Source organism: Bufo gargarizans, chromosome 3 (assembly GCF_014858855.1).
Source record: "Bufo gargarizans isolate SCDJY-AF-19 chromosome 3, ASM1485885v1, whole genome shotgun sequence".
NCBI classification, from domain to species: domain Eukaryota; kingdom Metazoa; phylum Chordata; class Amphibia; order Anura; family Bufonidae; genus Bufo; species Bufo gargarizans.
The window spans coordinates 490,392,574-490,646,492 of NC_058082.1; the positions used below are offsets into that span (position 1 = coordinate 490,392,574).

General features: G+C 43.2%; 3 protein-coding genes across 7 annotated transcripts; 2 read left to right on the plus strand and 1 right to left on the minus strand.

Moving 5' to 3' along the window:
* Window positions 1-6,900: 6,900 nt before the first annotated feature.
* On the plus strand, window positions 6,901-15,091 carry LOC122932714 (exonuclease V-like). The gene is made up of 6 exons (XM_044287291.1): window positions 6,901-7,106; window positions 9,026-9,092; window positions 9,428-9,690; window positions 12,086-12,190; window positions 13,391-13,563; window positions 14,269-15,091. Exons 1-6 carry the CDS (start codon window positions 6,935-6,937, stop codon window positions 14,734-14,736), a joined length of 1,248 nt encoding a protein of 415 aa, XP_044143226.1. The 5' UTR covers window positions 6,901-6,934; the 3' UTR covers window positions 14,737-15,091.
* An 11,021-nt stretch (window positions 15,092-26,112) lies between these two features.
* LOC122932860 (tapasin-related protein-like) lies at window positions 26,113-59,057 on the plus strand. 4 transcript variants are annotated; one of them, XM_044287501.1, is made up of 10 exons: window positions 26,113-26,217; window positions 33,479-33,658; window positions 38,245-38,490; window positions 41,075-41,416; window positions 45,111-45,449; window positions 49,993-50,070; window positions 54,232-54,341; window positions 57,506-57,522; window positions 57,865-57,902; window positions 58,890-59,057. In XM_044287501.1, the coding sequence occupies exons 1-9, from the start codon at window positions 26,166-26,168 to the stop codon at window positions 57,899-57,901; spliced, it is 1,401 nt and encodes a 466-aa protein (XP_044143436.1). In that variant the 5' UTR covers window positions 26,113-26,165; the 3' UTR covers window position 57,902; window positions 58,890-59,057. The 4 variants fall into 4 exon arrangements, with proteins under 4 accessions (XP_044143436.1, XP_044143438.1, XP_044143437.1 ...); XM_044287503.1 differs by having other exon boundaries at window positions 54,232-54,285; XM_044287502.1 differs by having other exon boundaries at window positions 54,232-54,281.
* A 49,303-nt stretch (window positions 59,058-108,360) lies between these two features.
* LOC122930430 (rap1 GTPase-activating protein 2-like) lies at window positions 108,361-243,422 on the minus strand. 2 transcript variants are annotated; one of them, XM_044283833.1, is made up of 21 exons: window positions 243,391-243,422; window positions 237,529-237,573; window positions 212,234-212,266; window positions 208,252-208,461; window positions 201,673-201,776; window positions 199,942-200,020; window positions 198,926-198,979; window positions 192,580-192,663; window positions 178,773-178,873; window positions 176,559-176,688; window positions 168,943-169,098; window positions 151,554-151,625; window positions 142,219-142,305; window positions 141,955-142,089; window positions 128,512-128,649; window positions 126,773-126,885; window positions 125,273-125,386; window positions 123,477-123,594; window positions 119,942-120,059; window positions 116,695-116,777; window positions 108,361-110,834 (listed from the first exon to the last, which is right to left on the minus strand). In XM_044283833.1, exons 1-21 carry the CDS (start codon window positions 243,406-243,408, stop codon window positions 110,832-110,834), a joined length of 1,995 nt encoding a protein of 664 aa, XP_044139768.1. In that variant the 5' UTR covers window positions 243,409-243,422; the 3' UTR covers window positions 108,361-110,831. The 2 variants fall into 2 exon arrangements, with proteins under 2 accessions (XP_044139768.1, XP_044139769.1); XM_044283834.1 differs by lacking the exon at window positions 116,695-116,777.
* Window positions 243,423-253,919: the final 10,497 nt, after the last annotated feature.

Genomic DNA, 253,919 nt, shown 5'->3' on the forward strand with positions numbered 1-253,919 from the left:
AGGCTCATGGGCCCTGGTGCAAGAGTTAGGCTTGGGGCCCCCTTCCCTCAGTGCTTTGTGTGTCTTCTTATGCAGCACAAGGGTCTTTGGGCCCCCTCAGGCTCCTGGACCCGGTAGCGACTGCTACCTCTGCACCCCCTATAGCTACGCCCCTGGACGTGCGGGCTGGTGGCATACAGAGCACATTAAGTGAAGCTGCCAGCCCGCCCGTAGTGCGGACTTAAGGAAGCACAGGCTGGTGGCGGAAACCTTCAGTGAAGCCGTCAGCCCGCCCAACAGTTTAATGGCAGGCTCAGGAGCTGTTAGTGAGAGCTCCTGAGCCACCTACGGTAGTAATTGTGTTCGTTTTATAAGTCACAGTGACTTTTTCCCCCCTTCTTTGGAGGGAAAAAAGTGTGTCTAAGGCCTCATGCACACGACCGTTGTGTGCATCCGTGGCCGTTGTGCCGTTTTCCGTTTTTTTTTGCGGACCCATTGACTTTCAATGGGTCCGTGGAAAAATCGGAAAATGCACCGTTTGGCAGCCGCATCCGTGATCCGTGTTTCCTGGCCGTGAAAAAAATAAGACCTGTCCTATTTTTTTCACGGCCAACGGTTCACGGACCCATTCAAGTCAATGGGTCCGTGAAAAATCACGGATGCACACAAGATTGTCATCCGTGTCCGTGATCCGTGTCCGTTTTTTCCTATCATTTCAATGGTAAACTTGACTTAGTTTTTTTTTTCATTTTTCATGTCCGTGGATCCTCCAAAAATCAAGGAAGACCCACGGACGAAAAAACGGTCACGGATCACGGACCTACGGACCCTGTTTTTGCGGACCTTAAAAAAAAAAACGGTCGTGTGCATGAGGCCTTATACAGACGTGGACAAAATTGTTGGTACCCTTTGGTCAATGAAAGAAAAAGTCACAATGGTCACAGAAATAACTTTAATCTGACAAAAGTAATAATAAATTAAAATTCTATAAATGTTAACCAATGAAAGTCAGACATTGTTTTTCAACCATGCTTCAACAGAATTATGTAAAAAAATAAACTCATGAAACAGGCATGGACAAAAATGATGGTACCCCTAACTTAATATTTTGTTGCGCAACCTTTTGAGGCAATCACTGCAATCAAACGCTTCCTGTAACTGTCAATGAGACATCTGCACCTCTCAGCAGGTATTTTGGCCCACTCCTCATGAGCAAACTGCTCCAGTTGTGTCCGGTTTGAAGGGTGCCTTTTCCAGACTGCATGTTTCAGCTCCTTCCAAAGATGCTCAATAGGATTGAGGTCAGGGCTCATAGAAGGCCACTTTAGAATAGTCCAATTTTTTCCTCTTAGCCATTCTTGGGTGTTTTTAGCGGTGTGTTTTGGGTCATTGTCCTGTTGCAAGACCCATGACCTGCGACTGAGACCAAGCTTTCTGACACTGGCTAGTACATTTCTCTCTAGAATTCCTTGATAGTCTTGAGATTTCATTGTACCCTGCACAGATTCAAGACACCCTGTGCCAGACGCAGCAAAGCAGCCCCAGAACATAACAGAGCCTCCTCCATGTTTCACAGTAGGGACAGTGTTCTTTTCTTGATATGCTTCATTTTTTCGTCTGTGAACATACAGCTGATGTGCCTTGGCAAAAACTTCGATTTTTGTCTCATCTGTCCACAGGACATTCTCCCAGAAGCTTTGTGGCTTGTCAACATGTAGTTTGGCATATTCCAGTCTTGCTTTTTTATGATTCGTTTTCAACAATGGTGTCCTCCTTGGTCGTCTCCCATGTAGTCCACTTTGGCTCAAACAACGACGGATGGTGCGATCTGACACTGATGTTCCTTGAGCATGAAGTTCACCTTGAATCTCTTTAGAAGTCTTTCTAGGCTCTTTTGTTACCATTCGGATTATCCGTCTCTTAGATTTGTCATCAATTTTCCTCCTGCGGCCACGTCCAGGGAGGTTGGCTACAGTCCCATGGATCTTAAACTTATGAATAATATGTGCAACTGTACTCACAGGAACATCTAGTTGCTTGGAGATGGTCTTATAGCCTTTACCTTTAACATGCTTGTCTATAATTTTCTTTCTGATCTCTTGAGACAGCTCTTTCCTTTGCTTCCTCTGGTCCATGTCGAGTGTGGTACACACCATATCACCAAACAACACAGTGATTACCTGGAGCCATATATATAGGCCCAATGGCTGATTACAAGGTTGTAGACACCTGTGATGCTAATTAGTGGACACACCTTGAATTAACATGTCCCTTTGGTCACATTATGTTCTGTGTTTTCTAGGGGTACCATCATTTTTGTCCATGCCTGTTTCATGAGTTTATTTTTTTACATAATTCTGTTGAAGCATGGTTGAAAAACAATGTCTGACTTTCATTGGTTAACATTTATAGAATTTTAATTTATTATTACTTTTGTCAGATTAAAGTTATTTCTGTGACCATTGTGACTTTTTCTTTCATTGACCAAAGGGTACCAACAATTTTGTCCACGTCTGTAAAACAAAAAAATACGGTAAATCACAGATTTTTGTAATCACTAAAATCATAATATATTAGAAGTAGTCTAGAGTTACACAGCAACAGTAACAATAAATCCAAACCTGCTGGATTTTTTACGACTGCGGTGTTGCGTTAACGCGCTGGTTGTAACATGATCCCATTCACTTTCATGAGTTGCAATTCTAGCAGCACTACACCATACCGCCCAGGGAGGGACAGGAACAATATTTTACACCTAGGCCTTGTTCACACAGTTAGGGCTCATGCACATGAAACCGGAAACGTGCATTCTGCATTTTGCGGAATGGATCGTCCTACCCTCTATAGAACAGTCCTATCCTTGTTCGTAATGCGGACAAGAATAGGACATGTTCTTTCATCTTGCGGATGGCACAGAACAGACACGTTATGCTGTCTGCATCTTTTTAGGCTCCATTGAAGTTAATGGGTCCGCATCCGACCCGGCAAAAAATGTGGATCGGAATATGACAAAAAATAAGTATGTGTGCATGAGCCCTTAGAGGGTCATTTATTACGACTGGTGTTTTAGACGCCGGTCTTAATAAAGCCCCTGCTCTCTTCGCGCATCCAGCGCCGCTTCTAAATGTAAACCAACTTCCGTATTTCCATCGGTAACTGTGAGCCAAAACCAGGTGCGGACTAAACACAGAACAGCAGGGGACCTTTCCCTCAGTGTAGGATCCAATTCTGGTTTCGGCTCACAATCACTGATGGAAATCAGTGATCAACACCGACGTGCGACTAAGGACTCATGTGCATGACCGTACTTTTGGTCCGTGTCTGCACACGGACCCATTCATTTTTCTTTGGGTCCGCAAAAAAAAAAAAAAGACATTAACAAAGGCAGCAGTAGAATGATGGAGCAAGGAGTAGTGATGAGCAAACTTGTGTTTTCAAGTTCTACGTACAGGTTCAGTTTATCTTATGGATTCCGCTACCACGGACCATAATGGAATTCTATGACGGCATGTACCAAGGACCATACTGGAATTCTATGACAGCATGTACCACGGACCATACTGGAATTCTATGACGGCATGTACCAAGGACCATACTGGAATTCTATGATGACATGTACCACGGACCATAATGGAATTCTATGACAGCATGTACCACAGACCATAATGGAATTCTATGACGGCATGTACCACGGACCATAATGGAATTCTATGACAGCATGTACCACAGACCATAATGGAATTCTATGACGGCATGTACCACGGACCATAATGGAATTCTATGACAGCATGTACCACAGACCATAATGGAATTCTATAAGGGCATGTACCATGGACCATAATGGAATTCTATGACAGCATGTACCACGGACCATACTGGAATTCTATGACGGCATGTACCAAGGACCATACTGGAATTCTATGATGACATGTACCACGGACCATAATGGAATTCTATGACAGCATGTACCACAGACCATAATGGAATTCTATGACGGCATGTACCACGGACCATAATGGAATTCTATGACAGCATGTACCACGGACCATACTGGAATTCTATGACGGCATGTATCAAGGACCATACTGGAATTCTATGATGACATGTACCACAGACCATACTGGAATTCTATGACGGCATGTACCACGGACCATAATGGAATTCTATGACGGCATGTACCACGGACCATAATGGAATTCTATGACAGCATGTACCACAGACCATAATGGAATTCTATAAGGGCATGTACCATGGACCATAATGGAATTCTATGACAGCATGTACCACGGACCATAATGGAATTCTATGACGGCATGTACCATGGACCATACTGGAATTCTATGACGGCATGTACCACGGACCATACTGGAATTCTATGAGGGCATGTCCCACAGACCATACTGGAATTCTATAACAGCATGTACCACAGACCATACTGGAATTCTATGACTGCATGTACCACGGATCATACTGGAATTCTATGACGGCATGTACCACAGACCATACTGGAATTCTATGACGGCATGTACCACGGACCATAATGGAATTCTATGACGGCATGTACCACGGACCATAATGGAATTCTATGACAGCATGTACCACAGACCATAATGGAATTCTATAAGGGCATGTACCATGGACCATAATGGAATTCTATGACAGCATGTACCACGGACCATAATGGAATTCTATGACGGCATGTACCATGGACCATACTGGAATTCTATGACGGCATGTACCACGGACCATACTGGAATTCTATGAGGGCATGTCCCACGGACCATACTGGAATTCTATAACAGCATGTACCACAGACCATACTGGAATTCTATGACTGCATGTACCACGGATCATACTGGAATTCTATGACGGCATGTACCACAGACCATACTGGAATTCTATGACGGCATGTACCACGGACCATAATGGAATTCTATGACGGCATGTACCACGGACCATAATGGAATTCTATGACAGCATGTACCACAGACCATAATGGAATTCTATAAGGGCATGTACCATGGACCATAATGGAATTCTATGACAGCATGTACCACGGAAAATAATGGAATTCTATGACGGCATGTACCATGGACCATACTGGAATTCTATGACGGCATGTACCACGGACCATACTGGAATTCTATGACGGCATGTACCACGGACCATACTGGAATTCTATGAGGGCATGTCCCACGGACCATACTTGAATTCTATAACAGCATGTACCACAGACCATACTGGAATTCTATGACTGCATGTACCACGGATCATACTGGAATTCTATGACGGCATGTACCACGGACCATACTAGAATTCTATGAGGGAATGTACCACAGACCATACTGGAATTCTATGACGGCATGTACCCCGGACCATACTGGAATTCTATGACGGCATGTACCACGGAAGCCTATAGGAGGCATTCTGTCATATTAGGAGTCTATGACCAGCACAGACTTCTATTATGACCGAATGCAATACAGAATGCCTCTTATAGGCTTCCGTGGTACATGCCGCCATAGAATTCCAGTATGGTCCGTGGTAGCGGAATCCATAACGGGATTCTTCGATAACCCCAACTTAAAAACACAAGTTCGCTCATTACTAGCTAGAAGTTGACGGCTCCCTGATTCCCTATTGTGTTCAACTGTAAGGGCATCCTTAGGGGGCATTCACAAGCCTATGTATTTTTCGGTTTGCAAAAAATACAGAGGACGTCCATATTACATTTTTTTTTTTTTTTTTTTTTTTTTGCGGACCCATAGTAACATGTTTTATATTTATATGGATGGCACAAAGCGGACATATGGATGCGGTTTTTGTGGCCCTATTAGGCTAGTATCACACTAGCGGCAGGGGACTCTGGCAGGCTGTTTCGGCGGGTGAACAGCCTGTTGGATCCGTCCTGCCGCTAGTGCACGTGTGCCCCTGGACTAGTGCTCCATCCCCATTGACTGCACTAGCGGCAGGATGGATCCGACAGGATGTTCACCCGCCGGAACAGCCTGCCGGAGTCCCCTGCCGCTAGTGTGAAAGTAGCTTTAAAGTGTACCGGTCTGCATCCCATCGACAAGAAATGCGGATCGGACGCAGAACAAATATACGGTTGAGTAAATGGGGCCTTAGGGACATGCAGCAGGAAAGAGGCCAACATTCGGCATTGTCCCACTAGATCTTGGTCAGTTGAGACGCACGCTATATCGCCATCTTTGGCCGTGCCAGTGTCATCACGCAGCGACAGCCAAAAGGTGCGTTCACACTACTGTATGTATTTTGCAGTCCACAAAACACATATCCGCAAGAAAAAAAAATACAGATGACATCTGTTAACGTTCGTGTTGCATCCGTTTTTTTTTAGCGGACCCATTGCAGCAATGTTCTATCTTTTTGTGGGACTGCAGAATGGACATACAGATGATGTCCGCTTTTATTGCGGGCCTATAGAAATTAATGGGTCCGTGTCCGTAAAAAAGGCGGATCGGATGTGGAGTAGGTCTAAGGGCTCGTTCACACGACCGTGCCGTTTTTTGCGCCCGTGTGCCTTCCGGAACAGGAGGCCTATTATAGAAATGCCTATTCTTGTCAACAAAACGGACAAGAATAGGACAAGACTCATAATTTTTGCGGGGCCACGGAACGGCGGAACGGATGCGGACAGCAGAGAGAGTGCTGTTCGCATCTTTTGCGGACCCATTGAAATGAACGGTTCCGTATACGGAAGGCAAGATACGTTTGTGTGAACGAGCCCTAAAGGTAATTAGAAGGCTATGGCTCTCAGAATGTGGGAGGCAGGTGAGACTGGCGCAGACATCAAGGGGTTAAGCCATAGTCATATCACAGAGGACACTTTGTATCCACACCATCCGCATCTGAGAAGAATGTTTACGTCACGTGACTATGGCCACGCCCCCGTCGCTTCACACCAAATTGTAGCTCTGGGAGGGAGCGCATCATGACGAGCGGCCCAGGTAACTATACAGCATCCCAGGTGACAGAGGAGGACGCTGCCGCGGCGGCGGGACGGGCTGACCGGCCGCCGAGTGAGGTGAATCCAGACAATGAAGACGCCTTCTCCGACATTAGCGACTCCGAGCTCCTGCAGCTTCAAGATACGGCAGAGATGGGTGAGTGACGTCACGAGAGGGGGCGTGGTTCCCGCCGAGATAGGTCTGGACGTGCAGCTGTGTCACGTGGTCCGGTAGTTTTCACCTCAGAGGCTGTAATGCTTCCAAATGTACAGAACAGGGGTGGTCGTGGTGCTGGGACCCTGTGTGTGAGGATGTGGGGTGGTCTCGTCACAAACCTGATGCTAAACCAGGTGTGACTACAACCCTGTGCTGGTGTCACGTGCTCTGCTGTGTATTAGCATTGCCTGTCATGTGAAACCATGTGATAACATTATCATGAAAATATTTGCAAAACCAACCCTCCCCCTCCGCACACATTGCATGTAATGTTAACACACGGCAGATTTATTAAAGGGGTTATCCAAGTTCTATAATGTCGCCCCCCCCCCCCCCCCCCCCCCCACATATGCCTGAGGCCCTCACAGAGATTGTTATTACCAATCCTTACTTTGTGAAAATACCTTCCCACTCGTGACTTCCGGGGAGTGTGCGCCTCAGCGCACGGGTAAGGTAAGATTACAGGGAGCGCTGACTCACGGACGCCACGCGTGCGCCCTCAGAGGTAAGGAGATCTGACGGTCTTTTTCTCCTAACCCTCACACTACGCATGCGCGGATTAGGAAAGGATTTTTGTTAGAACACCGGCCTCATTTCATTCATGAACGAGCACGCCGTGTGAAACAGAGACGCGCATGCTCTGTTTGCAGGGCAGACTTCAGAGACTCTGTAAGGACCTTCTGACGTCACAATATCACGTGACATCCCTAGGTCACGTGGGTTGGTAGCCAGAGCGCCCTGTTATCACAGGCATCGAAATCCTTTCACAATCCGTGCGTGCGCAGTGTGAGGGTAAGGAGAAAAGACCGTCAGATCTCATTACCCCTGTGGGCGCACTCGTGGTGTCCGTGAGTCAGCGCTCCCTGTAATTTTACCTTGAGGCGCACACTAGGGATCAACCGATATTGATTTTTTTAGGGCCGATACCGATAATTTGTGAACTTTCAGGCCGATACCCAAAAATTTATACCAATATTCTGGGAATTTTCATTTTAAAAAAAATTAATTATTTCTTTTTTTTTTTTGGAAATCTTTCTTTTTCATTCATACTTAATATTTTGGTGGGGGGTTTTTTCTTGTTTTTTTTTTTACTAACTTTTAGCCCCCTTAGGGACTAGAACCCTTGTCCTATTCACCCTGATAGATCTCTATCAGGGTGAATTGGAGCTCACACTGTCCCTGCTGCCCTGGGCTCTGTGCACACAGCAGCATGGAGCTTACCATGGCAGCCAGGGCTTCAATAGCGTCCTGGCTGCCATGGTAACCAATCGGAGCCCCAGGATTACACAGCTGGGGCTCCAATCGGAGAAGCAGGGGAGAGGGGATCCTGTGGCCACTTTTTAATACTGGGGTGGGGGTCGCACTGCGCCACCAATGAAGAGAAATCTCTCATTAATTTATATACAGGAAGCGGGAGCTGGCTGCAGAATCACATAGCCGGCTCCCGACCTCTATGAGCAGTAGCTGCGATCTGCGGCACCTGAGGGGTTAACTACCGCAGATCGCAGCTACCTCTAACTTGTGACAAAAAAATAAAAAGTTCTATGAACTCACTATGCCCATCAGTGAATACCTTAGGGTGTCTACTTTCTGAAATGGGGTCATTTGTGGGGTGTTTGTACTGTCTGGGCATTGTAGAACCTCAGGAAACATGACAGGTGCTCAGAAAGTCAGAGCTGCTTCAAAAAGCGGAAATTCACATTTTTGTACCATAGTTTGTAAACGCTATAACTTTTACCCAAACATATTTTTTTTTTTAATCAAAAACATGTAGAACAATAAATTTAGCGAAACAATCTTGGAGCGTTCTGTGAGTGTGTTTCACCATGTGCTGTGTGTAATCTTCTGCTCATTTGCAGGGGACAGATCTTTACCAGAGGAAAGAAGAAAGCCAGCAGAAGACAGGATGACGCCTCTGAAATCAGGGTATGACCGCACTTTATTTCATGGAAATCACGACAGTATATATAACATACATGACCTCTTACACACACTGAGCTTTTCTCTCTTAGAAGCATTCTTTACGGAGCCACCATACGATGGCACCCAGTTCCTGTAGATCCATAATACAAACTCACAGGGAACACAGGGCTGTGTAATGGACATGAGCCTTTTTGCATGGCTTTGGGAAAAAACATTCAAATATATAGTTTTTTTTAGAAGATAGATAATTACAGATTGATTTAGGAGAATCGATATTCTTTTCTTCAGATGTTTACTTTGTGCTTTACTTTTTTTTTCATATTATTTTTTTTTTTAAGTGATTTAAATGCTCCACCTGAGGAAGGCCTCTATAAAGATGGGGCAGAAGAGAACTTATCTCAAGACATCCTGCAAAGAAAAAGAAAGACAGAAGTAGAAATTCCACTGGAGAAATATTCCCTCAGATATTTGAATGTGACGGACATTTCTTCCCAGGTCTGGTGTGAACAACAGACGATGTATAAAATGGAGCAGCCAGAACTAGTAAAGCCTGAGAGAACCGCCGCCATGAGGGAAGGATCTAGTATACATCTGGCCAGAGGTGAGCACAGTCTTGTGTTCAGAGGTTTGCGGCTCGTATTGTTCCGTCTTCTCATTTCATACATTTATCAGCCGCTCAGTTCTCGTCTATGAAAAGACCAGTTAAAGGTCTATTCCAGAAAAGCCTCCATAAGATGCAGTTATAAATGCTGCCTTGCATCTCCGTTTCAGAGATCCAGCGAAAATCCTGGCTGCCGGACATACAAAGAAAATTAGCGTGCAACAGCTTTGGCCAAAACCCGGCATTTATGCCAGAAATCAGACTGATCACTGCTGGACCTCCTTGTAATCAGACTTCTCTGAGCCGGATCTCAGAATGGAGATGTGAACGAGGCATTACTGCTCATTATTTTTGTCATTAAAGGGGTTGTTCTGACCAAAACCACCTGAAGCTACTTTCACACTGGTGTTTTGGCTTTCCGTTTCTGAGATCCGTTCAGGGCTCTCACAAGCGGTCCAAAACGGATCAGTTTTGCCCTAATGCGTTCTGAATGGAAAAGGATCCGCTCAGAATGCCTCAGTTTGCCTCCGATCAGTCTCCATTCCGCTTTGGAGGCGGACACCAAAACACTGCCTGCAGCATTTTGGTGTCCGTCTGACGAAACTGAGCCAAACGGATCCGTTCTGAGACACAATGTAAGTCAATGGGGACGGATCCTTTTGTATGACATAATCTGGCACAACAGAAAACGGATCAGTCTTGGCAATGTAAAAGATAATACAAACGGATCCGTTCATGACGGATGCAGACAGTTGTATTATCTGAACGGATCCGTCTGTGCAGATCCATGACGGATCTGCACCAAACGCGAGTGTGAAAGTAGCCTTAAGGGCCAGTAGAGTGTTTAAAGGGGTTGTCTTATCTCACTGTTACTAAGCCGGCCACCAGCCAGATGGGAAACAGTGGAGTGCACCGATGCTCTTATAGAAACAGCGTAGCAGCAAGTTATGGTGTTTCCATAGCTCTCATGCCCTGCAATGGGTGCTACTGAAATAGCGAGCTGGAGTGCTCCACTGTTTCCCCGAATGGCTGGAGGTCGGGACATTGTGTCATCTCGTCTTCGGGTACTTTCACACTTGCGTCGCTGGATTCTGGCAATCTGTATGCAAACGGAAACCATTTGTAGATGGATCCGGATGCTGATCTGTCACACAAATGGATTGCAATACCGGATCCGTCTCTCCGGTTGTTATCCGGAAAAATTGATCCGGTATTTATCTTTTTCACATCTTTAAAGTTCTGTGCATGCACAGACCGCAAAACTGGATCCGTTTTTCCGGAACACTTGGGGCCAGATCCGGCATTAATGCATATGTAAAATAAACCCGGATTCCGGCAAGTGTTCAGGAATTTTGGCCGGAGAAAAAACTGCAGCATGCTGCAGTATTTACTCCGGCCAAAAGCCGTACAGTGACTGAACTGAAGACATCCTGAACGGATTTCTCCATTCAGAATGCATTAGGATAAAACTGATCAGTTTTTTTCCGGTATTGAGCACTCAATGTGACAGAACTCAATACCGAAAAAGTTTAACGCAAGTGTGAAAGTACCCTTGGTAACAGAGAGATGAGACGCCTATTTGGAAAGAGCATTGTTCGTCCTGACTTCAGGGTTCGTGAACTACTATGACCCATACATACCCAGTGCAGTGACAGGTAGAGCACAGGGTGAAAGGATACAGCTCTCCATCCCGTTTACTGTCTGTAGAAATATGGTTGACAACCCCATTAAACACTGCAGTTGCCATTAGGGGTTGTCAGCTAGCAACTGTATAACAACTTCACACTGGATGTTGACACAGGAATCCAGTCATAAATAATTTTATTATAGGGAAAAAAGCTTGATAAAGTGAAACCAGGCACCTCTTCTGATTTTTAATATGCAGTCATTTCTTTACCTCTGGCCCGTGAATGCCCGTCTCCAAGGATTTCTATACACTATGTTCTCCTACCCCCCAGTGTTTTGTACCTTATATGTCCTTGACACCACAGGGAATATCTAAGGCTGTGTGCTTGGGGTGTATAGTGATATCACTTGGAGCTCTGCAGCTATTGTATATACACTGTACATCATACTCTTAATATTATGACGTCTCTGCTTTCCTTCAGCTTCTTTACTCTGTCTTCTTGCCCAAATGCAGAAGGAAAAAAAAAATCTTTAAAGGGATTCTCTTACTGATGGACTACCTGGAGGATAGGCCATCAATATGAAAATCACGAAAAAAAATCCCTCTAATGCCATATGATAATAAAAAAATAATAATGACCGATTGACAAATGGCTGCTTTACATTCCATTGTCTTCTAATGGACGGCCCAATGGCGTTTGATGTTATAGACGTATGTAATCAATATCTCTTCAGAGATTTTTTTTATATTTTATTTTTTTGTCTGCAGAACTAGAAGTTCATGATATCGTATCGGTGACCACACAGACCCGTGAAGACTCCTGGGCAATAAAGTGTCTGAATATTTTGGCTATGATGCCAGTTTTGCAGTCTGGTGAGTAATTCAGATGAACTTAGAAAATGATTCTTCTTCCTGGTGTAATATCCAGTAGTAATGACTCGCTTTGCTATATTATAGACCACTGTTTGTATCTGAAAGAATGAAAAAGGACAACAGTTAACAGGTCTCCTCTCCTGACATGTCTGCCATTCCTCTTTTATCCTCCTATATATTTATAAGTGACTCGACCTTGGAAAAGTTACTGTATTTTTCGCTTTATAAGACACAATAAACTATAAGACGCACCCCAGGTTTAGACAACAGAAACATATTTTCTAGGTTCTCTTTGAAGGGAATTTGGTTTACTGGTGGTTTTCTGAAGTGGAGGGATCAAGGTCAGTAACCTTGGGGTGTAGTTTCGGAGGGGGGGGGGCATAGTCTTGGTCAGCGCCTGTTACCCTTAGGGTGTTATCTGCTGACCACTGTAACAACTGGTGCAAGTGGTCACCTTAATGTACCTATCCAAATAAATCTCCCCGTCGCCCAGATCAAAACATCTGCCGAAACAGGGTGCAGCCAATAACAGCCTCAAGGAGAGATGCAGCGGTGGACGCACATTGATCCGGAGCAACGTGGGTGCCGGGGAGCAGGTAAATATAATTCATACAAGGGGCCCGGGCATTGGGGGGGGGGGGGATATTTTAGATATCGTATGACCCCTTTAAGCTGTACTTGGAGTTTTCATTTTTCTTTCGCTACAGCCATAGGACCTTCCTCCCCCTGTGCTCTCCTGTTGCTGATCATACAGATCAGTGTCGGCAGGGAGAGAGAGGTGAGTGCAGAGGCGTATCTCTCTCACTCATCGGGCAAAGAGCTCCATTTGTGCTCTGCCGGATGATGAAGAAAGCAGTCAGGGTTTGGCCATGCAGGATTTCTCTGACTGATGTTTATAAGTTTTTATTTTTCTTGCTAAAAAGTTTGTCTTATGAAGTGGAAAATATAGTAATTTGATTCAGTTTTACTAGTGGCTGGAAATGAAAAAAAAAATAAATAAAATAAAATAACCTGATCTTGTTGGCTCAAGGTTTTTGCTGTCAGTCCAGCTTCCGGGGAAGTAGCAGAAGACACAATATAATGTGAAGACATTCTTTTCCTCAATGTAAAAGAAAGTTTTTCAGAAATTGTCGACTGTTTAGTGTAGCCGTCCTGTGTATTGGTTAATTACAAAATCTGTTACTCATTTCTTGCTGATAGGAGGCCAAGTTCGAGAATTTCCAGTATTTGGGGAGCTTGATGGTATATATGTCATGGGGGTAATTGATGAATTGGGATACTCTTCGAGAGGCGAGCTAGAACTCAGGGAACTGAAAACCCGAGCGAGCCCAACACTGCCTGGATCTGCCCAGAAGAGGACTCATGAGATCCAGGTAAAGTCACGTTTCTATTGGAGATTTTGTCCACAACGTTTTTTTTTTTTTGGTTTTTTTTTTAGAAAAAAGTTTGTTTTTGTGTCAATTTTTATTGTATTTGTATATTGTATAAAGACCATAAAAGTGGCTGTAAAAAGGTGCAAGCTTCGCCACTTTTCCAAAAGGGGGTGTGGCAAGGGCAGGAAATTGCACGCCGTTCAACATTCGGTGCAGGCGTTGTGAGGGAAAGACGCTCGCAGGCTGCCAGCTTCATCACTGCGCCGGATACTGAACAGCGCAAGATTTCACCAGAGCACAGGGCCTCTAGGAGCAAGAACAACGCCCCCCCTTCTGCTCCTAGAGGCTAATTAGCATGTTATAAAAGTTAGATTTCTGGCGTAACGGGGGCATAGATAAAAGTAGGAATAGGCTAGTTAGGTTTAGCTGACATTAGCACATTGCTAATATCCACTAGCTTAATAGGGTTAAATCTGGTGACAGAATCCCTTTTAACAGACTCTTCAGCGGAGCCCCGACACCGATGTGACCCTAGCCATAGTTTGTTGCCAGAAGATTTGTGCACAGAAGAGAGGTTGTCCACACCAGACCTATTATTAAAAGTTTATGTTTTCGTTTGTTATTTTGTAGATATATCTGGCTTTACAGAATAAATAGTATTTTGTGTATAACTGCTTATGACATACATAGAATTTTGTCTTCTAGGTCTCTCTTTACAAGCTACTATTTGACGGCTTGGTAAGCGGTGTTCTCCAGCCCGATGTTTTCATGCAGCATTTGAAGCTGAGACCAGGACAAGAATTAGGACCTGAGGTGAAGAAGCACGCCACCGGGTCTGGGCTAACTGTGTCAACCTTCAGAGACTTGCTGGAGTTGACTTGTCTGAACCTCAAGTATAGTGAATTGCCTATGATTGACAGTCTGAAGCTTGAGTACTGCTTTCAGGGAGATGGTTCCCTGCTTGGATGTGATGAAGTGAGATTCGAGAAGGAAAAAGTTTTGGGGGAAGTTACCTTTTACTTATCCTATTGGAAAGGACTAAGGGAGGTCAAAGGAGTAGACATAGAAGATGCCTGGAAGTGCAGAATGTGTGAATATTCAAGCATATGTGAGTGGAGAGCACAGAAAACCAAAAGCATCGCTTTACAGATGCTCAATAAGAGGTTTAAGTGAGGACCATGACGTTTTAAATTTTTAATTCACTAATGAACTACCTAATACAGACTATTCATGCTGATTTACAGAAGTGTTCTTGTGAAAGTAATGTATCCATTACCACAGTCTTAATTTTAACTGGATTTACGTAATACATTAGAATTTTATAATTATTTTTTAGATTTATTCAAAAACATTACTTAAATTATTTTGTATGTATTTACATCGTTGTGTGCGGTATGTTAACTTCTAAGAAACTGTTGTAATAAATAGCCCAGTTCTGATAGAGAGAGAGAGAGATACACTCGCCTAAAGAATTATTAGGAACACCATACTAATACGGTGTTGGACCCTCTTTTGCCTTCACAACTGCCTTAATTCTACGTGGCCTTGATTCAACAAGGTGCTGATAGCATTCTTTAGAAATGTTGGCCCATATTGATAGGATAGCATCTTGCAGTTGATGGAGATTTGAGGGATGCACATCCATGGCACGAAGCTCCCGTTCCACCACATCCCAAAGATGCTCTATTGGGTTGAGATCTGGTGACTGTGTCGGCCATTTTAGTACAGTGAACTCATTGTCATGTTCAAGAAACCAATTTGAAATGATTCGAGCTTTTTGACATGGTGCATTATCCTGCTGGAAGTAGCCATCATAGGTACATGGTGGTCATGAAGGGATGGACATGGTCAGAAACAATGCTCAGGTAGCCCGTGGCATTTAAACGATGGCCAATTGGCACTAAGGGGCCTAAAGTGTGCCCAGAAAACATCCCCCACACCATTACACCACCACCAGCAGCCTGCACAGTGGTAACAAGGCATGATGGATACATGTTCTCATTCTGTTTACGCCAAATTCGGACTCTACCATTTGAATGTCTCAACAGAAATCGAGACTCATCAGACCAGGCAACATTTTCCCAGTCTTCAACAGGCCAATTTTGGTGAGCTTGTGCAAATTGTAGCCTCTTTTTCCTATTTGTAGTGGAGATGAGTGGTACCCGGTGGGGTCTTCTGCTGTTGTAGCCCATCCGCCTCAAGGTTGTGCGTGTTGTGGCTTCACAAATGCTTTGCTGCATACCTCGGTTGTAACGAGTGGTTATTTCAGTCAACGTTGCTCTTCTATCAGCTTGAATCAGTCGGCCCATTCTCCTCTGACCTCTAGCATCAACAAGGCATTTTCGCCCACAGGACTGCCGCATACTGGATGTTTTTCCCTTTTCACACCATTCTTTGTAAACCCTAGAAATGGTTGTGCGTGAAAATCCCAGTAACTGAGCAGATTGTGAAATACTTAGACCGGCCCGTCTGGCACCAACAACCATGCCACGCTCAAAATTGCTTAAATCACCGGTCTTGACCAGGACCACAACCCTACATGCATTGAAGCAACTGCCATGTGATTGGTTGACTAGATAATCGCATTAATGAGAAATAGAACAGATGTTCCTAATAATTCTTTAGGTGAGTGTGTGTGTGTGTGTGTGTGTGTGTGTGTGTATATATATATATATATATATATATATATATACATACATACACACACACACACATATTGTACACTAGCTGAAGCACCCGGCTTCGCACGGTTTCATTTAATGTTTGTGTGTGTTGTTAACCCCTTAAGGACCCTGCCATTTCTCACCTTTAAGGCCCCTTTCACACGGGCGAGTATTCCGCGCGGATGCGATGCGTGAGTTGAACGCATTGCACCCGCACTGAATCCCGACCTATTCATTTCTATGGGGCTGTTCACATGAGCGGTGATTTTCACGCATCACTTGTGCATTGCGGGAAAATCCCAGCATGCTCTATATTCTGCGTTTTTCACGTAACGCAGGCCCCATAGAAATGAATGGGGTTGCGTGAAAATCGCAAGCATCCGCAAGCAAGTGCGGATGCGGTGTGCGATTTTTCACGCACGGTTGCTAGGAGACTATCGGGGTGGAGACCCGATCATTATTATTTTCCCTTATAACATGGTTATAAGGAAAAATAATAGCATTCTGAATACAGAATGCATAGTAAAATAGCGCTGGAGGGGTTAAAAAAAAAAATAATAATAATTTAACTCACCTTAATCCACTTGATCGCGCAGCCGGGATCTCCTTCTGTCTTTATCTTAGCTGTGTGCAGTAACAGGACCTGTGGTGAGTCACTCCGGTCATCACATGATCCATCACATGATCTTTTACCATGGTGATGACCGGAGTGACGTCACCACAGGTCTTGTTACTGCACACAACTAAGATGAAGACAGAAGGAGATGCCGGCTGCGCGATCAAGTGGATTAAGGTGAGTTAAATTATTTTTTTATTTTATTTTTAACCCCTCCAGCGCTATTGTACTATGCATTCTGTATTCAGAATGCTATTATTTTCCCTTATAACCATGTTAATAGGGATAATAATACAATCTACAGAACACCGATCCCAAGCCCGAACTTCTGTGAAGAAGTTCGGGCTTTGGTACAAAACATGCGCGATTTTTCTCACGCGAGTGCAAAACGCATTACAATGTTTTGCACTCGCGCGGAAAAATTGCGCGTGTTCCCGCAACGCACCCGCACATTTTCCAGCAACGCCCGTGTGAAACCAGCCTAAGGACCAGGCCATTTTTAGCAAATCTGACGTGTCACTTTATGTGGTAATAACTTAAAGAGGACCTTTCACTAGTTTAAAAACTAACTATATCAGTGGGCAGAGCGGCGCCCAGGGGTCCCCCTGCACTTACTAATATGTCTGGGCGCCGCTCCGTTCGCTCGATATAGGCTCCGGTGTCTGCAGCTCCCTCTGTTGTACTGGGCGGAGTTTTTGTATTAGGGTTGTCCCTTGCTGCAGCGCTGGCCAATCGCAGCGCACAGCTCATACCCTGGGAGTCCCAGGAGCGGCGCCCAGACATAATAGTAAGTACAGGGGGACCCCTGAGCGCCGCTCTGCCCACTGATATAGTTAGTTTTTAATCTAGTGAAAGGTCCTCTTTAAAAACGCTTTTACATATTCAGCCCATTCTGAGATTGTTTTCTCGTCACATATTGTACTTCAAGACAGTGGTAAAATGGAGTAAAAAAACTTCATTTTTATTTATAAAAAAATACCAAATTTACTCCAAAAATTTCCCTTTTTTTATAATACATAGTAATACCTTCAAAAATAGTAATTACTTTACATTCCCCATATGTCTACTTCATGTTTGAATCATTTTGAAAATGACATTTTATTTTTATGGGACGTTAGAAGGCTTAGAAGTTTAGGGCTTGTTCACACGACCGTGTAAAGCCCGTGCCCGTGCTGTGGACCGCAAATTGCGGTCCGCTAAGCATGGGCAACTGACGTGTGGCAGCCGCATAGGGATCACAGCCCCATACACTTTAATGGGTCCGCGATCCCTCCGTTCCGCAAAAAGTTAGAGCAAACTCTATATCTTTTTGCGGTGTGGAAGCACGGAACGGAACATCAGAAAGCACTCCGTAGTGCTTCCGTAGTGTTCCATTCCGCATCTATGGATTTGTGGACCCGTTGAAATGAGTGATGCGGAATGGCCACGGAACGGGACCCGTGTATTGCAGATCCGCAACGGTCATGTAAACAAGCCCTTTAGAAGCAAATTTTTTTCATGACCAGTTCAGTTATGAAGTCACTTTCTGGGGCTTACATATTAGAAACCACCCATAAATCGACCCATTTTAGAAACTACACCCTTCAAGCTATTCAAAACTGATTTTACAAACTTTTTTTAACCCTTTAGGTGCCCCACGAGAGTTAAATGAAAATGAAAATAAAATTTTCAAAATTTCACATTTTTTTATATTTTTTTTAGCAGATTTTTCATTTGAATCTATTTTTTCTTCAACGCATTAATGGTTAACAGCCAAACAAAACTCAAAATCTGTTACCCTGAATCTGGAGTTTTCAAAAACACCCCATGTGTGCTCAAAAACTGATGTATGGGCACACAGCAGGCTTCAGAGTGGAAGCAGCACCATATGGCTTTTGGAGAGCGGATTTAGCTGGAATGGTAATTGGGAGCTATGTCGCATATGAAGACATCCTGAGGTGGCCCTACAGTGGAAACCCAAACAAAGTGACCCCATTCTCGAAACTACACCCCTCAAGGAATATTTCATGTTGTGTAGTGAGCACTTTGACCTGTCGGGCATTTCACAGAATTAGAAAACGCTTGGCTGTGAAAATGAAAAATCTAAATTTTTTTCCCGAAAAAGTTGATTTAGGCCTCATGCACACAACCGTTGTGTGAATCCGTGGCCGTTGGGCCTTTTTCAGTTTTGTTTTTTTTCCGCGGACCTATTGACATTCAATGGGTCCGTGGAAAAATCGGAAAATGCACCGTTTGGCAGCCGCAGCCGTGATCCGTGTTTCCTGGCCGTGAAAAAAAATAGGACCTGTCCTATTTTTTTCACGGCCAACAGTTCACGGACCCATTCAAGTCAATGGGTCCGTGAAAAATCACGGATGCACACAAGATTGTCATCCGCGTCCGTGATCCGTGTCAGTTTTTTCCTATCATTTCAATGGCAAACTTGACTTAGATTTTTTTTTTTCATTTTTCATGTCCATGGATCCTCCAAAAATCAAGGAAGACCCACGGTCGTGTGCATGAGGCCTTACACACACATTTTTCACTTTCACAGGACAAATGCACTACACATTTTGTTACCGATTTCCCCCCGAATACGCCAACACCCCTCAAGGAATATTTCAAGGTGTGTAGTGAGCATTTTGACCCATCAGGCATTTCACAGAATTAGGAAACGCTTGGCTGTGAAAAAAAACAATGTCATTTTTCACTTTCCCCTTGGGAAAGTGAAAAATGTGGGTGTAAAGCAATTTTTTCTGGATAAAATTGTCATTGTTTTTTTCACAGCCAAGCGTTTCCTAATTCTGTGAAAAGCACCCCACATTTTGTTACCCATTTCCCCCCGAATACGCCAACACCCCATATGTGCTCAAAAAATGATGTATGGTCGCACGGCAGGCTTTAGAGTGGAAGGAGCACCATATGGCGGTTAGGAGAGAGTATTTAGCTGGAATGGTAATTGGGAGCTATGTCGCATATGAAGACACCCTGAGGTGGCCCTAGAGTGGAGACCCCCCCAAAAAGGGACCCCATTCCGGAAACTACCTCCCTCAAGGAATTTTGACCCATCAGGCATTTCACAGAATTAGGAAACGCTTGGCTGTGAAAATAAAAAATGACAATTTTATCCAGAAAAAGTTGCTTTACACCCACATTTTTCACTTTCACAAGGGGTAACAGGACAATATGCACCCCACATTTTGTTACCCATTTCCCCCCAAATACGCCAACACCCCATCTGTGCTCAAAAAATGATTACTGGCCGCACGGCAGGCTTCAGAGTGGAAGGAGCACCATATGGCGGTTAGGAGAGAGGATTTAGCTGGAATGGTAATTGGGAGCTATGTCGCATATGAAGACACCCTGAGGTGGCCCTACAGGGGAAACCCCCAAAAGTGACCCCATTCCAGAAACTGCACCCCCATACGAACATTTTAAGTGGTGGTGTTTTGGCGCACAGCAGGCCTCTACAGGCAAAGTGCAAAATATGGTTTTTGCAGGCCTGAATTGGCAAACATGGATTTTAGCTGCCATGTTGCATTAAAAACATTTCCTGAGGTCCCCAGAAAGGAAAAACCCCAAGAAGTGACCCCATTTCGGAAACGGCACCCCCATACGAACATTTTAAGTTTTGGAAAGGGTACTTTTTAGCAAACAGGTGTCTCACAGAAGGCAGAAATTCTAGAGAGGATTTCAAAGCATACATTTGTAAAAATGAAAAATTACTAGCAGACCCTCATTTTTCACTTTCACAAGGGGTTAAAGGAGAAAATGCACCTCAGTGTATGTTTTCCATTTTCTCCCCATTTTGCGAACACCCCATATTTGCTCGTAGCCTGCTGTTTTAGCGCCCAGTGAACCCATTTTGGAAACAGCACCCCCATATGAACATTTTAAGTGGTGGAAAGGGTACTTTTTACCAAACAGGTGTCTCACAGAAAAGATTATGTAGTGGTTGTTGGAAAGTATTCAAGCGAGGTGGACTAAATCAGATATAAAGTGGAAATATTTCAGGGAGCACAGACCAGGTTTTTCAGAGCAGGTTTCGCATTGGTAAATGGTGTCTTTCCTTATCCCTCTTTTGTGACACACCCTGCATCTTTTTTGGGTCCCTCCCTTCCTTACTGTCTGGGCACCATGACTTCCTGAAGTACTGGGACCCTCCCCGGCCTGGGCTTGTAAAATTAGGGCCTTGATTACCACCTCTTGGAACTGAAGGAAAGTTCCTCTGTGGCCTGAAGATTGAAATAGCCTGTACGCATTGCACATTGCCATCTGTACAATGTGTATGGCCAGCTTTTTGTACCACACTTTTTGTTTTTCGTGTGACACTGTAGGGCTTCATAGGTTGATCTGCAAGATCCACCCCTCCTATGTGCCTGTTGTAATCAAGGATGCAGTCTGGTTTGGGGACAGTGGTAGTGGTCCCCTGTACAGCAGCAGGGGAGCTGGCGTTAGTGTGAATGGTGGTCAGTACAAGGACGTCCCTCTTGTCTTTGTACTTAACCACCAGCATATTCTTATTGCGGAGAGCCCTATTTTCACCCATTCTCAGTGGTTGCCCTACCAGGGATCTAAGAACGCCTTTTTGATTTTTGCGTACTGTTCCGCAAGCCACAGTACCACTGGCAGTTGGGGACCTGAATAGGGGGATACTGGTATAATCGTTATCCACATAGAGGTAGTAACCCTTATCCAGTAGTGGGTGCAGTAATTCCCACACAATCTTTCCACTAACTCCTAGGAAGGGGGGGGGGGAATTCTGGGGGTTCTATACTGGAATATTTCCCTTCGTAAATGCAAAATTTGTGGGTGTACCCGGATCTACTCTCAGAGTTTGTATATTTTTATGCCATACCTTGCCCGTTTGCTGGGCAAGTATTGGCAGAATCTAATCCTCCCTTTGAACAATAATAGGGACTCATCTGCACTGACATTTTTTCTCTGGGTTGTACACCTCAGCAAACTTGTTGCTGAAGAGGTCAATGACTGGCCTAACCTTGAAGAATCGGTCAAATGTGGGGTCGTTTTGGGGTGGGCACTGTGTATTGTCATTGTAGTGTAGGAATTTTCGGATTGATTCAAATCGCTTCCAGATCATGGTCTGACTGTAAATTAGAGTCTGGGAGAAAATGTCAGAACTCCAATATTGCCTAACCTTTGACTTCTTTACTACGCTCATATGCAGCACGAGTCCCCAATACTTCTCCATCTCTGCTGCATCTAATGGAGTCCAACCTAGGGGTCTAGCGTATGGCGAACTAGGGTTCTGAGCAATGAATTGTTGGGTGTACAAATTGGTTTGGGCCACCATTAGATTGACAAAATCTTCAGAGAAAAAGATTTTGAAAAAAATCTAGCTCAGTGAAGTCCGCACAATTTATCAGAATTCCTGAGTTGCCCACGAACTCAGAAATTTGGGGCTGATAAACGTCGGGGTGGGGTCCATGTGGGCTCATTTTGAGGGACTGCCTCCGCTGCTACCCTGGGGCGCCTTCTAGAGGGTCCCTCATCAGCGGATGATGATGATGAGGGAGGGGGTAGAGGAATAGAGGAAAGTGGCATCCTCTTCTCCCTCACTGGCAGACTCAGTATCTGAGGCAAGGATGGCGTATGCCTCTTCAGCTGAGTACTCTCAGGGTGAATGGGACATTTTTCATTTTATTTAGGTGTGATGTGTGAAACGTGTAAACCTTTATTTAGTGTGGGGTGTGTATGTAGTGTTTCTTACACATGAAGGATCTTGTAATACATTTTAAATAAAATTATGAAGAAAAGTTGTAAAAAATAAAAAGTCTTCTGCAGAAAAAAATAATTGCAGCGCAAACTGAGCAGACGCGATCAGTAATGGACTAGGGCTGAAACGATTATTCGAATAACTCGATTAAATCGAGTCAAAAAATTCATCGATGCAGTTTCCCTGCATCGAGGAATCGTTCAGATCACGTGATCATGGAGCGGGAGTGAAATTAAGCGTCTCACTCACCGCTTCCGTGTCCTCCGGAGGCCAGAGAGGCAGGACTGAGCGGCCGGCACAGCTGAGGGAGGAGGAGGGAGTCTCTCCCTCCCCACTGTGCGCGGCTGCCGCTGAAGACCAAGTAGGAGGAGGAGGGGAGGGACTGAGTAGGAGGAGGAGGGGAGGGGAGGGACTGTGGCCACTGCGCTACCAAGCCCTATACTTAGGGGAGTGTTTCCGGAAGTACCACACACAGGTACACAGGACAGGCGTCACACGGGACAGGCACACAGGGCTCTTAGGGCCCTTTCACCTGGGACAAAGTGCATAATGTACTTCGTCACATCTCTGGGTGATTTGCACATTGGCCCATGGGGAAGGAGAGGTTTGTCCTATAAAGGTAAAAAAAAAAGCAAAACAAAAAAAAAAATCAACGGTAAGCAAAAAAGTTAATGTTCTGTTCCAAAAGTTCAATAATGTTTATAAAAGTTAATGTTAATAAATTTATTGCGTTGCGGCCTGTTTTTTTTTTTCTGAAGTCTGGAATCCAAATGTCTAAAAATGCCCTCCTAAAAGGAATTTGGGCCCCTTTGCACACCTAGGCTGCAAAAAAGTGTCACACATGTGGTATCGCCGTACTCAGGAGAAGTATGGCAATGTGTTTTGTGGTGTCTTTTTACATATACCCATGCTGGGTGAGAGAAATATCTCTCTAAAATGACAACTTTGTATAAAAAAAAGGGAAAAGTTGACTTTTAGAGATATTTCTCTCACCCAGCATGGGTATATGTAAAAAGACACCCCAAAACACATTGCCCAACTTCTCCTGAGTACGGCGATACCACATGTGTGACACTTTTTTGCAGCCTAGGTGGACAAAGGGGCCCAAGTTCTAAAGAGCACCTTTAGGATTTCACAGGGCATTTTTTACACATTTGGATTTCAAACTACTTCTCACGCATTAGGGCCCCTAAAATGCCAGGGCAGTATAAATACCCAACAAGTGACCCCATTTTGGAAAGAAGACACCCCAAGGTATTTCGTGATGGGCATAGTGAGTTTATGGAAGTTTTTATTTTTTGTCACAAGTTAGTGGAATATAAGACTTCTTAAGAAAAAAAAAAATATCATTTTCCGCTAATTTGTGCCCCCCAAAAAAAAAAATCTAGGAACTCGCCATGCCCCTCACGGAATACTTTGGGTGTCTTCTTTCCAAAATGGGGTCACTTGTGGGGTATTTATACTGCCCTGGCATTTTAGGGGCCCAGATGCGTGAGAAGTAGTTTGAAATCCAAATGTGTAAAAAAATGCCCTGTGAAATCCTAAAGGTGCTCTTTAGAATTTGGGCCCCTTTGCCCACCTAGGCTGCAGAAAAGTGTCACACATGTGATATCGCCGTACTCAGGAGAAGTTGGGCAATGTGTTTTGGGGTGTCTTTTTACATATACCCATGCTGGGTGAGAGAAATATCTCTCTAAAATGAAAGTGAAAAATTTAAATTTTTTGCAAAAAAATCTGTAAATTTCGATTAATAACAAAAAAAGTAAAAATGTCAGCAGCAATCAAATACCACCAAATGAAAGCTCTATTAGTGAGAAGAAAAGGAGGTAAAATTCATTTGGGTGGTAAGTTCTATGACCGAGCAATAAACCGTGAAAGTAGTGTAGTGCAGAATTGTAAAAAGTGGTCTGGTTATTAAGGGGGTTTAAGCTAGGGGAGCTGAGGTGGTTAAAGAAAAAAATAAGAAACTACAAAAGGATCCGGTGAGTGACGCATTTATTATTATTTTCTCAAAAGACACCTCACAGCACCCCGCTGCCCCTTTAATCGTGGCCTCCATAGTCCCCTCCTCCCTTAACAGTGACCTCCACCGTGCCTGCCCCTTTAACATTGACCTCCACAGCGGCCTGCCCCCTTAACAGTAACATCCACAGTGCCCTCTCCTTTAACAGTGATCTCCACAGTGGCCACCCCTTTATTAGTGACCTCCACAGTACCCACGTCTCCTTAACAGTGATTTACACAATAACTCGCCCCCTTAACTGTGACCTGCACCGTTCCCTGCCCACTGAACTGTGACCTCCACAGCACTCCGCTCCCTTTAGGCCTCTTGCACTCGACCGTGTGTCTCCCGTGGCTGTATTGCGGCCTGCATACGGCGGGTCCCCAATACACCGGACACCGGCAGTGTGCCTTCACTTGACTGGGTCCACAAGTCCGGAGATGCGGTGGGGAACAGAACGGAAGCACTACAGAGTGCTTTCGTGGGGTTCCGTTCCGCAAAAAAATATAGAACTTGTTCTATCTTTTTGCGTAACGGACAGATCAGGGTCCTGATCCGCATGCGGCTTGCCCACGGTCGGTGCCCGTGCATTGCGGACCGCAATTTGTGGTCCGCAACACGGGCATGGGCAGCACATGTTCATGTGCAAGAGGCCTAACAGTGTCCTCCACAGCACTCTGCCCCTTTAAAGGAAATATGTCACCAGGATAATCGCTATTAAAGTAAAGCCATAGCCTAACAGCACTTAGTACCTTATTTCTAGATGTGCCTTTGTTCCAGCAATAGATGTTTTCTATCTTCTGAAAATCTGGTTTATTTGGTTTGCAAATGAGCCAGTGAGGTTCCCAGAGGGGCGTCACTCTTGCAGGACGGAGCCCAGGCACGCCCTTATGCTGGGAGCAGGGAAAAGGGGTGCAGAGTTATGGCTTAAATGTGATGTAGGAGGGGTAGGTGGACACATTGTGGCAGGGGGTGACTCCCCTCTGGGCACCTCACTGGCTCATTTGCATACCAAATAAACAGGCTTTTCAGAGGATAAAAAACATCTATTGCTGGAACAAAGGCACATCTGGAAATAAGGTACTAAGTGCTATTAGGCCATGGCTTTACTTCAATAGTGATTATCCTGGTGACAGATTTCCTTTAAAGCTCTCCTACAGAAAATGTTGACAATATAACTAATGATATTAGACTTGTACACGACTAAGAGTACTTTCACACTTGAGTTTTTCTTTTCCGGCATAGAGTTCCGTCCTAGGGGCTCTATACCGGAAAAGAACTGATCAGCTTTATCCCAATGCATTCTGAATTTTTATATGATGTATGTGTTATTGTATTAGTATTTTTATATGATTGATGTATGTGTTATTGTATTTGTATTTTTATATGATGTACTGTATGTGTAACATTAATGTACAGCACCATGAAATTAATGGCACTTTCAAATAAATAATAATGTCTCCAAGTGTCTCCGTACTTGGCTGCTCTGCTGCTCAGAGACGTAGTAGCTGAGCTCTTCCAGGACGCGCCCCTTCTCTGCATGTAAAGAAACGAAAGTAAAAGCAGTTTAACAAGGGAGGGATTGAAACTGCATTGACAACTAGAATGGAGTCTAACTGTCCCATCTCGCTCATACTATGTGTGCTGTTCATAGGCGGTAAGAATCTGTGCATTTACTGTATTCAGTCAAGCTTGTAGACACAGCAGTAGATCTATGGGACTTCTCATGGTAATCTGCCAGGCTGCAGTTATAACTCCACTGTAAGACCACTGAACTGAGCTGTCTGTAGTAAGAGCTCCATAGTGGGCAAGACATCTGGTAATAGAAGTGTACTAAGAAATTATTAAAAGACCTAAAGGGGTTCTCCAGAACTACTAAAAGATGGTTTCCTTCCCCAAAAAAACAGCACCGCACCCATCCACAGGTTGTGTGTGGCATTACCACTCAGCCCATTTCACATCAGCAGAGCTGAGTTGCAATACCAGACACAAACCATGGACAGGTGTGGTGATGTTTTTGGGAGAAGGCAGCCATCATTTTGTAGTCCCCCTTAAGATGGCCATACACATTAGAGAGAAGTTGATTGAAGGTTGAATAGCAGTTTTCGGCTACTTGCACACAAACATAGTTTGTTTTCGTGTCTGTTCCATTGTTTTTGCGGATAGGATGCGGACCCATTCATTTCAATGGGTCCGCAAAAAATGCGGACAGCATACCGTGAACTATCCGCATTAGTATGTCTGTTCCATTGCCCCGCAAAAAAATGAGTACATGTCCTATTTTTTTTCTAGTTTGCGGACAAGGATAGGCATCATTACAATGGATCCGCAAAAATAAACGGATGCCATACGGAACGTCATCTGATTTTCGTGTGCATGTAGCCGAACAAACACAGACATGGCCTAAAAACATTTTAGTCCATATTGACCGTCACAGTTGTTCAAACTGCCCATACAAGTTCAATAAAACCAGGGATCTTTCTGGGAACGTTCTTTCAAAGCAACATCTTTTGTTCACAGACTTTCTTTCTTTGAATGAAAGATCTTTTGTCTGACTATTGGACGCAAATATTAAAGAAGCACTCCAACAAAAATGTTTATTCTCTGACCTGTTAGAAAGGTACAAGATGTAATCTGTAGTAAATGTGATCTTACCAGTGACTGTATTTGTGAGTTATAGGGTTGGGCGATATGAAAAATATTCCCACGATAACAATATATAGAAAGTTATTGTGATAACGATATATATCGTAATAAATGCCTATTAAGGGGGGAAAAAAACACTCAAAACATGTACCACGTGTTTCCTTGTTGCCCCCATACATTATAATGTCTTCTTGATGCCCCCATGCAGTAATATCTCTTAGTTGCCCACCAAGAATGGGGACACGGTTTCCCCCCAAATCTGATGGGGCGGCCGTGCCCCCTGCTGCTCCATTCATTCTCTATGGGAGTGCTGGAGATAGCAGCGATCAGCCATCTTCACTGCTTCCATAGAAAATGGGACATCCTAGCAGAAACCCCTGATAAGTGGGTTGTTCGGAGTGTGCCCATTATAGGTGCACATTATCAGGAAGGGCACCTTGTCATCATAAAGATGCCTTTCAGTCAACTAAAACACTGGGGGTCATTTACTAAAGACTGGAGCTTCCCATATGGGTCTTAGTCCCTACACACTACAGCCATATTACCGCAGCCCCCAGAGCGCAAGTGACTGTTCTCAGCCCCGGCCTGTCTGTGCAGCAGCCCCCACAGTGCAGTAACTGTTATCCAGCGCCGGTCTCTCTGTGCAGCAGCCCCCAGAGTGTAGCGACTGTTCTCAGCCCCGGCCTGTCTGTGCAGCAGCCCCCAGAGTGCAGCAACTGTTCTCAGCCGCGGCCTGTCTGTGCAGCAGCCCCTAGAGAGCAGCAACTGTTATCCACCGCTGGTCTCTCAGTGCAGCATCCCCCAGGGCGCAGTGACTGTTCTTAGCCCCGGCCTGTCTGTGCAGCAGCCCCCAGAGTGCAGCGACTGTTATCCAGCGCCGGTCTCCTGGCTCTGGGGGTTTACAGCTACTAGATGCCATTTCTTTGTGACCTAAAGGACTTATACCCCCAGTGACTAGGGTTGTCACAATACCCAAATTTTTATTCAATTTTGGTCCCATAAAAAGTAATGCAATACTTGATACCATGGAAGAGAAAAATTTAATGCCCCAAAAAGTGTGCATTCCGCAATTTATGCATTGTGCGGCCCATAGTAGAACAGTCCTATCCTATTTTTTTTTTTAGGGGAGAAGGAGACCAAAAAAATGGAGAATTGTGTATTTTTTACATTTTTTTTTCTGTTACGGCGTTCACCACATAGATATTTTTCAATACTTTAATAGTTTCGACTTTTTCGGACATGGCGATACCTAATTTTTTTATTGTTTATATTTTGTTTAATGTAAATTAGGAAAGGGCGTGATTTTAATTTTTTTTTTTTTTTTTTTTTACTTTTTTATTTAATAACTATTAGCCCCCTTATGGGGCTAGAACATGGGATCTTTTCATCCCTTGTCCTATTCACCCTAATGGAGATCTATTAGGGGTGCATAGGATCTCACACTTGCCCTGTGCTTTGTGCACACGGCAGCAGGGAGATTACCATGGCAGCCATGGATGGCTTCAGTAACATCCTGGCTGCCATGGTAACCGATCGGAGCCCTGAGAATTCACTGCTGGGCCTCTGATCAGAAGCTGCCACTGCACCACCAATGAAGAGGGGAGGGGACCCTGTGGCCACTGCCACCAATGATTATAATACTGGGGGGGCTTGGGTGCACTGCGCCACCAATGATTATAATTTATAATACTGGGGTATGGGAGGGGGCGCACTGCGCCACCAATGAATGTAATTAACCTCATATTACACAGTCGGCACTCGACCTCAATGACAGGGATCCTGCCGAACCGTACCAATTAGCCCCTCAGGTGCCGCATTTGAGGGGTAAATTGCCTCGGTTCGCAAGATCACCGCTTCCTGTCATTGAGATATGGCCGGCACCCGCAGTCTATTTGAATTTAGGGTAATTCTCATTGGTGGCGCAGCGGCCACAGCCCCTCCTCCTCACTATTACCTTCCCATCGATGGCTCAGCGGCGGCCGGATCACAGTGGGGAGGGACTCTCTCCTTCTCCACTGTGCCGGCTGTAATGTGCGCCGGACGTTTTAGAGGCATTCAGCACTGTGACGTGCGACTGCCCCTATGACGTCACTAAAATACTGCGGTAATTAAGAAATGGCTATCGCCATTTCTTAATACCACGGTATATCATTAATACCAGTTTATTGCCTAACCCTAGTTATAACCTCCCTTCTGATCCTCAGCTGTGTCATGTCTACAACACTCTGATCTAAACTGACACAGGACAGGAAGTCAGTTACTTCTCTATTCATTCCTATGAGACTGAGAGTGAGGCTCCCATAGCAATACATAGAGAAACTGGATTCCTGTCCACTCATAAGATGCTGTGTTAAACATCACCGACTTCTTTTCAAAGGATAATGGTTCATTATCAGTCGTCTGAAACGATCATTCACTGCAGGTCAATTTGCGCTGCACATTTTTTTTATGAATCATGTGGATTTGATTTCTTAAACTTCTGGTACTGTACAACGGTGGAGATTTACCACGTGTAAATCTGCAACTGCAAATCCACGGCGTATCTGCCACGTGTGAGCCCACCCTCAAGGTGAAACTATGTACTCTCATCCTAACGTTGGAATGGCAGTGCACTAAAGCTGTATGCCTCCCTACCTTGAAGATGTACAACCTATGGGCACCAATGCTCGTAGAAGAGATGAAATAAAGGGGGCATTAATACGCCTGTGCATGAGCCCTTGTTGTATATGTTTGGTTTCGGCATCTGCTTTTTGTTACTGGTGTTTAGTGTCTTGTAGTTTATAATCCTTGTGTACTTGCTGTGACTGGGGTCAGCCCCATTTTTTTTTAATTTTTTTTGTGAGCTTATGGCAGTTGTCTGCTTCTACACATTAATAAGTTCAAAAAGGCAGAGCTGGAGTGTAAAGTATAGAGGAGGAACAGAGCTGAAGCAGCCTGAGCCTGTGCAGAGGTCGATCTCAAAGCACTTCATATTACTATTGCAGTGCACTAAAGCTGTATGCCTCCCTTCCTTGAAGATGTACAACCTATTGCAGCAGACCGGACCGCAGGGGCAGTATTTGAGTGCACGGTGGGCTGATGGGGGTAGTAGTCTTACTCGCGGTTTTGCAGCTCCCTGGTTCGGTGTGCAGTGATGGAAGTGAAGAAGACAGTGCTAAATCCTCTGGGGCGCTCTCTATTGCAGAGAACACCATCCAGATGAAAGTTGAGGTGCCCTTGATGGTAATGGGTATGCTCAGGGTGCTTTGGTGGCTGGGCCCCTGTGTTCGTGACACCAGCACCGTGAGGAGATGATGTGGAATAAGGAGACCAAGTTTCTTAACAAACTCCCCGTACTTTACTGAAGCTGATCCAAAGGTCATCAATGTATGCAAAAGTCATTTACAGCAAGGCAGCTTTTACAGTGATTCAGATTAGTTCCCAGAAGTTGCATAAGGGGCAGTTTTCTATGACAATCAATCTTTCTCCCTTGTTTTTCCAGCTAATGCAAAGGTCTCTCCACCTAATGCAAAGGAGACTAGAGCCTGATAAACGACAGTTACCTTCCTTTGCCAATATTCTCACTCCCTCCCTGAGTTGCTTGGTTCTTCTGTAATCTTTCCCTTCTTTGGGCTGGTGCATGGAACTAACTATGGAGTTTTTATAACTCTCCAAAATGGCTGCTGAGGTGCAGCTTTGTCCTCAGACATCACACACACACTGACCTTCTTCTCCTTCTCCTCTGTACTGTGTGCAGGGCGGAGTCATCCCTGGGAGGCTTGTTAGAACTATCCCCTCTATATGCAACTTTATTGGAACTCCTATACAAGCACAATTTACATGAAACACAATCCCAGTATTAAGCAGTGTGTTTCAGGACACTGCACTATAGGCGCCAATGCTTATAGGAGAGATGAAATAAAAGGGCATTAAAGGAAACCTGTCACCAGGATTTTGTGCATAGAGTTGGGGACATGGGCTGCTAGATGGCCACTGGCACATCTGCAATACCCAGGTCCCATAGCTCTCTGCACTTTTATTGTGTTAAAAAACTGTTTTAATTGATATGCAAATGACCTGATATGAGTCCTGTAGCTGGAGATGAGTCAAGCGGAAAGGAGCCCAGCACCGCCCCGCATCCTCCGAATCTACTCCTTGCTGGCTGACGTCACAGAGCTGGAGCGCCGAAATCTCGCGATGCGCGAGCTAGCGCATGCGTAGTTCATTCCCTGTGCTGATGCCAGTACAAGGAATGAACATGATGCCAACACTGTGCATGTGCTAGCTCGCGCATCACGAGATTTCGGCGTTCCACCTCTGTGACATCAGCCAGCAAGGAGGAGATTCGACTGTATGGGGGGGTGTCTTTTATTTTCTACATTGAAATACAAGTATTACAGTATGTACACAGAGCATGCACTGTGTGGGTACCTGGTGAATTCTGACCCCCTAAGCAGATATTCGCATTTGTCCAATTTGGTGCAGAAATCACTGTGACTGAAAATCTGTTTCGTTTATCTGAATGATGTTTTCTGGCCACAAGCACGTGGATTATTTCAGGTTCCATTCAGATGAATGGGAGAGTTGTCAAAAAACTTTTAGGAACCGTTTTTGGGGGATATGGATATAGGTGGAGATTTATCAATACCAGCGCTTTCTGCTCTTGTCTTGACATACTCTGCGCTGCTGCAGGACGCACTCAATTTATGACGAGCCACAGGCCTCGTTATAAATTCGGCACATCATCTGGCAGTCAGTCCGCCTAAACAGCCTAAATCTACTGCAGCAGCGTAAGAAAGCCACTTGAAGCAATTTTTTAAAGAGTTACATGTAAAAAGTAAAAAACGCACATTTTTGCAATTTTTTTAATGCCACTTTTCTGGCGCAAACTGAATAATCAGTGTTTATTTTTTGGAGGAATGCTTAAAGGCTACAGTATGTACAGCTTCGGGAGCGATTTTTTATGATTGCATTTTATTACTTTTAAAATATTCAGCTGTTCCGTCACAAAGGGTTAACTGTTCAGCTGTGTTAATGGTACTTTTACTTTGTGCCGGTTATCTAATTAACCTTATCGCTAAATTACTAAAATGTCATTAACACTTATTTAAGCCACATTCTTATCAGTTGCGCTATAATGAACTTTTAGGCGGTCAGAGATAAAGAGCTTTCAGCTGAGCTGCCTGACGGAGACCCTGGTACTAGAGAGTCTCAAGGCTGTACAGAGAAAGGGGCTCACAATTTTTTTAACAAAGGCCAATTGAAAAAATATATATGTTTAGCACAAAATGAGTGCAATGCAATAATAAAAAAAATGCCCCCAAAGGTGTACATGGCCTTTAAGATATAAGAAATGTTTTGTTGTATATGCTTGGTTTAGTTATCTGCTTTTTATCACTGGTGTTTAGTGTCTTGTAGTTTATAATCCTTGTATCCTTGCTGTGACTGGGGTCAGCCCTATGTTTTTGGTGAGCTTGTGGCAGTTTTGTGCTTCTACACACTAATGAATTCAAAAAGGCAGAGCTGGAGTGTAAAGTATAGAGGAAAAACAAAGCTGAAGCAGCCTGAGCCAGTGCAGAGGTCGGTCTCAAAGCACCTAATATTACCTGTGAGCTCTGTAGAAAGCAGAAGTCAAAGAGGGCCCTAAGAATAACCACACTTCAAGAGCTACTGCAAAAAACAGTCTCTGTCTCCAGTGACGCTCACAGTCTAATTACCCTATATCAGACACACACTAGGGCCAGTCTCATTAAAAATCATTTACCCTAACAGTATGCCTTCAATTGCTATTGGTAAATGCTCCACTTTTGTATAGGCTAGCTTCCAGAGAATGTTCTAACAATGGTCCATGAAAACCACATATCCATTGACTTTAATGTGTGTATTTACTATGGTGACACCACGGAAGCATGTCCCTTCCCGAATATTGTAGTCTCTGGGTCAGTGAAAACCACTGACAATACGGATATTCCCTGTTTGGTCGATGGTTTTCATGGACCATTAGTAGGAGATGCTCTGGTTTTCAGCCTAGCAGTGTCTGCGGAATACAGACCTGGATGTATGAAAAAGACCTTACATACAAAACCTGACAGAACTGCCGATACATTCTCATAGGGACCTGCCCATCAAGGCTTCACAACTAATCATTTGTGATTACTTAGTGGTCAATCTCTGTGACAGATTCACTTTAACGCATCTGTACTACATTTTGCTTGTGGTTCTTGTGCATTTTCATAGTAATTTTACCTATTGATAGGAAATACAACTTTTATTTTTTATTTTTATTTTTACAGGAAATTGTTCCATTGAAGAAACCACAGTCCTAAAACTACCCTGTTTATATGGAAGTCCACAGCACAATCTGCTGGATAACCAGCCTCTTACTCCAAATACAGCCTGGGTAGTGCTAGCAGGTGGACAGGACCGTAAGGTGGAGAATTTAGATTTTGAAGGCATCGTATTTATTTTAAAAGGTGAGGACCTGATATTCTTTAAGGGGTATTCCTTTTTTTTTTTTTTTTTTTAGCATGACCACTTAAGGCTGTGTTCACATATCCAAATTATCCTGCATCCTGATCAGGCAAAAATATGAGCAGAGTAGACTATTGTCCTGAGCATGCCTTATAGATATAACAGGAGAATAAAAATATATATTTCTGCTAAAATTTCCTCATGTCATTTAAGAATTCTGTAAGTTCCTCTATAGCAACATTCTTCAAACTGACATTTTGTTAGTTTGCGTCTAAGGTTCCTACAGAGTTACAGATGTGTCCACCCTTACCTTTGCTAGAATATAATACAATATTGTGACATATTAGCAAAACCCTAGGTAGGCTGCAAGTCACAACACAACCACTGGGTGGCCACACCTAGACACATAAAGCATAGACAGATTGTGACAGAGTATCGCAAAACCATGTTTTGTCTTGTTTTTTAAAATCTTGATCCACACATCTTGGGAAATATTGAGGGAATGGAAGAGAAGATATATCTATATCTTAATAAGGGGCTCTTCATGGAGCTTCCATCAGCATTTCTGTCACTTTCGATTGTATAATTAAGAGCAAATTACCGAATTTGAGATGCTAATCAGGCAAATCTCATAGGCAATGGAAGATTTACATTCCACATCATGCACTGTAGCTATTGAACATGCATAAACATACAGTATATGAAGATTATTTGGGATCTTGCGTCCATTGTGTATGCTCAGTCATTCAGATTCTAAATAATGGAAGAGCACCTGCAAGAAATATTGGTAAAATACCTTAAACTGGGGGCCCCAGAGATATCATCGGTCAAATCTGTACAGATTTATCAATTGCAGACCAACTGATGACATACAAATCCTTGTAAGTGGTGTAATATCCATGTACATCCAGCAGATGGCGACATAACACCATGCAAGAATTTTAGAATTAATTCCTATTTACAATGGTAAGGACTAGCTCTAGAGAAAATTAACCCAGGCTTGTCAGACCCCCACAGATCTGATAAGGGTAAGTCATTAATATTTGTAACCCGAAAACTCCTTTGATAATATCTAGTCTTGGGCGGGGGGGGGCGGGGGGGGGAGGGGGGATTCTGTTATGTTAATTTATGACAATGTTAATAAAAAGACAATAAAAAAATATAGTCTTCCAAATAGTGTTGATCGAGCACCAAAGTGCTCGGGAAGTCAATGGGAAAACCCGAGCATTAAACCAGGCACCCCCTGCTCTGAAGATGGGAGGGTGCCTGGTTAATAGAAAAGGTCAGAAATTGATGGAAACACCACTGAAATAGTTCGGGAACAGCATAGGGAGGATGTCTGGATGCATCTTGGACTCCCAGGTCGCTGTTGGGAACGATGTTGTCAGAGTAGTACGCCACTTTTACAGACTGACAATAATACGCACAAAACCGAAGATAAAATCAATTTTAGAGGAAAAATTGTTAGGAAACATTCTTTCCTGTATATTTACTTGTATATAAAGTGCAAGTGCTGACAAACATAACAAGGAAGAGGCACTCCGATACAACCTGTATATCCCATAATGGAGGACCTCATTCACATTGTGGTACAATTGTTCAGGTAGTGGGACTCCTACACTCATAAAGCCTATGAACTAAGTAAAAGGGCTTCCAAAAATTACAAGGAACCGGCACTCCAATACACCCTTTATTACACATAAAGAAGGGCATCATACACCCTTTAACAAATTATGATTAATGGCCTGCTGATGAGCTGACCCTCTAAAAAATTATATGTGAGGGCATGCAGGTGAGCTGACCCTGTAAAACATTATATGCGAGGGCCTGCAGGTGAGCTGACCCTGTAGAAGATTGTAGGTGAGGGCCTGCTGGTGAGCTGACCCTGTAAAAGATTTTAGTTGTGGGCCTGCTGGTGAGCCTACCCTGTAAAACATATACGAGGGCCTGCAGGTGAGCTGACCCTGTAAAAGATTTTAGGTGCGCGCCTGCTGGTGAGCTGACCCTGTAAAACATTATATGCGAGGGCCTGCAGGTGAGCTGACCCTGTAAAACATTATATGTGAGGGCCTGCAGGTGAGCTGACCCTGTAAAACATTGTATGTAAGGGCCTGCAGGTGAGATGACCATATAAAAAATTATATGCGAGGGCCTGCAGGTGAGTTGACCCTGTAAAACATTATATACGAGGGCCTGCAGGTGAGCTGAACCTGTAAAAGATTTTAGGTGAGGGCCTGCAGGTGACCTGACCCTCTAAAAAATTATATGTGAGGGCCTGCAGGTGGGCTGACCCTGTAAAATATTGTTAGTGAGGGCCTGCTGGTGAGCTGACCCTCTAAAAAATTCTATGCGAGGGCCTGCAGGTGAGCTGACCCTGTAAAACGTTATATGCGACGAATAAGCATGTTGATATGATGGAAGAGGAGGAGGAAGATGAGAAAAGGAAGATTCATATACCCTTGTTTGAGGTGGAAGGGATGCATGGGAACACAATGTGTATTCAGTACATTATAAACAACACATTTAAAGTGTCTTTATGTTCATCAGCTTTCCTCTGGTGGAGTCGAGAACTCATGGTCAATCCAGGCCTTGTTCTTTTTTTATAAGGGTCAACCTGTCAGCATTTTCAGTTGACAGGCCGATACCTTTATCTGTTATAATGCCACCAGAAGCCCTAAATACCTGCTCAGACAAAACGCTGGCGGGAGGGCAGGCCAGCACCTCCAAGGCGTAGAGCACCAGTTCGTGCCACGTGTCCAGCTTGGACACCCAGTAGTTGTAAGGCACTGAGGTATCATTGAGGACGCTGACACGGTCTGCTATGGGTCAGTGACTTCATCGTCCACCTCTTCCACTTCCTCACTCTGCTCATCCTCCTGACTTGTTGACCTAACCACAACCTCAGTGATTGACAACTGTGTATCATCCTTTTCATTCATCTCTTGAGACAGTAATTGACTTATTGGCAACTGTATCTCATCATCATCCACCTCATTAACCAGTAATTGCTGTTCCCCACCATCATCTTTTTGTGACTGTGGATGCTCAAGAGTTTGGGAATCAGGGCACAAGATCTGTCCCTCTTCAAGCGTGCTTGGTGCTGAAAAGAGCTCCTCGGAATAGCCGAGTGTGGGATCACTTGTTTGCCCAGAGTCTCCATGGTTTGTGGAAGGAGGATCAGGGTGAGTATTGTGTTCAGCAGACTCTTGGCTACTGAGACTGGACTTGGTGGAAGACAGGGTGGTGCTTAACCGACTGGAAGCATTATCTGCTGCAATCCAACCGACCACCTGGTCGCACTAGTCTGACTTCAAGAGTGGTGTCCTACGCCACCCTAAAAACTGGGACATGAAGCTAGGTATCGTGGATAATTGTTTTTCTTGTGCTCTGGCAGCAGGCACATTTTCACCGCATCCAGGGCCACGGCCTCTGCGTGCACCATCAGCATCACGGCCACTGCCCCGTCCCTTGCTGCTCGCCTTCTTCATATTAAATGTTATATATGCTTGTCAAGTGTACAGTAGCGTAGGGTTTGGAAGTGTATGCGCAAACAAATTTAAGGTATTTGTGATGTGTAAACTTCACACAGGAGATATCCCGCAGATAATGTCAATGCTGTCACCAGCGGCTAATAAACAATTACAGCGAATGTCACAGGTATTTGGGATGAGGAAACATTATACAGGAGAGGTACCACCGGTAATGTCACTGTCCGCAGCGTCTACGAAAAAAGTACACTGTATGTCACAAATTTCTTTCAGCGCACACGTTACACTGCAGATGTGGCACTAGTTATGTCACTGTCAGAAGTGGACACCGTTTATAGAAAAGCACACTGTATGTCACAGATACATTGTTTCAGTGCACACGTTACACTGCAGATGTGGCGCTGGTAATGTCACTATCAGAAGCGGACACCTTCTATTGAAAAAGTACACTGTATGTCACAGATATATTTTGGATGCGCACACTTTGCACAGGAGATGTGGCGCAGCTAATGTCACTGTCCGCAGCGGACACCGTCTACGGAAAAAGTACACTGGATGTCACAGATATTTTTTGGATGCGCACACTTTACACTGGAGATGTGGAGCTAATGTTGCTGTCTGCAGCGGCCTAACTAAAATATTTGTATATCACTCCCTACACTGTCTGTCCCTTCCTCAGCACAGCTCCCCCTGACTATGTAGCACCCGATGACGCGTTCCGGCCAGCCAATCACTGTAATGCCAGTAACCAACATGGCTATGGCATTACAGAGAGGGCAGTACCTACCTGCCTGTTTATTGGCTGCGTAGCAGCCAAGAAACGTGCGGGGAGGAGACTCGAGCATTGCGCTGGTGTCCGGCCGAGCATGCCCGATCAACACTACTTTTAATCACTGTTAATAGCTTTTAGTTCACCAGGCATATTACTTATCAGTTTACAAGAAGGAGTGGCAACAATAATAATGACATACAGTATATATAAAAAAATGATAACAGTTGAGCAGATCCTGTCCGTGGGCAATTACAATCGAGTTTATCTTTGCTTTGTATTTTGCAGTTACATTTTTCTGTAAGATTTACTACATTATTATATCTTTCAGATTCGCCAGTAAATCTGACACCGTTTTTAAAGTGGGGTTTAGAAGACATAAAATGTGATCTCACACCGTATTTCACAGCTGACACACAGATTCTATGGCCGGGCGTGACAAATACAGATAATGGAGTTGATTCTTGGTATATCTACACAGTAAAGCACAATGGTGGAAAATTTAGCGCTGCAACATTTTTCACAAAACTTTCAGAGACACCAGAGAAGAAAGAAGATGACAAACATCATGTGTTAGGTAGGTGGCAGAAATGAAATAATTTACAAAGCGACTTTTACTTATTACAACATTGTAATAGGAAATAGTCACACATATGGCGCTGCTATGATAATGGTCATGGTGTATGAAAGTTTGGGTGACCAGCCACTGGGTTTACTTTAATGTGGTTATCCAATAGTACAAATACCCCCCGACACAATGCTCTGGCCCCTCCTATAGACTATAATTACCGGTCCCCAGCACTCGTGTCTCTCCGGATCCCTGCACGGCCACTGCTGCATGTTTTGATCCGCACAATGGGGTGGGGGGAGGGGTTGGGGGAACAGCCAATAGCGTCACCCACGATGCTAGGAAGCTGGTCACCATCACAGCATGCTATTGGCTGCTCCTCCTGTCGCCAGATGTTTTTGATCCCTGTGATGGGGAGATGCAGCGGTGGGGCTGTACAGGGATCCGGAAGGAAGTGGGTGCTGGGGACTGGGTAAGTATTTTCTATAGGGGGGGGGGGGGGCCTGGCCATTGTGGGTGGTATTTGTACTATATGGCTTGTTTCGTGCACTGCTCAGACTCAAAGCTGTAAGCTGGGAATACAAATAAGAGGAAATTTTCTAAAGGCATCAGCAACATGGGCTTACAATGTTGTGTATGGCAGACAGGTGACCATCACAGGCAGTACTGGATTTCAACATGCCTGGGCCTTTGTTCCCATAGGAGATGAGACCAGATGATAGATACCTGACACTGGCTTAAAGGCTATGGACACCATCGGGGCATCTTTTTATGATTGACTTTTATTCATTTTGGTCTAAAAATCTTTTTTGGGGGTTGGTCTTTGTTAAAAATGCTCAGCGGTTTCTGAGATACAAGGGTAAAAAAAAAATCAGTCTGTTTGCAAGCTGTGACTTTGTTTTATTTCAATCCCATCAGCTGACGGCTCATGTGTAGGTCTTTTCTCTGATCTCCTGACCTCCTAAACACTCGTTATAGCTCAATTTTTTATCAAACTGATAAGAATATGGCTTAAATAAGTGTTTGTGAGGTCAAGAGATCAGAGATAAGAGCTACATATGAGCCATCCGATGATAGTTTCAAAGAAAAAACAAAGTCACAGCTTGCAAGCAAACTGATTTTGTAACCCTTATATTCAAGAAAAGGCTGAACATTTTTAATAGAAACCAATTTAAAAAAATGATTTTTAGCCCAAAATGAATTAAAATGCATTAATGAAAAAAATTACCCCAAAGGCCCATATACTTGGGCAGAATATCAGTTAAATTATCAGGAACTAATGTTTGTACAAAGGCTTGACTTGATAATTGCCCCATGTAAATGCACCACCGATGACTTGGCAAACCATCAAAAGCTTTTCAGGTGATCCGTCATTTATGTGGCTCATAAAATCAATATTTTCCAGCAGCCTGTGCAAACTAGATGTTCTTCTGACAAACAATGAATCCGTAAGGGGATGAATGATCGCAGTAGTGATCGTTTCTCCCTATACATGATTGCTGCATGTAAACATTTACAACAAGCGGGCAGTGATCGGAAAGTAACAGTTCTTTTCTGATCATTGCCCCGTGTATTATCCCATGTAAATGGGCTCTTATTCACCTCTCCCCATTAAATGAAGGAGTTGGCAGAAATAGCTGTCATCCTCATTAGTGTTGAGTGAATCAAGCTTCGGATCATCGATCTGAAGTCGATTCGGTCAAACACTTTGATTTTAATACTGTCTCCGTACAGCATTAAAATGTATTGGCTCTGTAGAGCCAAACACCAGAAGCCTCGCAAAACTTTGGTGAATTAATTTGATATTCATTTCTGCATCTTTAAAAAACATTTAAAATTAGGAATCCGAAGTCAAGTTTGGTACCAGCTGGTACCTAATAGATTTTTTTTTTAAAGATACAGAAATGAATATTGAATTAATTCACCGACGTCTTGCGAGACTTCTGGTGAAACAAAGCCAATACATTTTAATGCTGTATACAGACAGCATTAAAATTTAAGTGTTTGACCGAATCAACTTCAGATCTCTGATCCGAAGCTCAATTTACTCAAGCCTAATTCTCATGAGTATGGTTGGCTAAAGATGCATCAGTTTACTCTTAACATTGTACTGTAAATAAGCCTTTTCACTATGATGGCTAAAAAGTTCTGAAACAGAACGTGCAACTTTCTCGAATTTCTCACCAAGTGTTAACTGGGCGGGGCTTGTGTAGTATCATAGAGTCCTGACTGCTAGCATGCAGTTTCTGTCTTGATTGATGTCCCACCTGGCAGAGCTAGTGCTGATGTCAATTGCCCAGTCAGATGCCAATCAAGGCTTAATGAGGATGCCAGAATGCCATGACTGTTCTCCACACCTGAACCGCCCAGATGACTCTTGGTGAGCAATTTACACATAGTGCAGACTTTATAACATTCTATTAGGCATATTGGTTTGGGCAGTTTTATTAGAAAGTATTACCAATCACTATAACACAAATCTAGTGACAGGGTCCTTTTAAGTAATAGCAATTCTTCCTGCCAGCGGTCACCAGTAGGTGGAGCCAAATAAATTCCTGCATATGGCTCATATGGATCTTTGTATATTGTGCAGCTACTTTCATGTTAAGCACCAGGACTCCTCGTGTCTATGCAAGACTAATGGACAGTGCACTCCTGGATTGTGCATTCACTGTGGATCACCGGGCGAACGTCTCAGTGACTTGGAATTACCGAGGTAGAGGAAGTCAAGAAGGCAAAATTATTTTTTACAATGGATCCACAAAAAAACTGCAGTATAACTGGAAAGGAGTTTCCATGCAAGTAGAAGAATTAGAGAACGGATATGCCTCGCTACTTCTCAGAAATGTAGCTTTGAAAACTGAAGGACTCTTCATCTGCACTGTGTCTGTAGCTTCTCTTTTCGCAGAGCAGCAGATTCATCTTCAAATCAGAGGTATGTCATTTTACTTGTCACCTCAAGATAACATTTTGGGTACTTAGCAGATCGAGCTAAAACATGAAGAAAATGTATACTTTCTCACAGTTACAGAATGGGGCAAGGACAGTATTGGTCTTTTTGAATGTCCCTTAAGTCCATGTTCACCTGGCACATTCCTGCCATAGACAAATCCCTCATGGATTTTATTAGATAAGTCATAGTAGAAAAGTGTGTGAACATGGCCTAAGACTTTTCCTAAGAAACAATGAGAGTTATTCATACCCATACAGTGATGGTCAATTTATTCTCCATAGAGACCACTAATCAACAGCTGACTAGTGGAAATATGCGTCTAAAGTCAATAGACTTCTAACTTATAGAATGTAGTAATATGTTTTAAAAGGGTAGTCCAGCTGGGGAAAAAAAGTCAGAATAACTTAAAAAGTAAAAAAAAAAAAGAGTATTCACCTTTCTAATCCCCCACAACCCTTGTACCAACACTTCCCAGGTCCCCCTCCAGTCTCTGCTTACAAGGAAATGTGACCACGCAGCCAGTCCCTATCTGTAGCGGGTAACCACTGTGACCAATGATTAACTGATCGGTCAGATTTCCTATGAAAAGTCGGAACAGGCATGTCAGGGGATTGGTAAGGCTACTTTCACACTGGCAGCAGCAGCAGAGTCCGGCAGGCTGTTCCGGCAGGGGAACAGCCAGCTGGATCCCGCGGGGGATCGCTGCGGTTTTTGTCCAGCCGACTCTCGGCTTGTTTGCTGTGCTGCGGCCGGACCTCCGACCCGCCCAATTATAATGAGTGGGGCCGGAGCAGACTTCCAGCGGCACGGTGGGCTAGCATTAGCACGGATCCGACAGGCTGTTCCCACTATCAGAAGGATCTTGCTTTACACGGGTATATTTAATCTATTTCATTTAGTGTTTGTGTGTGTCATTAAAAGATATCGACAGTATCCCCCATAACAGTGATCTCCACAGTCCCCCACCCCCTTAACAGTAACCTCCACAGCTCACGCCCCTTTGGCAGTGACCTCCACAGCGGCCAGCCCTTTATTTGTGACCTCCACAGTACCCCATCTCGTTAACAGTGATTTCCACAATAACCCATCCCCTTAACAGTGACCTCCACAGAACTCTGTTACCTTAAAATGTGACCTCCACAACACCCCTCCCCCTTAACAGTGACCTCTACAGCACTCCGTATCTTAACACTGACCTCCATAGCGGACTGTCCTCATAACTGTGACCTCCACCGTTTCCTGCCCTCTTGACAGAGATCTCCACAGCATCCCGCCCCCTTAAGTGACCTCCACAGCGGCCTGCCCCCTTAACAGTAATGTCCACAGTGGCCTTCCCTTTAACAGTGACCTCCACAGTACCCCTCCTTAACAGTTATTTGCACAACACACACCGCTCCCTTGACAGTGGCCTCTGCAGCACCCCGCCCCTTAACACTGACCTCCATAGCTGACCGTCCCCTTTACTGTGACCTCCACAGCAGCCTGCCCCCTTAACTGTGACCTCCACAGCACTCAGCTCCCATAACAGTGTCATCCACAGTGCCCTGCCCCGTTAATGCTGACCTACAGCAGTGAAGGAAAATTGCTGGGTTGTTATGGAAACCTGGTGTAAAACGGTGTGTATGTGGAGACTAAGGACCTGCAGGCTTCTATCGGCTAATGTAGGTCATGTGATGGTGTCATATTTGCATTTTTGGGAATATCTCAGGAACGGTATGTGCTAGAGACCTGGCCTAAAACATTCCCAGACATCTGATGTACCTGTGTGCCAATTTTTGTGATTGTAAATGTGACAGTGTGGATTCCTTTAGTGGACATACACTCAGCTTTATATATTAGATATTTGTACAGTGAAGAACATACTGTATACTATATACTGTGTGTATATAACTATATACACTCACCTAAAGAATTATTAGGAACACCATACTAATACGGTGTTGGACCCCCTTTTGCCTTCAGAACTGCCTTAATTCTACTTGCATTGATTCAACAAGGTGCTGATAGCATTCTTTAGAAATGTTGGCTCATATTGATAGGATAGCATCTTGCAGTTGATGGAGATTTGAGGGATGCACATCCAGGGTACGAAGCTCTCGTTCCACCACATCCCAAAGATGCTCTATTGGGTTGAGATCTGGTGACTGTGGGGGCCATTTTACTACAGTGAACTCATTGTCATGTTCAAGAAACCATTTTTCCAGTCTTCAACAGTCCAATTTTGGTGAGCTTGTGCAAATTGTAGCCTCTTTTTCCTATTTGTAGTGGAGATGAGTGGTACCCGGTGGGGTCTTCTGCTATTGTAGCCCATCCGCCTCAAGGTTGTGCGTGTTGTGGCTTCACAAATGCTTTGCTGCATACCTCGGTTGTAACGAGTGGTTATTTCAGTCAACGTTGCTCTTCTATCAGCTTGAATCAGTCGGCCCATTCTCCTCTGACCTCTAGCATCAACAAGGCATTTTCGCCCACAGGACGGCCGCATACTGGATGTTTTTCCCTTTTCACACCATTCTTTGTAAACCCTAGAAATGGTTGTGCGTGAAAATCCCAGTAACTTAGCAGATTGTGAAATACTCAGACCAGCCCGTCTGGAACCAACAACCATGCCACGTTCAAAATTGCTTAAAGGGTTTCTGTCACCTGCTTTTAGCATTTTAAGCTGGCACCATCGCTATGTTGACTAAAGTACCTTATTTCCAGCAGTCTTCTTTTTACTTATTTTTGTTTGGTAGTTTTGATATAAAAGCGATTTTTATGTTATGCTAATTAGGGTCCAAGGTGCCCAGAGGGGCGTTTTTTTTAAATCTCCGGTGCCCAGTGACGCCCCCCTGCAGTGCCCAAGACAGCCTCCTGATCATCAAAACACCTCCCACAGCCCGGCAAACGGTTCTGCCCCCTCCCCACGTCATAATCTACCTTATAGAAATGCCCCGTCCTCCTTCCTGTCTGCGGCCAGAAAACTTGCGCAGGCACAGTACCGCCTGCGGCCTGCGCGATCATCAACGTCCTGAGGGCAACAGCGTTCAGGTCACATCACTGGGCTCGGCGCATGCCCAGTGAGACTTTTGAGCCTGTTGATCTCAGGAGGTTGATGATCGAGTTTTCTGGCCGCAGACAGGAAGGATTACGGGGCATTTCTATAAGGTAGATTATGACGTGGGGAGGGGACGGAACAGTTTGCCGGGCTGTGGGAGGTGTTTTGATGATCAGGAGGCTGTCTTGGGCACTGCAGGGGGGCGTCACTGGGCACCGGAGAAGAAAAAAAAAACGCCCCTCTGGGCACCTTGAACCCTAATTAGCATAACATAAAAATCGCTTTTTTATAAAACTACCAAACGAAAATAAGCAAAAAGAAGACTGCTGGAAATAAGGTACTTTAGTCAACATAGCGATGGTGCCAGCTTAAAATGCTAAAAGCAGGTGACAGAATCCCTTTAAATCACCTTTCTTTCCCATTCTGACATTCAGTTTGGAGTTCAGGAGCTTGTCTTGACCAGGACCACAACCCTTCATGCATTGAAGCAACTGCTATGTGATTGGTTGACTAGATAATCACATTAATCAGAAATAGAACAGGTGTTCCTAATAATTCTTTAGGTGAGTGTATATATATCAGACCTTTAGACTCTCAAGCTCAATCAGCCTCAGATCAGACGCCCCAATGTTCTTCTTACAGAAAGACCCAACGTTAAACTAAATGTGGACTCAGTAGTGACTCTGAAAGAAGGAGATGAGCGGAAGTTTCTTTGCGATGCCTCCAATTACTATCCACTGGATGTCAATATGGAATGGCTGCGTGAGCTCCCGAGTACCGGACTGTTACCATCTTTAATGTTGAATGTCATCTACAGCAGCCACAGGAAAAATCATAATGGGACTTACAGCCTTTCTGGTTCCTTCCTGTACAAAGCTTCCCTCCAAGACAATGGTGTTACATTCACTTGCCGTGTGGAACATGAAAGTCTCAAGAAACCAATCCGAAATAGTGTGACGCTTATAGTATTACCTAATGATGGTATGGTATTAATCTACTTTACAGTTTGTATTATATATAACCTTGCCTGGGGTTCACTGAGTGCACTACAGAAAATAAGATTGCTGGGACATATCCACAAAAAGTCCTTTGTTTGCAGTGCCCTGTACTAGGTCTGCCATGCAAGCGTGACATTTTGTGTGGCCTGTCAATCAAAGAACCAGGGGAAGGGATGATCAGATATTCAACAGGATACTTAATATATCTGTATACACTGAGTGGACATTTGGCTACAGCTCTGGATTTTCTTTTTTAAAGTTTATTTTACAAATTGTACAGAGCCACAATTAACTAATCTCTATAAATGTACAGATCTTTTCAGGTCAGACGAAATGTAGGGTTAAATCCCTTAAAGGGCATCTGTCAGCAGATTTGTACCTATGACACTGTCTGACCTGTTACATGTGCGCTTGGCAGCTGAAGACATCTGAGTTGGTCCCATGTTCATATGAGCCCCCATTGCTGAGAACAATGAAGTTTTAATATATGCAAATGAGCCTCTAGGAGCAATGGGGGTGATGCTATTACACCTAGAGGCTCTGCTCTCTCTGCATCTGCCATGCCCTCTTGACAACACAGATGCTTTCAGCACGCCAAGTGCACATGTAACAGGTCAGCCAGTTTCATAGGTACAAATCTGCTGATAGATGTACTTTAAAGGTTGTTTTCTGGGATTTTGATACTGATAACCTCCTCAGGATAGGTCATCAGTATCTGATCTGGGGGGGGGGTCTGACACCTGGGACCCCTGCCAATCAGCTGTTTGAGAAGGCACTGTCGCTCCTGTGAGCGCCGAGGCCTTCTCGCAGCTTGCCAAGCACAGCGCCGTACATTGTATAGCGGCTGTGCTTGGTATTACCCCAGCCCCATTCCCTTCAATGTGGCTGAGCAAGATACCAAACACAGGCGCTATGCAAGATTTGGCTATGTGCTTGGCAAGCACGGAGAAAGCCGCATCGCTCACAGGTGCCTTCTCAAACAGTTGATCGTCAGGGGTCCTGAGTGTCAGACCTCCCCAGATCAGATACTAATGACCTATCCTGAGGAGGTCATCAGTATCAAAATCAAAGAAAACCCCTCTCTAGTATTAGCCACTATCCCCTTTCCAGTTATAAGCATACACACAGAAGATGGTTCTCATTATAGTAGTTTATCATTTCTGTGTTAAAGTGTAGATCAGGGATCAGCAACCTTTGGCGCTCCAGCTGCTTTGAAACTACAACTCCCAGTATGCACACTTACTAAGTCATTCTTGTAACTCTCATAGAAGTAAAAGGAGGATTCTGGGGGTTGAAGTTTCAGAACTGCTGGAATGCCGGAGGTTGTTGATCCCAGTTGTAGAATACAGGACTACTGGTTACAATCCAACAAATGTGAAGAATTCAGAACACATAGGCTCACATATCACAAGTGGTGTAGTTTTCGCCAACTTCTTAGGCTACTTTCACATTAACGTTTTTTGTGGATCTGCAAAAACGCTTCTGTTACAATAATACAACCACATGCATCCGTCATGAATGTATCCGGTTGTATTATGTCTTCTATAGCCATGACAGATCTGTCATGAACACCATTGAAAGTTAATGGGGGACGGATCCGTTTTTTAATGTGTCAGAGAAAACTGATCCGTCCCCATTGACTTACATTGTGTGCTAGGACGGATCCGTCTTGCTCAGCACCATATCGCGGACAGAAAACGCTGCTTGCAGAATTTTTCTATCCGCGATGGGGACGCAAGCAAACTGGACGGAATGCATTTTGGTGCATTTCGTTTCGTTCAGTTCAGTTTTGTCCCCATTGACAATGAATCGGGACAAAACTGAAGCATTTTCTTCCGCTATTGAGATCCTATGATGGATCTCAATAGTGGAATTGAAAACGCAGATGTTAAAGTAGCCTTAGGGCTCTTTTACACTTGCGTTCTTCTGTTCCGGCATAGAGTTCCGTCGTCGGGGCTCTATGCCGGAAGAATCCTGATCAGGATTATCCCCATGCATTCTGAATGGAGTGAAATCCGTTCAGGATGCATCAAGATGTCTTCAGTTCCGGACCGGAACGTTTTTTGGCCGGAGAAAATACCGCAGCATGCTGCGCTTTTTGCTCCGGCCAAAAATCCTGAACACTTGCCGCAAGGCCGGATCCGGAATTAATGCCCATTGAAAGGCATTAATCCGGATCCGGCCTTAAGCTAAACGTCGTTTTGGCGCATTACCGGTTCCGACGTTTAGCTTTTTCTGAATGGTTACCATGGCTGCCGGGACGCTAAAGTCCTGGCAGCCATGGTAAAGTGTAGTGGGGAGCGGGGGAGCAGTATACTTACCGTCCGTGCGGCTCCTGGGGCGCTCCAGAGTGACGTCAGGGCGCCCCACGCGCATGGATGACGTGATCGCACGGACACGTCATCCATGCGCATGGGGCGCTCTGACGTCATTCTGGAGTGCCCCGGGAGCCGCACGGACGGTAAGTATACTGCTCCCCCGCTCCCCACTACTACTATGGCAACCAGGACTTTAATAGCGTCCTGGCTGCCATAGTAACACTGAACGCATTTTGAAGACGGACCCGTCTTCAAATGCTTTCAGTTCACTTGCGTTTTTCCGGATCCGGCGTGTAATTCCGGCAAATGGAGTACACGCCGGATCCGGACAACGCAAGTGTGAAAGAGGCCTTAGCTAAAGCTGGAGTCCTTTACTGACATTTGTGGACACATTTATGACTGTAAATTCACTTCTTTGATAAATCTGTATAAATCTGTCACAATATATCTAACACTTTTACCCCAGTCTAAAACAATGTTTTGATGTGCAGGATTTTTGATACTTTTTTGTTTAAGCAAAGTCACATTACATAAAGGCCCAGATTTACTGTTGTGTCTGGACCAAAAATTTGTCTCAAAAGTGTCACAATGCTTTTCCAAAATGGTGAAAGGGGTTGTCTCATTGCACACAGGATAGGGATACGTTTCAGATCAGCGGCGGTCTGACCACTCAGGTCCCTGCTGGTCACTAGAACTTGTTTCCCTGTTTCACCGGAGTGGTGAATGCCCATGTGTGCTACCTCTCCATTCAGCACTATGGGGCTGCTGGAGATAGCCCTGTGATTGTACTCGGCTATCTCTGGTAGTCCCAGACTCCCACAGGGTTGAATCGAACAGCAGCAAGCATGCATACCCACCAATTCATTCAAACAGGGAACACTGGCTCGTTCCAGTGATCAGCAGGGGTCCCAGCAGTCGGACACCTGCCGATCAGACACCTATCCCGCCCTGTGAATAGGGAATACATTGTTGTAATGGGACAACCCCTTTAGAAAGAATGTGTCCCAAAGCAGATAAGGCAATATTTCGGAGTAAAATGTGCAAAAATAAGGCCCAGATACATGTGAGCCGTACTGTTGTTTAATCTATCACCCACTCCATGGCAAATGCCAGTTCAAGCGCTACATGACCTATGAGCTGTGTCTCACACCGCCCTCATCATGGCCTCCTTCTCCGTGAATTTGACCGAGAAACACTTTCTTTTCCTGTTTTTAAAGTATCCACTTTTCCTTGGTACTTGTATGACCAGAGAAAAGCAAACTTTAATTCTACTTCCGCTGTGATTTGGAGGGAACTGCTGACAGACTCCCCTAAAATGTCAACCTGTCACCATGAAAATGCAGTGCAATCTGCAGGCAGCATGTTATAGAGCAGGAGGAGTGGAGCAGATTGATGTATAGTTTTATGGGAAAAGATTCTGTATAATGTGCCCTTTAGGCATTTAAATTCCTGCTCATTCTGGTCCTTAAAGTCCAGCAGGCGGTCCTATCAGTGACTGACAGCCTTCCCTCTATGACTGTGTATACAGAGACAGCTGTCAGTCACTGATAGGACCGCCTCCTGGACTTTAAGGACCAGAATGAGCAGAAATTTAAATTCATAATTTACAAGTTTTAGGGAATTTTTTCCCATAAAACTATATATCGGTCTTCTCAGCTCCTCCTGCTCAAACACCATGTTCAAGACGACAGGTTACCTTTAAAGCAACCCTCTGACAATTTTTATTATTTTGCCTATCAATACCGGGCATCTTACAAACTGCAGTATAGTGAGTTTACTCCCCTGGCGCACCCTCTATGTTGTACCATCTCCCTTCGGGTCCCTTGTTTGGCCTTGTGATCTGCAAACATACTTGCCTATCCACAGAGTGTCTGCTTTGTGGACTGGAAGTCACTTTCTCCCTACAAGTCTAGAAGACTCTCCTCCAGGCTCCGATCCAAACAGCAGATGCATTACAAAGAGGACACACCATGTGAGTAAACTCTCAACACTGCAGTTTGTATGATGACCTGTACTACCAGGTAAAAGAGAAAAAATACATTGTTGGAGTGTTTCTTTAACATCCTACAGCCCAACGTTCATTTCACACAGCTCCTGACTGCTGGGGATTGTTAGAAGACTTCTTCTATGTTCAGGTTTCAACAATCAGTGGCGGCAAAACCCATCAGTATTTGACATTTACGGTATTCCTGCTTTGCTGCTTGACAGATTCTCCTGTTTGGATGCTTGCACTAGTCGTCTTCCTGGTTCTTCTTCTTTTGTACTGCGTGAGAATATACTGTAGAGGTAACTATTCACTTTTTCTTGACTTTATAATGGCGGTGTGAAATTTACATATATTTCTTTTGTACATAAAATGACATTTTTTATTCTGTATAACTTTCAGTTATTGTTATTATTAGCAGTATAATTATTATATTAGCAGTATTATTATTGTTATAATTATCATATTCTCTGTATTCTTTTGTATCCTCCAACCCACATAGTTTCTGCTTGGTTTGGCAGCCCCAGGTGTCAGCCATGTGTGGATTAGGGTTATGAACTGCCTGTCCCTGCATATAACACCCCCTCATGTTCGGATTGTCTGCCTGCCACCTGGACTGCTTCATTGTAGTTCAGATTAGCAAAGCACAGGTAGCATAATGGAAATAAGTAGTAGGGGAAAAAATACTAAAAGTGTCCCTGTTTTGTAGTTGGGTCCAAATTGATGGAAGGCAGGACCATATTGTGGCACATTATACAACCCCAACAGAGCCAAATACCAAAGTCCATCACAAAATATTGGCAGCAAAATACATCCTCAAAAACTGCTACTGGCGGCTGTGAGGAGGGTCCAGGAGGCCTCCTGGGCATCAGCCCACCGGTAAATTTCCCTGTAAGGTCTATGGCCAATCCGCCCCTGACAGCCGGTCATCGTTGTGAACATCAGTTCAGTGAGCCATTAGTTTAATCTCCTTTAGAATAGATGGTAATCACAGTCAGATAAAATGCAGTCTCTGAACTTCAGGCTGGATACATTGATGATTCACCCATATTCTAAAATTTAACATGCTAAATGAAGAGAACATCTCTCTTAAAGTGGCCTTCTCCGTGCTTCCCAAGCACAGCGCTGCACATTTATAGAGGCTGTGCTTGGTGAGCAGGAGAAGGCCACGGCGTGTCGGACCTGCACGGATCAGATACTGATGACCTTTCCTGAGCATAGGTCATCAGTATCAAAATCCCAGAAAAATCCTTTAACTCCTTAAGGACTTAACCCCAATTCACCTTAAGGACGTGGCCATTTTTTGCAAATTTGGCCAGTGTCACTTTAAGTGCTTATAACTTTAAAACGCTTTTACTTACCAAAGCCGTTCTGAGATTGTTTTTTCATCACATATTTTACTTCATGACACTGCTAAAATTGGGTCAAAAAAGTTAATTTTTTTTCATAAAAAAATACCAAATTTACCAAAAATTTGGAAAAATTTGCAAATTTCAAAGTTTCAGTTTCTCTACTTCTGTAATACATAGTAATACCCCCAAGAATTGTGATGATTTTACATTCCCCATATGTCTACTTCATGTTTGTATCATTTTGGGAATGATAATAAATTTTTGGGGGATGTTACATAGCTTAGAAGTTTAATTTCAAAATTTTTCAGAAATTTTCCAAATCCCACTTTATATGGACCAGTTCAGGTCTGAAGTAAAATATAGGTAGAAGCAGCACTACACGGTCCTTGGTCGATGTAAACATACGATGCAACAGCCTCACCGTTGACCCACGATCCAGCAGGCCATATGATGAACGAAAAACAAGAGTGGCACCGGCAGCATCTCACATCATCCAATTTTTATTGCGACCTCAAGACAAATACAGCAACGTTTCGGCTGAAACTCAGCCTTTGTCAAGTCTAATAACATCAACATCATTACACATATACAGACGTGGACAAAATTGTTGGTACCCTTTGGTCAATGAAAGAAAAAGTCACAATGGTCACAGAAATAACTTTAATCTGACAAAAGTAATAATAAATTAAAATTCTATAAATGTTAACCAATGAAAGTCAGACATTGTTTTTCAACCATGCTTCAACAGAATTATGTAAAAAAATAAACTCATGAAACAGGCATGGACAAAAATGATGGTACCCCTAGAAAACACAGAACATAATGTGACCAAAGGGACATGTTAATTCAAGGTGTGTCCACTAATTAGCATCACAGGTGTCTACAACCTTGTAATCAGCCATTGGGCCTATATATATGGCTCCAGGTAATCACTGTGTTGTTTGGTGATATGGTGTGTACCACACTCGACATGGACCAGAGGAAGCAAAGGAAAGAGCTGTCTCAAGAGATCAGAAAGAAAATTATAGACAAGCATGTTAAAGGTAAAGGCTATAAGACCATCTCCAAGCAACTAGATGTTCCTGTGAGTACAGTTGCACATATTATTCATAAGTTTAAGATCCATGGGACTGTAGCCAACCTCCCTGGACGTGGCCGCAGGAGGAAAATTGATGACAAATCTAAGAGACGGATAATCCGAATGGTAACAAAAGAGCCTAGAAAGACTTCTAAAGAGATTCAAGGTGAACTTCATGCTCAAGGAACATCAGTGTCAGATCGCACCATCCGTCGTTGTTTGAGCCAAAGTGGACTACATGGGAGACGACCAAGGAGGACACCATTGTTGAAAACGAATCATAAAAAAGCAAGACTGGAATATGCCAAACTACATGTTGACAAGCCACAAAGCTTCTGGGAGAATGTCCTGTGGACAGATGAGACAAAAATCGAAGTTTTTGCCAAGGCACATCAGCTGTATGTTCACAGACGAAAAAATGAAGCATATCAAGAAAAGAACACTGTCCCTACTGTGAAACATGGAGGAGGCTCTGTTATGTTCTGGGGCTGCTTTGCTGCGTCTGGCACAGGGTGTCTTGAATCTGTGCAGGGTACAATGAAATCTCAAGACTATCAAGGAATTCTAGAGAGAAATGTACTAGCCAGTGTCAGAAAGCTTGGTCTCAGTCGCAGGTCATGGGTCTTGCAACAGGACAATGACCCAAAACACACCGCTAAAAACACCCAAGAATGGCTAAGAGGAAAAAATTGGACTATTCTAAAGTGGCCTTCTATGAGCCCTGACCTCAATCCTATTGAGCATCTTTGGAAGGAGCTGAAACATGCAGTCTGGAAAAGGCACCCTTCAAACCGGACACAACTGGAGCAGTTTGCTCATGAGGAGTGGGCCAAAATACCTGCTGAGAGGTGCAGATGTCTCATTGACAGTTACAGGAAGCGTTTGATTGCAGTGATTGCCTCAAAAGGTTGCGCAACAAAATATTAAGTTAGGGGTACCATCATTTTTGTCCATGCCTGTTTCATGAGTTTATTTTTTTACATAATTCTGTTGAAGCATGGTTGAAAAACAATGTCTGACTTTCATTGGTTAACATTTATAGAATTTTAATTTATTATTACTTTTGTCAGATTAAAGTTATTTCTGTGACCATTGTGACTTTTTCTTTCATTGACCAAAGGGTACCAACAATTTTGTCCACGTCTGTATATACCCCACATAAAAACACACCCCCTCTCAGTCACTAATGATAATCACTGATCATGTCATTTACCAATCGCTATTGCCCATGTGTTCACCTACTAGGTTATTACCTTCCACCTGATCATAGGCATAGTATGGCGGTGTTGGCCATGTCGGCGTTGTCCCATGCGAAGTGCGCAACTGCGCACAGCTGCACTTACTTGATAGGGTGTATCACCGTGTCCACGGCACCTGAGGGCGCTCGTTCCTACAGCCAATCGGCTGTCTCAATTCCAACATGACGCGCGCGATCACGTGACATGTCCGCTGACGTCATCAAGACGCGCACTTGTGCGTCCGATGATCGTAGCATGCGAACGGCACTCACGTACGGCGTCATTGCAGCGCAACATCCTCGGTGCCATGGTAACGGGGACGCATCCTAGATTCAAAAAAAATCATTACTATAGCTCTAGTAAGATGAACTCATTTAGATCCATCTATCTATGAATCGCATGAGGCAACTCCAATTATCACAGGCAAAAAAAAACGCATAATCTACATGGTCGTATAACAAATGATACATCAATCCATACATCGCATGGAGCAACTCTGATTATCACAGGCAAAAAGTACATGGTCATATAACATATGATACATACAATACATTATTTATATCCACGGCATTATAGAGGCCATCAATACATTGTATACACCCCCATATTCGTGGAATTTGCCACATCAGATTGATTAAAGACATATGGCCACCCCAAGGAGTAGGGGATGAATCATCAAGGATTATTTTACATATAACATTATTAAAACAAGATGTCCCAATATGATTCATAGATAGATGGATCTAAATGAGTTCATCTTACTAGAGCTATAGTAATGATTCTTTTTGAATCTAGGATGCGTCCCTGTTACCATGACACCGAGGATGTTGCGCTGCAATGACGCCGTACGTGAGTGCCGTTTGCATGCTACGATAAGTTGGTTGTTGTTTTGGGACTATTTTAGGGTAAATATGATTTTTGGTTGCTCTATATTACACTTTTTTGAGGCAAGGTAAAAAAAATTGAAATTCTAAAATTGTTTCTACATTCGCTATTTAGTTTTGTGGCACACTTAAAGGGTTAACAAAGTTTGTAAAGTAACTTTTGAATACATTGAGGGGTGTAGTTTCTTAGATGGAGGCACTTTTTTGAAGTTTCTAGTCTAGGTTACATCAGGAGGGGCTTCTAATGGGACATGGTGTAAATAAACCAATCCATCAAAATCTGCCTTCCAGAAACCATATGGCGTTCCCTTCGTTCTATGCCCTGCCGTGCGGCTATATAGCCATTTACGACCACATATGGGGTGTTTCTGCAAACTACAGAATCAGGGCAATAAATATTTAGTTTTGTTTGGCTGTTAACCCTTGCTTTATTACCGGAAAAAAAGGATTCAAATGGAAATTTTGCCCAAAAATTAGTGTTTTGGCACCGTTTTTATTTTATATTTTTAACGCTGTTCATCCGAGGGGTTTGGTCAATTGTTATTTTTATAGGGCAGATTCTTACGGACGCCGCGATACCGAATATGTCTACATTTAAAAATTTATTTAGATTTTACACTATATTATCATTTTAGGAACCCCCAAAAATTATTTTAGTATCTCCATAGCCTGGGAGCTACAGTTTTTTTTTTTTTTTTGTTGGGCGACTATCTAATGTAGGGGCTCATTTTTTGCGGGATGAGATGGCGGTTTTATTAGCACTAATTGGGGGTGCATATGACATTTTGATCGCTCGCTATTACACTTTTTGTGATGTTAGGTGATAAAAAATAGCTTTTTTTACACTTTTTTTTTTTTTTTTTTTTTAACGCTGTTCATCCGGGGGGGGGTTACATGTTATTTTTATAGAGAAGATTTTTACGGACGTGGCGATGCCCAATATGTATGGCTCTCAGACTTTGGAGACACTAAGCAGGCATCCTCAAACTGCGGCCCTCCAGATGTTGTAAAACTACAATTCCCACCATGCCCTGCTGATGGCTGTAGGTTTTCTGGGCATGCTGGGAGTTATAGTTTTACAACATCTGGAGGGCCGCAGTTTGAGGATGCCTGCACTAAAACTAATATTTTTTTGGGGAAAAATTGTTCCGTGTCTCCAAAGTCTGAGAGCCATAGTTTTTTATGTTCTCTATGGCAGTGTTTCCCAACCAATGTGTGGGTGGCAGGGGGGGTCTAGGGTCTCAAAGCTAGAAAATAATAAGTTTAGATAAAGTGCTGTCTTTTTTTTCTAACTAACTTTTCCCTTCTATCCCTGCCTAACGGTGCCTCTCCCTCACTGACCCTAATCTACCTGGAGGGTGATTGGTGGAAGAGGGTGATCGGTGCCGATGGGGGGGATCGCAGGAGCCTGATGAGGATGGTGCTGCACGGTGCAGGTGCTGAATAGGAAGAGGAGGGGAGAGAGGAGCGCTGGAAGTTTGAATCTCGCGCCTCTCTCCCTGCAGCAATCAGCACCCTGGACAGCACCCATCAGCACCACGGCCAGCACTGCCTCTCCCAAATGTTCGTACTTAGATTGGAGGTGTGTAATTACACCACCGATCACAGTCTTTTTCCGGTTCATCGGGTCACCGGAGACTCGAATGGACCGGAAACGCAGGAAACTGCAGGTCTGAATTGACCTGCGGTTTTCTGCGATCGCCGATACGGGGGGGTCACATGATCCCCCGGCGTTGTGACAGCATGCCCGCTGAATGATTTCAGCAGGCATCCTGTTCCGATTAACCCCCACTGTGCCGCAATCGCATTTTAAACCCATGACTTACTGGTACGTCATGGGTCCTTAAGGACTCGGGAAACATGCCGTACCGGTACGTCATGCGTCCCTAAAGGGTTAAAAGGAATCTTTCATCAGGAAATTCACTTCCCCAATGCCTTGTAGGGCTAACTCAGCTGAATGTAATGATACTTCCCACTTATCAATCTTTTGCTTTGTTCTGGAAAAAAAGTAACTTTAATCTACATGCAAATGAAGAGTTAAGTGCACCATGGGTGGGCCCAAGCCACTCTGTGCACCCTTGTTCCTATTGCTTCCTCTTCCAGACCTTCCCTTTCCTTCTTGATTTTGCCCTACTGCATAGACCTGTTGCCTTACTCTGCCAATCAAGAAGGAGAGGGAGGGGCTGGCAAAGGAAAAAGGAGGCGCAAGGGTGCACAGAGTGACTTAGGCCCTTCCTTGGTGCACTTAACTGCTCATTTGCTTATGGATTAGAGTTTTACAGAATGAAGCAACAGAGCCCTAAGTGAAAGGTATCATGACATTCAGATCTACCCCTACAAGGTAATGTGCCTGGTATAACAGTGAATTTCCTCTTTTGCATTATATGCTTCTTAAACTGAAGCGGGGCTCACTTTTAAGATTGTGAGACGCTCACAGATGTTTGAAGCGCCAGATCTGGGGAGGCAGATTATATTCTGGACAGTCCTTACTTTGACTGCTACAATCTTTAGTCACTTACTGTATGCTACTAAACTAATGTTCTGCTCATTTTATTGAGATTAATAAAAGGTAAATTGAGACTCTAACTCTTCCTCTGGTTGAACTTGAGAGACATGTCTTTTTTAACCATAACTATGGAACTTTCACCCAGTGTTGAGCCCAGGAATCACTATGGTCCCAATTTTTAAAAAAAAGTTTGAGATTTAATCTAAAGTATACCCATGGGTTCCATGATATATATATAAATACTATCCGCCTATAGTAATCTTACAGATTACAGAGTAGTACGTATTTGCACAATTTTTTTCCCCAATTTTAGCTGTAGATCTTTTAGTATCTATTTATTCAAGAAGAAGTGAAGCGTTCTCTCAGAGGGCTGCAGCATGGTCTCCTGCTCAGAATATAAACCTGCATGATTACAGGCTCATGCTCATCTTTCCCTCATGATCCTGTTATTTATAGTGAGGTCCCTCACAGGGCATATTATATATGTACACATGGGCATTATTACAGTGTCTACAGAAATTAGTAGAGTGCACATCTAAAGCAGAATGCACAAAAAAACATCGGTTAGAAGCTGGATTTTGTCTAAAAATATAAAAAATTAAAATGATATCTATCCATCTATCTGTCTATGTATCTATCTATAAACTTTAACAGGTGTTGTATTTTTATTTTTTTACAGAGAGAAATACAAACAAGGTAAGCTTTTATAATGGATGTTTTATACATTTTTCTTAGTTTTTATGGCTTGAGCGAATCGAGCTTTGGATCATAGACCTGAAGTTGATTTGTTCAAAACTTCAATGTTACTGCTGTTTCCGGACGGCATTAAGCTGTATTGGCTACATGGAGCCAAACGTGAGACTTCAGTGAATCACTACTGTATTCATATCTGCGTATTTAAAAACAATTTAAAATAGGGATCCAAAGTGAACTTTGGTACTGGCTGATACTTCGGTCCACTTCGGATTCCTAATTGCTAATAATGTGATGAATTATGATGGTTCAGCGACAAAGAATGTGCTTTATGTATTATTTCAGAGGAAGCCATATTAAGGAGCAGTGGAAACATAGTTAAGGTAAGTGGCTTATAACTGATCATAAGGTCCAATATGTATTGTATGTGTCTAAGTTATGGTTACAGACTAGAGACCTACACCATACATAGTCTGATCTTGCAGCGATATGGGTTATCTGCCCTTTCACAGTCTAGTTTAACTACAAGATTGCACTGATGGAGAGAAGTAACACATGACTGCAGAATCAGACTACACACAGGATTTGTTTGTAGTCTGTAACTATGGTAACACTTAGGTCTCCATAGGAGATGTATACACAAAATTATCAAGGCTGTTTCCAAAGTTGTCTCCCTTTTATTTTAGATGCATTGACACAACGCAGAAATGTTTGCATTAGGCCTCTTGCACACGACCATATGTATTTTGCGGTCCGCAAAAAACAAATGAGCAAAAGATACGGATAACGTCCGTGTGCATTCCATATTTTGCGGAACGGAACAGCTTGCCCCCTAATAGAACAGTACTATCCTTGTCAGTAATGCGGACAATAATAGGACATGTTCTAATTTTTTTTTTGCGGAACGGAAATATGGAAACTGAATGCACACGGAGTAACTTCTTTTTTTTGTGTGGACCCATTGAAATGAATGGTTCCGTATACCGTCCGCAAAAAACGGAACGGACATGGAAAGAAAATACGTTTGTGTGCATGAGGCCTTAGTGAGAATATTGTAATCTTATGAATGTATAGGACTTTGAATTCACTTCTTGTTATAATGCTTAGGCCTCATGCACAGAACTGTGTTATCTGTGGTACTGATGTGTAATGCAGTGCCCATAGTCTTCTATAAGCCAGTACTTTACCTCTGTATACTTCTGATTTTATATTTAGGTACTGTGAGGTTTGTTTCTTACAGATTCATATGAAATCAAACATGGAGACTATTGGGTATACGTGGAGGGGTTGGATTGTAGTATATTTAGAACTATCATACAGTGGTATAACATGTAGAAGTAATTCATATGATTTCTGTGTTTCATGTTCAGAGGTGTCCTCAGTAAGGAAACAAGCAAGACATGCATCTAACATCTTTTCAGAAGAAGTGGAAAGTTTTAAAAGTGGGAAAATGCATCTTGTACAGTAGGATGTTCCTAAATGAGTTTCCCTCCAGTTAGAAAAGGCACCATAACCACTACAACCCTGAAAAACATGTGCATAGGAAAATAGGGGGGGGGGGGGGGGGGGAGAATATTCTCTATACAAGGGTTGTTCAGTTTTATTTATTTTTTTCGCTAATTAATATTATGCTTTTTGCAATGGAAAGTTATGCAGTTTTCCACTGTAATACTGTATCAGTCCTTGCGATTTTCAAGATTTCTGCTTGCTCTTGTGCAACCCCTTTAATAGGGGTTGTACATGATATGTGAAAACCTGGCCAGTGCCCCTAAATGTATTAAAATACTAAAGAATATATATTCACTACTTAATCCCTGTAGGAAAGCTGCTGCAGTGGTGATGCAGCTGTAGACAGCAGGTGACTGCTGCAGCAGATCACTGGCCTCATCGGTCCCATGCCGTATACTATAGAGGCCAATCATGTGACGGTCGCGGGCCTTACATGGCAATCTGTGTCATACTGAGTATGCGAAAACAATATAAAGTTAAGATGTAAAATATGAATCCCTTAAAGGGGTTGTCCGGGTTTAGAGCTGAACCCGGATATACCCATATTTTCACCCAGGCAACCCCCCTGACTTAAGCATCGGAGCACTTCATGCTCCAATGCTCTCCTTTGCCCTGCGCTAAATCGCCAGGGCACAGGCTTTTTCAGGAGTTCCGGTGACGAACCAGGCTTTCCATGGGGCTGCCTAGCCAGTTAAATGGCTAGGGAAGCGCTAAAGCCGCCCATCAGAATTGATGACATCACCGAACACACTGCTGGGCGGAAGCTTCCACCCGGCAGTGTGTTACTGTAAATAAAAGAGCCCTTGCCCTGCACGATTTAGCGCAGGGCAAGGGAGCGCATCGGAGCAGTTCATGTCAGGGGGGCTGCCTGGGTGAAAATATGGGTATGTTCAGAGCTGAACCCGGACAACCTCTTTAATGGAATTTTAAAAATGTAACAAAAAATTAAAATATATCTGCCAAAAAAACATGATTATACAAAATATATTTTATTGTGCATTCTTTTAATAAAAAACTAAATGACCATAATAATTCATGAATTAATTTAACAAGTTACAGGTGAAACTCGAAAATTTAGAATATCGTGCAAAGTTCGTTTATTTCAGTAAAGCAACTTAAAAGGTAAAACTAACATATGAGATATACTCATTACATGTAAAGCGAGATATTTCAAGCCTTTATTTCTTATAATTTGGATGATTATGGCTTACGGCTTATGAAACCCCAAAGTCACAATTTTAAGATACCCTTTGCTCAGGGGGTATGGATTAATTAGCTGACTAGAGTGTGACACTTTGAGCCTAAAATATTCAACCTTTTCACAAAATTCCAATTTTAAGCTGCATTAATGCAATTCCTTGTAATTTGCATTACTGCAAAAAATTTACTTTTGCACGCTTTTTAAATTTTTTGAGTTTCACCTGTAATCTGTCAAAAATCACTTTTATTATATACTTGCTGAAAAAAAACTATGTAAATTACTCAGTAATTTATATCCTCTCCCAAACAAATGCTAAATAAAAAACATTTAGCTGGTTATTATGACCCAAATTGTAAAACTTTGTGAATTTTAATGACCTTACTGTTGAAGTGTAACTTGCCGTTTCCACATAATAGGTCAGCCATTAACCCTCAGAGACTTCTGTTTGAACATACAGTATTTTCATTATTGTAGATTTCTCCCAGCAACTACTGAACACTGGAACCTAAAGTGCAATATGGGGGATCATTTTAGCAAGGGCAAAGCTATAGAAACCTCCAGCAACCATTGTTTTAGTGCTGAACTTGCATAGTATTGACTTAAAGGGCTTCTGTCACCCCATTAAACCGTTTTTTATTTTTTCTTTACTAATAATCCCTACACTGCGATCTCATCATACATAAGCTAATTAATGATTTTCGTTCAGTAGAATTTGTTAAAAATCGATTTTTGAAAAATGTAAATTACCTTGCTACCAGCAAGTAGGGCGGCTACTTGCTGGTAGCAGCCGCGTCCTCCGATGGTAATGACGCCCCCTCTGCTTGTTGATTGACAGATCCCGTCCGCTGGCCCTTTCTCTGCTGGCCCTGCCTGTTTTGATTCAATATCTGGCGCCTGCGCCGCGGCCGTACCTCTCTTCAATCTGCGCAGGCGCACTGAGAGGTGGCCACTCGCTCGGCCGCTCCATCCTCAATGCGCCTGCGCCGATGACGTCACATCTACACCTGGCGCAGGCGCATTGAGGAGCGAGCGGCCGCCTCTCAGTGCGCCTGCGCAGATTGAAGAGAGGTACGGCCGCGGCGCAGGCGCCAGATATTGAATCAAAACAGGCAGGGCCAGCAGAGAAAGGGCCAGCGGACGGGATCTGTCAATCAACAAGCAGAGGGGGCGTCATTACCATCGGAGGACGCTGCTGCTACCAGCAAGTAGCCGCCCTACTTGCTGGTAGCAAGGTAATTTACATATTTCAAAAATCGATTTTTAACAAATTCTACTGAACTAAAATCATTAATTAGCTTATGTATGATGAGATCGCAGTGTAGGGATTATTAGTAAAGAAAAAAAAAAAACGGTTTAATGGGGGTGACAGAAGCCCTTTAAAGGGAACCTGCCACATTGAACAGAGTGACTGAGCTGCAGGCAGCATGTTATAGAGCAGGAGGAGCTGAGCAGATTAATATATAGTTTTATCGGAGAATATTCACTATAAGTTGTAATTTATACATTCAAATTCTTGCTCATTCTAGACTTTGAAGTCAAGGAGACGGTTCAATTAGTGATTGACAGTTATCTCGGTATACACAGTCATAGAGGGAAGGCTGTCAATCACTGATAAGACCGCCTCCCTGACTTCACAGCCCAGAATGAGCAGGAATTAAAAGGCTATGTACACCTTCTGAGGCAATTGCATGGTACAAATTTTGGCCTTTATTAAAAATATTGAGCTGTTCTGTCACAAAGGGTTAACAGTTTTTCTATCTGTGTGACTGGTACTTTCACTTTGTGCCGGTCATCTAATAAACCTTATCTTTAAACTACTGAGAGGTCATAAACACTTATTTAAGCCACATTCTTATCAGTAAGATAAGAACTGAGCTATAATGAGTGTTAATGTCAGAGAGCAGAGATAAGGAGCTCATCAGTGCCTGGTCTGATGGAAAAGACAGAAAATCCAAAGGTTGCTACTAGAGCAGCTCTATACAGAAAAAAGGGCTCCATATTTTTAATAAAGACCAATTTAAAAAATATTTTTAGCTCAAAATGAGTACAACGCAATAATAAAAAAAATGCCCCCAAAGGTGTACATAGCCTTTAAACAAAACAAAATACAAGTTTTACTGAATCTTTTCCCCGGCGCCTCCACAACGGCATTCACAGGCGGGTGTCCCCGCCTCCAGGACAGGAAACAACGAGGAAGCACAGGATTTAATGAGCCTCCTCCCCTTACCTTACCAGTCGTTGTTTCCTGTCCTCGGACGTGCGTGGAAGCCACTCCTGGTGTTATCCAGGAATTTGGATACCGCACCAGCCTGGTCCTTTCCCTGTCGTTCAGGAGGGCTAATGCAGGGATTGGGACTCCGGGGACGCATTGCCTCCCTTCCTCGATCCTGCAGAGTAAGTCCTGATCTCAGGCATCCCCGGGCTTGCGAGTCCGCCGGAACTCGCGCGGGATCAGGCGTGGTGATGTCAGCGGAGCGAGATCTCCTTGGGCAAGAGATTCTCGCGGGACGGCTCCTGCGCGCGGCGGGAAATTTAAAAAGAAGCTCGCATCCACCACCGCCGGTGATCTGCAGAGATGCCTTCCAGCGACAGAGTCGTCAAAGCGCTCCGGTGATCCCGCTGTTTCGGCCCTCAGCCCGGTAAGCCTCCTCCCGGGGGGGGAGTTATCCCTATTCTTTTATGTTTTCCACATAGGTATATAGGGTTAAGGAGTCCTGCACCTCTCCTCCCCCTGCACGCTGGGTGTCTGTAATTTTACTATACTGACCCCTCACCACCCTTACTCCGGGTCCCTCCTTTGTCCTATACAAAGTTTGTTTTATTCCTTTTAGGACAGTGAGTCCAGAAAGCTTAAAACCAAAGGGGATTCGGGGCGCAGGAAGTGTGGTGGTTGCCGTAAAGGCTTGGTGTCGGATCCGAAAAAGACCCTTTGCCCTAGATGTATTAAAAGGGTTATCCCTTCCTTCGTGGAGTCCATGCGAACCCTCATTAGAGAAGAGATTAAGGCTGCGGCTGATTCTAGACAATTGGCGCTTTCCCCTGGGCCTTCCGTTCCCTAAATCTGGAAATATCAGACCAAGTGGATCTGGATGAATGGGAGTTACTGGATGATCAGGTCTCCTTATCCTCTGAGGAGGCTGCAGGGAGGCCTATGTGCTTTCCCGAAGAAACGCAATCCCTACTGAAGGATATTAAATCTACCCTAAAATTGGAAGATGTAAAGAGACTCAGTCCCTTCACGATCAAATTTTTCAGGGGTTGGGAGAAAAAAAGAAGAGATCCTTCCCCATCCACAATAATATTAAAGCCCTTATTTCCAGGGAATGGAGGGATCCTGATAAAAGGTGGACTGTATCGGCCGCCTTTAAGCGCAAATACCCCTTTTCAGAGTCTGACTCTGATTTGTGGGATAAAACTCCCAAAATAGATGCTCCGGTGGCCCGTATTTCAAAGAAATCCTCGCTGCCCTTTGAGGATATGGGTCTCCTAAAAGACCCGATGGACAAAAAATGCGAAAATCTATTAAGGAAATCCTGGGAGACAAATACAGCGATGTTGCGCCCCAGCATAGCGTCCACTTGTACGGCCAGAACCCTCTCGGTGTGGCTAGATCAGCTAGAGAGCAATCTGTCAGGGGGTACGTCCAGAGAAGAAATCTTAAACTCCCTTCCCACCCTAAAGAGAGCATCCAATTTTCTAGCGGACGCCTCGGCCGACCTTGGTTAAACTCTCTGCAAGAAGCAGTGCTTTAGCCAATGCGACCCGTAGGGCGGTATGGCTCCAGTTCATGGACGGGGGACGCAGGCTCTAAGAACCGCCTGTGCTCCATCCCATGTGAGGGAGATAGATTTTTCGGCTCCGCTCTTGATGACATTCTGGAGAAGGCCTCCGATAGGAAAAAAGGTTTCCCCTCTGATAATCGTTACTACCAACAGAGACGTTCCTTTCAAAATCAAAAAGGTCAAGAGCAGATCAGAGTAAAAGGGACGGCTCAAAAAGATGGCAACCTTCTAGAGGTAGAGGAAGGGGATACCTTTTTAAGCCAGAAGCCTCTACCCGCCCTACCCAGTGACACTCTAACCCAGGTAGGAGGCAGACTAAAACAATTCTCCTCCGCCTGGCAAGAAATTCATGCCTCCCCTTGGGTCACTCGTACCATAAGAGAAGGCCTAAAGCTAGAATTTGTTTCCCCCACCCCCAAAACATTTTTTTATCCACCAAAGGAAGCAGCCCGACAAACAGGCATCCCTAGAGTCAGAGATAACTACATTAATCCTCAAAGGAGTCCTCATCCCTGAACCAGAAGAACAACACGGCAAAGGATTCTATTCCCCTATATTTTTGATTAAAAAAACTGCTCCTTTCGCCTAATAATAAATTTAAAGTCCTTAAACAAATCCATCATTTACAAGAGATTCAAAATGGAGACCATAAAATCTACCACACAGATCCTTCCGCAGGACTGCTTTATGGCTGCAGTCGACCTTCAGGGCGCTTACTACCACGTCCCAATATACCACAGGCATCACTGTTTTCTAAGGATTGCAATTTATTATCAAGGAAAATTGTCCCATTTTCAGTTCACAGCCCTTCCTTTCGGCCTATCCTCTGCCCCCAGAGTTTTTTCAAATAATGTCAGAAGTCACGAAATTTCTTCACCTTCAAGGGGGTACAGATCGTTCCATACCTGGACGACTTTCTGGTGTTTGCGGAGTCGCGCCAACTTCTACAATCACGCCTCAAGCAAATCCGGGACTGTCTTACAACTCTAGGGTGGATAATAAATCCAAAAAAATCAGACTTTATCCCCAATCAGGAAAAGGTGTTTTTAGGGGTGCTGTTGGACTCAAGGCATCTAATGTCTTTTCTTCCTCAAGACAAACAATCTCACTTAATCCAAACCGTGTCATTTTTCCAGCAGGGGTCGGTCCTCGATAAGAGAAATCATGGCTGTACTGGGACTGCTAACAGCCGCAATCCCGTCAGTAAGGTGGGCCCAGAGTCACACAAGAGTCGTTCAGGCCTTTCTCCTATCCTCATGGGACGGAAAGAACTCATCTCTAGACAGAAAGGTTCACGTTCCCAGACAGGTAAAACAGTCACTAACTTGGTGGAGAATAAAGGGAAACCTGAGCGTAGGGGTTCACTGGCGCCCAAGAGATGTTATGGTCATTACAACAGACGCCAGCAACTCAGGGTGGGGAGGTCATTCTTCAGGATCAGTAGTTCAGGGATCCTGGGAGAAAGACATGCAGGACGCCTCCTCAAATTTAAAAGAACTGTCAGCAGTCCACAGAGTTCTCCTTTCCCTTTACAAAACTTCCTCTCCAAAACACGTAAAAATATTGACGGACAACACTACAGTTGTGGCGTACGTAAACAAACAAGGGGGAACCAAAAGTCGCTCACTGGCGGAAGTATCAAAAAACATTTTTTGTTGGGCAGAAAGAAGCCTTCTGTCCCTTTCTGCGGTGCATATCAAGGGGGAAAAAAACGTGGTGGCCGATTATCTCAGTCGACATCTCATAAGGGAAACCGAATGGTCCTAAATCACCACGTTTTCAGCCAGATCTGCCAAATGTGGGGGACCCCAGTGTTAGATCTGTTCGCCACCAAAAGCAACAGGCAGGTCAGAAAGTTCTGTTCCCTCTCGCAAAAGGATCATCCGGTATGGCTAGACGCCCTCTCCCGGCCGTGGCCAAAACAGCTCCTTTATGCCTTCCCTCCACTCAGCCTCATTCCAAGAGTCCTGGTAAAAGCTCAGGAAGAGAGGGTCCATGTAATTATGGTGGCCCCCTTCTGGCCAAGAAGGGCTTGGTTTCCACTCCTGCTCAAACTATCAGCCGGTGTTTATTGGACACTGCCGTCAAACCCAGACCTACTCCACCAGGGACCAATAAATCATCCCAGTGTAAAGCAACTCAGTTTGACGGCCTGGAATCTGAACGCCTCCTGCTAAAACGGAAGGGCCTGTCAGATGCGGTTATTTCCACGATGCTCAAAAGCCGGAAACCCGTAACTTCCCGGATCTACCTTAGAACCTGGAATGCCTTTTTGTCCTTCTTGAGAAGTGTAGATTTTCCTGATGTTCCTCAGGTCCTCCAGTTCCCACAAGCTGGGTTGGAAAAAGGCCTCCGCCCGTCAACTCTAAAGGTACAGATCTCCGCGCTCAGCGCCTTCCTGGACGTGAAACTGGCAGATTCCCCTCTGATCAAACGTTTTTTGAAGGGGGCAGTAAGAACTTCTTCCCTCGTCCGGTGATTCCTCCCTGGGACTTGGGCCTAGTTCTTTCTGCTCTCACTACTCCTCCGTTTGAGCCAATTGATAATATCCCTCTAAGGCTCCTCACCATGAAGACTGTTTTTTTAAGTTGCCATAACCTCTGCCAGAAGAGTTGGGGAAATTCAAGCATTCTCTTGCAAGCCTCCCTATCTTACAATTCTGGATGATCGTATAATCCTCAGGCACTGTCCTGCCTTTCTCCCAAAGGTGGTATCCAGATTTCATCATGAACAGGAAGTCTCCCTACCTTCGTTTTTTCAGTCTCCATCTACTGATTCGGAGGGAACTCTCCATAATCTGGACGTCAGGAGATCAGTCCTTTCTTACCTATAAGCCGCTAAGGAAATCGGACCGCCTCTTTCTGCAATTTCAGGGCCCTAATAAGGGGCAAGCGGCTAGCAAATCAACCATAGCTAGATGGATTAGGAACGTAATATCCTCTGCCTACGTTACCAAGAACTGTCAGCCACCAGAGGTATTAAGGGCTCATTCTACAAGGGCAGTGGCCTCATCCTGGGCAGAGACGAAAGCAGTCCCTCTGGAACAAATCTGCAAAGCCGCCACATGGGCCAACCCTATGACTTTTTTCAGGCACTATAAGCTAGATGTAGTAAGGGATCAGGACTTGTCCTTTGGTCGTGAAGTTCTATCTGCTGTGGCCCCCCCCTGATATTGATTACTCTGTTAGTCCTCCTGTGAATGCCGTTGTGGAGGCGCCGGGGAAAAGGGTAAATTACTCTTACCGGTAATTGGATTTTCCAATAGCCTCCACAACGGCATTGGTTTCCCTCCCAAACTTTAAAAGTAGACGAATGACGTAATTTGTTTACTATAATATATAATTTTTTATGCATCACTTCTGTGTCCTCTCTTATTGACTGGTAAGGTAAGGGGAGGAGGCTCCTTAAATCCTGTGCTTCCTCGTTGTTTCCTGTCCTGGAGGCGGGGACACCCTCCTGTGAATGCCGTTGTGGAGGCTATTGGAAAATCCAATTACCGGTAAGAGTAATTTACCCTTTCCCCACAAAACTATATATCCTTTGGTTCAGCATCTCCTGCTCTATAACATGCTGCCTGCAGTTACATTGCATTTTTCATGGTGACAGGGGTTGTCCAACTGTTTAATATGGGAGCTGAAAATCAGTAACCTGGCATGGTGGGGGGAAGCCTTCTGCTTCTGTCTACTGTTCTGTTTCAGGTGCTAGTGGCTGCCGCAAATAGTTGATTGGTGGGTGTGCTGGGTGTTTGACCCCACCGATCTGATATTAATGACCTATCGGGAGAATAAGTCATTAATATCTAAAAGGTGGACAATCCCCTTTTAAGTTGCAGTATAAAGGCTTGTCCAGTGTTATTGTATATTTGTATAATTGTTTGGCTATGAAGATCCTTATTCATGCAATAAAATAATAATGAAATTAATGTCTGTGCCTGAGGACTTCTGATCATAGTTGCAGTTTTAGAAATATACTTGTATGTGGTATTTTATGTTTTGTAAAAAAAAATAAAAAATTCTGTAGCGCAGTTATGCTTCAATGTGAAATGAAAAAAATAAAATAAAAAAACTTGAAGAGAACACATTATAAATCTTGATTTACCCAAAATGGATATAATAGAAAAGGCTCAATTCAGCAAAATAATATCAAGAGAAGCAGCAAACTGTGCACATGCATTAAATAAAATAGGCCACATTTACTGACGTGCACGTAAAATTTGGCACAATTTGGTGCGTCTAGTTTAAGTAAATCACTGCGAAAGGAACACCACAATGATATGCAACTGACAACACTGGCCAATCCCTCAAGCTGATGTTAAGAACTGAGACTTTTGCCAATGTATTCCTGTCAGGAACACATCAGAGCCCTTTTGCACCACCGTCAAGGTCTCTCAGCGTGGCATGGGTCCTACCACTAGACTATCTACGGTGTGTGAACACGGTCTGAGAGGTGCTAAGATACAATTCACAGCCAAGCTCCCACATACCACTCAGGCAGTGGGAGAGATGATAAGGCTGTAAGCCCCACCTATAGCAGGCCATGTGACACAGGCTACCAGGTGCAACAGAATGCTACCAGCAGTACGCAATGGCACATTCTAAACATATCAAGAAAAATAACTGAAATAAAGTGGCCTAAATGGGAGGAAATGCTCAAAAAACCCCAACACTGTGGCGTTTTTATTACCAGGGGAGCAATTCCTCTGCATGTGATCCGTTACTAACGGCAATCCCCAGCAAAAATGCATACAATGGAGGATGTCGGCAGCGGACCACATGCACCACAAAAGCTGAAGTCTCAGTTCTTAACATCTGTGAAGAAGTGAGGAACCGCACTCTGTTCAAATCTTGATACCGGTGCCAATCAAGGGCTTATTAGGCCGTATCCAAGTGATGAAATATATGTATAAAAATACATATATAAATTCATATTTACAAACATGATTATATGGGTACATGCAAGGAAAACATGATTCTATCAGGATTCCATGAAAAACATAGTGTAGAATGTGGTTGCGTCGTTTATGTCCACTACACATGACGTCAACGTAGAATATGGCAATGTTTGCGGGGGTTTGCTAGTTAAAATTGCGTACATCGGACTCCATGGGTACTTGTGTAGTTGGCATAGACGATTGACCACATGCTAACAGTATTAAAGCATATTTAGGGGGGAAAAAAATCGGTTGTCATATAGGAATACACAGTTGTAGTATGTTGAAAACAAATACTAAAGCCTCATGTGGTGTATCCTGAGTACAGAAGTTGGCAGGCATGGAAATATCACATGACAATATTGTGGCCGCATAGTTGGTCAACATAATCAGAGGAGATGACATCATAATGGCAACCTATGAGAAAAGGAGTAGAAGTAGTTAGTTACCTGTGTGTGGGATATGGGTTTGCCTGGGCACTGGATGCAGAGGTGTTAATGGTCTGGGACGCTGTTTAAATATCGTGCTGGCCGGTGAACAGGGTCACATGACAGGAAGTTGCGCGCTGCGTGGAACGCACGTGTGCGTTCCATAGAGCGGAAGTGCTGGCTGATGCTGTGGGGCATGGTAATTCCCGTCACATGGCCGGAAGTCGCGTGGTCTGGAAGTGTTCATGCGTTCCATGTGATGTCATATGGGTGGAGTCAGTGTAGTTTATGCGTTCCACTGTGGATAAAGTTGAATCTATGTGCATGTACACATATGTTCTAGTTGATTGTATGTTATTGGGCTGTGTTGTAACATCCAGTTTGGGAGATAAGATCTTAGTAAAATAATTGGATATAGTGAAAGGGAAATATGGTAAGATCTGGAGGAGGAAATGGCGTAAGTCCGGGATTGGATGCAAATCAACATAATTAAAACCCAGTGAGCTACTTACCACCCCCACCCCCAAACACAACCCTCTTCAGTTTATATTTATATCTATACTTTCACCCAATACCCATAATTTGCATCCAATCCCAATGCCATCATGATGTCCCGTCAAAATGAGGAGTGCTACATGTGTACTTATTGTAGAATATTTATTCAGTACACATACAGTACAGACCAAAAGTTTGGACACACCTTCTCATTCAAAGAGTTTTCTTTATTTTCATGACTATAAAAATTGTAGATTCACACTGAATGCATCAAAACTATGAATTAACACATGTGGAATTATATACATAACAAAAAAGTGTGAAACAACTTCAAGAGGTAGTCACCTGAAATGGTCTTCCAACAGTCTTGAAGGAGTTCCCAGAGATGCTTAGCACTTGTTGGCCCTTTTGCCTTCACTCTGCGGTCCAGCTCTACCCAAACCATCTCGATTGGGTTCAGGTCCGGTGACTGTGGAGGCCAGGTCATCTGGCGCAGCACCCCATCACTCTCCTTCATGGTAAAATAACCATTACACAGCCTGGAGGTGTGTTTGGGGTCATTATCCTGTTGAAAAAGAAATGATGGTCCAACTAAACGCAAACCGGATGGAATAGCATGCCGCTGCAAGATGCTGTGGTAGCCATGCTGGTTCAGTATGCCTTCAATTTTGAATAAATCCCCAACAGTGTCACCAGCAAAGCACCCCCACACCATCACACCTCCTCCTCCATGCTTCACGGTGGGAAGCAGGCATGTAGAATCCATCCATTCACCTTTTCTGTGTCACACAAAGACACTGTGGTTGGAACCAAAGATCTCAAATTTTGACTCATCAGACCAAAACACAGATTTCCACTGGTCTAATGTCCATTCCTTGTGTTCTTTAGCCCAAACAAGTCTCTTCTGCTTGTTGCCTGTCCTTAGCAGTGGTTTCCTAGCAGATATTCTACCATGAAGGCCTGATTCACACAGTCTCCTCTTAACAGTTGTTCTAGAGATGTGTCTGCTGCTAGAACTCTGTGTGGCATTGACCTGGTCTCTAATCTGAGCTGCTGTTAACCTGCGATTTCTGAGGCTGGTGACTCGGATGAACTTATCCTCCGCAGCAGAGGCGACTCTTGGTCTTCCTTTCCTGGGGCGGTCCGCATGTGAGCCAGTTTCTTTGTAGCGCTTGATGGTTTTTGTGACTGCACTTGGGGACACTTTCAAAGTTTTCCCAATTTTTCGGACTGACTGACCTTCATTTCTTAAAGTAATGATGGCCACTCGTTTTTCTTTACTTAGCTGCTTTTTTCTTGCCATAATACAAATTCTAACAGTCTATTCAGTAGGACTTTTCCACAACGCAACTGATGGTCCCAACCCCATTTATAAGGCAAGAAATCCCACTTATTAAACCTGACAGGGCACACCTGTGAAGTGTAAACCATTTCAGGTGACTACCTCTTGAAGCTCATCAAGAGAATACCAAGAGTGTGCAAAGCAGTAATCAAAGTAAAAGGTGGCTACTAGAATATGACATATTTTCAGTTGTTTCACACTTTTTTGTTATGTATATAATTCCACATGTGTTAATTCATAGTTTTGATGCCTTCAGTGTGAATCTACAATTTTCATAGTCATGAAAATGAAGAAAACTCTTTGAATGAGAAGGTGTGTCCAAACTTTTGGTCTGTACTGTATATACACATAATATATATATATATATATATATATATATAAATAAAGATGGCGTGGGCAGCACCACTGTCAACATGTACGGTCGGAGTGCCAGCGGCTGTGGGGGCGATCCATCTCCAAAGTATAGATACAAAGAATTCCGCAGCACATCCAATTTGTAAAAATGGTGAGACTGTGGTCATGGACTAGCTCATCAATAGCACACCGCTCAAATTGTGCTATATTAGGATGTATAAATCTCCTCTTTTCATTCAACTTCAAGGTATTAATATCTTTCATTACCGCATCAATAAATAAATCAATTGCAGGAGATGACACAGGAGGAATAAAATCACTTTTGTTAAACAAATTATAATCACTCAATTTCAATTCGGTGTTAGAGCAAATATTACCAGTAATTGAATGTGTTGAGAACCAGGTTCTAAGCTTCAGTCTACGAAGACCCTTAGACCCTTTGCTAAAACATTCAATTGTACATCTGATCATCTATCCAGGCCGATCATCCGAATGCGCATTCGGATGATCGGCCTGGATAGATGATCACGTGATCGGAATAGTCAGGAAGGTCCTTCGACATGCGCAACACAATGTCAGAGACGCCGGCACCCATGTGGATTGACCCCATCGTACACTCCTGCGACCCAACTCCTCACCTACACTGAAGGTACACCTGTACACTTGGGTTTGGAAGAGGACCCACACCTGTGTTTATAATTGTCACAATTAGAGTATTTTGTATGATACATGACTATGTTGAAACTGTCATGAGAATGATTGATATCATATCACTTTATTGAGACCTGGAATAGATTGTGATTGTATCAGCACATTGATAATATTGTTTGTATGAATATTTTTTAAGATATGGTCTCTAATGAATGCACTTTATTTGATGATTGTATAATGATGTGAAGTTGCTTAAATACGCACACTGCACTGCCCACTATGTCACTGCTTGAGGAAAATCCCATTGAGAGGATTGAAACGTTGCATGCCTGGTGAATAAAGCCTTTTTTCTACTTTTTACAAATTGGATGTGCTGCGGAATTCTTTGTATCTATCTAAATATATATATATATATATATATATATATATATATATATATATATACACACCGTATTTTTCGCTTTATAAGACGCACCTGATGATGAGACGCACCTAGATTTTTGAGGAGGAAAATAAGAAAAAAATATTTTGAACCAAAAGGTGTGCTTTTGGTAGGTTTTGAACTAATGGTGGTCTGTGGATGCCGCACTGTTATGAGGGATCAGTGAATGACGCACTGTTATGGGAGGATCTGTGGATGACGCACCGTTATGGGGGATCTGTGGATGATGCACTGTTATGGGGGATCTATGGATGACGCACTGTCATGGGGGATCTGTGGATGATGCACTGTTATGGGAGGATCTGTGGATGAGACACTGTAATGGGGGGATCTGTGGATGACGCACTGTTATGGGGGTATCTGTGGATGATGCACTGTTATGGGGGATCTGTGGATTACACTGATGGGTGATCTGTGGATTACACTGATGGAGGATCTGTGGATGACACTTATGGGGCTCTGTGGATGACACTTATGTCATCCACAGATCCCCATAAGTGTCATCTACAGATCCCCCATCAGATGCATCAGTGTGGAGGGAGGAGGCGGAGACACTCATGCCTGCTTATCTCACTTTATGAATGTACAGGCAGGCGGGGAAGGCGGCACATGAGGAGGAAGTTGAGGCAGGAGGGCAAGCGGCGCATGAGGAGGGAGCTGCGGCAGGCGGGGTGGGCGGCGCATGACCGAGGGAGCTGCCGGTCTGCGCCGCCTTAATGCTATACATAAGGTACAGTAAGTACAGTACAGTAACTGCGGACCCATTTGGATTGAATGTACTTAACAGCTGTGGGGCCTGGTGTATTAGAGTAGAGTCACTGCAGCGGGCCCCGCCATGAGTGTCCCGCCTCCTCCCTCCACACTGATACTTCGCTGGCCACGCTGTGCAGCATAGTGGACAGCGAAGTATCCGCTTTATAAGACGCACGGCCATTTCCCCCCCACTTTTTTTTTTTGGGGGGGGGGGGGGGAGTGCGTCTTATAAAGCAAAAAATATGGTATATATACACAATTCGCTCGGACAGGACAAGCAGAAGCAGTATAGAGGCAAAGACCAGTTTGTAACTCAAAAAAACGTCAGTGTTTTATTCACACTTACGGCAACAAAACAGTACGACAGTCCATTTGCAGTTTTGGTGTTCATTCACACCTAGACAGTTCATACAGCAACACAGTCACCTGTTATCTTAGGTTTTAGTTCACACACGATCAACATTTGCTCAGGACAGAGCAGACCTCCCAAACTCAGGCCTCCAGCCTAGCACACGGCTCAGATCCCAATCCAGCGAGAGCCAGAGCTCCTCTGTCAAAGAGAGAGGTAATCACTCACAGCTGACACTACTGGCTAGGTTTTTTATAGGACAGTCAAGACCCGGCCTGGAACTTGGGGAGTAGTCACCCACCCAGTACTTTGACTACTCCCAGTAAGAGCCGTCCTGGATCAGCTATACAGCTATACTAAATAGCTAGGTGTCAAACAGCAATTGATGCTGACACGTGAAAACTGGCTCTTACTCCACCAAGGCCTGGAACCTCGCTGACACATAGCTTCGTCAACGACGGACCCTTGCACCTTCCTACATACCTCCCCCTTTGTTCAACCCTGAGGGGGGTGAACACTTGCCAGACAGTATACCCGGGACAGGGCATCCATGTTTCCCTTCAAGCGGCCTGCCCTGTGTTCTACTGAGAACTTGAAGTTCTGTATTGCGGCCTACTTCAGAGGCATCGGTCTGTACCACAAACTCCCCCGTGAAGTCGGGCATCACCAAAACCGGTGACCCGCACAGGACCGACTTCAACGTGGAAAAAGCATCTTCCGCCTGGTCATTTTTTTTAGCGGACCATCACGGACTTCCGTCCCTTCAAGAGCCATGCGCCTCCTGCTTAATTCATAAAGTGGGAGGAGCAGGCGCGTGACATAGTGAGTTACGCTGCCGCCGCCCGGCCTCCTGCCTGCTATGGAAGTTAGTAGTAAGTACTACAGCCTGGATTGGAGAGGAATTCTACAGTTTAACATTTTATGATTACTACAGTGAGCGGGGCCCGGTGTAATAAAATACAGTGACTGCACCGGGCCTCGCTGCCATTACAGAACAAGATGCCGACTGCCATCCCCTATATTGGGGGTCATTCACTACACAGGGACACTGTTATGGGGGGGGGGGGAATCTGTGGATGACACATATGCTATGTGTCATCCACAGAACCCCCCTCCCATAGCAATGTCATGCTATCCCCAGATGCCCTCATAAAAGTGCCATCCCCAGATGACCCCATAACAGTGCTATCCCTAGATGGCCCCATAACAGTGCCATCCCCAGATGCCCCCATAACAATGCCATCCCCAGATGCCCCCATAACAGTGCCGTCCCCAGATGCCCCCATAACAGTGCCGTCCCCAGATGCCCCCATAACAGTGCCATCCCCAGATCCCCCCATAACAGTGCCATCCCCAGATCCCCTATAATAGTATCCTCCACAGACCACCATTAGTTCAAAACCCACCAAAAGCACACATTTTGGTTAAAAACTTTTTTTTTCTAATTTCCCTCCTCTAAAACCTAGGTGCGTCTTATGGCCCAGTGCGTCTTATAGGGTGAAAAAAATACGGTACATATATATATATATATATAGTGACAGGCAGGTATTTGATGGCAGGTATTTTTCCCCCAGACAAAAAAGGAGGGGAGGGGTCAGTACATCCCAATGTGCAGGTGCACGTTGCTTGTGGCTGCAAATATATATCTGACAAACTACAAACCAAATAGAGTACAAAAGTATATTATGGTTCAATCATTATTTTATTAAAGCGTACAAATGCAAAACGCACATATATATCCAATATGTATACATGCACACTACAAAGGTCATAAACTGTTCACAGAAAAAGGTCTGAGGCAGTGGTACATACAAGGTTAGCGTTACAGAACCCTTATTGCACATAACAAGCCCGTGAAGGCTTCCAGACATAAATCCAAGAGTACACACCGCAGATGTTCTCCAAATTTCAGACCCGTAACCACATAGGACAGGGAGAGACATCACAAGACACGACAGACCAAGACAAGACATAAACAGGAGGAGGGAGGGAAGGAGAAGTGAAGAATAGAGAGGTTCTGCTTAGTATAGTATTCAAGAGCCGCTACCCGGTAAAACACCCGTCGTCAGCCAGTCATGAAACGGTGTGGAGGAGCGAAACTGGTTCCATGGGTCCCAAGTCCCCCAGAAGGCCGAAGCAGATCCCGATTCTACAGCGCCTAACTCCTCCATACGGACTAGTGAGTCCAGAGCGCTGGACCAGGTCACTCTCAAAAGACTCTCTGGGGACCTCCATTGACGGGGGATTATCTGTCTCATGGCTAATATAAAGAAGCGAAGGGCACCTTTTTTGATCTGCGAAATCCGTCCTGAGAACATGGATAAAAGAGCTAAAGCAGGAGAGGGTACAATAGTAGCTTTGTATAGGAAATTATATAAGCCAAAGATCTCCTGCCACAGGGGAGCCACACCTGGACAGTCCCACCAAATATGTGTCATTGAACCCCGTGCATTAAGACACCTCCAGCACGCATCAGGAACCTGAGGATAAAATTTGTGTAACCGCACTGGGGTCCTATACCACCTGGTAAGGATTTTATAGTTAAGTTCCTGCAAATTACATGACACAGTTAATTTATGAGTGAACATAAGTGATCTAGACCATTGGTCTGTAGAGAAGGTAGACCCCAGTTCCGATTCCCAATCAGACATGAATTTGAGTTTAGTCCCTTGAATGCCTGTGGAGGAATCCTCTTTCTCCCCAGAGTTCAACATGGCATACAGTAAAGATATAGCATGATCAGGAGCTGACCTTGCTGTGCACATCTTTTCAAATTCAGTCAATGGAGGGCATGACCGTAATCCAGGTATCAGGGATTTAATAAAGCTTCGCAACTGAAAGTAAAGGAGCCAGCGCCCAGGGCCTGCAGGTATAATGTGGGAGAGGTCATCCAAGGGGAGCAGACCATTCTGTTTAAAAACATCTATCAATTTGATCGGATGTCTATTCCGGTCGCCCAAAGCTGGGAGCTGACACAAACCTGTGGGGAGATCCGCATGGCCCGTGAGTGTCGTAAGCGGACCCGGAGAGCTTATAAGGCTGAGTTTGACCGCAAATTTAGCCCAAAGCCTAGCCAGGGTGTATAAAAGCATCGGGGATTGTGAGTTAGGTAATAAGCCCAAGGAGGTAGGGGACAACCAAAAAATTCCAGTAGCCAAATGTGGCGCCATTTCATGCTCAATATCTACCCAAAGTTTGGTAGAGCGGTTATGACACAAATCAAGCACACAATTCATGATCGTCGCTCTATAGTATGAAATAAAATTTGGTAGTCCCGTACCTCCCAAAGCTTTAGAGCGGGACATCAAACTGTAGCTAAGTCTAGCCCTGGGTGCTCTCCATACAAAAACCGATACCATTCTCCTGATCTTAGCAAAATAGGTTAAGGGGATTTTACATGGGATCGTCTGGAACAAATATAAGAGGCGCGGTAAAATGTCCATTTTAACCACATTGATCCTCCCGAACCAAGATATCTGGAGTGGAGTCCATTTATGGAAACTAGATTCAATAGCCCTAAGCAAGGGTAAATAGTTAAGTTTAAAAACATGTGCCAAGTTTGCTGGGATGTGAACTCCTAAATATTTGATGTGTTGGTGGCCCACTTAAAGGAGAAAGAGTTTTTTAAAGAGTCAACCTCCCGTTGGGGTATGTTGATATTTAAAATCTCTGATTTCTGTACATTAACTTTAAAGTTGCTAAGGCGTCCAAAGAGATCAAATTCACGGAGAATCGAAGGCAGGCCAATCCTAGGAGAAGTTAAGTAAATAAGCAGATCGTCTGCGAACAGGGATAGCTTGTGTTCCGTACTACCAAGTTTGAGACCCGAAATGGAAGGATTTGCCCGAAGAGCATTAGCAAGGGACTCCATCACAAGAGTGTATAAAAAGGGCGACAGGGGACATCCCTGACGTGTTCCATTCCGGATCTCAAAAGGGGCAGACAGAAGGCCATTGACACGAACACAGGCTGAAGGGGAGGAGTAAAGGGCTAATATCCTATAGATCATTTTGTCTCCCAAACCAATGTGGCGCAGGGTTTCCTCTAAGAACCGCCAGTTCACCCTATCAAACGCCTTCTCAGCGTCTACAGCGAGAAGGCATAGCGGAATTTTAGTGTGTTGTGCCCTCGCTATCAGACCTAACGTTTTAAGTGTATTATCCCGGGCTTCCCGTCTTGGTACAAATCCCACTTGCTCCCTGTGGATACAGCCGGGAATGTGAGGATGGATTCTCAGCGCCAAAAGTTTGGCATACATTTTGAGATCCACATTGAGCAAGGAAATAGGCCTATAATTAGAACATGAAGCTGGATCCCTGCCTGGTTTTGGGATAACCGTGATATGAGCCTGGAGGGCTTGCCTAGTAAATGGACAATCCGGTGAGATGGAATTAAAGGTTTTGACAAGTAAGGGTGTGAGATCGTCTCGAAGGATTTTATAAAATCGAGAGGTCAGCCCGTCAGGACCTGGGGATTTCCCATTCTTCAGATTCTTGATCACTGATTCTAGTTCAAATAGGGTAAAATCATCTTCCAACGTGGCCGCATCTCCGCTCGGTATGGGGGTGGGGCCAAATTGAGTTAGGTACTCACGGGTTACATCACCAAGGGATTCCCGCGGGAGAGTAGATGATGGGAGATTATATAGGGACGCATAAAAGGATTGAAATTCTGCCGTGATATCCACTGGATTATGCACGGACCCTCCTGCGCCTGTGTTAATTGAGGGGACGTGAGTCAGAGTAGTTCGGGGATGTAAGGCCCTAGCAAGCCAGCTACCACATTTATTACCATATTCAAAAAACCCGTGCCTAACTTTATCTCTAAAACAAAGAGATTTCTGGTCGAGTATCTGTAGTATTTGATGCTGAACTAAAGAAATGTCTGATTTTAGAATATCAGAAGGGGCATTCTTATTCAATTTTTCTTTCATGGCTAAATCAGATAAAAGAGACTTCAATTTGTGGGAGCGTTCTTTTTTTAATCTGGAACCATGTGAGATAAACACCCCCCGAAGCACGCATTTGAGGGCCTCCCACTTAATAGGGGGGGCTGTCAAATCCGACATATGGTCCGTGATAAAGTCAGCGATAGCTTTCCGGATGTCTGCTAAGCAGGCTGTATCCGATAGCAGATTGTCATTCAATCTCCATGATAAGGGCCGGGGGCAGGAAGGTTGGGAAGAAATAACGCCACACACCGGAGCATGATCAGACCACAGGCGAGTGTCAATAGAGCATTTAGGCCCAGAATCCAACAGTTGTTGAGATATAAAGATATGGTCGAGTCTGCCATAACTGTTATGGATTGGGGAGTGGAAGCTATAATCCCTGACACCTGGATGCAGAATGCGCCACAAGTCTACCAAGCGAAGTGCCGTGAGCTCAGATTTGAATCTGCGCAAGGAACTCGGGGAGATCGAGGACTTACCAGAGGAGGAATCCAATCGTGGGTCCATCACTAGATTAAAATCGCCTCCAAGTATGATCGGAGATCCATCTGCAAACTTGGACAATTTTTTCAAAATCTTGGATCCGTATGTCGTCTGTCCCTGGTTAGGAAAATAGACATTAGCCACAGTTATAACAGAGTGATCCACAGAGAGCTTAATGAAGAGAAACCTGCCTTTCAAATCTATCTCAGAAGACAAAACTGTATGGCTAAACGATTTGTGGAACCCTATAGAAACTCCTCCCGATCTACTGGTGGGATTAGGACCATGGAACCAAGTCTGGTAATAACGATTGGAATAGCGGGGAACGGCACCCGTTTTAAAATGAGTTTCCTGGATCATAGCAATCATAACTCTTTTCTTATGGAGGCTGTATAGGATCTGGCTACGCTTCTCGGGTTTATTGAAACCCCTAACGTTAAAAGTGCAAAACGATATGGGTGCCATTGTGAGTGACATTAGTGGAAGACCGGCATAATCTGTCAGAGCCTTTCAGTACCATCAGAAATACAGTAGTGGTAAAGGGAAGGACACATAAGGAGGGGGAGACGGAAAAGGGCACAACAAGACACAAAAAAGTAAATATACAAAACATGTAAATCTTATTCGGGAGAACCGACAACGTCAGTTCAAAAGGTGCTAGGTAACAACTGAGGTTGTCCGCAGCGAACCGCGCTGCGATCCCTAAGTGAGGTAGGGAGAAAGCAAGGACCGACCGTCTCCTTACTGGACTCCAACTTACAATAACGCAAGCATAACATTTGCTGAAAGAAACAGGACAGGTGTGAATGAAGGTCTAAAAGACCAGAAAAAAGTATGCATATAACGTCTATAACAATATAGAACAATGGAGATTACAGGAGGATGTATATCCCTCAAGAAAGTGAGCAAGAACACCCCAGCAGTCACTCATCAGGATCAGGCCCACGTCTAGGCGCTCTCTTCTGCTTGGGTGAGATCATCTGCCATCTTTCCCTCTGTGGGATCGGGATGGGTTGCCGCGTGCTAGGCCAGTCCGGCAACTCCAGAGGCGGGATATCAAAGGTTGAACAGAGGTTAGCGAGGTCTTCAGGGGATCTGAATACAGCCGACCTTCCTTCTTTAGAGGCAGATAATTGAAACGGGTACCCCCATCTGTACGGAATGTCCTTGGCTTTGAGTGCTGTCAAAAGCGGTTTCAGCGCTTTGCGTAGCTGTAAGGTGCGTCTAGCTAGATCCTGTAGAATGATGACTTCTTTGTCAGCATGCATGATCTTGCCTGCTGATCTGGCAGCTTTCAAGATGGCTTCTTTATCTTTAAAGAAGTGTATACGGCATATGACATCCCTAGGGCGGTTAGGATCACTTAATTTGGGACCAAGGGCTCTGTGGATGCGATCTATTTCAAGAGATTGCCCTGGATCTCTGGAGAGCAAAGCATTGAAGAATGAAATGGCCCATTTCTCAAGGTCTTGTGGTAAAATATCTTCAGGGAGGCCTCTAATGCGCAGGTTATTCCTCCTATTTCTATTTTCAATGTCGTCCAGATGTGTAATGATATCTTGGATCTGAGCAGAGTGTGTCTGGATGACTTGCTGATGCGAGTCTAGGACTCCCAGTACTTGGTCCTGCATGGACTCGGCCTCTTCCACCCTCTGGCCCACCTGCTTCAAGTCGTGTTGCAAGGCCTCAATGTCTCTTTTATGAGATGTTTCCAGCCTAGAAAATAAGGCATCTATTTCATGCCTGGTGGGGAGGGATTTGAGGTGGACCTTCCAGTCCCAGTCCTCATCTTCTCTTTGTGGTGACATGGATGCCCCTGTATCAAGAAGCGTGGCCTGCGAGCATCGGCTTCTAGGAGAATGTCCCTGAGGTGCTGCCGAGGGCGACCCTGTATATGGCGGGGATGAAGCCGCCGACGAGCCGGAGCTCGCTGCCGCAGCATAGGACGCCGGTGAACCGGTAGGTGTGCCCCTCATCTGCTGCTGTGACTCCGATGCCTGCGGGCCCGAGTCTTCATGTTGTAGCGGGGATGCGGCTCTAACCTTCTTAGGCGCCATCTTGGAGGAGTCGTCTCCTTCGCTGCCCGCGTCTGCCTGGCTGGAGGCGGCGAAGAAGCGGGAAATCGCTCCCGTTTTGCGGCGTGTCGGAGCGGGCGTCGATGAGGGTCTCCCCCTGCGACCTGTCATGGGATCAACACAGCGGAGGGTGTCCTGTGGGTCGGTGAAGTTGGAGTCGGTCGGGAGCCGAGGTAAAACGCGTCTTACCCGGCCATTGGTTAGCTCCGCCCCCCTACAAAAGTATATTATATTGCAAATGTTATGCTATGCTAATAATTTAGAGATGCTTAGCAAATACATTCTGTACAAAATAATTTGAGCCCGTCTGCCGCACACCAAGGTGATCTCTATAAGACGGTATCTTTACCCCAGAATCCTGTCATATGCAGCTTAAAGAGGACCTTTCGCTAGTTTAAAAACTAAAAACTAACTATATCTGTGGGCAGAGCGGCGCCCAGGGGTCCCCCTGCACTTACTAGTATGTCTGGGCGCCGCTCCGTTCGCCCGGTAAAGGTTCCGGTGTCTACAGCTCCCTCTGGCTCCCCGATTGGCCAGCGTTGCAGCAAGGGACAACCCTAATACAAAAACTCCGCCCAGTACAACAGAGGGAGCTGCAGACACCGGAGCCTATACCGGGCGAACGGAGCGGCGCCCAGACATACTAGTAAGGGCAGGGGGACCCCTGCCCACTGATATAGTTAGTTTTTAGTTTTTAAACTAGTAAAAGGTCCTCTTTAATGGGGTTGTCCGGGTTCAGAGCTGAACCCGTACATACCCTTCTTTTCACCCAGGCAGCCCCCCTGAGGCTAGCATTGGAGCATCTTGTGCAGGCATGGTCTCTTTTGTTTTCCGCCCGGCAGTGTGTTCGGTGACGTCACCAGCTCTGATGGGCGGCTTTAGCGCTGCCCTAGCCGTTTTACTGGCTACGGCAGCGCTAAATCCCGCCCATCAGTGCCGGTGACGTCACTGGGCTTCCTGGCAGCCCCATGGAGAGCCCCGGGACGTCACCGGATCTCCAAAAAATGCCTTTGCCCTGCGCGATTTAGGGCAGGGCAAACGAGAGCATCGGAGCATGAACTGCTCCGATGCTCAAGTCAGGGGGGGCTGCCGGGGGGAAAATGGAGGTATGTCCAGGTTCAGCTCTGAGCCCGGACAACCCCTTTAAGCTCCAGGGAATGCCCAGTATGTAGTGGAAAGCACAAGCTTTTCTGAGGTGTCTTTGTAGAAAAGCTGGTATAGAGCCTGGAGTTTGAATTCTTTTTAGAATATTACGAATATTCTAAAAAACTAATATATAGCATTGTAGCGAATATTATGTAATAATTATGTAGTAAGTCAGTGATAATATCTGACACTGGAAAAGCTGGGTAATAACTCAGTGTAGATCGTGAGTTATTACCCAGGTTTCCTCATTGTCAGATTTTATCACTGAGTTATTACCCAGCTTTCCCAGTGTCAGATATCATCTATCTATTCTAATCGCGAATATTCTAAGCGCACATTTTCCATGCAAAAGGCTAATAAGCTCGTCATAAGAATCAGTCTAATATTCTTGTCAGAAAACTATGAAACTAATAGAGAGCGCTATTAACCATCTCCCGACCGCCTAACGCAGGGATGCGTCCTGCGGGCGACCGGGGTATTCCTCCTTGACGCATCGGCGCGTCATCTTGCGAGAGGCGAGATTTCCTGCGAATGCGCGCGCGTTCACAGCGACGCGCAGCTAAGAAGTTGATCTACAGCCTGCCAGCAGCGATCATTCGCTGGCAGGCTGTAAATGCGATTTTTTTTTTTTAACCCCAAAGAGGAATATTTGACGCTGTTTTGTTAACAGCGTCTAATATACCTGCTACCTGGTACTCTGGTGGTCCCTTTTGCTTGGATCGACCACCAGAGGAGAAAGGCAGCTCTATAAGTAGCACCAATCACCACACTACACTACACCCCCCCCTGTCACTTATTAACCCCTGTTCACCCCATATAGACTCCCTGATCACCCCCCTGTCATTGATCACCCCCCTGTAAGGCTCCATTCAGACGTCCGTATGTGTTTTGCAGATCTACGGATCCGCGGATCTGCAAAACACGGACACCGGCAATGTGCTTTCTGCATTTTGCGGATCCGCACATTGGCAGAACTAAATAGAAAATGCCTTTTCTTGGCCGCAATTGCGGACAAGAATAGGACATGTTCTATAGGCTCTACAAAAAACGCAGTGTTCGCCCGATCAGGCCCGATCTTGTGCGCACACTTGCGTTCCGCCCCACCGCAGTGACAGAATTTTTTTGCCTGATCACTGCACAAACACCGTAAAATCTCTGCGGCGCTATAAAGATCACTTTTGAGGGGCGTGACGAGTTCATAGAAGATTTTTTTTTGGGGGGCACAAGTTAGCGGAAATTCATATTTATTTATTTTTCATACAAAGTCTCATATTCCACTAAGGCCTCTTTCACACTTGTGTTGTCCGGATCCGGTGTGTACTCCACTTGCCGGAATTACACGCCGGATCCGGAAAAACGCAAGTGTACTGAAAGCATTTGAAGACGGATCCGTCTTCAAAATGCTTTCAGTGTTACTATGGCACCCAGGACGCTATTAAAGTCCTGGTTGCCATAGTAGGAACGGGGAGCGGGGGAGCGGTATACTTATAGTCCGCGCGGCTCCCGGGGCGCTCCAGAGTGACGTCAGAGCGCCCCATGCGCATGGATGACGTGCCATGCGATCACGTGATCCATGCGCTTGGGGCGCCCTGACGTCACTCTGGAGCGCCCCGGGAGCCGCACGGACGGTAAGTATACTGCTCCCCCGCTCCCCACTACACTTTACCATGGCTGCCAGGACTTTAGCGTCCCGAAAGCCATGGTAACCATTGAGAAAAAGCTAAACGTCGCATCTGGCAATGCGCCGAAACGACGTTTAGCTTAAGGCCGGATCCGGATCAATGCCTTTCAATGGGCATTCATTCCGGATCCGGCCTTGCGGCAAGTCTTGTCATTTACAGAGATATTTCTCACACACAGTATGGGTATATGTAAAAATACACCCCAAAATACATTGCCCTACTTCTTCTGAGTACGGTGATACCACATGTGTGACACTTCTTATTGCAGCCTAGTTGCGAAAAGGGGCTCAAATTTCAATGAGTACCTTTTAGGGAGCATTTTTAGACATTTGGATTCCAGACTTCTTTTCACGCTTTAGGGCCCCTAAAATGCCAGGGCAGTATAAATACCCCACATATGACCCCATTTTTGAAAGAAGACACCCCAAGGTATTCCGTGAGGGGCATGGCGAGTTAATGTAAAATTTTATTTTTTTGTCGCAAGTTAGTGGAATATGAGACTTTGTAAGAAAAAAAAAAAAATTTTCTGCTAACTTGTGCCAAAAAAAAACAACTTCTATGAACTCGCCATGCCCCTCACAGAATACCTTGGGGTGTCTTCTTTCCAAAATGGGGTCACTTGTGGGGTATTTGTACTGCCCTGGCATTTTGGGGGCCCTAAAGCGTGAGAAGTAGTTTGGATTCCAAATGCCTAAAAATGCCCTCCTAAAAGGTACTAATTGGAATTTGGGCCCCTATGCCCACCTAGGCTGCAATAAAGTGTCACACATGTGGTAGGGCAATGTGGTTTGGGGTGTATTTTTACATATACCTATGCTGGGTGAGAGAAATATCTCTGTAAAATGACAACTTTGTATAAAAAAAATGGGAAAAGTTGTCTTTTATAGAGATATTTATCTCACCCAGCATGGGTATATTTTATACAACTTTGTATAAAAAAATGGGAAAAGTTGTCTTTTACAGAGATATTTATCTCACCCAGCATGGGTATACACCCCAAAACACATTGCCCTACTTCTTCTGAGTATGGCGATACCACATGTGTGACACATTTTTGCAGCCTAGGGCCCCTAAAATGCAAGGGCAGTATAAATACCCCAAATGTGACCCTATTTTGGAAAGAAGACACCCCAAGGTATTCCGTGAGGGGTATGGTGAGTTCATGTAAAATTTAATTTTTTTTGTCACAAGTTAGTGGAATATGAGACTTTGTAAGAAAAAAATAAAAATAATAATTTTCCGCTAACTTGTGACAAAAAAAAAAACTTCCATGAACTCACTATGCCCATCAGCGAACACCTTAGGGTGTCTACTTTCCGAAATTAGGTCATTTGTGGGGTGTTTCTACTGTCTGGGCATTGTAGAACCTCAGGAAACATGACAGGTGCTCAGAAAGTCAAAGTGCGTAAATTAATTTTTTTGCACCATAGTTTGTAAATGCTATAACTTTTACCCAAACCAATAAATATACACTTATTGCATTTTTTTTTATCAAAGACATGTAGAACAATAAATTTAGAGAAACATTTATATAGAAATGGAGTTTTATTTGAAAAATTTTCAACTGAAAGTGAAAAATTTCATTTTTTGGCCAAAATTTTGGTCAATTTTGATTAATATCAAAAAAAGTAAAAATGTCAGCAGCAATGAAATACCACCAAATGAAAGCTCTATTAGTGAGAAGAAAAGGAGGTAAAATTCATTTGGGTGGTAAGTTGTATGACCGAGCAATAAACCGTGAAAGTAGTGTAGTGCAGAATTGTAAAAAGTGGTCTGGTCATTAAGTGGGTTTAAGCTAGGGGGGCTGAGGTGGTTACGTTATGAACAGGGTCCTCTATTGGTTTCATAGTCTTCTGACAAGAATATTAGACTTGTCATAAGACTGTAAAACCAATAGAGGGTGCTGTTCATAACTCCATAGCATCATCTATTGATTTTCATAGTCTTATGACAGCTGAAACACAAGGCAGATTCTGCTCATTTGCATGTCTTTCCCATAAGCCCATGTTTATGAAAATTAGTTTTTACATGACAAAACTGTATAGAAAGGTTATTGAATATTATGTTAGGACAATCGGAAAACTTTTTTCGCCCTAATGATATTGATCTAGGTGTGCAGGTCCACCCAAGACATCCAACAGATGCCAAATAACTTTGAGGTTTACTGGTTCTCAGTCAGATGAGAGCTGGTTTGGAATATCTCATTGTGCACAAGGCTGCCATTGTAAGGTATGCTGACTGTCATCTGTCTCATGGATAGATTGGGCACATACCTGGCTTTTGGCATATAGCCTTTGTGTGGTTGTCTATTGTATGTCGTACTTAATAGGAGTCTAAGATGCATCCAGCTATCCCCGTAATCCTTTGTCAAACCATTTTGATGGGCTATCCATCAATTTTTAACCTTTTATTGTGAACGACGCCCTCTCATCTTCTGAGCAGGGGGTGCCTGGTTGTCTGCCATTGACTTCCATTATACTCGGGTGCTCGACCGAGTACACAAATATAGCAATGTGTTCGGGCTGAACACAGGAATACTTTGGTGCTTGCCCATCAGTAACACACACAAAAGTCTGAAAAAATTTACATACTTTTTTCATTTTTATATATAGTATATTTTATATATATATATATATATATATATATATATATATATGTGTCGTAAAAATCCACGGCACTCCTTAAAAGTGAAAAATTTGCTATTTATTCACACATGTCATACAGCAACGTTTCGGTTCTCTCTCAGAACCTTTTTCAAGCCACAAAATCTATCAAATCAAAAAATCTATCAAATGCCTACTGTATGTCTTCCTTCTCCACAAGCTGCTGATCTCTTATAGACACCGAAGTCATCACTGACAGGAGCAGACTGTACATGCTTTACTCATACAGGTGAGGGAGAAGAGCGTAGGCGCAGATAGACAGCACAGATGATCTGGCATGGACGAGCTTGTTGTAAAGCTCCTCCATGTCACGTGCAGCCATGGATGGATTCGGCTGCAGGGCAGAGAGAGCTCAGGGGGCGTGGCTTCAGATAATAGAAAAAACTGGCAGATTTGCTTAATTACATATATTAGGAAATTAACTTTTTCCCTGCCTCCCACACAGTAGAAGCAAATACATGAAGCGTAATACATGAAGAGTATAACTTTTTCCCTGCCTCCCACACAGTAGAAGCAAATATATGAAGAGTAGCCAACCCCTTTAACCAGTGGGTTAGCTTTGTTAAAGTAGCGAAATCCTCTGTAGTAGTACTCACTATCAAACTAGTGTAGCAGGCCGGCCAGCAGCGTAACGTCACTCACTCCGTCACGTGCCTGCTCCGCCTGCTTCATTACTAAAGTAGGAGGAGCAGGCGTGTGACAGAGTGAGTGACGTTACGCTGCCGTACGGTAGTTTGATAGTGAGTAGTGTTGGTCGAGAACCAAAGTGCTCGGGTGCTCGATTAGAACACCCCGGGATGCTTGGGTGCTCTAAGCACCCGAGCACAATGGAAGTCAATGGGAGAACCCGAGCATTAAACTAGGCACTCCTGCTCTGAAGAGGGGAGGGTGTTTAGTTCATAGGAAAAGGACAGAAATGGTTCGGAAACAGCATGGGGAGGATGTCTGGATGCATCTTGGACTCCCAGGTCGCTGCTGGGAACGATGATGTCCGAGTAGTACGCCACTTTTACCGACTGACAATAATACAAACAAAACCGAAGATAAAATAAATTTTAGAGGAAAAATTGTTAGGAAACATTCTTTCCTGTATATTTACTTGTATATAAAGTGCAAATGCTGCCAAAAATTACAAGGAAGAGGCACTCCGATACAACTTGTATATCACATAAAGGAGGGCCATTTTTCACATTGTGGTACAATTGTTCAGGTAGTGAGACTCCTACACTCATAAAGCCTATGCACTAAAGGAAAGGGCTGTCAAAAATTACAAGGAACCGGCACTCCAATACACCCTTTATTAAACATAAAGGAGGGCATCGTACACACTGTAGAAAAATTATGATTGATGACCTGCTGGTGACCCTCTAAAACATTAGGGGTTAGGGCCTGCTGCTGAGCTGACCATCTAAAAGATTTTGTCGGCAAGGGCCTGCTGCCGAACTGACCATCTAAAAGATTTTGTGGGTAAGGGCCTGCTGCTGAGCTGACCATCTAAAACATTATGGGCAAGGGCTTGCTGCCGAGCAGACTGTCTAAAAAAAAATGTGGGCGAGGTCCGGCTGCCAAGCTGACCATCTAAAAAATTTGTGGGCGAGGGCCTGCAGCCGAGCGGACCATCTAAAAAATATTGTGGGCAATGGCCTGCTACCGAGCTGACATCTAAAAAAAATTGTGGCCAAGGGCCTGCTGACGAGCTGACTATCTAAAAAAGTTTGTGGCGACGGCCTGCTGCTGAGTTGACCATCTAAAAAATGTTTTGGGGGCGAGGGCCTGCTGCTAAGCTAACCATCTAAAAAATGTTGTGGGTGAGGGCCTGCTGCCGAGCTGGCCATCTAAAAATTTAGGGGTGAGGGTCTGCTGCTGAGCTGACCCTCTAAAACATTATCCCAAAAGAAAGAAAGATGGTCCAGCTTCACTGAAAAATACTTGAGGCTTTATTCAATCCCGTGCAGATAAAAACCAACATACAGCAATGCAGAAAATCGACCGGTTTCGGATCACTGTAGATGCGGATCCTTAGTCATGATGTGCATCAATGGGAAGTGAGATCGAGACTAAATAGTGAACCACCAAACACAGGTGATCACAATCAGGTACAGGACACACCTCCTGATGACATCCTTCACAGATAAAATGCATAGTAATTACAACATGCCAAAAAACATAGAAAAATAAGATAAAATGTACAAATTGCAATGATAAAAAAGAAGAAGAGTAAACATATTAGTAATGTAGAATAGTATCATGACGCCTATTCAGTCCTGATGGTATCCGTGAGCCTAATTTGAAAATCCAAAAGCACTCACGATTGAGCAACTTTTTCTTGTGATCACCGCCTCTGTTTGGTCTGTTAGACCAAACCGGTCGATTTTCTGCATTGCTGTATGTTGGTTTTTATCTGCACGGGATTGAATAAAGCCTCAAGTATTTTTCAGTGAAGCTGGACCATCTTTCTTTCTTTTGGGATCCGTTGTGCGCCCAAGGTTCAGGGCGAGGTCCGGGCTCCTGGCTTCCTGTGGAAGAGCGCGGCATTTTCCAGTGTTGCTCTAAAACATTATGGTTGAGAGCCTGCTGGTGACCCTCAAAAACAATATGGGTGAGGGCCTGCTGGTGACCATCTAAAACATTATGGGTGAGGGCCTGCTGCTGAGCTGACCCTCTTAAACATTAGGAGCAAGGGCAGCCTAATAAGCATGTTGATATGATGGAGGAGGAGGACGAGAGAAGGGAGATTGAACCATATACCATTTTTAGTGGTGGAAGGGGTGCATGGGAATACAGTGTATTCAATACATCATAAAAACCACATTTAGAGTGCCTTTATGTTCAGCCGCTTTCCTCTGGTGGAGTAGAGAAGTCAGGGGCAATCCAGGCCTTGTTCATTTTTATAAGAGTCAACTGGTCAGCATTTTCAGTTGACAGGTGGATGGGCTTATCAGTATTATGCCCCCAGCAGCACTAAATACACGCTGGCGGCGGGGCAGGCCAGCACCTCCAAGGCATAGAGTTCCAGTTTGTACCACGTGTCTAGCTTGGACACCCAATAGTTGTAAGGCACACAGGGATCACTGAGGACGCTGACACGGTCTGCTACGTCGTACTCCTTCACCATCTTCCAAAATGTTTCCCTCCTTGTGACACTAGGCCGCACATCAGATTGAGGGTGCTGGTGGGGTGTCATAAAACTATCCCAGGCCGTGGAGAGTGTTGCCCTGCCTCTTTTGGAACTGCTGTGTGTTCCCCTCATCTCCCCTCCTCGGTTTGCCAACTATGTACTCTGCAACTGCAGCCAGCGTTGTCAGCTGGAAATTTTTGGAGAAATTTTCCCACAAGGACCTTCTGGTATTGCACCATTTTGCTTGTCCTCTCCACCACAGTAATGAGAAATGAGAAGTTCTCTTTGTAGGGGGGGGTCAAGAAGGGTGAACAACCAGTAATCGGTGTTGACCAAAATGTGTACAACTCGAGGGTCATGGGAAAGGCAGCCTAACATAAAGTCAGCCATGTGTGCCAGAGTCCCAACAGACAAGACTTCGCTGTACTCATCAGGAGGATGACTCTTAATCTCCTAATCCTCTTCCTCCTATTCTACCCATCCACGCTGAACAGATGGAATAAAACTTCCATAGGTACTGCCCTCTGTAGCGGAGGCAACCGTCTCCTGCTCCTCCTCATCATCATCCAATTCGCACTGAGAAGACGAACTGAAGGCTGACTGGCTATCACCCTGTGTACTTTCTTCCCCCATTTCCACCTCTTCCACATGCAAAGCATCCGCCTTAATTGTGAGCAACGAGCGTTTGAGTAGACACAGAAGTGGGATAGTTACGCTGAAAATAGCATTTTCGCTGCTCACCATCTGTGTTGAACCACAGCTCAGTCTGGTCTTTAATCCCCTGCCACAGCTCTGCGGCAGTGTGCTGTTTGTCCCCTAAGCATATCAGCTTCAGCTTGGCCTGTTGCTGCTTCTCCACTGCAGTGCTACACTGCTTACAGCTACCGGCTGATGGCTGACTGGTGCTGCACACGGATAATTCGGAAGTGGAAGTGGAGGAGGAGTAGTGGGGGTTGGATCCACTAATGTAGGTGCTGGCGGAAATCCTGATTGACATATGGCCTGCAATCCTTAGCGTCGGTAGCACCTGTGCCATCCCAGGGCACGACTCACTCCCGGCCTCCACAACGTTCACCCGGTGTGCCGTCAGGGAAATGTAGCACCCCTGGCCAAAAGCACTTGTCAATGTGTCAGTCGTTAAGTGGACCTTCCCAACAACTGCATTGGTTAGGGCATGGGTGATGTTACTGGACACATGCTGGTGTAAGGCTGGGACTGCACACTGAGAAAAATATTGGTGGCTGGGGACAGAGTACCGTGGGACAACCGCTGCCATCAGGCTGCGGAAAGCCTCAGTGTCTACAAGCCTAAATGGCAATATTTCCAGGGCCAGCAAATTGGAAAGGTGCGCATTTAGTGCTATGGTCTGTGTGTGGATGGCTGGGTATTTGCGCTTTCGTTAAAAGGCCTGGGGTATAGACATCTGTATGCTGCGCTGGGACACAGAAGTGGATGTGCTAACTAATGGTGCTTGCGAAGGTCCAGATGCATGGCGGGAGGCATCCGGGCCTGCGCCTTTGATATGGAATTGGCCAGCACATAACACAGGGGAAAAGGAGGCAGTGGTGCGACCTGCAGATACAGATTGTGGACCTAGGCGTTTGTCCCACATATTAGGGTGCTTTGATGCCATATGGCGGATCATGCTGGTGGTGGTGAGGTTGCTATTGTTCACACCCCTGCTCATTTTGTTATGGCACAGGTTGCAAATGACAATTCTTTTATCGACCGCACTTTTCTCAAAAAAGCGTCAAACTGCGGAACACCTACCCCTTGGCAAGGGAGATTGCCACAAGGGGGTGCACCGGGGAACAGTTGCGGGCCTGTTTGGTATGGCCCGCCTTCTCCCTTTTGCCACCCCACTGCCTCTTCCAGCCTGTTGGGGTGCTGTGGATCCCTCCCCCTCTTTACTGCTGTCCTTGCTCAGCTTGCCACCTTCCCAGGTTGGGTCAGTGACCTCATTGTCCTACACCTCCTCTTCCACTTCCTCACTCTGGTCATCCTCCTGACTTGTTGACCTAACAACCTCAGTTATTGACAACTCTGTCTCATCCTCATCATGAACCTCTTGAGACACTAATCTCGGTTGACTGTGTCTCATCATTATTCACCTTGTGAAACACTAATTGCCGTTCCCCACTGTCATCTTCTTCTGACTGTGGATGCTCCAGAGTTTGGAAATCAGGGCACAAGATCTCCTAATGTCCCTCTTCAAGCCTGCTTGGCGAGAGGCCCAAATTAAGGAATGGCGATGAAAACAGCTCCTCTGAATACCCGAGCGTTGGACAATTTGTTTGCCAAGAATCTCCATGGTGGGTGGAAGGAGTATCAGGGTGAGGATTCTGTTGACCAGACTCTTGGCTACCGCTCTGCAAACAGGGACATGAAGGTATCGTGAATGAGTGTGTTTCTTGTGCTCTGGCAGCAGGCACAGTTTCGCCACGGCCTCTGCGTGCACCATTAGCACTTCCTCGTCCCTTACTGCTCGACTCGCGCATATTAAATGGTGTATATGCTTGCAAGTATTTCACACGTACAGTAGCGCAGGTTTTCTAAGTGTATGCGCAAATAAAGTACACAGAATGTCACACATATTTTTAGGATGCGCACACGTTATACAGGAGGTATAGAGCAATTAATGTCGCTGTCACCAGCGGCTAATAAAAAATTACACTGAATTAATGTCACTGATATTTCGGGTATGCAAACATTATACAGGAGATGTCGCGTACGATTCCAGTTATTTATCGCAGGTTGCGCTAAAAATATATATTGCTGCCAGATACAACTATAGTCCTTAAAAGGACTTTTGGGTCTCTAACAAGTTTTTTATTAATTTAGTGCAGGTTGCTCTAAAAATATATATTGCTGCCACACACAACAATACAGGGAGTGCAGAATTATTAGGCAAGTTGTATTTTTGAGGATTAATTTTATTAGTGAACAACAACCATGTTCTCAATGAACCCAAAAAACTCATTAATATCAAAGCTGAATATTTTTGGAAGTAGTTTTTAGTTTGTTTTTAGTTTTAGCTATTTTAGGGGGATATCTGTGTGTGCAGGTGACTATTACTGTGCATAATTATTAGGCAACTTAACAAAAAACAAATATATACCCATTTCAATTATTTATTTTTACCAGTGAAACCAATATAACATCTCAACATTCACAAATATACATTTCTGACATTCAAAAACAAAACAAAAACAAATCAGTGACCAATATAGCCACCTTTCTTTGCAAGGACACTCAAAAGCCTGCCATCCATGGATTCTGTCAGTGTTTTGATCTGTTCACCATCAACATTGCGTGCAGCAGCAACCACAGCCTCCCAGACACTGTTCAGAGAGGTGTACTGTTTTCCCTCCTTGTAAATCTCACATTTGATGATGGACCACAGGTTCTCAATGAGGTTCAGATCAGGTGAACAAGAAGGCCATGTCATTAGATTTTCTTCTTTTATACCCTTTCTTGCCAGCCACGCTGTGGAGTACTTGGACGCGTGTGATGGAGCATTGTCCTGCATGAAAATCATGTTTTTCTTGAAGGATGCAGACTTCTTTCTGTACCACTGCTTGAAGAAGGTGTCTTCCAGAAACTGGCAGTAGGACTGGGAGTTGAGCTTGACTCCATCCTCAACCCGAAAAGGCCCCACAAGCTCATCTTTGATGATACCAGCCCAAACCAGTACTCCACCTCCACCTTGCTGGCGTCTAAGTCGGACTGGAGCTCTCTGCCCTTTACCAATCCAGCCACGGGCCCATCCATCTGGCCCATCAAGACTCACTCTCATTTCATCAGTCCATAAATCCTTAGAAAAATCAGTCTTGAGATATTTCTTGGCCCAGTCTTGACGTTTCAGCTTGTGTGTCTTGTTCAGTGGTGGTCGTCTTTCAGCCTTTCTTACCTTGGCCATGTCTCTGAGTATTGCACACCTTGTGCTTTTGGGCACTCCAGTGATGTTGCAGCTCTGAAATATGGCCAAACTGGTGGCAAGTGGCATCTTGGCAGCTGCACGCTTGACTTTTCTCAGTTCATGGGCAGTTATTTTGCACCTTTGGTTTTTCCACACGCTTCTTGCGTTGACTATTTTGAATGAAACGCTTGATTGTTCGATGATCACGCTTCAGAAGCTTTGCTGCATCCCTCTGCAAGATATCTCACTATTTTTGACTTTTCTGAGCCTGTCAAGTCCTTCTTTTGACCCATTTTGCCAAAGGAAAGGAAGTTGCCTAATAATTATGCACACCTGATATAGGGTGTTGATGTCATTAGACCACACACCTTCTCATTACAGAGATGCACATCACCTAATATGCTTAATTGGTAGTAGGTTTTCGAGCCTATACAGCTTGGAGTAAGACAACATGCATAAAGAGGATGATGTGGTCAAAATACTCATTTGCCTAATAATTCTGCACTCCCTGTAGTCCTTAAAAGGACTTTTGGGTCTATAACAAGTATAAAAAACTAAAATATTCCTATTTCACTCCCTAAAGTATCTCTCCCTACTGCTCTCCAGCTCTCCCTGACTAAGCCTGAGATGAACATGTGTCATCGGATGCTATATAGCACCCGATGACGCGTTCCAGCCAGCCAATCACTGTAATGCCAGTAGCCAACATGGCTACGGCATTACAGTGAAGGGCAGTACTTACCTGCACGTTTATTGGCTGCGTAGCAGCAAACAAACATGCGGGGAGAAGACTCGAACATCAGGCTCGAGCACACTTGGTATTCGGCCGAACACCGCGATGTGCCGAGCATAGCGATGCTCGAGCCGAACTGGTGTTCAGCCGACTATGCTCATCCAACACTAATAGTGAGTACTACTACAGAGGATTGCGCTACTGTATTGGGGGTCACTATTTACACAGGGACACTGTTATGGGGGGGGGGGATCTGTGGATGACACATATATAGCATAAGATGCTATATATGTGTCATCCACAAATCCCCCTACATAACAGTGGCATCCAGAGATCCCAAATAACAGTGTCATCCACAGATCCCCCCATAACAGTGTCATCCACAGATATCCCCATAACAGTGCATCATCCACAGATGCCCCCATAACAGTGCATCATCCACAGATGCCCCCATAACAGTGCATCATCCACAGATGCCCCCATAACAGTGCATCATCCACAGATGCCCCCATAACAGTGCTTCATCCACAGATGCCCCCATAACAGTGCATCATCCACAGATGCCCCCATAACAGTGCATCATCCACAGATGTCCCCATAACAGTGCATCATTCACAGATCCCCCATAACAGTGCGTCATCCACAGATGCCTCCATAACAGTGTGTCATCAACAGATCCCCTCCATAACAGTGTCATCCACGGATCCCCCATAATAGTGTCATCCACAGACCACTATTAGTTCAAAACCCACCAAAAGCACACCTTTTGGTTCAAAATATTTGTTTTCTTATTTTCCTCCTTAAAAACCTAGTTGCGTCTTATCATCAGGTGCGTCTTATAAAGTGAAAAATACAGTAAGTTGATTTTTAGTGTTCTTTTTTTGTATCTGCAGTAAATTTTTTATACGTCAGCTTGCATGCGTTCTGCAGCCCTGAGCACCAATAAGTACAATTTTTTTTACTGGTTGCCTTTGTGTTCAGCTTTCTTTTTTTCTTTTTTTTTTTTGGTGTAAAAAATACACTTAGTGTTAAATAAAAATCATTTGTAGGAAGTGTTAGTGTAGATTTGTGCACGCACATAATGTCTGTGTGCGTGCATCCTGCATCTCTTGAGCGCTGATCAGAAATCCATTTTTCAGATTTTTTTTTGTGTAGTTATATATATATATATATATATATATATATATATTTATAAATCTCCATATAAATATATATAGAAATCAACACACAAAGTTAGGTGTGTGTGGTTAGGTTAGTGTTAGTGTAGACTTTGTGCGTGCATCCTGCTATTTTTTTTTTAACTTTTTTTCTCTACTCCTTTTCTCTATATTTAAAATTTATTACAAGCCCCTTCACATGTGAAAACACAACATACACACCCCTTACACTAAATAAAGGTTTACACATTTCACATGTTATGCCCCACAAAAAATGGCCCCTCCGTCCCAACGAGTATACTCCATGCTTGCCTCCGATACTGAGTCTGCCAGTAAAGGAAGAAGAGGATGCCACTTTACTCTACTCCTCTACCTCCTCATTATCATCATCATCCACTGATGAGGGACCCCCGAGAAGGCGCCTTAGAACAACAGCTGAGGCAGCCCCCCAGAGTTAGCCCATATGGACCCCACCCCCTGACGATTATCAGCCCCAAAGTCCGGATTTTGAGGGCAGCTCCGGAATACAGATAGATTTTGTAAATGTAATAGTGACCCGAACCAATTTATACGCCCAACAATTCATTGATCAGAACCCTACATCGGCATACACTAGACCCCTAGGTTGGACCCCAGTAAGTGCAGCAGAGATAATGACATTTTGGGGACTCATGCTGCATATAGGCGTTGTAAAAAAGCCAAAAGTTAGACAATATTGAAGTTCAGACATTTTCTACCAGACTCCAATTTACAGTGCCCACCCCAAAATGACCCGACATTTCAAGGTTAGGCCTGTCATTGACCACTTTAACACAAGGTTTGCTGAGGTGTACAACCCAGATAAAAATGTATGTGTAGATGAGTCTCTTTTCAAAGGGAGGATTAGATTCCGCCAGTACCTGCCTAGCAAACGGAAAAGGTATGGCATAAAGATATACAAACTTTGTCAGAGTAGCTCCAGGTACACCCAAAACTTCCGCATTTACGAAGGTAAAGATTCCCGGATAGAACCCCTAGAATGCCCCCCATCCTAGGAGTTAGGATGTGGATAACTATTAGCATACCAGCATACACCTATTCATGTCCCTAACTGCCAGAGGTAGGGCAACCACTAAGAATGGGTGAAAGTAGGACTCTCCTCCATGAGAACATGCTGGTGGTTAAGTACAAGAGGGACGTCCTTGTACTGACCACCATTCACACTAATACCAGCTCCCCTGCTCCTGTACGAGGTACCACAACCACTACCCCCAAACCAGTTTGTGTCCTGGACTACAACAGGCACATTGGAGGGGTGGATCTTTCAGATCAACTTCTGAAGCCCTACAGTGCCACACGAAAAACAAAAGTGTGGTACAAAAAGCTGGCCGTACACATTGTACAGATGGCAATGTGAAATACGTACGTGGTATTTCAATCTGCAGACCACACAGGAACTTTCCTTCAGTTCCAATAGGTGGTTATCAAGGCCCTAATTTTTCTAAGCCAGGCTCAGGAGGGTCCCAGTACTTCAGGAAGTTATCGTTCCAGTGTTGTACCAGGGCAACATTTTCCAGGTCAAGTCCCCCAGACAGCAAGGAATGGAAGGACCCAAAAAAGATGCAGGGTGTGTACCAAAAGGGGGATAAGGAAAGACACCATTTTCCACTGCGAAACCTGCCCTAAAAAAAACTGGCCTGTGCATGCAGGAGTGTTTTAAAATCTACAACTTATTCATGGAGTATTTAATTTCATCCATGATGTACCCTGTAGTTTTACCACCTTATGTCTCTGATTTAGTCTGCATAGCTTGCAGATCCACTTTTCACCAACCACTACATATTCATTTTTGTGAAACACCTGTTAGGTCAAAAGTGCCCTTTCCACCCCTTAAAATGTTCGTATAGGGGTGCTCTTTACCAAATGGGGTCAGTTCTTATGGTTTTTAGTTATTGGGGACCTCAGGAATTTTTTAAATGCGACATGGCACCTAAAATCCATGTCTGCCAATTCAGGCCTGCCAGCAAAATCCATATTTTGCTGTTTGCCTGCTGTGCGCCCATACAGCGGGCTACAAGCACATATGGGGTGTTTCCTGAATGGGGAGAAAATGGGGAACACATACTGGGGTGCATTTTCTCCTTTAACCCCTTGTGAAAGTGAAAAATTGGGGTCTGCTAGTAATTTTTCAATCTCACAAATGTGTGCTTTCTGCCTTCTGTGAGACACCTGTATGCTGAAAAGTACCCTTTCCACCACTTAAAATGTTTGTATGGGGGTTCTCTTTTCAAAATGGAATCACTTATTGGAGGTTTTAATTTCTGTGGACCTCAGGAATTTTTTAAATGCGATATGGCACCTAGAATCCATGTCTGCCAATTCAGATCATTAAAATCCATATTTTGCTGTTTGCCTCTAGAGCCCTGCTGTGCGCCCATACATGAATTTTTGAGCACATATGGGGTGTTGTTGTTTTCGGGGGGAAATGTGGAACAAAATGTAGGGTGAATTTTGTCCTGTTACCATTTGGGAAAGTGGAAAATGTGGGTGTAAAGCAACTTTTAGTGAAAAAAAGCTATTTTTCATTTTTACTGCCAAGTGTTTCCTAATTCTAGGAAACACCTTTGAGGTCAAAGTGCTCACTACACACCTTGAAAGATTCCTTGAGGGGTGTAGTTTCCAAAATGGGGTCACTTTTTGGGGGTTTCCACTGTAGGGCCACCTCAGGGTGTCTTCATATGCAACATAGCTCCCAATTACTATTCCAGCTAAATCTGCTCTCCAAAAGCCATATGGTGCTCCTTCCACTCTGAAGTCTGCTGTGCGCCCATAAATAATTTTTTTAGCACATATGGGATGTTTATGTAAACTCCAGATTCAGGCTAATAGTTTGAGTTTTGTTTGGCTCTTAACCCTTCATGTGTTGCAGAAAAAATGTATAAAATAAAAGTGAAATTTTGAAATGTCATTCCCATTTTCCTTTAATTCTCGTGGGGCACCTAAAGGGTTAAAACTGTTTGTAAAATCAGTTTTGAATAGCTTGGTGGGTATAGTTTCTAAAATGGGGTAGTTTTTAATATGTAAACCCCACAAAGTGACTTCATAACTGAACTGGTCCTTAAAAGTTTTAAGAAAAATTCCAAAACCCAATTTTTTAAGATTTCTAGCCTTCTAACGCCCCAGAAAATAAAATGTAATTTTCAAAATGATCCAAACATGAAGTAGACATATGGGGAATGTAAAGTAATAATTATTTTTGGAGGTATTACTATCTATTATAAAATAGATGCTAATTTTTCAAAAATTGTTGTAAATTTGGTATTTTTTTATAAATAAAAATTAAATATTTTGAATCAAATTTACCACTGTCATGAAGTACATATGTGACGAGAAAACAATCTCAGATTGGCCTGGATAAGTAAAAGCGTTTTAAAGTTATTACCACATAAAGTGACATGTCAGATTTCCTAAAAATGGCCTGGTCCTTAAGGTGAAAAATGGCTGGGTCCTGATGGGGTTAAGTGGGTTGTCTGCTCTCAGCTGAAATTCCTGAAATGCCATACACTAATGGAATAGAATATGAAATGCTAACACAACTCCTTAAAGGGGTTTTCTGAAGAAAAATATTCTGCAGTTCTCAAACCAGAACCTGGATCTGAATACTTTTGTAAATGCATGTAACTAAAAATTTAGCATAGCCACTGAGTTTTTCAGTAAAATGTATCTGTGTAGCGCCACTTGCTGTTTGTTCTTTTTCTTATTTCTTTGTCCGGCTCACTGACATGGCCGCACATGCTCAGTTTCATTCTTCAACTGCCTCCTGAGCTGTGATAGGGAGACAGCTGCAAAAGAAAGTAAAAGAAAGAGGTCGGACCCTCATGATCTGATATTTACAGATGAGTGAAGTTTGCAAAAATTTGATTCGGCTGCTTTGCCGAATTTCACAAAGGATTTCTCTTTGTGGCTAATTACTTTGTCATGAAGTGCATTTCTTTGTACGTAGCGAGCGCCATTACGGGGAATGGCAATTGCGCTGCTCCCGTTATTGAACCCCTCAGATGCCGCGTTAATCGTTGATTGTGGCATCTGAGATGAAAAATGAAGTCTTTCAGGGGTTAATCAGTTATAAAAAAAATAATAATACTCACGTTATCCATTTGAGCACAAAGAGGACGCCACGGCCATCTTGATTGAAGATCCCGTGTGAAATCTTGAAGGGTGCGTGATGATGTCATCACGCTTGCCAGAGTGGTGATGCCATATGTCAACAGGCACAAGATTTTGCACGGGTTCTTCAATGAAGACGGCCGCGGCAGCCTCTTCGTGCTCAAATGGATGACTTTTTTTTTCTTACCCGCCATTTCAGGGAAAATTGATTCGTTACTACGAATCACAATGGTAATTCGGCTTTGTGGCAAATCACATTTTCCTAGAAAGTCGGATCGAAGTGGATACTCCAATTTGTTCAACACTACTGAGATTGATAGCCTGTCCTGTAGAACCCCCTTTAACCACATAACCTCCTCCATGGCTGATTGGGACTCGCATTGTCATTGGTATTGTCATTTTGAACAGAAAGAAGGTGACCTTGTGTGCACATAAAATAGGTCATTTATTGTGAATCTTGCAAAGACACATTTAAGCAACAAAATATACATTTGTGAACTTTAGATTTAATTCTATACATTACTAGACCAAAGCAATAAATTAAATGTACACTATTTACAGACAGAGGTCACCCTTAGACTTACAAGAAGCACCACCTATCTAAAAAGAATACAAATAGATGTACAGTATAGAGTTTCTCCTTCACTTAATTCACACACTTAAAAATTATTTCATACTTTAAAATTAGAAACTGACTCTGCTTATTTGCATTTTGTCTAGTGCTACATTTAGGTAGAAATCATATGTATTTATATCCGCATGCGATTTATTTACACGATTCTCTTTCATATTTTACCTGCAAAAAGAAGAAAAAATCTGACAATAAAATACAATTCTAGGAAACCGATCCACAATAATATCTCATTAACGGTCAGATTCTTTTCAGGGTCACCAAAGGCATTTGTACCACATGGTCAATGACAATGAGATTATCAGAACATACATACCGTATAACCCGATTTACAGAAATTTGATAAGACAATGCATTTTTAACAAAGTTGTAGAATAAACTCTGGACAGTTTTGGTCATAATAACCCATAATATAATAAATTATTTATTTCAGGAGTTATATCTTGAAAATTAAACCCCTCATGTACCCGTGTTTAAGGATATCTAGCAGCAATACCTAGCTCTGATCTTACTACAGATACGTATTCTAGGAGACAGCATTTATATGGTTATCATTTTAGTTTTGTATTCTAAATAAGATAAAGTGGCGTTGATTCATTTCATAGTATATCTTTACAGTGGTTGGTGCTCTTTTGGTGACAGAAAATTACCTTTTCAAGATGTGTATGATGACTGATAAAAAAAAAAAAAAAGACGTCTGATTAATCTTTACTTTGGGTGGCCTAGCAACACTGCAAGGAGAAACGGGTTGGACTACCATAAGACCCCCTTCACATATGTCCGACAATCCTGTTCAGTTACCCTCCGGCATGAAGTAGAAAATGCTGGAGGGGAACTGGAGCCAGATCGGATCCCATAGTTTCCTATTGGATAGTCATACATTCAGCGCATCAGTTCTGATGCCGGATGCCAAATTGCGCCGGACAGAAAAATGCTCAGTTTTTCTGTCTGACGCTATTCATGGATAGATGCCGGATCTGTGCAACTGATCAGCCTGTTTAAAAAAGACCTGTCTGTTCTCCGGACATCTGTTCTAGTAAATATTTGTATTCCCTGTGAAATCGCAATCCTGGGGCATCTTTTCGATCTCTGGATTGTGCCATTTCTCGGTTAGCCATCCTAGAAATCTACAAATAAATTGCACAACTGCGTGTTAGCATTCCCATTTGTCAAAGTGGTGTGTCCCTACAGAATCAGCACTGATTGGACAGTATCAGACCGTGTCGGGACAAACCCTCAACTGGTAACACACAATTGTCAATTAAGTCAAAAATTTCTTGTAGCATTAACAGATGGACCGCACAACACAGAGACGTTAAGCTGAAATTCCAGCTGAAAAGAATGCTTGTTTGAGCTAGCTGCCTCTCCATGTCGTATCACACTCTTCTCATCACATTTTTGCTCGAAACGTTCAAACCAACCTTTGCTGGCTCTAAACTCTTCATAGGGACTTGTACCAGGGGCATCACCACTTGACTCTGCCTTTGTTTTCAGTTCTTAAAAAATGCATTTTGCACGTTCACAGATAAAGTTTCCTGGAACAGTGTCCCCTCTCATTTGCTTTTCCTTAATCCATAAATACAGCAACCTCTCTGTCTCAACAATAAGATCTCTGCCTTTGTGAACTGTGGTTGATTTGTCAGTCACTTTAATGCTGTTAAGGGTGGGTTCACACTAGTGTTAGGGATTCCGTTATGTAGTAAAGAAAATGCTGTTTGGTGTGAGATACCAGACCAAGCAGCGGTGCCCTTGATAGAGTAGGTTCAATCTCCTTAATACAAAATAAAAAGTTAAATGCGGGAACCGCGCTATATTTTTGACAGTTTATGAAAGTGGTTGGAATAAAGAACCATAAACGTAGAGAACCAAGTTCATATTCAGCTGTCGGGAGTGGCAATCACAAGTCCGTACTTCTCGTATAGTGAACCTGCTATCCACCTCCAGCTTATCGTTAGATCTCCCTTTGAGCCACCGACCGCTCACTCCAAACCGGGTCAAGATTACCTTCAACAGAAGGACAAAAAGATGGTGCAATACCTTCAACACTCAGAGGTAACCAAGTTTTATTGTACTCACATATTCCAAAGTTTTCACATGCATATAAAATATATATTATATGCATGTGAAAACTTTGGAATATGTGAGTACAATAAAACTTGGTTACCTCTGAGTGTTGAAGGTATTGCACCATCTTTTTGTCCTTCTGTTGAAGGTAATCTTGACCCGGTTTGGAGTGAGCGGTCGGTGGCTCAAAGGGAGATCTAATGATAAGCTGGAGGTGGATAGCAGGTTCACTATACGAGAAGTACGGACTTGTGATTGCCACTCCCGACAGCTGAATATGAACTTGGTTCTCTACGTTTATGGTTCTTTATTCCAACCACTTTCATAAACTGTCAAAAATATAGCGCGGTTCCCGCATTTAACTTTTCATTAGGGATTCCGTTATGGCTTTCCGTTATAACATGGTTAGTCTTATAACAGAAAATAACGGAATTCCCAGACAGAATACAAAACGGAAGCCTTTAAAAGGCATTCTGTTTGCTTTCCATTCTAATAGAAGTCTATGGGAGTCAAAACGGATCCGTCTGGGTCCCGTTATGCAAGACGGAAAACAAAGTCCTGTCGACAGGACTTTGTTTTCCGTCTTGCATAACAGGACCCAGACGGATCCGTTATGCTTTCCCGTAGACTTCTATTAGGACGGAAAGCAAACAGAATGCCTTTTAAAGGCTTCCGTTTTGTATTCTGTCTGGGAATTCTGTTATTTTCTGTTATAAGCTATAATGGAATCCCTAACGCTAGCGTGAACCCACCCTAAGTGTGTCTCTCTTCTTCACAATTGTAGAAATGGCTGATTGTGAGAAACCATACTGTTGCACTAACTCACTTATCTTCATGCCATTGTTGTGTCTTTTTTATTTATAATTTCCTGTTTTGTTTTTATAGGAATTTTATTTTTTGCCTGTTTGGGAGGCACCAAGCCCCCTCACACTTTAGGTACTCTATAGAAAGAAAAAAATTGCAACTGTTAAAAAGAATCCTCTAAGGTGCTAATTCCACTGCTAAAATGTGTGTGTATGAGGGGAGGGGGGGCTTTACTGTAAAATATATGTACAGTGTACTGTATACTACTCTACAGAATGAATAGAGACTCACCATTCTACTGTAGATTAACTGTTCAGCCAGCAGCTTCCGTGTCACTCTCCACACGATGCTCAAGACGCAGTCCTACAGCACACACTGCATTCAGCCAATCAGCGTCCACAGAACTTCACACTATAAAGTGCACTGATTGGGTGAAGTAGCAGTACAGGGGTGATACTGTACTGTTATGAAATGCTGCTGCATACACCGATTGGCTGAACTCCAGCCTATCGGCGTGTGCCTCTGATTGCCACAGACTGCACGTGATCCCTGGAGACACGCAATTGGTAACTTTAAGCTAAAACACTGATTGGCTGACTATTACAGCCAATCAGCATGTACAAGTGTTCTCTATTGTTGTGCGCCGTTTTCCGGAGGTGTTCAAGTGCTGCTGCTCAGTCACACTACTGCCCTAAGGTATCGTAGGAGAGGCCATCGTAAGTTGAAACCATCGCATGTTGAGCACATCGTAAGTCGAGGGTTCACTGTACATTATAGATATAAAGACATGATTCAACATACTGTAATCAATTGGCTCGAACATTTTGTTTTTCCTCATGCCATAACCCCTATTGTAATATACTGCCAAACTCGTGAACTTGAGGCCAATAGTGGCCCATTTTATGTTTCCTCACACTTTTCAGTCTCTGCTTTAAAAATCAGAAGTACAGTCTGATCAGTTGTAATAAGCATTACATGACTTTATACTATAAGGATCAATTAATTTATTATACTTTATTATACACAAAATAAATAAAATGCCCGGTATTCCTTCTAATACTACATAAACTATGGATTTCTCAGGTGAAAGCAGACATACTGTATTTAAGCCACATACAGGATTTTTTAACTAATTAACCTATGGCAAAAAATAAATAAATGAATCAATCGAAATGAAATGCAGAGCAATTTGAGACGGGAACTTCCACGCAAGGTTAACTTTGGTTAGTGAATGCAATTTCTTTTATACAGTACACAGTAAAATGAACAGAACTGGTGGGTAATATCAAATAAGACTTGAGGTTACCCACCAGTTCTGTTCATTTTTTTGTATTTACAATTGGGTACCCATTTTTTGGGTTATCATTAGTGACCATTATACTCCTGTGGTTAATTCAATAGTACATAGTAAACATCAAGGATATTCTATGTAAGCGTACTCTTTGTGGTAGATTAGGAGAGCTTGAGGCGCTAAGTTACCTTATAGGAGGACAGCAGGCGGTAGAGGAGGAGATGTTGAGCTTAGGAATACAGTATATTAGGGGTCATTTACTATGACCCCCTACACCACAAACTGGTGTCAAAATGTTGCAAGCCCCCGTTTGGCAACATTTTGCATGCCCATGCACCTAAATTTAGGAGCACGCTCTGTTTTTATGCCACCTTCAACATTGGGAAGTGTGGCGGATGGGGCAGGCCATAAATTCTGGCAAGTTCACTATCACATGCACCAGTTTCTTGGGACTGGAGTAGATTTCAATGTAGGTGCAGGGACTGCTAGAGCATGCGCCTATTTTATGAGGAGGCCTGCTCCCCGTCATAAATGAAGTGCTTCTTCCGGCACCACAGGGGATACCAAATGCTGGTCTTTGATAAGTGACCCCCATTGTTTTCTATATTTAATACAGTATTTTTATGTAAAAAGTTATATAAATGTTTCCAGGACTCATAGAGAGAGCCTGAGAGTCCTTCACCCACACACAGTGATTGCGAGCTCTTCTTGTATACAAAGCCATATAGGCCAAGCTTTCATTCAATACTGTGTTGGCAGTGGAAGCAGGACTCATAGGCTTTCTCTAGGAGTCCTCTCAAATCATAGTAAAAAGATACATTACCAAGCTCAGTATCTTCTCCTCCATCATATTCTGGCCACAGATATAATTAAAGGGGTATTCCGGTTATTCTAAGTTATCCACAAGACAAGGGATAACTATTAGACCGATTTGGGTCTGACCACTGGGACCCCTGCAGACCATGAGAATGAGGGTTTCATACCCCTGGAGATAGTATGAGTATGTCCTATAGAGATGCATGGGGCATCTATGCACATGCTTGAACTCCAGCTCTGTTTATTGGGGGGTGTTCTGTTCTCGTGATCGGTGGGGATTCCAGCAATCAGACCTCCACTGATCTAATAGTTATTCCCTATCTTATAGAGCTTGATATTGTGAAATCACCGGAATACTCATTTTCAGGAGATCTGTCAGGTCTCCTATCTTTCACCTTCAAAACTTACACCTGGCATTGTGGTCAGTAATCATTCAGGGATGTAAAATATTAGATTACATTCTAAATGACACAAAATAAAAATTGTTTTGGTTCTTTCCTTGCCTTTCGCATAAAATTGTACAGTTTTAGTTATTTCAAACTACATAGGAATTGTTGGCTTGCATGGCACCAAATAAAAGAAATGTCTAATTTTTCCTATATTTAAGAATATTTTAAAAAATTTTTTTTTACATTTTTGAAATGATACGTAAACAGAAAAATCCAATAAAACCTTGCAGAAAAATAAGTGTGACTCTGGCAACATGGTGACATGTGCTGGCCTAACCCTCACTGGACATTTCAGTGCATGAGTACTTATAAAGGACTCTGCGGTCAGGACCTGGCTGGCTTTGTCTTGACCCTGGTGGTGGTCCCAGCTGCTATCTGACTTTCCTGGCATCTCATACACGAAGTTTTAGGAAGAATCCATTTAATGAATTCTAAACTGTAGAAGCTGCATTTTTGGTACATAAACACATGCTCTAACAAACTGGACCTTAAAAATGTCATGGGGTCAATTAAAGAAGAGAGGACCTGTCTACACGCCTGATTCCTTGTAAAATAAACATTCTGGGGCATCTTTCTTTTCAACACTGAATTGCGTTGTTTCTCTGTTATTCCTCCTAGATATGGGCATTACCATTCCCCTTGTAAATAGCATCTGTACCCCATACAGTTTGTTACTGTCAGCAATTATTGGAGTGTGTAGGAATGAATCTAATTTAAAACCTTCAGGAGAGTAGAGTCATTTTTAGAAGGTACGTGTTAAAAATAAAATCTGGTTACATTACATGAATATATATATAGCTCTCTCTCTCTCTCTATATATATATATATATATATATATATACGGTATATATACGGTATACACACACACCTATTGTCTGTTCCCCTGCAATTCTTTCAATCACCAGTAGAGAGCAGTCATCAACAAAAAAAAAGAGTTTGACTCATCATGGGCGTTTATGTATTTGCGTATTATTAACACATCCTAACAAAGGAATTGCATTTTAGATGACAAATCTTCCAAGCAGCAAGATTTCTGTGCCATGACAGATTTATTTTAAATAATTTAGTACCGAAAGAGTAATGATGTGTCATTGTCTAGGAGGGCATCGGGGCGGCAGCTGTCAGTCTAGGTGTGCACAGTCTTTTCAGTATCTCACTATTGCACGGTATATAATATACTTTTTACCGGTAACAGAAAACTTTTTTTAAGATACAAGTCCACTTTCAAAAATTCTTTGAGGGCAATGGAGCAGCTATGTGTTTGCTCATATTGAGCGCATGTATAGTTAGTAGTCCGATCTCTATTCGGTAAATGAGGTAGAGTGAACCCTACAGGACACACTGATACTGTATTGCCTAAAATGGGAGCAGATCACATGAGGTGCAAGGTGAAAAACCGCTGCCAAAAGCAACTTTCCTCCAAGGCAGGGATGCCCAACCTGCGGCCTTCCAGCTGTTGCAAAACTACAACTTTCAGCATGCCCTGATAGCTGTAGGCTGTCCAAGCATGATTGAAGTTATAGTTCTGCAACAGCTGGAGGGCCGCAGGTTGGGCATCCCTGCTCTAAGGGAACGGCCACACAGATTTCCTGAGGCAGTTTTGAAAACCAGGAGAGGATCATAGAAAGAGAGAAAGTATAAAGGACAGATACAAATTCTCTTTATTTTTTATTTTTTATTCACTCCTGATTTTGGCTTCCAAAACTGCATCGGGAAACCTAATCTTGGGGATGTACCCTTATAAGATTTGCCCCAGTTTTGGGCAAGAATTTTTGGATGTAACACAGAATCCATCTCTGTGAATGCTGTGGAGGAAGTGGTCATAGTGAGACTTCTTTCTGATTTAATATACTGTAGATATAGTCTATCTCAAACATACAGTGGCACTCTGTAATCTCCAGCTGAATTCACTTTGAGGCAGAGATCATTAGTCTGAAGATGCACTGAAAGCGAAAGCAGTAGAGAAAAACTGCACTTTTTTAATTAAAAAAACAAATTGGAAAACTGATATTTAGTCCAAAAAGGTTTAAAACTGAATGATAAAAACATAAACCTAAAGGTGCCCAAAGCCTTTAAAGTGTAGCTCTGCTGAAGTTTAAAACTGAAGACAGATGCTGACAAAAAGTTGGGTTAGGGGGCATTCACTAGGCTGTAAGGCCCTGATTTATCATACATTCACTCCAAAATTCTGGCATCAAAAAGTTACAAAGTATGGCTTGCAACTTTTACACTCACTTGAGCAAAATTTTGCGACTTTTTGGATTTTTACACCACTCACTCCAGTTTTGTAAAATGGGTGGAACAGTGGGCGTGGTTAGCTATGTTAATGAGTTTCGCTCCAGATTTATCATTGCGGCTTTTTTTTTTAAGTCACAAAAAGTCGCAATCTTACTCCAGGAGGAGGGTGGAGTAAGAAAACTGGAGTAGCTTCTCTAGACAGAAGAGTTAGGTTTAAGGACAAGCCAAATTTATCAAACAATTTGTGACATTTGATAAATGTGGCACAAAGTACTCCAACACAGACTCAAGCAAAAGTGACTTCAGATATTCTCCTTATGATAAATTTCCCCCTAAGTCTTTCGTGATCTGCAAACCATGGAACTGTTAAACACTAATATCGGCTGTGCGGACCCACCATGGAGCGAGCATATGAATAGCTGCTGCAAAAGATAGATGTCCTGTATGTCACAACATGCGGACCAAAGAACCATTGAAGTCGATGGATCTGCACCGTGATGCGGTGTGCACACGGCCAGTGTCCGTGTTTTGAGGATCCGTGTAGGAATACATCCTTGGCCAGTTGCTGAAGCAAATAATGGATGACCTGCCTAGGTGCGTACACCTCACTTGCTTCATGGTCATCCATACTCCCACCCCTGCAGCATCCCCTGTCGTCAGTTTTAAACTTTGGTTTATATAATTCTGGAGCAAAGCTTCAAGTGAACACAATGTGGCAGATACCACCTGTATCTACGAAATTCCACAGAGGTGGAAAAAGTGCTGAAACATATGGCATTACTGTCCAATTTTCAATCCAAATTCTCTGCATCAAGATTATTTCTCAAGAGTGGGTAGTACGGTACATGTTCCTGTGACCAGATGATATTTCCGAGCATTAGTCTAGCCCACATCCACACTCAAGGAAATTTTCCAGAACTAGAAACACAACAGGGGAGATTTCCTGATCAGTGCCAGAATTCTGCTGTAATTTGTGCCAAAAAAACCCCAAAACAAAACAGAAACCTGACGTACATGCCTGCAACACATTTGTTAAGTGATTTAGACACTTTCCGACACTGTTTGCAACTCATCCGATAAGGGTCTAAATGTGATCGTGAGCCAAAAAATGTGTCAATTTTATGGGCATCAATTAAGTCGACAAATAAGTGGTGTAAACATGGCCTGATGAAGCAGCTGATTATCAGTACGGAAGTGTTCCTTCACGACAAATGTCTGCTCGTCAGTGGGGGTGAAGCACTGTATGAGGGTGAGCGATGGCTACTGCTATCACTCATCCCCATACAAATTCATTGTTTCTGGGGAGCAGATTATTCTCTACACCGCACAACCTGCTGCCCAGAAACTATGACTTCTGTGTCCGCATGAACGATTGTTTCATCAGATGAAAAAGCGTTTTGATCGTTCATCGGGTGATCAGCACGAGCTTTAAATGGGAAAAATAAATTGGAAATGAGCGTTCCTACGAACGTTCATCCTTGATAATCTACCCAACAATCGTGCAGTGTAAAGCCTGTACTAGACTGGCAGATTAGCTACCAGATTATCGCTAACTAGAGTTTGTACGAACGCTCTTTAGTGGTGATCTGGCAGTGTAATACTGCCGCCGATGTACGAGCAAACACTTGTTCATTGGGCAATTGGAATCTTTCAACAGCTTTAAAAATCATTGTTTGCCGGCGGCAGATTGTACTGTCTAATCACAATCTGCTGTCGGCAAACAACTGGACATCATGAGGACAAGCAGTGGTATAACGATCATTCCTCCCCATACTATGGAGGAGATCGCTGCATGTACTAGCAGTGGTCTTCTCCGCTAATGAGCAGGTGATTGCCGGGAATCTCCTCCAGGATTGCAACCAATACAGCCTTAAAGACACCTTTATATTAGACAGTCTATAGGTAAACCAGATTTACCAGCAGGCATCAGCCACGGTGATAAATCTGATGCAGTTTAAGATTGTCCAGTCGTCTAAGTTCCCACTGTCTTACTTTAGAGAGTCTTAGCAAATGTGCACCAATGTGTAACGAGGATGATGACCTATTCTGTGCCTTAACTTATGCTTATCTCATGGGACCCTGATTTGTGATATTTCCCAATATTGGATTCGTTCTTCAAGCCATAGCACATTCAGATGCACTTGTGCATATATGTTGCATAAGGTGGCAAAAAGCAGCCATGTTTAATGAAACCGTTCACCTCTATAGGTCATCTGATATGACTCTATGGCAGAAATGAGACGTGCCACATGAAGATCCTAAGGTAGATGGAACAGCAGATATCACTGTATCAAACATCAAGTACCACCTAGAGAGAATGCCCAAAATTGTGGTAAGAATTCCCAAATTCCAGTGAATCTCCTTTAATAAACTTGGCACTCGGTGATGAGGTGCTATATAGTCCGTGCAAGTACGGTGCTTCACATTAAAATAAAAAAATCTCTGCTTTAGATAATGTGAAAGAAAAATATGGGCAAGAGTCAATTCCACTATTGGACAAGACAGGTCATACTATAAACTCCGTTCACAAGACGAGTGTCACAGGACACAAGGAGTGCACTAAGATGGCAGTTCGTTCTTTGATTAGTGGGAAACAGCTTGGGAGTTAGACATTTCCATGAATTCATTGTGGCAGTAGCTTTTCGTGGAGTGACTATACCCTCGCAGGCCAGTTTTAAAGTTGGTAGTTCCACTTTGACAGGGCGTCAGTTCACTGCAACACAAAATGAACAGTCGTCAGTACAGAAACGATGGATGAGGAGACATGGTGTGTACAGAAGATCATGCTGAAGCTTAGCATTCAGAGCTCTATGTTTTGTCACAATCACAACATGACACAAGCAGCAAGACAAAGACGTATGTAAAAAAAAAAGTGAAGACCTCAGGCATACAGTAAGCTGTCAGCAAGAAATGCAAAATGATGGCAAAGATATGTATTTTTTCCAGCTGTCTAGCTGAACTCAGTTGCGCTTAATCCTGACTGATAAGCAACTGTACACATGAAGAGGACTGACTCAGCCGTGTAAGGCACATTCAGGGGTGCACCTAGCCTTTCTGCTCCCTGCTCTACTGATCAATCATTTGGACCTGTAGCCTTGGGGCTCATTCACACGATTGTATTTTTGATCCGCATCCGATACGCATTTTTGTTCTATTCTTGTCTGCATAACAGACAAGGATAGGATTGTTCTATTATGGGCTGGACGTTCTGTTCCGCAAAATGGAAAATGCATATGCCCGGTATCCGTGTTTTGCGGATCCACAAGTTGTGGACTGCAAAACAGGCAACGGTCGTGTACATGAGCCCTTACCAACTTAAGGACCTTGACATTTTTTACCTTAAGGACCAGGCTGTTTTCTTGGAAACTTGACATGTGTCACTTTATGTGGTGATAACTTTGGAATGTTTTTACTTATCCAAGCTATTCTGAGACAGTTTTCTCGCGACACATTGTACTTCATGATAGTGAAAAAATTTGGTCGATATAATTCACCTTTTCCGAAAAATTGGAAAAATTAGCCATTTTTAAAATTTGAATTTCTCTGCTTTTAAGGCAGATAGTGATACATCATAAGAGAGTTATTACCTTACATTCCCATATATCCACTTTCGTGTTTGCATCATTTTGTACATGTAATTAATTTTTTTAGGATCTTAAAAGGCTTAGAATTTTAGAAGAAAATGTAAAAAATTTTAAGAAAATTTCCAAAACCCACTTTTTTAAGGACCCAAAAAACTTTTTGGGCAGATTCTCCCTTTTAATTCTTTTTTTCCTCTAACACATAAAGGGTTAACAGCAAAAAAAAAATATATATATATTTATTAACCTGATTCTGCAGTTTACAGAAACACCCCATATGTGGTCATAAACTGCTGTACGGAAACACAGCAGAGCACACAATTTTTGAAAGAAAAACAATCATGTTTTTATGTCTCCATTTTCAGAAAGCCAAATCTTTTTTTATTTTTTGGGCGATTGTCTTAGTTAAGCTCATGTGATATTTTTATAGAGAAGGTTGTTACGGATGCGGCTATACTTAATGTTTTTTTTTTTATATATATTTTGGTTTTAAACAATAAAAACATTTTTGAAACAAAAAACTATGTTTTTATGTCTCCATTTTCTGAAAGCCATATCTTTTTTTTTTTTGGGAGATTGTCTTAGTTATGTCTCATTTTTTGCAGGATGAGATGACGGTTTGATTGGTACTATTTTGGGGTACATACTACTTTTTGATCGTTTGGTATTACACTTTTTGTGATGTATGGTGACAAAATAATCAATTTTTTGGCACGGTTTTAATTTTTTTTATGGTTTTCTCCAGACGGGCTAGCTCATGTGATATTTTTATAGAGCAGGTTGTTACGGATGCAGCGATACTTAATGTTTTTTTTTATATATATTTTGGTTTTAAACAATAAAAAAAAATTGAAACCCAAAAATTATGTTTTTATGTCTCCATTTTCTGAAAGCCATATCTTTTTTATTTTTTGGCTGATTGTCTTATGTAGGAACTCATTTTTTGCGGGATGAGATGACGGTTTGATTGGTACTATTTTTGGGTACATACACCGTATGACTTTTTTATCGCTTTGTATTAAACTTTTTGTGATAAAAAGTGACAAAAAATTGCTTTTTTTTAGCACTGTTTTTATTACAATTTTTTTTACAATGTTGACCGGACTGGGTGGATCATGGTATATTTTTATATTGCAGGCTGTTCTGGACTCGGCGATACCTAATATGTGTGCTTATTATTTTATTTTTCTATTTTTCACAATTTTATATGTCTCTTTTTATGGGAAAGGGGCTTTAATTTTTTTATTGTTAAAAACACTTTTATTTCACTTCTATAATTTATTAATTTTTGTCCCACTATGGGACTTCAACATTTCAGGGTTGATCCCTGTTTCAATACAGCACAATACATTTGTTTGTGCTGTATTGAATGGTCAGTGCCTTACATTGTAAAATGCTGACAGTTGCCTAGGAGACCCATCCCTGGGGCTGGATCTCTTGGGCTTCCGTAGCTGGCACAGGCATCGGGGCTGCCATAGCAACCATCAGGTCCCCGTCACCGCAGCACGGGGACCCGATGGGGATGTACAAGCTGCCGCAAACCCCTGTATGCCACGGTCAACGTGACTGTGGCATACAGCGGGTTAATCCACCGGCATCAGTGTTTTCACCGATGCTGGCAGATACAGCAGGGGCCTGGCTGTCAGTATAAGGTGGGCCCCTGCTGCTAATCGTGGCAGCGCGTGTGGGGCAGCCGTTTAACCCTAGTACGAGAATGCTCATCCTACGGCGTTAAGTATCGGCCAGTTAGGACGAGCATCCTCATCCTAGGTCAGCAATCTGTTAAAAGTAGTCTGTCACCAGAGACCTCCCTATCCATCCCTTAGCATAGACACATAGCTATAGTTCACCTAATGAGTGTTGATCTGAGGCTCTGGTACTGTTACTTTTTCTTAATATGCAAATTAGGCCTTTGGTGCAACAAAGGCGTCACCGTTGACTTCATTGCATCCAATCCCTGCTTCTTTCTGTGGTCAGCCCCTCCTCGCTACTATGCGACTGCATGGGTCTGTCAGTCAAAGCAGTGAGGGAGTGGCTGGCCACAGAAAGAAGCTGAGATTGGATGCAATGAGAGCAACAGTGACATCCACGTTGTTCCAAAGGGCCTCATTTGCATATTTAGAAAAAGTATCAAAGCAGAGCATCTGATCATCAAAGAGAAAATAATAATGGGAACCACAGCTATGTGTCTATCCAAACAGATATGGAGGTTGCTAGTGACAGGTTGCCTTTAAAGAGAATATGTCATCAGAAAATAACCTATTGTTTAAATCATGATTTTACGTTAAACATATTTTTAAGAGCTTTAATTATGTTGTTTTTAATATTCTGTGGTACTTTCTATATTAAACAAAAATCCTAAAAGCCAGTGACAGATAACACCTCTATAGTCCACCATGCACAACAGGTGATGGTCACTGCCGACCTACTCCTCCCCCTCCCTGCTCGGTGACGTCTGCACAGGTCACACCGCATGTCTAAACAACATCTCTCTAAACAACTCAAACCGAATGGCTTCCCCCATAATCATGTACAGAAAATAAACAAAAACAAAAAACTACAATCAAAAAATAAAAAACAGATTAGAAAAATATGTGTCATTATCTGGTATTGAGCAGTAAAAAATAAAGATGATACATTCCCTTCAAGATTTCCTTTTGAGCTAAAATAACTGTAAGGGAGTCTTTGTGTCTATGACTGGGGTTACACAATAGCAGGTGATGTGCACCAGTATGTGTGATTTACATGTGTGTAGTGTAGTCATTTCTTGTAATATAACATGGTATAGCAGCTTCTTATTAATTACTGTGTGCCACATACAGTAATTGGACATACCATAGCATATCGATAACAGTATTACGCTGCGCCAGATGTCAGGTGACACTAACCGCCGTGCTGCCCTAGCATAATTCTTCTATTGCCGTATACTGTGCTCCCTCCATTCTCATCTAGACCCCTGAGGAAGCTGCAGTAGCAGCAGTACATGCGGGGCTTCACCCTCCTGTGTCTTAGATTTAGCCCTGGGCCTCTTGATATTTTCTTTGTATTCACACAAATTTGCCTTTGCTTATGTTCTATTGGATGTAGCATTACCATTATCTTGACTGTATTTTGGAACTTTACTGCCGTTTTTTGATTCCTTTGCTTTTTTAGTACTTTATGACACTTCCTTTCTTGCATGTTAATTGTGCACTTTTTGCACTGTAAAAACAAACTTGGCCTTTTTATATGTAATTGAAGTTTATATTTTAACCCTGGTGTTCTGATCCACTTTTGGTTGTTGTCCTTGGCCCTCGTGTATAAATTACGTATATATTTTATATGTTTTTAGCCCCTTTGGATATGTTCCTTCCCATTAATTTGTAATTTAATACATTTAGCTTTATCACTTATCTTGGGTGTACGTGTCCTTGTATGTATTTGTTCTTTTTTTTTTTTGATATTTATAGGACCATTCTTATCTTGAACAGTTTCCATTATTAACTAATTTATGTATGACTGGTAGTTTGTGCATGAATGATAATGAATGCAAGTGTAACAGTAATAGCGTAATAGTCAGCATGTCAGTGACAGATAGTTTAAGCAAGTGTGACAGGGACTGACACTGTGTGAACAGGGAGGAGTATAACTTTTTTACAGCATTTGGTCCGAAATCTTCTTAAGAATAGGGAATGTACCTGATCAGTGCTGGTCCAACTGCTTTGACCACCACCATTCATGAGAACGGGGGTCCTGTGTTCTCCACATGAATGGAGTGATAGTCAAGCATGCTCCTGCAGTTCCACTCACTGTCAGTAGGACAGTTGAACACAGTCGAGTACAGAGCCCAAGTCCCATAGAAATGAATGAAGCAGCAAGCTATGTGCATGCAAAAATCGATCCCTCGCAGAGCTTAGTAGAAAGAAAAAGAAAAAACTATATACGAGTCTTGGGATGCAAAAACATTTTCTTTTATTTTTTAGAGGGGTTTTTATTGTGCAATAGTAGTAGAATAAGAACTAGGGTATATGTATTTGATATTGCAGTAGTCATACTGACACCGAGAATAAAGTTATCTATGTTATTCATGCCCAAAAATGACTGCCGCTAAATTTATAACGTTAAAAACTCAGTGGTATTATTTCTGGGGTTTTTCAATCAATGAGTTATGTATACCCTCAAAATGGTACCATTAGAAACTACTTGTCCCGCAAAAGAACAAGCCTTCATACGGCTAAAAGGAAAAATAAAAAAATTATAGGTCTTGGAGTGTGACAATACAAAAAGGAAAATGTCCTTGGCCACTAAAGCCCAAAACAGGCCAGTCACTAAGGAGATCTAACCCAATTATCTAGCCAATTATCTAGCCTCATGGTATTTAGCTATGAAGGTTAGTACTGTAAGGTATTACGTTATCAGAGCTTTCAAACTGTTTAGCACAAGCCTGTTACAATTGCCATACATGAATATAAATTGTATAGATGAGACTACTGTTACGATTGCCATACATGAAGATAAATTGTATAGATGAGACTATAAGCTAGAAGACGCAAATTATAAATACTAAGCTGCTTTGTATGTTGCAAGCTCTCAGGGCACTGGATCATTTATGTGGCTCACGTGGCCATTTTCATGCAAAAGAACATGGGACCTTATGACAATGAGCGATTATAGACTTAAGCAACAATCTGTCAAATGGTGTAAATCTTTGTCATTTCTTTGTAAACCAGCACAAATAAAATACACAAGATTTCCACTTTAAAAGAACAGTCTAGTGGCAAACACATGACTTCCATTTACCAACAAACTACTGTAGAAATGTCCAATACATTCCCAGGTAGGAAGAATCCAGTCACAGCACAGCCATGATGGAAAATAGGGTAAGTATAGGAACTAGCCTACTACCTACAGTATATGTGACACTCAAACTTTTCACAAGCCAGCTCATATGACACAACAGTACAGCTCGCCCATGCTGCCTTGGGTTGGACATCTGTAGACAATGCTACTTACTGTACTTGAGCCGGAACTTGACTGGCTGAGTTTATCAAAACGAAATTTGAGGTTGGATCTTGGGGAATTTTTACTCTTTACATCTGTGAGAAGGAGAGATGATCAGAGGTGCACTTGATTTTATTCATTCACCTTATTTCCTTCAGACTATATGTGGGAAGACAGAGTACTATGAATTTACTAGCTACTTATAGAATTTAAAGAGGTATAGTTGATGCTCTTCACACTGTACAAAAATGGTAAAATTCTGCACTTCTTCCTTATAATGTGAGACTCAAACATAATGATGGTTCCTCAGTCTACACAAAAAATTCAGACAGTTCAATGTCCTGATCTTCTGATGAGTTATAAGTGCTTAAAGTTACAGGCCCAAAGAGTCAGAACAACCTCCGAGTTCTCATAAAATCTTTGAACCTGTCTTCTGTTCTTATTCCTCCTCCTAACAGGGATATTATGTGGATCCAAATCATTCTCTATCTTAATGTTCACATATAATGGCCAGAATATTGTTAGTGCTATGTATGTGTTCACAATAGGTTGGATCCATACAATGTTGGCCAGAACACTGTCAGATGTTGTGAGAACCTGGAAATATTGTAGCCTCAGGCTTGCTATAGTAAGATTTATTAAACATAATTAAATCCTGGTTTTCTATTCTCTTTAAAAACTGCTGTTCTGCAAATTTCTGAATTATATACTCTTTGTAATCACATTCTTAGTCTGCAATACCTGGTATAATCTGGATGTAGACTCCTCATGTATCTAGAAAAAAGAGTTCACTTTTTCCCACCTAAGAGCTACTTTGATTACTTCCATATGTCATCCTAAAGAGACATATAGGTTCTTGTTACAACAGTTGCCATAATGTGATTGGATGATTTGAACTGTAGGTTGTAAGGGAACACCCACGTTTTTGCTTAATAAAAAGAATCTTCTGCCATTTGAGGTCGGAAGAAGCTAGACCACCCTTAGTCATGTCTTCTTATTCTTTTGCCCCTAGACTGATTTTTTGAAGCATTGCAAACAACATGATTAGATCACTTGATTAGGAATCATGCAAAAATTCTACCATGACAGACTTCAAGCACTGATAACTGAGCACAGGTCCTCTTAAGCTTTTCAGTTACAGTTAAGAACTTCTATGATTGTTTCCAATATTCAGTAACAACAGCAAAATAATAAAAAGAATGAGTAAAGAGAGAAGACTACATGCACTATAGCTAAAGGACAGTTGGTCATTTGCATGTTATTTCATCTGCATGTCTATGGCTCTTTGTAAACCTATCATGTATCCCATTCATAACATTTAAGCCACCTGCCTCTTATTGTGTAGGACCCCCTTATGCCAACAAAACAGCCCTATCTCATCAAAACATAGACTCTACAAGACCTCTGAAGGCTTCTTGTGGCCTCTGGCACCAGGATATTAGGAGCAAAACTTTTAACTCCCGGTGGGGCCTCCATGGAATGGATGTGCATCAATGAAAGTTCGGTGCCCATGACCCTGTTGCCAAATCGCTGATGGCCCTTCCTTGAACCCCTCTGGTAACTACTAACTAATGCATACCAAAGGAATACCCTGTCATTTTGGAGATATTTTGACCCACTTGTATTATTATGCCCTTGGTGGAGTCACTCAGATCCTTACGCTTGCTCACTTTTCCTGTTTCCAAAATATATCAACTCTATTGAATTAATAGTTTACTTGGTGCCTAATATATCCAACCCCATGATAGCTACCATTGTTTGGAGATAATTTTAGTCGCTCTACCAGTTTTAATGTTATGGCTGATGTATATATATGGAAAAAATACAGCAGAGAGGAATTGTTTCTACACATGGTTAGCTTATACAGGTATTTTTATGGAAGAGATATGCAGAATGCACATTCATGGACTTTTAGCATATGCTGGGCCATTTATATTAAGCAGCATACTATCTATACAGTTCACCCCCTATATTAGCAAATACGAGCAGTACTATAACTCAGATTAGATATCTTGCAGTCTACACTTGTACGATCAAGCTGTAGCTTTACAAGAACTGCCCTATTTTTCTGAATGACTTTGCTGAATATAAAATTCTGCTTCATCTGCTGCCATAAGTTTAATCAAGTCTCCTGTATTCAGTCCTAGAGATATTTGGGGGGGGGGGGGGCAAGGTTTACATCCTGCACTCCAGAATTCTGGCCTCACAAATTCGTAAAATAGGGCTCTTGAGGCTTACTTGCGCTAAAATGTTGCAACTTTGTCACAGGGCGCCAAAGGTGCACTCGGTCTCCCATCAGCCGCAGACCTGCTGCTTTGCTTCGGGAGCGAGGATCTGTGTTTGGCCTCGTTCCCAGGGCGGCTTTGCTAGCTGGGAGGCTCCCTGCTCCTAGGTCTGCCTTGAGTGCTGAGCTGATCACTCGGTGCTCGACTTGTCTGTCTATCGGTCATGTGACGCTGGCCACGTTACATGGCCCTCAGACCCCACTATAAATACAGGCAGCCTGCTGGCCACAGGTTGCCTGTCAATTCTAGGTTCCTGGCTATTTGTTGGACTACTGAATACTTACCTGATCCTGTTCCCTGACGATCCTTTGCCTGCTCCTCCTGTACTGCGCATCCCTCCTGGTATTGTGACCTCGGCTCCCATCTGACTACTCTTTGTGGACTCCTCTGGTACTTCTCTACTCTCCTGGTATTTGACCCCGGCTTCTCCTGACCATTCTTTGCTTAACCCTTTGTACTCTCTTGGTTCTGACTCGGTCCGTTCACGTTCCGTATTTTGTCTTGTCTGTCTTTTCTGCACATATCCTAAGTAAGGGACTGTCGTCCAGTTGTCCCCTGTCCCCTGTGAGGCAAGTAGGCAGGGCCAGGGGTGAGGGTGGAGCGCAGTGGTCACTATCCTTCCCCCTGTGTGTGTGGACGTGACCGTTACAAACTTTTGGCTTTTTTATTCCACGCCCTCCAGTTTTGAAAAATGGATGGTAAAGTGGGTATAGTTAGCTAGGGTCTCACTTAAAATTTATCACTGGGATTGTTTTAAAAAGTCACAAAAAAGTTTAAATTTCTCTCCAGTAAAAAAACTGGAGTTGCATTTACAGACAAAAATGTTAGGTTCAACGATGTACCAAATTTAATCAACAACAATCGATATTTGATAAATCTTGGTGCAACGTACATCAAAGCAGACTCAAGCAAACCTGGCTTCAAATATTACCCTCACATCAAATTCCCACCATAAAGTGTAATAAGGGAAGCACCTGTAGGGCTCCTGCTCATGATTACAGGGGTAGTGGAAGTATGGTTCTCGTGGCTAGGCGACGGGCTGTAGACAAACACCTCCTGTTTGTAGGGTGATGCGTTCAGAGGTTGGCTGCCCTGTGGAAAATGTTTGTAAAAATATATTTAGATCCCTTTTTTTTACTTCATTTAAGGAAGGCAAAGAATAATTGATGGGTCTTATTTACCAGTATAAGGCAATACATACATATATCTGTTATATGAGAAAAACTGCCAGACTGTATCTTTGTACCTCGAGGCAGTCAGATGATTTGTTTCTATGGCTACCAGAACATTTGCGCACATTGCACCATTATATTAAATAAACCCTAGATGTTATAGATTGACTTAAGCCGCTATAGTGGTAAACCAAACATTTTTCTCAGATACAAGCTGACAAAACAATCTATCAAGCTGGCTACAAACTGTAGAAGACATCCTAATGGTTGCGTCAATCCTGTTAAGGCCCAGTGTATGAAGGCTAAACCACTCATGCTAAATACATCATAAAAGTCCCAGTGAGAATGTATTGCTTCTCCAGTGCCATGGGAGTTTCCAACAATATTAAAGCAATATATAATTTTCTTTGCATGTGCTTAGAACATTAAAGACCCATTTAACATTTATCTCCTTTATTAAGTAATCATATAAAAGGGCAAAATGTCATTCTGGAATTATAACGTGATGCAGCTCAGGACCAGTATATGGCTATGTTCACACCTGTGTTGTGGCTTCTATTCATAATGACACTTTTGCCAAGCTGTTGTATGATGGATACCAGAGCACATGATGGAAACAATTGACATACAAGGCATTCCTTCATTTTGTTGGGAAGAATAGCGCTACATGCAAAGTATTTTGCAAAACTATACAATGTTGTAGCTAAGAATGCTCCAACATTGAGAAGTCATTCACTTGGAACTTGGGAGGTGGACCTCAGACATTAAATATGTTCTTAGAAATGAGCAAGCAACTCAAGAATTGTTAATTTTTTGAAAGCTCCCCAAAGTTTTATCTCACCAAACAAGCACCACTCCCCCCACTTGTTTTTCTTTTACAAATGTGTCCTGTAATACATTGGTGCAGAAATATTTTTTTCTCCACACAAAACAATATTTCCATCTTAACCAGTAGATTCATGACATCTGCAGGACACATCGTTCAGGACACACATGAAGGTAAAGCATGTTTCTGAAGATTGTCGTTTGCTCTTTTCTGACCAGACATTCCTAAAGGGGTTTGTAGGCCAAGGAGCCAACAATGACAATGGTGGAATCCTGTGGCCAATTAAAAAAACAAAAACAAAAAAACTCCTGTCCTTGGTCACACCATTTCTGTGACACTGTCCAGTTCTCAGCCGTTTCTGATCCCATGACACGTGCTAGTAGGGACCACTAATGCTAGTGACCAAGCCACTTACAGTCCAGCGGGTAGCAGAAACGGACAGAAGAGTTTTTTTTTTAGTTCCCCACAGGTTACCGTCATTGGTGTTTTTGGTTCTTAGGCCAGATAAGTTATTTATTGTGTATGGCCCAATACTGAAACTTAGAATCCCAACTCCCAAGTTAAATGTACTGTACTGTAGGTGAATACCTGGATGGTATGGCATAACATAGGAGTCACAGCTAACGTAGGCATAAAGTAGAGAGTTTGCCGCTAATATATTAAAGGTGCTCATACATATAAGACAAAGTTACGCAAACTCACCAAATTTGGCAGAAAGTGCTGGTGTTCTACTGTGTATGGTGACCACCCAACTCTCTCCTGACGCCCCCTGGATATCAACATTTCTAGAACTTTGATCCTATAGGATATAAGCCACCACCAGAGAGGCATGGTGGCAGCTTATTCCTCTCCCCACCTTGAAGTAAACATGTACACCCTACCGAGGCAGGAGTGCACGTTGGAAAATAGTTTGGCCAGAAATTGGACAAGTTAACACTTTTCCTAGTGTCAAAGTCCAGTGGTTGCTGAGGGGTATATGACTGTGTCAGGGTGACTGACAGATAACCACACTGGACCTTTCATGGCTGGAAATACAGGTCACCCTAAAAATCACACATATACCTTCACTCTTATGCTGCCCATATAAACCCTATTTTACAACCTGCCAAGAAATACAAATGGTAAAGATGGGTAAATGTATCACTCACCAACCTTATGGGAGATATGTGTCTATAGCTACCCTTAAAAATAACCTCCCCAACATGAAAACCGACTGTAAATATAATGTAAAGTCCCTGAGTTGTCTTTCTGTCCGATCAAGTTATATATCTTTCCTAGTTTCTCTTAGCTTTTCCAATTTCATGAAGCATGGCATATACAGAGTCATATACAGAATTTTTTTTTGTATAATCCAGCGCCTCAATCAAATAAAATTTCTCTCCTCTATATAGAGTCATACACAGTTAATGGCTATGGACACCTTTGGGGCATTTTTTCATTATTGCATTTTACTCATTTTGGGTTAATCATTTTTTCTATTGGTCTTTATTAAAAATGTTCAGCCATTTCCGAGAAACAAGGATTAAAAATCAGTCTGTTTGCAAGCTGTCACAGTCTGTCTTCTTTGAATCCCATCATCTAACGTCTCCTGTGCAGCTCTTATCTCTGATCTCCTGATCTCTGATAAGAAAATGGCTTAAATAAGTGTTTATGAGGACAGAATAAAAGAGATACACATGAGCTGTCAGATGATGGGATTCAAAGAAAACAGACCGTGGCAGTTTTTAAACCCTTTTATCTCAGAAACGGGTAAACATTTTTAATAAAGACAAATTGAAAGAATGATTTGTAGCTAGTGATGAGCGAACTTCTGTTTTAAGTTCGGCGTCTAAAGTTCGGCTTCCGGTTAGCGGAGAATCCCGATATGGATCCCGATATGAATTCCGACTTCCGTTGTGGTCCGTGGTAGCGGAATCAATAATGGCCGATTATTGATTCCGCTACCACGGACCACAACGGAAGTCGGAATCCATATCGGGATCCATATCGGGATTCTCCGCTAACCGGAAGCCGAACTTTAGACGCCGAACTTAAAACAGAAGTTCGCTCATCACTATTTGTAGCCCAAAATTAGTCAAATGAAGAACAAAATTGCCCCGAAGGTGTCCATAGACTGTAAGCAGATGTAGTCTGGTAAAGCTGGCTGAAAACCCTTGTGGGCAGGGACATAACAAGGGATTTAAAAGGTTACACTTGGAGTTTGAATGGGCCCAAAATATCTATCTGCACCATAGCAGGTGACTAGTATTCAAAAGGGCATGTGATAGTTGAAGGACCCTGTTATAGATCTTGCGTTGGGACCTAGGAGCTTCAAAAGGTGATATTTCCTTTCTTTACGGAAAGATTTTACCAAACTAATCTGTTTTCACATGACCATACAATATGATGTTAGTAATGATTTATCCCTGCTCACACAAAGGATTTTTTTTTCTAGAACACTGGATTTTCTGAACAATTTCGCTCTTCTCCCGACGCGTTCACCACAACTTTAGGATAACGTAACATACGCACCACACTTTCATATTCCTCCATGGCCTCGCTCTCTCCAGCCGTGCTGCTGAAACTGCTGGTACTGGATGAAGAGCGAGAGATGTTGGATCTCCCATTCTCTTTCAGTTTAATGTACGGTCTGGAAAACAGAAAGGTTAAGTGAAAAAATGTATTAAACAAAAATCCAGATATTGCAATTTTTTTTATTAATCAATGCCAGGTTTACTATATGAATTTACAAACTGAAGGGGTTTTCAATAGAATTTTTTGTAGATGATTTTTTAATAAAAAGGAAAAAATATATATTTCCACCTCACCTAACTACTTTGTCGGAACAGGTGCTTCATAAATATGGTGGTCATTCTGAACCCCATATTTCTCAATGTATCTACATCAGACAACTGGCATAAATACTGTGATAAATCTCCATACAGCTCTATGTGCTTCCCTTCAGTACATAATAAATCTGGCTGACTGCAGCCACCACTAGAGGGTGCTAAGTGCATAGCAATGTATACAGTTACCATTGAACTCAATAGCTGCTGTAAAATCTCTTTGCACTAAGCTTCCCCTAGTTGCAGGAAAATGCTGTGGATTTATGTCAGGAAGCAGGCAAAGAAGTTAAGCGCCAGATGCCCTCTGACTCTGGGCCCCATGGCATAGTCTGCTTTCATGTCAAGCCTTTCATACACTCACTTAATATAGCTATTGGAGAGTACCTGTCAGCAGTATGGGTGGCTAATCCTTTCTGTGGAGTCTGATTCTTCCAGGAGAGGGTTATAAGTGTTAGGGCTCATGCACACAGCTGCTGCCCAGCCGTTCCATACATTGGGGACTGCAATTTGCGGTCCCTAATGTATGGTCAACATCAGTGGGGCTACCACAGACGGATCCAGACCCATTCAACTTGAATAGGTCTGTGATCTGTCTGCACTGCTGCAAACAAATAAACTATTGCGGTGTGGAGGCACGGAGAGAAACCCCATGGAAGCACTGTAGTGCTTCTGTGGGGTTCCGTGCTTCCGTTCCGCACCACACCTTCCGGATTGCGGACCCTTTCGAGTGTAAGAAATACCATCAGGACAATAAAATATAGCATACTAATATGAGTGCAGATGTAGTAGGTGATGGTTTGTCAGCTGAGGACTTCTGATATCTACTTGGGACGTCGGAACACAACACATTTAAAATCAAATGAAATACTGACTTTTTTTTTTTAGGCCATTTTTAGGCCACCAGATGGCACTGTGATAACATAATGCACATTGGTCTTTGCACACTGACAGGTGCAAACAGTAAATAATTATTGCCAATAAGGATACATACACACAACCGTAAGTGTTCTGCGGTCTACAAACCGCAAATCTACACGGATGGGCTAGCGGTCCACATGTTTCGCCGAAATATAGAACATGTCCTATCTTTTGTGGGGCGGCTGCCCGAATGCAGAAATCAATGGGTCCACACTGTGATGCAGAGTGCACACGGCTCGTATCCGTGTTTTGTGGATCTGTGGTTTGTGGACAGCAAAACAATTACGGTTGTGTGACTGCCCCCTAATCAGTGGCGAATTGGTTCCAGGTAGTCCTGCTTCCAAACCTTACACGATGAGCTACGAAGCTGGAACTACTGTGCCATTGCCTATTAAAGTCATCGTCATGCATACCAGTGTCCTTCACAGTAGACAGACCCATTTCAAACAAGAGCCCCCTCCGGCTATAAGCTCAGCATGTCCTAATAGAGTATACGACTAGTGGCTGAGGCAGAGAGCCCCTTTAAAATCTGAATATTAGGCAAAATTGCAATATTATCCTTACCTTTCTTTGTTGGGACATATCTCTGGCGAACTTGGATTTGATGATGTTTCCGATTTGACATCCTGTGATGAATGGCCACAATCTGGGGTCTTCGGCGTGGCAGGCATGCTATCACTGCCAATAAGAAATTATTAGTTATTATAAATATGATCAGTTATCAGCCAATTTTTTGAAAGATTTTTACTTTTATATGCTTTGTACTGTAGGTTTAGGAAACAATCCTGAAATGATGGGTATATAGTGAATTATGTTATCTGTAGGATGACCTAGAGCGCAATTTCACTCGCTAAAATGGCGCTCTGAAGAATCAAACCAAACATCATAAGACACACATCCTGCCTCCCGTCTCCTAAAAAAAGAGTATACGATGTCAAATAAATCACATCAACAGAAAATTGCATTCCATGACCCCACTCACCTCTTTTAAATGTCTGAGAGGGCTTAATGATACGAGAGATATATCAGTAAGTGATTTTCCACTGAGTAGGCAATAAATATTAGATCAGTGTGGGGACCCTTGAAGATGGCGAGAACCTCTATACCATGCCCCCTCCCCCACTCTGTTGACTGTGGTGAGGAAGGTTTGTATACAGCAGTGGTCACACATACATATCTGTCCTTCCTTACCTTCCCCCTTGGCTCAACATATCCCATGATGTGTGGCGTGAGATGGCCAACTTTGAAAAAAGAACACAGTTTTGAAAGATGTCTATCCTATATGTTCCTGTGTGTGGCCACCCAGTGGTTGTGTTATGAATTGCAGTCTGTCAATGGTTTTGTTAATATTTTGCAAAAATTGGCCAAATTTACTAATACGTGTATGTCTAAAATCTGTCTAAAAAGTGGCATGAATTCAATACTGTTCTCTCACTTGCTTGAAAAGGAGGTGGGACTTCAACAGTAAAAGGGTGTGGCCTATGATGAACCGTTTTGTGTTAAAATTGAGTCGCAATTCTGGCATAAAATTCTGTCTCAAAGTAAGCCAATCAAAAATTGGTATGGAGTTAGACAAAAGTGTCTATCCCTGCACCACATATATCATCCAGCCGGAGCCCTTGTGATAAATCTGGCGTCTGAGCTTTCTTTACAACTTGGTGTGTTTTGTATGTGCTGCCGCTCTATAAATGTCTATCAAAGTTAGTATAACAGAAGTGTGAAAGACATTTAGGTGGCGCTCCAGACAGTTAGGAAACAATGATAGGCACAGACTATTTAATATAATAAAGGACAAGGGCCCCTTACACTGTATAAAAGTAATGCTGGATACTGTGGAATCCAATACTTATAAGTGTCAAAGAAAAGAGCAACGCTGAGTGTATACAAAGGATGAAACGCTGGAGGGTAACCCAAAATGTCCTGTTATTCTGTATATTGTGAAAGGTGCAGTTGGTCTGGAGATTCATTAATCAGGTCATTTAATTGGGTCCTATGCAGATGTTAATCTTATATCGATCGTCAGCGCTCATTGAGTCAAAATAATACATTCCAATAAAAATGTACCTTCGAGTCCGACCTTCAGACTGTGCTTCAGCTCCAGTGTGCAATCGGGGGAAGAGACCAGATCTCCGTTTTATTGGGCTCTTGGACTGTGTCTTTGTTACCACTGCAGGAGGCTGTAGAACACATTGACATAACAGAACATGGCAAATAATATATTTTTTATTGATCCAAGGCAGTAGTCTTGATTAAAAATACTCTATTGTTTTGTGTGTACTGCTCTGATACAGTCCTATGTGTCTCCATGGTTACAGAAAACAAAAGGAACCCTTTGCAAGGTTTGAAACTGCAGTCACTGTCATCTTGTTTTAAGCTACCTTAGGAAAGCAGTAAATGGAAGGGAATAAAACATGATCAGACTACACAGGGCTTCCTTGTAGTCTGTAACCATGGAAACATTTTCTGCATACAACTCAATACTGTTTCATACCAAAATATTACAGATTTTTATTTTTATAACAGTTCCCAATGCTGAATCTGGATTGTATCTCAGTGCACTATTTTGTGGACCCAAAATTCTAAATTCTTTGTGGTGGGGCCAGCCATTCGAATGACCTGCAGCCAGTGTTCCCTTTAAACTGTTTGATTTACAAGGGAATGAAATAAAATAATATTTTAATGCTGTTCTCGAGCGTGGCGGTTGTATCTGTCTGCAGGGTTTGGGATTGTTTTACCTCTATCATTTCCTGAGTACACCACTCACAGGAACAGTGCTTGTAGCCTGGACTGATATAATATGTTACATAGACCTACGTGCATTCAGGAAAGCGGTCTACTGTCTTGTGGGAAGTCTCTTATTCAAACTTCCTTCCCCACAGACTCCTGCTTTTATGAAAGGGGTTGTCTCAAGAAAAATATTTTACATTTTTCAAACCAGCAGTTGGATCCGAATACTTTTATAATTGTAAGCAAATAAAAATTTAAGGGGACATTTATTAAGACTGGCGTGTCTTGTCCGTGCACTGGCGGAGGATCGCCGGAGTTATGTAGAGGTGCCGGCCTCTGTATAACTTCAGCACATCTAGCGCTAACTCTAAATGTAAGACATCTTTCTTGCGGTCTTACATTTACACCATTTTCTACGCCTAAATCAGGCGTAGAAAATGATGAATAAGACGGGCCTGCCGGCCACCTTCTCCAGTCACGCCATGCCCACTTTTTTTAGACCTGGCATGAGCAGGGAAAAAGCGTGCGACAGAATCTGCGCCAGATAGACGCCACAAAAGTGGTGTTTATCTGGTGATAAATGACCCCCTCAGTATAGCCAATGAGTTAATCACTGAAATCTATCTGTATAGCGCCACCTGCTGTTTTCATTTTTTCTCTGTCCTGCTCACTGAGGTTGACATACATGCTCAGTTCTATCCTTCAACTTCCAGCAGCAGAAAGGGCATGCCCCATGAGAAAGTACATGCCCCCCCCCCCCCCCCAAGCTGCCAGCTTGATATAAATCTAGCAGAGCAATTGGAGCGGTGAATGGGGGGGGGGGGGGGGGGGGGGCATGTGAGTTTACAGATCTGGTTCTAAATTTGTTAGAAAGAGTGTCATGTATATATCATATCTGGCATAACCCCTATAAGTGTGGGCCCACAATGCACAGTCTGGTGAATGGGCTCATGCATACTTTATGGCTCAGTATAATATGGCTTAAAATAAAAGAGCCATAGAGGCCAAACGTTTGCTGCGAGATGAATAAATCCCCATACAATTAGAAGACCCCAGTAAACATTCACAGTGCTTACAGAGAACGTGGTTTTGGTGATTTCAGCAGTTGTGTGCACCATGCCTCCGCTCAGGCTCCCAGATAAGCCCCCGGATTGATGCTTTTTCTGACTTGCCACCATAGTTTCCATGGAATGACTGCGTACCCGAATAGCTCTCTTAGACAAAGAAAAGACACGGAAAACAAACAGATTTTATTATGTGCTGACCATAAAGCCACCAGAGAATGTTTGCTGTCAGATAAGAGCCATTGTTTACCGCATAAAGATTAATCCAAACATATATTACCTGCTGAACTTGTCCTTGTCCTCAAATATGCCTTCATCCGATAGCTTTATATCCTTTGTGAGTGCTCAACAGAGGCGCTATCTCTTATAGGGTTACTCTAGAGGCCATATTCTCCCCACATAGTGTGCGGCTGTGGCCTTTTAAGATGTTACACAGGAGCACATGTATATATCATAAGGTTTTAAAGAAAATGTCAGCCTTTGACAGACAGCACTTTATGATCAGCAATATACCATTATTAAAAAAGACAAAGGCAATGGACATGCCTGTGTATAACAGCAGCTGATGCGTTTGAAAAAGGTCACCTTATTTTTTTTTCAGCCATATTTTGTCAGAAATTGCATAGTCATGCACCGAGAATACATACAGTGAAGGATGCCGGAAAGTAGACTTGTAATCAACTGGGATACAAGAGTTGGAAGGTCTTTACCAGTGGACAGCCTTGTGCTGAATAGTCTAAAGAGGGGGAGGGGAGTCAAGGGATCGGTAAACACAATCCACTTTTTAACATCATGTCCTTTTTAGGTCCAAATGTCTGTGCTGATAGATATAAAGGGGTTGTTCAGTTACCGATATTGGTGGCCCATCCTCAGGATAGGTCATCAATGTCAGATCGGCAGAGGTCCAGATCCTGTGGAGTGGTGATTGATTCTGTTATGCACCAGACCATCCTGGCAGGGAGTTTGTGTTGTTTTAAGGTCAAGCAGTAGGTGCTCATCAGAGAAGTGTGTCTCAGACCCTTTAAAGACGCCACCAGATTTGTCAGTAAAGACAACTGCGGTATCAACAGAATCATCCTTGTGATATTTATATAAGAACATACACTCACACTGATGCAAAAAAAGGATGGAAAAAGAAGATCAGCTTCTGCATCTTGTTGGCCACCCTGAGATAGTTCCATGGAAGAGGATGAGGAGCTACCACTGGAAGAGGAGGAGAAGTCAGTAGTGGAGGAGCACAAAGCTGATCATGACAACACCAGCCATGATAGTTAATTATCGCAGCTGGGGCACAGCTGGAAAGAACTGGGTCCTCAGGCATGCTGGCAAGCATGACAAGCTGTCATGCTTTTAGACCCACAGTATCAAAGCAAAATGTTTTCCTGTTGCTGAAAAGAAGGCCAAATTGCTATATTATCAGGATACACCGTGTATGCAGCTTGCTGAAGTTAACAAAAGCCACAGCAGCAACATCCGGTTCAGAATAATGAACATAATGGAGCAGTTTGTTTCATATTTTTTTCATCTGCTGCTCCAGGCTAATGCAAATCAGCAAATTAAGATGTACCACCTTAACAACAATAACTCCAACTGATGCCAATAAATAGGTCTGCCATTTCTGACAGTGGCCCCAGCACACCACTGTCAGTGTCTACCATCATGTTCCGTACTGTATAACTGCGGCTACGCCCGCTGCTAATCCCCTACTGCCACTTCCATTACCCCTACTTCTACTACCATTTCCTCTACACAGCTGCCTCTAATACTATTCTACTACCCCAACATAGCTGCACCCACATCTGTTGGCTTGTCTGTTCCATTGTCACAATCAGACATCTGAGAAGCTCTGACAGATGCCTTTCAGAACCTCCTCCTTGAGCTTTCTTTGTTTTGGTTTTCAGTTCCTCATCTCGTTAGCCTCTCTCAGCTGTCTTGTAGTTGGACTGTTAGCATCCCTTTAAATTCCTCCCCATAATACATTAGTGTGTGGTTTATACAACTTCATGGAGTGTGTGTGCATGCTGATCCTATTTCCCAGTCTTCTACAAGATAAGTGTTGTACATTCATTTGTGATTTTATGTTTGCTGGATCCCAGGTGACCCTGACTCCCTCCGTGTCTAGTGTAGGGAGCCGGTGGTCGAGTCCCCTCACTATTGTAGGGTGTTCAGGTGTTATATAGTCGAGGTACGAGGATATGCGATCATCCACCATTGGGGTGTTCGCATAGGCTGAGCAGAGTCAGGGAGAGTGCCAGGTCTTATGCAGGGGTCTCCCTTTTGTTCCTTAGTTTTGGATCCAGTGAGTCATATATTCATTTTGCATTGTCTTGTTTCCTGTACACCTTCCGTGACATTATAAACCGCCAAAACCGTCTCAAGCATGGATCCGGTTTCACTTTTGACTGAACGCTTCCAGGGTCTTTCATTGGAGGTAGCTGATCTCCGTAAGACTCTTTCTCAGTTTCTAGTGACCGGTTCAGCTTGCGTTCATGGAGTTTGTTCTGAGCCTAAGATCTCGCTCCCGGATACGTTCTTCGGGGGTAGTGAGAATTTTGTGCGTTTCAGAGAGGCTTGCAAACTCCATTTTCGCCTTCTTCCCCATTCCTCTGGTGATGAGGAACGGAGGGTGGGGATCATTATATCGCTGCTCAGGGGTAACGCTCAGTCGTGGGCCTTTTCGCTGCCGGTGGGGGCACGGCCCCTCCGTTCAGTGGATGAATTTTTTTTAGCCCTGGGTCAGATATATGATGATCCGGATCGTGTTGCTTTGGCTGAGTCTAGACTACGTCTGTTATGCCAGGGTAAACAATCCACATAGATTTACTGCTCAGAATTTCGGAGATGGGCAGTTGATACTGGTTGGAATGATGCTGCACTCCGAAGTCAATTTTGCCATGGTCTTTCAGAGGGATTGAAAGATGCATTTGCCTTTCATGAGAAGCCTATCTCCTTGGACGTTGCTATGTCTCAGGCCGTTCGTATTGACAGGCGTCTTAGAGAGAGAGGAGAGATCTCTCCTTCCTGTCATACTCAGTCCCAGGACAGTGCAGCGGTCTCATTCTGTGCGCAGGGGTATCAGTCGCTGTCAGCCCCTTCTGAGCAGGAGCCCATGCAGCTGGGGTTGATTGCCTCTGACAATAGAAGATTCAGCCTGCATGGGAAGGTTTGTTTTTGTTGTGGAGGTATAAATAATTTGGCAAATGTTTGTCCCTCTAGGAGATTCAGGCAGTTTTCTGGGAGTAATAAAGAAACAAAAAGGAAAAAATCTTTTAAAAATGTTCCATCTGTTACTATTGGCAGGGTTGAGGCGGAAATTGAAGGTTTTCCGTTTGCTTGTAGTTCCCGTTTTGTCCTGCCTGCCAGGGTGGCGCTAGAGAGCAAGAACATTTTTTGTGAGATTTTTGTAGATAGTGGAGCAGCTGTCAATCTCATTGATAATCATTTTGCGATAACTCATGGTTTCCAGGTATGCACTTTGGGAAAGGATATTCCTGTTTTTGCTATTTATTCCGCTCCACTTTCTCAGAAATCATTAAAGGGCATAGTTCACAATATTCGTTTAATTGTGAGTGATGTTCATGTTGAGGATGTGTCATGTTTCGTCCTTAGCGGATTACCTACTCCTCTTGTGTTGGGGCTACCCTGGCTCACTAAACATAACCCCACCATTGATTGGCAAGCGAGGCAAATAAATGGTTGGAGTGACTTTTGCAGAGAGAATTGCCTCACAACATCTGTTTCTGAGGTTTCTACTAAGACTTACAACCTTTTCTCTCTGAATTTTCGGATGTCTTCTCTGAGAGTGGAGTTCAGGATTTTCCCCTGCACAGGGAGTACGATTGCCCTATTAATCTCATCCCAGGTGCCAAGCTGCCTAAATCTCGTTTATACAATCTTTCCCAACCTGAAAGGGTCGCTATGCATGCTTATATCTCTGAGAGTCTGAGAAAAGGACACATACGACCCTCGAAGTCACCTGTTGCCGCTGGTTTTTTTTTTGTTAAGAAAAAAGATGGTTCTTTAAGACCTTGTCTGGATTTCAGGGAGCTGAACAGTATCACTATTCGTGACCCTTATCCGCTTCCTCTGATCCCGGACCTGTTTAACCAGATTGTTGGGGCTAAAGTCTTTTCCAAATTAGATCTAAGAGGGGCATACAACCTGGTCAGGGTCAGAGAAGGAGACGAATGGAAGACGGCCTTCAATACCCCTGAGAGCCATTTTGAGAATTTGGTTATGCCTTCTGGTTTGATGAATGCCCCAGCCGTTTTTCAGCATTTCGTGAACAGCATTTTTTATCATTTAATGGGAAAATTTGTATTAGTGTATTTGGATGTCATTTAGATTTTTTCTCCTGATTTCAAAACTCATAAGGAACACTTACGTCAGGTCTTGCTCATCCTGCGGGAGAAAAAATTATATGCGAAACTGGAAAAATGTGTGTTTGCGGTTCCAGAAATTCAATTTCTGGGGTTTCTTCTCTCCGCTTCTGGTTTTCGCATGGACCCCGAGAAGGTCCGCGCTGTGCTTGAGTGGGAGCTTCCTGAGAATCAGAAGGCGCTGATGCATTTTTTGGGCCTTGCCAATTATTACAGGGTGTTTATTTCGAATTATTCCTCTATTGTTAAACCACTCACTGATATGACCAGAAAGGGGGTAGATTTTTCTTCCTGGTCGGTAGAGGCGCGTAAGGCCTTTTCTAATATCAAGGAGAGTTTTGCTTCCGCTCCCATCTTGGTACAACCTGATATTTCTCTACCCTTCATAGTTGAGGTTGATGCTTCTGAGGTGGGTGTGGGTGCGGTCTTGTCTCAGGGTTCCTCTCCTGCCAAATGGCGACCGTGTGCCTTTTTCTCGAAGAAACTCTCCTCCGCAGAGAGAAATTACGATGTGGGAGATAGGGAATTGTTGGCCATCAAGTTGGCTTTTGAGGAATGGCGCCATTGGCTAGAGGGAGCCAGACATCCTATTACCGTGTTTACTGACCATAAAAATCTGGCCTACTTGGAGTCAGCCAAGCGTCTGAACCCGAGACAGGCCAGATGGTCTTTGTTCTTTTCAAGGTTTAATTTTGTTGTCACGTTCCGCCCCGGGGTTAAGAATGTGAAGGCAGATGCCCTGTCACGTTGTTTTCCTGGAGGTGGGAATTTTGAAGACCCGGGTCCCATTTTGGCTGAAGGTGTGGTAGTCTCTGCTCTTTTTCCTGAATTGGAGGCAGAGGTGCAGGCAGCCCAGTCAGAGGCTCCTGATCTTTGTCCTCCTGGGAGGTTGTTTGTGCCTCTCGCTTTAAGACACAAGATTTTTAAGGAACACCATGATACGGTCCTTGCTGGGCACCCGGGGGCAAGAGCCACAGTGGATCTCATCGCTCAGAGATTCTGGTGGCCTGCGCTTCGTAAGTCGGTTGAGGGTTTTGTGGCAGCCTGCGAGACTTGCGCTCGTGCCAAAGTTCCTCATTCACGGCCATCAGGTCCTCTCCTTCCCTTACCCATTCCTTCCCATCCTTGGACACATCTGTCCATGGACTTCATTACGGACCTGCCTCGTTCCTCGGGGAAGACTGTGATTCTAGTGGTGGTGGACCGTTTTAGTAAAATGGTGCATTTCATCCCTTTTCCTGCTTTGCCCAATGCTAAGACGCTGGCGCAGGCATTTATTGATCACATTGTCAAATTGCATGGTATTCCTTCAGACATAGTTTCTGATAGGGGCACGCAGTTTGTTTCCAGATTCTGGAAGGCTTTCTGTTCTCGCTTGGGGGTTCAGTTGTCATTCTCTTCTGCTTTCCACCCGCAGTCGAATGGCCAGACAGAACCCGTCAATCAGAATCTGGAGACATATCTGCGCTGTTTTGTGGCGGAGAATCAGGAGGATTGGTGTTCTTTTTTGTCCCTTGCCGAGTTTGCTTTAAATAACCGTCGTCAGGAGTCCTCTGATAAGTCACCATTTTTTGGTGCATATGGGTTTCATCCGCAGTTTGGGACATTCTCGGGAGAGGGGTCTTCTGGTTTACCTGATGAGGACAGATTCTCCTCATCTTTGTCATCGATTTGGCAAAAGATTCAGGATAATCTAAAGAGCATGAGTGAGAGATATAAGCGTGTGGCAGATAAGAGACGTGTGCCTGGTCCGGACCTGAATGTTGGTGATCTGGTGTGGTTGTCTACCAAGAATATCAAATTGAAGGTTCCCTCCTGGAAGTTGGGTCCTAAGTTTTTTGGGCCTTACAAAATCCTGTCTGTCATCAATCCTGTTGCCTACCGTCTTGATCTTCCTCAGACTTGGAAGATCCATAATGTTTTTCATAAGTCCTTATTAAAACCTTATGTTCAACCCATTGTACCCTCGCCTTTGCCTCCTCCTCCTCTGATTATGGTTGATGGTAATCTTGAATTTCAGGTCTCTAGGATTGTGGATTCTCGTGTTGTCTGCGGTTCTCTCCAGTACCTCGTTCATTAGGAGGGTTATGGTCCTGAGGAGAGGATGTGGGTCCCAGTGACGGACATTAAGGCCACTTGTCTCATTAGGGCTTTCCATAGGTCCCATCCTGAGAAGGTGGGCTCTGAGTGTCCGGAGTCCACTCGTAGAGGGAGGGGTACTGTCGCAACCAGACATCTGAGAAGCTCTGACAGATGCCTTTCAGAACCTCCTCCTTGAGCTTTCTTTGTTTTGGTTTTCAGTTCCTCATCTTGTTAGCCTCTCTCAGTTGTCTTGTAGTTGGACTGATTGCATCCCTTTAAATTCCTCCCCATAATGCATTAGTGTGCGGTTTATACAACTTCCTGGAGTGTGTGTGCATGCTGATCCTATTTCCCAGTCTTCTACAAGATAAGTGTTGTACATTCATTTGTGATTTTATGTTTGCTGGATCCCAGGTGACCCTGACTCCCTCCGTGTCTAGTGTAGGGAGCCGGTGGTCGAGTCCCCTCACTATTGTAGGGTGTTCAGGTGTTATATAGTCGAGGTATGAGGATATGCGATCATCCACCATTGGGGTGTTCGCATAGGCTGAGCAGAGTCAGGGAGAGTGCCAGGTCTTATGCAGGGGTCTCCCTTTTGTTCCTTAGTTTTAGATCCAGTGAGTCATATATTCATTTTGCATTGTCTTGTTTCCTGTACACCTTCCGTGACATTCATGCTGTGCTGCTACTGCTGCCACTTGCCACTATTACCATTACACAACATAGATCCAAACATTTTCACATCCACACTGTTCTGCTGCTGCTCCCAAATAAAATGGATGATTTTTCGAGGCTTATGCAGTACAGACCACTGTTTCTTCTGACACATTACCACGCGTGCAGAGGCAGGCATCTGTCCCTGCTAATGCATAACTTTTGGGTGCTTGTTCCCAATCACTTCATTCATCGGGTGAATCTGTCGTTCGTGCAGGCACCACCAATCATCGTTTCTGGGCAAATGAACATGCTGTGTAAATAGCGATCTGTTGCCCAGAAACAACCATTAAGTATAGAGACGAGGGATCGCAATAGCGACTCCTCATCCTCATACTGTGAAGAAGATTGCTCCATGTAAATGCAGTGGTCTCCTCCACTGAGCGTGCAGCCGACTGTCGGGAAGGAACGCTTCCTTCTCAACAATCCTCTGCTACATCGTTCAGTCTAAACCCGCCTTTAGAGTTCGACCATCATATTTTGCCAAGATAATTTAACAAATAAATTATCACTGAATTTGGATTTAAAAAAATGGCATTGAAGTGTGGAAAGGATGGTTTTCTCAATAGCCAGATACTACCATGGACCTCCAGATCTCTATTCACTGTAATGGGATCTGGTGGAGATCCAGCAACTTTCCGGCATATATGCCGGCTTTCGGCCAGACAAAAATTACTACATGTAGGACTTTTTGCACGTTGGATACAGTGACTTCCAGCAGTCTGTTCCTCCGTCAGAACAAACTGCCAGAATTAAAAAGCCTGGTTTAAGTATAGGGGGCATGGGAGTTGCATAGAAAGCAGAGCCTCTAGGTGTAATGGCAACACCCCTGTTGCTCCTAGAGGCTTATTTGCATATATTAAAACATCATTATTCTCAGCAATGTGGGCACATATGGACATGGGACCAACACAGATGCCTTCAGCTGCCAAGTGCACATGTAGCAGGTCAGTTTCATAGGTACAAATCTGCTGACAGATGCCCTTTAAGGTCTTCACTGTAGCCCACTACTGATGTACAGTATACTGCACAGTACGGCAAGCAACGGTGTGCATATTAGAGCTGTGTACATACTAAATTATTCACATTACTTATTACCAAAGCAAAAAGCAGAGTTTTGCAGATTAGTGAACAATATATCGTGACTTAACACACTATTTATCTGAAATAAGAATGCAATCGGAAGAGGCGGACTGCAATCCCAAGCAATCATAGAGCATGTAGTATGCTATTACAAGTCACACACCTCACCCGACAGCCATGCCAGCCATTATCCTTCGAAGTGGCACAGCTACCAGGGGCTTAAATGCTCATCAAACCCAGAGTCTGCGTTCTGAAGGCTAAACGCTGCTAAAATCAGAGCGGTACTCTTTAATTAACCGTTCTGCAGCTGCCTGTATCCACATAAATGTCAGTTCTGGCAGCTCTCCCGGTATCCGTACATGCCATCTGGTCATGGCATGTCAGTTAGAGAAAGCACTATATATATATATATATATATATATATATATGAACATGTTTAACAGAAAATATTTCTTATTTTTAAGGAACTGCTCCATTTACTAAGAAAATCCTGTGTTCTTCTCAAGAACCTAATAGTACAGTAGCTGATCATTGAGAAGTCATTTACACGCTGTTTAAAGGGGACCTGTCGCCTCTCCTGACATGTCTGATTTAGCAAATAATTGTATCCCCTATAAAATCACAATTCTCGCATCTATTCTTATGACTGTATGTTGTGCTGTTCATGAGGTTTTTTAAAGCAGTTTTTTAAGCCAACACCAGATGTGGATTAAAAAAAAGAGAAGTGGTATCTTTATATGTGGCCTCCACTTATGATCTACTTCTGAGTTTGGCTTCAAAAATGGCAACAAAAAAAAAATGCATGTGTGGCTATAACTTTACCAGCGGGGTGTGTGTGGACAGTCTGACACTATTCAATCAGTGCTGCCAGTGTCAGACTGTGCAGGGACACACCCCTAACTGGTAACCTTTATTGATAAACCTCCAGGAGGAATAATAGAGGAATGACACAACATAGTGTCGATAGTTTTTGCACCTTTTTGGAGGAGAGCAGACCTATGCCCATACTCGTACAGACCGTAGTCTGATAACAGATTCACTTTAAAATGGTTGACTCATCATAGGCAACCCCTTTAATACTGCAGCTGCCTTAGCAATCAGCTGGAACCAATAGTGGCTAACCAGGGAAATGGGGCTTTTCGTGCGGCCATTCAAATAAATACCCATCCAGACAAAAGATAAATGGGCCAGGTTTGCCAGTCCAAAGCTGCTGCAATTCTTAAACCATTCATAAAACACAACATAGCACAAAACTCCCTTAGTCAGTCACATATAATACAATGCGATGTTATAGTAATATTGGTAAAAATAGGCTACATGGAGATAGGCATGCTGGGATCAGTCATCTATTGTTTGTTAGCCAAACAAGAAGTAGATATAAAAATAGAAGAAGTTTAACCCCTTGCTGATGTCGGGTCTTTAAAGATGGTGCTTGCTCCCATGGCAAAAGTCTGCAATTAGCGTTAATACCGTGGACATTTAACCTCAGATGCCTAAGGTGTCTAAGAGGGCTAAAAGCTGGAAGCATGCGCTTCTGGGTAAGGAACGCCTCCCCCTGAGGAGATCGGGGAAGGCGTTCATACATAGTAATGAGACTGCTCTCTACCTCACAGTTTTTTTTTTTGTCTTCCTCTGGATCCACTTGCAGGATAACAGGCCAAACAGAATGGACAAATGTCTTTTTTTAGCCTTATGTACTATGTTACTATGTTACTGCGCCTGTACTAGGCTTCCAGGCTCATTATGTGTATGTGGCGAAACTAACCTCGCCACTGGGTTTTGGAGGGGCCTGTTTGCCAGCTTGCCTCAGGATTATGTCCCATATACTAACTTTGAAGGAGAAGACAGACCGGCGGCACAGCCTAAATCTGTGGAACTGTTTTGGGCAGGAAAGCCATGCTTGCGGTCAGCCAAATGTGACTTCCATGGAATTCGTGAACCCCTGCTCGGATCTGGGTGATTTTTTGATATGTTGTTCACCCAGATCAGAGATATCCATGGATGTATACATTATGGGGGTATGTGGGGTTTTGAGGTGTTTTCTGTGTTTTGGGAAAAATATGTGATTTCTGCCTGTGAGTGATTAACTTAGCCCATTATGTTTGGTAATTGTATCACAGGCAGAGCCCAATGTGTTTTGGTAATTGTATTTTGTTAATTGCATCACAGACCATGCCATTGTGTTAGTTAATTGCGTCAAAGACAATGCCATTGTGTTTGATCACAGACAATGCCATTGTGTTTGTTGAATAGGGTTAGTTTTTGTGTTTAAACCGTAAAGCTGTAAATGATTGGCTGCTATGTCATTTCCTCAGTTCCCAACCAGGTCCACGGGGGTGGTACCCTTGTTGGAAAATGTGTATATTACGAAACTCTTTTACCCTGCTACAACCTCCTAAGAGCATTTACCTTGTCATCTCGTGTACTTTTACATTATATCCCCACAAATGTGCATTGAAAACCTTGTTAATTTTATATTGCTGTAATTTCCATGTTCACCAGCAGGTGGCAGCAATGTTCTGGCAAGGATTTAAGTTCAGTTTAGTGTTTCTAGGCTGGAATAGTTCATTCCAGCTTGGCTCTCCCCTCTGTGAGCAGAGTCGGTTGCTCCCACATCCTGCCTCATGTGTGGAGAAGGAAGTTAGAGGGAGTGTGCCAACCACCCCTGCTAGGGAAAGGCTGTGCGTTTAGGAGCTCCCAGATATAGGGAATCAAGCCAGGATCTTGTCTCGGCTGAGACTTTGATCCCCATCCCCAGCCTGAGCTCTGCAGCCTCAGCTTGAAGAAGCAAGCAGACAACTCCAGTTCCAGGAAGAAGCCATACCCTGTGAAGACAACTGTGAGTAAAGTCCAGAGACCCAGGAGAAGCCATATTCCTCCTCAGCTAGTCAGTCCCTATACAGCAGAAGATAGAAAGTGCAGAAGCCAAGTTCCTGCCACAGTTTAGAGCTAACAAGCAGACGTCCTGTCCTGCAAGCTCTAGGTAAATGAGCGAGCAGAAGATAAATTCCTGCCAACCATTGCCAATACCTGCTGGGACCCAAAGACTAAAGCTGTATCTTGCTTGGATGAAGGTTACCATCAGTAAAGACAAGTTTGAACTTTACCAAGGGTCTGGATCTCAATTAATGCTCCAAATTCCTCTATTACTCCTACTAGCACTACACTCATTTTATTGCAAGTGAGCCAGGATCCAGGAGTCCAGCCGTACCCAGGCAGGAGACACCGTTGACACTATTGCCACTATCATACAGAGATATTACACCACTCTGGCATTCCTAACCTGGTACGCGAGTTACAACACCTTAAGGGGGCCTGTGACAGTACCCTGCGCACGCTGCAATTGGCGTCACAAACAGAACTATAGAGTATTATACCCATATCCTGACCCACTGCATAATTTGGCGTCCGGGTAACCGTACCACGGTCCTGCTCATTGCACATAACTATAACAAAGTTATAGGGGTCAGAATACAGTGATGACAAGAAAAAATATATATTTTTCAAAAGCATTAAAACGCCAAAAAAACTATACAAGTGTGTTATCAATGTAATCGTACTAACCTGGAGAATGAAGAAAAATAGTCAGTTTTACTGTATAGTGAATGCCTTAAAAACAAAACCCCTAAACCTGTGGCAGAATTTTTTTTTTTCAAATTCTATCCCGTATGGATATTTTTTTTCCTGCTTCCCACTACATTGTATGCAATATAAAATGGTGGCATTAGAAAGTACAACTTGTGTGAACGGAAAAATAAAAAAAACCTCATGGCTTCAGGAAGGCAGGGAGCGAAATATGAAAACACAAAAACGGAAAATCGCTGCAGCAGGAAGGGGTTAAAGTGGTTTGTCCAGTACATGTGAAGATGTCTATATTTACCTGCTCCCCTGTGCTCCATTCTTGTCTCTGTGACTTCTGGGTTGTCCTCACTCCGGTCCCCTCCTGTCAACTTCCACACGGATGAGGGCACATAACTGGCCTCAGGGTTGAGGTGCTACCAAGCAGCGCATCACTGCAGGGTCACGTGCTGCTCGAGGACAGTCAATTGCATTGGCACACAAGATCCCTTTCACAAGGAAGTTGACAGGAGAAAAAGTCCACTGCAGACAGGCTAGGAGCCACGAAGCCACAGAGCCGTAGGGACTGGAAGGTACAGATCTCTGTACAGGTACTGCTGGGTGTAGGTGGATTTGGCGGGGTTTGGAGGATTTGAAGAAATAATCCTGGACAATCCCTTCAAAACACACAACTTTATCTGTTTGTCCACAAACCACAGATCCACAAAATACGGATACTGTCCGTGTGCATTCCACATTTTTCTACTAGATATCTTCTGGATAGGTCATCAATAGCAGATCGGCAGGGGTCCAACACCCAGGACCCCCACCAATCAGCTGTTAGAAGAGGCTGGAGTGAGCTCTGTGGCCTCTTCCTAGGCTATGTGACATCACCGTACATCACATGGCCTAGTTGCAGCTCAGCTCCATTCAAGTCAATGGGGCTGAGCTGCAATATTGAGCACAGCTGCTATACAGTGTATGGTGCCAGGAGATGGCTGCGCTCACCTCACCAGAGCTTCGGGGAGTGTGGCAGTTCCCTGAAAGAGCTAATCGGTGGGGGAGCTGGGATTTGGACCCCCGCCGATGTAAGAATGATGACCTATCCTGAGAATAGGTCACCAGTACCAATTCCTGGATAACCCCTTTAACAAACTTTATATGAAAGGAATATATATATATATATATATATATATATATATATATATAAAAGGGGTTCTCCACTTTGAGCAGTATCTACTTGTTAGAAGGTTCCCTTGACAATAAGCTTATCACAGAGCGTCTTCTTGCTGGGACCCCGGCAATCAGCAGTAATGGGTTGGGTGATCTGGCAGTAAACATTCCCTACAGCGCCATCTCAGGGGAAATTAAGCATTACATGAAACACACACAAATGGGTTGTCTGTGTAATGTACGACAAAATAGGTCTTTATAGAGCGAGAGACATCCTTTTTAACTGTTTGCCACTCTTGCTAAATGATGAGGATCCTGAACACAGAACTCCCCTCTATTGGCTAAGAATTCCCCAGTTGAGTAGATGAAAAAAGTTTTTTTTTAAATAGACAACCCCTTTAAATGTGAGTTTTACGTAAACTGGGGTACAGTAGGTTATTATAAATGGGTACGCCTCTTTACTCACTTTGAAGGACTCCAGGAAACCTCCATGAGCGCCATTCTCAAACTTGTCTTCTTCTGGACCTAAGCCAAGCATAGCCTGTGTATGCACATGAAGGTCATCATGAAGATTGTCCAAAAGAGCAGCTCTTGTCCGGTCCTAGGTGAAGCAAGATGTAGAAAAGGAAGATATATTTAATTCCTAAAAATAACTGTAAGGTGGATAAAGCTATACCAGAACACATTAAGCACTCGAACCAACAGATGTATTTACATGGGGTTTACTTACCTCAAGCTTAGCAAACTTGTCAGACTTGCAGCAGGCATGCTCTCCATTAATAAGTTTAGTCAGTAAAAATTCACGAAACTCAGCATTCTGGAAAGATAGGAAAATCACAAAATCTGTATATTTGTTTCAATGCTGAATTAATTTTACTAGGAAACTCCTCTATATCATAAATTGAAAAAGACACCTACATATGTGAAAAATTGCTTATACGGGACACAAATGATTGAAATGCTGGAGTACAAAATTAAATATTCATAAGAAGAGATGAGCGAAGTTTTGAAAAATTCAATTCTGCAGTTCACCGAAGCTTGACAAAAAAATTGGATTCATTACGAATTCATTTGTCACGCATCGCTATAAATCAGGTATAAACAGGCCACTTGGCCTTAGCGTACAGCCACAAGGAGCGACCATGTTGGCCAATTATCCAATTTCATAACGAAGACCGCATTTAATTTTTAATGGCCAAGAGGCACCTTTAAACAGGGGCTGAACCCACTTCTCCAACCCTCATGCTCTACTGCTCTACACGTGGGAGCCCTTCTTCTGCCATCTGCTTTTCCTCCTTTTCCACATCATTTGATATCGATGAGAATATGTCATCAGGAACCTCCAGCTCCAGCTATGTCTGTATCTTGCTGACTTTTCTTGGGCATGGAGACTTTGACGGATGATTTGGAAGAAGTAAAGCCAGGAAAACATGAGGATGGTCATTATTAAGACTTGGCCCCCCTAAAGGGTGCAGACTGGATGGTATTGGTTGGCACGCTGGCAGTGGAATAATAAAGGCTTCCATCTCATTGGTATTGAATTACATATCTTAGTTTACAGCTAATGTAAGAATTAGTAAACATAGGAATAAACAATTAAGTCTCCCTGCACTCTCCCTGTCCAATATTCTTCTATTAAGGGCTCTTTCACACAAGCAAGTCCATTTAGGGAATGTGTGAGCGTGATTATCCGTTATGGACTTGTAGGTGCGCGCGGCATTATTGTGATTTATAATGCTATGTGCCTCTGCTTGACCTTACTTCTACAGAATTGTACTGACAGCTTTATGTTACTATAATCATGTAGAAGTAAGCAGAGACACATAGCATTATAAATCACGATAATGCCCTGCGCTCCTACAAGTCTAGAATGATGAATGGAGCGTGATTCCTGCAATGGACTCGCTCATGTGAAACAGCCTTTAAAAGGGTTGTCTGGATTCAGAGCTGAACCCAGACATAACCTATTCTTCACCCATTCAGCACGTATTAGTGGAGCATCAGAGCATTTCATGCTCCAATGCTCCCCTGGCCCTGCGCTGCATCGTACAGGCCAAGAAAGCACTAAAGACCGCCCACTGGTGCCGATGACATCACTGGGCTCACTACTAGTTGGAAGTCACTGCCCAGCATTTCCATACAGACCCAGTATGTCACCCGGTTGTGAAAAAAAAATCCCTTGCCCTGCGCAACACAGCACAGGTGAGGGGAGAAGGCTGACACCCCATGGGTACTGTAATGGCTGCCAGGAGTGCTTGTAATGATTGAAGTCCCAATATTAGCCAAACCAACAAAAATGAATGGAACATTACAACTTCACAGCTGGCAGCTTTCCACCTAGTATATATTTGCCATTTTTGATGTTTGTGACATTTCTATTTGACTATTCACCGGCCAGTGAGAACTTACTTCCCGCTCTCTGTTATATAAGGGAAGAAAAGTAACAACTTCTCTAAATGTAATGGTGTCACTTTTTTTCACGCCTTTGCTTTTACCAGCCTGGGGGCCTGTATCACGGGTCAGAAACAGCAGTGCAGGTAAAATCCATGCCGTGCTGCCAGTTATACAGTATTATATTTACCTGTAAGGTACATTGCACTTTAAAGCTGAGCCGGCTCAGTACACTACCCAGACATGACTTCGTTTTGTCCATAATAAAGTTATATAAAAGTTGATCCTAAGAAAGAATTTTGCAAGACAAACTCTACCAGCAGGGCCCAGCGGTGAGGAGTCAGAAAGTGTGAGACATACTGAACACATTTGGTATTCAAATTTCCTTGCATCTCTTTCATCTGTATGAAACCAGCAGGGACGCACAGGGTTGGTATGTGGTACGCTGACGCGTTTACGACAGCTCAGGGAGAATCATGACTAATATTTTGACTGCCGAAAGCTGGCATTCATTTTTTTTTCTCCCAATGATGGTCTGCTCCCTACTGAGTACACAGACATTGGTTTAGAGGATAAATTGGTTAATTTTATTGAGCCGGCTGCTTGGTTCCCTGAGTCACTGTTAGGTGGCCGCGGGATGTCTATGGCAGGTGTCTCTGCTGGAAGAAATGACATGAGTCAATGCACTTGGAAGGAAAGGATATAACACACCTCACTTGCTGTATAAACCACAAATGTACAGAATTTAGGTGCTGATTTCCATTCCTCGTGTGGTTTCACAGATTGTTTTACTGAGGCTCAATGCAGTTTTATCACCTTACTGAATGTAACGGACTCCAAACTGGAGAATGAAGCTGTTAGAAAATTCAAAAGGCGAATACAAAGACAGTCAAAGTTTTCTTCACCTTATGTATCCTGGTTTTGTCACTGTAGAATGACAAAAGGCTATTGCCACAAATTATCCTTAACTTTCCCTGCAATGGTCTGGAGATTACACACCGCTTGTGACACGCATGCTGCTGCTCATAGCACAGTCTGCAGCCACTCCTGTGCTTCAGGCCTCCTGCACACGGCCATATCCATTTTTGCAGTCCAAAAACACGGATAATAGTAGTGGGCACCCCACATTTTCCCTTCCACAGATCCCTCAGTATGTTTCAAATGCCTATTCTGGTCCAACTGAGGGCATCAGTTTCAACTGTTCAACTAGGCATGTGGCGAAAACATCGCTGGGCCCGGCACATGCCTAGTGCTGAACAGTTGAGATTGATGCCCTCAGTTGGATCGGAAGAGCACAGGCAGTGTACGGCACTGCCTGCGCGAGATTTGTCTGTGATGCTAAAGGGAAAGGGTGGCCGGGATATCAGCTGCTAGTGACATAGTGGGGATGTAGTGTATGAGCAGAGGAGAGGCGTGCTTGGGCTCTGGAGGATGGCGGCCTGGACACTCAAGGGGGCGTTCCTGGGCTCCTATAAATTAAAATAACTCCCTTCTGGGTACCTTAATGACTCATTAGCATATGGATGAAAGTGGATTTTCTTAAGATATAAAGCGAGCTGCAAGGAAAAGAAAACACATATGGAAAGAAAGTATGAAGTGCTGTAAGGACATCCTTCTGGTAGAATAGCGATTAGCCAGGTGACAGATTCCCTTTAATTATATCCTATTGCTACACTAAAATCTTAATCTTAATCAGTTTTATACCAAGGTCCCAAGTGAAAAAACTTGGGGGACAATTACTAACTTATTTACACGTAAATAGGTCACACATTTTGTCACTTGCCATTTGTGTGACAAAATGTGCGACATTTCCCCCTTCAGAAAAGGGGGTGCACTGTGCCGCAGGCCCACCACATTTATCTTCCTTCACACCAGTTTTCTGGTGTAAAGAAAGACTTAAAGGGAACCTGTCACCAGTTTTATAGTGTCCTAACTAAGGGCAACATAAATAAGTGACTGATTCTCTTAGCAAAATGCTGGGTCACTTTCTTTAATTGACCCAGTCAATCTGGCAACATCTTGTATTGAAAAGCTCCAGCTGATAATGATGAGACATGAATATTCATGAGCTCCTGACTCTCCCCGCCTACCGGCTGCTGATTGACAGTTATTCTTCATATGAATCAGCCGCAGGTTGGCAGGGGAGTGGCTATAGCTGTTGATTAAATATACGCTGGACTCAATAACATCACGCTGGGCTCCAATCAGCTCATTAGCATGCGGCATGCGGCATCTTTGTGTGTATATTATGAGGTAACCATCTGTCACACCAGTAAGTGAATACATCTAAGGCAATTTTTTGTAGTTAATGATTGTATATAATTAGTTAGAATATAATCAAATATCCACATGACAGGTTCCCTTTAAATCTACAGTAGCTAGGAGGCTGCCGTAGAGGTAAGCGTGTGGCACGGCATGGCCAGAAAATGCACCAAATACACTGCTTGTCCAAAAACAAAAATCGCCCCCCAAAAATAAAACATTGCACACTCTAATATTTCGTTGGGCTGCCTTTAACTTTGATTACGGCACGCATTCGCTGTGGCATTGTTTCGATAAGCTTCTACAATGTCACAAGATTTATTTTGATCCAGTGTTGCATACATTTTTCACCAAGATCTTGCATTGATGATGGTAGGGTCTGACTGCTGCACAAAGCCTTCTCCAGCACATCCCAAAGATTCTCAATGGGGTTAAGGTCTGGACCTTGTGGTGGCCAATCCATGTGTGAAAATGATGTCTCATGCTCCCTGAACCACTCTTTCACAATTTGAGCCCCATGAATCCTGGCATTGATGGAATAACCTGGTCACTCAGTATTTTCAGGTAGTCAGCTGACCTCATTCTTGGAGCACATACTGTTGCTGAATCTAGACCTGACCAACAGCAGTAACCCCAGATCAGAGGACTGCCCCCACAGGCTTGTACAGTAGGCACTAGGCATGATGGGTGCATCACTTCATCTGCCTCTCTTCTTACCCTGATGCGCCCATCAGTCTGGAACAGGGTAAATCTGGACTCATCAGACCACATGACCTTCTTACATTGCTCCAGAGCCCAATCTTTATGCTCCCTAGCAAATGGAAGCCTTTTTTTCTGGTTTGCCTCACTGATTAGTGGTTTTCTTACGGCTACACAGATGTTCAGTCCCAATCCCTTGAGTTCCCATCGCATTGTGTGGAAATGCTCTTACTTTCACTATTGAACATAGCCCTGAGTTCTACTGTTGTTTTTCTTCGATTTGATTTCACCAATCATCCGGGATTTTTTCCCGCCACATTTCTTCCTCGAATACGATTGGTTCCCACTATCCTTCCAGTTTTTAATAATGCATTGGACAGTTCTTAACCCAATTATAGTAGTTTCTACAATCTCGTTAGATGTTTTCTCTGCTTGATGCATGCCAATGATTTGACCCTTCTCAAACAGACTAACATCTTTTCCACGACCACGAGATGTGTCTTTCGACATGGTTGTTTTAGAAATGAGAAGCAACTCATTGCACCAGTTGGGGTTAAATAACTTGTTGCCAGCTGAAAGATAATCGCGCATGCAGTAATTATCTATTAGAAGGCTCATAACTATTTGCGTAGTTAAATCCAGGTGGCAACTTTTTTTTGGGACAGGCAGTGTATATTAGATGTGTGCGCCTCTGCATAAATTTGGCGCATCCTCCAGCTGCACAGGGGGCATCAAGACTGGTGTACAATACACCAGTCTTGATAAATGTCCACCCTAGTGTTTAAAGCATAACTTTTAATACTATTTAAAGATAAAAATTATAGCCCCTAAAATACCCTTAAAGAGAAGCTGTCACCTCTCCTGACATGTCTGTTTTAGTAACTATTTGCATTCCTCTTCTAGTAACAATTCTTATGACGGTCTGATGTGCCATTCCTTTCATATTCCCTCTAGAAGTTTTGAAGAAATGACTAGCAGTTTGCAATGAAAGTCCATATGGGATAAAGGTCCAGATGGGTGTTACTAATTGGGGATGTCACTAACCAATCAGTGCTACCAGTGTCAAACTGTGCAGGGACACCCCCCTTCCCCAACTGGTAACACCCATCTGGACCTTCATTGCTAACTTCTGGCAATTCATTTATAACTTCCAGCATGAATGATAAAGGAATGGCACAATATAGACTGATATGAATAAATGCCCCAGAATTGTTATTACATGAGGAATGCAAATAGTTACACAAGTGGACATGTGAGGAGAGGTGACAGGTCCTGTTTAAATGGGCAAAAGCAACAGGTATGCAACCAATGCCAGTAATAACAATGGTCAACCAGGTCCTGTCCGGATCTTGTTGAGCTGGTATGCTCAGAAATCAACAGAAAACTGCAACCTTGCACTCTGACTTATCCGTTGACATCTGTATATGGACCACCAAAGGTGCCTACATACCCTCAATAGCTGTCAGGTAAAGATGGGCGAATCGATTCTAAACTAGTCAGATTTGTTATGAATTTTACAAAAAAACATCTGCCAACCAAATCTGAAGTTTTTTCTGTTGTTTTAAATGAATCGCATAAAAACAGCGCCCTGTGCCATTTTAACTTTAAAATTGAGGAAAAAAAGGGGAGAGGAAGAAGATGAAGGATCACATAACACTGGGCAGGTCCTTCTGCTTAGAGCAGGGTTTGTCAACTCCATTCCTCGGGACCCACCTACCTGTCAGGATTTGAGAATATCCCACAGAATGAATACCTGTGGTACATCCTGATACATGGACACTAATTATATCACCTGCTCAATACTAAGGACATCCTGAAAACATGACTGGTAGGTGGGTCCCGAAGACCAGAGTTGAGAAACCCTGGTTTAGAGGAAGAAACACTATTCTGATCCCAGCTAGGCTTGTGAAAAGGATGTGGTGTGGCAATGTCTGCCTGGCAATGCCAGTTTACTAGATACACTGTAAGGACACTGTAGGTAGATAATATTGAGATACAGTTGGGTGGATCTTATAGTTTTTTCAGGGAAAGCATAGCATAGACAGTAAGGGACTGGTTATTGTCCCAATTGTTTCACACAGCTTGCTGGCAAGTTCTGCATTACAAAATCCTGCAAGGAGCTGACATTTTTCTGTATGAACAGCCAGCCAACCTTTTTTTTTATTGTAAAAACATTATTTTAGAGTTTATGGGCTTATATAGCATACATTATGCTGCAAATTACCCCCCCCCCCCCCTTTTTATTACTAAAAACTGTTTCTATTTACCATTTTTAATTTAGCATTTCATCACATTTCAGTGCATTTTACCTGTCTTATTGAACACATTGTATATTACTGCAAGATAAGGGGTAGTTAAAGAAAAAGCATTTTACTGCTATAGCGCAATTACTATGCCAGTGTTATTGAACGAGCTCTGTATTATTGCAAGATAATGGGTAGTTACAGCAAAAGCATTCTGGTGCAATAATGCAATTATTATATCATTGTTATTGAAAGCATTGTGTATTACTGCCAGATACTGTTCAGTGTTACAGCAAAAGCATTTTACTGCAATAACACAATTATCATACATGTGTTATTGAACATATTGTATATTACTGCAAGATACCGTTCAGTGTTACAGCAAACACAGTTTACTGCAATAAAGCCATTATTATACACGTGTTACTGAACGCATTGTGGTACTGCAAGATCCCGGGTAGTTAAAACAAACGCATTTTAGTACAAAAACTGCTTTACTAACATAAATTGTCAATACCAGTGGGTATTGTGTTTGAAAGGGAGAAATATTAAATTGCACCAATGTCTTTAAGCTACAGAAAAAAACACTTACAATTTTAGTTTGTTTAGTTTTCTGTGTATCAAACCCGTATTTTTTCATTTATAGGCTTCATAATAAATAGTCTAGTAAACGCATGAGTGGCAAACAAAAGACCCATGCCTCATTATCCGAGATTTAGAATGTGGGTAGTAATGCAAAGAGCAGTAACAGCACCAACCATCTGGCCTGTAGTAGACCACAGTTCTCCATGGCTTTTTTTTTTCTTCTTCACTGCATTTTGGTCGCTGTATGTAAACTTCCAGTATGGTGGGGGAGATTTCATGTGCTCTGCTGCAGAGGTAATGTGTCCCCCAAGCAAAGACATTGGTGTAGAAATGGGGCTAAAACCGAGTATCGAGTGCAGGTAAGTATTCCTCCCATGACAGGTCCTGCTGGTTGGTTCATAGATAAAATCGTGGTAGACAAATTGTTGATACAGATCTTCTAAGCTGAATATTCATATACTGTGCTATACTAGTATAAATATATTTATATATACTGTATATATATTTATTTTTAATTAGGTCTCAACACATTTATGGTGCAATTAATCACAAATTTCAATATATCAAGAATATCAATACGGTATTATTACTAGTGTTGAGCAAAGCGAAGCATTTGAACCAGAATTCGGTCCGAAGTTTAGGAAAACTTCGATTCACAAAAAAAGTCGAATTTTCTTGCGTTTCGTGGTAATCAATTAGTTTTTCCTAAAATGTTAAAGTAGTTAAAGTAAGTTAAAGGTAAAGTAAGAAGCCCGGGAACGCAAGATTGCCAACCAATCCGCAGGTAGCCATCCCCTGTGATGTCACAGCCCGATTAAAGTATCATCCTGCTCTGTCTCCGCCATTGTCCTGTGAGCTGAGTATAGAGAGGAACGTGGCAAGCACTCATGCGCTAGGGACAGTGTTACTGCAATAATCCAGCGGCCATGTTTGTGACTCCCTCAATTTTATTGATTTGAGGAAGGTTTTCCCGCCTAAATGCTGTGTACCCAAGGGCGTAACTACCATAGCGGCAGACCATGCGACTGCTATGGGGCCCAGAGCAAGAGGGGGCACAGTTAGGATCATCCCCTCTTTTACTAGGGGTGAAAACTTGGTCAGGACTCTACCTTCTAAAGGAACAACTTTTAGCAAATGAGGCAGTGGAAAAAAATTGTCCAAGGATCATTGAAAGGGGTTTAGGCAGAAACCCTTCTGTCCTGTTTGGGGGGCCTGGTTTGATCCTTGCTATGGGGCCATTACTTTTCTATGTATGCCACTGTGTGTACCATCTCTGATACCATCACACAGGAGGACAGGGGCTGCTGCATTCACGCTCTGGCTCCTCCAATTACCGCCAATCGCAGACATTAGTGCCAGGTGTCTGCTCTTAAAAATAGCAGACACCCAGCTTGGCTGCCAACATAAATTAACGTCGGCAGTTGGGAAAGGTTAATATCCAAGCATTCGCACTGGGCCACCAAGTGGGAAGAATATGATTAGGCGATTAGGCAGAGTGGCCTGAATATACTTGATTTATAGTGATTTGTGATTAATTAATTCAGAATGAATAAAATTTCATGGTGAACGTCAGTGAATCTGCCGAATCAAATTTTTTAAAACTTTGCTCATCTCTATTACTAAAACCATTTCGTATTATGATTTTTTTTCTTGCAAAAATGAACATTATATGACAGACTTTGTTTAGTTTGCTTCATTTTTTGTAAAATCCCTATAACCCAATATTTTGAATGTACAGAATGAGGTTTATCGGAGATTTTCGTTCCTGTTGTTCGCACATCTGGTGTTTCTGAATAAAATGAATTGTTTATCTGGATAAAAATAGCTTTCAATGCCCATTGCCTTATGTCTTCCCACAGAGCATGGATACATTTGCATTTCTTACTTTTTGAAATACTGGTGGATTTGGAAGCGGGGGCCCAAAAGACGGGACATCTTCTCGTGCTGTCACGGAGACCTAGATAAATGCAGAAGAAAAAAAAAATACTATAATCAAACGCTTCAAACGGGGTTTTTGTGCAAATTGTATAATTATAAGGTTCGCCAGACATAAAAACAAGACAGTATGAAACCTAAGATCTTTAACTTTTCTAAAATGCTTATTAAAAGGGTTTTCTGGGACATAGATATTAATGGCCTATTTTCAGGATAGGTGATAATTATTGGATCTTTGGGGGTCCAACACCCAGTAGCCCCAGTGGATGGAGCTGGAGGCAGGAAGTTCTGTCCACTGTGTAGTGGTGTGTCAGGGTACTTCAAGTGAATGGGAGCTGAGCTGCAGTATGTTGGTGCCAGAAACTACACAGTAGATTGAGTCTACTGTCCACTGTGTAGTTCCTGGAGTCAACAACCTACCAGTAGTGGTGCCGGGTTTTGGACTTCCACTGATCTGATATTGATGACCTGTCTTGAGGATAGGCCATCAATATTTAAGTCCTGGAAAATCATTTTAAGTATGTAGATTATTAAATTCCACAAAAATAGAGCCTTCTACTTCTTCATGTCTACCTTTAAACATCAATTAAGAAATAAGAGTATTCAAGATGGTTGACATGAAGGTAGAAACTATGTAGGGACAACATGGGAAAAGATGAAAATTAGCATTCTGCCGAAATAGTTTTTTTCCAAATACCACCTGATAATTAGACACCCAGAGTTATGCCTTATTCACACGTCTATGATGAAATCCATTATAAGATGGTCAGTGATACATTTAAAAAGATGTCCATGAAGGTTCCACGTTTTGTCCATCTGTTAATTTTTTACACAGATGGCATATAATAGACGTAATGGATCTGTGAACATGGTCAAAATAGTGCATGCTTCTGTGCTGAAACCACAGACCCACAGATCGTCCTAAAACACAGATGTGTGAATACACACATTAAAACGAATGGGTACGTTTGCTGTCCATGGAAAACATGTACAGAACGCGTCCATAAATCACTGATGTGTGAATGAGACATTACAGTGAAGCCCCAGCACATGGCATAGTTGGGGACCTGTGTGCCACCACTTTGATATTCTGAAGACAGGGACTTACAGATACAGCATATACTGTGTGTATAAGTGAGTAGCCACAGTTCCAGGTAGTAATGGCTGTAGCTTTGGAATAATTTTTACATATGACATTTTATTCACACCAGTAGACATAGACTTTATATGGGTGAATTATACAATCTGTAAACCGTAAATCCTAACTCGGTCCGTATCATGAGGGTGTCATGACTAGGGATGAGCAGACCCGCGGATGTCAAAGTGGAGTAGGAGGTTGAGGAGGCGGTGGACGTGGCGGTGTAGGTGGAAGCAGCGGTAGAGGAGGTAGCCAAAACAGTTTTTGTTGTTGTTTTTGTTCCCTTTATTTATTTTTTATAAATTTGGGAAGACTCCAAAACATTGGCAAATAGAAAAGAGAATGCAAAGAGAAAGTGCGCTGGAGTATAACAATGGCTGGCTGCGGCCGGTATACTTGTCTACTCAGCACAAGGTACAGATAAGTCCTGTGGAATCTATGTCTGGTTCATTTTAATGAACGTGAGCTTGTCCACGTTGGCTGTGGACAGGCGGCTGCGCTTGTCTGTGATCACCCCCCCTGCCGTGCTGAACACACGTTCGGACAATGCACTGGCCGCAGGGCAGGCCAGCACCTTTAAGGCATAAAGGGCAAGCTCAGGCCATGTGCCCAATTTGGAGACCCAGAAGTTGAATGGGACAGACCCATCAGTCAGTACGTGTGGGCATGTGCACAAGTACTATTCCACCATGTTGCTGAAATGCTGACTCTTGCTAAGATGTTCCGTATTAGCTGGTGGTACTGGTTGTTGTGGCGTGCTGACAAAGCTTTTCCACATTTTGGCCATGCTATCCCTCCCTTCTGAGGTGCTGGCGGTGCCCCAGTTGCGTTGGCGACTTCTTCCTCCTCTTTTTCCTCTGCCTTCGCCTTGTGCTTCCACTGAGCCCCCGCTGTCAGCAGCGCGTCTACCAGCGTGCGCTTGTACTCGCACATCTTCCGATCACGCTTCAGTGATGGAAGTAAGGACAGCCCGTTGTCCCAGTAATCAGCACTGGTTAGAATGTAGGCATCTCGGCGGTTGTTGCACAGGCTTGCAGCATGTAGTCGCTCATGTACCCGTGCGTGCTGCAGGTGAAATGCCACTATTACCTGCTGCTGCTCACACAGTCTCTCCAGCATGTGCAAGGTGGAGTTCCACCTGGTGGGCACGTCGCATATGAGGCGGTGAGCAGGAAGGCCGAAGTTACGCTGCAGTGCAGACAGGCGAGCAGCAGTAGGGTGAAAAGGCCGAAAGCATGCACAGACGGCCCGCACTTTCTGCAGCAGCTCTGACATGTCGGGTTCATTTTTCAGGAACCTCTGCACCACCAAATTTAGCACATGCGCCAGGCAAGGGATGTGCGTCAAGCCATCTAGCCCCAGAGCTGCTACGAGATTTTGCCCATTATCGCACACCACTAGGCCAGGCTTGAGGCTCAGTGGCACTAACCACTTATCGGTCTGTTGTTCCATGCCCGTCCACAGCTCCTGCGATGTGTGGGGTTTTTCCGCTAAACAGATGTTTCAAAACAGCCTGCTGTCGTTTCCACCTGACTGTGCTGAAGTTGGTGGTGAAGGTGTTAAACTGACTGGATGAGGAAATGGTAGAGGAGGAAGCGGAGTAGGAGGCAACAGGAGGCAACAAGAAATGTCCTGCAATCCTCGGTGGCGGTAGGACTTGCGCCAAACTGCTGTCCACCTCAGGCCCAGCCGCCACTGCATTTAGCCAGTGTGCAGTTAGGGAGATATAACGTCCTTGCCCATGCTTACTGGTCCACACCTGATTTTGTCCGCCACTTGGTTGTGCAGGGCAGGGATGGCTCGCCTGGAAAAGTAGTGGCTGCTGGGAACCACGTACTGTGGGACAGCTACCACCATAACGTTTGTAAAAGTCTCTCTCTCCACCCGACGGAATGACAGCATTTCAAAGGCCAGGCATTTTGAAATGCTGGCATTCAGGGCCAGGGATCGCGGGTGGGTAGGGGGCTACTTCCTTTTTCTCTCCAGTGTTTGGGGGATGTACAGCTGAACGCTTCCATGGGACAGTGTGGACATGCTGGGTGACGGTGGTGGAGGTGGTGGTGTTGCTGCCACATCCTCTGTTTGCGAGGTGGCAGGTGCCACTGTCACTCCAGAGGGGGAGGAAGAGGCCGAGACCGCAGTAGAAGAGGGAGCAAGAGGTGCCTGAGATCTTTTGTGGTTTTTCAGGTGTGTACGCCACTGCTTTGCATTTAGATGCCTCGTTTTGCAGGTGGTGCTCAGGTTTAGAACATTTATGCCTTGCTTCAGGCTCTGAGTGCACAACATGCAAACCACTCGCATCTTGTCATCAGCACATTGTCCGAACTCCAAACCTTTCCGGCAAAGTTTGGGTTCGGGTCCGGGTACCCGAATGTACAAAGTTCTGTACGGACCCGAACTTTACAGTTCAGGTTCGCTCAACACTAGTCACGACCTATCGCTGACACTGTTGTGCCTGGGGTCAGAAGGTTGCAGCGAGTGGCTACTCGCTCGGTTTCAAGAGATCACTCCATGACCTAGTTGTGGATTCCGGTCCAGGTTTTTCCTCCGATTCACTCCTTTTGTTGTCTCCTGTTTGTTGTCTCGCTTCTGGGATTGTTTGTGGTGTTTGTGTTGTTCGTCTTTTCCCCGTTGTTACCCTAGGTGTCAGTGGTGAGGACCAGTGCTCCCATCGCCCTACTTACTACCTAGGGCTTATTTCTGGGTAAGCCAGGGACAAGGCACGTGTTCAGCGTACGGGTTAGCAGCCAAGTGCTAGTGCCAGGTGAGCTAGGGGTCACCACTCCTCCCTCTCCCTAGTGAAATGGTACTCCTCTTCCCTCCCCTCTGCGCCGCACGCCTGTTACCTGCCATATCAGACGTGATTAGAGATGAGCGAATTCCTTCAACATTCGATTTGGCTGCCTTGTCACAGAGCACATTTTTTTGTAAGTAGCAGGTACAATGACAGGGAGCTGCGATAGCACTGCCCCCATCATTGTACTCCTCAGATGCCGCGTTCATACACGATTGCGTGTGTAAAATTAGCAATAAAAAAACAATTACATCAAACTTACCGCCTCCATTTGCCATCTTGCTTGAAGATCTCGGCCGTAATCCCATGCAGCACAAGATTACGTAATCACGCCAGCTGGCGTGTGATGAATGGTGTCATCACGCTGGCCGGCGTGATGATGTAATCTCACGCCGTACGAGATTTCGTCCAAGATCTTCAAGCAAGATGGCGGCGGCCGGCCCATCACGCGCAAATGGAGGCGGTATGTTAGAATTTTTTTGTTTTTTATACTATTTCAGTGTTGCGGAGCTTGAAGATATACCCTCAATATCTTCACTTAAATCCCCTTGTAGCTGAAGAAACAGGTCAATATTCAAGAGACAATTTCCCCAGTGACTGGACGACACACAGTTTGGGAGTCAACTGACTTTACTAGGCATGTGCACCTGCTTTCAAACCTCCAACAGCCTCATTTACATACAATACATAGATTACTATGGTACAAGGAGAGGTGGGGTCAGACAATAGCAAGGGCTGATGGGAGGTTGAGGGGGGGGGGGGGGAAGAGGTACAGACAAGAAAGACATTCGATAAGTGGCGATGTTTGCCACAATGCTCCCCCAGAACCAAGCCGGCATACACAGTCTGATCCCAACGGATCGGCTTGGGGATGTCCGGAGGAGCGCTCACAGATCACTTTTCAAGTTCAGTTTGTCTGGATAACCCGTCGGCGTTGCCATTTTGCTTCCCAGGGCGGTAGTGGATGGTAAAGTCAAAAGGCTGCAGCGCCAAACTCCAGCGCAGCAGCCGGGCATTGTCTCCTGACACCCTGTTCAGCCACACCAGCGGGTTGTGATCTGTGAATAAGGAAAAGGGTTGTCCATACAAATAGGGCTGCAGCTTTTTAAGGGCCCACACCACGGCCAGGCATTCTTTTTCTATGGCAGCGTAGCTTACTTCCCGGGGTAAAAGTGTTCTGCTTAAGTAAGCCACTGGATGCTCGCCGCCATACTTCTCCGACTTGGCTCAGTACTGCCCCCAATCCAAACATAGAAGCGTCTGTGTGGACAAGAAAGCGTTTGGTTGGATCAGGGGCGGCGAGTACAGGTGAATTCACAAGAGCCGTTTTTAGTTGCTGGAATGCCTGCTCACACTCTGGGGTCCAGACTACTATCTTAGGAAGACTCTTGCGGGTCAAATCGGTGAGGGGTTTGGCCAGGTTACTGTAGTTGGGTACAAATTTACGGTAGTATCCTGCGGTACCTAGGAATGCCAGTACTTGAGTTTTGGTCCGAGGGGTTGGCCATTTGGCTACAGCCTCTACCTTAGCCGGTTCAGGTTTTTGTTGGCCACTCCCTACCCGGTGTCCTAGGTATTAGACTTCTGCCATCCCTATATGGCACTTACTGGGTTTCAGAGTTAATCCTGCCTCCCTAATACGGTCTAGTACGGCTCCTATGTGGGTCAGGTGTTCAGTCCAGGACTGGCTGAAGATCGCTATATCATCTAGATAGGTGCAAGCGTACTCCTGGAACCCATCCAATAGCCGATCCACCATCCTCTGAAAAGTAGCCGGAGCGTTTTTCATCCCGAATGGCATGACCTTAAACTGGTACAGGCCAAACGGGGTGACAAACGCCGACTTAGGGATGGCGTCTTCGGCTAGGGGAATCTGCCAATACCCCTTACAAAGATCTATTGTGGTGAGGTATTGGCCCCTGGCCATTTTGTCCAGGAGCTCGTCTATCCGGGGCATAGGGTAGGCATCGGATATGGTCTTATCATTAAGCCTCCGGTAGTCTACGCAGAAGCGGGTAGTCCCATCCCGCTTCGGCACCAGAACTACTGGGGAGGCCCAAGGGCTTTCAGAGTGCTCTATAACTCCTAGTTTTAGCATTTCTTCAATTTCCTTGCGCATATTATCCTTTACAGATTCAGGTATGCGGTAAGGAGGTTGGCGGAGAGGGGTCTGCCCTGGTGTTTCTACTCTGTGGGTGGCTAACGGGGTGTACCCGGGGATATTAGAAAAAGTGGTTCCTTTTTCCCTTATTAGACTATGAACCTGCGCCCTTTCCTGGGGACTCAGCCGTTCACCTAACTGAACCTCTTCCAGGTCCTCTTTCTGGCCCTCTTTCTCTAGGAGGTCTGGGAGAGGTAAATTGTCAAAGTCCTCTGCGGCAGAGGCGCAAATAGCAGTCACCTCTTCTATGCGCTCGTAGTAGGGCTTCAGCATGTTCACATGGAGCATGCGTCTGCCCCCTGCTCCAGCGCACGGGCCGATCACATAGGTGGTATCACAGATTTGCTCCACCACCTTGTATGGGCCCTGCCAGGAGGCCTGCAGCTTGTCATTAGGGACTGGCCGTAGGATTAACACCTTCTGCCCGACCTGAAAGCTGCGGTCCCTGGCCCCCTTATCATACCATCTGCGCTGTCGTTGTTGGGCCGCTTGGAGGTTAGTACGTACCGCCTGGGTCAGAGCCTCCAAGCGTTCCCTAAACTCCAGCACGTATGGAACAATAGGGGTACCATTCGTAGTTACCCCTCCCTCCCAGTGTTCTCTGATAAGGTCTAAGGGACCCCTCACTCTCCTCCCGAACAATAATTCAAAAGGGGAGAATCCCGTGGATTCTTGGGGTACTTCCCTATAGGCAAAGAGCAAGTGGGGCAAAAACCGTTCCCAGTCTTTTTGAGTGTCTATGAACGTGCGGATCATCTGTTTAAGTGTTCCGTTAAACCGTTCACAGAGCCCGTTGGACTGGGGGTGGTAGGCGGAGTTTAAGATCGGTTTCACCCCACACACTTTCCAGAGTTGGTGGGTGACCTCTGCAGTGAACTGGGTGCCCCTATCCGATATAATCTCCCGGGGAAATCCCATACGGGAGAATATTTGCATAAGGGCATCGGCTATAGTTCTCTGCATGTACATTGGTCAACGCCACTGCCTCTGGGTATCTAGTGGCGTAGTCCACCACGGTAAAGATGTATTTCTTACCGGAGGGACTGGGTTTCGCTAGGGGTCCTATTATGTCTACGGCTACTCGACTGAAGGGTTCTTCAATTATGGGCAGGGATCTGAGTTTGGCTTTATAGCGATCCCCTCTCTTCCCTACCCTCTGGCAGGTATCGCACGTTTGACAGTATTGTCTAATATCTTTTGAGATACCTGGCCAGAAGAAGTTCTGTGTGAGCCGATGTTTCGTTCGGCTGATTCCTAAATGTCCTGATAATGGTATATCGTGTGCGATGCGCAGCAACTCTTGTCTATACTTTCGGGGTACCACTAACTGCTTAGTGGGCACGGGTATGGACCCTGCTACTACCTTCTCTGCATAGCGGTATAGGAGACCTTTATCCCAAGCATATCTCTCTCCCTCCAACCCTCCTTGGTCCTTGTTAATCATATCTTTATATACCTGCAGGGAGGGATCTAGGGCCACCTCACTGCCAAATTCCAGGGGGGCATCCCAGGGGAGAATAGGAGGGGTGTGTGGCATATTGTTTACCTGAGCCTCAGAGGTATCGGATGGAGCCGTGGTGCGTGCTTGCTGCCGGGTAACAACCGGGTAGGCCTCTTGGATAGTTGGTTGAGGGACAAAAGCAGAGGTGAGCTCCCCCAAGTCGTTGCCCAAAATAACATCAGCGGGCAAATCCTGCATAATTCCCATCCTCCACGTTTCCATGCCCTGCCCCCCAATTCAAATGCACCTTGGCAGTGGGAACTTTGTAAATTGCTCCCCCTGCCACCCGTACAGCTACACAGTCTCCGGTGAGGGTGTGCTTAGGCACCAAATGATTTCGGACCAGGGTTAACGTGGCCCCAGAGTCACGTAATCCTTGTATACTCTTCCCCTCCATGTGTACCACCTGGCGGTGCCCCTGACGGTTGTCTGAGGCGGCTTGTATGGGGTTTACCTCGTGTAGGATCCCCAGAGGCTCTTCTATTGAGGTGATTGTGGATGTTGGGAGCACAGATTCTCTTTGGCAGCAGTGTACTGCAGCCCGATTGGGGGGAGAAGGACCCTGGTAGTTCCAGTTCTGGCGAGGTCGGTTACGTGGGCAGTCTCTCTGGATGTGCCCCTGTTGGTTGCAGGTGTGGCAGCGGATCGGTGGTCGGGTATTGTACCTAGGAGGGTACTGGTTGTGGCTCGCGGCTGGTCGTGGGTGAGCCAAGGTAGTCACTGCTGGCAGAGGGGTGGTAGATCCATACGTGGTCCGGTGTGGTGTGCGTTGGTCTCGTCTGGTGTCTTGGAACTCGTCAGCTAGCTTGGCTGCCTCTGGTAGGGTACGGGGTTTGCGATCTCGTACCCAATTTTGCAGTTCTGTGGTTAGTCCATTAAAAAACTGCTCCATTACTATTAACTGAAACATCTCTTCCATAGTGGTGACCCGTGTCGCTTCCATCCACCCCTTGGCGGCTCGTTGTAGTTGGTGTGCCCATTCAGTGTGTGAGTCTTTTGTTTGTTTCTTGATGTCCCGGAATTTGAGTCGGTATGCCTCAGAGGTAATGGCATACCGTGCTAGGATGGCTTGTTTGACTTTGTGATAATTCCTGAATGTCTTCGTCTGGGACGGTTCAGGTATGCCTCTGCGGCGCGGCCTGACAATCTACCTGCCAGCAGGGGTACTTGGTCGGCTGGGCTGATGTCGTGTAGCTGGCACAACCTTTCGAAATCCTGTAGGTATTCGTCAATATCACTTTCTCCTTCTGTGTAATTTTTAAAAGCTTGGTAGGGAATCTTAGCTTTTCCCTGGGTAGTGCTGGTGGGCGCTGGGGCTCTTTCCCCAACTCGCTGAATAGCGTTTTGCTTAGCTACAATGTACTCGTGTACATCTGCTATCAGTCTTTCTAGTGTCTCCACGGAGGGGGTGTTTGGGTAAAAAGCTAACCTGCTATTGAGCTCTCTTGCAAATTCCGTTGGCTCTGTCTCCTGTGGAGTTGCCGCAGTGGTCGCTCTGTCCCCCTCCATGAGTTCGGCCACAAGAGTAGCTTTGGTTTTGTTGCTGGCTTTTCTTCCCCTTGCTTCCAATAATTCCTTTAACGTAGTTCGTTTCAATGTTGCATTATTCGTCTCCATTCACCGTTCGTTCGAATGACTGCACATATTCTTGAACTCCGGTATATCCGAATGGCTGTTTCAACGAACTGCTGCTTTGCTGTGCGGTTTGAATCCCGCCGCTTGCCACCAATTGTTGCGGAGCTTGAAGATATACCCTCAATATCTTCACTTAAATCCCCTTGTAGCTGAAGAAACAGGTCAATATTCAAGAGACAATTTCCCCAGTGACTGGACGACACACAGTTTGGGAGTCAACTGACTTTACTAGGCATGTGCACCTGCTTTCAAACCTCCAACAGCCTCATTTACATACAATACATAGATTACTATGGTACAAGGAGAGGTGGGGTCAGACAATAGCAAGGGCTGATGGGAGGTTGAGGGGGGGGGGGGAAGAGGTACAGACAAGAAAGACATTCGATAAGTGGCGATGTTTGCCACATTCAGGATAAATCGATTCGCTGATAGGCGAATCGAATTTATCCTGAAATTCAGATTGAATTCATGGGATTCAATTTGCTCCTCTCTAGACGTGATAGTCAGTCCACAACATGATTACTGATTTTAACCTGTGATTATTGGAAAGGCCAGATCTCCCACCCTCCTGTCATGTGCAGCTGCCAGTGTTCAGACCCTCTATATATACTGATTCCAATGGGAAAATACAGAATCACCTCAGTCTTTACCGATCCTCTGGTGTGATTACTAAGAATTTTTCCAACTCAGCCAAAATTTGGCTTTATTAAATAGAAAAAAGCTAAATGTAGGAAGCGGTCATACGGCAATAGCTGAACATTTCCATTAGGCAATATATGGACATTAGTACTATACATCAGATGCATCAGCGCAGCTGTCATAGCTCACACCCATGGTTAGGGTTATCTATTAGAGAGACATAATGTACCTGACGAATAGGGGTCGCCTGTCAGATAAACAGTTCCCTTGACCCCTGTTTGCAAGCCAAGGTGACTGGTAGTGGTCACATACAGGAGGAGAGGAATGAATGAGCTGTTTCCACAACACTCAGACTTCAAATAAGAGCAGGCACCTTTCTGTTCACTCCGGGACCCCCTCATATCAGACCGTCTCAGACGTGCATGGTTTATCATGTGGACATGTCATAAATGTCTTAGGGTCTTCTTGCATGGGCAGATTTCTGCTCTGAACCATAGCTGATCAATCATATAGCGAGTCGATCAGCACTCTTTTAAGGGACCTTTACATGGGTCGATTCTCAGCTGAATGAACATTTGCTCGTACCCGATAATTCTCCTTGTAAAAGAACTCAGGTAAGAAATGCTTGTGAGGTTGTTCAACCCCCCCCCCCCCACCCCCACATTGCCTGTTTCCACGGGGTGATCACTCTGATGCCCACACAAAAGATCCAAATGTGTGTCCAACCACATGGATGTTTACACAGGGCAGTTAGCTGGAACAACTGTTATTTGGAACAAGGTGGACTTAAATCCGAATTTCCAGGAAAATTCGATTTGCCGCAAAGCCGAATTTCCTTGTGCTTTGCAGTAACCAAATGATTTTCCCTGAATGGCGTTAAAAAACAAACAAATCATACTTACTGTACCTCCGTTTGAGTGTGAAGAGGTAGCCACCACGATCCTGAACTCCCATGCGCGGTGATGTATGACGTCACCACGCCAGCCAAAGTGATGACGTCAGACTCATCACGTGCCGTGCAAGATTTCGCGCTGGATCTTCAATCATGGATGAGGTAAGTATGATTTTGTTATTTTTTTTACGAAATAACTGCAATTCAGGGAAAAAAATTTTTTTTTTAAATGTTACACTCTAATATGAATATCAGATGTCACGATCAGCTATGAACGCGATATCTGAGGGGTACAATGACGGGGAGCGGCGGAATAGCCGCTCCCTGTCATTGCACCCACTACTTACAAAGAAATAAGCTTCATGATAAAGTAATTCATCACAAAGCAAATTTTTTAAATAAAATTTGGCGAAGCAGCGAATCGAATTTTTCAATACTTCGTTCATCTCTGTTTGGAACATTAGCTCCGTCATGGGCCTGTGTAAAAGGACCTTAATGTGAGAGACCTGCAACCCATTGGCTAGAACCATACTGCACGGTCGTGATGCAGTTGTGATGCGGTTAGGAAACACATGCGGTCGGTTACCACATACATAATCATACATTTACGGTGCATTTTTTATATGCCACTGTTGTCTGAACTGTGAATTTTCCTGGTTCTTTACCTCTCTGATTAACATCAAATAATAACACCTGTGGTAAAGCAAATACACAACTCTATATCTCGTGCAGTCAGCAGCCGCAGGCAGCAGGACACGTTTTATGTACGGTCAGGTGCAGTCATCACAACTATGAAAGTGCCAGGTCTATCTCAGAAACCTATTTTCCCATTGACTTCTATTGGAAAATGAGATGCTGCAGTTCCCAGCTGCATCATGACTGCATCAGGACCGTGCCGTGTGGTCGCACTCTTAGGGTACGGTAACATGGTCAGGTTTCCTGAGACAGCTTTGGAAGCCAAAATCAGGAGTAGATCATAAATGGAGAGAATGTATAAAGGACAGATACTATTTCAATAGTATTTTTTTTATTAATTCCTAGTTTTGGCCTCCACAACTTTATCAGGACACCTGAACGTGTGGCCGTACCCTTAGGTCCCTTTCAAACGGGCGTTGCGGGAAAACGTGCGGGTGCGTTGCGGGAACACCCGCATTTTTTCCACGCGAGTGCAAAACATTGTAATGTGTTTTGCACTCGCGGGAGAAAAATTGCATGTGTTTGGTACCCAAACCCGAACTTCTTCACAGAAGTTCGGGCTTGGGTTAGATGTTATGTAGAATGTATTATTTTCCCTTATAACATGGTTATAAGGGAAAATAATAGCATTCTGAATACAGAATGCATAGTCAAATTGCGCTGGAAGGGTTAAAAAAATAATAATAATAATAATTTAACTCACCTTAATCCACTTGCTTGCGTAGCCCAGCATCTCTTCTGTCTTCATCTGAGCTTTGTGCAGTAACAAGGACCTTTGGTGACGTCACAGTCATCACATGATCCATCACCATGGTAAAAGATCATGTGATGGATCATGTGATGACTGTGACGTCACCACAGGTCCTTGTTACTGCACAAAGCTCAGATGAAGACAGAAGGAGATGCCGGGCTACACGAGCAAGTGGATTAAGGTGAGTTAAATTATTTATTTATTTTTTTAACCCTTCCAGCGCAATTTGACTATGCATTCTGTATTCAGAATGCTATTATTTCCCCTTATAACCATGTTATAAGAACTGATGCAGAACTGATGCGTGAAAAACAATGCTCATGTACACAGACCCATTGAAATGAATGGGTCAGGATTCAGTGCGGGTGCAATGCGTTCACGTCACACATTGCACCCGCGCGGAAAACTCGCTCGTGTGAAAGGGACCTTAGGCCTCTTTCACACGGGTAAGTTTTCCGTGCACTTATAGCACCCGCACTGCATCACTTGTGCGTTGCATGAAAATCGCAGCATGTTCTATATTCAGCGTTTTTCACGCAACACAGGCCCCATAGAAGTGAATAGGGCTGCGTGAAAATCGCATTGCAAGCAAGTGCGGATGCAATGCGATTTTCACGGATCGTTGCTAAGGAGATGATGAGATGAGCCCCGGGACCCCATTAAAGTACATTTACTTTATTATTTTCCATTATAACATGGTTATAATGGAAAATAATAGCATTCTTTAATACAGAATGCTAAGTAAAATGTTCATTAAGGGTTAAAAAATAATAAAAAAAATTACTTACTTCATCCACTTAATCACGCAGCCGTTATCGGCTTCTTGCAGGACCTGAAAAAGGCCCTGCGCTGACGTCATCGCGCTCACAACGCGTTGAGCGCGGTGACGTCAGCGCAGGTCCTGCTGAATGAAGATAGAAGAACCAATTTCCATTAAAACCATGTTATAATGAACAATAATAAAATCTACAGAACACCGAGACCAAATCCGAACTTCAATGAAGAAGTCCGGGTTCGGGTCTGGGTACCAACATTCAGTTTTTTATCACGCGCTTGCAAAACGCATTAAAACGCTTTGCACTCGCGCTGAAAAAACTGAACAACGCAATGCAATCACAGACAAAACTGACTGAAATTGCGGCACCTGCACTCTTCCGCGACGCCTGTGTGAAAGGGGCCTTAGGGTTCCTGGACACGGAAGCCGGTTTACAAGCTGAAATTCCTATGCATTTCCACACAAGTTACATTTGATTTGATGTGGTTTTTGCATTGCAAGCAGTGAAATCCACAGCAAAAAGCACACAAAGAATTGACATACTGCGGATTTCTAAATCTGCACAGCAGGTCAGTTTCCGCATAGAAAGAAAAAGCAAAGGGTAAGATGTGAGATATGTCTAGTCTTATTCACTTTGCTGGTACTGTATTAGGCTGCATTTTTTGCTCATGAGAATCTATGCAGAAAAACTGCCATTTTTTAATGGAGGGTTTTCTAGTGTTAGTTTTGAGCGCATTTTCTTCTGTGCCTTTTAACATACAGGCTACAGTTGTGTAAAGATTTTTCAAGAGGAAAGTTATTAGGTTTCTGCTGTAGAAAAGTCACACATTTTGGGACAAGTCCCAGTTACACCAAAATGTGGATTTTTTTTTACCCCTTTCCCACACTTTTTTGTTAAAAAAAGGACAAAGTGTGGACAGGAGGAAGGAGGTCTTGAACAGGACCTCTGTGGCCCTACACATTTAAAGGGTTTTCTGAGATTTTGGAACTGATGACTTAGGGTACTTTCACACTTGCGTTTTTCTTTTCCGGCATAGAGTTCCGTCACAGGGGCTCTATACCGGAAAATAACTGATCAGGCATATCCCCATGCATTCTGAATGGAGAGTAATCCGTTCAGTTTGCATCAGGATGTCTTCAGTTCAGTCGTTTTGACTGATCAGGCAAAAGAGAAAACCGTAGCATGCTACGGTTTTATCTCCGGCGAAAAAAACTGAAGACTTGCCTGAATGCCGGATCCGGCATTTTTTTCCATAGGAATGTATTAGTGCCGGATCAGGCATGCGCAGACCTTTAAAAATGAAAACAAAAAACCAAAAAAAAAAAAAAACGGATCCGTTTTGCCTGATGACACCAGAAAAACGGATCCGGTATTGCAATGCATTTTTCTGACTGATCAGGCATTTTTCTGACTGATCAGGATCCTGATCAGTCTGAAAAATGCCTGATCAGTCAGAAAAAATGACATCCGTTTGCATACAGTTTGCCTGATCATGCAGTCAGTTCAGGCAACGGAACTGCCTGCCGGAATCAAGCAACGCAAGTGTGAAAGTACCCTTATCCTCTGGCTAGGTCATCAGTATCTGATTGGTGGGGTTCTGAAACCCAGGATCTCCGCCGATCAGCTGTTTGAGAAGGCACCAGCGCTCCTGTGATCGCCACGGTCTTCTCTGTGTTCACCAAGCACAGCTCAGTACATTGTATAGCAGCTGTGCTTGGTATCGCAGCTCAGCCCGATTCACTTCTATAAGGGTGAGCTGTGCCTAGACCACGTGTTGTCACTCGGCCTAGGAAAAGCAGCGAGAAGGTGACGGAGCTACTGTGAGCACTGCGACCTTCTCGAACAGCTGATCGGCAGGGGTCCCAGGTGGCAGTCCCCCACTGATAGGATAGGTCATCATCAAAACCCCTTTAACATCATGTGCACTAGAAAACTGGCGCACATTACACCAGAAATCTACTCCAGTTCTTAGCAGGAGTACATCACAGTCCTGACGTACGGGTTGCCAAAGATGAAACACAATGATTAAGACCTGCTTGCCTTTCATGTCAGCACAGCACAAGTTAAGATTGGCATATAGAACAGGAGTCTTATAAATCTCCCCCAATGCGCTGAGACTCCTTTTTAACTACATTGCCGTTGGTAGCCATATTTCATAGCTAATGTATAACCTGAGATTTGTAGTGCAGCATTTCCCACTACATTGAGCACGTCTCCTAATTTGCTTGAGAATATACAGTAGAACGAAATCCATGCCAAGACACGAATCCGTTAATATATTTGTTTGCGCTGCATGTGTTTTCATGTCGGGACAGCTGGTATTTTAGTATTTTCTGATCCTTTAAATCATCAGGTCAATAAAATTAAGTCTGGCATATGCTTTTCCAATTGCAGACCATTCTGCTCGGGCCAGGGATACCTCCTCTCCATTATCCTCATAAAGCAACAATTCTACCTAATAACCCCATCTTTGTCATATGCCTGTGTGAGTTTCTACCTAGCAACCATCCTAATGGGGGAAGTTCCCGTCCTCAAATTATATTTGCACTAGAATATAGTCTGGCTAAAGCCAGCTGCTTCTTGGAAACAATTAGCAGCTCTACACAAGCCAATATGTTCTTCCAAGGACGCCTCGCCAACCAGCACATTCTGTAACTCTTTATTGTAACAATGCCGCCCCCCGCACCCCTTTGTGGAGAGCTAAGCAGCTTCCTCTTGTGAGCTCGGGTTTATTGTTTTATTGCTGTAAACCTTATGTGCCACCACCCACTCCTCCTGTCACTGCTTGGCCATATTTCTTCAAAATTGGCATTTGTCGAGATAGAAAATGTACACTGATAAGCAATGCCGTTCTTCCAGGTTATATGATATAATATCCCGTAAAGAACAGGCGATGGGCGAGACAGCTGCTTTTGACTTGTTAATTCCAGCAATATATTTATCTGATGTAATGAGTTGATTGTCTGTCTTCAAAATGTCAACCTCCTTCAGTGGCAGATAAGTAAATGTTATGTCACGTAACCCTTTCCTCGGACTCTTGTCTGCTAAAGGGGTTGCCTGATGTTTAAATACACCCTCCTATTACTGGATTATAGGACAGGGGTTAACTATTAGACTGGTGGTGGTGGTCTAACTACTGGGACCCCCACTGATCAGAAGAACAGGGGCCTCTTATCCTACAGGACCCGAACGTCCTGTCCAGCTCGCGCACTACCACTTCATTCATCTCTATGGGACTGTCGGAAATAGTCAAGCACTGCACTTGACTCCAGTTGTCCCACAGAGATCAAAGGAGCAGCATTGCACATGCTGGACTTGCCGCTGAGTTCATTTCAAAGGTGTGAGGCCTCCTTCTTCATGATTGCTGGGGGTCCCAGCAGCTGGACCCCTACAAACTAATAGTGGAACTAGAATACCTTTTTAATGTAACCATGGATCCTACCCATACTTAAATTTTCGACACTGATATTTTTGGGCAATTCAGTAATCACATAAAAATTCACTGATATTTTTGGTCAATTCAGTAATCACATAAATATACACTGATATTTTTGGTCAATTTAGTAATCCTGTAAACATATTCTGTACACATTGGGGGAGATTTATCATCATCCTGAGCCTGGCGTCAAAATTTTTGCCAACAAGTGTGTGACTTTTTAAATGTTGCAGGGCAGGGCATAACCCCTTTATCGTCATTTACGCCGGCTGACATAGATTTCTCTCTAGGTACACGGTCGGCCGGAGGATGCACCTAATTTATGACTCCGCACAGGGGATATCAAGACCGATGCAGAAAGCGTTGGTCTTGATAAATCTCCCCCATAGAAACACATACAAATACATCACAAAACCACAATGCTGCAAGTACAAAAAAGTGAGTAAAACTAAACTGAAATATCTCATGCGGCCCATGGAGTTGAGACAAAAAGAAGCCCAATCCCTGTTTTTCATTCTTTGTATGGGGTTTAAAAGCATTGAAGACAAAGGCCTACAAAAAAAGGTCAGATGGCTGCCTAAAAGCCACGGCTGTGTTGCTGATGTTTATTATGCTGATTTTTAAGCATTGAAGTGGTGAGACCTGTCGCCCCTTTTATCCTTCATGGTTGTTATTCAAGAAAAAAAGCAAAGGCGCCCAGCTGTGCCCTATGGCTCTCCACTCACCATTTAGACACCTTTTATATTTGACTTTTACCAACTGACTTGTTTACTTCTGTACATTGCTTCTTGTTAAATTGTATGAGACAAACAAGCCAAAGCAATTAGACAGAAAATTTCACAGCGGTAAGAGATGTGTTTTCTCAGGAGACAATATGATTTCTCTAAATATATTTTTTGTGTAGACATGATATGCCCTACCTTGTACGTTGTACAGTCCGTCTCTGGATTCTCCACTTGCACCACAATGTACGCATGCAGAAAGTTAGACGCAATCATGTCAGGAACAAAAGGCGTGTTCTCTTCTTGGAACACAATTGCTACTATGTCGTTCCCAATGTGTCTTTTCCTTTGCAGCTGAAACGAAAGAATGGATAGATGAAGATGAGGGTATCTCAACTCCTTCTGGTCATGCTGTAGATACTGATTAATGTTTATACTCTATGGGACTGGTCAAATGTGGAGCAAAGTGAGAGATTTGCTAAATCTTTACAATCTTAAAGTGGCACTGTACTTGCATTAAACTTTTGATATGTTATTGGGACATATCAAAAGTTTAGATCGGTGGAGGTCTTAGCGCTGAGACCCCCACTGATCTCTACAATGATGGCCTTATCGCATTCTCTCTCCTCATTGCAGGACAGGAAGCGAGACTGACACAACAGAAAGTAGATGGGCCCGTCTCACTCCCATCTCGTGCAGGGAGGAGGGAGAGCACACTAAGCGCATGCTTCTCTCCCTTTGTTCTAGAGATCGGTGAGGGTCTCAGCGTTTAGACTCTCGCCCATCAAAACTTTTGATATGTCCCTATAAAATAACAAAAGTTTAATGAAAATACATTACCGCTTTATGACATGGGGGTAGATTGTTTTGACTGGCGTAGCGTTGTGTACCTGTGCTAAAATTTACTACAACTATTAAGAGGCACATGCCTCTTAATAATTGTAGCACAGGTTGGACCATCCATTTGGCAGGACTGAAGTCTACTCCAACCTGGAGCTGATTTTTGGTGTAATGTGCACTAGTTTTGTAGTAATGACGATCTACATGGCTGGAGAGTAGTAGGTGCAAGGCGGTAGGGTAGTACTCCAGTCAGTATCTGAATGAAAACCATGACACTCAAGAATAACTCAGTTGGCGGAGATGCTCTTTAGTGATCTAGCAAAAAGAAATCACAAACAGTCCACAGAGTAATGCAGGCCATCGTTTTGGTCCTTCCTGGACCTTGGTCACGGCCTGTTGTGGGATTCAGCAGGTATGGCAGTTAGTTTGTTCAGCTATTCTTGAGTGATGTGATTTTCATCCAGATGTTGTTAAATAAGTTGGGCGTCGAAGGTTCTGCCAACAGACTGCCTCCTCCTGCCCAAGCCCCTCCTACTTTATTTTTTTTAAAGGGAACCTGTCATCAACTATATGCTGACCGTACTGAGGGCAGGATAAAATAGTGACAGATATCAGGAAAAGCAAAAATTTTTTGCAAGCTGGCTTGCTTTCTGTGCCAGAAAGAAGAATCACACAAACATCTATAACAATTTTCCCCTTTTAGTTCTACTGTTAAATGGATACAATAACAACCTTCTGGATTTCTATAGTAACGTTGCTGGATTAGGTACTCTACTTGATTAAATACAATTAAATCATCAAATATGATGGGTGTTGGATAAGTCAGACTGAGTAGCCTTGCCAGGGCCCAATTGCATTTACAACTTTTCAGTTGGGCACATCAGTGTCTGGCGGTATAGTCTCCTCACTGATGCCAAACAAAAGTCAGTAAAATTCTGATTACCATCTTAGCAGGCAGGTTGGAAAAATGGTATACAGTGAGACAGTAGTCGACACAGTAGCTGTTCACATCTCATTTTTGTACGTTTAACATATAGAACATGCTATTTGTTGTTATCTTTTTTTTAACGTATGCATTTGACGACTGTCCATACATTTCAGTACGTTTGCTTCTGTTTTTTTAACCATATATGTTTTTTGTGAAACCTTTCTTTTATTGAATTAAAATTTGAAGGCATCATCTAAAAAAAAAAAAACTGATACGTTTAACAGATGGCAACATAATGTCTTGTTTTTCCATCCGTCTGTCATTGACTGCATTGTAAAAAAATAAATAAAAATTTTGCAGGACAGAAAAGCATGGTATTCTACGCTATTCTGTCCATCAAAAGAAAACAAAACATACATACAGGGACACTTTTGAACCACGTTTGCCAACTTATAGTCTATAGTTACGTTGAAACATACATTTCAATATGTTATAACAGTTTACAAATGTGTACACTTGACGTACAGCAAAAATGAGATGTGAACAGCCCCTAAATATGACCATGTTAGGTGACCTGTCTATGCCTGCTCCTGCCCTGCTCTCTCCTGCGGGCATGATACCCATGCTACTCAACATGCTACTGCGTCCATGCTTCTGCCTTGTGCTCCGGCCTCTGTCTACTTAGGGCATGCATGCTTCTGCTCACCTCCGGCCTCTCAAAGGGCTAGTGCGCGAATAAGTGTAATTACAACTCCGCCATCCCCATTCACTTCAGTGGGATGGCTCCCTCCCATTCAAGTGATCTGAGCTATCATTTACAACAGTTTCTAGCGTAAATGATAGTGAATCCATGGGGCATAGAGGCCATGCCTGCTCTTGCTAAGCCACATTTAGAAGGTGGCGAGAAGAGAAAAGATGCAAATACGGTATGTGCCATAATTTACGTTGTGGCGTAAACATTTTGATAAATGCCCCTTAATTCCTTGTAGGGTTAGCTCAGTTGAATATGATGTTGCCTTTCATTTAATGATTTATTGCTTCATTCTGGAGAAGTACTTTTAATTCACATGCAAATGAACAGTTAAGTGGACTGAAGGCAGGGCCCAAAGCACTGTATACACCCTTTGCGCCTCCTGCTTCCTCTGCCAGCCCCTACCTCCACTTCTTGATTCAGAGGGCCAAGCGAGATGACTATGCAGGAACCTGGCCCTGTCAATCAAGAAGGAATCAACAGATCACTAAGTGAGAAGGTATCATTACATTCAGATGAGCTAGTCCTACAAGACGCTGTGCTTGGTTTAAGTGTCTAGAAAACCCCCAGATTTAGGTCTCTAAATTTATGTTGCAAAATGTTGGTCACCAAACAAGAGGTGTCTAACATGTCTATCAAGACTCAACAGATCTAACACACAGCATGCATCATTGTAGTACATTTGGCACATCTTCTGCCTCGTCTAAATTTAAGACAGTAACAATGACTATCCCCCGCTATTTGTAGTCGCGTGAGACTTCTATATAGCGGTTATAATGACTATCCTTATGCGTCTCATATTATTATGTAAAGTTATTATTAGGTATTACTTCCAAGAGTAAACTTTGCTTCACTTTAGATACCATCGCTGATTGAGAAGGGTTGTCATTTCATCCCAGGCTCTTATTGCTAATGAAAAGCAGTTCCTAATAATGAATATATTGTTCACCTTTACTTTATGACTACCTAGAAATACAATTATTTATGAATGCAGGGAATATGCAAATGTAAAGCGATGGCCTCTTATGAATTAATAATTCTCACTTCATTCACTGATCTCATTGGAATGCTGCTGGCGCTGGGAATGCTGATGAGGTTAAGCAAGAAAGGAGTTTGATTAAACTTTTAGCTGTGAAAATAAATTTTGGGCTAGATTTATCATAGCCAGTCAGTGCACACCGGTCTATGTTAACGAGGCACGCTGCTGGATGCTGTACATAATTTATAACGAGGTGTGCACAGTCCATGCGCTTATACCGATATCTATGCCACCTTCCCCGGCTGGCATACATTTCAGTGTTCTTTTTACGCCAGAAAACTGAAGTAAAAGATAAAAAAAGAGGCATGGCTGCTACCTCCTCTACACCCTCACCATATCCCCTTTTTTTGGGAAAGTGGTGAAGTCAGTGAAGAAGCAGCTCTCGCGCAAATTTTTTTGCACAAGTGGCACTTAAAAACTTGTAAACTGCACAAAAATTAACCCAGCAGGCCCTGAGCAGCCAATGCACTTCCAGGGTGGCAACCTATAGCAAGGCGCTGGCCTCAGATGTAATTGCTGATGTATGAATATTTAATGTATGCAAACACAATGATGGAACTTCAATCCGCTTTCAGGGAAAATTCGATTCAACGCAAAGCCGAACTTCCTCGTGCTCCACGTTAGCGAATCAATTTTCCATGAAATAGTGTAAAAAATAAAAATAAAATCATACTTACCTAATTTCTTTGCTTGCGACAAATTTGTTTGCTAGCACGAAATCCAGTGCGTGGTGACGTATGACATCACCACGCCAGCTGACGTGATGATGTCATCACAGGCCGCTCGAGATTTCCCGCTAGATCTTCAAACAAGATGGCGGTGGCCGGCCCGTCACAAGCAAATGGAGGTAAGTATGATTTTTTTAATTTATTTTTTATTTTACTTCCAATTTGAGATGCCGAGATCAGGTATGAATGGGGCATCTGAGGGGTACAGTAACGGGAGGAGGCACAATTGCCGCTCCCTGTCATTGCACCCACTACTTACAAAGTAATTTGTAACAAAGCAAATTATTTTGTAAAATTAGGCAAAACTGTTATCTTACCTCTACAGGCCAATACATGAAATCTAGGCCTCTACTGCCATATATCCTTTGCTGTTTACCAGCCTCAATGAACTGAATAAAAGTATTATGCCTCTTATTATCAACTGCACTGCCCAGGACCCACATCCTACCACCTGCCTACTCTGATAAATATGCATTTATCTGTGGACTGATGTATATATGTGTTCATGTGTATGTATAGATGTGTACATTTCATGTAATTCAATGCAGGGAAGTTTCATGTGGTTTTGATTTTTCTTTTTTTAATCAAAGCCATTGTCCGAGTGTTTAACACTGATGACCTATCTTTACGATACGTAATGAGCATGTGATTAGTGGGGGCCCAACTCCCAGCACCAACATTCCCCCCCCAATCAGCTGTTTCAAGAGGCAGTGGCACACTGCTGAGCACCGCGGGCTTCATCATAGATTACCAAGCACAGCCCTTCCACAAGCTGATCGGTGGGGTGACAAGAGTTGGACCCCCACCAATTATATATTGGTGGACTATCCTGAGGATAGGTCATTAGTATTAAACATTTGGAAACCCCTTGAAGCCAAAGCCTTGGGTAGATTACAAAGACAAGATTCATATAATGTATAAAGATGAAGGGAGTCGGATATTACTATAGAGGGTGCAGAGACTGCGGTTGCACCCAGGTCCTGGAGCCTGAAGAAGCCCATGAGGTCTCTCCTTTACATATGAGGAGACCAATACTGTAAATAAAGCATAGCAGGTAGCAAGCCCTATTAATGATTTGGCATTGGGGACTCAGAACTACAAGTCACACTTATGGATGTTTAACAGGCAATAGGATTGGAACCAATGAGCCAACTAAAAGTGTTTGGCCTAGACCTAAGGACATTATCCTGGCAGTCCCCTGGTTTTCACCCTTTAACCCCCTATTTAGGAATTTGGTCTTTGTTGTAGGGGAGCCATCAGGCCGCTACTTCTTGGAATAGTCCTGGTGTAGTTGTCAGCTAACCCATGGATGGAAGTCAGAGAAAGCACCAAAAGGTTACTGGTACTTATAGTCAGTAAACAGGAAGAGGTCAGGTAAGGCAGCTAAGGGTCAGTACAGTAAACAGGCAGAGGTCAGTGCATGGGCAAACAAATAGAGTAGCATGCCATCACTAGGACTAGCAGGGGAAGGGTCTTTATATATTCACAGATGGCCAGCCATAGGCTGGAACAAATCAGGGTGCACATGCTGGCCCTTTAATGTCAACAAGAATATGCTTATGCTCCCTAAGGACAGATGAGGGAGGGAGCTTGCCAGGAGGGGTAGGCCAGGGCCTGCAGGAGGAAGACATGTGGTAATGACGGGGCCAGAGCCTCGGGACCCCAGAAGCAGCAGCATGAGGAGGGTGAGAGATGTTGCGCATGTGGCTGCCCCAGAGCACGGAGTGCCACCATAGCAGGATGTGCAGTGTATTTCTCTCTTTTGTATCAATTCCTTGTTGTAGCTAAGAAAAGAAGCATGGAAACTGCACAATGTAAAGCTGGGTTGTATCCCCCCCCCCCCCCCTTATTATTATGGCATTCTATTGTGGATTTTTTTACACAGCTCGAATGGCTGAGATAAGTGTTTTCTCCATTGCCTGCACAATCACTGTGCCACAAATGTTTCGTTAAATAACTGATCTCTGCTGCATACAGTTATGGCAATTTGTGTGAAGGGGTTAAACAATATATGCAACTTAAATTCAAAGTTTATATCTGCAATTAGTTTACTGAAAAGTTCTAATCCTGTGTTGGTCTCAAGTTACATTATGTGTTATGATCCAGGGCTGCATTCACAATTCCACAGGGTGCAACAATGAAATTTCCCAGCATTCTTAGGGTGCTTTTACGTAGGCCGATAGAGCACGCACTGGTTGGGGGTGAGCGTTCATTGCTCACTAGTTAGCTGCATTTACTGCACGTGCAGGAATTATCAATGTTGGTTGGGGATGAATGTCCATTGTTTACAATGTGCTACCAATGAACAAGGATTTTATTTGCCGTATAAACATATGATTACCTGACAAATGAGCTTTTGTGTGTCCTTACTGCTTCAGCTCTCTCCCTAAAAGGCTACAATCACTCGACTGTATTTAAAATCTGTGTCCACTCAGCATTTTTTGTGGATCCATTTTTATAGGGCCCCCAAAAAACGCAGACAGCACATAGACGTCATCCGTGTGCTGTCCGCAACAGTGCAGCCATTGCACAAATTATAGAATGTGTTTTATTATTGACTGTAAATTATAAAAGTAACTCGAATTATATTAAAATAACATTGAATGGAGGCACAATCAAACTAAGGAAGGAATGAATTTTACATTCTATCACATATCACATACTCAAAGGTTAAATTATACTGGATATTTAATTGATTCAATAGAAGCCCCAATTACCTCTTCTATCTGGGTTTGTATGATAAGTTTACTGTAATGGGCAGTGGGTGTGGACCCACTGTGCCAACTAACCAGTTTGACTTTGGGCTAAAACTATGGGCGTTGTCCTGGCAGTTTCCTGGTTTTCAACCCTTAAAACCTGTACAGGGATCTTGACTTTGCTGCAGGGAACCAACTAGGCTGCTACCTCCTGGAGTAGTCCTGGTATAGTTGGCTGCTGATCCATGGGGGCAGAGGTTTGAAGCACCAAGGAATCAGGCAAAAGACACAGCCTAAATATAGTCCAAGGTTTGGGTAAGCTGAGTACAATCCCAAGGTCAGGGCAGGCTAAGTACATGCATATTCCAGATAACAATTCCAAGATCAGGGCAGGAGTCAAGGAGTAGAAACGATAGTCAGGCGAGGTACAGTACACGGGTAGTCAGACAAGAGAACACACCTTCTCTGGTTACTAGACACTTGACAACCTCAAAGCTCAGGCCAAGAAGTGAATGCAGAGCCCAGCTAAATAGGAAGGTTCATCAGCTCCTCAATCAGCAGCCAGGCTGGGAGCACTAGGAAAGGATTATATCTTGCAGGGCTAAAAGGAAGTTCACTGAGAGATGGACTCAATACACATAGGGAGAGTAGAGTGACATCTGCGCCTGCTCGGGACAGCAACAAAGCAGTGGGCATGGGCCGTCCAATATTCACAAACCAGTTATGGTTCTGGGGCAGCAATATTTTCCAGCATATTCCTTGTGATACTGAAGAAATATGAAATCAAAATCTTTTATCAGTGTCTGCCAGCTGACAGCACAAGAGCACTTACCTGCTGGGTATCTCCTTCTGTAAACGGTAACTTAGTTGACACATGAAACATGATCTCCTTGTCTCTGAATGCAGTGTAAATGGACTCAGTGCCCGTCTGACCATGTGCTACATCCAGCCCTCCACGAAAACTGTAAAGAAGAAGAAACATTTTAAGAAACTGAGAAAGAATAAAAAGTAGCGAACTGTAACACTAGGTTTGTACGCCTACAGAAATTGCTAAAAGCCCTTTTACAAAAAATCTGTTTGCCCTCCTGACATGCCTGTTATAGTAAGCACTTCTAATCCGCATGAAAACAAATAAAAAATCTCCATACTGCATTGTACTGTTTCTCTATTATCCCTCCTGAATATTTCTGATAAAATTGACAACTGGGTGTTACTATTCCCCTCGGCAAAGGAATGTGCCTCTATGTACAGTCGTCCCTGAATCCACAGTGTTAGAGTATTTAGGGACACACCATTAAATAGCATTATGTATTTGTCAATGTATTCATATTTTTTTTCAGAGATTTAAAAGAGGAATGACGGGAAAAAAAAGTCTGGAATTGTACAGGGAATGCAGGTATTTCTAAAATGCAGCTAATAGTTTTTCTTTAAAGTACATGACTAAAATTATGTAAAATCCACTGTAAGTAGGTTAGAGGGAACCTGTCATCAACTTTATGCCGCCCATACTAACAGCAGAATAAAGTAGAGACAGGTGAGTTGATTTCAGCGGTCTGTCATGTATAAGTTAAAAGTAAGTGGTTGCCGAGAACCAACATCACAGTCATTGCAGACTGGGCCTAAAAAAAGTCATGGCCACCTGAGAAGAGTCATGGGTATTCATGAGTTCCTGCTCTCCTGCCCACCTGCTGATGACTGACAGTCTAATACCGAGTTTTCTCCCTTTTTTTCTAGGAGAGAACTGCCAGTCATCAGCAGATGGGTGAGAGAGCAGGAGGTTAGGAATAACTAGGACTCTTCTCAAGTAGATTTGACTCTTTTCAAGGCCTGGGCTGCAATGATTATGATGCTGGTTCTCGGCAACCACTTACTTTTAGTTCATGAGTGACACGCCACTGACATCAGCATTTCTGTCACTAATTTATGCTGCCCTCAGTGAGGTCAGCATAAAGTTGGTGACAGGTTCCCTTTAAGCGGTTTCAGCCTCATCTATTCCTAAAAGATAAGATGTAGTTGAAAAGTGACTCCTGTCCTGGTTTTACCACCCAACATCTCTGCCTGTCTTTAATATTGGGGACAGTAGTCCCTGCAGTTGTGTTCCAAAATCTAGTGGTGGTCTGGTGGGGCAGAAGAGTTAGGGATAGGTCGAAGCTACAGGGGTTATTATAGTAATAAAGGCCATGGGCCAAGAGCACAATGATGTCCATGACTTTGGAGTCAGATGACATATGAATGTACTGATCAGGTGTTCACATGCTTCTGATCTTGTATTGGATTCTTTATATTAAGATAAAGATGAAGAAAATGTGAAAAGAGGTTTTCCAGGACTTACCTAGCTCATCAATATCATATTGGTGGTAGTTCAACTCCCCCACCCCTGCCGATCAGCTGCTTTCTGAAGCTCCGGCACAGGAATTAGGTGCCAGAACTACACTGCTCTATCTGCTATGATGCAGCCAGCCCATTCCCTTGACCGGGACCAGCACTGCAGTAACCAGGCCCGGACACTACATAGTGGATGGAGCTGTGTGTGCCAATGCCTGGTTCTGAAACTTCTGAAAACAGCTGTTAGGCTTGGGTGTGATTTGTTAGATCTGATACCTATCATAAGAATAGGTCATCAATAAGTAAGTCTCGGCAAACTCCTTTAAACAAGAACTATTAGATGTTCCGACTTATAACTGTAAAACCAATGAACAATACCCTACCAGACTGATATACAAATGAAAACTCTGAAAGTACCAAAATGATCTCGATTGATGTTAGACTTTGTGATTTCTGTAAAGACTGCAGCATTTATATCTCTATTATCCACAGAAGAACAAAAGAAAGAAAGTGAATGGGCAATCAAATCTGACAACAGAAAGACCATAACTCCCTAAGAAAAAAATGTAATCAGCAGATCTTTTCAATGTCAAGACACTAAATATTGATTTTCAACCCATTACATATCACTTTAAACCATTGCTAATATTTTCTGTTCCATTGCAATCAAGACAATTGTGTATTTAGATCCAATCTGTCCTTTTTAATCTTTGTGACTCACCCTTTGAAGTCTTGAAGCAAGACAGTATCTCCAAGTAAGCTCAAGAACTCTCTAAAGGCAGGACTTTCTTCATTATTGCCAAAAAGTTCCTCTTCTAGTGTCTGCAAAGAACCCAAGTTGGATTGTGTAAGACCTCTGGAAAAGCATGGATTACTGTTAAATGTAAGACTGGCATTCTAGTGCTACATGTCGGAAGAAATACATGACCTTATTCTAGCCTGTTGGCTCAATATATAAAAGTTCCTTCAATGTGGAAGGTAATGAACTATCTTAAAGAAGTCCTGTCAGCTCTCAGTCTTTTAATTGTATTCCCCATGAAATTACAATTCTGGAACATCTTTCCTTAGAATTTTGTGCCGTTCCTTTGTTATTCCTTTAAAAAAATCTATGAATTAATTGGGTGGTGGTGGTGGTAGTGGGTGCAGTGAGCCCCTCATGCTTTGGTAATGTCCAAATCAGTTCTACTAGTGTCAGAATGTGAAGGGGCACACCCATCTGAAAAGGTGGAATAGTGACATCCAGTTGTTAATGCATTTACTCATACATTTCTAAAAGGAATGCCAGGGGAGCAGCAGAAGTAGAGTCTATGGAATGGTAGTATAAAATTGTCATTTCATGTTAATTATTTACTAAAACAGACATGCCAGTAATGGTGGCAGGTCCTCTTTAATAAAGTATATATATGTGTGTATTGGAAATAATTCAGATAAAAAAAGGTGTTCCCTTTCAAGGGATAGGTGAAAAATAAATAAATAATTTTCCAAACACTAGTGCCCCCATAATCTCCCCTACCAGATAGTCCATGGTGGTGAAGAACTGTATAACGTAGTAGCCAGGAGTGTGCACTGCTGTTCCATGTAATACTATGGAAGGTGCAGAATGGAGAAGCAGTGTGCATATGCGCATATAACTTTATATAACTTCTATCCACCACTGATGTGGGAGTCCCCCATTCTAGCAATCAGTGGGAATCCCAAAAGTCAGAGTCCATCAATCTATAATTTATCACCAATGCCACTGATAGCTTATACGTTTTAATGGCTGATGACAGTGACCCTCATTGAAATACTGGTTTCCTTGCTTTCATTTTATTAATATTCCTGTTGAGCAGCTCCAGTGAAAGGCAAGCACCGTAATCCCAATGTCCATGAGCAGGCTTGGACTAACCCACAGAGAAACAGGTGAATCCCCTGGTGGGCCCCTCAGCAAGATGGGCAACTAGTTCACCACCCTCTGCACAAATGAGCAGGCTTGAACTGGCCAACAGGGGAACAGGTGAATCTCCTGGTTGGCCCCTGAGCAAGATGGGCCCCTAGTTCATCACCCACTGCACAAAAGGCACATGGCACTGATTGCTCAACATATAGATAAGCAGTGTACAGCACCTCACCCAGCCTATGTTCATATTAAGAAACGGGGAGATCATTTAACAAAGTACCCAGTTTATTATTATAGATGCATCTGGTCGCTGAGATGACTTATTGGCACAGAGACAGGCCAGTCATTATTCTCTTTCCCCAAGGACCTGCCCTCTAAAAGTCAATACAGGGGGTCCCATGACCATCTTGTAGCTGCCTCGGTGTGAGCAGGTAATATTTGCACGTAACTTTACAGTGGGCTCTCAGAATAAAGTGTGCTGGTGGGCCTCAGGCACCCCGGTCCGACACTTGTCCATGAGTTCTTGACTCTCCTCTACCAAAGTTTGCAAAGAGAGCTGTCAATATTCTGTTGGAGGACCAGCACAGCTAAAGATCTCGATAGACCATCAGGAAGCCATCACATAACTTATGCTGGAATTTCTCACCAGGGATTTTAAAAGAACAACTGGTCCAAAATGTGCCCCAGACTTTTACTGAGGATCTCTGTCACCAGTTTATGCTGCCCTCTATTATATAAAAAAAATAAATAGGGACAGATTCCCTTTAAATAAGATTTAGTATAGCACTGTACATCCACATAACCCAAAAGTTCAGTGATTGTTCATAATGTTTTGCAAAACCTGCAGTCCCAAGTTTTACCAATACCTGCATGAGGTTTGTGTTTTCTACCCCTTCTAGGTTGGGTTTCATGTGAGTACACCATGTGCCCACCGTATCAAGGATAGGATAAGCTATTTTGAATAGCAATGCTCCTCATTCTCTTAGTATTGCCACCTAAAGCATTTGCTGAAAACAGAGTTGGACCTCCACAGAGGGAAGAAGGAATTTTTTTCTCATAGAGAGGGAATTACTAAAGCTCAACAACACCAGAGAACTGCTGGTCTGATGGAAAGAGGTAAATCTCTACATTAAATAGTATTCATTTATGTACAAACATGCCACTAAGTATCAACCATCAATTCTAGATGAGAGCCTACTCCACATTCTGCATGCACCAGCTCCGCACCTAGACATTGTTGTCCAGAAGCAACATGCACTGTTGTGATACAACTTTATTATAGAGGGTATGGACTTTTATAACATGGTAAAGTAAAATAATTTATACTGTTGAATGTTATTTTTTTTACCTTTATAAAATAGGATGTTTTATAGGTCTAAAGTTTGTGCTGATTAATTATGTTATGTTTGTTGGACATCTAAGTCTGGCTACCTTCAGCTGCCACTAGATGGAGCTTATGAGATTACTGCATACTGTTTTATTATTGAGTTTAATGTATATATGGAATGTGTTTTTAACTTAACCTACTGCAGAATCTACTTTGGGAATTTCCAAATGTCCATTCACTGTAGACCATCACATAATATGCTATACAGTATATATATGTGTGTGTATATACAGAGACAGAATGAATTGGCATTACGGAGAATATGACGGCTGAGTGGCTATTCGATCATTTGTATTCTGTTGCTCCCTCCTTCCATATCACATTATTCCAACTATATAAGTACCCGTACTTGCATCTACACAGCACTGGCACCATGGAGAGGCACAAAATACGGTAAGTTAATTAAGATGCCTGTCAGGATTTTCTCTGACAAATTAGTGGATTCATTCCTCCCTGTCTTTCATGTTCTGAACTCCTTCCCTAATTACAACATTTTCATTACAGACATGGCTTCATAGTACAATGTTTCAGACACAGGAATAATCTGTTCTTTGGAAATTGTTGAACGGAAGTATTTTTTCTAGATTACTTTGTAACAAAGGAGGATGCAGAAAGCACAAAATAGCATCCTGAAAATGTCTTGTATGTTACCAAAAAGTGGCTCAAGTCTTTTCTGATTGTCTATGCCCCTTTTTTACAGACCCAATGGGGGATGACTTGTTCCATGTGGGGAAGTGACCAAAACTAGCAGAAGTGCTGGAGCTATGTGTTGCAACAGTGGTTACTATGGCCCTGCTCCATGTATAATAAAATACTCCCTCAGCAGATCGAAAGTAGTTATTCCCAACTGTAGACCTTCTGAGATATGTTTGCAATAGAGGTGAGCTATTTGATGCCTTAGAATTAAAATTAGATCGAAATTTTCCCCAAAATTCTGATTTGTTAGAATCAGAATTTCTTGAGATTTTGGAGAACTGAAAGACAGAGAAGTTTGGTGTAGGGCTGGATAAAGCATTCTATTATTCTCATCCAATGGAATTAATGTCAGTAATTCCCTATTTACAAGGGATGCTGAGAAGTTCATGGCTTTGTCCAGTTGGAATAGAAAATTGAATTTGGTACCATATGAAAGCTTGATATCTTGTTATGTAACTGTGCAAATATCAGATGTTTACGATTGTTATAACTATTGTGAACCCTTTCTACCCCGGGCCAGTTTTCACCTTCCTGCCCAGGCCATTTTTTTGCAAATCCGATATGTATCACTTTATGTGGTAATAACTTTGGAACACTCTTATTTATCCAAGCCATTCTGAGACTGTTTTCTCGTGATACATTGTACTTCATAATAGTCATAAGTTTGAGTCAATATATTTCACCTTTATTTATGAAAAAATCCCCAATTTACCAAAAATGTTGAACATTTAGCAATTTTCAAATTTTCAATTTCTCTGCTTTTAAAACAGAAAGTGATACCTAATAAAATATTTATTACTTAAACATTCCCCATATGTCTACTTTATGTTGGCATCATTTTGTAAATGTCATGAATTTAGGACGTTAGAATTTTAGAAGCAATTCTTAACATTTTTAAGAAAATTTCAAAAACCCACTTTTTAGGGACCAGTTCAGGTCTGACGGCACTTTGTGGGGCTTACATAGTGGAAATCCCCCATAAATGACCCCATTGTAGAAACTACACCCCTCTAGCTATTCAAAACTGATTTTAAAAACTTTGTTAACCCTTTAGGTGTTCCACAAGAACTAAAGGAAAATAGAGATTACATTTCAATTAACACATCGAGGGTTAACAGCAAAACAAACCTCAATATTTATTACCCTGATTCTGCGGCTTACATAAACACCCCACATGTGGTCGGAAACTGATGTAAGGGTACACAGTAGGGCACAAAAGGAAAGGAACACCATATGGTTTTAGGAAGGCAGATTTTGCTGGACTGGTTTTAAGTTTTTTTTTAATTTTTTACCACATTCATCTGACAGGTTAGATCATGTGCTATTTTTATACAGCAGGTTGTTATGGACGCAATGATATCAAATATGTCTACTTTGTTTGTTTGTTTCCGTTTTACATAATAAAGCATTTTTGGAAAAAAAGGTATGTTTTTGTGTCTCCATTTTCTGAACGCCATATTTGTTTTATTTTTCTGCCAATTGTCTTGTGCAGGGGCTCGTTTTTTGCAGGAAGAGTTGAAATTTTTATTGGTACCATTTTTGGGTACATATGAATTTTTGATCATTCATTATTACACTTTATGGGGCAAGGTGACCAACAAATTTGTAATTTTGGCACAGTTTTTATTTATTTATTTTTCCAGCGTTCACCTGAGAGGTTAAGTCATGTAATATTTTTATAGAACAAATCGTTACGGACATGGCATTACCTAATATGTATACTTTTTCTTATTTATTTAATTTTTTACACAATAATAGCATTTTGGAAACCAAAAAAAGATGTTTTAGTGTATCCATAGTCTCAGAGCCATAGCTTTTTTATTTTTTGACCGATTGTCTTATGTAGGATCTCCTTTTTTGCAGGATGAGGTGATGGTTTTATTGGTACTATTTTGGGGGACATACACCTATTTGATCGCTAGGTGTTGCAATTTTTGTGATGTAGGGTAACAAAAAAAATTTTGGGGCACTGTTTTTTTTATTTATTTTTTACAGTTTTCGTCTGAGGGGTTAGGTCATGTGGTAATTTTATATAGCAGGTTGATATGGATGCAGCAATACCTAATATGTCTACTTTTTTATTTATTTAACTTTAGCACAATAATAGCAGTTTTGAAGCAAAAAAAAATCATATTTTAGTGTCTCCATTGTCTGAGAGTGATAGCTTTTTTATTTTTTGACCTATTGTCTTATGTAGAAACATAGAAACATAGAATGTGTCGGCAGATAAGAACCATTTGGCCCATCTAGTCTGCCCAATATACTAAGTACTATGGATAGCCCCTGGCCCTATCTTATATGAAGGATGGCCTTATGCCTATCCCATGCATGCTTAAACTCCTTCACTGTATTTGCAGCTACCACTTCTGCAGGAAGGCTATTCCATGCATCCACTACTCTCTCAGTAAAGTAATACTTCCTGATATTACTTTTAAACCTTTGCCCCGCTAATTTAAAACTATGTCCTCTTGTAGCAGTTTTTCTTCTTTTAAATATTCTCTCCTCTTTCACCTTGTTGATTCCCTTTATGTATTTAAAAGTTTCTTTCATATCCCCTCTGTCTCGTCTTTCTTCCAAGCTATACATGTTAAGGTCCTTTAATCTTTCCTGGTAAGTTTTATCCTGCAATCCATGTACCAGTTTAGTAGCTCTTCTCTGAACTCTCTCCAAAGTATCAATATCCTTCTGGAGATATGGTCTCCAGTACTGAGCACAATACTTCAAATGAGGTCTCACTAGTGCTCTGTAGAGTGGCATGAGCACCTCCCTCTTTCTACTAGTAATGCCTCTCCCTATACACCCAAGCATTCTGCTAGCATTTCCTGCTGCTCTATGACATTGTCTGTCTACCTTTAAGTCTTCTGAAATAATGACCCCTAAATCCCTTTTCTCAGATACTGAGGTTAGGACTGTATCACAGATTTTATATTCTGCTCCTGGGTTTTTACGCCCCAGGTGCATTATTTTGCACTTATCCACATTAAATTTTAGTTGCCAGATTTTTGACCATTCCTCTAGTTTTCCTAAATCCTTTTCCATTTGGTGTATCCCTCCAGGAACATCAACCCTGTTACAAATCTTTGTGTCATCAGCAAAAAGACACACCTTACCATCAAGGCCTTCTGCAATTTCGCTGATAAAGATATTAAACAATATGGGTCCCAGAACAGATCCCTGAGGTACCCCACTTGTAACAAGGCCTTGGTCTGAATATACTCCATTGACTACAACCCTCTGTTGCCTGTCCCTCAGCCACTGCCTAATCCATTCAACAATATGGGAGTCCAAGCCCAATGGCTGCACTTTATTGATAACCCTTCTGTGTGGGACAGTAACGAAAGCCTTACTGAAGTCTAGATAAGCAATGTCTACTGCACCTCCGCCATCTATTGTCACCCAATCAAAAAAATCAATAAGATTAGTTTGACATGATCTCCCTAAAGTAAACCCATGTTGTTTTTCATCTTTCAATCCATGGGATTTTAGATGTTCCACAATCCTCTCCTTAAGTATGGTTTCCATTAATTTCCCCACTATTGATGTCAGGCTTACTGGCCTATAGTTGCCCGATTCCTCCCTACTACCTTTCTTGTGAATGGGCACAACATTTGCTAATTTCCAATCTTCTGGGACGACTCCTGTTGCCAGTGATTAGTTAAATAAATCTGTTAATGGTTTTGCTAGTTCACCGCTGAGCTCTTTTAATAGCTTTGGGTGTATCCCATCAGGCCCCTGTGACTTATTTGTATTGATTTTAGACAGCTGAATTAGAACCTCTTCCTCTGTAAAGACACATGCATCAAAAGATTCATTAGTCTTCTTTCCTAACTGAGGTCCTTTTTCTTCATTTTCCTTCGTAAAGACTGAACAGAAGTATTAATTGAGGCAGTCAGCTAGTTCTTTATCTTCTTCCATATACCTTCCTTCTTTTGTTTTTAGTTTCCTTTTTTCATTTATGTATCTGAAGAATGCCTTATCGCCTTTTTTCCCCGACTGAGCTAATTTCTCTTCTGCCTGTGCTTTAGAAGCTCTTATAACTTGTTTGGCCTCTCTCTGCCTAATCTTGTAAATTAGCCTGTCATACTCGTTTTTTTTTTTTTATAATTCCTAAATGCTATCTTTTTGTTTTTAATGATTTTGGCCACTTCTGCTGAGTACCACAGTGGTCTCTTCCTTTTTTAGCTTTTACTGACAAGCCTAATGCAATTTTCTATTGCCTTCAATAGTGCCTCTTTTAAGTAGTCCCATTTCTCCTGGACTCCAATGAAACTGTTCCAATCTGATAGGGACTCGTATACCACTAATCTAATTCTAGAAAAGTCAGTTTTTCTAAAATCTAAAACTTTTGTTTTTGTGTGGTGTGACTCAGTCACTGTACTTATAGTAAACCACACTGACTGGTGATCACTAGATCCCAAGCTTTCCCCTACAGTAATATCATATACCAAACTCCCATTTGTGAATACTAAATCTAAAATGGCCCCTTCCGGGAGGGTCTTATTTTTTGCGGGATGAGGTTACGGTTTGATTGGTACTTTTTTGGGGGGGCATATGCCTTTTTGATTGCTTGGTGTTGCAATTTTTGTGATGTAAGGTGACCCAAAAATTTTTATACAGTTTTTACTTTTAATTTTTTACGGTATTCACCTGAGGGGTTAGGTCATGTGATATATTTATAGAGCTGGTTGTTACAGACACCGCGATACCTAATCTGTATATTTCACTTTAAAACAATAATATCATATTTGAAACAAAAAAAATATGCTTTAGTGTCTCATGTTCTGAGAGCTATAGTTTTTTTTTGTGATTTTCTTATGTAGGGGCTCATTTTTTGCGGGATGAGGTGACGTTTTTATTGTTATCATTTTGTGGGACAAACGCCTTTTTGATTGCTTGGTGTTGCACTTTTTGTGATGTAAGGTGACAAAAATAGCGTTTTTGACACATTTAAAAAAAATTTTTTATGGTGTTTATTGGACGGGGTGGATCATGTGATATATTTATAGAGCCAGCCGTTACAGATGTGGTGATACCTAATATGTGTTTTTTTGTTTTTTTTAAACTTTATTTCTGACTTTAACTTTTGGGGGTCTGATCCCCTCTGCAATGCATTACAATACATAATTGCCTGTTAGTGTATTACACAGAGTAATACACTAACAGGTTGCCTAGGAGACCCAGCCTGAGGCTGGATGTCCTAGACACCCGTAGAAGGCAGGTCCCGATGCCGTGCAAGGCATTGGGTAGCCTCTGCACGTCATTGGGCTGCCTTTTCACCCATCGGGTCCCCGCCACAGCAGCGCAGGTACCCGATGGGCTCCCTCACCCGCAGTAAACCCCTTCTATGTTGCGGTCAGTGCTGACCGCGGCATAGAAGAGGTTAATGCGCCGGCATCAGTGTTTTCACAAATGCCGGCGCATACAGCAGGGGTCCGGCCAGGGGAACGGGCGGGTGCAGCTCCTGCATCCTCCCGATCAGCGAGCCGTAATAGTACACCGTTGGGTGTCAAGTCACATCCCGTTGCGCTGTACTATTACGCCGCTGGTCAGGAAGGGCTTAATTTCAGGTAGAACCTGAGATGGCAGAGGCACAAGGAAGTTTCACGTCTGTTGATTTACGGGCTGTCATGAAGTTTTTGTTTCTCCAGGGAAAGTCTGCAAAGGACATTCACACTGAGATGTCACAAACACTAGGGGAGAAGTGTCCTCAGTTTCAATATCCTTTCCATGGAGAAACAAAAACTTTATGACGACCCGTAACTCTACAGACGTGAAACTTCCTTGTGCCTCTGCCATCTCAGCTTCTACCTGAAATTAAAAATATTATAACAATTGTAAACATCTGATATTTGCACAGTTACATAACAAGATATCAAGCTTTCATATGGTACTAAATTCATTTTTCAATTCCAACTGGAAGGGGGCAAAGCCAGGAACTTCTCAGCATTCCTTTGCAATTCCACAATTTTACCTTGATGCCATGGAGCCCTAGCCTTGAGGTTCACCTTATCTAACAATGACTAACTGTTATTTTAGAGATTTCATGTGCAATGGTCTCTTTACATTATATAAATCCTGTACTTTGTAATGTCTCAAACTACATTGCTTTAAATAAGCCTGGGTAATAGAGAATCTGATTGATGAGTTTAAATTGTGAGGTGGCAATTAACTGCTCAGTGAATGAATTATCCGTTTTATTATGTTTTTCCGGTTTAACAATTTAAGAATCCAACAATTATTCCTATTTGCGGATCTGCAAAACATGGATACCGACTGTCTGCATTCTGCATTTTGCGGAACCGAAAGTCCTGCTCACTGTAGAGCTGTCCTGTCCTCAGAGACAACATATTCCACAGCATTGTACAGAGACTGTAATCACACCTGGTCATTTTGGTTCTTCTTGAGGCTCACACTAAAACTTTCTTTTTTCTCAATAACATTATGGCCATTTTTATAGGAGGCCAATTTAGGATCCGTTCACACTTTGGTCGCAGGCTCCATCAGGGGCATCTATTGCAGATTCCATCATACTATGTATGGATATAGAACAGAAAAAGCAGTTCAGCCCCCTCTCCCCCATGCCTGATAACAGTTGCATGGTTTTGCCTACGTGTCTTTGGACACCATGCCCACTTTTCTCTCCCGTTTTCAAATTTGGCGAGCAACTTTTCTCATATGTCAAACATTGTTGTTAACTGCTTAGGATACATAGTCATAGGTAGATATACTTAGATAAGGCAGGGTATGGTAAAAGCATTTACTGTATTATAGAAGATGTCTTAGAAGCTAGCAAATGGACCGCAGGTTACCCAAATATGTTTCAGCACCTTGGAGAGTGAATCAATGTACTTCTTAATAATTCTTATTATTGGTGTAAGAAAATAGCCCCATGCCTGCTGGGCAGTCTGTGTCCCCGAGCAATAATGATCATTGTCCCTTGACCAACCACAGTGGTTATGATACTCTTGAGCCGATGACTTTGAGCTCTATTTATCTCATATCAATTTTTTAGACCCTCCATTTAAACTTAAAGGGGTTGTCTCACTTCAGCAAGTGGCATTTATCATGTAGGGAAAGTTAATACAAGGCACTTACTAATGTATTGTGATTGTCCATATTGTCTCCTTTGCTGGTTGGATTCATTTTTCCATCACATTATACACTGGTCGTTTCCATGGTTATGACAATCCATCTGCGGTGGCCGTGCTTTAACACTATAGGAAAAAGTATAGGCCTCTCTGGTGGCCGGGACTATGGGAACTCACATAGGCTGGTGCTTTTTTCTATATTGTGCAAGCGCGACCACCGCTGCTAGATTGTCGTAACCATGGAAATGAGCAGTGTGTAATGTGATGGAAAAATTAATCCAGCCAGCAAAGGAAGCAATATGGACAATCACAATACATTAGTAAGTGCTTAGTGTTAACTTTCTCTACATAAAAAATGCCATTTGCCGAAGTGAGACAACCCCTTTAGGTGCTAAAGAGAGCTTATATATTTTAGTGGATGTTCACCTAAAGCTAATGTATATTATAGTTCAGTAGTCTCCTAGCTTTCTGGGTTGGAGACTGTAAGGGCACGCAGAGAGTTGTAGTTTAGAAACAGTTGGAGAGAGCCACAGGTTGGTGTTGGCTGTAGGTACCCGCTGTGTTTTCCATATAGACATACACAAGGATTAACAAATGAAAAAGTTCAGACCTGCAGAACGACATTGTGCTGCTGTAAGGTATTACCAGGTAAGCGCTGATCACAGCACACCCTGCCTGTATTTGTATTACTCCGTCAGTAATACTTATCTTTGCCTGCAGCTAGAGCAGATGCTTCTTGGACTGTAAATGAAGTAGGGGAAATGTACTTGTTCGCCATATGTCATGAATAAAGTAGTTACACATACGTCTTACCATCAATCTTTGCAGATTAGGTGACAGCTTTAGCTTTTAATAGCTGCAAATAATTGTTCTGAAGGCCAAGTCGCGCCATGTATTGATCTTACGATTATCTCCTGCATGTGTCACATTGATTGTGAAATCCTTTGAATTTGCATGCGAGCATTGACACATATTTTACATTACACGCAGCAACATTTACCAATGTGTTATTTAAAACTGTACGAACAATACAGCATGTTAAATCTGTTCATCATGAGTATAGATTTTATTTTTCACTAGGCAAGAGGATTCTAGCAGACAAAAGGTTTGTTTTCCTAGCATTTCCCTACAGCACTAATAACAGTGATCAGTACAAGGACATATAGATCACTGACCGACATAGAGAGAAATACAGAGGAGGTACAGCGCACGTTTTCCTCGCTGCCCCCAATCCAGTAAAATAACAGCAAATAAATAAAAAATAAATACAAATGTATATAAAAAGCAGTATATAAAAATAAATACATAAATACAAATGTATATAAAATAATTAAAACAACTCATCAGAAAAATGAATGTGCAGCACAAAGCTCCTGTCCACTGTGCACCCTCTGTGCCGACAGATATACTTTTCATGAGCAGCACATAATGTATCTGAGGTGCACAGTTTACCGTATGTTTAGTAGCTAAAGAAGAAACTTCTCCATACCTCCAAGTTTTCTTCTTGCACTCACGTAGAAGCTATATAATAGCAACCAGCTTATATACCTACATTGGGTGTTGCATTAAAGGAATTTTCCAGAATTACTATGTTTTTAACTAGTATATTCATGTGGTATCTATCTTACCTCATGTACACCTTCCTTCAATTTGGACTATATACTGTATATAGCCCCTCCAGCTACTTACTTAGACCCTCCACTATCATTGCCCCCGCTGCTGCTTTGACACAACCATGGACAGAACAGTACAGGGAAGAAGAAAGAGCTGCATGGACAGCCCAAAACGGGAGAAAGGAGCAATAAAGGTAAGAGAAATACAGTACAAAATTACAGCTACCTTCATAAATTATTATTTTAAAGCATACTGATGCAAACTGGAAAACCCCTTCAATGTTTGATTCCCAGAAAACCCCTTTAAGTATATGTATTTGCTTTATGCTGGTGAATTGAGGGTTTAACTCTTTCACTACCAGCGTCGGTAATGTAAGCTGGAGCAATTTTTAAACATAGCGCCCGCTTGCGCGTGCAGCAGGCAACATTGCCAGCCGGTCTCTGCCGTTTCAAGCAGCAGAGGCCCGTGGTTAATGACCACGACCAGCAATAATGCCGATCGCGGTCATTACAGCCTTTAGATGCCGTGATCAAGTGTTAGTGAAAAACCTGGAAGAGAGTGCTTCTGGGTTAATACCAGCATCCCTGTGCGGCGATTGGGGATGCCGGTAATTCATTCTATTAGAGCGTATTAGAGCCGCATTTTCTATGTTGGCCAGCAGTTGGTAGGCCAACATAAGAAATCTGCAATTCACATATCACTATACTGCTATTTGCAATATGATAATATTCAATAAAAAAAGTAGTGAACATGGTAGTCTTCTAAAGAGGCTACAAAAAAAAAAAAGAGTAAAATAATATAAAAAATAGAAAAATTTAAATCATCCCACTTTCCTTAAAATAAAATAAAAAATACATAAATAAAAAATATAAACATTATGGGCATCACCTCGCCGGAAAACTCCCGTACTAATAAAATAGAAAAATATTTTTCCAATACGGCAAATGGTGTAATGGAAAAAAAGTATCAAAATGGACAATCCGCTTAATTAATACAATTTTTTTTTTCATTTTTTTTTTTGAGGCAGAACTAGCAACTTCAGATGTCAGCTGAAAGTATATGAGAATTTTGAAATGTAGGAAACTTTTTTTTTTCATAGTGACATTTTTTCAATTGGTGTGTGTTTTTTTTGTGTTCACACACATGTGTGAAGAGAGCAACAACACTAAAAATCCATAAAAAAGCATATTACATGCATAAAACTACCTAGAGTTTTTGTGGCAAAAAATGTTTTACCAAATTCATGTGTAAAGGGGCTTTACAGCAAAGTGCAGACACCGTATATTTAGTACTAAAGAAGAGATTGGAACAGGACAGTGTTACCCAAAAGTAAGGGCTGTTTCACATGAGCGGATGCCTTGCGTGGAATCCGCTGCCTGAAAGACAGCCAAGCCGCGCTCTAGACAGCAGAGACACGGAGCATTAACATGACTGATTATGCTCTTTGCCCCTCTGTGATCTTTTTACTACTACAATTTCACAGTGAGATAAAGTTGTCACCGTGATTTTGTAGTAAAATGGTCACAGAGAGGCAAAGAGCATTATCAATCATGTTAATGCTCCGTGTCTCTGCTGTGCAGAGCCTGGCTTCGCTGTCTTTCACGCAGCGGATGACACGCACGCCATCCGCTCGTGTGAAACAGGCCTAATACTTTGCCGATCTTCCAGGCACAAGATATACAGCTCCTGCATGGAGCTAAAATATGACAGTGTGCATAGAACCTTAAAAAAGCAAACAAAATGAAAACGTTTTAACTATGAAATTACTTAATAATCCATAGGATGGCTGATGTCCGTCAATCATCAAGCGAATGCAGGATATTCATAGGAAGCATATGTATGATAAGGATGACCTTGCACTTACTTGCCTAAACTTCTGATATATAACACCAAACTTGAAGGTATTGTTAATTTCATGTTCATCATAAGCAACAATCATTTGTGACGCCTGGAGGAAAAAAAAAAACATAGTTCAATGGTTAATTTAATAAAAATGAAAAAAAACATAAATGCTCGGATACGGTGGTATTTTAGGGCAAATTCACGAGTGCTCTCGCTGGGGATTTTCTGTGCCGATTTACCAGCAAATTATTAACTCTCATCTACAGGCTGTGGAATTTTCCCATGAATAAACTGTCCCGCTGTGTACATGTGTAAAAACCAAAACAAGTCAATGTATTTTGTGCATTTTCACAGCAGATTTCACTCCTTTCAATGTGAGAGGTGAAATCTGTGGCAAATCATCAAAAAATGTGTTAATCTGCTGCAGAATAAGCAGAAAAATCGTCCCCTAAACGCGTGCAGCCTTAAACAAGGGGTAGGGTCTACACAGTGGAGTTTTAGAGCAATTATTATTATTATTATTTTTTTTATTCACAACTGGATTCGGAACGTTCAGTTTGCCAACAGCTATCTCTCCTGGCATGCACATACATGCTTGGGTTTGGTCGAGCATGCATGTGTTTTCAATAGGGAGAGAGGAAAAGGTGCTTACTGCTTGACAAAAACTCACTGAAAAAACGGGTGGAAATGCTCCAAACCCAGTCACTGTAGCGTGTCTATAACCGGGGGAGCAATTCCTCCGCATGCGGTCTGCAGACAACGGCAATCCCCAGCACAAAGAATGCGTACAATGGAGGATGCCGGTTCAGACCGCATGCACCACAAGAACATCTTACACAAAATGATACATTGTGCAGATGAAAAAATATACATACACAAATCACTGCAAAAAATGCACCAAAATGATACGCAACTGACAATACTTGCCAATTCCTCAGGCCGATGTTAAAAGCTGAGACCTTTGCCAATATCTTCCAGTCAGGAACATATTAGAATGTGCCACTTTATTTTGTGGGTAACGTTCTTTTGCACCTGGTAGCTTCTGTGTCACATGGTCTGTTGTGGGTGCGGCTCACAGCTTTATCCTACCTCACAGTGCGTTGGTGATACCACTATGGAGGCATGTGAGAGTCTGGCTGTGAGTTGGTTTCTAGCACTGTTCAGACCCTGTTCACACACCACGGGCAGTTTAGTGGTAGGACCCCATGCGTGCTAAGACACCGTGACGTGGTGCATGAGGGGCTCCGATATAATCCTGACTGGAAGATATTGGCAAAGTTCTCAGCTTTTAACATAGGCCTGAAGAATTAGCTAGTATTGTCAGTTGCGTATCATTTTGGTGCATTTTTTGCAGTGATTTGTGTATGTATATTTTTTCATCTGCCTAATGTATCATTTTGTGTAAGATGTCCTTGTGGTGCATGCGGTCCACCCCGGCATCCTCCATTGTACGCATCTTTTGCTGGGGATTGCCATTATCTGCGGACCGCATGCAGAGGAATTGCTCCCCCCGGTTATAGACACAGTGTCTGGGTTTGGAGCTTTTTCACCCGTTTAGGCCACTTTTTTCAGTGAGTTTTTTTCCTTATGTGTGTGGAATGTGCCACTTTATATTGTTGGTAACACTCTTTTGCACCTGGTAGCTTCTGTGTCACATGGTTTGTTGTGGGTGCGGCTCACAGCTTTATCCTACCTCACAGTGCGTTGGTGATACCACTATGGAGGCATGTGAGAGTCTGGCTGTGAGTTTGTTCAGACCCGGTTTACACACCACGGGTAGTTAAGTAGTAGGACCCCATGCGTACTGAGACACCAGGATGTGGTGCATGAGGGGCTCCGATATGTTCCTGACTGGAAGATATTGGCAAAGTTCTCAGCCTTTAACATCGGCCTGAGGAATAAGCTAGTATTGTCAGTTGCGTATCATTTTGGTGCATTTTTTGCAGTGAATTGTGCTTGCTGCTTGACACCAAAGATGACGGTAATTATCTTCTCTGAGTATTGAAATTGAAAGCACCTGATCTTTTTCTCCCCCAAATCATCTGTCAGATGAGAGTCTGGAGGCCCTCATACATGCAGTGTCCCACTCTGTGTGAAAAGGGGACACTTTAAACTTGTGCATATGTATGGAATGTATTTATAATTCCCTTTAACAGGCTGGCAGTGTCATTTTATTTATTCGCCCCTAGGTGGTGCTGTCCCCACTTATATATATATAGCCTGGGGTTTGCTAAAAAAATTGGTTGGTTGTTCAGAGGAGAACAGAGGAGAAGGTAGGAGGTTAATGGAGGAGCAGGACAGGCCTAGTCCACAATGTAGCTGCTATTTTAGCCCCTTGGCCCTGATCAAGCTAAGGGAGCATAGAGAACAGTATTACAGCAGCACAGCACAGACCAGTGAGTCTACGTCTGGATATAGAGAAGAGGTTAGAGCTACATTAGCCAATAGACTTCTCAAGCACCGGTGACCAGGAGGAACCTAAAAGTACCTGGACACAGCCGGATGATTAATACGCAAAATTATCCTTTACCACATGCCTCTATGGACATAGTGGACCGTAATTCTTCAGTGAGCATCCTTTCCAAAGAATGGAGCAGAAGACTGATGCCTGCCATTAGGGAGCCACCCTGTGGATTGCTACTGACCCGGAGGAGTTATTATATTCAGTACCTGAGTGTAGAGTGTGGACTTAGAGCAGATTTATATAAGAAATAGCCTTTTTCTTGCCTCTTAAAGTAAAAGTCAACTGTCCAGCCTGTTACAAGGATTACAGCTAAACCAATATCGGAGTCATATCTTTATGCCATATAAATGAACTGTACTGACTACCTGGAGACAAGTGGTTTAAGTAAAAGTTCAACTGTTTTAACACAACCGACTCCTCATCTTTTCCACCACCAACCTTTGCACCTAAAGGTGCTGGCGTCACAAACAACCGGGGTCCCAGCCTCAAAAGCACCCTAAGCGCCTATACCAGTGATGGCAAACCTATGGCACGGGTGCCAGAGGCGGCACTCAGAGCCCTCTCTGTGGGCACCCACACCCTGGAAAACGTCTATGTTGTACCAATATGCCTTAGACTTCTCCTGTCAGTCTTTAGCGCAGGGCGCACCATGAACAGAACAGGCAGCGCACTGAATGTAGGCAGGCTATTGTAGATAAATGATAAAGTACATGAAAGATTTGCGATAAATAAGTGAGTTTATGTTGCAGTTTGGGCACTCGGTCTGTAAAAGGTTCGCCATCAATGGCCTATACCATCAAGGGGTCCTCAAGTACCATCCGGCTGGTGATCCCTGTACTAGAGAGTTCCCCAGAGGATTTAATGCTGTCTTCCCCATCACTGCACGCTGGCCCAGGGAGCTACAAAACTTGTGAGTACGACTACTACCCCCATCCGCCCACCGTGCGCTCACAGATTGCCCCTGCAGTCCGGTTCGCTGCATACATATTAAATTGCTGGCTGGTGCACTCACTGAATGTGTATAGGGGTCTTAAATTGTAGACCGCTGCTACCTAGTGTTGAAACTGCACTTTGCATCAAATATATTTTAAGGGTGAGGTCACACAAAGATTTTTGTGGCAGTTATTGATGCAGTTTTTGAGCCAAAGTCAGAAGTGGATTCAGCACAAAGAAGTTAATTTTCATTTATAGTTCTCATTCCTCTCCAACCAACTTCTGTCTTTGGCTCAAAAACTGAATTAAAACTGCCACACATCATTCTCTTTAGGGTGGGGTCAGAGGGCTATTCTGGTCTCCCAACATATCTATATTAGTAAGTGCTTGTCCTCTCCCTGACATAACAGTTCTGGAGCAGCTTTTCTTAGAACTTATTGTTGAGTCATTCTTCTGTTATTCTTCATGGACTTTGACAACTGAGTGTTCATTATCTTTGTCAATGGGCCATGTCCATCCAAACTCACACTGGACAAACAGAGCTGACAGTGTCAGCTGTGTAGGGACACACCCTGTTGACAAAGGAAATAGTGATGTCTGGGGTGCGACCCCACTGCTGGCCTCATGATACAGAGCCACATTCAGCCGCAGCAGCCAGTTGCGGCATGGTTTAGCTGTAAAATCATGTAGCCATTGGCTGGGGCATGAGGGCACGGCTTGGTTGTATGCAGTGGCGTACATAGAGAAGTAAGGGTCCCATGGATCACACCAGCAGGACAGAAGGGTTTCCACCTAAACCCTTTTCAGTGACCCTTGGACCATTTTTTCTACTTTTTCTACTTTTTCATTTTTTCTCATTTGCTAAAAGTTGGTTCTTTACAGGGTAGAGTCCTGACCATGTTTTCACCCCCAGTAGAAGAGGAGATGATCCAACTCGTCCCCCTCTTGCCTTGGGCCCCATAGCAGTCGCATGGTCTGCCGCTATGGTAGTTACGCCCCTGGTTGTATGCAGGAAGCTTCAATGTGGGTTTGTACCCTAGTTGCAATTTGTTTATACATTTCTTAGGCCTCAAATGGCCGGTAGAAAACGCATCCATTTTCCAGACAGCAAATTAACTCTAAGGTAGATAGCGTTACAAAGAACAAAAAAACTAAAAACTTTATTGGTCTACAAGGTATAAAAGGCTATCTGCCCAATAGTTTAATATAAAACCGAGGGTAGGGAATAGTGCGGTGTATGGCGGACACTTATCTACTAGCATTGTCCACTTGAACTAGCAGCAGTATGGCATATCATCAAGCAAGCACACACTTCTAGGGCGCCACAACAGACAGACCATAGGTCAAACATCCATACCGACACCTGTCCGTGTCCTATATGTCCATGTTATCAATCTAGGTACACTGGATATTGTGGTGCACACACAACTTCTCTAGTCTATCTCCCTAAACAGACCCTCTCAATATAGGCTATATACATATTTCTCCTTGCACTCGACGCGTTTCATTGCTGTAAAAACAGCAGGTCATCAGGAGCAAACACGGAGATGGTTTAGACATGCAAAAAGTATTGCTACTGGTGGTGTGCGCGCAATACCACATAGCCGAGTGCCGCTGTTAAATGACAGTAGCCACACCCACCAGGAGAAACCTCCTTGCGGGACGTACAATCGGACAGGGGAGACAGAAAGAGACACGCCTCTACCCTGCAGGTACAGTAAGCAGCATACTCTGGGGGATAGCAGATGTAAGTTGAGGGTGATTATGGAGCGGCTTCTAAATACATGTCCGGGTCGTGAACATCGCATATGACATCGCCAGGTACATAAAGAATAGGTGCCAATCGCTGATGGCAAATGGTGGAAAATGTGTGCAATATTCATGTATTTAGAAACCGCTCCCTACTCACCCTCAACTTACATCTGCTATCCCCCGGAGTATGCCGATTACTGTACCTGCAGGGGGGAGGCATGTCTCTTTCTGCCTCCCCTGTCTGATTGGACGTTCCGCAGGGAGGCTCCTTCTGGTGGGTGTGGCTACTGTCATTTAACAGCGGCACTCGGCGGCCGTGCCACGGCAGTCATAGTGCCGGAGGCTATGTGGTATTGCGTGCACATCATTAGTGGCGCACAATACTTTTTGTAGGTCTAAACCATCTCTGTGTTTGCTCCTGATGAAATGCTGTTTTTACAGCAATGAAACGCGTTGAGTGCAAGGAGAACTATGTACGGTATATAGCCTATATTGAGAGGGTCTGTTTAGGGAGATAGACTAGAGAGGTCGTTTGTGCACCACAATATCCAGTGTACCTAGATTGATAACAAAGACATATAGGACACGGACAGGTGTTGGTATGGATGCTTGACCTATGGTCTGTCTGTTGTGGTGCCCTAGAAGTGTGTGCTTGCTTGATGATATGCCATACTGCTGCTAGTTCAAGTGGACAATGCTAGTAGATAAGTGTGTCCGCCATAAACAGGATATCTAGCAGGACAAGTGAGGGCAGTTTAGCACAATACACCAGGGGGTGCGCACTATTCCCTACCCTCGGTTTTATAATATTACACTATTGGGCAGATAGCCTTTTATGCCTTGTATACCAATAAAGTTTTTTTTTTTGTTGTTGTTCTTTGTAACGCTATCTACCTTAGAGTTAGTTTACTCTCTCTGATAAGTATAAACACATCATTCTGAAGTAAACCATTTTCCAGACAGCCAACATAGACGAGTGTAGGGAGCTTTTCCTACAAACCTATGTATTTGAATTGGAAAAACCAACAAAGGCAAAAGGGCAGAAAGTTGCCCATTAAAGATACCCTTTCAGTTGAATGGGTCATTGTTCAGTCCAGGTGCTTACCTTTCTAAACCTGGACAACACACAGATGGAAACATTGCTTGTGTGAAATAAGCCTTAGTGAACTGAGAATTTAAATGTCAATTTACCATTTAAAAAAGTAAATGTGCAACGTACCTTGGGGTAGAGAACAGGATTAAATTTGAGCCCAGTGGCGTCATCACATAAGGCCTGCCATAAGAGCAACAAGGGTTCACAATTAGAAAATGAGATGCAAAGAGATTAATTGAGTTTACTAACGAGCTTTTAAGAAAACGGAATGGTCTGTACATATATCCCACAGACATATCTGATGGAATATGACAAGTGCGCTATTTAAAATTAGGATTCATCATCATGTGATTGAACAAAATGTAAAATGCAGATTGTGGACAGTTTTCTAGATTCAAATCTTCATGAAATGTGCAGTAACCTTTGTGGGGATTCGCTCTGGTAGGCAGGTTAGCGGACGCAGTATAGACCAAGTTGTAAATCAATCTTCAGTGTTTATTCACACTCATAACATAACACAACAGTCCCTTTTCAGGCTTGGTGCTTGTTCACACACAGAAAAAACTAAATAACGTTCACCTGGTATCCTGGACGACAGTTCACACCTGGCTGAAGGCTCAGCCTCAGAAAGTCCACTTGCAGGCTTTAAGGCGGCTTGCTCACCTGACACATGGTCTTCAGGCCTCAGCGAAGAGATCTCCACAGCTCCACTGTCAGAGGGAGGTAATCCAAACCACCTGACAGTCCTGGCTGTTTTTTAAAAGCCTCCCAAGACTCGGCCTGGAACGTGGGGAGTAGCCACCCACCCAGTAAGAGCCGTCCCGGACCAGCTATAAAGCTATACTAAATAACAAAGTGTCAGTCAGCACTAGCTGCCGCTGACACCTGACAATACCGGCTCTTACTTCATCGAGGCCAGGAACCTCAGTGACACATACCTTCTGTCAACGACGGACCCTTGCGCCTTCCTACACCTTGTAACAACTTATCTCTTAATTAATTCAATTTTAACAATGATTTCTTCTCCTTTCATGTAGTATAAAGCTAAATCCAAGTCTGCTGGTATACTGCTACCAGAAAATAATGCATTGTGTGAGATCAGGTGACAGTTACAAAGTTAAGGTGGGATAATTCAAGCTCACCTTTGCTATCTGGGGAACACTGGGAAGTTTGTTGAACCCAGCCAGCGGGATTCGTTCATGTAGAGTTTTTGCTTTAGACCTATATAGAAGTCACATATATTATTTGAATACAACATACTTTAAATGCAGTAAAAAATGCAACCTTTTAAAAGATGTACAAAAATGTAAAAGCCTTTTTTTTTTTTTTTTTTTTTTTTATTTTTCACCAGAATCATACAAAATAAACCTATGTGCTGTGATGAAGGATCACGTCTTTAAAGGCTATGATAACCTTAGGGGACAACATTTTATGATTGCATTTTATTATTTTGAAGTAAAAAAAATTAAAAATTCATTGGTCAATTTTCAAGTTTTTGTTCTATAGTACCGGTTCACATTTTAGTCCTTCTGCAAGCTATTTCAGTTTCAGACTGAACCCGTCAGGTAGCTGCTCTGATGGCTATACTGAGTGTTTATGAGCTGTCGGGAGTTCAGAGATAAAGGCTATACATTGATATTTCAGATTAGCAACTTCTCAGGTTCAGTGTGAAACTGAAAGCAAGATACTCTGCAGATAGACATAAACTTAACCCTGTAGAACAAAGACTGTTGAAATTTTTTAATGAAGACCAACTGAAAAATTATTTTACCCCCAAAATGAGTAAAACACAATCATACAAATATTACCATGAAAGGTGTTCATAACTTTTAATGTAAGTAAAATGTATGCATGTAATGGTACATTTTGAAGTACATGGGCATCTCATATAGGCTCTCCTTACTCTCCATCATGGTTGGATGGTTGGCTTGAAAGTTGCACTCTAGCTTGAAGCTATCAGTGGAGCACATTACTTTCTACTGCACTGACAACATACTGTAGCTGAATGTGTCTTGGTTAAGACAACCGATTTAGTTACAAGGACCAATCAAAGACCTTGATGCTTTGAGTCTGTCCTTGTAGAAGAACCACAGCATTATTGATGTTTGATTCAATTAAGGAATAATACTTGTGATCCACAATTATTAGCAAAGAAATGTATAAAATAATCTCTTATGAGTTTAGCAAGTTTTGGAGTGATTGTATCAAGTGTTAAAGCTTTGGTCCATCCCAGACCTTAGTCACAAACATCACAGTCAGCTGCATCAAGTAGAGAGAGGATTGCAGGGTACAATGTCCAGACAACTGGTACTGGTGTAGTGTAGGTCATGCACTCAGCTGCCTGTGCTATATGCGCTATGCTAGATTTCTTAAGAGCATGACCTGCACTGAGCACCAGCTTACTGCTCTGGGAATTGTACCCCATGACCTCTCCCTTTACCTATCACAATTGAGTGACATTTATGGCCAGTGCCTGGAATGGACCTCATAACAGTATATGATATTTTATGATTCCCTTGTGGATCACAAATAACATTATTCACTAATTGAATCAAAAATCAAGAGTGCTATGGTTCTTCTATTTGCATATAGAGGGGCACCATTCCCTCCGCCGGGCACCTGTCCATCCAGCTTTCACGGAGTATAATCCTTCTTTGAACATTACAGGTACATAGGCACACACAGGAACCATGCTTTATTTTTTTTGCTATATGTCTGCCATGCCCAGGATGGTTGAAGGTGCAAAACTGTAAGGGTCTACATGGGTCAAGCTAAGGTGTTGCCATGATTTTTCTAAAAACAAGGCATAAACTGTTTTTGACTGTAACATGTGAATAGAGCTGTGTATACTCTAATACTTCTATTTTACACACCTGAGTATAATTCTTAAATATTCTATGCTGTCGGCTTCTTCACATTTAATTGAAAGAATCAAGTTTCCAAGGCTGCTTCCAGTGCAGTAAAAATTTAGATGGTCCTAATGTCAAAAAGACAAAAAGAAAGAAAATGATGATTGAGGAGCGGTTATCATCAACAAAGGATCTTTTCCAATCATGAATCAAATAAGAGGCATATGTATATGTTAAATCAAATTAATTTACAGTATATATACATGTACAGTGTATGTAAAAAATCCATGGATCTGCAGAAAAGACTACACTGACTACAATTTTATATAGCACCCAATGCTGGATCCTTGTATTCCTTCTACAGTGTATGTGCCTCCCTACACTTGTGTGCATTGTCTTTGATGTCTAGATGAGCTGGACACTTTGCTGCTCCTTATTGGGCTTATCGCATGATTAATGTAAAAAAAATTAAAATCAAACATCATAGAATACTTGACAATCTCTTTCTAACACAGCTAGAATCAGCCCTGCACCTCAAATGGTTCAAGAGCTCTCCCCATTCATTGCTCCAATTGCTCTGCTATATTTTTTTCAAGCTGGCAGCTCAGGGGTGTGTGTCCTTTTTTAGGGGCGTATCCTAAAATTTTACTTACTGTAATTACAAAAGTATTCAGATCCAGGTCCTGGTTTGAAAAATGTTGAATATTATTTTGTGGGACAACCTCTAATTTCCTTTCAGGCTCAAGTGAGCACAGGAAAAATGGTAGTGGTAACTATGCCCATGCTTAGCTGAGCTGTGATTTGGTCTTTTGTTTTTGACTGTATATTGTTAATATGGACTCTGGGATTGTCAATTATTTCCCCTGTGTGGTGAATGCCATACACACACAATTATATATATATTGGTTTGAAACCCTGACAAGCTGTTAAATGTCACCTGGACACCATTCTCCCTGATGAATCCTTGAGCACATAAACGAGTGTGTAATAGGTTCCAGTATAGGATAACCCTTATCGGCGTTACTGCTTATATGGGTGATTGTCATTATCAATGCACATATAATGAACAGTTTTCTGAACTTTTTTTATGGCTGTTTCTCTAGCCATATTGGGGCTATTGTTTTCATGTATTTCAATTATATTTGTAGGACACACATATTGGCATCCCATATACAATGGCATGCAAAAGTTAAAGATGACACACTCCCTTTGAATTTTAGCAAAAACAATTTTTATTTTTCATCTTTTATGTTTTTAAAATAACAAAAAAGAAAAAGGACATGAAGAAAAAGCATCCTGCATGGTTTGTACATAGTAGTCCTCCTTTTGGAAAGTATCACAGCTTTTGTAAACACTTTTTGTAGCCAGCCAAGAGTCTTTCAGTTCTTGTACTGCCTGAGGAGGTGGTGATGGTGAGTACAATAACGGAATTCAAGAGGGGCCTGGATGTATTTCTGGAGCGTAATAATATTACAGGATATAGCTACTAGAGAGAGATGGTTGATCCAGGGAGTTATTCTGATTACCTGATTGGAGTCGGAATTTTTTATTCCCCTAAAGTGGGGAAAATTGGCTTCTACCTCACAGGGTTTTTTTTTTTTTTTTTCCCTTCCTCTGGATCAACTTGCAGGATAACAGGCCGAACTGGATGGACAGATGTCTTTTTTCGGCCTTATGTACTATGTTACTATGTTGTATGAGGGATTTTCATCCATTCTTCCTTGCAAAAGTTTTCCCGTTCTGTGAGATTCCTGGGCCATTTTGCATGCACTGCTCTTTTGAGGTCTATCCACAGATTTTCCGATGTTCAGTAGTGTTGATCACGAATATTCGAATTGAAAATTTTTATTGCGAATATTGGCACTTCGAGAATTTGCTAATATTTTGAATATAGTGATATATATTCGTAATTTCGAATATTCAAGATTTTTTTTTAATCAGTACACATGATCCCTCCCTGCTTCTAGCTTGTGGGCCAATGAGAAGGCTGCAATATCTTTGACTTTAGGCGAAGTGTAGATTGTGAATTTTTCTGTAGATTTTTTCGAATATTCGCTATATTGCTATATATTCTTGTTTTTGAATATTACGAATATTCAAAAAAAAACTAATATATTCGTTTTCTAGAATATTTGTCTTTTCTTTTTAAATCTGTACAGTTGTTCCACTTTGGCATACTCCTCCCCGACAAGCGTCCCGTCACCATGGGAACGCCTGGGGGTTAGAATATACCATCGGATCTAAGTTTTCACGATCTCTTAGATTTTTATTCCGAAAATTCGCATTACGAAAATTTGCAATAAACACTACTCCTAACGAATATTTGAATAAGCAAATATTCTACGAAAATTCTACGAAATATTCGCAAAATATCACAAATTCGAATATGACCCCTGCCGCTCATCACTAATGTTCAGATCAGAGGACTGTGAGGGCCATGGTAAAACCTTCAGCTTGTGCGTTTTGAGGTAGTTTATTGTGGATTTTTAGGTGTGTTTGCGAGCATTATCCATTTGTAGAGGCCATCCTCTTTTAACTTCAGCTTTTTTACAGTTGGTGTTATGTTTTTTTTTCAGAATTTGCTAGAGTTCTACTTTAACCTAATCGGTCCACAAGACTTGCCTCCAAAATGCATCAGGCTTGTTTAGATGTTCTTTTGCAAACTTCTGACTGAATTTTAGCATGAGGACGCAAGAGAGGTTTTCTTCTGATGACTCTTCCATGAAGGCAATATTTGTGCAGGTGTCGCTGTAAAACAATGTACCACAACTTCAGTGTTTTCTGAATCTTCCTGAATGTCTTTTGCAGTCAAGTAGGGGTTCTGATTTGCCTTCCTAGCAATAGAACAAGCAGCTGTCTCTGAAAATTTTCTTGGTCTTCTAGACCTTCTCTTGATATCCACTGTTCCTCTTAACTGCCATTTCTTAATTACATTTCGAACTGAGGAAATGGCATCCTGAAAACACTTTGCTATTTTCTTATAGCTTTCTCCTGCTTTGTGGTCCTCAACCATTTTCAGAGGCAGCTGCTTAGAAGAACCTATTATTGCTGTTTTTTGGGACAAGCTTAGAGGAGTCTGATTGTATATATAAAGCTTTGAAATTTGTATTACCTGGGCTTTCCTAGTCATGATTGTGAACAAGCCTTAACCCTAACAGGCTATTTCGGTGTGTTATCTGAGCACTCAAATCTCCTTGGGTTCCATACTTTTGCAGGGTACTCCTTATCTTTTCTCTCTCTAAACTTGTACAAAACCGAAGTAATACACCAATATTGCAAAGCCTGTTTCATCTTTAACTTTTTGCATTTTGGAGACCATTTCATCTTCAACTTGCTTAGCTGTTCACAGTAACAGTAATTTTGACCAGGGTGCCCAAACTTTTGCATGCCACTGAATGTATTTTATAGCTATCAATAAAAGCTAAGTTTAAATGACTGTACAATTAGCAGAGTACTGTCTCTGTATGGAGACTTAGTGGCAATGCTCCATGGGTAAATAATATGCAAAGAGGAATCTCCCAGGGAAAGAAAATCATCTCGCTAGCACCACCTTGTGGAAGTGGCTCCCTACCTATGCGTCAAAATCCAAGTTTTTAATAATCCTTGGAACATGACAAGGGAAAAAATCCAAGCCAAATCTCGATCCACATACAGCTGTTCCGGGCTGCTTCTCCCTCATCAGTATGGTGTAGAATTCGGGATGGCTGAGTGAGATGCCTTGAATGCATGGGGGTGTTACTGGCTTTCCTTAAAGAGACCAGCTGTGTACGGAGTCTTATCAACAATACTCCGTGTTATGGAGACTTAGTGGCAATGCTTCATGGGAAAATAATATCCAAAGATTTATCTCCCTGACAAAGAGAGCAATCTCGCAAATATCACCTTTTTGAAGTGGTTCCCTATGACTAAAAGTCTGTATTTTAACTAGCCTATATTAAACCTAAGGTCTTTTTACACATTTCAGATTTTTTTTAGGAACAAACTAAACACTAAAGATCAGATCATCAGAGGAGACGACAGCAGCATTTACATACAGCAATCGCCTCTGCAGTATGATGATGCCACAGCAATCACTTGTCCCCCTAGAAAATATTTTTTTCTGGGCAGCAGATTACTATTTACACAGGAACAGGCTGCACAGAAACAGTGATTTTAGGTGCCAGCAGAAGGACAGGATCACCCGATAAATGAGTGTTTATTGGTCATTGGGTGATCAACGGCACATTTTATACAGGCCAATTATGGGGAATGAGTTTTTCTACAAATGCTCATCCCCAATAATTGCCCTGATTCTAAGTCGGTGTAAAAGGACCTTAAGCCATATCCTTTCCTACTATACTTTATTCCTGGCACTTACAACATCTGATCTTCTGTTGGTTAAATGTTTGTCCTTTAGCAATGGAGGAAGAAGAGATGGTCAGACATGTTAGTGGGCTGGAGTAATATCTTTGCAGTTGCTTGTAATCATCACATACATCATGTGTTGGATATTGTACCGGTTCCAGTACTAAACCTCCATATCAGTCATTAGTGCACACGTGGGGATAGGGAAGTGAGAGACAACAAATCCCCTTAATGATTGAGAAGAGTAATAAATAGCACTTCTGATAATTACACGTCCTTCTAATACATCAGATCATTTTAACTATAAAAGGTGACTGACTATTTAACTACAGAGTAAAATGTCCCCCAGGAAGAAGGGAATATGGAACTACAATTTATTTTGTACAGTATTTAAAATTCTAAGTCCACTCAAAGTAAAACCACAGAAGGATAATGATCAGGTCACTATATTTTGTAGGAATGAAATAAAAGGGCCTAATTTTTTATGTATAGTATTTTGCAATGGTATAAAAGCCAATTGGGTCGATTTACTGTACTATTGAAAAAGCACCAGAATTGAGCCAAAGAACTGGTGCACATGCCTTGCACCACATTTAGTAAACATTTTAGAAACCTTTTCCATTTCACCCAGGGCCATGGCTTGGTGGAAAGGGGCAGTTGCTTCACTGGAAAGGACATGGCCTAAATGTAACATTGTGTGCCAAAAAGTGCCAACGGTTTAGGTAAACTAAGTCAACAAACAGGTGATGTAAAGTTAGCCTGGGCAGTGTAAAGCTGTGGCAGATTTACCATCCAGCTTTAGCCGCTGTAATAAATCTGGTGCAGTGTAAGATTGACTTCCAAGTTTACACTATCTCCTACATTTAGTAGACAGTATTAGTAAATTTGCCCCAATGTATTGTTATTGCAGTATATTTGGCGGACACTGGCAGATACAACTGGTGGCAGGGGTGGGGCAAGCTCTCCTATTTTTAGGCTCGCCTTACACATCCCACAATGCTCCAAACACAATGATCTCGGCAAGATCATTCAATGATCTAATGTGTATGACATCCCCGACGGCAGATGTTGGTCGAAAAATAGATTGTCTATTTGGACTTTAGGATGTCAGATCTCTTGTCCCCACTAGAGTAATATTTATTCTAGAGGCATCTGGTTATTACTAGTATATTCTCATCTCTACATTAAAATAGAACATGCAGATTCAGCTGAGCAAAGCATGCATGTTTACGGTAGAGCTGCGGGAGAATGACGGCCAAATGAGTATTTGGCCAACGCGCATCTCAAGTCTAAGAAAACGAATGTGTGCTGCCAGCTATATCACAGCTCCATGCCTCACTACTTTTTAAATGAGTATTCCCATCTCAGACATGCATATCTGGAGCAATGCGCACCATTATTTTAACTATGTGATTTCATAAAAATGCTGCAGATCCAGATTTGGCTGAAGGTCTATGGGAAATATGAAACGCAGGACACACAATGCCCCCCAATGCATGAGAAGGTGGACCAGCAGGGGACACTGCCAGCGAGGAAAATGTAATAAACATAAAAACCTCACAATATTCTTACTGTATGTAATACTTCATTTTATAATGCCTTATTCCGTTGCATGGTAATTCATTTTGTAGCATAACTATAAAGAAATCCAGCAACTGAAGACTCATGAATGGATATCTCTCAGTAACCCCTATCTTTCACTCCCTGTCTGCACAGAGATAGGCAGAATCATCACTGTAGGTCTGGCTGGGCTATATAATACAGGCTATACCCATACAAAATATGCCATCTTATGTGTTAATTAGGTTTTCATGACTCCTGATATTGATGACCTATCTTAAACATAGGTAATTAATATGTTATCAGACAACTCACAATCCCACCGATTAGCTGTTCCCGACAGCCTCCATCACACTGTGATTGGAGAGGGAACAACAGCTCCATTTGAAGTATGGTGGTCATGCCAGGTTACTGCAGCTTAGCTCCCATTGATTCCAATTGGGGCCAAGGAGCAGTACCCACCACGGTAACTACACATTGAAAGGAGCTGTGCTTCCTGTTCCATTCAAAGTGCCGATACCAGTGACAGAAGCTGCAGTGAACAGCTGATTGGCAAGGGGTGCGGGTTGTTGGCCCTCCACTGATGGGATATTAATGACCTATCCTGAGGATAGGTCATCAATATTGAAAGCCTGGAAAACCTTTTCAAGTTACTTAACATTACAGATAGGAAGAAAGACTTAGAAAAAAAACACAAACCTTCCCCAAGAAGTGTTTTCTGTATGCCCGAGCTGAGCCTTTATATTCTAATTTATATCCATATGTGCTGGGGCTCATGGGTTCTTCTTCTTCATCACATATACTACTGTCTGAAGATGTTGGAGTGCTTATATTTTCTGGATCTTCTATCCAATATCCCCCAAACTGAGGCAGAATGATGAGTGGGTAAGTGGTGTCCTTCTCCAGGATCTACAATATGAAAGAGCAAACAGGTAAAACTTACATGTTCTATTCCAGAAAAGTCTACTAACCGAACATAGTCAAGGCAAATTGTGTGTGCATTAAGATGGATTGGTGAATCAGCATCATTAATAGCTATGTACAGCTTAGACGTTGAGAAAATGATTCTTAAAAACGTAGAACCAAAATAGTAAATAATATTTATTGAAAACTATTTAGAAAGTTAATTAATTTGCATTAAGGAAACAAATGAGCTATAAAAAAAAAAATACTGCAAAGGGTCCACAGCCTCTAAACCAATGACTTTTTGGATCTAGTAATGAAGATCTCCAAAAAGGATATGATTAGAGATAAGTAAATTTCTAAAAAATTTGATTCGGCCGGATCGCCAAATTTTTAAAAAGAATGTGGTTCGATCCAAATTTATATGCGGCAAATCACATTAAAAAACGTCTATTTCCTGGCTGCAGAGAGCCTTTATAGTGGTGTAGAACACCGTGCCTTGCAGTAACACGCATAGGGAGTCTGCTGTGGTAATGAAACAATACTGTGAGTCAGTATGACATGCAGATGACAGGCATCACTCTTAGAATCACTGCACACTTCACTTATTATATTATATATATGTTATACATGGCCAAAACTGACCAAATAACTTACAGGTCAATGTTAGTGTCAGGAAGAAGCGCACTCCTTTTACACCGTTGGCAGCTGATTTCACATAAATGTCTACAGAACCTGTTCTATTAAACGCTTATACAAGTAGAGCCCCCCGACAGAGTGGAGAGGGTGTCAGCAGTAAGTTTGTGTTGACTTCACTGATTAATTTGCCCTTCCTCTGATCCGTCAGAACAATAACCCGCCAAAAAACAGAACCTGTCTGTTGAGCATCCGCCTTTGGTCCATTTGGGTAATCCATCAGTATTGCTAAAGCCCCAAAAAAACAGGAGTGGTCCAAAAACAGAGATATTTGCATGTCTTTTTTGTTTTGTACCCACTCCTGCTTTTGGCTACCAAATCATAAGCCAATTCTGATGCAAAATAGGGACCATGTCATGCAGACACTGGGGACTCCCTGCCTCCATCTCCACTGCATACTGCCACGGTGTGTCTGGGTCCTCTGCCTCATCGTCCTCATCACCCTTTAGCTCCTCTGGCTGCTTCTGCTCCTCCTCTCCTGTCACCTATGTAGAAAAAACACACATTTCTCTACACATTGCTTGTGCTCCAATGTCCTCTTCCTCCTCCAGTTCAGCCCCCACAGGGCTCATGTGGCTGTAAGATCTAGGCGCCACGTCTCCAGTCCCCTGACCAGACAAATTTACTAGCATCTGTTCCAGAACATGAAGCAGTGGAATGACATTGTTCATCCCATAGTCCTGGCGACCCCCTCAAAGGGCCTGAGCAAATGGCAGGTGTCACGCATGAGCTGCCACTGACTGACATCGAAGTTACACAGGGGAGTACTCCTGTCCGCTTGGATCATCAAGAAATAGTTTATGGCCTTTCTCTGTTCGTATAGTTGGTCCAACATATGGAGGGTGGAATTCCAACGGGTGGAAACGTCGCATATCAGCCTATGTTGGGTGATGCCGTTCTGCCGCTGCAGCTCATGGAGGGTGTGCTTTGCGGTGTACAAGTGGCTGAAGTGCATGGAAAGTTTCCTGGCCATTTTTAGGATGTCTTGCAGATAGTTGGAAGACTTCAGGAATCGCTTGACAACCAGATTGAACACGTGTGCCATGCAGGGCGCATGGCTCAGCCCTCCTTGACGCAGCGCCAACACCATGTTCTTCCAATTGTCGGTCACCATGGTTCCGATTTTCAGTTGTCGCTGAGAAAGCCAGGATTAGATTTCTTGATGAAGGACACAGAGCAGTTCCTACCCTGTGTGACGTAGGCAAACAAGGTGCAGAACAGCGTGACACCGCCGTGCCCTGCACATGTGTTATGCTGGAGGGGCATTGTGAATTGTCCCTGCAGTGGAGGCTGAGGACACGGTGGAGGATGAGGAGGCAGAGGCAGACATTGTCGCTGGACCAACAGCGTGATAACGTGAAGGCAGAAGCGGCGTCACCTGGCCAAGTTGCTGGTGTGGCTGTGCAGGAACCACAGTGGGCCATAAAGGACATGTATTGTCCCTGACCGTAGTTACAGCTCCACATGTCGGCGCTGCCGTGCACTTAAGCAGACACCGACAGGCTCATAGACTGGCCCACCTTCTGTTCTACATACGTGTGCAGGGCTGGTACTGCCTTTTTGGCATTGAAATGACGGCTTGGGACTCTCCACCTCGGCTCGGCACAAGCCATCAGTTCTCTGAAAGGTGCAGAGTCCACCACTTGGAAAGGGAGGAACTGCAGCACCAGCAACTTGGCCAAGAGCACATTCAGCTTCTGTGCTGTTGGATGAGTGCACAAATACTGTTGTCTCTTGGCAATCGCTTTGGTGATCGATTGCTGACAGAATGACTGACGAGGAGTAGGAGGAGGAGCGGCAGCATAAGGACCAGCAGATGATGGGAAGGACAGACAGTTCCCTTCGGCTGAGGTGGTGGAGCCTTGACTGCCTGAAATCGGGTGTGTGCCATTGGGTGATGCAGCAGTTTCTGCGGCAGGCTGGACCACCACATTGGAGCCATGGTTCTCCCAGGCCTTTATGGTTAAGATGCATATGTCGACGCAGGGCCGTGGTGCCAACATTGGCACTATAGCCACGCTTCACCTTCTGCCCACAGTTTCTACCAATGGCCATGGTCACCTCCTCCGGCGGCTTAACAAAAAACTGCCACACTGCTGGGTAGGTGATTTCTTATTACCCAGGCTGTAAACTCCCCTACCAAACCCTGTACTACTTCAATACTGTGGAATGATTCCTCCCTATACTTTCCCTGAACTTCTATACAGCAAAATACAAGTTTTAAAGTCTTTCCTAGCAATCTTCCTGCACTAAGTAAACTGGAAAATGTCTGAATCCAAGTAGGGTGAGGCTATTTATAGGGCTGTGACATCACAGGGCTGGTTGGCTGCTGATTGGCTGCAAGCATGGCATTGTGGGTGATCCCTCGTACCCAGAGTTCTTTGCTCCATGTCCTAACACATGCAGCAGCCATTTTAGGAAAAAATGTGATTTGTTACCACGAAGTGTGAGGAAATTCGGATTCGGTGCGAATCAAATTTTTCCTGAAATTCGGATCGAATTCCACTTAGTCAACTTTGATTCGCTCATCTCTAGACATGATGACACGTGAGGGAATAGCAGAACCCAAATCAGTTAGAAGAAAAGCAAGCATCCTAGACAACTGTATCTTAGTAAAGGTGGTAATAAAAGGTGTAGTATGAGACTTATGTGGAGTGGGAACAGAGGGTCATTGTATGGCATAATTTATTACAATTCCTACAGTACATCCATTATATAGTTCCAGAAAACCCCTGATAGGTCATCAGTATCAGATCCGTGGGGGTCTGAGACCCTGCACCCCTATGATTCAGCCAATTCAGGCAGCCTCCCATATCAGAATCTATACAGTGGACGGAGCTGGAAGTGGCCGTGCCAGGGTACTGCAGCTCGGCTCCCATTCCTATGCTAACTATCATTTCTAACACTTGTGGTTGCCTATATAGCTGATTGGTGGGGGAGCTGGGTGTCGAATCCTCACCAATCGGATATTGATGGCCTATCTTGAGTTTGAGAAAAGATGCTCAGAATTTTTTTTATCACAGGGAGTAGAAATTTTTACTAAAAGTCAGAATATGGTATAATGATTGTAATGGTGTCTTACCTCTTCAATGCTGGGATATGGTATGTAGTCATCCTGTAAAAATAAAGGAGAGATACATTCAGTTATTCATACAATACTGAACGTTCAAGTTGTTAATAAAGAACAAGATTTCATAGTTACTCAGTAATATGGATATATAAAGAATGAAACGTTTCGCTGGTCTCCAGCCTACAGCCTGCTTGGATTTGATGTTTCACAATAGGTTTTCGCAAACCACGGATCCACAAAATACGGACACCATCCATGCACCAATCTGCATTTTTCTCAATTCCATTACTAGAAGTGATTATTCTTGTCCGCAATACAGACAAGAATAGGACATGTTCTATAATTGGCGTAAAGGATGCACAGATGCGGACAGCATGGATGGCATCTGTGTGGTGTCCGTTCCCCCCCCCCCCCCCCGCAGACTTATATAAATGAATGGATCTGTGTGCAATCAGCAAAAATGCGGATTGTACACGGATGCAAAATACGACAATGTGCATGAGGCCGGGAATTCAGTTCATGGGAAACAAGAATTTTTGAATATTTACACCAATTAAAATTTAGTACAAAATACTGTTCTGTAGCAGTCAACACAAAAAAAGACCTCATATAGATAGGTAATCTATTGTCAGTTTACTGCTGATGTGAGGGGAAGGTGTTATCTTCAAGGTAGTTCATTATAATGGTTGGTGTAGAATTGGGATAACAGTATGACAACCCTATTGTTCTCTTGCTATACCTAGCTAATGATGTCCACAGAAAAGTATTGCATTGTTTATTGTAATGTGTGATGATTTTATTGAATCACAAAAGGGGGGCTTTCTCTGGTCACAGTGATGGTTTCATTAAGAGAGTTAAGTGAGACTGTTTGCTGTGCTAAAAGTCCAGACAAGGAGTCAAGGGGATAATGTATTAATGTATTTTCCAACATGGGTACTACTAGTACCAAGTCCCACCATCAGTGCCACTACCGCCACTCCTGTCCTCTACCCTACTCCCTTCCTAGGCCAATTACACATGGAGTGACTTGAAAAAATTATATTCAGAAAACCATCCAACTGTTTTATTTTTATTTTATTTTTTTATTACATAGAATTTTCACATATAGGTTAATATGAGATTTAAAAAAAAATAATAATTACATGGAATTGTCTCTTTAAAGGGAACCTGTCACTGGGATTTTGTGTATAGAGCTGAGGACATGGGTTGCTAGATGGCCGCTAGCACATCCGCAATACCCAGTTCCCATAGCTCTGTGTGCTTTTATTGTGGAAAAAACCCGATTTGATACATTTGCTAATTAATCTGAGATGAGTCCTGTATCTGAAATGAGTCAGGGACAGGACTCATCTCAGGATAAGGCCCCATGCACACGGCCGTATTTCACGGCCGTGTGCGGGCCGTGGAACCGCGGCCTGGATCCCTCCTGAGAGCAGGAGCGCACGGCGTCACTGGTTGCTATGACGCCATGCGCTCCCTGCTGCCGGCACAGTACAGTAATACACTGGTATAGATCATACCAGTGTGTTACTGTATTGCGGCGGCAGCAGGGAGCGCATGGCGTCATAGCAACCAGTGACGCCGTGCGCTCCTGCTCTCAGGAGGAATCCAGGCCGCGGTTCCACGGCCCGCACACGGCCGTGAAATACGGCCGTGTGCATGGGGCCTTATCCTGAGATGAGTCCTGTCCCTGACTCATTTCAGATACAGGACTCATCTCAGATTAATTAGCAAATGTATCAAATCGGGTTTTTTCCACAATAAAAGCACACAGAGCTATGGGAACTGGGTATTGCGGATGTGCTAGTGGCAATCTAGCAACCCATGTCCTCAGCTCTATACACAAAATCCTGGTGACAGGTTCCCTTTAAGGGTCTTGAATATTATATTGTCAGCAACTGCGAAGAATTAATAAAACATTATTGCCATGTATCTTACCAATAAAAGGATGCAATCTCCTGCAGAGTGTATATCATGAATGTGTGTTTTTGTACAACACGCCTCCATATGATTATTTTGCTTATTTGCTTTCTAGGCATGGAGAGCAGCATATGGTGAAAAAGATAAGACCTGATATACAGTATGTCCAACTAAACAAAGCAGCATATTTACACGCGCTACCCGACTACCGTACATACCTCGTGCTCCCACACTAACCTAGGGCGTTCTGTTTGGAGCCTCAATAATACATTATTTTTTCAACATCCCTTTATATGATGTGAGCAGCAGAGAAATAATATCCCGCTGAGTACCATCTCACTTACATTATAAATGCAAGACGCACGTTATAAAACAAAGTTGAGCGTTTATTAAGCCAGATGGTGAAGCGAACTATTCTCAATCTCAACACGTTGATTTTAAAAGTAAATCAATAAAAGAGAACTGGGAATTCAGACAATTTCCTAAAGAATGTGCGTACGCTATCAATTATACAAGCAAGATGATGCCATGCTGATGCTATGCCAGCAGCCTGGTGTACGCCACACACTACCTGAGGCCAGGCTCACACCATGCATGACACACAAAACATTGCTTCTTTTTTTTTCTTTACTTTTTTCCATTGTTCAGACGCTAAAACCCGCCAGCCAGATGTTACACCAGGGACCCTTTAGGCTGGGTTCACATCACGTTTTATGCCTCAGTTTGACATGTACGTTAGAAAAAAAAAAGGATACAAAAACGCATCACACCATGTTCTTGTATCTTGCACAGTCCAGTAAAAAACAAATACCTTTTTTTTTTTTACAGTCCATGGTGATTGGATGCCATTGTATGGCATCAGTCTGAAGCATCCGTTTAACGTATACGTTTTTTGTATATGTAAAACAGATGGAAAAAACATGATGTGAAACCACCTTTTTTTAGTTTTTTTTGGTCCATATGGCATTTTTCCAAAGTGCAGCATGCTCTCATTTGGCATTTATTTTATCAGGTTTCTGATGCGTTTCATTTGAAAGCCGCAGACCCGCTCATGGCTTAGCCCGATTGAATAGGGCTAAACTGCGAGCAGTCACCCACTTTGGTTACCAGCGGCATGCATCCTGCTCCATCCTGCCTGGTAGCGATGATTATACTGATAAAAAGAATATCCTTAGGCCTCCTGCACACAACCGTATTTTTTCCGTTTACTGGCCGTTATTTACGTTCCATATACGGTCCGTATACAGAACCATTAATTTCAATGGTTCCGCAAAAAAAAACTGAATGTACTCCGTATGCATTCCGTTTCCGTATGTCAGTTTTTACGTTCCGTTGAAAGATAGAACATGTCCTACTATTGTCCGCAAATCACGTTCAGTGGTTCCATTCAAGTCAATGGGTCCGCAAAAAAAACGTAACACATACGGAATATACTCCGTATGTCTTCCGTATCTGTTCCGTTTTTGCGGAACCATCTATTGAAGATTTTATGCCTAGCCCTATTTTTTCTATGTAATTACTGTATACTGTATATGCCAGACGGAAAAACGGAACGGAAACAGAAACAAAAAACGGAACAACGTATCCGTGAAAAATGGACCGCAAAACACTGAAAAAGCCATACGGTTGTGTGCAGGGGGCCTTATTATGACTATCAGTGGCCCCATTGCTGAGAAAAATAAATGCAAATGAGCCAGCTGGAGCACTGAAGGGCTGGCCAGAGTCCTTGGAGCACCAGTTTGTTACACCCCCTTCAGTTTCCATCACTCCCGCCTTCCCCTGGATTGTGAGGGCTAGTCTTCTAGTTCCTGCTGCTTTCTAAGCACAGAGACCTATATTCTCCTAAACTCCTATATAATTAGCAGTAGGTCAATAGCACCAATAATCAACACAAATATTTATCCATTAATAACTATCTTTATTGAGGACAATGATTACACAATTTCCAATAACCCATAAAATCACATTATAAAAACATTACAAGAGGGACCATTGCAAAACCGTAAAAATAATATATAACGCTAGGCAGTGTATTTAATTAATACATATATCTCCCTTATAAAGTGCCTGTTCTACATATTAAGGTATTTCCTATCGGAATTAAAATGCATTGAATATATAAGGAGCAGTAAAAATCAATCTTACCAATTCATAAAAAATTAACACACTCCTACATTTTTCAATTATGTGGCATAGACCATTATACCTTAAAGGAGTTCTCTGGGAATTAAGAAAATGAAAATACTTAAATATTACTTCATTATAAATATATTCCCAAATACCTTTCATTAGTTATAATGGCTTGTTTTGTCTATGGAGCAATCATCAGGGGAAACAAAATGGCCACCGTCCTATTAGTACACACAAAACCTGTCCTAATCACACAGGAGGATTCACAACACTGAAGTAAAGAACTGCCTCATCCTCCTCTCTGCTCTACTTGTCAGGGATTGTGATCCTGAATACAGATGATAAGAATTTTAGCGGAATCTCTGGAGGAATGTAGTTCATGAGCAGATGTGGCTAATGAGCAGCAGAACATGTATGCAGTCTCCATTACCACAGCCTCACATTACCAGTGTGTCCTCTCCGTCCTCTCTGTACTTCATATCTCCCCATAAACTACATTCCTACAGAGATTCAACTAAAGATCTTATCATCTGTATTCAGGATCATATTCCCTGACAAGCAGAGCAGAGAGGAGGCTGAGGCGGCTCATTAGCTCAGTGTCCTGAAGTAACTTGTCCTCCTGTGTGATTAGGACAGGCTTTGTGTGTACTAATATGATGGCGGCCATTTTGTTTCTCCTAATCTTTGCTCCTTAGTCAAAATGAGCCATTATAACTAATGAAATGTATTTGAGAATATATTTATAATAAAGTAATATTTACGCATTTTCATTTTCTTAATTCCCGGGAGTCTGTCACCTACATTACATGATTTAAACTGATAATATAGCTCTGTAGGATGCAAATACATAACACCTATGGTACCTTGATTTCGTTTTTCAGAGTCTCCCAAGCACCAAAACCGAAGTTTTAAAGATATGAAAATTAGCTTTTAGTTATTCTGGAGAAATATAATCCCACATACATCATATGTATGAAGTGCTATAAAGTGGTTAACAATACTAACCAGACAGAGTCATATGGGGTCATTTATCAAACTGGTGTAAAGTAGAACTGGCTTAGTTTCCCATAGCAACCAATCAGATTCCACCTTTATTTTCCAAAGGAGCTGTCAAAAATGAAAGGTGGAATTTGATTGGTTGCTATGGGCAACTAAGCCAGTTCTACTTTACACCAGTTTGATAACTGACCCCAATAATGTTTGTCAATGATGTCCTCCTAAACCGCAATGCGGTCCGCCAAAAGCTTCCTCGGGTGTTCTAATTTGTAGGTTTTCTTGGTCTCACAGGGCTATATCTAATTTATAGGTGTTTACTTAGCCTGTATTCTGCTGACTGCACTGTATCTTCTGGTCTCGGTGTATGTTTAGTGTTCTCATTAATGGAGTCAAGGAGAGTCACAGTAAGGTATCATTTTTTATTAGCATGATCAACTAGGCCAGGGGTGGGCAATCTGTGGCATTCCAGCTGTTGTGAAACTACAATTCCAAGCATGCTCCATGTATTTCTATAAGAGATCTGAGAAAAACAGGTATGCATGTTGGAAGTTGTAGTTTTACAACAGTTGGAGTGTCACCGGTTGCCCACCCCTAAAGTAGGCTGTATGCCTGGTTTAATAGGGTTGATCATGCTGACAGATGGTTTTTAAGGGCCAAGTAACATATGTTTAAGAACCTAGAAAACAACCTTAAAGGGGTTATCCGGGTTCAGAGCTGAACCCGGACATACCCTTATTTTCACCCAGGCAGCACCCATGATGTTGGCAGCCCCATGGAGAGCCCGGTACGTCACCGGAACTCTTGAAAATGCCTTTGCCCTGTGCGATTTAGCGCAGGGCAAAGGAGAGCATAGGAGCATGAACTCCTCCGATGCTCAAGACAGGGGGGCTGCCTGGGTGAAAATGGAGGTATGTCAACCCGGACAACCCCTTTAAGGGCAGCCCATTGAATGGCCGCTGCTAGGCCTGCCGGGCAGTTGTAGTCACCAATGATATCATTGAAGGAAAAAAGTAACTGTACATAGGAGGCTTAGATTCTTCCTTATGCAGAAGTTACAAAATAGACATAAGAATTTTTGAAAATCTATTATAATTATTTACTTGTGGACCCAATGACACAGATCCTAAATGTTCAGGGGCATTTGAAATACAGCTTAACATTTAATTTACCTATAAATAACCTTGGTAAAAGGTCAAAATTGGGCCACAACTTGACCCCTATTAGGCTACTTTCACACTAGCGTTTGTCGGTCCGCTCGTGAGCTCCGTTTGAAGGGGCTCACGAGCGGACCCGAACGCTTCCGTCCAGCCCTGATGCAGTCTGAATGGATGCGGATCCGCTCAGACTGCATCAGTCTGGCGGCGTTCAGCCTCCGCTCGCCTCCACACGGACAGGCGGACAGCTGAACGCTGCTTGCAGCGTTCGGGTGTCCGCCTGGCCGTGCGGAGGCGTGCGGATCCGTCCAGATTTACAATGTAAGTCAATGGGGACGGATCCGTTTGAAGATGCCACAATATGGCTCAATCTTCAAGCGGATCCGTCCCCCATTGACTTTACATTGAAAGTCTGGACGGATCCGTCCGAGGCTATTTTCACACTTAGCTTTTATATGCCAATATAATGCAGACGGATCCGTTCTGAACGCTAGTGTGAAAGTAGCCTTAAATATTGAGAGGATAATATATATTCCATAAATAGATATTGAGGCCTGACATGAATCTGTGTAATTATCAGTCGAGGCGTCTGTACAGATTTACAACCTCTCTTTGAGGTGGGAGATGAAATGAGATGTACCTGCTGGACATAAGGAAGACCGAGATTTATTGCCTTTATGCAGCTCATGCCTGGTAATGTCTCGGTGAAGGAAGCGCTGCCTTTCTGCTTTCTTACTACCCTGAGGATTCTACGAAAACAACATTCACCGCTGCCTATTCAGAAGAATAGAGAAATTGACCGGGGGGGGGAATATTTAAGAACCAACATTTCAAAAGCAAATTTTAGATTTTATTATGAGGCTCCAGAGTGGAGACCACAAGACTCTCCAAATGAAGAACGGCAAATGCCGAGATGTTTGTATGACTTTTTATTTCAAGTAGATTTTGAAGCAAGTGATGACTTCAGGGTATATATTATCCGGTATATAATTCAGCTGCTAGATGACAGAATGACCTGCAGAGCTGAGCCTGGGTCACCACAGAACAATGTGAGGGTTCTCACAAATAATAAGCGAAACAAGTCTAAATGAATAAAAATGAATCCACATTCAAAAATGAGTCCTAACCTTGACCGTAAAGCATGTTCTATTTTTTTTACGGCGCCGCGGAACGGACATATGGATGTGGACAGCACACGAGGTGCTGTCCACATCTTTTGCGACCTCATTAAAGTGTAAGGGTCCACATCTGACCAGCAAAAAATGCAGATCGGATGCAAACAAAAACCACATTCATCAGCCCTTATACTAACCTTCCCTTAGGATCCATTTCTGTTTTAGAATGGTGTCACACATAGGATTTCTGAAGAGTTTTCAAGGACTTTTGCAGTTTTTTGTGCAATTTTTGCTGGAGTTTTTTTACTGCATTTTTAGAAAAAATTAAATAAAAGTAAGCTGGCTTACCTTTAGACCGGTGCTGGGTACTCCAAAGTTATGTAGAGGCCCCAGCGCAGGGGCATAAGTATCATGCATCAGGCTCAGATGGAGTGTGATACCACACTTACAGTATTTTTTTTCCGGGGTGAAGGGAAAGAGTATGTTTTTTTCAGCTTATTTAAAATAAATCAATATTCTTACAACCATTTTCTTGGGGTGGCATTTTTTTTTCACATTTTGTTTGCATACAGATGTCTATGTGATAACACCAGAAAAAAAAACGCCACATTCAGAGCATGCTGTGATTTGAAAAAAACAGAAAAACAACCAAGGAACCAAAAACACTGCTACAAAAACACAGCACTTGTATGGTACTTAACAATCTGGTTCCAGTTTTTGGGCAAAATAAAGTTGAAAAAGTGTTGAAATGCATTCTTTTTTTTAAGGCATTTTTACCTATATAGAAAGAGGTGGAGAAACACCTTAAAAAAATTCTACTTCACTACTTCAATATGCTGCATAAAAAAAAAATCCAAATTGAAAAGAAAACCACCTCTAGCAAAATAGCACTTGTGTGTTCTTTGTTTCAAAATTCTCATTCAGCTAACATCTTTGTATCAGAAATAAAAACACACTGCTTTGTGCACACAGCAGCAGGGAGCTGACTATGGCAGCCAGGGCTTCAGTAGTGTACTGGCTGCCATGGTAACCGATCGGAGCCCCAGGATTACACTGCTGGGGCTCTGATCAGAAGCTGCCACTGCACCACCAATGAGGAGGAGAGAGGGGACCCTGTGGCCACTGACACCAATGACTAATACTGGGGGATTTGGGTGGGGGGGGGGCATACTGCGCCACCAATCTTTTTAATACTTGGGTTGGGGGGGCGCACTGCGCCACCAATGTATTTAATACTGGGGTTGGGGGAGGTGCACTGAGCCACCAATTAATTCAAATACAGTAGGCGGGTGCTGGCTGCAGAATCATATAGCCGCACCCGACTTCTATGAGAGGTAGCTGCGATCCGCGGCAGTTAAGCCCTCAGGTGCGGCAGGGGTTAACTGACGTGGATCGCAGCGACCACTCATAGAAGTCGGGTGAGGCTATATGATTCTGCAGCCAGCTCCCGCCTCCTGTTGAACTTGAATGAATGAGTGAGTTAACATTATTGGTGGCGCAGTGGCCACAGCCCCTCCTCTCACCTCTCATAGGTGGCAGCGGCAGCAGCGGCACAGGGGGGAGGAAGACACTGGTTCCTTCTCCCCTGTGCTGCTGAGGGAACATGGTCGATCCCTAGTTAATACAGCAGGATAGGTCATCAGTATCTGTTCGAAGAGGGACCAAATACCGGCACCATGGCAGATTTGAAGAGGGTGCAGCCTCTTCCTAGGCCGGCGACATTCATCAGTCACATGGTATAGGCGCAGCCTAAGTAAATGGGGCAGAGCTACAATACCAAGCACAGCCGCTATCCAATGGATGGCACTGTGCTTGGTAAGCAGTTGGTCAGCGCAGTGCGGGGTGTCGGACCCCTACCGATCGGGTATTGATAACCTATCTCGAGGATACCTCATCAGTATTAAACACCCAGAAAACCCCTTTAACAAGAGTATAATAGATCCTTGTGATGCCGTTAGATTGTGTTATTAGCAGTGCCAAAATTTGTAAAAAGGGCGCTAGAATGCACGAATCAAGTGGTTTCATGAAAAATCCAGGACAAATTTCTGTAAATGTTCGCGAACGGGCGAACCGGGTGAACCGCCATTGACTTCAATAGGCAGGCAAATTTTAAAACCCACAGGGACTCTTTCTAGCCACAGTAGTGATGGAAAAGTTGTTTCAAGGGGACTAACACCTGGATTGTGGCATGCCGGAGGGGGATCCATGGCAAAACTCCCATGGAAAATTACATAGTTGACGCAGAGTTGGATTTTAATCCATAAAGGGCATAAATCACCTAACAATCCTAAATTTTTTTGAACAACGTGGTTTAAAACATCCAGTGTGTGTATACGATCAGGTATGATGTTGTATTGATCAGGTAATGTAAGGGTTACGCCCACTTCACAGACATTGACAGACCAAACTCCCCTTTTAATACACCGCAAGCAACCGCAAACAGTCCATTTGCCCAACCGCAAACGTCTCATTTGCACAAGGTTGGATACCAAGCTAGCCATATCCCGTTGATGTCATTGAAGGTTTCTTCCTCCACCCAGCCACGTACAACACCAAGGGTCCCTGAAAGGTGAATTGAATTGATTTTTTGAAGATGGTTAAAAAAACGCTGGCTCCCTCCCCTTTGTTTGAATCCACGCCACAGTCACTGCGTCTGCGCCGTGCAATTTACTGTCACACCCGATATGAGTGGTATTTTCTGTAGTACTATTCTCATCAGTTTAATCCCTGTTACGTCCCATATCAGGGATTGCCTTTTGTGAAAAAATTTTTAGGCCGGGTACCTTCGACTGCCTTCACAGTGACAGACCAAACTCTGATACACCAAACTGAATTGATTTTAGGAACCGGGAGATGGAAAAAGCAGCTTGGTCGGTTCTTTTACTTCCCAAGTTGGGGCACTGCGCGTGCACGGAGCAATGTGCTGTGACACCCTATATGAGTGGTGTCTTAACTAGTACTATTCCTATCAGTTTAATCCCTGTTATGTCACCTATCCGGGGACGTGTGTCGAATTGATTAATCATTGTCGAATAAACGACATTCTGAAATAATTTTGTTCTGAGCTCTGTACTTGCTTTGTATTGGAATTAATGGGGATTTTTAAAATTGTCTGCATTATTTCTAATAAACTATTAAGAGACTTTATTATGATTTTTTTTATTTTATGTATTAAAAACCCACCAATACAACTTAAAAAAAAGAAAAATAATGTTTTTTCTATGAAAAATTATCCAGCCGATCGCATTTAGTCTGATCATAATGAAGCAACGGCCTTATCTGGGGTGTGGCAACATTGCCAACACACTCATAGAGGTGATGATCGCTTCATTGTGATACGCAAGCCCCTTCACCACAACAATGTACCGATCACAAAGGGGAATTGACACATGTATGTGCCTTTTTTTTTGTTTTGTTTTTGCAGCCACAGTGCAGCACTAGAGGCCAGAAAAATTAGGCATGTGCACATGCCTGAAAAACTAGGTATTGTTGCAGCCGCAGAAAGGTGACTAAAACATTGCGGCTTGAACCCTAGTTGGTGGCGGAGAATTCACGAAAGTCATTCGGTATGCAGACATTAAATGCAGCAGCATGGGGACCATTTTGAGGCCAAGGCATGTCATCAGGCCTTTTGTTAGTCAAACGTATCCCCCACTGTTCGGGATCCATGTCTCATTCATCTTAATGAAGAAGAGGTAATCACTTTTTTGACCGAGGCGACTTCTTTTGTCAGTGACAATGCCTCCTGCTGCACTGAAGGTCTTTTCTGACAGGACACTTGAAGCGGGGCAGGCCAGAAGTTCTATCGCAAACTGGGATAGTTCAGGCCATAGGTCAAGCCTGCACACCCAGTAGTCAAGGGGTTCATCGCTCCTCAGAGTGTCGATATCTGCAGTTAAGGCGAGGTACCTGTCGGTCGAGTCGTTCTCTAAGGCTGGATCCCGAAGGGCTGTGGCGATGTGTAGGACTGAAAAAGCTCTGCATGTCCTCCATCAACAACACATCTGTAAAGCGTCCTGTCCTTGCCGCCATGGTCGTGGTAGGAGGAGGATTACTTTCACCTCTTCCCCAGTTAGATTCCCATTGTGCTGTGACATCCCCCTTATAAGCGGTGTAAAGCATATTTTTTAGTTTTGTTTTGAACTGCTGCATCCTTTCTGACTTTCGGTAATTTGGTAACATTTTCGCCACTTTCTGCTTATACCGGGGGTCTAGTAGCGTGGCCACCCAGTACAGGTCGTTCTCCTTCATCCTTTTTATACGAGGGTCCCTCAACAGACATGACAGCATGAAAGACCCCATTTGCACAAGGTTGGATGCCGAGCTACTCATTTCCCGTTCCTCGTCCTCACTGATGTCATTGACGGTCTGTTCTTCCCCCCAGCCGCGTACAACACCACGGGTCGCAGATAAGTGACAACAACGAGCACCCTTGGATGCCTGCTGTGGTTGGTCTTCCTCCTCCTCAAAGCAACATTCCTCCTCTGACTCCTCTTCCTCATACTCCTCTTCCAGCGTTGCCGCAGGTCCGGCAAGCGATGATGACAAGGCTGTTTATGGTGGTGATGGTGACCACAACTCTTCCTCTTCCTCTTCACGCTCATTTACAGCCTGATCCAGCACTCTTCGCAGGGCACGCTCCAGGAAGAAAACAAATGGGATGAGGTCGCTGATGGTGCCTTCGGTGTGACTGATTAGGTTTTTCATCTCCTCAAAAGGACGCATGAGCCTACAGGCATTGCGCATGAGCGTCCAGTAACGTGGCAGAAAAATTCCCAGCTCCGCAGAGGCTGTCCTAGCACCCCAGTCATACAAATACTCGTTGATGGCTTTTTCTTGTTGGAGCAGGCGGTCGAACATTAGGAGTGTTGAATTCCAACATGTCGGGCTGTCGCAACTCACTGGCATGTTGTTTCAGCGCTGAATGTCTGCAAAGTGCGCCATGGCCGTGTAGGAACGCCTGAAATGGCCACACACCTTCCTGGCCTGCTTAAGGACGTCCTGTAAGCCTGGGTACTTAGACACAAAGCGTTGTACGATAAGATTCAACACATGTGCCATGCACGACACATGTGACAACTTGCTCAAATTCAATGCCGCCAACAAATTGCTTCCATTGTCACACACCACTTTGTCGATCTCCAGTTAGTGCGGGGTCAGCCACTGATCCACCTGTGTGTTCAGGGCGGACAGGAGTGCTGGTCCGGTGTGGCTCTCTGCTTTCAGGCAAGTCAACCCCAAGACAGCGTGACACTGTCGTATCCGGGATGTGGAATAGCCCCTGGGGAGCTGGGGGGATTCAGTTGATGTGCAGCCAGACGCCGCAGCAGAAGAGGACTCAGCCGAGGAGGTTATGGAAGAGGATGGAGTAGGAGGAGTAGAGGAGGTGGCAGTAGGCCTGCCTGCAAGTCGTGGCGGTGTCACCAACTCCGCTGCAGAGCCACGCATTCCATGCTTGGCAGCCGTCAGCAGGTTGACCCAATGCGCAGTGTAGGTGATATACCTGCCCTGACCGTGCTTTGCAGACCAGGTATCAGTGGTCAGATGGACCCTTGCCCCAACACTGTATGCCAGAGATGCCATGACTTCCTTTTCAATCACTGAGTAGAGGTTTGGGATTGCCTTTTTTGAAAAAAAAAATTGTCCGGGTACCTTCCACTGTGGTGTCCCAATAATTTTTTTTTGAAGGCCTTAGACTCCACCAGCTGGTATGGTAAAAGCTGGCAGGCTAAGAGTTCCATCAAGCCAGCTGTCAGACGCCGGGCAAGGGGGTGACATTGGCTTCTTATGCTCAAACATTTCCTTTACAGACACCTGACTGTGGGCAGATGAGATGGAACTGCTGAAGGTGAGAGGCGGAGTGGCGGGTGGTTGAGAGGGAACAAGGAGGACAGCAGTGGTTGATGTGGCTGAAGATGCTGGACCAGGAGGAGGATGGTGGCTTTGAGCTTGTGTGCTGCTTCTACTCGTCATCATGTGTTGATCCCATAGGTGTTTGTGATGTGCGATCATGTGCCTTCGCAAAGCAGTTGTACCTAGGTGGGTGTTGGATTTCCCACGACTCAGTTTCTTTTGGCACAGGTTGCAAATGGCATCGCTGTTGTCAGAGGCAGACACACACAAAAAATGCCACACTGCTGAGCTTTGCAATGACGGCATTCTGGTGGTGGCAACAGCATGCGTTGATTGGCCTGCTGTCTGGCTGACCCCGGGTGCCGATACATGCTGTCTGACTGTGCAACTAGCTCCTTGCGACGACGTCCCCCTGCTTCCAACTCGTCTCCTCCTTCTCTCTGTCTTCCCTTCTGAACTTTACCCCTCTTCTTCTTCTCTTCGAGCAGGCACCCACGTGGCATCCACGGACACATCGTCATCATCAACCACTTCACTTGTATCTGACACCTCAGCAAAGGAAGCAGCAGCGGGTACAACATCATCATCACACTGTACCTCCATGTGTGTAATGCTGCCTGACTGAGACATATCCCTGTTATCTACATCCTCTGGCAATAATGGTTGCGCATCACTAATTTCATCCAACTGATGTGTAAATAAGCGGCTGTGGTGGCTGTGGTGGTAGTGGTGGTGGTGGCGGCGGGCGGGAGAGTGGTAACTTGAGAGCAGGTGACCAAAGTTGAGCTGGAGGAGGATGGTGCGTCAAGATTCTTAGCGGAAGCTGTTGAAGATTGGGTGTCCTGTGTAAGCCAGTCAACTATTTTCTCCGAATTTTTTGGGTTCAGGGTACGTGGCCTCTGAACACTGGGCATTATTCCAGGGCCAGTGGAAATCAAAGCACCACGACGGCCCCTGCGGGGTGGCCTGCCTCTGCCTGTCATTTTTTTTTAGATAAGTGGTACTATGCGTGCAAGGTACTGTGCCACCCTATATAAGTGGTGGGCAGTGGGCACAGTACAGTCTGTGTGGGCCTGACACACATGGGCTTGCAACTGTGATTATATCACAGAAAAATATTAAATAATTTTTTTTTAATTTGCAAGGTATTTGAGTGAGTGACACCCTGTAACGGTATGAGTGGAGGCCTAGCCACTAGCCAGTGGCCACAATACAGTCTGTGTGGGCCTGACACACACGGGCTTGCAAATGTGATTATATCACAGAAAAATGTTAAATAGAATTTTTTTTATCTGCAAGGTATTTGAGTGAGTGACATCCTGTAATGGTATGAGTGGAAGCCTAGCCACTAGCCAGTGGCCACAATACAGTCTGTGTGGGCCTGACACACACGGGCTTGCAAATGTGATTATATCACAGAAAAATCTTAAATAGAATTTTTTTTTATCTGCAAGGTATTTTCTGTCACACCCTGTATGAATGGTGTGCACACAGTGCTGTCTGTGACTGAGCCTGCAGCCTCTCACACACGGGCAGCCAGGCAACTGCAATATATATATATATATATATATATATTAAAAAAAGCACACTGATGTACCAACCCTGAAAAGGGCTTTTTGGGGTGCTGTCAGGGCGCTGTCCTTACAGCAGATGAGTCTGTGGACACAGAACCCTGCCCTAGCTAACGCTTTCCATATTGAATCAGCAGCAGCAGTACTGTCCCTCCTCTCACTGAGAAAGCAGCTTCCGAATGAATCTAAAATGGATGCGGTCCAGGAGGTGGGAGGGTCTGGGAGGGAGGGTCTGCTGCTGATTGGCTGGAATGTGTCTGCTGACTATGAGGTACAGGGTCAAAGTTTACTCAATGATGATGTATAGGGGGCAGACCGAACATCGCATATGTTCGCCCACCGCGGCGAACGCGAACAAGCTATGTTCGCCGGGAACTGTTCGCCGGCGAATAGTTCGGGACATCACTATACACAATACATCAACAACAAACATACGAGTCTTGTGCCTACACAAATGTACAATTATATAGTGTACGCACAACTACTCAGAACTCAGCAAGGGCAATATGATTAAACTCATCTGCATATTATATATATCATTATAATGCAGAAAACCATGGTTGTGACCATAACTCACGGTTACTTGATACCAGTCACTAGGTGCCAGGCAGTCTTCAGGGGTAGCAACCAACAGATGGGGTGGAGAAGATGTTATATCCCTACGGTGACCCTACAGCTATCCCTGCCTAAAAGCGGAGCACCAGCCCCGAAAGGGGCGACCCCACTTATCGGTGGCTAAACCCTTAAAAACAAGCCCTGGATATCCCTGCTGAAATCTTCCCCAGGTGGCGGTATCCATGTGGTACATCAGGGGAAAGAACTTGCAGCAAACAGGAGATGAGCAAATGCTGCCAGTTACTATAACCAGATGGTCTGATGGTAGATACAAAATATATGTGGGCCCCAGGATAAAAAGAGCGTACCTCCATTAAGAATGGTGCCTCTTTTAAGGCTCAAGACATTGCGGGCATCTGACGTCACTTTACCCCACTTCCGGTCACATGATACACACATGGCATTAAAAATAAGTAAAAAGAAATCATAATAGGAACAAACTAAATACAATCATGCCCCCAAGTATTACAATCGATACCTTCGCTCTGCATTACTTATGAATAGCAAAGAGCACTTGGCCATGGGTAATCCGGTGTGAGGACCAGTGGAACGCCAGAAAGTTGAAACGCACGTGCGTTTCACAAGCCGGAAGTTCCTTGCTGAATAAGCAAAAGAAGCCCTGTCTCGGAGCACACATTGCGCATGACTCGTCAACACGTTAGAGCACGATAGGATATAACTAGAATTGTGCTCTACGTATAAGGTACCCCTCTGAGCCATATACGGTGCTACAGTTAGGGGAACAAATCAACAGACAACCAATATAAAACCTGGGCAGTATTTTTAACAAAGAATAAATACTATATAAGCCCAGGGTGTCGTTTAGATAGTTGTGTACGGAAGCAAGCCATTCTTGGCCATGATAGGTATGCTGGGTTCCGAGCCCATACACTTGCTTGGGTCCCATTTTTTCTGCAAAAATCAAATATGAATAACACAGAACAAAAAACCAGCAGAATAGCTACAGGAAGCAAGAGAAGCAGATCTGTTCATTTAGACCCAGAGGACTTCGACAGGATATCCTCTTTGAATAAACCTATCTCGCATATCTCCTGCTTGAGACCGAAATGATTCATTGGATGAACAGTTTTTCCGAGTTCTCAAGTATTGTCCCTTGGGGATGCCTCTTTTTCAGCTCAAGGGATGGTGACTATCCCACCGTAACAGGCTATTAGTAAATGTTGGTTTTTAGAAATCCGGATATCAAGAAACGCAATACTCTGTTGTTCTATCTTGTATGTAAATCTAAGGCCAATGGTGTTGATATTTAGGCATTAAACAAAGCTTTTAAATAGTCACCATCCCACAAAATCAGAATGTCGTTTATGTAGCGACCCCAAAAGACAACATGAAACGTGAATTTGTCAAGGTCATCCACAAAACCATGGTATCCTCCAACTAGCCCAGGAGCAAGTTGGCATAACTGGGGGCCCAGGGGATCCCCATTGCCGTGCCCCTGAGCTGGTGGTAGTATCGGGACTCAAACAAAAAATATTCATAAGCACAAACTGTAAAATGGTAAGAACAAAGAGGTTATGTGCCTGGAAATGAATGCCCCTAGTTTTGAGGAACTGTTCCATAGCCTGAAGGCCATTCTCATGCGGGATGCTGGTATAGAGTGCCTCCACATCTATGGAGGCTAAATAAAACTTATCGTCTGCCATAATGTTATACATTTGTTGCATCAGGTCCATCGTGTCCCTTAGATACGAGGGAAGGGAGACCACAAAGGGATGGAGGATCTTGTCTATATAGATGCTGGCATTCTGAGTGATGGAATCGATGCCTGACACAATGGGACGGCTTTTTAGGGGAAAGAGACCCTTATGGATCTTAGGTAGTGCGTAAAAAGTGGGAACCTGGGGATGCTTAGGTTCATCACAAGAGATAATTTTGTCTTCAAAAGCCTGAAGCAGAGTGGACTCAAGTGTAATTAGAGAGTTAGGGGTGGGGTTTTGTCCAAGACCTTATAAAAGGTTTTGTCACCAAGAAGGTTGAGGCACATCTTACAGTATACTAGATGGTCCATTAAGATTATATTTCCTCTTTTATCAGAAGGTTTGAAGACCAAAGTAGGATCATTTTCCAAAGACTTTAGTGCCATCATTTCATTCTTATCAAGGTTATTGACACCACTAGAGTTCTATTCAGGGATTTTCTCAATCTTTTCAACAACCAACTTCGTGAATATATCCAAGGCAGGATTATCCTGAGGGGGAGGCATCTTAGTACTTTTTTTTTCAAAGAGGTAAAGGGTCCAAAGCCCAAAGGACCTTCATTATCAAATAAGAGGGAATTTAAGGAACGTACCCCTTCCAAATTCTCGGTGGTAATCCCTAATTTAACACACAACTCTTTATCATAATATTGATAACATTATGGCAGACGATAAGTTTTTCTTAGTCTCCATAGATGTTGAAGCACTCTTTACCAGCATCCCGCATGAGAGTGGCCTTCAGGCTGTGGAACATTTCCTCAAATCTAGGGGTATTCATTTCCAGGAACATAACCTCTTTGTTCTTACCATTTTACGGTTTGTGCTTATGAATAATTTTTGTTTGAGTCCCAATACTACCACCAGCTCAGGGGCACGGCAATGGGGAGCCCCTGTGCCCCCAGTTATGCCAACTTGCTCCTGGGCTAGTGGGAGGATACCATGGTTTTTGTGGATGACCTTGACAAATTCACGTTTCATGTTGTCTTTTGGGGTCGCTACATAAACGACATTCTGATTTTGTGGGATGGTGACATTGAACTGTTTAAAAGCTTTGTTTAATGCCTAAATATCAACACCATTGGCCTTAGATTTACAAACAAGATAGAATGACAGAGTATTGCATTTCTTGATATCCGGATTTCTAAGACCAGTGGTGAACTACATACCACTACTTACCAAAAACCAACATCTACTAATAGCCTGTTACGGTGGGATAGTCACCATACCTTGAGCCAAAAAAGAGGCATCCCCAAGGGACAATACTTGAGAACTTGAAGAAACTGTTCATCCAATGAATCATTTTGGACACAAGCAGGAGATATGCAAGATAGGTTTATTCAAAGAGGATATCCCGTCGAAGTCCTCAGGGTGGCGTTCAATCATTCTCTTCATAGAGACAGGCAATCCTTGGTTACTCCACAGACAGACCCCCGTCGTCACTAATAATACTATGAGAATTGTTGGCACTTATGACGCCCAGAATCAAAAAGTTCAGGGTATTCTAAGACGATACTGGGGCATTTTACTATCAGACCCAGACCTGGGGGACTGTATTTCTCCTAGACCACTTATCACTTATAGGAGGGGTAGGTCTCTCAGGGACCGACTAGTACATTACAGTCATTACAAAGCACCCTCTCAGACGGACATGTGGCTTAGTAGAAAACCCTGTGGAACTTTTAAATGTGGACAGGACTATATTTGTTGTCAATTCAATGATAATAACTGGTCTGGGGTATACGTTCCACCTATCGAAAATGTTATCACTGTTCACGAACCTCAAACTGCCCTCGACTAAAAACCCGCCCTTGAGTGGTATTTGCAGTGAGAAATGGGATGAGGAAGCTAAAGCTGTTTTTTCTGAAGCAGATTTACCTCCTATAAATCGCACCTTGAGTATCACTGGCTCTTTCAAATTACTCACCAAAACTTACAAAGATCAAGTCAGAGGGTGGTGGGAAATTCAAACCCTTGAAACTTATATCCAACATCAAATAGTCCCTAGGGGCATGCGTATCCCCTTTCTCCCATCTAATAGAATTCAGTCCTCAGAGTTCCAAAAAAAATGGGAAAAAGAGGCTGTTGAAAGTTCACTTAGGCTGATGGCATTGTTGCTGGAGGAGGAAAAGGCCCTGCACATTAAGAATACAACATTATTGCAGGAGCAAATTGCGGCTGTTAACAAATTCTCCAGTAACTCCGAATTCACCCGTAAGGAGGGCTTTCTACAGCAGACTGTGGAACGATTCACAGCCCAGCTCAAAGAGCGCAAACACTCTCAATTTTTGAGGGACAAAGCGGATTTTAAAGAAGGGCGCATTCTTGAGTTTGCGACTAGAACCGCTAGGACCCTCGAGGTTGAGACAGAACCGTCATCCTCAGAGGGTGAAACTGAATTAGAGGGTACTTCCTACCAGAACAGTCAATACCCCATTTTCCAGCCTTCTAATAAAGGACCTAGAGGGAGAGGGGGTAGAGGTAGGAGCCCCCGATCACGTGTTTTTGTTTTAGGGAACCAAACTACAAGATCGTACAGCCTGAGAAACAGAAAAAAACAATAGCACACCATCACAGGATGGGGGCAATTGGGTTTCAGACTGGGGACTCTACAGCGAAAGGCGAGTCAAGGGATAAATTACAAATTATCAACCTATCTGATAGGTCCCTTACGGAGGTAGAGTTGGAACTACTCAGTAAGGGCCTATCATTTGTTCCCACTTGTTCCTTTAGCTCCTTTGAGTGGTTTAAAGATTTGACCCTATTCGTAAGGAGACTTAAATGGAAAAAATTATTTGCGACACATAATCAACAACGATGCAATGATTTGGGAATTGATATCCATGACCTGCCAGACATTCAACTATTGATATCCCTTATGGAAGAAGGGGAGAGGGATCCTGGAGAGGGTCCATTCACAGACCTCAAACTGCCCTCGACTAAAAACCCGCCCTTGAGTGATGGTACACCCCCTGACATCTTCTTAAAGGTCGTGACTGACCAACTGAGAATGCTGGACACGTCCAGAGGGATTGAATCCAATCTCCATAAGAGAGAGATTGATGCATTACTCTCTCTGGAACGTGACAACTCCCTTGTCATTAAACCATCGGACAAGGGAGGGAATATTGTCGTAATGAACTGTGAACAGTACAAGATCATGTGTCTTAGCATTCTTAATGACGACTCATGTTATCGAGTGCTGGAGACGAATCCAATTGAAACATTCAGGAGGAAATTGAAGAATCTTTTGGACATAGCACATGATCATGACCTGATTAGTCGGACTGAGTTAGATTTTTTGTTCCCCAAACATCCCCAGATCCCTTGCTTTGATGGGTTACCCAAGGTGCACAAGGGACTTGTACCACTAAAGGGACGCCCTATCGTCTCGGGGACTGGGAGCTTGACGCATCCGATCAGTACATACGTGGATAGGATTTTACGACCGTTTGCGGTGGCCCTATCCTCGTATGTACGTGATTCTATGGATGTGATCAAGAAATTGGAGGGGATTCATCTTGGTGAGAACGTTATGCTGGCCAGTTTGGATGTTGAGGCCCTTTACAGCTCCATACCTCATGACAGGGGGTGTGAAGTTGTGGCCTCATTTCTAAAACAACGTGGCATCCATTGCTGGCAGCATAACGAATTTGTTCTTGAACTGATGAAGTTCATTCTCGAACACAACTTCTTTATTTTTGATCACCGTATGTACCACCAGCTCAGAGGAGTGGCGATGGGGAGCCCATGTGCCCCCACTTTCGCTAATCTCTATCTGGGCTGGTGGGAACGGGAAGTTGTGTTCGTTGACAGTAATCAGAGATGGGCTGACCACATAAATTTGTGGCTACGCTTCATCGATGACGTGTTGATTTTGTGGTCAGGAAGTGTTGAGGATTTTAATCAGTTTGTCACAGATCTGAACAAAAACACGATGGGACTATTCTTCACATCTGAGATCCAGGAATCTCAAATTACCTTCCTTGATCTGACCATCTTCAGGGACAGTGATGGCAATGTTGGTACACGACTGTTTCGCAAAGAGACTGCTACCAATAGTCTCCTTAGGTGGGACAGTTGCCATCCGTTGCCCCTGAAGAGGGGAATTCCGAAAGGGCAATACCTTCGGGTAAGGCGCAACTGTTCGAGCATGTCAGACTTCAGAACGGCATCTAGTGAGTTACAGACCAGGTTTAGGAGCAGGGGGTACCCGCAACATGTGCTAGCTAAGGCCTACCATCACTCGCTGGCCCAAAATCGGGATACCCTCCTTACTCCTAAGGTCAGGATCATTGGAAACAGAACAGATGCGCATTGTAGCCACGTATGATGAAGCACACAACACAGTTAGATAGCTGTTGAAGACCTACTGGGGTATTCTAAAATCAGACCCTGATATTGGACATATGGTAGGCGAAACACCTCTGATTACGTACAGACGTGGACGCAATCTGAGAGACCGTTTGGTCCACAGCTTCTTTCAGGCCCCCACAACATCCACTTGGTTAAGCACCAACCTTAAAGGGACCTTCCGATGTGGAGGGTGCGTGGCATGTCCTGCTATTCAGCTAGGTGCTACATTCACTTGTAGTGTCACTGGGCGGAGATTACCATTAGATCATTTGTCAACTGTAAGACTAGAGGGTTGGTATACCTGGCCACCTGTATTTGTGGAAAACAGTATGTGGGTAAAACCACTAGGGAATTCCGCAGAAGAGTAGCAGAACATCTAAATGACATCCGCAAAGGGGCTGATACCCCTATTGCTAGACACATATCCACTTTACATGATGGTGATGCGGATGTGATTAAATTTCAGGCTGTCGAGGTGGTGAGAAGATCGCCAAGAGGAGGCGACTTTGATAGGCGACTACTACAAAAAGAGACACAGTGGATCTACCGCTTGTATGCACTCCAACCTCAGGGATTGAATGAGTATAACTCCTTTGCTTGCTTTCTCTAAATTTTACCATATGGAGTGCAACGGGTGGAGTATTAAGGTTGATTATTTATCATTCTCCCCGATCCCTGTGTTTCAATAGTATGGACCAGATGACATCTGTTGTCAATTGGCCATCAGAATTCTGATCCCCCTGGCTTTCTGCTAGGGACATGAAGGGGTGTACTTATCAGTTGTGGCTTGTGTATGCCACTTTATACCAGACACCCTATTCCTTGCAGTTACTAAGGGGCCATTACTAACATTCGCCTAGCCGCCATAAATACCATCTGTTATGTGATATGTCGCAGGGGCTCCTCTTTTTGATCCTGCCGCGTTATCCTAATTGTAATTGAAAATTGTCCTCAGCACACTGTACCCCATACCATCTTATACCCCTTATCCCGATTATTGTTATACCTTGCTGCCGCTCTATGTATAGTCGCCGTTTGTATCATCTCTATTCTTAGCATATGAATGTTGACATTCATCTGGGCTCGTCTTACAGAGGGGGCGGGTTAATGGGGGTCTGGATGGATGATGCGGCGGTGCCGCGCCTCCTGTTTCCTCATTGGCCGCCCTAGAGGCGTGACTCAGAGATAGGGGAGGAGGACTCTCCTTATATATCGTGCGTCCGAGCGGCCGCGTACGGCCACTCCGTGCTGACAGCTGCAGCCTCTGTTACGGAGGTTTAGCAGCTTAGTCTGTTTGTCCCATACCCACATACTTATGCTCCTGACGAGCCACATAGTGGCGAAACGCGTCGAGCGTTGAGTGGGGACGAACGTATGCTTGCCACATGTGACTTCTATTGCGCCCACACTGCAGTTGAGGTCTGTGGGTTCGCAGCCCTCTGCAGTTGATGAGCAATTGCAATCAAGCCTGTCTGCTCCATCCAGCTTAGATCAGTGCCCCTTGATTCGTGCCTGCAGGGCCGACACTCAGACATCTGATTCATCATTGAACGGATGGTTTCTATTGAGGTCGGCTTCTGTGGGCAGATGTCTATCAATGGATTAGCCAATTAATTTTAGTCTAGGGCACTATCAGCTGGCAATGGTACAGAGCACTTTGTCCGCAACACGGTGCATACTTCAGGTTGATTGGATCCAATACGACCGCATGGCCTAACCATTCAGCCTCTAGTAACGCACTAGTAGCGGACCTTCTAGTGACCCCATCCACATTGGAGTGTTACCGCTAACTGCGGCCTCATGCGTCATCTTACACTGACTCATTGTTGTTGGTTAGGTTGTGTCCTAGAATTTTATATAGATGTAATCCCCCTCCCCTTTCCCTTTTTTGTGAATTAATAAAGTATTAGTTTTAGCAGTATTTATAGCGTTCCGAACAACAGTGATATATTTGTTGTCCCCTGATTTGGAAATCCACAAGCTTCCAGAGTCTCTCCACTAGTAAAACCTATCTTATGAGAGACTTTGCAAACTGTAGAACTCAAGGTGTTATATACTTATGTACCTGCCCATGTTCAGTGAGTTATGTTGGTAAAACTAAAAGACAACTACGCCGGAGGGTGGGGGACCACATTGGTGACATAAAAAATCTGAGAGACAAACCGATAGCGGGACATGTTTTGGAATAGCATTCTGTCTTGCGATTTCAGGTGATTGAGGTGGTGTGTAAATCGCCAAGAGGTGGGGACTGGGACAAAAGGATTCTGTGTAAGGAGGTCCAGTGGATTCACTGTCTTAAAACTGTGAGTCCTCTGGGTCTCAATGAACAGATCTGCTTCTCTTGCTTCCTGTAGCTATTCTGCAGTTTTTTTGTTCTGTGTTATTCATATTTGATTTTTGTAGAAAAAATGGTACCCAAGCAAGTGTATGGGCTCGGAACCCAGTATACCTATCATGGCCAAGAATGGCTTGCTTCCGTACACAACTATCTGAAGGACACCCTTGGCTTATATAGAATATATATATAGAATATAATCTTTGTTAAAAATACTGCCCAGGTTTTATATTGGTTGTCTGTTGATTTATTCCCCTAACTGTAGCACCGTATATGGCTCAGAGGGGTACCTTATACGTAGAGCACAATTCTAGTTATATCCTATCGTGCTCTAATGTGTTGATGAGTCATGCGCAATATGCGCTCCGAGACAGGGCTTCTTTTGCTTATTCAGCAAGGAACTTTTGCCTTGTGGAACGCACGTGCTTTTCACCTTTCTGGCGTTCCACCAGTGCGTTCCACTGGTCCTCACACCGGATTACCCATGGCCAAGTGCTCTTTGCTATTCATAAGTAATACAGAGCGAAGGTATTGATTGTAATACTTGAGGGCATGATTGTATTTAGTTTGTTCCTATTATAAATTCTTATTTACTTATTTTTAATACCACGTGTGTATCATGTGACCGGAAGTGGGGTAAAGTGACGTCAATGTCTTGAGCCTTAAAAGAGGCACCATTCTTAATGGAGGTGCGTTCTTTTTATCCTGGTGCCCACATATATTGTGTATCTACCATCAGACCATCTGGTTTAGTTACTGGCAGCATTTTCTCATCTCCTGTTCGCTGCAAGTTATTTTCCCCTGATGAACCACGTGGATGCCGCCACCTGGAGAAAAGCGTCGGGAACAGAAGATTTCAGCAGGGACATCCAAGGCTTTTTAGGGTTTAGCCACGGGTTTAGCCACCGATAAGTGGGGTCGCCCCTTTCGGGGCGGGTGCTCCGCTTTTAGGCAGGGATAGCTGCAGGGTCACCGTAGGGATATAACATTTTTCCCACCCAATCTGTTGGTTGCTACCCCTGAAGACTGCCTGGCACCTAGTGACTGGTATCAAGTAACCGTGAGTTATGGTCACAACCATGGTTTTCTGCATTATAATGTTATATATAATATGCAGATGAGTTTCATCATATTGCCCTTGCTGAGTTCTGAGTAATTGTGCGTACACTATATCATTATACATTTGTGTGGGCACAAGATATATTTGTTGTTGATGTATTGTGTAGACAAATGTGTTAGTTTCTGTTTGGGGTTCTGTGTATTCCGTTTTTAAATGATGTATTAAAAGGTTCAATTTTTGGAACAATTTTTTCAGTGATATATTGTTTATGTCCCCTACTGGGAGATTATTCCTAAATTCTGTGAGTTATATGTAACAGCATAATAGTACTGATGATCTCAGTGATTAAACCTATCACACAGTGCTGGCATTAAACCAAACAAAAAGGGCAACGGTGGTCCCAGCAGATGGCAAAATTAAGAACGATATTTTCTGTTTTACAAGATTATAGTCACAGTTCAATGAGTAACATGGATACCACCACCTACCTTATTTCTCTGGCTGCTACTTTTCTGCTCTTCCAGTTTGGGAGTCTAAAATATGGTAAAAAAGAATAAAAAAAATACTATTTAATTGCAAAATCATAAGATATTTAAGAAACGATTGAGTAGATAAGATTATCCTAATAGCAGAGGTATAGTAAAGGATGAGGAGGTTGCAGACACACATAGACCATGGTTAATGCGAGGGGCTAACGACCCCTCTGAAACAAAAGAAGACAGCAGTAATATAAATTGATATCTGGGGGCGTAGCTTAGCTAAGTGTGCTTGCCGTTCTGCTGATAAGCTATTTTAATGGTGCTATGTAAATTTAAATTAAGAAAATATATTTTGATGCCAGTCTAGACCTTTTTTTGGATTTTTAGTCACTGGAGACCTCTTTAGACTTGTGCATACATCAAGGAGAAACTTAAAACTGTTGGTCCATCTGGGACATTAATAGTATATTGCTAGGATATACCATCAATGTCAGATAGGAGTGCGTCCCACCTCTGAGACCCACTCCCACAAGATGTAGCAGGGTTAACACACAAACTCTTAACTCAAAATTATTAACTCATCGTGTTATCTTGATCCCGTGCCTGCACTCTGCCTTGCTTGGCCGGGGATTGCGCACTGCGATGCCCACTGTAGGCACGGCTTGGCTGGAGCATGCGCAGTAGCTATAGTGATGCCATGCCCACAGTGGGCATCGCAGTGCAAATGCCCCAGCCAAGCGAGGCAGAGCGTAGGCGCGGGATTTCGCTGGGAGAAGAAGAGAACGCAAGGGAAGAGAAAGAAGGGCAGAGGCAGAGGATGGGGCGGGGATATTAACAAAAGAGGATGATCAGCCTGGGCTACAAAGAAGTTAACGCCGCCCCTGGGCTCTTGCGAGCACTCATTTACATATGAATAAATGCCTGTTGTTGCCGCAGGTGCACCGCAGAAGAATGCCACAAAGGTACCATTTGATTCATGTAAAGTTATGCCAGAACGCTATGTAAGCGGTCTATAATGTCCAAATGTGGTGACAGACTTCCTTTAACTGCTCATCTGCATATGCATTGGAAGTATTTTTTTTCTCCAGAATAAAGCAACAAGTAGGTAAATGAAAGCCATCATTGTATTAATCTGAGCTAGCCCTAGAAGGCATTGTGCCTGGTTTAACAGTACATTTCCTGGTGACAGGTTCCCTTTAAGGTGTATTATATATCTATAATGAATGTTGACTCCAATAATAAAGCTCATACGTTAAAAAATATCCCATAATCAACAATGCGCCACATCCTACAGGGCTCTTCAGGTCAGGTAACTGAGATTATTTAGCTCCGCTATTGAACTGGGTACGAGCAGAGAAATCCACTTCTGAAGCTTTTGAACTCGGTGCATGCAGAGACACACACTTCTAAAGCTTTGAACAGGGCTCCATTCAAATAACACTCTTGAAAGTATACTTCAAACATGTCTCAAGAATGCTTCAGAAGCAAAGGCTTCAGATCCAAGATGGATATTGGCTTATAAGCAAAGCAACAATGTATTTATAGCTTTGTCTGCATCCGATTCCTGACCCATGTTTTCTCCTCTTTTTTGATTTGCGGTGGCAGTTCAGTCAGTGTCCATACATATAGGAATATTTACAGGCTACTAAACAGTTACAAATGTATTAGTTTCTTTAAATCTCCAGCAACCAACTAGAAACTAGCTTTATTCAGAACTTCATAGACCACATCATGACCATATTTGAAATTATAGTTTTCTATAGCAAATCTTGAAGCCATTGGACTCCTTCCACCATCAATTGCCAGTGCAATTACAAGATGCTGCATACAATGGGGTATGTGATCAAAATGATGACCGTAGCATGGTAAATTTGGTTCAATTTTTTACATTAATCTGGAGCATTTTGCATAGTAAATTTTTCCAATTGTCGGCACAACACAAGCAACATTTATTGGCTACTCATAGGATAGCTGTCACATGTATGATCCCTGGGGATTTGAATGACCATGAGAACAGAGGTCATAGAATCCTCTGTGTGAATGGAGTAGAAGTGCTCAAGTGTTTGGATGTCTTTCTTTAAAGGGAACCTGTCACTATAAAAATACAGTGTAATCTGCAGGCAGCATGTTCTAGGGCAGGAGGAGCTGAGCAGATTGATATATAGTTTTATGGGAAAAGAGTCAGTAAAACTTGTAATCTATTCATTCACACTCCTGGTCCTTCTGGGCTTTGAAGTCCAGGAGGAGGTCCTATCAGTGATTGACAGCTGTCTGTATACACAGTCATAGACTGAAGGCTGTCAGTCACTGATAGGACCGTCTCCTGGACTTCAAAGCCCAGATGGACCTGGAATGTGAATGAATAGCTTACAAGTTTTACTGACTCTTTTCCCATTATATCAATCTTCCCAGCTCCTCCTGCTCTATATCATGCTGCCTGCAGCTCAAACAAAGTGACAGGTTCCCTTTAAAGTAGTGATATCACAAGTTATATGTTCTAGATTTCTGTGGACCGAATGTTGATCCAGGGATTTATTCTGTTTGCCATACTGGAGCTGGGAAGGAAATTTTCCGCTAATATGGAGAAAATTATGACTACCTCATATTGAGATTTTGCCTTCTCCTGGATCAATACGGTAGGATTATAGGTTGGACTTGGAACAACCTCATCAACTATGACTAATACAGTCATTGATAATGATATGTTCTGTTAACATATGTATTAAGATATCCAGAAGGGCTGATCAGCTGGTATAAAACTTGTAAAATGGGTTAAAATAGCTTTAAAAAAAATCATGGTAATTGTATTGATTTCCAACTCCCGTTCTGATGCTTCTAGGGTCTTCTATTGGTCTATACGTTCTGGTTCCACTTGACACCGAAATGTGACTGTTCAACCAATCACTGCTTGAAGTGGCTCCCTACAATGGCTCGTAATTGGCTGAGCAATCACATTTCCTATGTCAAGGAGGACCCAGGAAATAGAGAAAGTTGTCAGACTCGGGAAGTAGTGCAATGGGAGTAGTCAGACATCTGTGAGAGGTGTATAAGTTGTATGTTTTTAAGCCATTTTGAACAACAAAATGTTACTAGCTCAACAACGCCTTAAAAGTAAGAATATTACCACAATAAGCTACTGTATAGTGAGCCGCCTATGCTATATGATATAAGTACAGCATACATACTTAGCTAATGCATAGTAAGCCAACTTTGATACTTTCTCTTCAATAAAATAAAAAAATATATATAGTAAATAATATTACAAAAATAAAAAATAATAAAGTTCACCACTGTGTTTTCTTCTCTTTAGGCGTCGCAGACTACCCTGTGAAGCGGGCTTATTCACAATCAACAGACAGTTCAAAGAAGGTGTCGGGCTGCCTCACTTGGCTGTAATTCGAAGGTCTTGATCAGGATAATATACAACCGCTCTGAGCGGTGTTATAACCACGGAGATTTAATTCTGTTTTATGCCTATTGATCTTATACCTTTGTGAGTATAATAAAAGCTATTACCATTAGAAACATTGGTGGACCTTCACTATGTGCCTGAACCTTTATATCTACAGAGGGGTGGTTTTGTGACCGAGATTATCCTCCTGTGGAACCTCGTTGTTTGGCATCACCTAAAAGCTTTTGTATCCTATCCTGATCAAGACCTTCGAATTACAGCCAAGTGAGGCAGCGTGACACCTTCTTTGAACCTTGATACATTGAAGGGATTTGGACGGAGGTAAACATCTAAAGGTAATGCCGTAACATGACACATCCATACAGTTGATATTAAGATGTTGCCAGGCCAATGTTTGTTGGGTGTTGTATTATATTAGAGTATAATGCACAATATAAATTATATTTCACGACACCTGGTCAAAATGTCTGTGAAAATCCAATTAAGACCTCTAATTTCTCAGCAAGACCCATAATCAACACAATGCTATATCCTCTGGCAATTTTTAGTGACACATGCATGGGTAATCACAAATGAGAGATTGTAATGATAAGTGACAAACACCGTGACTATAAATGGGGATGATATTACAGCCTATTAAACCTTTTCAGTAGGCTAAATGCTTTTCTTGACTGTACAGTAATTAAACGCAGTGTTACAAACAATAGCTAGGCTTTTAACGTTCATTTGGTTTGTAAAAGAAACATAGAAGAAATCTATAGGATTTCTGGGCTATATAATTTGACCAATTCACAACTTTGTTCTCCAACCCATGGCTCTTGGGCTTCCTGGATGTGGTTCCCCTGCCGTTGGTGCTCCTTGATAGTCTTGTGCACCAATGGCACCAGAGAGGTCATTGCATGAGTAGAACTTTGTGGTGGGCATAGAACTGCACCAGTGGCACTGGGGAGCTCATTGCATTAGTAGAACTTTATGGCGGGTGTAGCACTGCACCAGTGGCACTGGGTAGGTCATTGCATTAGAGGAATTTTATGGACGGCATATTGCTGCACCAGGGGGCACTGAGGAGGTCATTGCATTAGTGGAACATTATGGTGGGCATAGTACTGCACCAGTGGCACTAGAGAGGTCATTGCATTAGTGGAACTTTATGGTGGGAGTGGCACTGCACCAGTGGCGCCGGGGAGGTCATTGCATTAGTGGAACTTTATGGTGGGTGTAACACTGCACCAGTGGCACTGGGGAGGTCATTGCATTAGTGAAACTTTATGGTGGGCATAGCACTGAACCAGTGACATTAGGGAGGTCATTGCATTAGTGGAACTTATGGTGGGCATAGCACTGCACTAGTGGCGAAAGGGAGGTTATTGCATTAGTGGAACTTTATTGTAGGCATAGCACTGCACTAGTGGCACTAGGGAGGTTATTGCATTAGTGGAACTTTATTGTAGGCATAACACTGCACTAGTGGCACTAGGGAGGTAATTGCATTAGTGGAACTTTATGGTGGGCATAGCACTGCACCAGTGGCGCTGGGGAGGTCATTGCATTAGTGGAACTTTATGGTGGGCGTGGCACTGCACCAGTGGCTCTGGGTAGGTCATTGCATTAGTGGAACTTTATGGTGGGCGTGGCACTGCACCAGTGGCTCTGGGTAGGTCATTGCATTAGTGGAACTTTATGGTGGGCATAGCACTACACAAGTGGCACCAGGGAAGTCATTTTGTTAGTAGAACTTTTTGGTAGTCGAGGCACAATGCATTCCTGCTCATTTGCTTCATAAATATATCTACAATGATATGTGTCAAATGGCAGAAAAATTCTGCCATATTATGGTGCAACTTACTCCAAAATTCAGATTCAGCCACAATAGTGAATGTGGGCTAATATGTTTTCTAAAGGGTATTCCCAGAAATGATATGCCATTACCGTATGATCAGGAGCATCGAACCTCTGGAACCCCTGCCCCTTTGGCTTTTGCTCTGCACAGCAATGTTCCCATCCACTCATTGTGTTGATCTTCCCTGTATAGTGGGTTTATGAAAGCCCCAATCTACAGGGAAAATCAGTGAAACAGCAACTGTGCATAATTAGCGCTGCAGCACCTTCATTCTAAGGCTTGAGGAAGGACCCCCACCCATCCTTACAAGATGGCATATCCTTCTAATGGTGGGATAAACACCTATAAGACTTCCATCACACACACTTTTTTGTGGCAGTTTTTTCGGGACTTGGCAGTGAATTTTTTTATTTTCAAATTTCCATGCTATTTTTTTCACAATTTGCACATTAGTTCATACCAGGGATACTCATTTCAATTGGCTGATATGAGCTAATTTGCATACTTCACCCATGAAGCATTGCCTGAAAAATAGGTCTCCATACACTTTTGTGCCTCTCACTGAGGAATAGTAGACCTGCCATGCCTGCTTTTATAAAAAAAAAGTGATATGTCTTACCTGCATTTTTTCCAGCATCTCGAAAAATTCTGCTGACTGAAAAAATAAAAGTGACATATTTAGTGGAATGTACAGGACATACGTGTGACAAGACAAGAAATACGGTATTTGTCATTTTCAATGTCTGTTCTTTGTCAAATAATAGTTTGTACAATAAAATCAGGTGACGTTTTTGCCTTTAAAGGAAACTTTAAAGGAAAATGCCTGAAAAATTCTGAACTAGTGGGGGTGACTGTGATTAATAGGTGTGTATGTAGATCTCAAAGGTGCATTCTGAACACCATATTTTTCCGTGTATTTATACCAGACAACCGGCATAAATAATTACACTGATAAATGTCCTGCTTCCCTTCTATTACAAAGCTGGATGCCTGCAGCCACCACTAGTGGGACCTCAGTGCATAGGAATTTATTCAGTTACCACTGACTGAAATGGAAGCTGTAATCTGTTTGCATTTAGCTCCCCTTGGTGGTAGCTGCATGAAGATGCAGTGTTTTCACATCGGAAAGAGAAAAAGGCGTTCAAAACCAGGCCCTCCTCCGCCCAATAACCATAGCATTGAAGGGATGCCACTGAACATGATGGTCTCAGGATGGAAAATATCCTGCTGCAAGTGTGCCACCCCTCTGTGGACCCTCTCAGCCATTCATCAAAGGCAACAAATGTGACTTTCCCACAGCCCTGACCTCTTATGAGTGTCTTGGCTAGAAAAACATGGAAGGCTTACTTCTTCTGGTCTTTTGATCTGGCTGTGTGTGCAATTGCCTATGGGTTCAACTAGCATCATAAATTGCATGGAATGTTAAAGTGGATTTAACTGTAAAATTGGCCAAAAAAGTAGTAACTCAGAAAGCGAAATGCTGGCCAAAGTTTGGTAATTATTCATTTACCTACAAAAATATTGGCATTTTTCTGTCCAGTTGCCCTGACCCCTTAATTTTGTACAAACAGGAAATGCAGCCATATTGACTGAGACCGTTAAACTCATTTCTCAGAAACTCTTGGTAAACTGGGAATCTATCAGCAGGCAACAACACGGTAAGAATTTACCCAGATGCTAATGCAACGTTGACAACCAATATGGCTAAACTTTCTGTATGCACTTCTCCATAAAAGGGGTCACGTCAACTGAACAGAAAAATATCAGTATCATTGTAGATAAATCAAATTGCATCAGCCACTCAGTTATGATTTACTGATATATGTGGGCAATTTTATTTTTCGTTTCATAATCCTCTTTACATGATCATGTCATATTTATGAGATTGATATTTATGTGGTCTAGAAGTAATATTTATGATATTTTTCTTACAAAAAACATGCAGTGTGAAAATCATATTTTCTAACTAAAGATTAGCTGTAGAGAGTTTCCAGCCGTCCTGCGGATGATCTCAAACACTCAAACATCCTATACGGCATTGGCATGTCAGCCATCAGATTTTAACATGTGGCATTAACCCTGTAGAGGACAATACAATTTCATGAGAACGTCTTTCTTCAAAACTACAATATTCATAAAACATTCTGATTTTAAATCATTAAAGTGCTCCAGCAAAACTGTTTACTCTCTGGCCCGTTAAAAGGTGCATGATGTAAATTGTAGTGAAGGTAATCTTGCTACCGGTGACTATATTTGTGAATTAATCCACTTCTATCGGGGCCTCAGCAATGTCATGTGACCTCAATGTGAGTTTCATAGGAATAAATAGAAAAAAACTGACTTCATGTCCACATAAGAGGCTGTCATAGTTGGAAAGTCCGAATGTTGGTCACATGACACAGCTGAGGACGAGAATCTAGTGGATAACCCACAACTGCAGTAACTAGTGCAAAAAGCCCTTGAGGAGCTGGAGTGGAGGATGAGAGTGGCTCTGACTTTAGGATGTCACAGTGGTTTCCTTCAGGTCATTGCTCCCTTGGGTACTCCCTGTAGTTGGGCCAGTAAAGTCTGTTTAGCTGTAGTTGCAGGTTACCCTGCTGACTACTACGCTTTAGCCATGCATATCCTGAGTTCTTCTATGTTTCTCTTTTTCCAGCAGTAGCAGAAGCAGTAACTCCCACAGAGATCTGTGAGTCTCTGGACTCAGAGGCCTAAAGAGAAGAAGCACATGGACTTGCTTCCTCCCTCCTCACTCACTAGACTAGAACTCTGTGCCTCCAGACAGGAAGTCGGGACCAGCCACTCCCGCCAAGAGGGGAGGAACAAGGTGGTTAACCCTGTCCCTGCCAACCACATACAAGGTCATTCTGGGTGTTCATAAATATGGCAAAACTTTACATTACAATAGAAACAAACCATTTGCAGATACCCCCAGTACTGGGGTACTGCACTAGTAAGAAGATTACCTTCACTACAATTTACACTGTGTACCTTTCTAATAGACTACAGAAAAAAATATTTTATGGAAGTGCGTCTTTAAATTTCAAACAAACTAATTATTGAGATGGACGCTGCCCTTAGTCTGCTCAGCCACTGTCTGGCCGCAATGGTGACCCTCGTAAGCAAGTGATTGGCTGAATGGGCTTTTCCATCCATTTCCTATGTGTCCTGTGGACCAGAAATCGAAGAGAAGCAGGAGACTAAAGAAGCATCAGAACAGCAGTGGTGGGGGATCGTGGAGGTAAGTATGGCCCTTTAAGCAATTTAGGTAAGTCCTGTCCATATGCTCTGTTATAGGGGTAATACCCCACTCGAGACACCCCTCTATTTGCCTATATACAGTGTAAAGGTGCTTCAAAATGTAGCTCCTGCTCAGAAGGATTTTTAATTTGAATAGTCACCATGTAATACCCCATTCTTGCTGCAGTGTCCACCATTAACTACTGAAACCCCTGGCAGTCACCTGCCCAACCCATGGGAACTAGCTGATTGTTAGTGTACCCTCATTTAATTCCATCTGGATGACTTCTTTAAATATTAATATTTGGCTGCAGGTTCATTTACATAAGGCCACCTTCACACTGCAGTATTCTGATCAGTATTTTGTATAACCTAAAAGCAGAAGTGGAACCTACACAAACAAGCACTGTATATAATGGAAGGATCTGCACCTCTTCCATGTGTTGGACAATCGGTAGCTTTGGCTTACTACACTAAAGAATGACACCGACCTAAAACTGCCATGTGAAAGCGGACTAAGTGTAGTTGCTGGAGATATTGACTGACAGCCATTTAAGGGGATGTCCATCTTTCTGGCCTTCTTTAAAGGGTTTCTACCACTTTGATATCACATAATTAGGTGTCAGACACTAGCGATCCGCTAGTGTCTGCTCTGCCAAACAATCCTGCTATAATAGCTTTTGGGGCAGCCGTTTACCTAAAAAAAGAACTTATATTAATATGCTAATGACCCTCTAGGTGCTATGGGGGCGTCATTAGCACCTAGAGGATCGGTCTACCTTCACAAGATGCCGCCGCCCAGCGCGTCCCTCCAGCCCGCCCATCTCCTCCGGAATGCGATGAAACGGACACTTCACGCGCATGCGCCGTGCGCGGCTGTATTCGGCGTATGCTCAGTGAATGTCCGACCGCTTCCCTGCTCAGACATCTCCACTGCGCCTGCGCCGATGGAGCACTGTGATGTCATCGGCGCAGGCGCAGTGGAGATGTCTGAGCAGGGAAGCGGTCGGACATTCACTGTGCATGCGCCGAATACAGCCGCGCATGCGCGTGAAGTGTCCGTTTGATCGCATTCCGGAGGAGATGGGCGGGCTGGAGGGACGCGCTGGGCGGCGGCATCTTGTGAAGGTAGACCGATCCTCTAGGTGCTAATGACGCCCCCATAGCACCTAGAGGGTCATTAGCATATCAATATAAGTTCTTTTTTTAGGTAAACGGCTGCCCCAAAAGCTATTATAGCAGGATTGTTTGGCAGAGCAGACACTAGCGGATCGCTAGTGTCTGACACCTAATTATGTGAAATCAAAGTGGTAGAAACCCTTTAAAGGGGTTACCTAACCTCTATAATGACACCCCCCCCCCCCCAATGCCCAGGCCCCTCATATACATCATACTTACCTGCTCTCCGGGGAGATGCAGTGCTGGATGTGCAGGGATCTGAAGCAACGCAGGTGCCGGGGAGCAGGTAAGTATATTGTATACAAGGCGCCTGGGCATTGAGGGGGCATTATAGGGGTTGGATAACCCCTTTAACTTTTAAAGGAGCCTGTGTACAGTAACTCTTGATAAAAAAAAACAAAAAACATAATCATCACCTGCTCCCTGCCACTTTCTGGATCCCTTCAATAGTTTTCCAGTTCTTTGTGCTGCTGCAGCCAATGACTGGCCTCAGCAGTGACATATTCCCAAGTAGCACATCACTGCTGGGTCACCTGCTACTTGGGGACACGCCAAAACTGAGGCCAAAATAAAAAGTCAAGAAAGCTAGACAAACCCTTTTGCATGAGCCAAGGATTGGGCCAATAACCGGGAACTAATGTGTAAAATTTGTTGGATGACCGCTTCCCTGCTCAGACATCTCCACTGCGCCTGCGCCGATGGAGCACTGTGACGTCATCGGCGCAGGCGCAGTGGAGATGTCTGAGCAGGGAAGCGGTCGGACATTCACTGTGCATGCGCCGAATACAGCCGCGCATGCGCGTGAAGTGTCCGTTTGATCGCATTCCGGAGGAGATGGGCGGGCTGGAGGGACGCGCTGGGCGGCGGCATCTTGTGAAGGTAGACCGATCCTCTAGGTGCTAATGACGCCCCCATAGCACCTAGAGGGTCATTAGCATATCAATATAAGTTCTTTTTTTAGGTAAACGGCTGCCCCAAAAGCTATTATAGCAGGATTGTTTGGCAGAGCAGACACTAGCGGATCGCTAGTGTCTGACACCTAATTATGTGAAATCAAAGTGGTAGAAACCCTTTAAAGGGGTTACCTAACCTCTATAATGACACCCCCCCCCCCAATGCCCAGGCCCCTCATATACATCATACTTACCTGCTCTCCGGGGAGATGCAGTGCTGGATGTGCAGGGATCTGAAGCAACGCAGGTGCCGGGGAGCAGGTAAGTATATTGTATACAAGGCGCCTGGGCATTGAGGGGGCATTATAGGGGTTGGATAACCCCTTTAACTTTTAAAGGAGCCTGTGTACAGTAACTGTTGATAAAAAAAAAAAAAAAAAACATAATCATCACCTGCTCCCTGCCACTTTCTGGATCCCTTCAATAGTTTTCCAGTTCTTTGTGCTGCTGCAGCCAATGACTGGCCTCAGCAGTGACATATTCCCAAGTAGCACATCACTGCTGGGTCACCTGCTACTTGGGGACACGCCAAAACTGAGGCCAAAGTAAAAAGTCAAGAAAGCTAGACAAACCCTTTTGCATGAGCCAAGGATTGGGCCAATAACCGGGAACTAATGTGTAAAATTTGTTGGATGACCCAATCATCTATGTGGAACATAAAACCTCGCCTGTCAGCAGCATGTTGCCCTGTGTAAACGGGGATGCGAGGCTGGCAAACAATAATCTGTGATGATCATTCATCCCCATAGAAAGGGAATAATTACTTCATGTAAATGTAGCTCACAAAAGCAGGCAATAATCAGGAACAGACGGTTCATTCCTGATCATTGCCCTGTGTATCGGCCTGTGTAATATATATTCTTTTAAATGCAGTGTAACCTTTTTAAACCTCTAGTCATTTCAGACAGAGACAGTTTTTCCTGTGACTGAGAGACTTTCATTCATTTAGTCGCACCTCAGATTATGAGATACATACATAATATTGTCAATACATGTGTCTTATTCAAAAGTCTTTTATATCCAAGACAATCGTTTCTTCTTGATGTCTATGAAAGCTCTTATTGTTTGACTAATAAAAAGTCACATTGACTCACTCAATGTTCTAACTGGCTCCTATTATCCAGTATTTGTCCATCCCTGTTTGAAGCTATTGATAATATGGGACCCAGGCAAATCAAGCCTTCTATTATTTTTCTCCTTATACGGGAATATATATTATTATTTTCCCAAACTCCACCTTATGTAGCAAAATGCTGAATCTATAACTTGAAATCTGTGAGGAGGGAATAGTGTAAACAGGACTTAAACACTGCATGCTGCTTTTTCCTTCTCTTTACCCTCTATTTGCACAAACACAAAGCAAACAAATGATGGATGCTGAGATGTGGGTGTATGATGGGAAGACGGAGAATGAAATCCAGACAAAGAACTGATAGCCACTGGGAAAACATGTGTCTATTCAATTGCCATGTGACATTTCTTTTTATGCAAGACATAATGGTTTCCTGCTCAGTGATTAAGTGCATATCCTGTGGTTTTGATGGACAAGACATCAAACTGCAGCACGATCTATGTTAGTGATGGTAGGGTTGGCTTTTAATTGCTGGAGAAAGAAAGAGAGCGGCATTAATGCACTCAAGGGAGCTGCACAGACCCACATGTATAGCTTTAAGAATGGTGGTTGCCAAGGCAAAAGAAATAACAGTTGCGAAGACCATATAGAAATGTACTGTATATTATTCTTATACAATGAAGTTTTTGTAAACCAAATGAAGGCCGCCGAATATCAGGAAGCTATGAAGCTATAAAAAAGAAAGCAACAACTACCACCTTGTTCTGTGGGACTGCAGCCACCTAGCACCAGCTATTAGGTGCAGGAGGCCACCTCTCTCTCACTGCTGTCGGAAAGAGGAAGATCTTGCGAGAGTTTGGGCACTCAAGTGAGATCTAGCAAGAAAGTCTATTGATAACGAGTATTTTCCTCAGAATTTTTTTCTGGTGGCAATGTAGATAGATGCACTGACCACTCAAAAGCCTTAGGAAGCTATCCTCTTCATCACCCTTCTGTGAAAAGGAGTATATATTAAAAAAGAAAAAGAGAGCCCCTATGGATAATGAACAAACTGAGTATGGGCACCTAACTTCAGATTCTGAGGAATTATGATCCCCTCAGAATAATCCAAAACCTCATTTGAGGTTTTGCGAAAGAACAAGTGAAGGTGTTTTTGGTCAATTAAACACTACGCCTCTCTAAGCTCGTTTCAGCAATATCTCACAGGGCAGCAATGAGGCGTTTGCCTCTCAGGATATATTTCAGCATGGCTGGTGTGAATCTCAGAATCCATAACACAGTCCACGTCTTCCTCAGGAAAGGGAAAATGGAATGAATGATGAGAGTTGGGTTGGCAAAAAGAACTGCTCCATCTAAATTGTTTGCTAACAGATTACACTATTTCCAACTATTCCGATGGTAAAGAGTTTGCCAACTTGCTTTTCATTCTTCTTTGGTTAAAGAGGTCTATTTACAGTAGTTCTCAGATACCCGACATTCAGGCCCTAATTATCCCTGAGATAGATCCTGCTCTGATATCAATGACTAGACCTGCATTTCCTAATGATACTACTGACCAGACATTAAAAAGTAGTAGATGCATTAGGTCCGTTAATGTTTATGTTTGTCAAAGGAGAACATCTTCGCAAAAAATTAAGACCCTACTCCCATTTAAATTAGCTTTACTGAAGTCAATAAGTAGAGCTGTGTTTACTATAGTACAATCCTTTAAATACGTATATTACAACTATCAGAAGAGCTTGTTGGCTCCGCGGGAATGGCAGATTTAGCCCCAAAATCTTGTTAATACTCTAACCTTGAAAACAGTAATCTGTTTGGTCCAGAATTTCTTAAGAGATTTGAAAATGAGATACAGAGCACACAAGTCATTTGCTGATCTAAAAAAAAAAAAAGGTCAATCCTAAGAACCCTTTCATTCTGAGGGTTGCTCACGAATGTCCAAGGGGAAGACCTGAGCTGTTCATGGTCAATCCTGGAAATATTTCAACAATCAACAACGCCCAATTCTTACAGGAAGTCCTATTCAGGTAGGCACAGTGACAGAAGTATCCATTCTGTCTCATTTTTCCGCAAACTTATGCAAGGAAATTTCCACAGACCATTGGGTCACAGATGTGATAAAAAAGAGCCTTACATTACCTCTAAAATTCTTTCATTTTCAGAAAAGATTCCCATTTTTTTAGACAAATCAGTCTCTAGATGCATTAGAGGCTACTCTTGCTGAAGGGAAAATATCTAGAACAAACATGACTGAAAAGGTCTGGTTAAGTCATATTTTTCCAGTACAAAAACAGATGAGTCCATCTGGAGAGTATGAAGGACTTCAGACAGACATAAAAGAAGCCTTCCATTATATATATAGCTCAAAAACAAAAACGTTGCCTCCAATTTATCCAAGATTTATCATTGGAATGTCACGGTCTGTGGCCTGTCCAATGCCCCTTACACCTTCACGTGCATAATAAAAGTCCACTCCTAATCTCTCATTTAAGAACGTCAGAAGTAACATGCCTTGTTTATCTAGACAATCTCTTCGTTTTCAATATGCATCCAAAAAGACAAGATACTGCAGCTATTTGCTGAGACAGGATTCTGCATAAACATGGTCTATACTAGTCTCTAAAAAGTGCCTAAACGTTCTAGGTTTTTCAACAGAATCGAAAACTCATCATTTGGGTTCCAACAGAAAAATAGTTGAAAGTAATGGCATTCGTGGAACACATACAAGCAAAAGACAGTGAGGGACCCATTTACCAGTCTTGATCCTTTTGCGCCAGAGTTAGATGCACCTAATTTTTTAAGAGGCAAATGCCTTTTGGGTGCATCCCTGGCAGTCTGTGCGCCAGAAACTGAACTCAATGCCAGCCAGGGACTGCTGTATACTTCAGCTATAACTTACGCCAGTTTTTTATGTAAGTTATAGTAAATCCAGCAGGTCGAGCTATGCCTATCCCCCTCCTACTAAGCCCCACCCCCTTTAAAAGTTGCAAATTATGGTGCACATATGGCCATAATTCGCAACTTTTTTGCACCATGAAGGTGGCGTAAACGCCTTAGTGATTGTTTTCACTGTATCCCTGAAAACAATAGCCAACATGATAGGGAACAGGGGCGTAGCTATAGGTAAGCAGGGGCCCCAAAATCAAAAGGGGCCAACCAGGAGGAGGACCTAAATATTTTTTCACCAGGGCTTCCTCAACAGTATTATACAATGACATTATATACAGTGACATACTGTAGAGCAGGGATGCTCAACCTGCAGCCCTCCAGCTGTTGCAAAACTACAACTCCCAGCATGCCTGGACAGCCTACAGCTATCAGCCTACAGCAGGGAGGGCCACAGGTTGAGCATCCCTACTATAAAGTATATACATTTAGGAAGTGGATGGAGCAGCTGCTGGGCCTCGTCTGAGAAAGCGATCTTGACTAGTCACAAGAGTAGTGGTTGCACAGGAGCCGGGGATAGCGAAGAAGTTGCTAATGGGCCCTGTTTAAAAATTTGCTGTGGGCTACAGTCATTTCTAGTTACGCCACTGATAGGGAAGTTAGTAGCCATGCAGCCAGCTTTCAAAACAGTACCTTTACTTTATCGCCAGACATAGCTCTGGTTAGGAGAACTGTTGAGACTCAGGAAAAAGTGGACGTTAGAAGTAGGCTTAATTTCAGAAGTAAAAAGAGTAATGTACATCTTCCCTTTCCAATTACATTAGTACATCTTCCCTTTCTAATTCCTTGTCCATTAAGACAGGAAAAACTAGATGTCACCATAACGTCAGATGTGTCACTAATTTGATGAGGAGCCTTTTCACAGCAGACTGCAGTGAGAGGAAGATGGGCGGCTTCGGAGATGAATCTCCATATGCATGTCAGAACTGAGAGCAGATACATTGGGTTTACAGTAAATAATCTCCCCGTCACCCCACTAGATTTCTAACATGTCACTTTTGTTACCACCTAATGCAAGCTAAGAGCTTTAGACCAATATCTACACAGGTTCTTGTAGCATTACAGTAACATTTTGGGATTATGACTTCATGCGGCACAATCTTCCTACTCCTAATGAGGATCTGTCTCTTACAATAGATCCAGTCATTCGGAGTTCTCAATCCATGTTCAACTAATAAAATGAAGAACTACAGGTAGTTACATAGCTAAGACACTGAGTGAAGCTGAATCTGCTTGATGCCTCACCAAAGTCACTAACTTGATGAAGTGAATTCACAGTCAAAACGTTCATGAATATTCATTGAGATGATGGAAAGTGTAAGGTTATAGGTTAATATTAAATATCTGCCTCGCAGACTTGGGAGAAGATCGGCTAATATCTGTATTTAGATAATTGCTAGATTAAGTGCTGCTAAACCATCTCTGTAATTTACTAAATCCAGAGCATTGCCCAGATACAGCTTCCGTCTTGCCCAGAGTGCAGTTACAGTAAGTATAAAATTATACTTTTGGTTATGCCTGAAAAGTTAACTATTCTATGACCTATCTGTAAAGAATAAATCAAGGCAACTGGACGTACTGTAGATTTCTTGAAAACGTTTCATGAAGAAGTCTTTTTTCAGAGGAATGCTAAAACAGTTTTTTTTATGAGATCGGTATTATTTTAATCAAGATCAGCTCTACCGCCTGGTTTATTAAAGTTGATCCTGCTGACAGATGCTCTTAAAATCTTTACTGAGTTAAAAAAAATAATAATTG

Bases quoted from the DNA above. Each gene is read 5' to 3' on its own strand.
- LOC122932714 (XM_044287291.1), top strand. From the start codon at position 6,935: ATGACGAGCGGCCCAGGTAACTATACAGCATCCCAGGTGACAGAGGAG. The intron at 9,093-9,427 runs GTATGACCGCAC...TTTTTTTTTAAG, and splicing joins ATGACGCCTCTGAAATCAGG to TGATTTAAATGCTCCACCTG. The intron at 12,191-13,390 runs GTGAGTAATTCA...TCTTGCTGATAG, and splicing joins GATGCCAGTTTTGCAGTCTG to GAGGCCAAGTTCGAGAATTT.
- LOC122932860 (XM_044287501.1), top strand. From the start codon at position 26,166: ATGGAGTCTAACTGTCCCATCTCGCTCATACTATGTGTGCTGTTCATA. The intron at 26,218-33,478 runs GTAAGAATCTGT...TTATTTTTACAG, and splicing joins ATGTGTGCTGTTCATAGGCG to GAAATTGTTCCATTGAAGAA. The intron at 38,491-41,074 runs GTAGGTGGCAGA...TATATTGTGCAG, and splicing joins TGACAAACATCATGTGTTAG to CTACTTTCATGTTAAGCACC.
- LOC122930430 (XM_044283833.1), bottom strand. The intron at 125,387-126,772 runs GTACATTTTTAT...TCTTATTGGCAG, and splicing joins TCTGAAGGTCGGACTCGAAG to TGATAGCATGCCTGCCACGC. The intron at 116,778-119,941 runs GTGCTTCCCTTA...TCCTTCTCACAG, and splicing joins CATGAGCAGGAGCCCTACAG to ATGTAAAGAGTAAAAATTCC.